Source organism: Neopsephotus bourkii, unplaced genomic scaffold, assembly GCF_033783945.1.
Source record: "Neopsephotus bourkii isolate Nb327-2 ecotype Australia unplaced genomic scaffold, CSIRO-AGI_Nbou_v1 NB_1825, whole genome shotgun sequence".
In the NCBI taxonomy this organism is placed as follows: domain Eukaryota; kingdom Metazoa; phylum Chordata; class Aves; order Psittaciformes; family Psittacidae; genus Neopsephotus; species Neopsephotus bourkii.
The window spans coordinates 13,810,611-14,097,619 of NW_026902298.1; the positions used below are offsets into that span (position 1 = coordinate 13,810,611).

At 41.3% G+C, this 287,009-nt stretch overlaps 6 protein-coding genes, 3 long non-coding RNA genes and 1 other non-coding gene across 22 annotated transcripts; 6 read left to right on the forward strand and 4 right to left on the reverse strand.

The window, feature by feature from the left end:
• Window positions 1-1,212: 1,212 nt before the first annotated feature.
• On the reverse strand, window positions 1,213-14,480 carry ACTR10 (actin related protein 10). The gene is made up of 13 exons (XM_061343735.1): window positions 14,327-14,480; window positions 11,654-11,726; window positions 11,060-11,142; window positions 10,397-10,505; window positions 8,432-8,539; window positions 6,402-6,469; window positions 6,046-6,125; window positions 5,596-5,631; window positions 5,049-5,128; window positions 4,885-4,958; window positions 4,347-4,428; window positions 2,959-3,160; window positions 1,213-1,799 (listed from the first exon to the last, which is right to left on the reverse strand). Exons 1-13 carry the CDS (start codon window positions 14,401-14,403, stop codon window positions 1,618-1,620), a joined length of 1,254 nt encoding a protein of 417 aa, XP_061199719.1. The 5' UTR covers window positions 14,404-14,480; the 3' UTR covers window positions 1,213-1,617.
• A 6,779-nt stretch (window positions 14,481-21,259) lies between these two features.
• On the reverse strand, window positions 21,260-21,332 carry TRNAK-CUU (transfer RNA lysine (anticodon CUU)). The gene has a single exon. It is a non-coding gene; the product is annotated as a tRNA-Lys (tRNA).
• A 77-nt stretch (window positions 21,333-21,409) lies between these two features.
• Window positions 21,410-33,087, forward strand: PSMA3 (proteasome 20S subunit alpha 3). Its single transcript, XM_061343689.1, has 11 exons — window positions 21,410-21,548; window positions 22,638-22,720; window positions 23,717-23,840; window positions 24,668-24,769; window positions 24,885-24,958; window positions 25,550-25,622; window positions 26,512-26,577; window positions 29,710-29,756; window positions 32,085-32,152; window positions 32,293-32,357; window positions 32,900-33,087. Exons 1-11 carry the CDS (start codon window positions 21,528-21,530, stop codon window positions 32,942-32,944), a joined length of 768 nt encoding a protein of 255 aa, XP_061199673.1. The 5' UTR covers window positions 21,410-21,527; the 3' UTR covers window positions 32,945-33,087.
• A 7,361-nt stretch (window positions 33,088-40,448) lies between these two features.
• LOC133206959 (uncharacterized) lies at window positions 40,449-43,373 on the reverse strand. Its single transcript, XR_009723907.1, has 2 exons — window positions 42,518-43,373; window positions 40,449-41,222 (listed from the first exon to the last, which is right to left on the reverse strand). It is a non-coding gene; the product is annotated as an uncharacterized LOC133206959 (long non-coding RNA).
• Window positions 43,374-46,603: 3,230 nt separating this feature from the next.
• On the forward strand, window positions 46,604-94,092 carry ARID4A (AT-rich interaction domain 4A). Its single transcript, XM_061343586.1, has 23 exons — window positions 46,604-46,615; window positions 47,100-47,210; window positions 49,613-49,678; window positions 50,618-50,708; window positions 60,941-61,020; window positions 61,125-61,219; window positions 61,821-61,953; window positions 63,797-63,876; window positions 65,597-65,673; window positions 67,485-67,651; window positions 76,018-76,090; window positions 78,550-78,644; window positions 78,802-78,899; window positions 80,409-80,637; window positions 82,680-82,930; window positions 84,808-85,005; window positions 86,170-86,254; window positions 86,427-86,628; window positions 87,890-89,020; window positions 89,204-89,308; window positions 90,874-91,089; window positions 91,661-91,807; window positions 92,274-94,092. The coding sequence occupies exons 1-23, from the start codon at window positions 46,604-46,606 to the stop codon at window positions 92,375-92,377; spliced, it is 3,846 nt and encodes a 1,281-aa protein (XP_061199570.1). The 3' UTR covers window positions 92,378-94,092.
• A 5,592-nt stretch (window positions 94,093-99,684) lies between these two features.
• On the forward strand, window positions 99,685-109,522 carry LOC133207162 (uncharacterized). The gene is made up of 2 exons (XR_009723960.1): window positions 99,685-99,781; window positions 108,370-109,522. It is a non-coding gene; the product is annotated as an uncharacterized LOC133207162 (long non-coding RNA).
• TIMM9 (translocase of inner mitochondrial membrane 9) lies at window positions 106,200-113,215 on the reverse strand. 3 transcript variants are annotated; one of them, XM_061343821.1, is made up of 4 exons: window positions 113,090-113,215; window positions 109,813-109,881; window positions 109,390-109,485; window positions 106,200-106,709 (listed from the first exon to the last, which is right to left on the reverse strand). In XM_061343821.1, the coding sequence occupies exons 2-4, from the start codon at window positions 109,849-109,851 to the stop codon at window positions 106,575-106,577; spliced, it is 270 nt and encodes an 89-aa protein (XP_061199805.1). In that variant the 5' UTR covers window positions 109,852-109,881; window positions 113,090-113,215; the 3' UTR covers window positions 106,200-106,574. The 3 variants fall into 3 exon arrangements, with proteins under 3 accessions (XP_061199805.1, XP_061199806.1, XP_061199804.1); XM_061343822.1 differs by lacking the exon at window positions 113,090-113,215 and adding an exon at window positions 112,962-112,985; XM_061343820.1 differs by lacking the exon at window positions 113,090-113,215 and adding an exon at window positions 110,187-110,275.
• Window positions 113,216-113,351: 136 nt separating this feature from the next.
• KIAA0586 (KIAA0586 ortholog) lies at window positions 113,352-189,888 on the forward strand. Of its 7 annotated transcripts, none has more exons than XM_061343624.1 (31): window positions 113,352-113,778; window positions 115,305-115,384; window positions 116,428-116,497; window positions 117,647-117,713; window positions 118,358-118,535; window positions 118,940-119,173; window positions 119,723-119,894; window positions 120,432-120,599; window positions 121,615-121,735; window positions 122,610-122,751; window positions 124,119-124,160; window positions 125,905-126,131; window positions 127,097-127,169; window positions 127,492-127,752; window positions 128,175-128,349; window positions 135,174-135,362; window positions 136,231-136,418; window positions 137,610-137,717; window positions 139,265-139,345; window positions 144,553-144,749; window positions 144,946-145,064; window positions 145,352-145,536; window positions 148,219-148,378; window positions 148,954-149,179; window positions 149,685-149,932; window positions 150,442-150,518; window positions 153,129-153,263; window positions 155,186-155,366; window positions 157,820-157,956; window positions 163,029-163,126; window positions 189,481-189,888. In XM_061343624.1, exons 1-31 carry the CDS (start codon window positions 113,487-113,489, stop codon window positions 189,560-189,562), a joined length of 4,713 nt encoding a protein of 1,570 aa, XP_061199608.1. In that variant the 5' UTR covers window positions 113,352-113,486; the 3' UTR covers window positions 189,563-189,888. The 7 variants fall into 7 exon arrangements, with proteins under 7 accessions (XP_061199608.1, XP_061199606.1, XP_061199605.1 ...); XM_061343622.1 differs by having other exon boundaries at window positions 163,029-163,116; XM_061343621.1 differs by lacking the exon at window positions 189,481-189,888 and adding an exon at window positions 171,642-172,136 and having other exon boundaries at window positions 163,029-163,116.
• Window positions 189,889-220,020: 30,132 nt separating this feature from the next.
• DACT1 (dishevelled binding antagonist of beta catenin 1) lies at window positions 220,021-238,433 on the forward strand. 5 transcript variants are annotated; one of them, XM_061343723.1, is made up of 5 exons: window positions 220,021-220,859; window positions 221,390-221,572; window positions 232,245-232,377; window positions 233,968-234,123; window positions 236,446-238,433. In XM_061343723.1, the coding sequence occupies exons 2-5, from the start codon at window positions 221,540-221,542 to the stop codon at window positions 238,302-238,304; spliced, it is 2,181 nt and encodes a 726-aa protein (XP_061199707.1). In that variant the 5' UTR covers window positions 220,021-220,859; window positions 221,390-221,539; the 3' UTR covers window positions 238,305-238,433. The 5 variants fall into 5 exon arrangements, with proteins under 5 accessions (XP_061199707.1, XP_061199702.1, XP_061199705.1 ...); XM_061343718.1 differs by lacking the exons at window positions 220,021-220,859; window positions 221,390-221,572 and adding an exon at window positions 229,601-230,029; XM_061343721.1 differs by lacking the exons at window positions 220,021-220,859; window positions 221,390-221,572 and adding an exon at window positions 229,601-230,029 and having other exon boundaries at window positions 236,560-238,433.
• Window positions 238,434-243,130: 4,697 nt separating this feature from the next.
• On the forward strand, window positions 243,131-247,032 carry LOC133206981 (uncharacterized). The gene is made up of 2 exons (XR_009723914.1): window positions 243,131-244,709; window positions 245,700-247,032. It is a non-coding gene; the product is annotated as an uncharacterized LOC133206981 (long non-coding RNA).
• The last annotated feature ends 39,977 nt before the right edge of the window (window positions 247,033-287,009 follow it).

Sequence of the window (287,009 nt, forward strand, 5' to 3'; positions counted from 1 at the left end):
CAGCCAGCACCTAGGAGAGAAATCGATCATGTCAATACTATTAGACCACTGCTAGCAACTAGCTGCCTCACCTGAGACTAACTCTAAGACTTCAAGCAGTGTTTTGTTTCGTTGGGGTTTTTTTGCTTGTTTGTTTAAATCTGAAATTTAGCTCAAAAGGGAGTATCTCCTACCATGTGCTAACACCACGTGTTAAGGTAAAGCATATCTCAAAGGCAAAATTGTGCAAAAGTGCACTTCAGTGATGTAGCACACTGCCCCCTGTTAAGGTTCACCACAAGAATTCTTATTTAAATACGTGTTTAACTTCCAAGAAACATGCTTCAGGAACCACAGCGGGTAGTTAGCAGACAGCACAGCAAAAGCAGTCACAAAAAGCACGTTTGTGCCAATAAAAGACAACACCCCTCCCAATAATTTTATACATATATATTTCCCCAAATCTGAAATGAACTATTATTCCTCAGAGTAGGATTTAAACCTCAGTAACCAGCAGATACCAGAAGAGTCACCATTTAGTCAACGAGTCATGTGCAGCACGTTGGCAGCAAGTTTAGAAGTATTTTGGGCCATGGGAAATCTGTCTCTGGAGACATGACACTGCTGACATGCACTGATGCTGCCTGGAGTGCTCACCAGGAGCCACAGCTCTGCGTGCAGAGTTAATTCACAGCAGTATTACAGAAGGATAATAAGAATCACAACAAACCAAACCAGCAGCACTAGCAAAAGAGTGTGTTGTGTGTTATGTGTTTGCTTTCCTATAGAAGTGCTCCTAATTCAATATTGTAAAGTTAACAGCATTTCTAAAAGCCTATTAACTAGCAAAGAATTCCTAAATATAGTGTTAATATCCACATGTACGTTTTTGCTTTTTTTCTTAGGTATTTGATTTCATTGCATTTTCATGTGCTACTTGTTGCTGCAGGACAATGGAGTTAATAATTCTGATGGAGGGAAGGAGGGCAAAGAAATTACTTCCAAAATTGACATTTCAGTAAGAGTCAAAATTTGGCTGCATCTCTGTTTATAATTCTTACATGGTTAATATCTTTCTTGGAGGAAAGATACTGTGAGTTTTCAGCTCAGTACTGCATCAGAATTGTAGGCAGAAGAGTTCTCTGTTAAAATTCTCAAAACAGGACTGTGCTCACGGGTAATACTCGTCCACCACCTTCACTTAAAAGACCCAAACCATTTCCTCACACGTGATTCAAGGGTGGAATATTTTAATACAGAATTTGCCAGAAAAACTTCCAGATGTTTCCACAGTAGGCTGTCCTTCTTTCTGCTAAGCATATTTACAATAAAACTATCTTAAAACAAATACTCTCAGCAACGTAATTTATTATACAGATAAATAACAAACAACTCAGTAGGCTGTAACTCATGACACTAGAGAATTTCTCCAGAACAGGACTAAACAGCATAGTAGTTGCCAGAGTTGTTTTTAAAATGGATAGGGTTTTACATAGTGTTAGTACCTACCAATATACTGTCTGAAAACATCCACATTGTTCCTATTTAATAGTGTTACACACAGATTACTTAATACAAAAAAACCCAAAACATGTACTTGAAATAGAGGAGGAGAATCCTTGTGTAGCATGTAGGTTCTTATTTCTCAGTAGAAAAAGCCCTCTTCATCAATGGTGGGGGTGCTTTTCCAACATCAAACATCATTTCCAGTGGAGGATTATTAAGACAGCACCAGTCAGGTATGCGGCCTGTCTGGCTGTAATATTCTTTGGACACAGACCGACTCCCAAGTATGTCCTGAAGTGCTCCAAAAATGGCTCCTACAATATTGGGGGGCAAGGGTGAAATGTTGCATTAATTTGATTTACTTAATTTCTTTTTCTACTTCCCATAAAGAATCTCAACTGGTTTTTTTTCAGCTCTGTCCCCGTAATTAAAGGAATTAAAGGATATAGCCGCATTCCTTTTCAGTAGCCCAGCTGGTCTCAAATTGCTTCCATTTATGTCCTCTGAAAATACCTGAAACCAAGAACCATCTAGTCTATGCTGACAGCAAAAGTAGCTTCTTACAATAAAGTTTCCTAGAAGTTTTTGTTTTAAGCACTTCAAACAAACTACCTTGTGTTTAAGGAAAGTTCTTCTCCCCCAGAAAGGGTGCCACACAATACCAGTAAAAAGTTACACAAGCTGCGAGACGATTGAGGCTGCAACAGCTGACTAGCACTGCCATAGAGGAAAACATATCAGAGAGCTTGGTGCATATAAATCACTCTTATTTGCTAATCCTAAAAGTAAGACTCAAAAAGTTTTAAACCAAGTAAATGTTTATAAATATTTACATTTCAAACTATATGGATATAAAATCTACCATTTACATTTCAAATTATACAGATATAAAATCTACCTTTAAAGTCAGCTCTTCCTACAGACCAGATGGGCTCAGCTTATTAACCAAAAGCTTAGAAAAGCATGAATTCTTATCAACTTGAGAATCTTCCTGAAAAGTGGACAGCAACAGAAAGCCTTTCTTTTCCCCTAACTTGCCAGTACATCATCCAAAAAATCCATCGCAAGTTGTTGTATTTATTACTTGTGGACAGCATGGGGAGTTAGCAGCCTCTGGCCTCTATAGCTCACAGCTTGTTGGTCAGTAATTAAATTTGCTTTTTCAATAAGCAGACCTTCCACACACCGCAGGTCTCTGCTTTGTCCAATTACTTTACTGGTGCCACCATATGACGGCAGCCCTGCACTGCACTTGAATCAATACCACCTCTTCCACACATCCCTTTCAAATTGCTCATCACTGCTGTCACCTGGTTAAGGCTTCCAGAAGAGCATAACGATTCCACAGAGCTCCACTGCAACTTTATTTCAGTAGATCACCTACCTTTTACTGCTATTTATTCATTACAAATCCCACTTAGAACGTTTGGTCTTCACTTTGTACCTTTCCTTAACAGTTGTTTTTATCCTTACCTCCCAGCCAGGCCACACAGTTGGGTTTGGCAGGTGGAGTGTGAATTCTGAAGGTTTTAGTGGCAAGTGCTTCTTTGTATTTTGGTTTCTCTACCAGGTATCTGATTTCAGCCATGAGCCTGTGAAGGAATCCTGGCAACATAGCAGTGCCACCAATAACTACCAAGTTCTCTGCCAGCTGCTTCCTGGTGTCTATCGGACACTAATGCAAACAGGAATAAAACAAAAAAAGGTCTGTTAGAAATTCAGTCAGTGTTTCTGCACACGTCAACTGCTGTTTTTGCATATTTAGCTGCAACATAACCCATATTATTTTTAATCCACACTTCCCAAGAAAACCAGGCTTAAGGAACTTCCCAGCTGAGGCTTTTATGGGCATGCTGTGAGTTTCTCTAAAGCTCTTCAGCTGAGACAAGCCAAGATGACAGAGGACAGAGGCACTGGTGACAGTAATTCCCACGAGTTCTGGGAGAAAATATGCCAAAAATATTTCTTCTTGTCCAGAAGAAATAACTCGATGCTATTTAACATTTGTGAATTACACATTTGTCCTTCCTCAGGACAAAGAGTGATGCAAGGTAAATGCCCAGAAGTACAGAGATGAGGGCTCCAGGCACAGTTCTCGTTAAACAATTTGTTTTCATAAGGAATTCTAATTGAAATGTTTGTCATGTCATCCAAGCTCTCCAATAGATTATGTCACAGCAAACTAATTTAAATGGAATCAATAACTACAGGAAGTCAACTTTGATTAAACATGCAACCACCACCACATAATGAAAATTTCCATTTACAATGGCTTTCTAATGCATTTTTTTTACTAAATATGGTAAGAAATGAGGTGTTTGTATATGCCAGGAAAATTCTCCTCAATAGATCTAATGTACTGCCTGTAATAGAGATAGCCAAATTATTTTTATTTCATCTTAGACAAACCAGCAGTCTGCAGGACTCAAAGTCTAACTCTGAGCAAAACACCTTGAAAAAAGGAGAAATAGAATACCTGTGTCATTTCAGTTTAAGCAGAATAATTCCTATGACACCAAGTATTAGCTAGTCTTTCATCACTACACACAGAGAGCTCCATCCCCAAATAAACACAAGCTAGTGTATTACTTTTGCTGAGGGGTGAGTACTATATTTCTTAGAGAAGTCCTAGACACAATGCAGTATACCGAAGAGAAGGGAAGCAATCGAGAGTGTGTGACATATGCTGACTTAGTACCCCACAGAAATTCATCATGTGGCAGAACCCTAGGAGTCATGCTGTGCTCAACTTTTTCAACCAATCACAACCTGCAGTCACAAGGGTGTTACTCTAGAAAGAATCATTTGTATGTTCTCCAAGGCTGGAGGCATTCAAGAAATTGTTTACAATAAAAAGATACCTGAACAAGCGAATCCAAGATCAAAGTGGCCACAGATGTCTCTTCATTGTCCTGTTCAAACAATATTTCGACAACGGAATCTCTATGAAAAGGACGTAAAGTGTTAATGAGAAGCAATACTACACTGTGAGCTAACACAAACTAGAAATCCTAGAATCACGGAATAACTACAGACTTCCTCCTGACAATGCATCATCACTACTTTTATCATACAGATGACGCAGGAAGCAGTTCCAACAGGGAGGAGACAACGCCTCAGTCGTTTTACTGAACCCATCTAATCATTATACATTAATATTCCATTTCCGCTTCCACTACTCCCTCAGTCTGTCTGTTCTTATCTTTTAGTGTGAGCTCTCTGAAGAAGCTGACATCTCTTAATATAGGTTTGCACTGTGACCAGCATAAAGCCTTAATTTAAGAGACATTAAAAGCATATGCAACTGTTTCATTAAAATTAATTTTATGAAGATTCATGTGCTTTTAGAGCTTTTAGGAGTGTTTATTCTCATAAACACTCTGCTATGGTATTTCTCACCTGATAGGGCCAACTACATGCAGAATCTTTTCTCCGTCTAAAGGATAGTCCACATCCGGAGGTGGTGAAGGACGCTATAAACAAAAATGTAGGAACATTATTTTAGAAGCCAAAAAGGCTACATCCACTTCAAAGGACTAGGATAAGCTTCATTCTCCACCCACCTCAGCAGTGCCATCAATGTTGAATTTAGCTGCTTGGATTTTCAGTCCACGTTGGAGATCGCTCACAAAACAAGTGCGAACTAAATAAAAGAAAGGGCAGAAGAGAGACTTTGCTGGGTCCCTTCATGATCAACAGGCAATAATTCTGCTTAATTTAGAGAAGAATACACACTTTAGGCCCTTGCTAATCCAGGACATTATCAAATAAATGCAAAGAAAAATGGTCTCTACACTTTGGCAGAATTCATGTGCTATGTAGACTATGAGTTTAAATTAACCTGACTTGCTGATCACAGGATATACAGTAGTGTAAGACTCTTTCTGTGCTACTCTATCAAATGTGTCTATGAGTTACATCTTAACAATGCACAGGCTGAACTTGAAAGAGGAATTCAAAATGGGTTTAGTTTTGCTTTCAGAGAGGAAGAACACTTCAAGTAAGTGAGGAATATGGCAGAGATGAAATAACTCCTACACGTAGAGTACTGCACACTTGTCATTCTCATACTCTACTGCACAACTTAATATATGACACAGAAAATTTTACCTTTTATATCCTCTACTATGTCTTCTGGAACTGAGCCTGAAATAAAAAAAATAACTTAGAACCAAAGCTTTTTAAGTAGAAAGAGAATTAAAGAATTAAACTAAGTCTAAACTAAAGTCTAAACTAAAATACTAAATGTAAGAATTACAACTAGTACTTTAAAGTTTCACTTTGACAGCAGCTGTTAAAGACTTCTAAGGAAGAAAGAACATTAAGAACAGAAATAAAAAGTTTGTCTTCTCTCAAAACAGACTGAAGAATTATAATACTACTGAACTTTTATCAGTCTTCATTCAAACCTGCTGCTATGAGTGGCCTATCATAAAAAGAATATACTTGTTAAACATTGAGAAAGAAAACCATGTAAGTAGATCACATAGGATGCGGTGAATACTAAATGCATTTTATTCGCAAGTTCACATCACACAGACTACATCAAACAGACCTTACCCATCACAGATGGAAGGCTTTGTCCTTTGGCTAATCCTGTATCAACTGTGCACTGCTCCAACAACTGATACTCCAGCTCCCTAAAACATTGCACATAAGTTAAAGACATCTACTAACTCAAGCTGATTCTCTGGATCATGCTGAAAGGACAGTATTTTTTCCTTCAGTTACATTCTTCTAAATACACAGCTTTTACTACATTAACAAAAGCCAAACAGTGGTTACTTTAAAAATCAAATGCTGTCACAGCAAATTATGATTTAAGTCATGTTTAATAGGAATCTTTGCTCATTAGTCAAAGATGAACTTTCACAAATAAATCATTAGTAACCTGGAATGTGTAAGTGTGAACTTACTTGTGTATAGCCTTTCCTCCCAGAGGAAGAGAACCCCAGCAGCTCAGAATCGGAATTCCCTCATATATCTACAGGAAGATCAGGAAATTCTCCAGATTTGTTTTGCGTTTTCGGTGTGCTGGAACTAAATGCTTTTTCCCCTCAACAATCACTTGCAATAGCTATTGGAAATACTCTACAAGTGCTTTTCTCCAAAACTAATTTCTAGTATCTAATGGCTGAAGTGACTAACTCCCTTCCCAAGTTAGAATCACAGAATAGTTAGGGTTGGAAAGGACCTTAAGATCATCAAGTTCCAATCCCCCTGCCACGGTCAGGGACACCTCGCTCTAAACCATATTCCCCAAGGCCTCATCCAACCTGGCCTTGAACACTGCCAGGGATGGAGCATTCACAACCTCCCTGGGCAACCCATTCCAGTGCCTCACCACCCTAACAGGAAAGAATTTCCTCCTTATATCCAATCTAAACCTCCCCTGTTTAAGTTTTAACCCATCACCCCTTGTCCTACCACTACAGTCCCTAATGAAGAGTCCCTCCCCAGCATCCCTATATGCCCGCTTCAGATACTGGAATGCTGCTATGAGGTCTCCACGCAGCCTTCTCTTCTCCAGGCTGAACAGCCCCAACTTTCTCAGCCTATTTTCATATGGGAGGTGCTCCAGTCCCCTGATCATTCTCGTGGCCTTCCTCTGGACTTGTTCCAACAGATCCATGTCCTTTTTATGTTGAGGATACCAGAACTGCACACAATACTCCAAGTGAGGTCTCACGAGAGCAGAATAAAGGGGCAGGATCACCTCCTTCGACCTGCTGGTCACACTCCTTTTGATGCAGCCCAGGATACGGTTGGCTTTCTGGGCTGCAAGCGCACACTGCTGGCTCATGTTCATTTTCTCATCGACCAGCACCCCCAAGTCCTTCTCCGCAGGGCTGCTCTGAATCTCTTCTCTGCCCAGCCTGTAGCTGTGCCTGGGATTGCTCCAACCCAGGTGTAGGACCTTGCACTTGTCATGGTTAAACTTCATGAGGTTGGCATCAGCCCACCTCACAAGGGTGTCAAAGTCCCTCTGGATGGCATTCCTTCCCTCCAGCGTATCAACCGAACCACACAGCTTGGTGTCATCGGCAAACTTTCTGAGGGCGCACTCAATCCCACTGTCCATGTCAGTGACGAAGATGTTGAACAAGACCGGTCCCAACACGGATCCCTGAGGGACACCACTCGTTACTGGTCTCCAGCCAGACATTGAGCCATTGACCACAACTCTTTGTGTGCGGCCATCCAGCCAGTTCTTTATCCACCAAGTGGTCCATTCATCAAATTGATGTCTCTCCAATTTAGAGACAAGAATGTCGTGTGGGACAATGTCAAACGCTTTACACAAGTCCAGGTAGATGACATCAACTGCTTTACCGCTGTCCATCAGTTCTGTAGCCCCATCACAGAAGGCCACCAAATTGGTCAGGCAGGATTTCCCCTTAGTGAAGCCATGCTGGCTGTCACCAAGCACCTTGTTGTTTTTCATGTGCCTTAGCATGCCTTCCAGGAGAATCTGATCTAAGATTTTGCCAGGAACAGAGGTGAGACTGACTGGTCTGTAATTCCCCGGGTCATCCATTTTCCCCTTCTTGAAAATGGGGGTTATATTTCCCTTTTTCCAGTCGTCGGGAAATCATGACTGCCATGATTTTTAAAATATGACGGTCAGCAGCATAGCAACTTCATTTCCCAGCTCCTTCAGGACCCGCGGATGGATTTCATCAGGACCCATGGGCTTGTGCACGTTCAGATTTTTAAGATGGTCTCAAACCAATTCCTCTCCTACAGTGGGCCCAAGTTTCAAGGGAACACAGATTTCACCTGTCAGATGTGAAGAGACTCCCCAAGTCATGGCATACTATAGTCAAAAGCCACACTGGTTGATCTGTTCCTATTACCTTTTTGGACACTTTAAGTCTATAAAACTATCATATTGTCATGACAGCCTTGTTGCTGAAAATTTTGTTTCTGTATTATTAAAGGATACAGGCAGCACCAAACTTTCTGTGTACCCACAATCTAGAACCATGGCAGAATTGATCCCAAGTGTCAGGAGAGACATTAGATGACTTGGAGCAAACAAAACTGAAGGTACCTACATGGAAACCAAAAAAGAATTAATGGAAGGGTGGGGGTAGAAAAAAAAGACAACACTCAAAAGTACTGATGCTTTCTCTAAATGTCATATTAAAAGCAAAACACAAACAACTGCACCTTGAGGCCCGTTTCTAATTCAGCATTTAAGAGAGTGTAGTAATGAATAAAATACTACGGGATTCTAAATTCTATATTCACCTTCTTTGTGGTAAATACCAGTTACTTCAGTAATAATGAATCTTGGAACGGACTTCTAAGAAAAGCGGGTGTCAACTACAGAACTTATCTGAACTCATAGATCATGTTTCCTATTGTCATTGAAAATAAATTTAAGAAACAAAAGCACAGCTACTTGAAATGTCGTATAATGACAGGAAAATGTGAACAAAGGTGCCACAAAACCTTACGACAACGTACTGTTGCACACAAACTCACAGAAGAGGCTATTTACAACACTCTAGAAACAGCAATGTGGAAACTCAAGTCAAAATTACACAAGAATTACTTCCTTCTCCCACAGTTCCATAAATCACATACCCTAGATAGCGATGGTTCCCGTAAGGGAACATCTTGAAGTGTGAATTGTAGAAGCAGTTTCAATAAATCCTGCATTTAAGGGCAACGTTACTGATACTTAGCCCAGAGACACAAGTTATAATATTGACCATGTATTGATATGCCACTCTTATTCTTTGCACTAAATGGAAATACTAGCCAAAGAGAACTAACTTCACATCAGTATTAGCTGGCTTCTTAGCAAGTTACAAAGTTTATCCATCAAAATATGACTTTCCAAGTAGAATCACAGAACAGTTTAGGTTGGAAGGGACCTCCAAAGGTCATCTAGTCCAATCCCCCTGCAATGAGCAGGGACATCTTCAACTAGATCAGGTTGCTCAGAACCACATCCAGTCTGGCCTTGAATGTCTCCAGGTATGGAACACCTACCACCCCTCTGGGCAACCTGCTCCAGTATTTTACTACTCTCACTGTCATTTTTTACAACCACTTTTGCATGGGAGTGCTTTATCTGAGACATGGGTTTTTTTCTGTAACGGAACTAGATTTAAAAAAAGCAAAACCACCAAAACGAAACCACCCAATCTTCCAGCAATTTCATCAGACGATTTTATTGGTAGTAGTAGAAAAGGATTATGCAGAAGTTCAAGACTAGCTGGTAAACTGTGTTGTGGAAGCACAGTGAAGAAGTACTCCAGACAAATCAGTTTCATCATTTTTATAGAAGAATCTTAACATTTGTTGAGTCTGAATTGAAGAGCAATATCGAATCACCTTCCCAAACATTTCCCATTAGAACTAAGCAAGAATTAGGTCCAGATTTTTCTTCCAAAAGGACTGATTTAAGCAGAGAAGATAATAAATTTCAGGTAAACTCTTATCTAAATGAGCAGAGCTAGAGGTTAGATGATGTAATAGATGAAAATACTGACTCTGGTAGAAGGCATGAGATTTGCTGACAGAGCACTAATGAGTGTTTAAATAGAGATTCTGGCTTCAGGCAGTGCTCAATTGGGATTATTGGATCTGTCTGGAACAGTGAGATGTCAGCTGTATTTTTGTACAAAGAGAAACCTTTTGGATTGTTGTTACTAGCTCCTGTTTTGTGTCCTCATAAAAGTCAGAATGAGACAAAAATGCCTTTTGTCCAATTTCCAAGCCCTACTCCCCCAAACATCTATCAGCTTTTTTTTTTTTTGTTCCATCTTCTTTATGCTTCTCTCATTCTTTCTGCGGTATTTTCATTTCCTTGTCCACACCCGGTACTGACTGCAAGTAGAATTTCTACTGGCAAGTGCTACGCTGAACCCATGGAGTAGTTAGGTAAAACACGTACCTCAAAATGCTTGAACAGGACTCTTGTGAGTGTGTCTCTGAAGTGTGAAGGGCACAAGACAGATTCTATGATCACAACACGACGGTCTCTGGGATTCACCAGCAGATGTCTAAAAAAAGCAAGGCAAGTAAAACAAAAACGGTAAGTTTAAGCTTATATTATGAGACCTACTTTATTTTCATATTGCATTATCCTCAAAAAACGTAGACACTCACATGTAAATAGCATTTTCAACAGCAGACCCCAAAGTCTTTTTCCCAAATTTAAAAACTACACCTTCCTAAAAGAAAGTTAGTGAACTGAGTTACAGAAAAGTTAGAGTTATCTGCCAGCAGGCTGTAGTTCTGAATATTCGTTATACATTTCTAAATCAATGTAACAAAACAACATGGGCATGGACACCTTACCCTAGACCATGTCGCCCAAGGTTCTGTCCAACCTGGCCTTGAACACTGCCAGGGATGAAGCATTTACCACTTCTTTGGGCAACCTGTTCCAGTGCCTCACCACCCCCACAGTAAAGAACTTCTTCCTTGTATCTAACCTGATATCTTATTCAACAAGACAGCAGTCTTCACTAAATATCACATCTCTAACACCTCTCAATGTACTCAGAAAAGATTCGCAGGAGGTTTGAGTAACTAACATCCAAGCATCACTTACCTGAAATACAGCATATGGATAAATTCCTTCAGATATGAATAGAGCTCTTCTGTATTAATATTATACTGAACAACTCTGATAGGCTGTAAAAATATCCACAGTCATCTTAAACATGAGGCAGTGATTATATAAACATATACATGAGATATAAATATTTATATGATAAATTACATCTGAACATATATAATCTGACACATATAAACAAGTACTCAATCTTGCCTGATTTGCACTATGACCATAACAATGTGTCTTATAAATTCACCCTATTACTAAAGTCCAAAGTTTATTCATGCTAATTTTCTGTCCTAATGTTGTAGTAAGTTACCAGTTTTCCAAAGCTGCCATCCTCTAATGAAATGAAAAAAGGCAAACAAAACATAGCCAGGCAAAGAAATTTTTCAATAAAAGCCCCAAACATGCATGGCTGATGAGTACCAATGATGATACACTTATATGGTATCTAGTTAGAATAGCAGCACTTATAAGATAATGAAAAATAGCTTCTGAAGGACAGAAAACACATCTGCAAATTCCTTCTATACCGGAACATACCAAATGTGATAAAGGTAAAACAGTTCAGACAAAATAGCTTACCTTTGTGACATCAGGTTTCTTTATTTCAGTAGGAATAATGCATCTTGGCCCTGTTTCTCCTGCAAAACCACACCTAAAAGAAAATGTAGAAAACCTTACCATCTGAAGTCACCATTTAACACTGTGGGCCTAGGAACCATCACAGAGTAATTAATTAGGCATACTTCTGTGACTGCAAAGAGGTGTTTTGCACACAGCTTTTCTATCTAGCCATTTTGTGTAAGAAAGATTTTGTACCTTCTTGCTGACTGCCCCTCAGCTGCACTAAACAAAACAATTTTTCTTCACTTCCGTAAGGACTGTAGTGCTCAATTCTGATGTGCTTCCTACTTTTCACTGAATACAGCTGGTAATAATCCACATGCAACCTTCCTTATTGCCTGTTAAATTTCCAAAGAAATACCTTCCTGTATCCTCCACACAGGCCCAGTTTTCACAGGCGAGATGAAGTTATCCTGTCCTCTTTAAATCCCTATTTTTCTAAGATGCTTATTTAGAAGAAACAAAAGACAAAGACACGATGATCACGATCATGCGGGTCCTGTGGCCTATTTCACTGCTGACCAGCAACTGATACTTTTTCCCTATTTCCAGCTTTGAAATGCATTCCCTTCACAAGCGTCCTGGGTGATTTAAGGCATTACTGCCTCAGGATGACTGGTTACTACTCCAGGCCTCCTGACAAAACATGAGGGCTCTGCATCCAGCATTGATGCAACATCATCAAAATAGCAGCAATCCCAAAACAAATTTTTCAGAAACCCATCTGGTTTTCATAAAGTGACTTCACCTTAAAAGACACAGAACCAGGGACTGAAGAAGGTAAATTAAAAAGAACAGAAATTCAATGTCTGATTTGAAGAAATGCAGCACTTAACATTTGTTTCGTCACTGCCACATCCATTAAGCACAAATCTCAGAAGACGACTACTAACAGAAAACTATCAGGCCTCTGGAGTTGGAGTACTTTAAATGCTAAAGGTTATTTATTTTGGTATTTGGCTGCTGTCTGTAAAAAATCTTAAACCAGATATAATTTAGAATTCAACTTTTTTCCTTTGGAATCCCAAATGAAGCCTGCATATGTGTATACACAGTTGTCCTCACCTGTCATCCTGACAGCTTTTGAACTTTTGGTTAATTTCAGCCTTATTTGGAAAAGGACGTATGTCTCTCATATAATTAAGTTGCTATCTCTCCTACAAGAATGAAGGCTGGAAACAGACCCTAAACCCACACTATTCAGGGGAAATTCCATAAAACCATTTATTAAACAAATAATGCCTATGAGATAAAACCTCACAAGTGCCCCAAAACTGGAAGAAAGCCCATGACAGGCAACACAACATAAATCCACAAAAAGCCAATCATCAAATTGTTTCCATCCGTGAGAGCTTTGGTAAATCCTCTCCATAACCACATCACAATAATTTTCACATAGAAAGCCTGCCTGCTGGACTGCACTTGGAAAAAAAGGCAAAAAAAACAATACAAAAACAAGTTGGGAAAAGAAACCCTGTTCCTTCAACTCCTGCCTCTTTCAACAAGCAGAGGCATCCTCAGGGCTCCAAGCAGGTAAATGCACCCACACAGACACAGCCAGAGGCATGAGCCTAGCCTAGTAAAAGTGGCGTACATAGAATAATAGAATGGTTTGTGTCAGAAAGGCCATTAAAGCTCATGCAGTTCCTACCCCCGCCACAAGCGGGAACACCTTTCACTAGACCAGGTTGTTCCAAGTCCCATCCAACCTGGCCTTTAACACTGCCAGAGATGGGGCAGCCCCAGCTTTCCTGGGCACCCTGTGCCATTGTCTCACCACCTTCACAGGGAAGAACTTTCTGGTATCCCAGTCTCCCCTCTGTCAGTTTAAAGTCATTCCTCCTTGTCCTATCCCTACATTCCTTTGTTAAAAGCCCCCTCCAACTTTCCTTTAGCACCTCTGGACACTGAAAGCGTGCTCTAAGGCCTCCCTAGAGCTTTCTTTTCTCTAAGCTGAACAACCAAACATGCCGTCTCCAGAGCAGAGGTGCTCCAGCCCTCTGAGCACCTCTGTGCCCTCATTTAGACTCGCTGCAACAGCTCCACGTCCTTCTTGTGTTGGTGACCCCAGAGCATGACACAGTATTGCCTGTGGGGTCTCACAAGAGCAGAATAGAAGGGGAGAATCACTTCTGTTGCAAGACAGTGGTTTTTTTTTTTGTGTGCAGGCCACTTCCCCAAACAGGCCACTGAAACCCAGGCAGCATTTCCAGAGTATACCCTGGACGTGGGGCCGTATTGCTTAGGGATTGCGTAAACAGCCCCTTTTCCACGAGGGGTGCACGGACTAGGACAGGAGTGTGGAGGAAGATGGGGGTTTCTAACGCAACGGGATATTCTGACGTGCTGCGGGCAGAGGCACGGGTACATTTCTGGCTCATGAGATAAATGGCTAAATACTGAACACTTCTGTTTCCACCTGCAGTTACACCCGTTCTGTTTTATCTGAAACACGAGACTAGAAAATAAAGCTGATTTTGTCGGCTTTGTACCACCACAGTAGGAGGGGGAGGAGAAAAACCGCCACACACGATTATTCATCCCGACGGCACGCCCGCCCCGTAGCCGCGACACTGGCAAAGCCTGTCGCGACAGAAAAGGGGCAGGCGGAGCGGCTGCCGCACTACTTACTTGGTGAAGGCCTCGCCCAGGTCTATCACCACGGCGGTCTTCTCGCCGCCGCTGCCCAGGCCCTCGTACAGCGGCATCGCGCCCTCCTTACTCCTCCAACAGCGACGCGGCAGGGCCTTTCTCCAGCGCGGCGCGGCGGGGCGGGCCCTTCCTCCTCCCCGGCGCGACGGGCTGCCCCTGGCGCCTGTCCGCACGCTCGCCGCCGCGCCTGTGCTTGCTCTGCCGCGCTCCGAGGGCACCGAGAGTGTCCCGGCGGCGGGCGTGGTGCGGCCCTCCCTCACCTCCGCCCCTTTGGCGGGCAGGGGTCACCCGAGGAATGAGGCCCCTGGAGCAGCCGGCGGGGAGAGGAGCGGGGGCCGAGAGCGGCTCTTGGTTTGGGGGGACCCAGTTTCTGCGGCTCCTCCTGGCCGAGCGCGATGGCGGCGGCGCCTCGGTGCCGGGAACTGATCGAGCGTAAAGGCACGCTGAAGCGATCGCGTGCTGGAATCACAGAACCACAGAATGGTTTGGGTTGGAAGGGACCTTAAAGCTCATCCAGCTCCAACCCCTGCCACGGGCAGGGACAGCTTCCACTAGAGCGGGCTGCTCCAAGCCTTTTCTAACCGGGCCTTGAACACTGCCAGGGATGGGGCAGCCACAGCTTCTTTGGGCAGCCTGTGCCAGTGCCTCAGCACCCTCACAGGGAGAATGTTGTCCCAGTATCTCAAACTCCCCTCCGTCAGTTTAAAGTCATTCCCACTTGTCCCATCTGTTAATGCCCTTGTCAAAAGTCTCTCTCCAGCCGCCTTTTAGCCTCTTCATGCACTTGGAAGGGTGCTCTAAGGTCTCCCTGGAGCTTTCTATTTCTCCAGGCTGAAAAACCCCTCCTCTCATCCTGTCTCTATAAGCCAAAGCTTCATAATATGAGCCTAAGAGCTTAATAGTAAGACCTTCATCAATAAAGGGTGTTCTAAATAATACTGCTTGCCATCTGTGTTGCCCTGCAACTTTATCAGGGAGTTTATAGCAGGTAATGGCTAGTGTAATGAACTTTCGGGATTGCTTGAGAATGAGATTCCTAATGTAGCATTTATTCTGCTCCCAATAACCAGCCCCTTTCCCCTACCAGTATTCCCTATATCATTTTCCCCCAATAACCACACCTGTAAAATCAGCTGCCCTTCAGGCAATTCTTATGCGTGTCCAGAAATGCAGCTGTGGGCCATGTCTCCAAAAGAGCTGGCACAGGGTATTTATCTCAACTGCATGGGATCCATTTCTTCTTCAGGGAGGCAAAATAAGTATCGAAAAACTACTAACTGGTGATTGGGGTCTAGACATTCACTCATTGCCAGAGAGCAAGCCAAAGAGCCTAACGTCATACACGTAGGAAGACAAGGGCACTATGAAGCGAAAGGTGGATTTCAAGGTAGGCTGTTGTGATGCTGATGTGGTCTGTTGCCACTGAACCCAAACTGCCTGAGCTGTGAGCCACTGTAACTGTTTGTAGGTGCTATGCTTCTCACATACTCCGTGGCTGCACTGTTTGTCCCACATCCACACTTCCCATTTAAGATCTGTGAAGGTGGAGGTGTGTGGGAGAGTCAGATGATGAGTGGGAGTGATGTGAGACACCAAAAGTTGTCCCTGCCGCCATTGAGCAAACCTCTGTGCTAGCCCATTGTTGGAGGAGCAGCTCTCCATAGTGACTTTCTTCTCTGCTCCTGTCACAGCCTTGTTGGTTCCCTCCTTCTGGTCTCCCTGAAGTCACCTGGGTCACAAAGTGGGTTCAAGAGTGTACAGCTGAGAAGAGAAGGTCCAGTCTGTGTGTGGAGCAAGAGTGCGGACTGGAGGAGCTGAAGCAAATGGGGCATCCTGGATGGGCTCTGTATATCAGGAAGACATGCAAGGAATCCAAGCAGGAGATTGCAAGAAAGGTGTGAAAGGGAAGGAACTCTGCAGTGACAAACTCGGAGGAGATTCCTTGCAAAGCTCTTACATCCCTCATAAAGCTGTTATATCTCCTCTTCAGATTCTACCATGTGACCCAATACGAACCCATGCAATCTTCATGTGACCCACCACCATTTTCCAACCCCATCAGCCATCTCTGTCCTTGGAGAGGAAAACTAAGGAGCGAGAAGGCTGTAGTGGAGATGTAAGATGCAGAAACGGTGACGGGACCAGCACACAACCAGTGGGTTCTGGGGGAGGAGAAATCATTGCCAAGGCAGCAGCAGAGGATGCTGACACATGAGAAAATAAATGAACAAATGCCTGTAGCAATTAAACATTCTGAGTTCAAATTGGCCTTATGATTTTGTGTAGTTTCATGTTTTAAATTTTGTTGGGTTTTTTTGTTGGGCTTGTTTTTTTCTTTCTGGTTAGTATTTTATGCCATTTAAAATATGTAAATGCAGCCGAACTTTAAAGCATATGGATACAATGGTGCCTGACAATATGTTTAAAATGCCATTCTCAAAATGGAGCCTTAAGTCTGCCACGTTTGAGCAATACCCCAATGTACCAAGGACACATGCTCAGCTGGAATTACACCTGTCTGAGCCAGGAACTGCATTTGAGAATCCTTTCTCTATTTGGGTTTTCTGTAGGGAAATGATCACAAAATTTTCCAAGTTCTCCTGGAGACATTCCAATTGGACACAAGTGGATTTTTTTTCACAAATTGGCTACTGGAATAATATTCCCAGGAAGTGGTGGATTCTCCAGTAGTGGGGCACTATAATAAAAAAAATAATAAAGAATCAACTAGGTTGGAAAAGACCTTTGAGATCCTCAAGTCCAACCATTACTCCAGGACTGCCAAGACCTCCACTAAACCATGTCACTGAGTGCTTCATCTACACCTCCCCTCGCGCAGCTTGAGGCTGTTACCTCTTGTCCTACCACTTCTTCCTTGGGAGAAGAGACCTACCCCCACATCAACTACAACCTCCTTTCGGGTAATTGTAGAGAGCAGTAAGGTTCCCCTTGAGCCTTTTCTTCTCCAGACTAAACGACCCCAGTTCCCTCAGCCATTCCTCATAAGACTTACTATCCAGACCCTTCACCAGATTCACTGCCCTGCTCTGGACCCACTCCAGCACCTCAATGTCTTTCTTGTAGTGAGGGGCCCAGAACTGAGCACAGGATTTGAGGTGTGGCCTCACCAGTGCCAAGTACAGGGGGATGATCACTGCCCTGGTCCTGCTGGCTACGCTATTGCTGATACAGGCCAGGATGGTGCTGGCCTTCTTGGCTGCCTGGGCATAAGCTGGCTCATGTTCACTGGCCGTCCATCAGCATCCCCAGGTCCCTTTCTACCAAGCAGCTTTCCAGCCACTCTTCCCCAAGCCAGTAGCATTGTGAAGAATGGGGTTGATTGATGAATAGGGTTGTAAATGAATAACCTCAGGGATGTTAGGCTTTGTTAGCCACTATAGAGAAAAGGAAATTACTAAGATAAGCTTTGCCAGAACGGCCTGATGGTTACTGGTATGTCTGATACGACAACAGTCCTAACACAGAGTAAAGAAGAAATAACCACCAGGGGTCCGAAAGCCCACTACCACATTTTTATGTGCATACAGGAGGCATTCTCTAAAAGTGTGATGTGATGTAATGTATGTAATCTAATTAATATGTATGTTTAAGGACAATATAATCACAGCCTGGTTGATGCTTGGATGAGACACTCTTGGAGGAGTGATCCTCCATGTCTCCTGGCGCCGCAATAAAGAATACCTGCTTGTCAACTTAAAACTGTGTTGGCGAGTTCCTGGAGACTTCTCTGAATCAATTGCATGGGGTTGTTGTGGCCCAAATGTAGGACCTAGCACTTTGCCTTGTTGAGCCTCATAGCATTGGCCACAGCCTGTCCAGATCCCTCTGCAGAGCCTTTTTTTTCTTCAGCAGATCAACACTCCCAGCCAACTTGGTGTCATACTCAAGTTTGCTGAGGGTGCACTTGATCCACTCATCCAGATCATCAGTGAAGATACTAAACAACACTGGCCCTAACTGAGCCCTGGGGGCCACCACTAGTGACCAGTCGCCAATGAGATGTGATACCATTTACCACCACTCTTTGGGCTCTGCCATCCAGCCAGTTTCCAACCCAGCAAAGAATCCACCTATGCAGGCCATAAGCAGCCAATTTCTCCAGGGGAGTGCTGTGGAAGACAGTGTCAAATGCTTCACTCAAGTCCAAATAGTAGACAATGGCCATAGCCACTGAACATGCCATAATGAAGATAATTATTCACAGACTAAAGAGACGGTAGGATAATTAAGCCAGCAGAGTCGTGTGGCCTGGGAGCCCTGCTCTTTGCTGCCTTGAAGCACTGGCAGTTCTGGGCGACTGCTGGCATCCTGCTCCTCATGATTGTTGGGCTCTGCTGGTGCCTCAGGAAAATAATTTCCTAGCCTTTTATGGCCCTGAGATTATTATCATTAAATTATTTAATAGCTCAAACTGGAAGGACCCATGTGTACTATCAAGTCCAACTCTTTTCTTGGTTGACTACTTAAAACTAAATCATAGGATTAAGACCATCATCCAGATGCTCTGAACTCTTGACAGGCTTGGTGCTGTGAGCACTTCCTAGGGGATCCTGCTCCAGTGATCAAACACCCTTTGAGTGAAGAACCTTTTCCTAATGTCCAGTTACTTCCCTGACACAGGTTCATTTCATTTCTTCATGCTCTGTTGCTGGTCACCTCCCTCTCTATTGACCCTATTATGGACCTGTGGACCATCATGAGGGTACCCCTCACCCTTCTTTTCTCCAAGCTGAACATTTGTGACCTCAGCCACTTTGCCTATGTCTCGCCATTGAGACCCTTCACCACCTTGGTCCCCCATCCTCTGGACACACACTGGTAGTTTTATGTCCTTCTTATACTGATGCGTAAAATAGTGTAGAGAACAGAAAAAGTGTAGAGAACAGAATAAGGGGTTATACGTAACTTTCGTTGACCTCACCAAAGCTTTTGACACTGTGAGCAGGAAAGGCTTGTGGCTGATCTTAGAACGATTAGGTTGTCCCCCCAAGTTCCTGAAAATGATTATTCTGTTACATGAGGATCAGCAAGGCCAAGTCAGGTATGGTGATGCACTCTCTGAGCCTTTCCCAATAACCAATGGTGTGAAACAAGGTTGCGTTCTCGCACCGACCTTATTCACAATCTTCTTCAGCATGATGCTCCAAAGGGCTACAGCAGACCTCGACGAACAAGACGGCATTTATATTCGATATCGTACCGATGGTAGCCTATTCAATCTAAGGCGACTGAAGGCCCACACTAAGACCCTAAACCATCTTGTCCGTGAACTGCTCTTTGCTGATGATGCCGCCCTTGTTGCCCACACAGAAGCAGCTCTGCAGCGTTTAACATCTTGCTTTGCGGAGGCGGCTGAGGTTTTTGGGCTGGAAGTCAGCTTGAAGAAGACAGTAGTCCTCTACCAACCTGCACCGCAAGAAGATTATCGCCATCCCCATATTACCATCGGCGAGTCAGAGCTTAAGACAGTTCAGCAGTTCAGCTATCTGGGAAGCATCATTTCCTCGGATGCCACGATCGACAAAGAGATAGACAACAGAATAGCAAAGGCATATAGAGCCTTTGGAAAACTCCATAAAAGAGTCTGGTGTAATAAACACCTGAAGAAAAGTACAAAGATCAGTGTCTACAGAGCCATTGTATTGTCTACTCTTTTATATGGGTCTGAATCATGGGTCATCTACCGTCATCACCTGCGACTCCTGGAACGCTTTCATCAGCGCTGCCTCCGTACAATTCTAAACATCCATTGGACTGACTATGTGTCTAATGTCACTGTCCTCGAACAGGCAGGGGTCACCAGCATCGAGGCCATATTGCTGAAACTGCAGCTGCGCTGGGCAGGGCACGTCTCTAGAATGAAGGATCACCGCCTCCCCAAGATCGTGTTTTACGGTGAGCATGCCACTGGTAGCCGCAAGAGAGGTGCCCCAAAGAAGAGATACAAGGACTCCCTGAAACAATACCTTAGCCTTGGCCATATTGACTACCATCAGTGGTCCACCTTGGCCTCCAATCGGAAGACTTGGAGGCACACCATACATAATGCCGCTGACTCCTTTGAGAGCTCACGAAGAACTAGTCTCAAGGAGAAAAGACAACGCAGGAAGAATCGTGTCCCACCTGTTCCACCCAAGGAGACCTTCTGCTGTGCTTTTTGTAGCCGGATTTGCCTATCCCACATTGGCCTTCTTAGTCACCAGCGCGCTTGTAGTAAGCGTGGGTAAATGCCCTTCCCAAATCTTTGTTCACGAAGTCAAGCCATGATGATGATGATACTGATGCGCCCAAACTGTACACAAGAAACTGAAGGTGGGGCTGCACCAGTGCAGTGCCAGTGGGACAATCAACTCCCTTGCCCAGCTAGCCTTTCTGTACTTCATGCACCCCAGGGCACAACTGGCCCTTTGCAGTGCTCGTGCACACAGCTGACTCCAATTTGCCATCAATCCAAACCCAGACATCTCTTTCTGCAGGGCTGCTCATTCCCCAGTGTGTGCATATAATCAGGATTACCCCATCCCAGGTGAAGAATCCCGTGCTTGCTCTTGTTGAATCGAATTCAGTTTGTGATTGCCCAGCTCTCTTGCCTATCCAGATCTCTCTAAGTAAGGCCTCTCCACCCTTGAGGAGTCCACAGCTCATCCTAGTTTATTAACACACATTTGGTTCCTGCATCCATTTATAAAAATCGTTTCGTGTTGGTTTTTTTTTTTTTTTTCCAGCTATACAGTCTTTATCACAGTTATCCAGGCTGTAGCTGCAACAGGAGCCCCTCCGTCCCCTGAGGAGTGGTGGGGAATTTTTCGCATAGCGTAGAGGCTGTGGGGCTGAGGCGAAATTTTAGTACCCAAAACCATAAAACGAGAGCCGGCTACAAAAATCTAACTACGCCCAACGTGGGGCTCGAACCCACGACCCTGGGATTAAGAGTCCCATGCTCTACCGACTGAGCTAGCCGGGCGTTCTGCGTATACGTTGTCCACGTGCCCTCCAGGATGTGTCGCAGTGATGTCAACACCCCACCGAGCTACCCCGCTGTAGGCGGGCCTAGTTTATGTGGAAGCCAATAGGAGCACGTGTTGTTGGGTGGTGAGACGTAGGAGCGAGGCCGGGCGGCAGAGGGCGCTGCGTCCGGCTGTGTCTGTGCGACGCCGCCATGAGCTCCATCGGCACCGGGGTGAGTGCGGCCTGTTCGCTCAACGTGCGCAAACGGCAGCGCGGGCATCCGGCCCGGACCAGCGCCGGCAGGGGGGGCCGCTTCATGTTGGCGGCGAACGGGGTCCGGCTCGGGGCGAGCAGCCGCCTCCTGCGCTCGGCCCCGCCGGGCAGAGCGGCCGCCGCGGGGCTGGCGGGGCCCGGGCCGGAGCCGCTGCTGAGTCACTGCGGTTCGTTAGGCAGGGGAAACCAAAGGTGGGGGTGGAGCTGCCGGCTCGGGGGTGAGTGCCGTGCGGACTGGGCCCCTGGGTAGGGGGTTTGTGCGGTCAGCGGCCCGGTGCGGGCGGTGGGAGAGTGAAGCCGGCCCGGAAGGGTCTGCTGCCGCTAGAGCAGTCTCGGGGCTGAGCCTGTGCTGCGGGCGGGGGGCGGCCGCGGAGGGGCTGCTTTTACGACACGAGGCCCCCGTGGGCTGGTGGGGTCCTGTTGGAGCCGCCTTGGTGGCCCTCGGGCCGGCTGTTGGCTGCTACCTGCGGGCGCCGCTGAGGAGCCGCAGCGTCCTGCCGCTAGCCAGCGCTGGTACGGGTGGCTGTGGTGTGTTGCACTTCGGCGGCGGGTCCTTCAGCTCCTTCCCGGAGCCTCCTGCATTCTCTGGCCTTTGGTCCCGACCCATAGCTCTGCCCTCGCACAGTTCTTGGCCGGGGAGTGAGCCAGCCTCCTGTACATAAGAGACTTTTCAACATTTCAAATATATTCCTGTTAACAAACACCTACGACTTAAAAAAATACAAGATATATTCAAAGGCACATAGAAAGTTTCCTTAGGTTTCAAGTACGGTTTAATTTATGGTGATTTCAGGCCTCTGCAACGTCTGCATTAATGGGGTTTGAGGCGTGGGTATATCCAGCATTGATGCAGGGACTTGTAGTTAGTGTTTACTGGCTGTTCATGCTTCTAATGTAAGGGGGCAGTCTGCTTCCGGTGCTTCACAGCCATTGTCATGCAGGTGACATTGCGTTTTTTAGCAAATAGACTTAGGAAAGTACTGGGATATAACGCGTTTGTTGTTTTTTTTTTTTTTTTTTTTTCTGAGAAGTGTGTTTTCTTCTTCAGTATGACCTGTCAGCTTCCACATTTTCTCCAGATGGCAGAGTGTTTCAAGTTGAATATGCTATGAAAGCTGTGGAGAATAGTAGGTAAGGTATAAATATCTGCCTCTCTCTCTGTTTGCTGGCCTCACAGTGGAGCCATTGGAGTAGACAATCATGATGACATTGCAGATAAAATGATGTGGCTAGAATTAGTTTTTAACAACTGTGTCTCTGGGTTCATTTCAGGAGGCTTCAGATTAAGTGTAAAATTAGTATAATTGCTTTTGCTTGCTAGGAATCACTTTTCCTTGCTAGAAACAGATATGTTGGGGAAGGCAGTAAACTTATGTATGCTAAAGGCAATGAAAAATATATGCTTAGGGGCAAAATCTGATTGTAGGTCTTGTTATTGTCGGTAAGGTGCTTAGCTGATACAGTAGTATTTATTTTTTTTATCCATAAAAACCATTCTATGGATGTCAATTGCACTGAAAAACTACCATGCTCAGGGCTTCATAAACTTGTAACAACTTTATATATATTCTTCAAGAAACAGGACATCTTCACTTCTCTTTGAGTCTCTCTTTTCCCTCAAGTATATGCAAAGGAATGCTGTAGAGTGAAAATTCCAGCTAAGCTGTGGTGGCAGTGAAATGAGCAATCAGGAAGGCATGGGCTAGATCCATCCAGGTGTCTGGTTGTAGCCAGATAAGGGTTAGTGAAGTATTTCTTGTATGCCATGGTGTAATTTATGCCCAGTGATGCACTTCTTGAGAGTTAGAGAAAGAATTGACACGTCTTCTAGATACAGTGAATTTACTAAAAGGAGAGGTTAAACAGCCTGTGGTTTTCATACCAGTATCATTCAGATCAGTGATGGGGCAGCAGCTATGCAGTCATGCCAGACAATGCCACCACCACATATAGTTCAAAACTAGTTGGATAGGGACTTCTGGCAGCCCCTCCTTTGTTTTAGAAAATGTTTGTAGGTTTAGTGAGCTTTAGCTACCCCCCGCCCCTGCTTGTGTTTTGTTAATTCTCTGTTACGTATTCTTCACCACAGTTCTGTGTGAGAAACTTAGATTTATCTTTGTCTTTCAGCACAGCAATTGGGATAAGATGCAAAGATGGTGTTGTCTTTGGAGTAGAAAAACTAGTTCTGTCCAAGCTTTATGAAGAGGGTTCCAATAAACGTCTGTTTAATGTCGATCGACATGTTGGTATGGTAAGTTGCTATTTAATTTTAGTTTTTCATCAGTTGAAAGGGGCCACCCACAAAAGTAGTAATCTGTGGAGTATCAGCAAATAGATTAAGAAAGTAACGTTTCTGTGTACAGTGTAAAAAATGCCAGTGGACTTGTTTACCATTTTCTGTAATTTATTCTTGATTGCACGTATGTATAAAATCCAAATTTAAACTGGAAGGTACACATATTTTGAGACTGATTTTAATTATTTTAAAATGCTTTTCAGCATTCCAGTTGCTTAACTTTGACTGTAAATACAAACAGGTTTTAAAGTGCTACTTTTTTATACAGCTGACAAGGTGTGTTACAGAGAGAAAATGCTGTGTACGAGATTTTCTTCTCAACAGTGTGGAAGTTGGTTGAGTTCTTTGAAGTCTAGTGTATGGGTTGCTGGCTGATCCATAACAATGATGTTAGGATGATACCAAGTAGTGGTTACTGTGTGACAAAAATGCCTGAAACTGTCTGTTGAATATATATTGCTTGAAAGAATAGTGATTGTTTGGGTTAGTATAGTTGTGTTTGAGTTAGTATAGTTATGGCAAATTGTAAGACACTATTTAACATGAAGATAATTTTGCTTATTGATTTTACCAGAGGAAAACAATTATTCTGTATTAATATTTAATAATATTGACACATTTTGAGCTTCTAAGAGATGGATAGTTTGAGTGAATTTATTTGTAGTACTGCATAGAGTTCGGTAAAGATGTCAGTTAAACGGCATAATTAGACTTTTGCCCATGAATTTTATTAAGTTTCTGCAAGGTCTGTTTGGCCTACCTAATGCCAATTCTCATTTCAGGCAGTAGCAGGACTTTTGGCAGATGCTCGTTCTTTGGCAGACATAGCTAGAGATGAGGCTTCTAACTTTAGATCTAACTATGGTTATGATATTCCACTTAAGGTAAGAAATTGGTTTTTTTGGCTTTTTTAGTCTTGACACAGATAATGAAATTTCATTACTTCACATTCACTTATTTCTGAAAATAAGGGTTTCCAATGTTTTTCCTTTTGCTTAGCATCTTGCAGACAGAGTGGCTATGTATGTGCATGCATACACACTATACAGCGCTGTCAGACCTTTTGGTTGTAGGTAAGTCTTTCAGACTTACGCTATTTGTAAGTATCTTTTATTTTGCAATTGCTGGAACTACTTGGGTTGTCTGAAGTCTTTTTTTTTAACTTGGAATTAGTAACGTGCCATTCATCTTGTAAACAGATTCCCTTTCCCTTCCTTTGTGCATGTAAAGCCTTAAAGAATACAGATTTGCATAGCAGTTTGCCAGGCTTCTGTATAGATTGCCAGTTTGTCCCTGAATTTTAAAGTTGAAAAGTTGGTACTACTAAGCCTGTGACAGTGATGAAAGCAGAACTTTCCTCTGCAATCATCCTGCTTGTCCTGATGTAAAAGAGTAGGTTACAGCTACTATGCAGTTCTAATACAAAGGGACTAATACATTGTGATCTGCTGTCTAGTTACAGATAGTAAAAGTTTTCCGGCAACATGCAGGTGCTTGGCTGTCATGGTAACACTAAACTGTTCAGACAAAATGGTTAATAGAAAGTAGCAGGTCAGTTGGAGTTTTCCTCCTGGAAGAATGTAGGAAAACTGCGCTGGTGTAGTCTCTGTAATTCTGTGCGTGTTGGTAGAAGAAATGTTTCTAATTTCACTTTTCTCCTCCAGTTTTATGTTGGGGTCCTATGATAGTGATGATGGTGCGCAACTGTACATGATTGATCCATCAGGAGTTTCATATGTGAGTGTGTCAAAAATATTTCCATCTTGGCATAAGCTCCCTTTTTAAGAGTTCCTAGTTAGGAAAAATAGTAAGTTTTGTTCCAAAAGAGGTTACTTTTTTTTTTCTTCTTTTTACCTGGGCAGATCTCTGATGAATCATTGCTCAAAATGACCAGAGCTGGATTTTGCTTGTTTGCATGTCCTTATTAAACACACACTGTGTATTTCTTAGAAGTACAGTATCTGAGAAATTAGTTTTGAATCTTGCCTCTCAGATTTGTGAGTTTATTCCCCCTGGCTGTAGCTGGTAAGTCCCAAGCACTGCCTCAGAAGGGCAAGTGTTGTAGTGATACCTTGTTCACCAAATACTTTGGGTAAGAGACAGCTTCAGCCAGGAGGGGGCTGCTGTTACTCTTGACGCTGGCTGCTACACCAAAAAGTCAAATCAAAGTAGACAACTGTTGTAAATTGTTGTGAGTGCTGCCTCTGCAGCTGTGTATTACACAGGATGATACATATTCCTACTGTTCAGTTGATATTTTTAATTTTCTTTCAATATATCCAATACCACAGCTGTTGAGGGGAATATAAGTGCTTAATTTTTATGTGCTTACACTTCAGTATATTTTCATAGTAGGCAGGAGTTACTTGTTTTGTCTTGGGGATTTTTTGATCCTGTAGAACTACCTGTTGAAACAAATTGAGTGTTTCTGTCTGGGAACTACTGAGCACCTTTCAATCAACAACACTTGATCTACTAATTGGGTTCTACTCAACACTTTGGGAAAGTTTACTGTGTATTAGCTTCTCACTGTATGAGTAGGGTGGGGGCTGCCATACGCTAAGTGACAGAACTGTAGAAGGCTTAATACTTAATTAATTTTGCCTGTTTTCTTTTTTTTCTATAGGGTTATTGGGGGTGTGCCATTGGTAAAGCAAGGCAAGCTGCAAAAACAGAGATAGAAAAACTTCAGGTATGACGTTACAGTTTTGTTGTGCTGTTTCAAGACAGATATTCCGAGCTTATTATGTTATCTTTTTGGATGCCTAAAGCATATAAAATACAGGAGGAGCAGGTGGAATATTTCCTTGTATGTTTTAGGACATGGCTTAGCTTCTATAATAGCAGTATTCCTCAGGTCTTATCCTTGGGCAATACGTAGGCTGTAGGGAGTGCACATGCTTAAACATACACTCTCATGCATGCCAGCAAGCAAAGTAATTAAGTGAATATAAAAGTGTTTTCATTCCATATGAAAACCTTAGGGCAGCATTGTACAGGGTGGTGTATCTCTTTTTTTCCAAAGGTGTTAGATGATCCTTTGGTTTAAAAAGTTAGAAAAAGCTGGGACAGCGGGATGCTGAGCCACTGGAATGTTACAACGCTGAAAATGTAGTGGAAAAAATAAAATCCTTGCCAGGTCAGACAGTGTCTCCCAGCTGGCTAGTGTTGAAGTGCTGTCTTTTTTCAAAAGATCTGTCAGCTTGTTGCTGCTAACTGTAATGAACCTTTCAAGACATCTTTGTATGTCTGATGAAAGACTATAGTGCTGTGAACAGTAGAAAGAGTGTAACTGTACGGCACACCATTATCGATACCAAAAAGAGCTGTTTCTGTTCAGCATTTCTTGCTTGCACACTATTATAACCTGTCAAGGATTACAAGAAGTTTTGTAGCCTTCTGAAGGAGCATGCAAACAGTTGGCTGCGTAAAAGTAGTCCCTGGAGAGAAGACTACTGAAAGGTATTCATATGTGCCTTAAGCTGATTTAGAACTATGTTAGAATCCTGACAGATTTGTGTCTTCCTCTTGTGTTTTCATGTCTGACACCCTTGGAATGGGACAAAATCCCATTCCTGATCTGACTGATGTAATTCTTATTTGATACTCTGCTAGCATCTTATTTATAGATTTGGTCTACAAAAGTCCATCACAACTGTTTCTGGAAAGGTTCAGAATTCATATGGTTGTTAACATTTAAAAATGGTCTGGTTATGGTGCTGTAGCATCATAGCTGAAAAATTACAGGAAACATTAGTGTTCCTAGACTTGATTTATTCAGTTTTGAATCTGGTCAGATGCTGGAATACCAAATTAAAAGAAAGAAATCTACAAGATCATCTGATCTTGATACTGGAATTTTGGCATCTGGGAAATCATAATTTGAATTTGTGGGTGTGCAGACTGGCAGAAAGACAGTGGTATGTTGGGTGACATAATCTACCCCCAAAAAATATTTTCTGTGCAGTGCTGGGATTTTCAAAAACCTCTTTCACTCACTGATTTCTGTACAGCTAACAAGTACGTGCATAGTTTGAAGTTTACAGTAGTGCCTGTAAAATCTAGTTGTAGGGACAGTGGTGTACCATGTGGCCTAATTGCATTGACTTACTTAATGGGTTGTTTGCAGAACGTCTTCAGTAATGCGTATGATCTTGTGACAGCAATGTGAAGCGAGTCCAGTCTTGCATGCTGGTGCTTTTTGTTAATTTAGACTGGGCGGGTTTCCAGGTCAGAATTAATTTTGATGAGGTGTATTTGTCAAAACTAAACTGGGAAAAAGAAATACAAAAGCTGTTGCGTGTGATGCTGCCTACAGCAGCCTGTCCACATCTCTCCTGTGGAAGAGATGACTACAGGTGAAAAGAGACAAGCAGATAGGCAGAACTTTACATCCACTTATAGAACTGCTCTGCAGTACCTGTATCTGGGAGGGGACACAGTGTGCCAAATCCTCATGTGCAGCTGAGGGTGCAAGCAGAAAACACTGCACTGATCACATCTGTTGCATCGTATGTGAATGTCTGGTATCTTCAGCTGTGGGAAAACTTGTGGTCCTGTGGAGAGTACTTTTACAGTGCTTCTCGTGCAGCTTTGATGCTATGTACAACTTTTTGACACATACATATGTGTGTATATACATATAATCGTAGTTAACTCCTGTGATAAACTGTTAACAGTATTTACTCTTAATTGTCTGCTAAATTAACATACCTGGGATGGGAAACAGGTAACGGCAAAAAATCGATTTACTTCTCTCTTGTAAATATTTGTGACAGTAGCAGACTTTTGGGTTTTCCTATTTGACTGTAACTTTATATGTATTGATACATGTAGTAATTTAAATGTGTGACACAAGTTATATTTGTACACAGCAGCCAGTGCTGTCTGTGCTGTGGACTGAGTGTCACAAATTAAAGGGCTGGGGCAATGAGTCTCTGCTTAGGAAATTTCTTGGGGTGGGACTGTGATGTCTGTCTGACCAGGCATGGACACTTCTTCTCTGGCCAGAACATGAACAAAGGACTGTTTTAATTCCTTCACTGGTGTCTCAAAACTAGCTTCCACCCTGTGGTTTTGAAAACACTCAGGAATGGGAAGAGATGGTAAACTGCATTAATGAAATAGAGAACATGAATATAGAATATATTGCTACTTCATAGTCCAGAAGAGTTGACTGACAAGACACGTGACCTACAAAACAACTTTTTTGTTTTATGTCATGGGAATTGTCATGAGGCTTTGTTGTGATTAACTGTGAAACTGCTGAAAGACACTGACAGAATAGTGAGAAAATGTTAAGAGATGCCAATGTCTTGCTCAGGCATGCAGCTCTTTAACACTGGAGCAATATTCTCCACTTGAGACGTTACTTGGAAGTCAAAATTGCTTGCATAAGATGTTGGTAAGACCGAAAGTATTGCTATACTACCTAGAAAGGGTATAAATATTCTCTATGAAAATAGGATGCTTCCCCCATATTGTACATATGGTTATTTTGTCAGTTGATCACAAAGCAGCAAACAAGAAATCAGGCTTTTACAGTGCTAGGGTTATCTATTTCCAGCTGATGAATGCTTTAAACTGGGGAAGTTTCCAAGAGCATTTTTCCACAGAATCTTTCAGTTCTAAAATTCTTCACTGTAAGCATGATTTGCATATAGCAGGCTGGAAGATGCACCGTAGAGAATAAATTTAGTTATAGTCTTGCCATTTTTCTCCCTACTAAATAGTAAGCTCATTAATACATGCAGCCACATGTATTCTGACCTTTAGGAAATGGAAAATAGTATATTTTCTCACGCTGTGTATTTTTTGCCTACAGATGAAGGAAATGACCTGTCGTGATGTTGTTAAAGAGGTTGCGAAAATGTAAGTAAGTCTCCAACCTGTTTTTCTAACTCTACAGCAATCTCTACTGGTGAGCTTGCGATGGTTTCAAACTGACGCTATTCCTTTTCAGTTGGATATCAGGTTTTATTTCTAGTAGATGAGTGTGCATCCTAACTGTAGGATCTGCTGCTAGTAATATTTACTTTTTTCTTGTGAGAGGGGAAATGCTACTCAGTGTTGAAAATGCTGAAGGATGTGAAAAGTACATCTTTTGGTCTCATCTGCTACTTACCGGTGGAACCAGTTGATTGAAGGTTAAATTGAATAGTCACTGATTTTTAAAATACATAAACCAGGTGACAGAATGGGTGGGGGAGGGAAACTCCTTGGTGTTCTGATTCTGAACTGAGTTGTAGACTGAACAATGAACTGATGCTTCAGAGAGTAAGTAGTGGTTCAGAAGTAAAGCTGAGGACTGAGATCTAGCCTTCCTATTTGCCTAAAAATAGACCCGAGTGCTTAGGAAAGCAGCAGAGTTAAACTCCTTGCTTAAAGATGCGTCTAGGGTATAACTAGTCTCATTTAAATGCTAAAGCTTGATACCACGTGAAAAGACTGGATATACTTTGTTATTTATTGGTGCAATTTGGACAGCTCTTCAGTGATAAAATTGCCTGTAGTCACTCATACTATCTCATGAACTCTGTGTGAGGATAGGGTGCTTACAGAGGAAAGAAGGTACCATTCAGTGACTTGTGTATTAATGAGGGAAAGAAGGCTTTCTGCTTGATAGAGCATGAATTGGTCACTAATAAAAGTCTGGAAAATAGTCTGTGAATTAGTATCTCTTCAAACAGATGCAAGTATCCTTTCAGCTATGTACAATACTTTATTTTAATGCACATATTCTGTGCTTGTCGCAAATACAGTAATCTGCAGCTGGAAAAATGTAATATCCAGCATTTCAGGGCTTAAAAGGAAATAATAAACACGCTTCTATCATTGGTGTTGCAGCGTGCAAGTTTATTTTGAAGTTTGTTCCTGGGATTGTCCTGGCAGCAGCTAGAAGAAAGAATTTGAGGGTTCTCTGTTATTAAAACCTGACAAGGACCTTAATGCAGTCCTAAAGTGTCAGAGATTTTCAAGTAATGAAAAGAGTTCTGTTCTTTAATTCTCCTTCATCTTAAAACTTAACAGCAGCTCTAGACATAGTTCTGGTTTTCAGCTCAAATTAAGCTCCTTAGTAGCATTTAGTATGATAGCGAGGAATTTAATAATTTTAACCCTAATATACTAATCAGTCCAAAGTAATTATTTCTTCAAGAGCTTGTAATGGTATGCTTTGTTGCAAAAAGCCTATAATCAACTGAACACATAGGAAAGGCCTATAGATGATCTTGGGGTAACAGTCAGTAAGCCCAGCCTAGCAGTGGCAGAAAGGTGGTAGAATAACATAAGCATATAGTGATATTTCCCTGGACGCCAATGTTAACTTTGTTCTTCCTATTTGTTTCACAATACTTTTATTGAACTTTAACTGGAAGTACTTAGCATGGTGCTCAAGGTATCCTTCCTTCCTCTACTAGCTCTGAGCTTTTTTTGTTGGCTAGAAATATCTGGTATTTTTCAGTTTTTGACTTACTAAGGCTTTTGGAAACAAACGGAAGGAATATAACCTTCTCAGCAAGTGAACCCACAGGTTAATGTAAGTTCTGCTAATTCTTGAGTCTGTGTCTCAATTTGGGATTATCATTTGATTACATATTCACTTGCTGAGGACAGAATACTATGATGCAGTCATAGAATGGTTATTTAACATTTTTATCTCTCAGGCTAAAAAGTGATTTCACTAGTCTGGATGCGTGCGGTGTAATACCACTTGCAGTTTAAATTCTGATTACTGTTGTGTCTGCCATAAGCATGGCAGTTTGTACAGAGATCTAGGTACAGGCTTTCAATCAGCTGCAGGGTATTTACAGTGTAGGGATTTAGTCTTCAGTGTAAACTGAGATCAGATTTATAGGGGAAATACAGGGCACTCCTAGCTATATTATAACTAACTAGCTGAGACAGACAATGATGACATAGCCTTGGTTTTGCAGTATTTGAATTTTAATGTTTGTTCTAATTAGGGTGACTTGAACATCTCAACCTGCATCTTAGCTGTAATTATTTAATACATTGTTATACTAGCAGTGTAAGCATGGAAAATTCTCCAGTGGTTTTTCTGTATGTGTGGGCAGGGGAGAAAACATGGGGAGAGCTACTTAACCAGAAGTTCTTCAACAAGAAATCTGTTAAAGGAAGGAAGTATACTTAGCCTATTGATCAGTCTGTTCTAATCTGTACTTTGTCTGTTCCTTCCAGAATCTACATAGTTCACGATGAAGTAAAGGACAAAGCTTTTGAGCTGGAACTCAGCTGGGTTGGAGAAAGTAATGCATTTCTGTAATTTCTATAAGCACTGTAGAAAACTTATTACTTTCTATAACTAAAACATTGCTTCTTAAATTCACCCTTTTATGTCAAGGTCTTTGTGTGAATTCTGCTTAAGATGTACTCTCTTTATTGGCAGTAACCAATGGAAAACATGAAATTGTTCCAAAGGACATCAAGGAAGAAGCAGAAAAGTATGCTAAGGTAAGGTTCGACTTCTCTGTTGTCTCAATGCTTCACTTCACAAACAATTCTAGAGTGGAGGGAGCCCACTGAAGGCTGAGCTTCCACTGTTGTGATGACTGTAAAACATGTAGTTACAATTCAGCATTAGCTGATGGTGTTCTGAAGGGACAGTAGTGAAGTTCACAGTGTAATCCAGGGATAGTTCTTACTCTCAGAAACTGTAATTCAGCAAGCTTGCACAGGTGCCATGTTTCTCCTAAAGTAAATTGCTAACTCTTCAACAGCAGTGTAAGTGTGTAGGAGAGATAGTAAGCCATGTGGCCTAGAACAGTTTTTATAGATAACCAGCTGGAGAAATTTAGACTTCCAGCATTTAGCAGCTTTTTGTTCTAGAAGTAATGATGGTGCTCAGTATCACCATCTGAAGGTATGAACTAGCCTGCTGAATACAAGGCTTTGGCCACATTGAGAATATTTTGACGCTACAACAAAACTCATTGCTTAACATTTGTATAATTCAGCCTGCATTAAGTGTTTTTTAATTCAACTTTTTTAAACAGGAATCTTTGAAAGAGGAAGATGAATCAGACGATGACAATATGTAACACATTGTTACTTCATGACAAGTTCAACTTTTTTTAACTTACAAAAGGTTTGTTTATAATGTATTAAGCATGGGATCTTATTATGTACTTGTTGGGAAGAAACCAAGTGACCAACTTGCACTAATAAATTTTCCATTTCATTATCTGTTAGCTTTTATTTCAAAAGAGTATAGGCCAACATCATCAAAAAGCAACGGTACTCTGCATCAAAATAGACATTAGGAAGGAAAGGCATTATCAGGCTTGTGTTGTTCCTTCTTGCTACAGCACTCTGAGCCAGGCTAGGTACAAAAAACCAGTCTGCATAGAAATTTGAAAGTCTCATGTTTATATGGTATATAAAAACTAGTACTTTGTCATTCTTTGATGAACCAATATTACAACTTGCAGTTCATTCATAGCCACAGCATGTGATGAGAACATACCTAACTGTAAACCAGCTGGTTATACGTTAAGGTGATGACAGTTCTGAACACCCTATGTAACAAGCAAGAGTTCAGGAAAAGGAATTTTAATCTGAAGCATTAAGCCTAGGCTTATTTGAAGAGTAAGAGAAATTAAATACTAATTCAGTTTAAAAGAAGATTTTTGTTAAGTTCTAAAGCTGTGAGCTCTATTAAGCAGTGTACCTGGATTTAATGTTTGAAGAACTAAATTTTCTCTCTCAACAGCTTCATTCACCGGTAGTTTTTTAAATCACTTCTGAATCAGCTTTATCAATTGTTGACCTTCCCAGAAGTTAAACAAGCTTTCCTCCTTTCTTTCCCCGCTTCCTAGCAAAAAAGACTGTTCTAGTAACTTCAGAGTCTTGAGAGACAAGGTAACACTGTTCCATTCACTACCTTAAAACTCAGTTAAAATCAAAGATTTATTTGTACATGCAGTTAAAATTCTAATGGTCATCTTCATACAGAAATGCATCCTCTTCTAATGAATTAAACTCCTCAGCTTTAGTACTACAACACTAATGATCATCAGCCCAGTTGTTTTAAAAACAAAAGCTTTTCCTTACAAATTAATTTTTATACAGTTTGTTTTCCTTTTGAAAAAATACCTGGCCTTCTACAGTCTCCTTTTTAATGGGGTTACAAGATGATAGAGTTCTACTTTCTTTTTGTGACAAGGAAAAGTCAGTAGAGATAAATGGGTCTGTCTCTTGATACTTAGTGACTGTCTCAGGCTTAAGCCTTAGCTGGAGTCCAGCTACCTGAACTCTTGCTTCTCCAGCCAGGAGTAATGTTAGAAGGCTGCTGGAACTCTTGATCAAGCCTGCCTGAGCCAGCATTAATCATGAACATGACCAACAGCCTCCTTCCGTGCCTCCTCCTGAGGCAACAGTACAGCTGTTACACTGAGTCAGCCTTTAGTTCTGTGTTGCATTTCTCCAAACTGAATTTACTACTGAAGCTTACTGCTGATTCAGCTGTTTGATTCTCTAGCAAGTGCCAGTCAGGAAACTGTAATCAGCACTCTAAAGCATCAGCCCAGGGCTGATCTTCCACTCACTGTGTACGACAGCAGAGAATCTACTCAATTCTCTTAACTTTGACTTTGTCAGCAACATTTCAGGTACAGAATGAAGTGCAAAATGGAAATTAAAAGCCATCCTCATGTGTGGCTACACACATCCATCCACTCCTTTCAGTAACAGCCATTCAAAATTAGGAACAGGAAGTATAACAACACTTACACAAGTCACTTCAGTAAGAACAAGATCAGTTGTGTATTGTTTACAAGATAAAGTAGAAGGAAAATGTTCCACAATATGCAAAGAGATAAGTAGCAACAGAGCCACCTACTTCCTTATTCAGAATTTACAAATAGCTGCTTATTCTAGAACATGGCTAACTGAAAAAGCTCCTTTAAAGAGTCATGCTCTTTACCTTTTCACAAGCAAAAAGAAGTCCAATGAGAAGCAATTCAAGAGTATTTATGTATAAAGTTCTGCAAAGCAGTCTTGCCCGTCATGACAACGTTTAGTTAAACATTACCAAGATGATTATTACTGTCATGTTCTTTTCCAAATTAGAATCACTTAATCAGAATACAGGTTCAACCTGGTTATGAGAATTGACCTTTATGGTAAGGAAAACCATTGTTTCCATTGACTGCAAATGGGGAACGAGGAAAAAAGTGAGCATTAGAAGACAAAAGTATATCTGAATCTATTCAGAGGAGGAAAATGTTGGATAAGTTATTTTAGTATTGAAATTTAACTTTAGAAACAGAAAGCTAGCGGGCTTCTGTTTGATCCAAAGTATTGCTACCTTTGACAGTCAGGGCCAGGGACCATTAGAATAGGTATCTAGTCAGGACTCTTATTTAATCAGAAAAACTAAGGCAAACTGTCTATTATTTTTGCAGCTTCAACCTAGTTGCAGCTCCAGCTGGGATAACCAATGAGACTGCGACATTGCATTGTATTAACAAGTAACTTACTCATTTGAAGTTACTTAAGAATGCTTAATTACAGTTGTGCAGTAGCCATAATATTTCACCAATTTAGTCCATACTTGATAGGCTAAATACCAACTTTAATGAGTTTTCCTACTGAAAAATGAATACTTACTTGTTGCTGTGTCAAATGATAGAATTTGAGCAGGGGAAGAATCTTCCATAAGGAAGGAAGTGACTACCCATGGCAGCACTGACCACAAAGATTTAAAAATGCAGTGGGACAGCACAGCATCATTAAACTTTGATTAAATGTTGAAGACCATGCAGCTGTCTGAGGCAAATCACTTTGTGAAAGCTAAGCTCCAGAAGGGCTCAAGATGGATCAGAGGACTAGATGTCTTGCAGAATTGAGCTGTATTGTAGATGTTCCCTTATGCTTCAGGCTTAAGTGATACCTGGGTTAAGAGTTTGATTTAAGCCCAGAGAACAACTGATCAGGTAGTAAGACAAAGATTTGAAAGCTTCCTGCAGTCAGTCTCCTGTAGCTTCAATTCAGGGCTGTGTCTGCAGAAAGTATGTATGGACTGAGCCCATAGAATTGAAGCCTTAAAAGAGCTGTTCCTTGTGGGTATCATCTGTTGGGATATCACACGTGCCCTACTACTTTCGAGTAAGCTGACTCTGAGAGCACTGAGTCTTATGCCAAGGGACGAGGGCAGCTCAGTTGGCCATCTCAATTCAGAGCTTCTTGCAACACATGCAAGCACATTGTGACAGACCTAACAGCAGCAGTCTGTGACAGTGACCTCTGAAGGCTTCCAGAACGAGCCTTCTACAGCAGAGGCAGCATGCTTTCCTACAGAAGTGAGACTTTGATCCCCTGCCCTGAAATTAAAATTAGCTTTTATAATTGGCTTGAAAACAGTGAATTGTAACTTACGTGTAACACTGATACATGAAAATGCACTGCAAGGCTAACAAATGGGCAGGGTAAAAGCACTGGGAATTTTCAGTTCTAAAGATACAAAAAAATTGCATAATTAGCCAATACCAAACACCACTTCTTGCTTGAGGCTTCCTTCACAAGTAATCTTAGTCCTGACTCTGGCCATTTATGGAAATCCATAATAGAGCAGAAAGTAAAACACCCACTTGGAATTCATAACTGTAATTCTTGCTATGCTGAAACACTTAAAACTCTGAGCTTAAACGGTATATTCTACTGCTTAAAACCAAAAGCACATGCTTTAACAGAACACCAGAAATTAAGACTGTAGAGACACACTCATCTCTTAGCTTAAAATCACCCCCCCCCCCCCCAAGAATTATTTTAGAAATACAGATCCAACAATGACACAAGAGTAGGCTGTACTAAGATGCTTCATCTCCACCTAAGTTTCCTACATCCACTGACTGTTACTCAGCACCTGGTGAATCACTACTCTGATATTTAATGTTACAGGATATGCCACGTTCGTGTTACAATTATTTAGACAGCAAGTCCACATACAGAAGCCTTGTTCAAGAGAACTAAGAAGGTGACTGGTGAACTGCAGGTGGTAGATTGAAAAAAAAAGAAAGTTCTGGTATCTGGTATCTAATTACTTACATGTATCTCTGTGGTTGCACCAGGACAGATTTTAGAATATAGAACTGGACTTGCATAGTTCAAAACTCGAGTTTAGGTTAATTTGTGCCAGGATAATCAATTTTCCCTGGGTTTACTACTTTTACATGCCATAAAAATTACTGGTTTGGATAATATCTGCATTACAAGTGACTAGTACCTCTGATGAAGTTATAGTGAGATTAAAGCATTAGAAGCTCACAGAAGTAACCCATACATAAAACTTCCTGTGTCAGGTAAGCGTATCTCCAAAAGAAATACTACTAATCTCTATTTGGTGCTGACTCTCAGAAGGGAAACACTTCAAACAGAATTTGTCTCTGGCAAATCTGAAGTATGCCAAGCATCAGGTCATTTGTTACTTCCTTCTCATCACCAAAAATAGCTTGATGGCCTGAGGTTAAATGTCCCACATGCTGAAAGTATGACTGTCCATATGGGTGCAGTGTTGCTTGGGATGCTATCTGGACAGACAGAGTGAGTCACTGTTAAAGAAGGAGACTCAGAATAACTACATTATGCTGTTTTGCAAGTCGCTCCCTTCAGATAAAGCCATACATAGAAGGGAGCACAAAACAGTGAATTCAGCAATGCATCTTAAGCATTTATCAGCTGGAAAATAATCATGACCTTAAAGTGCAGTTTCAAGATTCTAAAAAGGAAAATAATATTGGTTGTCATGACAATTTTGAGACTGTAACAGCACCAAAAATACAATACAGAGACTATTCTCTCCCCCTCATTTTCTTCCTTTAGTTGCTCATGCCTGTAAGAAAAGGACTAGCTTTTTCTCCACCCTTTCAAGTTACACGCCACAAGGAAGTTACTTTTACTTAAGAATTGAGAGCTATTCTGAGACACCAACTGCTTGTTAACTTTCCATCATAGGTCTTGCTACCTATTATGTCTAATTATACAGATTTACAGAAAACAGGAGGTTGAAGAGGTAAGAGTGTATGTAGCTGGACTGGTTGTCCAGTAGATACATTCTAGTATTTCAGAACATGGGATCTACAACCAAGCTCCAACCAAGGCTCCTATTTCCATATATACTGACCAGCCACCATGCCATGCCCTTTCATCTTCAGTATGTTGCTATTAAAGGACTCTGCAATGGTGGTTTAAAAACAGTTCTTGTGAGTTGCTGTGCTGACCAAAGATGGACAATAGAATAAAGCAGGCAGCAGCATCACAGTTTAAACACGTGTGTATAATCATATTCAGGAAAAAAGCAATCCCCTGAAGTGTCCCCTAAAGACTATAAAAACTACCCACTGAAAATACCATTTTAAGTGATGTGGTATCAGAAGCAAAGTTAAGAGCTTTGAAAGAACAAGGGATGCCTTACTGCTGCACAAAGTTAGATATCTATCTAGTATATGTATTGTCTGCATATCCAAAATACACTGGTTAAGATTCCCATTTCAGCAAATTAACAGTGGGTTCAATTACAGTAAATTCACCCAGATGCTGATACATTCCAATACAAACACACAAAAAACAAACACAATGCAAGTGATACCTAAGTTTTTTGGAAATGAAATTTCTAATTTGCAGGGCTTTTAGAAAAGCAGGAAATCTGCTGATTTCATTATTTTGGGGAACAACAGAGACCTGTTTCAGTAGACTATATTAACAGGTGTCAAGAGCAGCAAAGGAAGTGCTAGATGACTTTAACAGAATGCTTACATAAACCTCAATTTCAGCTCTAATTCTAGGCATTTCCACAGAGCACACCACTAGAGAGGCTGCTTTTCCCAAACATTTTTCTTCATATATCAGGAATAGAAACAAATCTGAAATACTATTTTAGAAGGGCAGAATCAAAATGTAGCTTAACATTCTTCCTGTCAGTTTAACAAGCAGCCAGTTGCTTCCCCCAGCCAAATGATTGTTTCTTCATTTACAGTAGTTAGTTCCCTGCTGTGCTGCTTGCAAGGGCAAGACTGCTCCTGTTCTAATATCTTTTATTGATCCAGAATAATTATAGATCTAAAAAAAATGTATTTTGTTCTTTCAGCATTCTGGGTGTCACACAACACAGCTCATTTCAATGGTTCTGTTTACAACTATACTGGTGTAACTAATGGGGTGACAGATGACAGAGGAGCACTGCAGTGGAAAGCATATCCCTGAAGATTCAAACCTCCTGCAAACAATACAGTCTCGTAATTAATCACAGATTGAACATGCATTTACACAGTGTCAATTGGTCAGCTAACTCCCTGGCCACCTGTAAATTAGCTACCTATAATAATATCCTCCAAACAATATACACAAATACAAAGTATCTTTTGAAAAAGGCAGCTAAAAATTTAATCCCTGGCCAAACTGTAGATTCACATTAACAGCAGCTACTTACAGCCAGAAGCACATCATTCAAAAGATAGAGGGCATCTATCTTTTGAATACTTTAAAAAAAGAATCAGTCCTGACCAACTGCAGTCTTGTTAGCTGAAGCTGAAAAGTAAGCTAACCCTAAGTGATTAAAGTAATTTGGACAAGCAAAAGCACAAGAAAGGCTGCATAACCACCGCCTTCACAAGTTTTCTTTTGCTGAGCAACCATGACCTACAATAGTGACTGCTGCGGTGTACTATTAGTGGCACACACATTGGCGTTATTTCCTTTTTATACTTAACATGGCTACTTTGGCAGTCTTATCAGGAGTGGGGGAACTCTTCCAAGATACAAACTAGCAACTGGTGGCATAAGCAAGGAAGTTTCTTACTTCAGCTAGGCCATGACCCTGAATCTACTTACAGGTACTGAAATTAATCCAACCAGAGTTAGTTCTCTTTACCAAAGTGTAACAACAGCCTATTTCAGCTCCCCAACATCAGCTGCGGTTGTAGTACATCTTAGATATGGAGAGCATTAGACACCTCTTCAGTATAGATTTACTCCCAGTTTGATATTACAAGAGGCTGAGAAAGTGACCACACTGTTGCTCCACACTAGATAGCAGAAAAAACACATGGGTTTGCATCAAGTTTTACTTTGTATGTTTGATTTAGGTGGGAGGTTACTCAAGGAATAGTATTTATAAACAAGATTTGTCTCTGTTCGGAAGAATACAGGCTATTTGGAGATTCAGATGCATGTTTAAATGTTTTAAACTTACATAGAACCACCAAATCAGTGTTAAAAAAGGGGAGCACTTTATGTTTAGAATTAAGAGGTTGCAGGACACATGCGAAGGCACACACACACCTGCTAACAGGCTAGGATGGAAGCACCAGTTACATCAGTTGAGAACCCTAAGCTTTTCTCCTGGTGCTGGGCTCCCAATAACACACACCAGTTAATGCATCACTGATTCCTACATACATTTTATAATGTGTGGGATTGTAGTTACAGTCTGCAGCCACAAAGCACAACAAAGTCTGGACATGAGTTTATTCAGTAAAAATGGGACTGCTTCTCCCTGGACATCTCTGAAGCCACTAATGAGTTACTCTGACAAGCTGAGCAGAAAACAGCGTTAGTGGAAAAAACAACTACAAAGTGAATACTATTGTTAGCTGCAGAGCTGACAGGAAAACCAATTCTGAGATTTCCAACCCCCCCAAAAAATTATGGCAGCAAACCCTGTCAAATATTTTCATGGTTATTCGTAGCTAGAAGAGATACTGCTGCAAAACATGCCCATACCAAATTTAAGAAACTATTACTGAACTTCACTGGACATAATGTACTAATTCAGTCTTCCTAAGGATTACTAAACTTCATGTCTTTGTCTCAGATATGAACGACAGCATGCACAGTTATGTCTGAGTAACTAAATATCCATTTTTCTGAACATGGGGACAGGAATGTGCCAGAGCTGGGAAAATTGTATGTAAGCATTTAGCATTAGCAGGTACTTTTAGCGTTTCCTTTTTTTCTTTGTTCTCTCTCACACAATATAATAAAGGAACTTATTGCTGATAATTAACAGTAAAACCACAATTTTCTCCAGGGCTAGGAAAGAAGGTTTGACCTTTCCTTTTTACAAGCCAGCTATTACTGACCAAACTTGCGTTCACATCTATAGGGACTTTTTTTTGCTTTATACATGCTCACTAAATACTTCACAACTTCTTACTATACTCTCGCCAGAGCAGTTTTCAACCACTTGGATAATAAAGCTTTGTAGGAAGCATACATCTGACCTTGATTTGTACAGAAATGTAGCAGTTCCACACAGACCGAGGTTCTGCATCACAAGGCAGATGTTTGCTCAACCACCACTGGAAAAATGTTGCCTGTTTACTTACAGAAGAGAAATACCAAGGGGAAGAACATTTAAAAGAAAAAAAAACACAACCAAACATTTGAGATGAAAATAAAAGAAGCAAAAAGTCTCCCAAACATTTGCAGTCTGTCAGAGGCATAGTATTTTTTTTTTACATACAAAGTGTTAGAAGAAGAATCAGTGTTTTTAATATTTCTAGAATATTTTGGCTGTGAATATAGGTGTAAATGCAGTATTTCAAGAGTAATATATAACTACTGAGCAGAATTAAAATATTGTACTCAGCCTAGAAATCTCTCTTCTCATTATTTTGTCTCTTAAGGAGGCCACATGACACTGAACAATTTTATTTGGCTGCTATTCTTATGAAGAACACTGTTAAGATACAGACAGTGCTATACTTTTCATAGCAAGTGCCACATATATGGAAGACTTTGGGCAAAAATTCTGTGTATCCTGCAACTAATACACCAAAGAGATTGTAAGGTATATTTTTTTTTCCTGATTTCTTTACAGCCATCACCTAGGCTCTGAAATTACATGAGATGAAAGACCAGTGCCATGCTTAAGGGTGCCTTGAAGCTTTTGTGTTAACTCTTTTTAAATTAAGAAGCATTGTGCTAATTTGCAAAAGCTAAGACCAAGATGCATATCCCCAGGTGAATCTCATGTACTGCATCTAGACGACATTCAGTACATAACACATAATGGTACTTAAGCATAATACAAGTGCTGCTGCTTTGAACAGTGATGTTAAAAATTCTTCTACCTCATACAGCATGTCTGTTTAGAGACATCAGATAGAAAAGGGACTATAATTGTATCATTCTAGAGCTTACAAAGTGTTAACTTCACGAAGTTAACAGAGTGGCTCACAAGAGAAAAGCCTGCTGCTCATTTCTTCCACTTGTTCCAACCGTTTTCCCTATAAGGGATCACAGAGGGATGGGGCACAGCTGCAGGGATCTAGTATAGCCAAGGCAGTGTCAGGGCTAGTTAATGCTGACATACATTCAGGATGCAAAATCTCAATACTGTGGCATAACTTACTCCTGAAATTCATATTCTCATGAGAAGTTACTTTAAAACAAAATTAGACCCTTCCCCTGCTTGCCAAAAGCAGCGTTTTCATTCCATTATGTTAGACATCATCCCCAAGTTGTGTGAGAATGTTTATGCTCTTTGTTGAGCTACCTAGCTAGGCATTCTTAGGTGCTTTAAAAACCATAAAAGAACAAGTCGCATCTGCTGACTAACTATATAGAAGAGTCCTTTATGCTCACAATTAGTAAATGAATGATGTGCCACAAACCTCCTAAGCATGCCAGCTGCAACAGATACATCCAGGTGGACAGGACTGTTCTGCTAGAAATCAGAAACAAGACTGATGAGTTTTGTCACAAACTGTTATTTATTGAATGGTACTATACTTACTACAGAGATACAAGTTGTGCCTTAAAACTTAAAGTCATGGTTTGGCCAATACATTCCCCAGGGAGATTAAAAGTGCACAATCAAAGTGAATTCTTGAAGCTTTGTTAACATTTGGGGTAGATGTAGTATGTTCTAAACATTAACTTTCTCATCAGTTTATCTACTGCATAAAGCATAACTATAGCACAGAACCAAAGTTTCCTCAGCTAAATGCCTCAAACCTTTACACACTTCATGTATGACACTGAGCATTTTTATATTTATAACCCAAATCCAAACACCAAAAGTCTGGGGCTACCCTTCCCCCACATTAGGCATCTCCTGCAGTCAACCCTAAACATGCTTTGTGTACATTATGCCTTTCTAAACCTTTAGAGCTTACTGATACCATACACCACTGCTGACTGAACTCCTTCAAGATGTGCGCTTTTGCTTGCTGCTTTTCAAAGCATCAGACTGACAAAATACAAAACAAAAACATAACTTCAAGCCAGAACTTACATGGAAACTACACCTAAACTAACAATCCATGGCTGTCAGATTACCGCAAAGGATCTCTGAACTAGACTGACAAGTTGATTTAAATAAACCGAAGGTATGTCTTGTAGCTAAGAGTGAGCACTGTCAAACAGGTACTCATTACTTTGTGGAGAAAGAATGGATCGGCATCACTGTCAACCACGAAGCAAATTTCATATGATTAAAAATGTGGCACTGACGTTAAAAATATATTTAATTATTTAGTAGTATCAAAAATAGCCTCCAACTCCAAATCCTCTTAAGAGGCCATTTCACAGGTGCCTTGCAGTATCCTGCCTTGTAACACTGTGCCTTCAGACAGCATCCTTACCCCTATGGAAGGACTGGACAAGACTACAGCCTCCTCCAAGCACTCCGAAAAGCAGTTAGCCCCACCAGCACTGGTCTTTTCCTGCTCTTACCACATCTTCCTGTAACGAGATGACTTAAGGCGCTTGGCAGCAGGCCAGGCGGTCACTACTACAACCACCAGCACCAGGTGCAGAAGCAACCAGGCAACGACAGCTGACCCCCCTCCTCGGGCTTCACCACAAACGCATCACGGGCAGCAGGAGGCGGTTAACAGCGACAGAGTGACGCCCTCCTGCGAGGGAAACGCAACCACTCGTGTCCCGTCCGCACTGGCTGAGGGACCGGCGCCAGGGAAAGCGGCACGGGCAGCGCCTGCAGCCCCGACGCTGTTTCTGCTGAGGCCCCCACCAGCACCACCGCTTGGCTCCAGCAGGGAGAAAAGCGAACGGACGGCAGCTAGCGATTCCGTGCCTCACCATGCAGCGCGGCTCCTCCGCGTCCTCCCGGCGGGAACTTCCGCCGCCAGAGGTGCCGCCACCGCTTCACTTCCGAGTCCGCTCCTGCGCCATCACTGCCGAGCGGGACGACGGGGTGGAGAACGACGCGGCCGCTGCAGTCCAACACGGGAGGGAGCAGCTGGGAAGAAACAAGTCGCAGCCTCTCTGGAGCAAGGGAGCAGGATCCCCGCCGGGCCCATCGCCTACTGTCTGCAGCTCGCCCATCCCCCGGAGCAACACCAGCCACTCCTCTTCCTCCCGCGGCCTAAAATGGGAAAAAGCCCCGCACAAAATGGCGCCGGGAGACTGACAGCGGCGCATGCGCCCCGTCTGCCGCGGGCAGCCGCCACAGAACACCGCGTCCATCCCCCTCTCTTGTCCCCACCCCACCGCGTCTATAAAAGAAGGCCGGTACCAATCATATCGCGCCCTTCTTCTTCCTGTCACCCGGTCGCGGCCAGTCACCGCGCACAGAGCTACATCCGGATCCAGCGCCTACCAATCATCTGTGGAGGGACGCTGACTTCACTTCAACTTCTACCAATCAGCTAGCGTTCCGAAGGATCGCCAATCAAAAGTCTCTATGGCCCTACCTGCTTCGACGGCTGGCCAATGCCCTCTGCCAGCCGCCCTGTGACCAATGGGGGTGCTGTCCGTGGTGCCCAATCCGGGCGGGGCAGAGCCCCCAGGGCGTCACGAGGGAACCAATGGGAGCTCAGGCAGGACCGATTCTGCTCAACAGCTTGTTATTGGGCTGGTCGCTGGTGATTCGGTGCGAGCCCGGGCTGGGGGGTGGAGAGGGGCCGCGCTTAGCCGCCGCCGCTGCTGCTTACGGGGTTGTCGTCGTCGCGGAGGGGGCCGCGGCGCCGGGACCAGGCCGGGCAGTGCGGGTCTGTCCACTTCGCTCCGAGTTTCTAGGTAGGAGGCAGAGAGGGCGGCGGGCACTTCAGCAGCCGCAACTCTGTCGCTGTCCCGGGGGAGGGGGCGCGGAGCGGCCCTGAGAGCTCTCCCCCTTATCCTTCCCCCCCCCCCCCGCACCACCACCAGCGCGCCTTTGCACTGTGTGAGGGAGCGCGGACGCCCGTCGCTCCGTTTCTGACGGGGTCTCCTTTCCCTACGGAACTCCCCCCCCGTGCCCGCTCCGAGCTCTCCGGCCGACTCCCCGCCACCGTTCTTGGAGCTGCCCGGGGCTTGGCGGCGGGGACGGCCCGCCCGCCCTCCATCCGCAGCCACTCAGCCGCACGGCGCTGGTCCGCCCCCGCTGCACACCTTCCCCCGCTCCCACCCCAGGCCGGGGGCCGCGGAGTCCCGGCGGCTGGCAGCGCGGCTGGCCGCGGCGGGTGTGCGGGGGGCGGGAGCCAGAAGTGCGGCCAGCCGGCGGGGAGGGGGCAGGGAGGAGGGGCTCCGCGGCGCTTCCCTCCGTGGGCCGCAGAAAGTTGCGAGGGGCGGGGAAGACGGCGGCGGGCCCCCACGGCGGCGAGGTGCCTGTGCGGGGTGGCGGTTTCTCCTCCCCGGCCGAACACGCTCCCCGGTCCCTCCGCTCTGAGGCGCCGAGCGGGAGCAATGGCGACGTGACACACCGAGGGGCCGCCGGGCGGGAAGCGGCGGGCGACGGCTGTGGCCCCGTTCACTCCGTGGCCCGGCGGGGCTAGGACAGACGGACTGACGGCGGTTCCCGCCCGTCGGCGCCGGTCTCCTCTCTCAGCCCGGCCTCTCCTCACAGAGAGGGAGACCCACGCTCTCAGGGGTGAGCCCTCAGGCGCTCCCTCCCCCTCTTCCCCCCCCCCCCCCTTCTTGTTTTGCAGTGTTTTCCCGTGTGCTTGTGAGGAGGAGAAGTCTTTGAGCTGGAATCCCTCACATAACCTTTATAAAGATGAAGGTAGGCTAACTCCGGAGTAGGGCACGGCTCCCTTTCTCTCTTCACAAGCTGCTCTGGCCATTTCATTTTTAATCGCCGATTTCGATGAGCAACAGTAGGATAACGCTGTCTGGGGTTTCGGTGCATGTTGTATATCCTGTTTCTGCGCTCTAGCTGAGGTGTGGATGAGCGAAGCTCTTACCATCTTGCAGGAGTAGTCTGAAAATTCACAACGTCTTTGAATTGTTGTCCTTTGGGCTGCTGTCTAAATGCTTCCTGTATCAGCAGCCGCTGTTTGTAAGTTTGCAATACCACAGCTTTTGTCCTGCCTTAGCTGTTCCTGTTTCTTTTTCAGTAGAGGCTTAACAATTGCAGTGCAACTTAGAAAAGCGAAAACTTTTTTTTGCCTTCAGAGTTGAAGAAAAAAAAAATAATTAAAAAAAAAGTAGTTAAAACACCAAGTAAGAACAGAAAAGTAGTTGTTTTATATGCTATGATTTCCTTAATGCCTTGATAGACATTTTCAACGTGGTCGCTCTACCCTTGTTTATCAATTGCTACAAGCACAATAAAGTGAAACATTGAGTAATGAAAGTCCGGACTAAGGAAAATATGATGAGAAATACTTCTCTGTCTTAAAATGCATAAGCAGTTAAGCTTTTATAAGGCATTTCAGGAAACAAAAATACTAGTTAGCAGCTGTTTGAAAGATTACAACAAATTTCTCTAGAGTCTCCTTTTAGTTGTCAGGAATAAAGAATCCTATATGTAGGATGTTATGGACTTAATTGTAAGTAGTGGGATGATAGCAGGCTCGAATGTTTTAAATAATCTCTGTCATTGGATTGCAGTTAGCTGAGAAAAGTACAACTATGTTTTGTATTGCCTTTTTACAGCTGAAATACTCTCCTTTTGTATGCTGTGTAGGAATGACTTAATAGTCGTTCCTGTACATTATTAACCTTTTAAATGGAGATGTTTGAAGTATCAGTTTAATACCCGCAAAGATATTTCTGGGAGAGTAATTAGGCTGGCAAAATTGTGGGAAGTGTCATCATAACTGGTAAAACAAAACTTCCTGTAACTTCTTTGTTGGTTTCATTTTCTTTTTTTTTTCCTTTTAAAGAACAGTGTGATTGCAGTTCCAAGTACAGACATTGTTACTCACGTAACAGACAATAGATCTGAAAGCTTACGTGTAAAATTAAATGTATAACGATGCAGCTGAAAAGAAAAAAAATAACTAAACTTGTTCTTATTTTCTTCTTTAATAGGCAGCAGATGAGCCTGCCTACCTGACAGTGGGAACTGATGTCAGTGCCAAGTACCGTGGTGCCTTCTGCGAGGCAAAGATTAAGACAGTGAAAAGGCTTGTGAAGGTCAAGGTACTCGACTGTGGTTGTTGCTGATTTTATTAAAGCTTTGTGTTGAAAAGACTGTCAGAGAAGTTTATCCTAGTCCCGAAGATTTGGAAATGTTCATCACCTTGCTGTAGGAATTTAAAAAAACACTAGCATGTTTTTCGTATTTTGTTGCTGGGTTTGGGATGTGTTTTTTGTGGGTTTTTTTTGGGGGGGGTGGGGTAGGGGTGTTTCTTTCTTATTCTTGTGGGAGTAGGTTGCAACAAGAATGAGCTTTCACATTACCTATCCTTGCTACTTCTTTCCTGATTGCAGTTGTCTTCTGTCTGTCAATGCATCAGTTTCACAGCAGTCAGTTTTGATTTTACAAATAGGGGATTGTGGCTTTACATGAGTAATAAGAGCAACCTCTTCTGAAGCAGAAATTCCATTTCATTCCTATTGACGTTCTCAGTTTGGTAGCTTAGAAGTTAAGAGGCAAAACCAAAATAAATAATAAGTCAACATAACAGAAAAAAAAAGATGGTAACAATTAGTTTCTTAGACCAGCTTTTAGAAATGTCAAGGATAACGCTTCTTAAGTTTTGAATATCTTGCTGTTGCTTCTAAACCAGCATGCTCTGGCTGTAGCTGAGTTTCTACCTATGTGTGGTACTGGCACATAACATTCATTCCCATTTACAGGTGTCACACCAAAACAACAAAAAAATAAAAGTCATTATTTTGGTGTTGCAGTACTCTTGTAAGCATTACCATGGGAAAACAAGAATAAAATACAGTTAAATGAAAGTTAGACGTTCAAAGTAAATACAGAAATTGTTGTACTGCAAAATCTTTCCACTTCCTCCTCTCATCTACTGTCCAAAATAGGTAAATAAGTCATTAGTGACTCAAAACCCCTTAACATAAATGAAATCTTTTAATAACTACACATCTAACTTTTCATGTGCTTTAATGCTTAGATCAAGTAGAACAAGCGATCAGCCTCTTCAATTACACCTATAGCTCATATCACTTTGAGTGTTTTACACAAACAGGAAAAAAAACCCCAAACGATTCAGGTACTGGAGTCTTTTGCCCTGTTCTTAAGGAGTGCTTTTAGAAATCTGTGATGTTCTTAGAAACCTGTGTTAATAACAAGCTCTGTAGGAAGCAGGGTGCTGCCCTTCCTAGTCTGACATCCTTGATTTTGCATCTGTATCTTTGGTCTGATAGAGTATCTGAACTGTAAGAGGTGTGAGTTTCTTTTTCTCATTAGAATCATATGCTTTATGACTCCATGATAAGATTTGGAAGTATATGAGGCTGCTGTGACTTGGTGGAAATTCTGTCACTGTGTCTCAATTATATTGCAACAATTGAAGTTTTAATAAGCTAAGCTGATATTGTAATTAAGAGCATGTAGGCGCACCCCGGCACACTTACCAAAAGTGCAGAGTCCAGAAACAATAGTAGTGTCTTCCTGAGCAGCAGGACAACTGTATCCATCTCTGTATGATAGAAAATGTTAAATAAAATTTTCATGAAGTGTGTTATTAACTTGAATGTGTATTAACAATTATAAATACACCTACAGTGTAGACTATGGTTGGGGGATAATTGAGGGAGCCAGAAAACTGGACATCTTCAGAAGTGGAAAGGAAGCTTCTGGATCTTTTGATTCCTGAAAAGAAACAGGAATTTTGGATTTTTTTTTTATTTAAACACCATAGGTGCTTTTGTGATAACAAAACCTGTTAACAGTGTTGACATCTAAGTATCCATCTTTTATGTTTCTAAATTGAGTCTGCAGACTCAGGGATTCAAATTGCTTAGGCTTACATTAACTTCTGTATGTTAACTTCTCAAATGTAGGATTTTAAAGGGAAAAGTGTAGTTTACTGATGCTGTAACTGATCCTTACCTTCATTATGCTTATAATTTGCATGTTTGCCATAAAAACTTTTCTCTGGCTTAAGGTAGCAGAAATGGTGGTTAGTTACATGATGTTTTTGGATACATATTTAATAAAAAAAACCTTTCTATTTTGGTTTAGTGTGGTAATTGGCATATTATCAATAAAGTGCTACAGTCGAAGTAAAGAGAGGAAAAAAAAGGCTGCTTAATCTCCTGATCTGGAAGCTCAGTTCCAAGTGTGAGCTGGATTGAATCAGTATCCACACTCACATCAAAATGTGTTTGCTTTGCCTTAGAATAGCTGATGTTTGATTTGCCCTCTCTAAGTATGATGTTTGATATCAAATATTAAAAGTGATACTTGGGGCTCCCTGTCAGTAAAACAAGTGTTTTGTGTTTAATAATGTTTGGGTCCATTTGATTTATACAGATTTTATTTTCCAAATTGTCATTATTACTTCAGTTTCATATGCTTTTTGTATGCTGTCAAAAATAGGATACATATAAAAAAGTTCATTAATATTTTTCAGGTGGTCCTGAAGGGGGATAACTCAACTCAGTTGGTGCAAGATGACCAAGTGAAAGGACCTCTAAGAGTATGTACATTGCGTGCTTTTTTTCTTCCCCTGTGTTCACATAATTTGTAGAATTATTAATTTTAGTGCTATTCTACAGAATTTGAATCAACAGAAGGAGGCTCATCACTTTAATTCGGTTGAATTCTGAGTAGTCTTAACTCTTGCAGCTCTTAGAGGCTGTTTATGCTTCTCCATGTTGTATACTTCATACACAATTTTGCATACATGATTTTTGTAGCTTCTTACAAGTTATAAAACTTCTCATAAGTAATGAAACTTTGAAGCTTCTTATAAGTAATCGAGAACTTGATTATGAAGTTTAAGCCTGCTAGGCAGTAGTAAATTGAAGTTAGTTTGCTCTAACTGCATTTTTAAATAGTTGATGTATTTTATAAAAAAATGTGTATTGGTTTGTATTTCTGCAATATGTAATAGTTGTCTGCTGAAATACATAGCTGAGTTACAAAACGTGAATAGAGCTGTTTTGAGGAGAGCACCTTTTCTGTATTTGTCTTTTCTCTGTAGCTACTGCAAGAACGCTAATGCATGTTGTAGGCTGCTGCTGAAGTTCTGACAGTGATACGTATAACAGTGGTTAAATTGTGGGACATAGGAGGAATTGCATGCATGTCAGTAATAAAGTAATAATTACTTTGAAGATTTGAATATTTATTTCTAATTAGCCTTCATGTTATTTATTGAGATGATGTAGATCATGCTTAGGTGATATGAGTTTCTTACTGCTTTACTGTTTATTTCCTGTTCAGCCTGTGTACTTGAGGACCTTTGTTCTTAGCAGCTAAGTAACTAAATTTTACAACACAGCATTTAGCTAAAATGAGTCTTAAAAAAAAAAAAAAAAAGAAGGCTGGCTTGCTGGAAGAATTAATGCCTCCATGGGTTTTCTTCATTATGAGACTGGGATTACATGTAACCTCAAGATACTCCTTTTTGCAGGTTGGTGCAATGGTTGAAACCAAAATGCCTGATGGATCCTTTCAAGAAGCTGTTATCAGCAAGTTGACAGATGCTAGTTGGTATACTGTAGGTGAGTAGCCCCATGCTTTCATTTATGATCTGTAATCTTTGAACAGTCTTTCTAGTTACAAGTAATGTAAGTAATTACATCTTGTATTCTAAGACCTGAGATAGGTTTTTGGAGGGGCCTTTTTTAAGTCTTCCGGATCTTCTTTCCTTTTCCATTTAAAACAGAATAATAATTACTTGATGTTCAGGGACACTGTTGCACAAGTAATTGCAGAGCTGAACACTCAAGTTTTATTTGCACAACTGATGTCAGTTTCTTTCACTGTAACTCAGAATAATTTTTGCAGATTTTGAGACGTAAGCCTTGTAATTGTACTTCTAGCTGAAAACCTGTGGCATGTAATGAATGACTGAAATGCTAGCTTTCTTTCACTAAATGGAACCTTGTATGCAAAAAAGCATTGGTAGTACCACTGTGCATTCTGAAGGCACTCCTTTTTTTGTTGAGGTTTGTGTTTTATATGAAGCAATGGAATATGAGATCTGTTCTTTTTCAAGAAAAGAATTGACACATCACACCTTACAAAGGGAACATTGATTTATAACATGAATTACTTCTTGCTTTAAAATAATTTTCAAGCTGGTTATATCTAAAGTGAAATAGAAAGTTACTTTGCTTGTCATGTTCGAGGGTCATGTGCTTTTTCACTTATTCAAATAGAAACCTCAGAATGCAGGATCAGCAAAATTTCTATGTTGAACACGAATTCATTGCAAGTATTTGAATCAGAGCTTTGCAAACACCTGTCTTTATTTTTTTTTTTTTTTTTGCACAACTTACAGCAGTGGAGCATTATGTTCACTAATAGTAGCATAGAGGGAACATGCTCCTCTTAATTGTCCTGTATGTTACTCTTCAGCATTGCTTTTGAGATTAGTACTTATAAATTTAAACTGTGTGTTTCTTACTGGCTGCCTTGTATACTGAATGTGTTCAGCTGTACTTTGTGTTCTTCCATACACTCCTGAGAGTCCTCTCTCACACAAAGTACTAATTATTTTGATTCATTAATCCATTTTTTAAGTTATAAAGAAGGTATTTGCAGTAATGTTTCCATTGCAGTAGATGAGGGTATGTCAACTTTGGTGGGATCAGGATAAGGCTCTTGCTGCAGATAATTTGGAAGGATTTATCACTTCATGATTATCACTGTTACTGCATGCTTTAAATATAAGCCCGTTGACAAAGCTCACTCAAGATTACAACATTGCTGTAAAATTGTAAATTTAGCTGTAAAGTTGTAGCATATATCAGGTCAGGGAGAAAAGGAAGGATTATTTTGGAGCGCAGAAGATTTAAAATCTATGTGGTTTAGTACTGTGGTGTGACGTACTCAGTGAAGAGCACTGGTCTTTCACCATTTTTTTTTTTTTTTTATACTGCATGAGTCTGCAGTGGTGACTTAGAGGTTCACCTCTAAGAGATAAGAGACACAGTCTTGTAGTAATAATGCCATGATTTATGAATTAGTATTTCATTATAAAACCCACTTATTTTGGTTTTTAAAGTAGCATTTTTAGGTAATTCTGTTTGAATCTGGACCAGAAGATTTACATCAGTAAACCAACACTACATATTGATCCTTTAGTGACAGAAAAAGCTTTCAGTTATTAATTGATAAAACAAACATATTTGTCATCTTACATTTGACAGATGAACTTTAAATCCTCAGTTTTGGGGGGATGAATTCTGTCTGTTTTTTCTCCCCCTTCCCGCTCCCCCCCCTTTTCTTTTGAGCAGTGCACTTCTAAAAATCTTTTCTTGAATGGTGAATACAAGTTCTGCCCTATATTAGTGGATTGTTTTTTAGGTTTAACAAGTTGTTGAACTCTCCCCAGTAATATAAAAGAGAAATCATGCATACCATGGTTTTTTCTTCATAGATTTATTTATTTTTAAGTGCAAAACCTTGAACCAGTGGATTAAGTTATTACTGTCATTTTCTTTCCCCTAAAAATATTTTTGACAGGTGGAATAGGTAAAATAAACTTATGTTTTCCATATGCAAATGTACTGAGATTGTGGGATTTAAGTAATCTTACCGTAAGTTAACATGCGGGGCTGTGATATGGCACATAAAATATATATACCTATGACTATGAAAATACAATTGTAACACATTGGAATTATGTTTAGATTTTGCAAGCTTTTTTTGTGAGTTATATGTGGTGATGTGCTGACTGGTGTTGAAAGCACAAGTAGCATTGTCCAGAGTAAGCAGATCATGAAGCTTGTGTCATTAAAATGGTTATTTTGCTTTTAAAATTGGGGAAATATTCAAGGTTGAGTACAGAAACATTGAGGTGTGAAAAATAAGCCTTATCTTTTGCCTGCTACTTCCATAGTAACATAGAAAGTTTGGAGTATATATTAGGTGTATGTTTATGCTGCTGTGAAGCAGAGTTGAATTGGTTCCTTTTAATAGGTGGCGGGCCGTGCTACTTAGCAGTTCAGTCAAAGCTAAAGAGTTTGAGAGGGAAGTGGGTTAAACAGCCTTCAGGTTTCTAGAATGTCTTCTTGAATGTGGTCAGGCTTGAGATGGAAAGCACAAGGAAAGCTTGTGTTTTGGTAGTATGTGCTTTTCCTGTACTATTTTTTCAGTGTTATGTAGCATCTCTTTCCCTGTGATCTGGAATTAGACTGATGCGGATAGGAAAACCAGGAATGTACGCAGACAAACATTTTCAAACTGTTAAGTACAGTTACCTAAAAAATCCACCAAAATGATCTGCATGAATGTCTAGCGAGAAGTAATAATGTTCATTTTTGTAAAGTAGGTTCTCTGTTTCAGATAGGTATCTAAAGAAGAAAAAAAGCATCTGAAGCAGTTCTGATTTGTTCAATAAGGTGACCAGTAGAAATGCTGCGTTGAGTTTGCTCACTTGCCACCGACATAATAAAAAGAGTCACAATGATGATCACTTAGTGTGTTGTAACAGTATCTCCTGTCTATTAGTAGTGTTCATGTGGCCAAAATAAATGAGGATTTATTTTTATTGTAGCTGCCATGAAGTCACTTTTTCACCTGTTTTTACATAGTAATGATGTTGCTGTACCCATTTACTTGTATTGACATTTTCAGCTGTGATTTGGAAATACTTTTGAAATTAGTTTTGAAATTCAGCTTTTCAGTATAAGTAGGTGAAGAAACAAAAGCTGTTTGGAGTGAAAGTTTAACAGTGTCTGGAAGATGCCATTGCACCAGTCACCCCTCTCATCTGCTCAGTTGAATATTAAGTGGGATGACAGTAATAGTGGTTTAAGTTATTTGGATAACAAATGGCTCAGATGGACTCCATGATCTTAAAGGTCTTTTCCAACCCAAATGATTCTGTGATGCTATGATATTTTAATCTTTAAAGTGCAATTACTTAAACTGAATTAATTCAATTTACAATTTTTAAAGTGCTGCATTGATGCTTTTGAAGTGCTGAATATATTGCTAGGTGATAATTGCATGGCATTAGATCTGCTTTCAGCTGAGCCATGTTTGAATTATGACATACTTAGCATACCATCCGTGTGATTCTCTGTTAACTTGTAAAATGGTTCAGGTAAATACTGAAATAATGTCTGAAAAAATTTGAAAAAGCAAAAGGAAATCACAGCCCACACCTCACAGAGTACATAGTTATGTTTTCCTTCTTTCACATTCTCTCTGGAATCTTACAAGCATTACCAGAATTTCAGAAAACAGGAATCCTTATGCATGTTTTCTTTAAGGAAACACTTTTGTATCAGTTCTGTAGAGAACTAGAAGTGATGTAATTATGAAAGTGAGAAATGGTATTTCAGTTGAGCAAGCATCTGAAGACTTGCTGTTGGAACAGCCTTTTTCATTGCCCCATCAAAAGGAAAGTGATATCTGTCTTGTCACAAAGCTCAGGTCAATAATCTGTATGTGCTTAGATCTTATTAAGTATATGTGATTTAACCATATTTACAACTTTAAACAAAAAAACTCAACAAATCAACACATCAGATACATTGATCTTTGTGTCTTGTCATGTCCTAATGTAATGAAAAAGTTTTTGAGAAAACATGTATTAACTTTTAGTAATTTTCCTTTGAAATGGGTAGGAAATATGGAGGAGGGGAAGAACAAGAGGCATTTGCAGTTTCTAGCAGACTGCTGTCAACAGTAGGGCTCCATATACTGTTCAGAGTGAAAGCAAACGTGATACCTCACTTTTTGAGTGTTATGGCTTTCAGGCTTCACCCAGTAGTTTTATGTAAGAGAAGATGTGTCTTTTTTTTCCTTCTAAGTTATGGAATAGCAGAGTAGTAAAGAAATTATTTTTCTCATTGCTTTTTACACTGCATGAGTCTGCAAAGCCAACAGAGCTCTTCCTTTTTGGCTCTAGCACCGTGTTATACATCAACATGGCCCAACCTTGGCTGTGCTGTAAGCCAGACACTGCTTCTGAAACAACTGTCTGAGTCACATACCTTTGCTTGTACTGTCTTCAGCCCAAAGAAGTTGTGAATGCTCCCTCCCTGGCAGTGGTCATGGGCAGGTTTGATGGAGTCTTGGGTGACATGGTTTAGTATGTGGTGTCCCTGCCGATGGCAGGGGCGTTGGAACTAGATGATCTTAAGGTCCTTTCCAACAGTAACTATTCAATGATTCTCATGTGGTGGTAACTTCTCTCATACAGTCACTGTGGCAGTTTCCAGGGAATGCTAAGTGAGTGTGTGCTGAGAGGAATTAAGATATCCAAGTGCTTATCCTTGAGAAAGTGAAGTTTTGGATAGTCTGTTTGAGTTCTGGAAGTGAAGTATAGTCTCAGCCACCAGTTGCATCACTCTGAGGTACTGGGCTTAGGAAGGCAAATGACAGAAATGAAAGATACTGCTTCTTTGGTTCTGGTCCTCTTTCAAGTTGCGTGGATTTTGAAAATCCCATTCATAATTCTGAGAATATCAGAAAATGAACCAACAGTTATGTCCAAGGACTTTCAGAAGCGGGGTTGCAAACAGGAGCTATTTATAGTCATCTTTTTCTATTTTTTAAAAGTTTTCCTCTTCTGATGCCTTGTGAAGATACCTCTTCTAACAGGAAAAATTGACATGATTCTGGCTTCACTACAACTTTTAAGCTCCTAACATGTCTTATTCCTGCGTGAAGCATGATAAAAGCTATCACCTCCCACAGGTCACTTGTGGTAGCGTGATTTCATCAATGCCAGGGGGTTGTCTTTTCATAACTTGAAGAGCATGCACATTGTAGTATGTGCAAGGCACTAGTCATGTTTGTGTGGCTTGTTCAACCGGTTCTTACCAGCATCCTGTTGAGTTCTGCATCCAGGAAGCATCCCAGCACTTCATCTTCAGACTGTTCATGTGTCATTTAGGAATCCAAAACCACAAATCTAACAGGGGAATGGTCCAGTTGCCTACACTTCACTGGTTCTCTGTACCACCCTCACCCACCATAAATTTATTCTTTTCATCTCTAAAATGTTGCTTGGCTGAACTTTAAGGAAAACCCTGTATTTGGAGTCCTTGTACGTGAAATCCTTCCATGTAGTTACTGTTGTTCAGGTGCACCTGTGACGTGTAGAAACCGTGCAAGAGCTGTGTTGGTTGCTTTTGGGCAAATCTAAAAAAGAGAATAGCACCACATTTTGTGCTTATGTGCCAGGTGATATGCAGGTAGTGGGATAGATGTGACGGTGAAAAAGTTTATTAACTGAACTTTGTTGCCAATCAACTGAATAGAGCTTTTGGTTATAAAACCACTTTTATTGCAATGCAGACTGAGTTTAAAACAATAGAAAATTGCATACAAACAACACTGTAGGGAAGGCAAGGAGGTGGAATTTTTTTCTCTAATGTCCTTATATGTACAATAGTAATATTATTGTGGCATTTTTGAAGTTCCAGGCAGTAGGATTTTGTTTGTAGGGAGATAGGATAGTCTTCTGTGAGTAGACTCAAAGGTTGTACTTACGCATTTCCAGGAGCATTTCATACAAACTTTCTAGCAGAACTGAAGCTTATTTAAAATTATTTCCTTTCTTTTTTTTGTTAAACTGAGTTCTGCAGTCTCTCCAGTATCGCAGTATGCTGCAGCATCTTGCTCTTGAGCCCTCTTAACAGTGGTGAATCAGTAGTTAGTACAGTTCTTGTCAACAAGGTTATTGAATAAGTATTGCATGACTCTTGATACTTTCTGTATTGTTTCCACAGCTGAAATCCACAAATCTACGGAACTTGCACACGTTTATCTATATATTCATAGACAGCATCTCTGGTAGTTTGCAAGCAGCTACTTTGTCAGGCAGCTGGTGAAAATAATTGAGTGCACATAGTGACACGGGCAATTTTTACTGCTTGGTACATACTGTTTTTTGTCTTGGTAGGTTTAAAAGTTTCTGAATGGGATGGGGAATGAGAAAAAAAATAAACAGCCTTGAGGGTTGTTTTTCCTATTCACTTGTCTGTTATAGGACTGCCTTATTTTATATTATATATTACTTATTATTACATAAACTTACATGTGTGTTATTTGCTCTGTGTACAAGTAATACCATAAGTATTATGAGGATGTTATCACTAGTGTCCTGCTGTGCTCTCTTTTTTTGTTTTTTTTTAACTTCATTTTAATCTTCAGGTGTTTATAAACAAGTTATAGTTAAACTGATCTGCAGTATTTTCTGATGAGTTTCTTCACAGTTCCTAGAAATGGTTTTGATTTGTGGACTTGTTAATATTTGTTATATAAATGAGAACTGATGTTGAGATAGCATTTCTATGAGGGCAGGGTTAGTATTTTTGTTAAAAGCATATAAGGGCCTGCTACAGGCAGGGAGTGGTAAATACCTGCTAATCAGTAATGACTTGAAAGTTGCACTGTTTAATGCATTTTTATGGTACTCAACTTTTAATCTAGGGATTTTTTTTTTTTCTAACTTTGGGGAAGGATTGCATTGATTCTCACTGGGAAGCTTTGTTTATGTTTTTCTGTCATAGCTTGGGCTTGCTAAGGCTTCCACAGAGAGGGGGGAGGGGGAATTAATTCTGTTTTTTTCCTGTCGATATTGACAAGATGAGATGCAGCAAAATTATTAAAATTTCTGTTCTATTATAACTGTTAAAATACGTTCCATACAGAGCATATTGAACTCCATTCTCAGGACTAGAACAAGCACTGTGGTGGAGACACTTCTCCAGGTTGTGCTGCTTAGTCATCTTTTTTCCCCTTCTGTCAGTGTTCGTCATTCAACAACATTTTTGGAAGAAAGGCCTGTGGCCAGTAGAAACACTGCTTTTCTTTCTGTCTTTCCTACTTCTTTATATTGACTTTTAAATAGTAGTGTGTAGGTTCTTGTCTAGTAAGTACCATTTTCTTTCCAGAAGTATTTACTGAAGTAGTCAGCTGGCACACCCTGTTTCCCCACAAGTACATGCCTACTACAAGATTAGGCAATGGCAGTACTTAGAGGCCTTCTGCTTTTTCATACTTGTTTCTTCGGAAGGACAGGTTTGTAAGTTTCTCTTCTGATGTAAATATTGTGGCACTGTAAATTCATCCTTTGATGACTACATTACACGTGTATGGGGAGATACATCCCTGTCTTCTCTTCCTGTTTTCCTTCAACACAACTGGTACTGTCCAGTAAATTCTCTCTTATGGAATACAGCCTATAGAATTTCTGCTGTAGACCTTTCCTGAAGTTGGGTGATAACTTCTTGTACGAGAGAAAGTACTCCATTCTCTTGGAAAGAGTGGCTTTCTTTTCAGGAGCAGGAAGAGGGGTTTCAGAAGGTGTTTTGGGGTTGGTGTTTGTTTTCTTTTTTTGTAGCCCACCTGTTCTGGAAATTGTAGAGTGGCCTGGCACTTTTTCCCTCTACAGCAAGGCACAAGCAGCTTTTGTAGAACAGGCCAGTTCTGTACCTTCACCTAGAGACATGGCAGGAAAAGGCTTGTAGGAAGAGGGCTGCTTTTGAGACATGGAGTAAATCTGCCTTCATGTATGAGACTGGGAATAGGACTGGAAGCTGAGTGCCAGCTCTGAACGCACTTGCACTCTTTCATTGTCTCTGGGTCCGGGGAGTGATAATGAAAACTTAATTACCCACCATTATGTATTTTTAATTCCACATTGTTTTGTCCATCAAAGTGAAATATAAATTCATGAAGTTGACACTTCTGCAATTGCAGTTACATTTTCAGTCTATAGTTTCCTTGTATTGGTTTTTGGTATTAATTTTGTAACTTTCAAAATTCTAAATTAACTTGCATGTTTGTAATTGAGGGAAGCAGAATATCTCATGCAATTCTTAATTGTCATAATTTCCTTACGTATCCTAATTGAAGTAGAGTTTAGTGTGTTTCACTTTGGATTTTACTAAACACTCAATATTTATAAGATTTATCTTTTAGGGATGAAAAAATGGTCTATGTCAGCTGGCTTATGAATGGTTTGATTTTATTTTTTTTTTCTCCTGTACTGAAGGGGTTTTAATTAAATAGATAGAGCTCCCAAAATTGGAGATAAACTAGGCTAATTTTTAAAATTTATTTACTTACTGTCAAGTATCGTGTTCTGTTTTCTCTTTTCAGTAAAGTTACCTGTTGAAAATCAGCAGCCATTTGTCTCCTATGATTATTTGTAAAAATCAGTACTTTGACTTTAGTTCTGAATGTGTTTGGCAAAAGATAATGGTGGTAAATCTCCTTATAAGTCTGTTGAGAGCAGTGAGAAATGGCACACACTGTAGGGTGCACAGAACACTCAAAAATCCCCCAAAACCAGAAAACACAACCAACCAGCCCAATCACCCTAAAGCTTAAAAATTGTTATCAAAGTGTGCAGAGAGCTGCTGACTGACAGGTTTGGAGTGTGTAATGGAACTTTACCTTCAGAGGAGTGGCAAGGATATAGATTTTTTTCATTAATGTAAACCTATGACAAAGCTGAACTTCATAACTCTTTTGAGCACTCTGGTGTTTGCACTGAGCTGATCAATGGGTGCCAGTGCTGAATTAGTATTGCAGAGGGGAAGAGCTCATACTTTGTTTTCCCGTTAGTGTGAAGTGTCACAGCAGTGGCTTTGTGAGCTGTAAGCCAACTAGGGGATTTTGAGACTAACATACTGATGTTGAGGTTGATGGGTTTTACTGGTATTGATACTTTAAAAGTTTTGAGTATACTGTTAACTAGTATAGCTAATTAGGCATATCTGTATCTACCATTCTTAAAACATGAGGCTTTTGGTGGGCGGGGGGAAAGGTTAGTTGCTTTATATGTGCACGTATTACAAATAAGCCATTAAGATAACTCAGTAATGAACCATACCGCAGCAGTGGTACCCTGAAGATGGAGGAATGTTAAAGCTTATCTTAACAAGCTTAATAAAATTTTTGTTCGTACCTTTCTATATAGTTACTGTTGCAGTCTATGGTTCTAATCTAAGACTATGAAAATGTGACTGTTCTGTTTAGTTGTTTGAAAAATGAAAGTGCTTTTCTTGCTGCAACCAATTGCTGAAACCTAACAATAAACATATATTTGATATTCACGCTAGCTCAAGAGATCTCTTAATTAAAGTATGTCAAAATCATTGTGCTGATATGCAGAATACTTCCTTCCCCCCCCCCTCCCCCCCCCCCCCCAAGTTCACTAGTGGACAAAGCACATTTCAAGTAGTTTAAATATAGAGTAGTACTCTGCACTTTGACCTCATACAAATAAACTTCTACCTTACTGGAATGCCAGACTGCAGCCACCTTGTCTGTGCTCTTTGAAAGGGGCCTGTTCAGCAGTCACAGTCTGTTGGTAGCACAGCACTGATGGTGTAGCAAAAAATTCTGCAAAGATTTTTTTTTCCACTTAGTGATTTTTTTGGGTGCTTGTTGTAGCAAGAGGGAGGATTAAAAGGTAGCATAAGTGAGGAAGAAATAGGGTAAAAAAACTCATCAAACCCCAGAGATTGGTATGCATGCAGTAGCTATGGTTTGAAATGTGCAATGTATTGATAAGAAGGATGTCTAAATTAGACTGAAATTGTTGCATCCAATATCCTTACTTTATACTGGCTTGAATCTCCATCTGAAAATGTTACCTGTTGTGAAACTGTATCTTGAATACCACCCTTAATTTTGCTTGTGAAGTCACCTTTCAGAAAATATTCTGGATTGTGAGATGAATAGTAGACTTGTTTTGTCAGCTTGGGAAAGAGATCTGATCATCTTGTACCAATTGTTTTCCTTGGCTTCATACTAGTTTTTGATGACGGTGATGAGAGGACCTTGAGACGAACTTCGTTATGTTTAAAAGGAGAAAGGCACTTCGCAGAAAGTGAGGTAAGATGATGATGGATATGCAGTAGAAACTAAGTGGTTAATTTATATTTTTTTATAATAAGAAGATAATGTAAACTAATTTTGTTTCCTGTTCTTCTATGTAGACACTTGATCAACTGCCACTAACCAACCCAGAGCACTTTGGAACTCCAGTTATTGGGAAAAAGTCTAATAGAGGAAGAAGATCTTCTCTTCCTGTGTGAGTTTTGCTAGTGTTCTGTTGCTTTCCTTTAGTGTGCTTTCCTAAAACTGAAGTAATGCCACTGAATGGTCTGAATACTCTTATCATGTGAGTTGAATGCACAGCTTACGGACTTAAGTGTCTTGGTTCATACAGGCATATTTGTATGTTATCACTATTATGAAATTGATGGAGTTTTGCTTGTAGTAGCCTTAAGTTTGTGCTTCTTTCATATAACAGGAACTTGTGTCAGAAAGTGTAGGCTTTTTAACCTTTATACTGGACAAAGTAGGAAAAAAGTGGTTTTAAATTTCTGGGGTAGATACTATTTTTCTTTGTTTCATGTCTGTGCACAATCAAATCCTGATTCATGCCTCCAATTCCAACATGATGCTGTTGTAAAATACTACTACTTGGAAAGAATTTCTACAAAACTCCTCTTAGTAAGTAAGTGCTCTTAATATTTAGGTGTGTTTCAAGTGATTTCAGCTTTTAAAATTATCATTTTGTTTTTGAAGCTGTGTAGAACAAGAAGAAAGATCTGGTTGTAAGCTGTATTTGCTTTCAAATATTAACTTCAGACAAAAACTTTAAAATACTGTGTGTTTTAATAATTTAGTACTGAAGATGAAAAGGAAGAAGAAAGCAGTGAAGAAGAGGATGAAGATAAAAGACGTCTAAATGATGAATTGCTTGGTAAAGTTGTGAGTGTGACTTGCAGTTCTGAGAAGACAGACTGGTATCCGGCTTTGGTAAGTTGCCTGAGATGTTGACATCTCTAGTGTCATAGTATAACTGTCTTTTTAGACAAGAGTGTCATCTGACTTGCTACAGTGTTCATGTAGTGGTTTTCTTGGATAGACTGTTTTGTACACTTCACAACTTTTCCAGCAGTTGCAAATGTACTCAGGCTATGCTCTGCTGCCCGTTTTTGTAAAAAATGCAAATTTTCTACAGTATCTTTGAAGAGTTTGAAAGCAGAGTTTATCATTTATGTATAACCTCTTAAGTCTTTCAAAACTGCACATATAATGATTGATATGTAATTATATTTTTCTTCTAAAAATAAGATACATTAGGAATTGCACTCCAGGGCTTTTTAAGGCCAACTGGATTTATGAATTTTAATTGCAGTGAAATTTTTCTCTTTTTGTATTTAATGATTGCCTTTTTCCTTAAACTTTCAATTTTATGAAATACTAGTTGCTTTCATGCTTGCATTTACATAAATGGCCAGTTACTGTAGCAGTAGATGTTGGTTATTGTTTTTATTTTACTGTCAATATAGGATATAGCTGTTTATTGCAATTGCTGATAATAAATATATATTAAATAAATTCAAGTACAAGTGAACTTGTACTGCAGAGGTAAACACTTTGCAGTTTCATCACACAGAAGAATTTACAGTTGCATATTAACAGTTGCTTTTGTTAGTAATCTTTCTGCTATTGTCAGGCAAGCTCAATACACATCTTCTGTCATCCATCAGAGATGTTTTGGGGTTTGTTGTTTTTTTTGTCTGTGGTTTTTTTTGCTTCCCTTTTTTTTGTTGTTATGTAGATCATTGGTCAGGTTTGGTTCACTAATCTTTGCATATTTTATTTACTGAATTGTATATTCTAAAGTCCTTTATTTTGAGTCTTCAGGATTAGCTCAGCTGCTAGAATGTCCCTTCATGAATCCAGGATCAAGAGGCAGTTAACTACACAGCCAGTTATCTTCTCTTCCTTGAAAGAAGTGTAATGTAGAGTGAATAGTTGACACTGGCTTACCCAGCTGTATATATCCCAGTTTAAAATGTGAATTCTGTCCTTGTTGTATGTGCTGTGATTGTTGTATATGCCTTTACTAATGACAGATTTTAATTTACCATGGTTCCAACTAGGGGACTTAAGTTACTGGAGGACATGAACCTGTACTGCTCTCTGCTGAAAACCAGGAATGTCTTATCTTGATTTTTGGGGTAAAACTTCTGACTGGGGTTGCACAGCTCCCACGGTATCCTTACAGACCCAGAAGTTCATCTGCTTTTGACACTTTGTATGTGTATATGGTCTAGAACAAAATGGAAACTTGTTCTGTTTGTGGTAATACAAATAGTGCAAATGCATTTATATTACCTTTTTGGACTTAGAGATGATACTGCTGTGGAAGGATGCACTGGGTTCCATGCTGTCTTGTATTATACACACCTCAGAAAAAACCCCATACTACTTTCAATTTGAAAGCTGGTGTCAAATAAGTGGGTCTGTGACTTTTTAAACAAATGCTTTAAACAGGTTTTGTGTGAACAAGAAAGGAAAAAAAAGCAGTAGATGAGTTTTGAGTTTATAAATGAAACTGCGAACTCTTATGGTTTGTTCATAAGTGAAGTTCATAGTTTGAGATTAACTGCTTCTTGAAATTTGTCATTGTTGGCCTTAGTAATACAAATTGGAATAGGTTTCTTTTCTCAGAACTGGAAATTATCATAGAAGAAACAGGAAAACAGCAGTTTTCCTGCTGTCCATCTTTCTTTCCTTTCAGGATCAGCTTTTTTTTTTTTTTTTTTAATTGTTATTTGCTTTAAAAAAGTGGGGTTTTTTTTAAATTCAGGTTGTGTCTCCCAGCTGTAATGATGACGTCACAGTGAAAAAGGACCAGTGTTTAATTCGATCCTTCGCAGATTCCAAATTGTAAGTAATAGCTCACTTTCATTAGATGTATATGGGAGGAAAATGCAAAACTAATTACACATTGCTTCTGAAGGCATTATTTCTTCCATAAGGACAGGGTACATCTTTGTGTAAAGTTGGTTGTACGCATTTGTCTGTCATAATCCATTTCAAGTCAACTGCTGCTGTGTTTACTTGCCCACTTTGTGAGGTTTAGTAAGAGTTCATTGAATTACTGAAGTTTCTGATGTTTCTTTATGAAAAAATCCAAAAATCAACAACTTCAAAACACCCCAAGTGTTAACACTTTGGATGACTCCTGTTCTTTGAAGTGTGAGTTTTAGTTCTAATTAGTTCCCTTAATGTCTTAATTATTATGCCTTTATGTCTGTTGTAGTTCAGATGTCTGACTCAGTGCCCAATGTCCGTGACTGTTTAAATAGCAGTGTTTAATTTACTTTTTTTTAATAAAAAAGTGAATATAACATAACTTTAATTAAAATTTTTACAGAATCTGAACTAAGATTCTTGCAAAAAGAAAGATTGGTCCTATTAGTACACACACACACACACATAACACCACCACCCCCAACATGGGGAGGGAGGGGGGAGAGTGAGAGAGATGTCTGTCCTGCTTAAGGAGTAATATATTCAAGAGTATAAAGCCTGCTTTTTTAAAGCTGGTTCTGTTTATTTCTCTTCATCCTTACTTCTAATGCATCTGTCTGAATGTACTGTAACTAAAAAACTTCATTGCCAAAGGCCAGCAATCACATCTCTTTCCCTGCTTCTTTCAAAGTGAATGATTTGTGATTTTTAATAACTCTGATTTTAAGTAGGGTGTGAGCACTTGATTACTGAAACATATTTCAAATAACTCAAGACTTCATTTAGTTTGGCCTGTTAATGTAGACATGTATCATCAGCCTTCTAGATAAATGGTTCTTTATACACTGAAGCTAGGATGTTACCGGAAAAGCATGCAGACTTGCTGTTTCACTTTTTTTTTCCCCCATAATATTATGGCTTTAACTTCAGAAAGTGACGGCCTCCAGTTCCTGAGGTGTTACTCCAGTTTTTCTGAAATAATGAAAGAAGAAAAAAAATCTTTTATAAAAACTCACTTGTAAGGCTTTCCTTACAGGTTGGTTAGCATTTCTGTTGTAGTAATTCAGTAACTGAATATTGACTGTAACTAGAACATATCAACTGCCATATATTTTGCTATGAGAACAGTTTTGTAATTTAAAACCAAAAACTGTTTATCAATGCAATTGTTTGAATTTGGCTTTACTGTTCTGTGCTAGTAGAAATGCATAAATACTTCTTTCATCTTAGCTAGAATGCTATTTGGGTAACAGCTGTTGATTGATGTGAATGTTTTCCCATCAATATTTTATTCATTTAGATTTTTTTATTCCCTGTGTGGAGTATTTTGTATTTGCAAATTTGTTAAACAAGGTTAAACATTTAAAATACAAAAGCTTTACAAACTTCTCTTTATTATTTAATTACAAGGGCTCTTTTAGTGTCTGAGTTTCATAGAAAGACTGGAAGCTTACTCTGTGTTTGAATTTTGCATTAGGACCTACGGTAATAAATGTCTTACACATTCATTTTTTAGAAAAGATCTTGAAAGTGAATGATAAATCTTGCCAATTTTAGACATCAGTGTTCTTCTAAGGCAAATGCTTACTTTACTGTGATATACAAATCCTAACAGAACCTTGTTCTTTTTCAGTTACTCAGTAGCAAGAAAAGACATTAAAGAACTGGATGTTCAAAACTTACCAAAATCTGAGTCCTCTCCTAAAAAAGGTAAATTTTAAGTGTTAAAGGAAATCTCATGAAGTAGTACTTTTAACTTTTGCTGATAAATGATGATCTGTTGATTTCTGATTACTCTTGGGTGTTTTGCAAACGATTTTAAATGTGATAAATTAGAGAAACTTTGATTGTAGCTGCCTTATTAAAATAGCACCTGGAAGTCTTGTTTATTTGATTTTTATTTCCTTATTCTGATCCTCTCCAAATCTGTGGAAAGGATATAGAATATTTTCAAGACAGTGTATTTGAAATGTCCTTGAACAATGAAATACACAGTTACATCTCCTAACACCAGAGTGTTGTGCTATTGCTCAAAACACTTAGACTTCACACTAAAAATACCCAGACAGCAAGGTGTAAACTTTATTAGAACAGCCTGCCTGTGATTAATATTTGATTGAAAAGTCTAATTACAGAATATGATTTATGGATGGATGAATGATGTGACTACAATAATCCTTATTTTTAGTGAGCTTTAATGTAAATAATTCTTAAACTTTTAGTTTCATTTTTAGACCCCAAAACATGAAATTTGTTAAGAAGAAATATTTAAAACTCATTTATTAATAACTAAGAAAAAGCCCACCTAGCAACAATAATTCCCACTTAATAATAGTTCCTTTGGTTTGAGTAAAGGTACGGAACAGCTTCTTAACAAGTAAAGATTTAACATGATACTTACAAATGAGAGCTAGAGGTGGTTTTAATGATTTCTACTTTCTTCTTCATAAGTGTTTTGCAGTACAAGAACTTTAAACCAAAAAAAGATCAGATGCCAGTTTTAAGATAAACAGAAGAAAGGGATTTTTTTACTGTGCTGATCATGATTAGAATTGGGCTGTGGCATTCGTTGCTATGAGGGAATATTGTGGAACCAAAGGTACTCATGGTTTTACAAAATGAGTTTAGACAGATTTCTGCAGGTTAATCAGCTATTAAAACCTGTTCCCTTGTCTTTTTTATATTTTGAAAAGAGCAAAGTAAGTCATAGTAGTTGATCTGTGAGTTGGTTATTGTTTTATGTCCCTATTTTGGGTATTCTTCTGACTCATCTTTGTTAAAGTCTTCTATTATGACTGGCAGGCATATTTGGCAGTTATCTGGGTCTATTTTGCTTTGTTGTTTTCTCCCATTGGAGCACATCTTCAAGGAAAAGAATTTGAGGTATTCCCGTTACACAAGTGTGACTTCCCCGTGTCCCATCACTCCCTCATTCACTATTGTATTTTTCCTCTGTTCCAAACATAAATGTAGCATCTCTTTAGGCAGTGCTCTTCGAGAAAATATTTGCATTTTTTTGTGCAATCTCAACTTTAAGACATGAAGGTATTTTGAAAAGAACAGAGTAAGTCATAGTGGTTGATCTAACTGTGATGGGTTTATGTTTTTTAAATAGCTTTATTACAGTATTTATCCCTTAGGAAACAGAATGGTTTACAGTTGGATGGAATATATGTGAAAGAGTATAGGATGCTTGTCTTTGTACCATTCATATAATTAGGTGTAAATCATAGTAGTGTTTGTGGGGATCTATGCCTAGAAAACAACTGGTTGTGGATATATCCCACAGATGTATGTTCTCAACATGTATGTTCAACTCTAAACTCCTTGAGTTGCTGACACTTGATTTTTAAAATTTGACAGTCTCAAAATGTAAAGTTTGTAAACTTGGGTGTTTAAAGCTGAATTTCGTTTGGGTTAAGTCATAATTGTGATTTACAAGAATGTGAAAAGGAAATTAAAAATACTTTGTGGCTGTGAATACTGTGGATGAGGTAAAACCAGGGCCCCTTCTTCTGTAGGGCTACAGGAGGCAAGCATGTTTCTCAGCACTAAGATTGTTCCTCGGAACTGGAAAATGGATATAAGTGAAATCCTAGAGTCCTCGAGCAGTGATGAGGAAGATGGAGCTGCTGCAGGAACTGATGAAGAGGAATTAAAAAGGGAAGAGAAAACTGAAGAAGTAGTGGTAAGTCTGGGCAATTTTAGTAATTCTTCAAAGATAATAACTTGCCTTCCTGAAGATCCTGCACTTTCCAGTACTCTCAGATGTAGCATAATTGCATCATCATCTTTCCAGACCTGTTCATCTTTCCTCTGCTATAGTTGTTTTTACTGGGGTTTGTGAGTGGCAATTGCCTCCTGTTATCCAGTGCAGAAATTAGTCAAATCTTAGAATTTAAGAATGCAAGGCAGAGAAGAGTGATGGAAAGAGTCTGGGTCAGGAGAGAGCCATAAGCAAAAAATTGGTGCTGAGCCTGGTAGTAGTAATCTAACTGTAAATAAAAGTAACTGTATTTTCTTTTGTACTTCATGTATAGGTTGTGTAAAATGTAACTTGTTTCTGAAAACAGTAGTTTGATTAAAAGAAAAAAGACAAACTTTGGGGCTGTTGAGCCTGGAGAAGGCTGCGTGGAAACCTCATAGCAACCTTCCAGCATCTGAAGGGGGATTCTAAGGATGCTGGGGAGGGACTCTTCATTAGGGACTGGTGTGATAGGACAAGGGGTAACGGGTTAAAACATAAACAGGGGAAGTTTAGATTGGATATAAGGAGGAAATTCTTTCCTGTTAAGGTGGTGAGGCACTGGAATAGGTTGCCCAGGGAGGTTGTGAATGCTCCATCCCTGGCAGTGTTCAGGGCCAGGTTGTACGAGGCCTTGAGTGTTATGGTTTAGTGTGAAGTGTCCCTGCCCATGACAGTGGGGTTAGAACTAGATGATCATAAGGTCCTTTCCAATCCTAACTATTCTATGATTCTACAATTCTATGTTGAAGGAAAAGCAGTAGGCTGAAAGTATAAGCTAAGGCACAGAGACCATTAAAAGGTCTTTGGTGCTTAAGACACTGTTTAGGAATGGTATGTTAGAGTTTTTAACACCAGTATCACAGGTCGTGAATCAGCCACCGTGGAGGTGGACTTGCTGTCTAATAGTTACAGTATAATGTTTTTCTGCATTAAACTGGTTTGAGTGGTTCCTTTTCCCCAAAGTCAGCCAGTTTCTTCATGTCATCAAAGCTGTGTACAGAATTTCCGTTTATTTCTGCAGCCAATTTTTAGAAGTAGGGGGTGTGCTTGGCTGTTGGATTTGTTTCTTTCCCCTCGTTGTGCGATTTTCACAGGACGCTCGGAAACATGCGTTTCGATAGAAAAATGCGGTGGATTCTGCCTCCTGAGGGAGGTCCGGCGCCGTTTCCCTCTCGCTCGCCCTGCAGCGTGCGGCCTTGTCAGCCCCAGCACAGAATGGCCGTTCATACTTGGAGGCGGCCTACAGCGTTGCCACGGCAACCGAGTGTTGGCTGGCAGCGCGCATGCGCGGAGAGCGGGAAGCTGGGGGGGAGGCCTCTGGAGCGGAGGCTTGGCCGGCGGCCAGGGGGAGGTTTGCCAGATGCTCTGAAATGGGCTGTCTCTTTGCTTTGCCTTCCATGTAATGTCTGGGGTTTTAGTATTATTTATTTTATTTTTTTTAGGGTTTGTTTTTTTTTTTATATATGGAAGAGAATGTAAGTAATGCCGTATAACTGCGGGTGCTGTGCAGGGAGAGAGAAAGCGAGCAAATATATGGAAGTCAGGCTGAAATATGCCCAGGCAGTAGGCAGATTAGATAGAAAGGAAGTAAAACCATTTTACATTTGAAAGAATGCAGCTCCTAGGTAAGGATTCTCTGTTTTAATCTGTAATGTTAACATGGTTGTTAAGAATGTGGCTTTGACTTAGAATTGTGATCTGGGAACTGTCTGGTGGAGCATGCAACCAGGGTAGAGCTTTCCAGGTAAAAAAGACAATAAGAATCTATTTTTAGGTGTTAATTGTATGCCTTGATAACAGTGTTCTGGAAAATGGGGTAGATGTCTGTATGAGAATAATGCTGTGATTAGATAAATATAAGGATAAATGTCTGCAGAATATAAAATCCTCTGGGTTTTTTCCTGTTTGCAGTGACAAGGACTGAATAGGCCACATTTTGCAGGGTGTGAACTGTTGCAGTCTGTGTTGGTCTGTTTGTATTAACGTTGGTTCAGATTGCAAAGTATCGGTCACTAAAAATCAAGGATTACTATAGTAGTTTTCTAGTATCCGTTTTTAAAATTCTTCATGGCTATTGCATAAAAGTGCAGTGTGTTTCAAACAAAGAAGGGGGAGGGGGTAGCTTGGTGGTTTTTGGTTGTTTTTTTTTTAATGAAAAAAAAGGCATTCTTGTCAAAGAAATAGAGGTTATTTTAGAAGAATAATCTAAATATAGAGTAGTAAAGCAAAGGATTCCAGACAGGTAGATATGCTGGCGGAGAAGGTATAGAATCCATTATTTCTAGGTGTCAAGTAGGCATGTAAAAATAAGGTGAGCATCTTCATGCTGAAGCTATGTAGTAGAGGAGAGATGTTAATCTTTGTAGATTATTTCAGAGCCGAACTGCCATGGTGGCCCATTAATCAAATTTCTGATTCAGCTGTTACAATACATCATCTTATTTTAATTGTGGGCTATGCTAGATATTGCGTTGCAGTTAGACAGCATTTAGGGAATTTTTCATTTTCTTTTTTGTTTTCCCTTATAAAGGCAGTAACACCAGTTGCAGGGAGAATCGACAAGTGGGTATTTTTTGCCTTTATTTGACTACAGATGTTGAATCACTCAAATTTTGCATTTACATTTTGTAGCGTTTCTCCTTTATTAATCAAGGTCAAAAATAGCTTCTGTCCATCCTCTCCCAGAATATTCCCAGTGAACCTTTTGTTTTAGAACTGCAAATTGTTCTATTACTAGAGATGGGAGAGAGATTTTAAACACTATCTTCCCCCCCCCCTCGATCTTCTGAAATGCACAGCAGCTTTGCTGTCAAGACCTGCCCAGCTGCTGACCAGCCATGATAGGCCTTTATTAAATCAATTAAATGGACACAGACCTACCTAATATATAATGAGAAAATAAAGTCAGTCAGAAAAGTCTAATTCTGGAGTGGAAAAGATCCTATTTTTCTGAAGTAGGATCTTTAATAATGATTATGGAGCAAAGAGATCTACTATAGATTGATCCTGCCATTTTTCCAGTATCTGAATTAAAATCTGTAACTTGATTCTAACATAGACTTTCTAATTGTGCTGCCTTTTGTGACATCTTAAAAGAGTACAGTAGAATTGGTACAACAGGGTTTCCAGGTTTTATGTAGTTGCTCTTGTATGGCTTTTATAAGCTAAGGAGTGGAACCAGTATGGTGGTGGTGAGATGCTCATCCTCTTCATTGCTGTTAATGGACTCATGTGGTCCAAAGTTGGCTACAGAGGAGGATGCCGTGGAAATTGCTTGTCATTGACATTAACAGAAATTGTATTACACCAAGTTGCTCAGCATGGTCAAACTGGTGGATTTTTGACAGTAATTGCAGTACATGGGGCAACTGAGGATTACTTTTCATTCACAGAGTGAGGTTTGAATAACAGAACAGATACTGCTTGCATCATGAAGAGCGAAAAAATCCAGAGGCACTGTAAAAAAGAATTCTTTATCAAATGAAAATTTAAAGAATCACTCAATGGGTTTGAATCCGGATAAAAATTTGGATATTGCTTTTGGTTCTTAGCCATTTTTCAACATGTCAGAACAAGAGAATTAACTGTGTTTTGAGGGCACATTTGGCAGTCAAAAGAATGCACTGCAGCTGAAATGAAAATCTCATCTGTAGTATCTCCACATAAAAATAGAAGCTTTTGGAACATTACCTGATTTTTATTAAAAATCAGATTATATATACTACTGTATTTGCTTGTTTGTAAGTTGTTCTGTTAGGGAAGAAGTGATACTTATCTGTTTCTCGTGATTACATAGTCAAATACTCCCAGTTTTACCAGGGAACATGGAGGCAACATTTGGTTTTGCCTCTCAGTCTCCCTGTAGGCCATTCTGATTCTAAAAGAATCAAGATCTAACATGCAGTTATTTGAGATACATCTTCAGTATGTGTTCTTAACAGATACATTCACATAAGATAAAAGTAAGGCATTTGTTCTTTAGAGTTTGAATTTTGCAAGTTTCAAAATTGTATCATTTTATAATATCAAAAAGCGATTTCTGTCCTGTAGAATTAGTTATAACACTGTCTTTGAGAGACTCTTCCAGTTTATCTGTGTCACTTTAATTACAGTTCCTTGGTCTTTCACTTCTCCCTCCCTTAATCAGACATGCAGAAAACATTCATGGAAAATATCCAGCTAGCTGGGGGTGCCTCTCATTGTAAAAGAAGCTGTAGCACCTCAAAGTGTATGCTTAGGGGAATTTTCTTAGTCTTTATTTTGGCAGTCACCTGAAGGATGTATGTGTACTATGTTTAATAGTGTGCATTCATTTAAAGTTTTTAGGGTTCTTGCACCACAGCATCATCAAGAAACATTGGTCACAGCTGCATTATGTTGTTGAGCAGGGAAAGTGCCAGAAGCATTTCCCAGTGTACCTATTCTGCAGATAAGCATGGATTTTGATTCTCAGAATAAGTTATTACTGTATATTTTATTTGCACTAAGTTCATAAAGGAGGGATGAGTCCATGAGGATGAAATCTATGATGTGTTTTAGGAGCTTAAGATTCCTCCAAATGGTCAGCAGTCATCTATTCAAATATTTACATTTTGTTTCAAGGTACTTCTTGTTCCCCACGTAGTCTTTTCTCTAAGTGACTGTGGGAGGCCCAAATTGATACCCAATTGTCTATTTCTCTTGTAACCTCTCTGTATTTTAAGATAACATTGAAAAAGCTGACTCTAAAAGTTATATACAGGAATACAGTAATTTCAAAGTTATTGAAGCATGGTATGCAGAAACAAGTGATTTATTTACATATATTAAAAAAAACAAACCTCAAGCAGCTGTGATGTGTAATAGCAAAATGACTTAAAAAAAAGCCTAGCTAAATACTGATTAGCTAATCATCCTTCTCATGCTTACCTGCATTTGGAGTGGTTTTGGCTACTGTGAACTATGACCTGCATCATACCATGCACAAATGTTCTTCACACAGATTTTCTTGCTCACAATTTTATGCTAACTGGTCATTCTCAGAATATTCTTTCAAAAAGGAGTGAAGAACTTGCAAACTGAGGCACAGCTCTAGAGTGAGCCACTGTTAAATATGGTTGAATTCCTGGTTGGTAGAAACTAACATTTTTAAGATCACTCTAAATCTCCACATGGTGTAAAGCTGTTAACGTGTTGCAGTTGGTTTAATTCTTTTCATTTCCTTAATTAGTGTTCAGACTTGGCATCAGAAAGCAAATGTGCAAAGTGATGAAAACACGTTTAAGTACTCTGAAGCAACAAAATAACATTAACTCTAATTGTGGCAGCTTGTCTTGATTATATACTCTTGTGAACTCCAAATCCTGTACACATTGTTCTTCCTCCTAGCTTGTATTTATTTCACAGAAGAGTTTATGGTATTGGCTGTCTATTAATAACATAAAAGAAGGATCCCTGATACGTTTGCTACATATTGATTTTGAGTATATGGTGTACGTGCTTCTAAGTAGAGATTCATTCTTTGTTTTGTAGAAGAAATTGTTTCATCCTTTGTGCTCCCACTCAGCTCTACAGGTGTGCATCCACAGAAGCTTTAACATCTTTCTGTAAACGATGAGTCAGGATAACAGAGATATACTCTTTGAAATAATGCTGAAGACAGAAGGAAAACTCATGGTGAATGAAGTGGCTTGAAACAAATTGAAGCAAAACCAGTGACAAGTTTTTTGCAGGTTTCTCCGTGCTTAATGTTGTGCTTATTTGCTGGTTCTTATTCTTAAAATAATTTTATGAATTACTTGAACACAGTATTACTTGGAAAGCAGTAAGAAATAGCGTTGGGAAAGAAATATTTCCCTTACACAGAGATCCTGTGTAGCTGTTGATTTCACTGGTTTACTCCTTACAGTATTTTCTAATTGATCTGACCTGGTAGTCAGGAGCAAAAAATCTCAAACCCGTAATGTTTCAACTTTTTAATTATGGGCAAAAAAGGGCATCCTGGAGATTCTTGTTCAGCCTCGCACCCTGAAACAGAAAAGATTTTCTCATCATGCATTACTTGTGGGTATTGGATAAAGAATAGGAATGTCTCCATTTTGAACTCCTTCTGCTTAAAAATTGCATATTGTTTTGCCTTGCAGTCGGACTTATCTTTGACTACAGTTTCCCTTTTTTGCACCATTTATATAAGACTAAAATGAAACAGAGAGACAGAACTCTTAAGAAATTGATTCTGCGCAGTTGTCACTTTGAACTTAACTTACACCCAGCCTAAAATGGACATAAGTGTCTGGATAAAAGTGAGTTCTGGCAGCTAGCAGTGTTGACCCAGTGCCTACTGGAAACAGATACTGGGAATTTTAGTTCTCCAGTCACCCACCGCTGGTGATCACAGGTTGTGGTGTCAAGTTTTCTTGTTTTCAGGTGCAGATTTAAGGTTGCTGATACAGCATCTTGGGTAATGTTTGATGTATTTAAAATAAAACTCTTAACTCGGAGCAGTAGACACTCCTAGGAATTCATTTATGTCCAGTAATGAATAGATAACCTGGATTAAAAAATGACCACTTATAAAAATCCATGTATCTTAAATGCTGTAATAAGCCTATCAATGAAGGGTTGGACTTTCTCATTTTGGCCAGTAGCAAAAGAAAGACTTTGAAATAGCTGAACTGTGATTTATTCTTTGGTCAGTCTTTCAGGTCTTACTCAAATCTCCTCTCTGAAGGGTTTTGTATTTACTCTGGTATTGGTGCCAGGCACCGTTCAGGCTCTGTCTGTCAAGGGGTGGCAACCTAACTCATATACCGTCAACAGAGAAGCAGATGCAGGACTCGGGATGTCTCACATAGTGGATGAATATTGCAGTTGGGCTTTATGCCCCTGTCCTATAAGTATATAAAAAAGCTTTTCATCTTTCCTTTTTGCTTCAGCTAAAAATACTTGTTATCAGTGAAACAGTTAACATTCTGTCTGCAAGAGTGCTCTTTCTAACCTCAATTTCTGCAGTTCTGACCTACAGTTCTGGTTTGGCATTATGCCTATATGAAATAAATGGTTTGAATTCAACTATTCAAAAGTATTTCAGGATGTTTACTGTTATTTAGATTTAGTTTGCATAGTTCAAACTGTATTGCCTTTAACTGGTAAACATCAGAGTAAAAAAAAAAAAAAAGTAGGAAAATAGGAAACAGGTATTGTCTCTACCTGATTGCAGGTGAGCCCTGCTGGGCTTTGAAGCTCAGCATTCACTGAAGCAGGCAGGGCTGAAATTCATTCTGATACTGGGCAAATTGCTTTCTGGTTAACACAGCAGTAGCATATACATTTACATTTTACTGCCTGTCTTCCTGCCTTGAAGCTTAAAGTTTACAGAATGCAGAGACAACTGAAATTGAAATTGCTATTCTGGTTTCCTTCTGGAACTGCTTGTGACTTTTCTGTTATTTTTAATAATGGAATGATAAGATTTTTTTGACACATACTGTTACGTCTTTCCTTCAAGACAGCTGCAGTCCTTCCTGCGCAAACTGCTTTACCAGCAATCCCTATGATTGCCAGGCTGGCAGGAAGAAAGTGGCATGTGTAAAGTGTTGCAGGGTTGTTTTTTTCTCTCTCTCTCTCTCTCTGCTAAAATCTTAAAAATCCATGGAGTATATGTAGACATTATATCTCTGTATCTCTATCCCCACCCCCCAATAAATGTACTGTGTTTTCATGGTTTCCACCTGAATAGAAAAAAAATATTTCACTCTTTAAGATTTAGGTTGGAAAGGAATTTATAACAGTAAATTACAGAAGCAGCACTAAAATTGTTTCCAAATATGAGCTGAAATCAAGCAGTGGAATCTAAATCACAAAAAGTAAAAGTACTGTGTGGAGCATCAGAACCAGGAATGGCTGGAGAAAGAAGTGTTCTGCAACCTTAGCTAGAGCTGGGGTAAAGAGGATGAGTTAAACAAGAAAACCCCAAACAAACAAAACCAAAATCCCTAGAGCTCCTGTGAACTGCTCCAGTCTTACAAATATGCATAAAAGTTCTCCTTAGAACTGTATGGAAAGTGTATTAGTGTTTTCATTTTGAGGGTCATACTTACATTCTTTATGTCATGGATTGAGGCTTTCCCTGGCATGCATTTTCTCTTCATGAGGTACACATTTCAGTCTCTGGAGTAAATTTTGTTTTCTGCATATTTCACCATTATATGGGTGCAGGGCCAAATGGGAAGTGGTTTGGGTTTAGTTCTCACTCTTAGGCTTTTGTACAAATAAATTGTTACTTCTTGTATTTTATGTTTTCATTATGACTGCATTTGCTTTCACAGCCTGAGGAAGAGCTTGATCCTGAAGAGAGGGACAACTTCCTCCAACAGCTTTACAAGTTTATGGAAGACAGAGGTAACAATTACTGTACTTATTTATAATGTAACCTATAGCCTACTTTAATGGCTTTTTAAAATAGCTTTTAAATGTAATGGGTATTATTATGAGCATATTTGTCATGTCAGTGAAAAAGACAACAGCTTGTCTGGTGCAAGGAGAAACACTTTCACCTGTTTTCACATGTGGCTGGTCTACTTCTAGTACTTTGAAGCACAGCACACAAACACAAATCCCTCCAGAGGTGTTTTGTTTTTGTTTTGCTTTCACAAAACCTTTTTTATGCTAACAATCCCTGTTAAATAAGCTCTTGGTTGATTGCTTGTTGTGACAGCCATGGCTGGGAACTTTGCTGCTGTTAATCTGAGGCTGGAACCTGAGGAGGCTGTTCATGGATGGTGGAATTCAGCCAGCAGGGAATGGGAGATAGGTCATTTTAGTCTCCTTGCAGAACTGTCTTAATTATATGCGGGTGTAGCAGTGATATTTGCCTGAAGAGACAACTTAAGAGATTGTTACTTTGTCCTGTGGCTAGAACAAGAAAACAGCATATTTTAAATGTCTGTCTTTACAGAATCAGGTGAGACTGTACTGGAATAGTCCTGGTCTAAGGTATATACCGGAAGTGCATGTTCTGTGTATAGAGAGCAGGATATACCTGCTGACTAAGCCATTCACATCTGAAATTGTGATGAGGCTGACACTAAAATGGAAGGTTTACTGTTCCTTGCCTGCACACCCCTGCTGCTTCAAAAAAAGAAAGTAAAAGCCTGGAGTTTTATCTTTTACAGTATATTTGTTCATTTCACTTATGAACTTGCTATTACAATTTGAATACTGTGTTAATCCAGCAATAACACTGGTAGAGGTTGATTACAAGTGCAACTCTTGCCTTTTTACTCTTTTTCCTTGACAAAAGTTACCTGAATTATGTTTTTGTAGCAGCATATAGTACAGCAAATGTTGATGTACTTGAATTTGAAGTAACCAAAGCTAAGAGTAAAATGTAAAGTGCATGTAGTGCATAAATATTTTCCCCCACTCCTCCCCCAGTTTTCTTGTTGCATTTTAAAATCTGGGGGACAAATCCAGTTACCTCTGTAAAGGAGGCTCTGCATCCCTATGTGCAAGGTGTATTCTAGCCCACAGAATTGTAAAAGAACAGTTCCAAGTGTATTCACTATTGCCAGTTCTTATCACAGGTTTAGAAACTGATCTTGAAATATATATGAAAATATACTTGAGTTCATCCAATATAATTTTGAGGCCTCCTGTATATAACCAGTGTTTCTTGGAGAATAACCTGCCTTTGGGGGGGGAGTAAGAGTCTATGTCCGGTTGGAAAAAAAATACTCCTATGCTGCTGGACTAATCCACAATTTTCTTTATTGTAGCATGATTCTTCCCTCTTTTCTGTTTTCCTCCTTCCTCACTCCCTTTCTTAAGTCTTTCAGACTATAAACCATGTAGGGATCATGTGACACATTCAGGCACTTACAGAGACAGAAGAAAAAAGCATTTGTACACCAAATTTGAAGGCTCAGCCCAGACACTATCATTTAAGCTAATATGCTGATAGAGCAACGTACAGGACTTTTTCAGGACTGGGTCTTTCCCCTTGCCTGTGTACATTAATTTCTTCCCCCCCCCCCCCCCGAAGATTTCCCCCAGGATTTGTTCTACATTTTGTTGTCTCAGTATGTATGTTTTGATTTGTGTGGTCGTGACAGTGGTCTCAAAGTCCTATAACATTATTTTAATGATCCCAAATATAATTGCATGAAGATGAGAAGCAGCAGGGTGCGAGGTTTGATATTTTTCCTTGAAGGGAAGAATACTATCTAGATGCGCAGCCGCTTGCCCTAGGTCACTTCTGGTTTCTCCTTTTGCAGTTAATCATTGTTCTTTACATCATTGCCACTCATCCGATTTGAGTTCATTCTTTTTTTGCCAGAGCTGTCCCAAATAGTCACATCCTGTTAGGGCTTTGTGGTTTTTCACAGTCGGACAATTTGCCTGTGTATATCTTTTCCTAATCCAGCATCGCTGCTGCTTCCTCATTCCTTTCAGACCACAGTGGTTTGAGTTAATCTCTTCACACATTGCTCTGTAACTGCGTTCATCAGGTGTTCTGTGGAGCTTGCTGCAATTCTGGCTGTTTTCCCTGTTCAGGAGAGGGACAGTGGGATGCAGCCAGTTTGATGGCACCAATCTGAAAGAAGGTCCAGAAATCACAGTTAGCAGGCAGCTGGTGCCACTGTGCTAATCAACCACCCAGAAATAAGTGGTGCATTCAAAAGAAGGTGAAGCCTTCATTCCTGACTGGAAACTACTAACTTCTTGTGACTTTTATCTTGGAATTATTAAATACAGATTTTAAAATGTAGAAAGATATTAGTAATCAGATGTGTTCTAAAGGAATGGAAGAAGTGGTTTGTTGTTCTTTGTGGTAAATTCTTATTTCTGGTTTTATTTAGGTACTCCTATCAATAAACCACCTGTTCTGGGCTACAAGGACCTTAATCTCTTCCAACTTTTTAGACTAGTGTATCAGCAGGGTGGGTGTGACAATGTAAGTGTTGAACGTTTCCTGAACTATGTATATCTGTTCATTCTTAAGGGCTGTGGCTTGTGGCTGTGTTATATATCATTCCTTAATGTTCTCAGTTAAGAAAACCTGAAAACTTCATTTTTGTCTTCCCTTTTTTTTCTTTTTCCCCCTCCCCAAGATTGAGAGTGGTGCTGTATGGAAGCAAATTTATATGGACCTTGGCATTCCTATTTTGAACTCGGCTGCTTCCTACAATGTAAAAACTGCTTATAGAAAGTAAGTTCTCATATTGTATGACGGTGAAAACAATTTCCCTGGGTGTTTTGTGTTTTTGTTTTTTTTTTTTTTTAGTAGCATGTGCAATATTCAAGCAATTTGTGATAGGTTAGTGAAACAGTAGTTCTCATTCTTCAGTTAAGAGTTCTGAGCATTTTCCAGTACTGAGGATTGAAACGGTGGAGGACAGGAGTGTGTGCTCAGAGCTGCATAAGTTCCTGTTGCTCTAATACATTAGAATTCTGCTAATTTCCTTACCAAGAAGCATTCACTTTCAGCATGTGATGATGTTATTTCAGAGTACAACAATGAAATTATAAAAAAAACCACCTTTGGCAAATTCAAATTTTGTAGATGCTGCATGCAGTGAGAATTTTATGCCAGCTTCTATAGCTTCCTGAAAAACATTGATAGAGATAGATGTGTTTCAGACTGCATATTTAAATACCATCTTTGTGGAATCTATAGAATAATGGCTTTAGGGCAATTTAGTTTAGGTTGCTGTGGTGGAAGTGACAGGATGAAGTAGTAAAATCACTGTAATGAGTAAATGCTGTTTGTAATGAGTAAATTCTGACCCCTGGTTTTCAGTTGTGTTTTAACTTTTGAAATGGAAACCTTTTCTAAATAAAAATTATTTTTATTATTTATCCTCCTGGAAGTTTGACAAGAAACAATTGGGCTTTTTGAGTAAAAGGGAAGAATGAGGTTCTCTTGAGTCGAACCTAAGGAGATTTGGCTGATTGAATAGGGATGACTAATGACTCAACTCATGTTAAAGTTGATGAAGATGAAAATATTCAGACTGTCTGCAGTGTGATTTGAACTGGGCACGTATTTAAGGTCTGCATTTTAGCAAGAAGAATATCATAAAAAGAGTAATTGGCAAATATGTACTGGGTTGCTGTTACAGGAGAAATAATTACGTTGTATGGACACATGATAGTGTGTTGTAACTTGCATATTTATTCCTTCAGGAATAAGCTAATTACTATTTCGCTCACCTATAACTGGATTAGAGTGTGCACACAGGCAGTTACCAGAAAACAAGCTGATGCATGGCAGTTTGTTACCATGTGGTAACTTGTTTGTATGCCCATATTCTAATACTAGGCTGATTTTAGCTGCCATTATGCATTTGCAGAACAGCGTACGTGTTCTTAGGCTTTAGTGTCATCAACTCTTAATTGGATGGGGATGAAATTAAATTTGTGGGAAGCACCTGTGTGGATTCTTTCTCACCATTTGATTTGTGTGCGTAATAGTTTCTTTTCAAAATCTCTGCTTTTTATTTTATTTGGGCTTGAGGGTTTGGTTGTTTTTTTTTTTTTGTTTTTTTTTTTTTTTTTTGGGTTGCTTGGTTTTGTTGGGATTGTTCTGTCATCCCCACAATTAACCCCTCCCCTCCCCCCCAAGTTACTGCTTCTTTTGCTTTTCTCTGAGCAGGAAAATAGCTTTTATGCACTTCAATAAAGAGAAATCTAAATAAAACTTTATTTGCATATATAGGTATCTTTATGGTTTTGAAGAGTATTGCCGTTCTGCAAACATTCAGTTTAGGACCATCCATCACAATGAACCAAAAGTAGTAGAAGACATAAAGAAACGTATGGAACCAATGGAGGAAAGTGTGAAGGAGGAACAAAAAATGCCCCCAACAGAAGTTAAAAAAGAAGCAGAAGAAAATTATTCCAGCAGCGAAAGTGAAAAAGAAGAACCAGAACTAAGATCCCCAAGGGTAAGTGGCTTGAATTGGTTTCTACTTAGTACTTAACAAAATACCTTTGTATAGTGAACAGTTTACATAATGAGTTTTCCCTTGTGGAGTGATTACAGGTTTGAATTGGCATACTTGTACAGGCATAGGACAGGGTTCTGTGAACACAGAGGTGGTGTTAATGGTTAATTATGTTCTGCCTGTGAATAGATCAGTTTTGTTTATTTCTTCATACTCTAAGCCATCCGTGGGATTTGCTCAGACTGTGTTGAATGTCAGACATGTTTCAATTCAGGGATGGCTTGAAGAGCTGCTGAGGGCTGGATATTGTCAGAATATCAGCCTATGAAACTCAGCAGGACAGTCTTGGTTGTGGATGGGAATTTCTACAGGCACATGGAATCTGGAGCTTTCCAGCAAGAAGCAAGAATATTAAGGGACTACTACAGCTTTAAGAATCAAAGGAAGACCCATTTCTCTGAGTTGGTTTTTATCACAATATCACTTTTTTTTTTTTAATAAATGCTACAATTTTACAGTATGTAGGCAAAGTAGAGGGAGGAGCACTTACATTCTCTCTTCCTTCATCCCCGAGTTCTGTAGAGGTGAGGGTGGTAACAGTAGTTACATAGATAAGATCAGTGACCCATCAGCTAGTGGATACTGAACCTGATGGAGAGTACAAGAGTACTTTTGAGGTACTTGAATATGATGCTGTAGCACTCCTGTTAATTCTGTTAAAAGGACATTTTATGTTCTTTAACAGAGCATGATTGTTGAAGGACAAGAATTGCTACTTTTTAAATTGTACAAGTTGTAAGGATTCTGTTCAACTGAAGTGTAATTTGATTAAAGTACTTCTGTCAAACTAGCTTTCCAAGCAGATTTATGGCCTTTTAAATTAATAGATGAAAAGACAAATCTAAACTTGTATTTAAACTCTGTATTGTTTTACATTTCTATCTAACTGCAAGTGGTTTTTCCAAGCCCTGTCAACCTTAATGAACCTCTTGGCATGACATTAGTTTTGTTGTTAGTTTTTGTTGTTTGGGTTTTAGGGTGGGTTGTTTTGGGGTGGTTTTTTTTGAGTTTTGTTTTTTTGTGTGTGTGTTTTTGTTGTTTTTTTTTTAAAGGGGAAGACAACTGGTGAGAGGATAAAGTAAAAGAATTTTTTGCCCTTTTTATCATTGGCTGGCTGTGTTAATTTGTTGCTAAATAAACGTTGGTCGTGTATCTTATTACTTTATTAATCCAGTCACCAGCTATTTATGAATTATTATTTTTCCAAAGTATTTGAAGTGTTTGCCATTATGCTACTGTGAATTTTAATTATCACAGTACCTCCATTACTGTTGTCTTTGGATGGCCTCCAGATAATTGATTTTGCATTCATAATGTATTTTAAATGTTCTTATTGCAAAGCAATGACCCTATCAAGAGACTTTCAGTACCAAAATGACAATCCTCTACTAGATCCGCGAGAGGCAGTTGCAGATAGCCCCAGACAGCAAGTGTAACAGTTCGCTGTCAGAAATGAAGATGCCTCTCAAGCATCTCAAGCATCATCAAGTCCTCTGCAAGCACTTTAATGCTATTGCCATAGTTGAGCAAGGCATTTTGGCCCTTTCTATCAGGGCAACAGACCTTACAAATGTCCTGAAATCCTCTAGAAGGTAATCAGAAGTTCATCCTCTTTATTCTAAATGAAACAGAATGGCTTTCTTTTGGAGTGATCTTGGTTTGGTTTTGTTTGTGGAGTGTTTTTTTTTGTTTGTTGGTGTTGGGTTTTTTTTTTGGGGGGGGGAGGTGTTTGGGTTTGTTTTGTTTTGTTGTTTGGGTTTGTTTTTTGTTTGATTTGTTGTGGTTTGTTTTTTTTTATTGTTCCCTCCCCCCCAAATAACAAGACTTCAAGCTGTTATCTTAAGATTTTAGAGTATTTTGCTTTTTGCTGGTATCTCCATCTTTTCTTCCCTACAGGAATATTATTTCCCTCTTCACTGTGGTTTGGACTATACAGAGAACAGTTGACAAGAGTGATTAAACTGTTCTTATTTCTGTTCTAGGGACGAAGAAGACTTACCCGTGATGCAACCCCAGCTAAAAAAGATAGTGAAGAGGATAAAACACAAGACAAATTAAAAGACAGTAACAAGGAAAATAAAGATATAGAGGAAATCCCTGAGAATGCAGAGAAGAAAGAAAATGAAACTCCACTAGGGAGAAAAAGTACACCAAAGCAAAAAGAGAAAAAAATTAAAAAACAGGAGGATTCTGACAAAGAGTCAGATGAAGAGGAAGAGAGGCAGAGGGAGAGGTAAACATTAACTTGTGTCACCTTCTTATGCGTATGTCTGTTGTGATTGAGCCACACCTGAAGCAGGAGTATACACAACTAAAATGTGGAAACTGGGGACCTATTCACTCAGCAGCCAGATAGGAAAGGGAAAATTTTATTTCAAGCTTGTAAACGTGTTGTACTTTACGGAAGCATCTTTTTCTGGTAGGTAGCAGACTTTCATTTTCTTGAAGGTCTTGCCAAGGATGTGTTAGTGTTTTGTCACAGTTGTATGTACAGATGCAGAGTAGACCAGGCTGTGTCTGTCAGGTGCTGTATGGATGGTGAGCAACTGCTTGGGCAGACTTGTCTGGGCAGTTGAAATGCAAATGGAAAAGAAAGACCCTCTTCTCCCATGCATTTGTTAAAGTGTTTAATGATGGCTGGTGAACCTATAGGGTGCTTGTTTTTGTTACTTGATGTATTGTAGGCAGGCAAGCAGGGGATCAGCTGATAAAGAAAGGAAAAGGGAAGAGGGAGTTTGTGTGAAACACACAGGTAGGGTGAAGAGGAGAATGGAGAGATGTGGAAGGGCAAAAGAAAAATAGCATCTACAGACTAAGCTTGACGAGTTGAACTGGGTATATAGCCACGGTTACAAATGAGTGACCAGGTAATTCATTACCAGAGTAGACCTCTTAGCTAACTTTGACTGTGGTCAAGGGCAGTGTCTTACCAGCTTAAACTGGTTTTCCTACCTTGTTTTTCTTGTCCTTGTGGTTAAGTGGTTTGGACACAAGTTAATGCTGAATGAAGCCTGATAGGGGTATTGTATGTTTGCTTCTGAAGAGCTTTGAGGAGTAGGAAAAACACATGGTTATTTTAAAGAAAGTGTCTCTGTGTAGTCCAAAAAAGATAATCTTGCAGTGCCCCGTAGCATGTGGAAATGCCTCAAATGAAGGTGCAGTGTTTGGTGTGCGGGAGGTCACGGGGGGGTGGATATCAGGTGACATGGTCACCAAAGAGTTTTTTTCTTTAAGCGGTGTGGATGGTGCTTGTCCTCTTTAATTGTTTGCCACAGCAAAATAGTTGCTGTTGAAGGCTAATGAATATACTTGATCATTATATTATATATATATATATAATTCAAATATAATGAATATATTTGATCAAAAGAAAACCTATAGTCTTTTTCACTATTTTCTTTTTTGGTGACATTTTATAGTTTAAGGTTTACCTTATGCTAAATTCACCCTAAAAAAAGGAGAGAAGTATAGGTAAAAATAGCATAGATTGTGATTCTTGAAAGTATGTTTAGGTAGAATGTTTAAATATCAGATACAGTTATAATAACAGGTAGACGTAGCTAATAAGAGGTGTGTAGACACTTTTAATCTTTGTTAAACACTGTTATAATCAACTTTTCTCATTGGAATGGTGTTTGCATCTGTGAGGGGATCACTATGATGGCGATTCAAGCTTATGCACACTGTTAGTAAACTGTAGCCTGTTAAGCAAACTGTAGGAGAGATAATTTTTCTTTTTAAACAACATGCCAAAATCAGCTCTTCCTGTCTTACTTAGGAGTCAGACACTGAGTTAACTTACTCCTCTTTCTGCATTATCAAAATACTCACTTAAAAATACTTTTTAAGTTCTCAGGTAGTTGTACACATAATAAATTGTGTTTATATTATATTTTTTTCTGGATATTTTTGGCACTTACTCCTGTTTTCTCAGAGTCCTCTTCTTGATGTGAGAAGCTGTGTCCAAGCTAGCTTCAGAGGCACTGTAGGACAGAGAAGATGAAAACATTTTTTTTGCAGACTTTTTCTTCTGTAGTAGCTTGGCTAAGCTAGTTAAATGTTGAAACATTGTCTCTAATTAGTGGGCATTTTAAATACACTTTACTGCAGGGAGGAAATTGAGAACAAAGGAGAATCAGAATGTGAAGAGGATGAGGAGGATGCAGAACCCTGCCTGACTGGAACCAAAGTGAAAGTAAAATATGGACGTGGAAAGACTCAAAAAATCTATGAAGCCAGTATTAAAAGCACAGAAATTGATGATGGAGAAGTTTTATATTTAGTTCACTACTATGGTTGGAATGTAAGGTGAGGATAACAATTGCCTTTCATTTCTTTCTTTGTTAAATGGATTATTTACAAAAGAATTTTTGTTCTAACAACAAAAAGAGAAAGATGGTCAGTGACTTGGCTCTGAATGGAACTATCAACACAGTAACAGGATCTGACCGTATTACACATTTCAGTGTTAGTAATTTTGTTCATGGTATGACACTACAACATGGAAATGTATAAGGAAGTATATTCTGAGATTTCAAAGTTTTCATCTGGCTTGAAGTGAGTAATCGTCACTTCTCACAGGAGCATCCCTGTAATTTACTGTGTCAGCTACTGTTAGCTCTTTGGGACTTTATTTAAGGGAGTCATTGATGATGGCAAAGACCTCTACAATTAAGTGTATCAAGCACTGAAATTTTGGCAACACAATTTAACCTTGTATTGAATGTTAACTGTGGTTATAAAGAATGGTTGTTACAAAGAGCTACAGAATCTTAAAATGCTTCTCTTGCCAGCCATGCTTTATATTCAGTACTGCTGCAGAAATGGCTTTTTTGCTCTTGTTAAGAGCATTGTTTAGTATGTAGACAAAAATATCGCAAAATTGAATTTTTGAAACTAGAACGCTTCTGGTATATAACTTGAGATGTTCCAAATCCATACATTTCTAGTTAAACTAAGCAAATTTCTTTATGTGGCAACACAAAGTTTATGTGTGTGCGGATATACTTACATGTGTCCCTTTACCTTTTTAATAACTCAGGAGATTCTAAGGAGAACTAGCGGTGTATTTGTGCTTTTCAGAATCTCATGCAGTTTGCTGCTATAATTTAAAAATTTTACCTTAAAAAGATAAAAATAATAAAAAAAACCCACAAAACCAAAACGACATTTTACTATTGTGGTGAAAACTGCTTTTTGTATATGATGTGAAATAATTGACAAAACTACAGCTGACGCAGTCCCCTGGGTTCCACTGCTTTGCTAGCAAGAGACAGGGAAGTTTGCATCTCTTGTGGGCTAGAAACGTAATTCATCTTTGTAATGCCAGGTACTATGTGTGTTTGTAAATACATGCTCTACTTTCCTAGCTCTCTTTAATAAATATTTTCTGTAACTCAGTCTTTTTAATCCCCATATTGCAAACAAATTTTTATTATTTAGTGATAACAGAATGTTGTTACTCACTTTTAGATACGATGAATGGGTGAAAGCTGATCGGATTATCTGGCCTGTGGACAAAGGAGGACCAAAGAGAAAACAGAAGAAAAAAACAAAAGTAATAGTTATTTCAGTAATATTTTTTGTAGTACAATACTTAATGACTATCACAATTACTTATTTTTCAAAAAAGTTACTCAGTCCACAAATTACTTTTTTAATAGAAGTGTAGAGCAAAAGGTTTTGAAGATCAGCAGTGAAACGTTAAAAAACATTCGTTTTCCCCTCAGAATAAAGAAGACAGTGAGAAGGATGAGAAGAAGGATGAGGAGAAACAAAAATCAAAGCGTGGGCGACCCCCTCTGAAATCTACTCTTCCATCCAACACGTCCTGCAGTTTATCCAAAACACCTACTAGTGAAGGTAAATCAGGAGCCAGAAGTGCACGGAACAACTTGTCAGATTCCTCACCATTACCAAATGGAACAGAAGGTACATCTGGTGCACTCATGTTCTGGCATGGAAGTGCATGTAAAGAGTGATGTCATGCGGTGCATTAATATGGCAACTTCAGAGAACACAGTGCTGTCAGCAGGTTTAAAGTCCTACTTACCCAGTGTACAAGCAATAGAATGTAAAAAAATTGTGGCACAGGTTTTACTCTATAGAAATGAATACTTTTGATTTTTAGCAACATCTCACAGGCAGATGAGACGTAGCTCAGGAATGTTTGATTCTGGTGGAGACTCAAACAGTGAGCACTTAGGCTTTTGAGGTTTTTCAGTAATTTTTTGAAGAGAAGTTTGATTTTTACCTTTTTGTTCCTCCCTGTGAATTCTATTGAGGAAATAGTTGAGCTGACACTGCTGAGGAGTACAGTTTGCTCACTGAAGAGCTATGGCATGGAAATGACTTGCAAGTAATTCCATATTCTTTAGTCAGAGCCTTTCAGTCCTAATCATGAGTGGACCAACTCTAGTAGTATAATGACAGTCTTCATTGTGGTAATTAAGTCCTCAACCCCAGTACCAAATCATGCACCCTAAGTTGTTAATTATATACAAAAGGCAGCAATAGTTTTCGTATTTCTAAGTCTCTGTGAAAAAGAACTGAAGTGAAACTACTGTCTGCTTTCAGCACAGATCCCTGAATAATCTGGTAACATAAATATGCTTGCTCTGCATATGGTGCATACAATAGATTTGTACAATAGTTTAACAATGAAATGTCCCTATTGTGGTGTAGAAGGGTTGTTTTTTTACTGTTTGGGGGCGCATGGAGGGGAGAAGTGTTGGGTTTTTTGCTTTGTAATGTCAGGTGGGGCAGGTGCTTTCCACAGCTAGATACCAGATTATAGGAATGTGTTTTTTCTACTATAAACTGTAATTTGTTCATACCATCTTATCTGGAGGAAACAGCAGAAGAACCACCAAATACCTCAAGCTGGAAGGGACTCATAATCAAGTCCAACTCCCTCTCCTTGCAGGACTACCTAAAACTAAGAGTGTCATCCAGATGCATCTTGAACACAGATAGCACCGCTACTATTGTAGTTTCATAGAAATTTTGAGTAAAATTAAGAACTGTAATAAAGTGTGTTGAATTATGCAGGACTTTAAGTTTGAAATTGTGTATTCTAAACTGATGTTAATGTTGCAAATTACTGGGAAGAAAGTTTTTGTGTGGTTGAAAAAGGAAATTGTGTTGTAATTGATGATTTAAGGTGCTGTTTCCTTCTTTTTTTAATTTGTAGACTCTGGCTCTTCTGACAGTGAAGCAGATGAATCATCTGAAAAGAATCTGAATGAAGAATTTTCTCCAGAAACTTCAGAATTGGATAAAAGTGAAAAGCTACATGATGAGAAGCTAGATGAAGAAAACCCAAAGATTCCTCATGCACTGAAAGAAAATGACAGGACTCAAGTACAGCCACTAGAAACACTGAAACTGGAAGTTGAAGAAAGTGAACAAATTGTTCAGACTTTTGGAAATAAAACAGAGCAAACAGAAGAAATCAAAAGAGAGGCTGAAAAATCACCTAAAAGTAAAGGGAGAAGGAGCAAGACAAAAGATCTGTCTTTAGAGAATGCCAAGATTTCACCAGGAAGCCAAGAAGAGGTTGCAAATGAACCTCTTGCAGAACCTGAAAGATTAGACATGTCTTCTTTGGACTGTAAAGAAATTTCCAGCACTACTGAAAGTGAAATGGAACCTTCTACAAAAGATAAGAAGCTTTTGAAAAGGAAAACTTTAGAACAGGCATCACCTGAAAAGAGAAATCGACGACAGAGTGAGATGGAAGTGCCAAATATTGTATCTGAAGAGAGGACCAATGAATGTACTGGAGCAGAAGAATGTAGAGGGCTGAATGCTGAAGAGTCCCTCAGAACGGAAAATGAGGAAATGCCATCGCTGGTGGCAGAATCGGTTCAGCACACTCAAGAGCTGAGAAATGACATCTCTGAATGTCCTTCTGAAGAAAATGAGAATGTTCCCTTAAAAGATGAGGATGATGCAATGCCTCAGATTGGTCCTGAAACACTGCTGTGCCATGAAGTAGACTTGGATGACTTGGATGAAAAGGAGAAAAGCAGTAGTGAAGACATCATATCAGAAAAGCCAGGTCCTAATGCTTCAAATCCAAATCTGTCTGCCTTACCCGCTGCCATCCAGTCAAGCTTTTCAGTGATCTCGCCTCTTACGCTTAGCCAGGATGAATCACGCAGTATCAAGAGCGAAAGTGACATGACGATTGAAGTCGACAGTGTGGTGGAAGAGTCTCAAGAAGGTCTCTGTGAAAGCGAGTCTGCTAATGGATTTGAAGCCAGTACTACATCAAGCACCTGTAGTCTATCTGTGCAAGAAAGAGAGATTGGAGAGAAAGGTGAGCATTCCTGTCAACAGTCATTCTCTGCTCTAATGATTTCTGAAGTCATTTTAAGACTGGTTTTACTAGAAGTTGGCTGTTTGTCTTCTGGTTTTAAATTTATTTGTTGCTTATACGAAAAGAGTTTGCAAGTATCAGAGATATTTGAGGTGTCTTGTCTTCCTTTATTTTCTCATTTAGGTCAAAAAAGACCCAGTGATAGCAATAGTGGAACACTGGCAAAAAAACAAAAGCGTACCCCAAAGCGAACAAGTGCTGCAGCCAAAAATGAAAAGAATGGAACAGGTACATTTGAGGGCGGGAGGTTATGCTGCCCTATCAACATGCATAAGGGCACATTGTTCTCACTGTTACCCATTATTTCTATTGGGTGGGACTTTCTTGTCAAGTTTTTTAATTATTATTCATGATTATTCATTAATATTATTAAGGTGCATGATTATTGGATGTTAACTGTATAGATCTTAGCAGCTCTGCAGTAGCAGTGTTCCTTGGAGATCTCTTGGTTATTTTTAATTACTTCTTAGGAGAAGCTTTTAATAACAACATATATTAGCAGCTACTAAGTATTTACCATTACAATCATTTTTGTATAGAATCATCAAATAGTATTGGATGGAAGGGACCTTCAAAGTTCATCTAGTCCAACCCCCCTGCAATGAGCAGTGACATCCTCAACTAGGTCAGATAGCTCACATCCAGCCTGGTTTTGAATGTCTCCAGGGATGGTGACATCTGCCCCCTCTCTGGGCAGCCGGTGCCACTATTTTACCACCTTCATTCTAAACGATTTTTAACTCTCATCCATCCTGAATCTCACCTGTTCTAGTTTAAAACCATTACCCCATGTCCTGTCACGTGAGGCCCTCTAAAAAAGTATCTCTTTGTATTTCTTACAGGCACCTTTTAAGTACTGAAAGGGTGCAATAATTGGGTTGGTTACAAATTTGTGAGAGGGGATCTTGTTCTGAGTAGGAACATCTCCTTCAAAGTATTACAGTAGGTGTTTCTCATGGGGAAAAAAATGCATCTATGAAGTACAGAAAAAATGCTTGATTCTAAAGAATAACTTCTCAGCAAAAGAAATTTTGTGCGTGTTTATCTCAGTTATGTGACTTTTTTAATTTACTACAGAAATTTTGATTTTTGCATTTCTGTAACACATTTCTGCTGATGACTGTATTGAATGAGTCAATATATTTAGGCCCTGTGGCAGTATTGTTACAATTTTTAAGTACCAGACTGAAATCAGAATTCTGACATACAATACTGAGATATATTTGACCTGCCTGTGTAAAACTTTCAAATTACTGTGGAAGTCTAAAATATTTGCATATATTAGCTTAAAATTTTCTGTTACATATTAAAGCATTTATGCTTTTAGTCATGTTTCAGAACAGTTCATTTAGCTGTGCAAAGCAATTTGGTAGACATATATAGTCATGGGCTACCTACTTACAATTTTGATCTTTGAAAAGGGGATTCTGGTATTATAACACCAAAATAGGTGACTTAAACATAGTTTATCAGTGCTCTAATATTCTTATTTTAATAAGCTGCTTTTCTACTTCCGTAAAAATTTAGACTATTGCTCTTTAACTAAAGGCCTGGTCAGCCCTTGCTTTCTCCTGCATTAAGGATTGGTGCACTTGAGAGTTCAGTGCCTTTTGTGTCTTACAAGGTTATACATTCAATCTCATATGGTTTTTCCTTCTGTGCATTCTGGGATCTCCTAAGCCAGAAGGAGCAGTTTTTTTCTTAATCATTTTTTGTGACTATAACTACAGTTCTAAAATGCTAAGTTGTTTGTAAGGGTTCTTTTAAATCCAAGTACATTTCTCTTACTGCAGGACAAAGTAGTGACAGTGAAGATCTTTCTGTCCTAGACAGTTCAAGTAAATGTACTCCTGTAAAACACATAAATGCATCCAAACCACAGAAGATTTCCCGATCACCTGCAAGAGTCATTTCGCCTCACATCAAAGACGGAGAGAAGGATAAACACAGAGAAAAACACCACCACCAGAATGCTTCATCTAGAGTATACAAATGGAGTTTCCAGCTCAGTAAGAATTCTTTAAGTGACTTGATTAGAGGGAATTTATAGGAAAATTTGTTCTGAAATTAAAGTGTGGGGCTCCAAATTAGGTACAGGTCTTTTATGGCCTGGTTATGGAAGTATGTTAAATTTTACGCTGCATTTTGTAGATAATTAAGATTCATCATAGAATCCTAGAATAGGTTGGGTTGGAAGGGCCCTTAAAGACCATCTAGATCCAACCCTCCCGCCAAAGGCAAGGACACCTTTCAATAGACATGGTCGTTTAAAGCCCCTTCCAACCTGGCTTTGAACACTGCCAGGGATGGGGCAGCCACAGCTTCCCTGGGCAACCTGTTCCATTATCTCACCACTGTCATGGTAAAGAACTTCTTCCTTACATCTAATCTGTATTTCCCCCTCTCTCAGTTTAAAGCTATTCCACCTTGTCCTATCACTACCTGCTCACAAAAAGTCCCTTTCCTGGTTTCTTCTCAGCCCCTTTAAGCACTGGAAGGCTGCTACAAGGTCTGCTATCAGGATCTTATTATTTGTGTAAAATCACTTTGATGAAGCTGTTTTTTCTTCCCATTTTTAAGATGAACTAGACAATATGAGCAGCACTGAAAGGATCTCCTTCTTACAAGAAAAACTACAGGAAATACGAAAATACTACATGTCCTTGAAGTCAGAAGTAGCAACCATAGACAGGAGAAGAAAACGATTAAAAAAGAAGGACAGAGAAGGTAACTTTCAGATTTGCTTTATGATTCCCATGAGAAGTTTATTCTCTTGCAACTTGAGTTTAAATGGGAGTATCTTATGGGGAAAAAAAGTTATCATCTGTGTGCATATATGTTTAGAAAATATTTATGGCTCTTCAGAACTTGAACCTAACGAGCATTCCCTGATTATTTTATAACAGTGTATTAGAAACTTGGATATCCTAGTGCAAGCTAGGTCTGAGTTTTCAATCTGTGTAATGACTCATCTGATTTATCTTTTCAGTTGGCTGGTGATGCAGCAAGGGTACGGTTACTCATCCAGTTTATGTGAATATAGCAATGAAAGCGCTTGACAAAAAATCTGTATCAGTTTCCTGTGATCATGCTACTACTTTGAGATCTCTTAAACAACCTGATAAGCAAAGAAACCTTCATTCTGATCTGTACTTTGATAACCTGATGCTGATCTGTTGTTCTGTATATTCAGTGTCACATACAGGAGCATCCATGTCATCTGCTTCATCAGACACTGGAATGAGTCCATCATCATCTTCTCCTCCACAGAACGTGCTTGCTGTAGAATGCAGGTGATGCACGTTTCTCTGCCTTGCCAGCATCTTGCTGCCATGGACATGTATCCTGAAATACAACCACAGAAAGCACTCAACTGCTTTGACATTGCCAAGTATATTCTGTACACACTTCCACTGCTGGGACTGTACCTGTTCTTCCCTCCTACTCCCTTCTTTTGTTTAATTTACTGTTCAGAGAAATTAAGCTCATTGGTAATTGAAGGTTTGTAGGCACAATGTGACATGCTTGTCATTGTGTTTGGTTTTGTTTTGTTTTTATTAATGCAGAGAAAGGGCACTTATCAAATTTGAAAAGTTATATCCAATGAAGCATTCAGGTGTTCTAGGGAGCTCTTAGAAAAGCAAGTGCACCAAGCAGACATGAGAGTATTATCAAAAAGAATTGAGTAACTGCTGCACTTTCGCCGAGCTGTACATTAACTCTTGGTGAGTAGTTCCTTTTTGTGGAAGCACTTGCTATGCAGAACTGCCAAAGTACGTGTTCAGCAATGTGCCCAGTTTTAAAGGTGTAAATGGGACAAAATAAATTGTGAAAGGAAGTGTAGTTGACTGAAAACTACAGTTGTAATAAGTCTTCCACTTTTTATAGGATTTTTGAGCACACAATTATGCAAATATTTTAATGTTTATTAATGTTTACAGTGGAATTGTGAATAGGTTTTCAGTGGACTATCTTATCCCTTGACAAAAATATTTTGTCTTTTTTCTATGTAATTTCAGAGTTTTTATTTTGTTACAAAAAGACGAAAAATGAAATATATAACAACAGTGAAGTTATTTAACAAGATTTCTAAAGCTGAAATTTTTGTGTAAAATAAGGTATCTTGCAACTTGTTAAATATATTTATTCAGACATTGGATGTTGTATTTTTATGTATTTTTTAAAATATTAATAAAATTAGAAAAAAAAAATTCTAGGTCACTTCACTCATTCGATAAAACATATGTATCAGTTACAGCTGTTAAGGATGTTTTATCCAGTAGCCATGCCTGTATTTCAAATGGGTCTGTTGATGTAGCATCCACAACATAGGTCTGTCTGCAGGCATCTGGGTAAAACTATGACTTTATTTGGAAACTTTGGCAGTCCTAGTACTTATGTTGTTTTGAGGAACAAAATTTATTGGGTTGCCCTTAAGATACTTTGTCACAAGTTCTTATGTTTGCTGTACTGCCGAATGGATTTGCATCTCCCAAAGTCGAGATGCAACAATAAAGTAAAGCAACTGTGTATGCTTTGTCTGTGGATTGTCCCACGGACAGAAAGTTTGTAAATAACTCTTCCAAACCCATGTATTTAAAACAGTTTGCATATACATTATGTATAAAAGTGATTTTTTTATCAATTTTTTTATTCATGTTTGTACATTGAAAGGGGTTCTTAACCCCTTTTTCTGTGTTAAATATACTGTAGAGTAATAACATAGATGCTCTAGACTGTATATCGGGATATTCTGGTTCACATGGCAGAAGGTCAGAACGAAACACTAGTGATGGCATAGCATTACTAAAGTTGATGTTTCTTGAAATCTCATTTTACAACATTTGTCAACTTGTGATTCCAATTTCTTCCATTTTTGCAGAAAATTAAAGAAAAAGTACTCTTGTAAATGCACTTTTTCTGTCTTTTCTTAAGCAAAGCAGAACTATTTCAATGTAAGATAAATATGGAGCTCTCTAGACAGCATTAATAAAGGCCATGTTTTAAACATAGGCTTTATATTCTATTTTTATTTAAGTGATTGTTCTTGTAAATGTCTGGACTTACCTAAATAGGAAAATTAATCTCCACAAACTGTTGTAAAGACTTTTTTTCAGAGGTAACTTTTAATGTTAATCTTATAACAGGTATGAATAAAAAAACAATGCACATTTGAAAGGAAATAACATGGGTCACATTTTCTCAGATTATCCTCCATGTTTAACAGTTGCAGAAGTCAATTTTAAATTCAGTGAAGTAACAGGATTAATTATATCTAACCTCTGTCTGCAAACTGAGTGAGATTTTAGAGGCACATCCACTTTGCTCAGCATGCACAGGTGGTGGATGCACTCTTGACCATCTGTACTTCAGCACAGATGTGTATGCTGACTGCTTCTCCGTGCCCCTCAGGAATGTTTAAACTACTGCATGGAAGGCTGATGGTATGGTTCCATCAAACATGGAAACCATTCTAGCAGACAGTTACTCCTGGACATAGAGAACTCTCTTCCTCACTTCTCTTTCCACCTGCTTACTCACAGACAGATGGATAGATTGACACCCACACTCCCTGCACCCCACCCCAGTAACATCTAACCTTACTGTTCTGGCAGAACACTAAACATGCAAGGAAAGGTGGACTTTCTGCCAAGCCACTGGCAAAGCCTCCAGCATGTTACTGATTTCCTAGTTTTATCTTTCTGTATCAGTTAGCCAGATTATTCAGCAGATGTTTGAAGTAGTTTCTTATGACATGTAAAAGTACTGTAGAGAAAGGAAGATTAACTATTCTTATGGAAAGTGAAATTGACAGGAAACCCTAATCAGGTCTTTTATTTATAACTTTACTGTAATCCCCTTATTTCTGCTTTGCTGACATAAATTCCAAAGTGTCTTCCAGTGCCTTGAATGGAAGTTAATGCTGTTAAAGACACAGTAATTATAATTATACTGAATTGGGATTCTTTTTTGTAATAACAGATTAGGTATCATGCTTGCAAGAGCAAGCAAAAATAAAGCATCCTCTTGGCAGTCTTCATGCTATTATCCTGCCTTCTATCTTTTACAGTTTTTCTCAAAATAATATTTCAAGTTTAGAAGGAAGACAAAATGTAAGGTTATGGGATCAAATGCTGTTGAAACTTAAAAAGAAGAGGGCTGCAAGAGAATTCTGACTCTCCCTGCCTCCTGCAATGGAGACGATCAGATTTCTGCCAGATTTACTACTTTTTAATTAGCATATACCTGAAAATTGGAAAAAGCTTGAAACATTGGCAATGCAAGGATATAAGGTAAGAAAAAGCTAATTTCCCTACTTGTTTTAGTTTTTCCTTTCCATAAAGTGTACCAGCTACATGTATACTAATGAGTTTCTTCTCTAATGTGTACACCCAGTTGAATCTCCACTTGTTTCTGACTGCTCTATCAGATGAGAAACCTCTTACTACCAGTTTGAACAGATCTGGCAGGAGAATGTCAGAACAGTAACAACAAGCCATTATTTCAACAGAGGTTAAACAGATTTACAGTAGTAATTGCCAGTGAAAGAAATTTGTAACAAGGGAAAATAAGTGTGTTTCTTCATGAAGCATAATGTATCTGACCTTCACAGGGAGTGGCAGAGAACTTTAATTTGAAGGACAGCAGTAAAAAAGGGGATTAAATCACTTCTTCACTCTTTGTTAAGTTCTGCATTAACCCAATGGTTTTTAAAAGTGCAGTATTAGAATAAACTAGGTAGAAATTTCTGACATGGATGCATATTCGCATTTGAAGGGTAGGGAGCCACATAGTAATGGCTACCAAAATTACCCAGGATGGCTTTGATGGGGAGCTGGAAAAAGAATCTGAATCTAAGGACTGTCAATTCCCAGGTCTCAGTCAGACTGTTCACTCGAGAGCCTTCTCTCTCTGGATTGGTTTGTTGACCAGATGGAATGCCACATTTTTTTAAAAAATGAATATTCTTATAAAAGGTTCCTCTTTCCCCCATTAAAAATATTTTTGGACAGCTGCGGCAGCCAAATGGCATTTCTGGACAGCATTTACTGGAATTCTTTAACAACAGTAATGCTTAGACTTAGTGCTGTTTTCTTTTTTAAGAGCATGTTTGGTTTGATTCCTTGAAATAAATCTGACAAATGAGCCGGAAGACCGATTTATAAGCCAAAACAAAAGAAGAATCAGTTAACAAAAGTATCTTCAGCTTTTTACCTCACCATGCCCTTGCATCTTGTGCATTAAAATATTGGCTATTTTCACTTGTCTGTACTTGGGGTTTTATTGTTTGCTACAGTGTGCACGATAAAGACTACCTCTGGGGATGTAAGGCACATAATAAAGCAGTGGAACCAGTGGGGATGTTGACAGAGCCTGACTCACTGTAATTCCAGGGCTTAGGAAAAAGATATTTTATAATTAACTCACACTTTTTATCAAGCTATTACCTGCAAATTTTGAGAAAAATCTGTTATTCTACCAAATTATCTTCCACCAAATAGAATGATGATTTTTTTTTTTTTTTTAGAGATTCCTGGGAGAGTTTAGAAGTATTCACCTGGGTTTTTTACTTGTTTTGGAAATTTGTGAGCTCCCCCGATTCCACGAGCAGATTTTAGTCTCATGCACTGCTTTGGAGGAATATATATAAATTCAGTTTCTCATGCTACAGTGTTACTGGTCTGAATATGTGCTTGTTTCAATGCAGTTGCATGGTGGGTTTTGTGATTAGTTGCAACCCAATGTCAAATACTCACCGCACTGCCATTTTAAGAAAACTGAAATGACAATCTTAACTGTGAAAGCAGCCGTTTCTCAGCCTTTCTGAGAATAGGACTTTCCTGGGTTCCTCTTTGTTTTGAATTACCTCAGCACCATTTATGTTACTATTCCTCCTTCCCATTTTCAGAGAAATCCTACTTTCTGTTTCAGAACAGGGCTGTGCTGGCTGGTTCTGCTTCAGGTCTGCAACTACCTGCTATTTATATTAGTATCCTTATGCTGTTGCTTATGCTACACCAATAGTTTTCAAAAGTGAAAAAGCGTCTCTTTATGACACATTTAATTCACTAGTACAGCTCACGTGTGATGAAAAGAACCACAGAAGTATTGCAAGGCTCACCTCCTCTGTGTTTCATTGCTTAACAGCAAAGAAAATCAGCACTAGAGCTCCATGACAGCTGTGAAAACCGGCAGGTTGTTTATCAGTAGTGTTCGCTTAACTCTCACTCTGAGCCTTGCTGGTGAGGGACGAGGTTATGTACTGCTGGCAAAGCCTCTCCCTTTCCCTGCTCTGCAGAATAACCAAACAACATTTTCCATTTCAGACCTGTCAGTGTCTTCAGCTATTTCTAAACTACTCCTCCACTAATCCCTCATCTGGGTACAGTCTGACCTAATTTGCCATGATCCTGCCAGCTATGTGTTTCATAAGGAGAGGTAAGATGTGGAATTTGTATGAAAGACTTTGTTTTATTGCACAAGGGTGGACTGGATTGTAAACAAGCCACTTGTTCACATGTATACGGAGCTTAAAGCTGTCTCTTGATGCTCACTGATTTCCTGAAAATTACTTCTCTCAGGAATGGGTAAGGTTTACAGTAATTTAAAAAGGAAAAGAAGGAAAAACCCCAACCCCTTAATTTCTCCTGCTTACTCTCTGCTTCCCACCCTGTGTGGTGATCCTGTGCCATCCCAGCAGCTTCCCAATGGTGTTTCCCTTTTTGCAGTCCAGTCCCCAATTGCCTGCACTGCGCTGTGTCTCTTAGCACTGTCGGTTTTGACATGCTTTCCATCTCTCTCTCTCGATTTCTGTTTAAGGCTTTGTCACGTCGGAGGCTCCAGCTCTGCCGCCTTCCCACAGGCAGGCGGTCCCCCACCGGCCATGGCAGCCACCCAGTCACCTTTCTCACCTGCCGCCAGCCGCAGCCCTTCGCTCCCCTCTGAGACATCTTCCTGCATGCCCCGAAGGCAATAGAACGCTGTAAGGAACCTGTGGGGTTCGTTTTGTTTCTTTCCTCCGCACACACTGGCTGCAGGACGCTCCGCTCACGGCTGAGGTGCGAGTTACCCCAGGCCTCGCCGCCGCTGTGGGCCCTGCTCAGGTCGCGTTTCAAGGCGCGGCAGTTCAAAGGAGGCAGCGGCCACCCGGCCCTGAGGCGGGGGGAAGAACCCTCCGCCATCGCGCTGCGGCCAGCCCAGCCCAGCCCAAGGCACCGCACTCCCCTCAGAGGGGAAAGGGTGCCCGGCGGGCGGAATCCCCGCGGGAGGAGGTGCAGGACCGAAGTCCCGTAGTTCTTCTCCTCAGGCCCCGCCGCCGTCCCCAGGAGACCCGTGTCTCCCGTGGCGCAGAGGCACTTTGTCCTCAAGATCTAAGCAGGCTCCACAGCACAGACGCGGCAGCAGGAGCTGCCAACAACCCCCTTTCCTACCGATAAGGTGATTAGAGCATGCCTTGCTGCACAGGACGAGTCATGGACCATTCAAGTAGTGTGTAAGTGTAACCTTTCTTTCTGTTTGTTTTTTTTTTTTTTTAAAGATTTAGAGTCTTTCAGCTACATCTGTTTGGGTACGTGAGAAGTCCTGGGAGAACAGACTTGGTCATTGTGATAAACATAAATCAGAGGTGTGGTTATGTGGATATAACTGTACCAGTTTACAGTAACAGAAACAAAGCTCGCTAAATACACAAGATTAGACAACAAGTTAAAAAGGGCCAGAACTCTTGAGCAAAACGAAGTCGCATAGCAAAAGAATTTGTAAAGGTAAAAGAAGGAGGGGGTGTGATATAAGAAAAGCTAGTGCCTGAAAAACAGAAGAGTTAAAGTACTTTTTAGCTTAACTTAGGTTGTAGAAAGAGAACAGTGTTTATGTTGTAAGACTGTAGAATGTAGTGGCTGCACTAAACATGAGTTAATTGTTTCACACTACTCTTTTAAAGTATCTTTAGTTTTAAAGAACAGTATTTGCATTGTAAGTCTGTGGTGAGATAACGGGATTTAGTGGCCCCATTAAACATGAATGAGTTATTTCACACCATCCTTCTATTTATCAGTTAGAGACAGAGCCTCCCAAACATCTGCTGGCTTGGGATACTCCTTGTCTGCCCATCCTGCAATAAATTTTGCAGGAAGGTTACACTGTTTTAAATCTTTGCTAGTTATCAGAAGAATTACAGATACAGCTGGTTTCAGCTAGTTGTGTGATTTCTGGGGCGTCCAACTGTGCCAAAGGTGAAAAGTACACTGTGAGGAAGACTGCTTACTCCATCTTGAAGACCCCTACTCACAAGAGGAAGACTGCTTACTTCATCCTCAAGACCCCTGCCCACAATCACCAGAGAGCAGTGCGCAGACACCAAGAGGAGGGGACTTACGATAGTAAGTTCCGGGAGTTAGTTATTATATTCCCTGCCCATATGAGGGAATTATGAGTATGCATATAACTAATGTAATAGTGAAAGTATATAAACCTGTAACAAATGCTAATCACTTGTGCCTCTGGCTACGGTCATGCTCCCAGCGCTGTTGCTTTTGCCTTGTTGACTTTGTCCCTCAATAAAACCTTGTTATCTTGTTTAGAGGAGTGAGTTCGTATTTCACAGTCATCATTCTACAGTCCTGAACTGCTAAAGCTTGAATGTTGAACAATCCCTGTTGTGTTTACAGAAAGAGCACCAAAACGCTGAAGCATCAAGTTAAGGTAAAACAAAAATAACAAAGCAAACCCCAAACAACATAGTAATCTAGTATTTAGAAGAGTTGTAACTTTATTTAAAGTTCATTTAATGCTGTCGTCTTCAAACTCAGGTTGCAAGTAGGATGCATATTTAGGTGTCACAAGCTCTCAGTGTTTCTGCAGGTTTTAGAGTTTGGGCCAGAGTCATTGAAGAAATGTTGGAGCTGAGCTTAATGAACTTCCCAAGATTAGAACAGGATCCCACAAATGCTGTGTGCTGATTTCCTAGCCTGGCTAAGAGAAACAGCTGTTGCTTAGACTCTGGTTCTCAGAGTTAGGTATTTAAGAGAGCAGAGGAAAGCTGCCTTGCACTGAAGTCATAGCCATGATTTATCTCTGGGCATTAGGTGTTTAACCCACACCTCCCTTACAGAAGATTGTAGTCAAATACTTTGTTTGCCTTCCAACAGAGCTTGGTAGTTGAAGCTCAACAGCAGGTTACAGAAATTAGGACTTTGCTCCTGGTCCTTGAGAGAATTCAAGGAACCTCTATTAAAATTTTCCAGATGTTTGATTCTATTATTCTACCAGTACCACTGATGTACAGGGCATTCTGGAGCAAGCCTCTCATTTGACCCTTGTTGTTGAAATAATTTTATTTTGTGTGGGCTGATTAGCAATTGCATACTTTCCTAGCCTTCTCATTCAGACATTTCAGAAGGAAGGGTCTGTGTTCCTGTGTCTGCTGCAATGAACATCACCTCCACATGAACATTTGCTCACTAGCTCACCTTCCATCAAGCTAGTTTTCAGAGGTTGTGCTCCTGTTGCCTTCTCTGCCCTCCCACCTCCACTCTTATTTTTTCACAGCTTTCTTAGTACTCCTTCCTCAGCAGCACTCCAGTTTTCATCCTTTGCTGCTCTTTCAATCAGAATTGGTTCCATTCCTGCCCCTAACCTAACATGTCCCATCAAGGTGATTCACCCACTCTCCACACTCCTCCTCATAAATACCGTATCCAGAGACTAAGCTGTATCCTCATTTTTATTCTGATTTTGGCTGTATATTTCATTATGCCTTGCAAACTTGAAGCTGTTCAACGATAAGGATGGAGAACACTCCAGATTAAGCTGTCATGGAGGTCAGAATACTCTTCTAGGGCAGAAAACACATAGCCTGGCCTGCTTTTGTAGACACTTACAGCCTTCATAGACACTTACAGCCTTCATACAGCTGTCCCAGCCTTCACATGACTGTCCCAGCCTCACAGATGTCCATCCAGGTGCTGTAGAAATACTAATTCTTGCATTTGCAGTTAAATATTTGTGAGAATTGGGCGATGGGTGATCTTGCTCCAAGGAGGAATGACCAGCTGCAATGCTGTGAGAATACATGCTGACAAAACACTTGAAAGGCACTGAAACACTGTCATGAACCATTCTCAACTCACAGATTCTCTTAAAATCTTATGTGGTGCAGTTTTCTAAATAACATGATCTGAGCCTGCTATCAGGATGTGCTGACTCATCAAGGAAGCAACAGGCAGTCAAACTTCAGCAAAGCAATTTAACCTTTCAGAAACCTTTAAGAAAGTTTCCACTGCTGCTTTCTGGGTCACATGGATGCTTTAGTTACGTGGATGCGCTCTGTTTCCAACCTAAGAGTATATTTGTATCATCTTTCTTCAAACAGTCACATGGATTGAAAGGTATGGAAAGATCACAGTATTTTGGGAGTATCACAGTATGCTAGAGATTGGAAGGGACCTCAAAAGATCATCTAGTCCAATCCCTCTGCCGGAGCAGGAACACCTAGATAAGGTTACACAGGAATGTGCACAGGCGGGTTTTGAATGTCTCCAGAGAAGGAGACTCCACAACCTCCCTGGGCAGCCTGTTCCAGTGTTCTGTCACCCTCACTGAGAAGAAGTTTCTTCTCAAGTTTAAGTGGAACCTCTTGTGTTCCAGTTTGTACCCATTGCCCCTTGTCCTATCATTGTTTGCCACCGAGAAGAGCCTGGCTCCATCCTCGTGACACTCCCCCTTTATATATTTATATACACTAATAAGGTCACCCCTCAGTCTCCTCCAAACTATAGAGACCCAGCTCCCTCAGTCTTTCCTCATAAGGGAGATGCTCCACTCCCTTAATCATCTTAGTTGCCCTGCGCTGGACTCTCTCCAGCAGGTCCCTGTCCTTCTTGAACTGAGGGGCCCAGAACTGGACACAATATTCCAGATGCGGTCTCACCAGGGCAGAGTAGAGGGGAAGGAGGACCTCTCTTGACCTACTAACCACCCCCCTTCTAATACACCCCAGGATGCCATTGGCCTTCTTGGCCACAAGGGCACAGTGTTGGCTCATGGTCATCCTGTCATCCACTAGGACCCCCAGGTCCCTCTCCCCTACACTGCTAACAGGTCGTTCCCCAACCTATACTGGAACCTGGGGTTGTTCCTGCCCAGATGCAGGACTCTACACTTTCCCTTGTTATATTTCATCAAGTTATTCCCTGCCCAACTCTCCAGCCTGTCCAGGTCTCACTGAATGGCAGCACAGCCTTCTGGCGTGTCAGCCACTCCTCCCAGCTTAGTGTCATCAGCAAACTTGCTGATGGTATACTCAATTCCCTCATCTAAATCATTGATAAATATATTAAATAATACTGGTGCCAGTACTGGCCCATTGAGGCACTCCACTAGATACAGGCCTCCAACTAGACTCCACCCCATAGACTACACTCTCTGGCTTCTCTCCTTCAGCCAGTTCACAGTCCACCTCACTACCTGATCATCCAGACCACACTTCCTCAATTTAGCTGTGAGGATGCTATGGGAGACTGTGTCAAATGCTTTGCTGAAGTCAAGGTAGACCACATCCACCGCTCTGCCACCATCCATCCACCGTGTTATTTCCTCATAAAAGGCTATGAGATTGGTCAAGCATGACTTCCCTTTGGTGAAGCCATGTTGACTGCCCCTCATAACCCTCTTATCCTTGATATGCCTTAAGATGGCACCAAGGATAAGGTGCTCCACCACTTTCCCAGGGATGGAGGTGAGGCTGACTGGTCTGTAGTTACCTGGGTCCTCCTTCTTGCCCTTTTTGAAGACCGGAGTGACATTTGCTTTCCTCCAGTCCTCAGGCACCTCTCCCGTTTCCCAAGACTTGGTAAAGATGATGGAGAATGGTCTAGCAATGACCCCCGCCAGTTCCCTCAGCACCCGCGGGTGCATCCCATCTGGACCCATGGATTTATGGATGTCCAGATTGCTCAACTGGTCTCTAACCCATTCCTCATTGACTAAGGCAAACCGCTCTGTTGACCTGACTTCATCTAAGGTCTCAGAGGTACAGGGCTCTTCAGGACTGCCTCCAGCAGAGTAGGCAGAGACAAAGAAGGCATTCAGTGACTCTGCCATCTCTGTATGACTGGAAAAAGGGAAATATAACCCCCATTTTCAAGAAGGGGAAAATGGATGACCCAGGGAATTACAGACCAGTCAGTCTCACCTCTGTGCCTGGCAAAATCTTGGAGCAGATTCTCCTGGAAAGCATGCTAAGGCACGTGAAAAACAACAAGGTGCTTGGTGACAGCCAGCATGGCTTCACTAAGGCCAAATCCTCCCTGACCAATTTGGTCGCCTTTTATGATGGGGCTATAGAACTGATGGACAGGGGTAGAGCAGTTGATGTCATCTACCTGGATTTGTGTAAAGCGTTCGACACTGTCCCACACGTCATTCTTGTCTCTAAATTGGAGAGACATCAATTTGATGAATGGACCACTCGGTGGATAAAGAACTGGCTGGGGGGCCGCACACACAAAGAGTTGTGGTCAATGGCTCAGTGTCTGGCTGGAGACCTGTAATGAGTGGTGTCCCTCAGGGATCGGTGTTGGGACCAGTCTTGTTCAACATCTTTGTCACTGACATGGACAGTGGGATTGAGTGCGCCTTCAGCAAGTTTGCTGATGACACCAAGCTGTGTGGTTCGGTTGATATGCTGGAGGGAAGGAATGCCATCCAGAGCGACCTTGACACGCTTGTGAGGTGGGCTGATGCCAACCTCATGAAATTTAACCATGCCAAGTGCAAGGTCCTACACCTGTGTTCTATGATTCTATGATTCTATATCTTCTGTCACCAGGGCACCCATCCTTTTCATCAGCGGGCCTACATTGCCTCTGGTGTTAGTTTTATCTGCCATGCATTTGAAAAAGTTCTTTCTGCTGCCCTTGACCCCTCTTGCCAGATTTAATTCTAAGGAGGCCTTAGTCATCCTAGCTGCCTTCCTACATCCTCTAGCAGCAGCCTTATATTCCTCCCAAGTGGCCAGCCTCTCCTTCCATGACCTATAAACTCTCCTCTTCCACTTGAGCATACCCAGCAATTCCCTATTTAGCCACGCAGGTCTCCTGGCCCTCTTCCTTGACTTCCTACATGTCGGGATGCTCTGATCTGAGTCAATTAGACTAGGACAAAAATGGTTATCCTAAAAAGCATGCATCTCTGCACAGCAATATTGCAACTTGTTTTCCACTCTGATTACAGACACATCTGTAAGCAAGCTACAGTTGCTATAAGAACACTGCTTCTGTGGAAGTTGAGAATTTTTGTCTGGCCAGCTTATCAGGGTAGCAGCTGTCAAACCAATGCTTATGCTTCCAGTGATACTTTTAATAGAATAGAATCAACTAGGTTGGAAAAGACCTTTAAGATCATCAGGTCCAAACATTACCCAAGGACTGCCAACTCCACCACTAAACCATGTCACTGAGGGCCTCATCTACAGAGTTTTTGAACACTTCTGGGGATGGCGATTCCACCACTGCCCTGGACAGCCTGTTCCAATGCCTGACCACCCTCTCCATAAAGAAATCTTTCCTAATAGCCAACCTAAACCTCCCCTGGCACAGCTTAAGGTGTTACCCCATTCTGTCACTTGTTGCTTGGGAAAAGAGATCAGCTACCTCCTGGCTCCATTTTTCAGGTAGTTGTAGAGAGGGGTTTTCTGAGCAACTGTTCTCTTTGCACTCTGAAGTACAACAGAAAATAATTCCAATCATATATTACTTTCCAAAGTTTAGCAAAAAGACTGCTTTAAAGAAAGCCTTAAATCTTTACTATGGATATATTGTTTGTAATTCACCATAACAGTGGTGGTCATAACAATGTTAGCAAGCAGTCTAGACATTATTAACATGTTATTCTTTTGAGAACACAACATCAGAGACTTTCTGCTTTACTGGGGCTCTTTTTTAGCCTTTACTATTTTAGAGTAAGCTCTTAGCCATCTCTGAGGTAACAAGGCATGGGCTATGCAGGAAAAAGCTGCAATATGGCTAGTAGAAAACACATGTAAATGAGACTGCAGGAACATACTTGTTTCTTCCACCTTTGAAAAAAGACACATAAACAGATTTCTGTGGAGTGTTGTGGCAGCTTTAAACAGCAGCAAACAGAACAGCATCCAGTGCAAGCAGCATGTATACTGTGCTGGTGTCAGGCCTCGTAATCCACAGCCTGGAGGGCTGAGAGCTGGAGTAGTAAAGATAAAAACCCTCCAATCTAAAAAAATAAACAGCTGAAAACAGGCAGAAAATCATTATTTCAAAGTGCTGCTGGAAATAAAAAAACTACAGGGAAGGTAATGACAAAAAAGCATATGGGCAGGATGGTAATCCTGATGTTCAGTTCCTTTTGTTGCTGTATTTCATTAGTTGTAAGTAAAATGCGCCTGTTAGCTATCATCTACTGTACTGCTAGTGTGACTGCAGGATTTCAGCTGTCAGAAGCCTTTCAACCAAAACCACATCAGAACAAGTGGTTTCCACAGACTTCTCTCTGTACTCACCCAGCAGCAAAAGAAACATTGTTTTGTGCATACCTTGTACTTCATCTTGGCATTCTCACAATTAAAGGAGAAATTGGAATTGCACTCCAAGCTTAGTTGCTTGGAGTGCATCATGCTTGCCCCAGACAAGAGCTGAATTTGGAGAACCCCAGGGGAAACAAGGAGCTGCCTTGGGCACAAGCACTGCTAATGATGCACTCGCATCCCTTGTAAATGACGTGGTGAAGCATGAAACATAACCTCAGGATAAGGTGGCGGAGCATCTCTGCCTACCTGAACCCATTGGTTACAGCAGCCATCTGTTTATAACCACCTGTGCCTTGATACTCTCATCATCACCATTCTAGGAGAGTCAGAATGATCACAAGGCTCTGTGAGGATGGCTTCCCAAATTAAGAGAAATTACACATTCACAAATCCCCAGCTGCTAAAAGCAAATAACTAATTGTTATCTAAGAGCAACTTAAATCAGCAATGAACAAACAGAACTCTGTAGTAGCTGAGGTACAAGACCACAGCCAACAAAACACTGCTTAAGCACAGTGTCTTTAAAACGTATCTTTGGAAAGAACATACATACAAATGTATAGTTCCCATTCATTTTAATTAAATAAAAAAAAGTGTATTTCCCATATTCCATTTATTTATCTGAATCAGTCCTAGCAGAAAGGAAGCATAACCCTCCCACCACCCTTGAAAGTTAAACATATCAGTCTGCAGGCCCTGGAGAAGTTTCTGTCCGTAGTATTTCATTGTAGAGTGAAAAGAACCTCAGAAACAGCCTCCATTGCCAGTCCACCATGACTAATTTCTTGTTTAACCTTTCATAGTTTCTACTGTCTGAACAGCACCTAAAACTGTGAGTTGCTGGACACACATCCCGACAGTAGAAAATCCAAAATGTGTTCTTGCCCAACAAACACTGACACTGCTTGTAAAGTCTGAACAGAGCGCCCTTATCTAACGAGGTGCACTAAGCAGTCCTGCTTTAGCTGCCAGAGCTTCATTCTGCTGGATGTGGTACTCCTGGAATCTCATGGAGATCCTTTGTGTCATTTTTAAGTACTTCTGTAGGCAGTGGTCTGAGCAAGTCATCTAGAGGAAGAGGGAAATAGAAAGCTTCAAACAGTAATTAAAACACTTCCTCTAACAGGACCCAAAATATAATCATATACAGGGATAAACAGTGTGATGACTACATCTCATATTCTGTGTTAAGCCTCAAGATGAGGGCCTAGTTGTGCACAGTGGAAAATGGGAAGTTTAGTTTTTGAAGGATATCTGGAATATCTTTTAATATAAATATCCTTTAATATAAATTCTCATATGACAATCTTCATGGAAAGCATGAAGATCTAGGAGATATTACCGTTTCTTTGTTGGACTCCTCTTGAGAAATTAAAGTATGTAAAGCATTTTTTTTTGCAATAACAAATTATTAAATTAGTGTCTCTTTAAAGTTCTGTTTACAAGCACACATCTTTAACAGTCAGATGTTGTCTACTGTATGCCAGCTCAGTTTAACCTTTTCTAGTTCCTATTAACTCTGTCAGTCTTCTTGCACCTCCTTGGTTAACCTGCACAAAAGCAACCAGAGTATCCTCAAGTTCTCAGCTGGACAGGGAAATAAATACCTGGGCCTATTCCCCCCATGGCAACATATTTTAAATTTAGAGGTTTGAGGTAGGGGGTTTAAGTGTAAAGTAAGAGTTATGAGATGGTTTCTGAGCAACAGTTTTACCAATTGGGTATTGTGCATTGTGGTTCTAAGCCTTTACTATCACTGTAAAAGTTAGCAAATTTAGATAGAAAGACACCAAATTTGCCTGATTACTAGAAAATCTGAAATTGCTTTGATTCTGCTTAGCATGGAGGGATGTGAAAAGCAGAGGGGCTAAAAATGAACAAGAAAAAACATATGCAGCTGTGCATACCACCTGTCCTTCTCTCTCCTTGACCTGGAATCAGCTATGGCAAAACCTGTTGAGCAGGAGTTAAGTTCCACTAGGAAACAAATTCTGGAACTACCCCAAGCCACTGCTACCAGAGGGTGTGGTATTTGTGATATGGTGCCTGGGGAAGGCTAGACTTGCAGTGCAGTCTTGCTGTAGGGAAAAAGGTCAGAAGCTGTTGTTTCAAATGGAGACTCTCAAAGGACATTCATAGAGGTATTACGATTAATTATATACTAAGAAACTACAACTTTGAAGAGAAACATAGGAATTTCCATGCAAGATCAGTCCAGTGGTGCATCTAGACCACTGTGTTCCCAGCAGGGGCCAGAGCCAGCTGCTCTGCAGGAAACCCCATAATGGATAATCATGGGCAAAACTTACTTCCCATCAGAGAGATTCTTCCTAGCCTTCAATGGTTCCTGTGCTACTGACATGGCCCCTTTGCAGACCACAGAACGAAAGAAAGAAAAAGAAAAAAAAAAAAAAAAAAGGAATCTAAAAGTATTTTGGGAGTCTAAATCTTTAATTCCCCTCCAATAAGTGTTCATTTGTTTTGGATTTCAGGTCTTCAATGAAAGACTATATGAACTGCTACTTTTAAAGAAATTCTAGTAACACTTTGTGTAGCAGAGAAAGTGCAACCCTCTGACAGAAATCAAATACCATCCAGAAAGGTAAAGAGATGTGCTGCCAACACCTCTGCCAGTTCTGTTAACCGACACTCCTTGTATTGTTCAAGTAATTCAAAATGACTTGTTAAAAGATAGTACAAACCCTAGAATAATTCTGACCTCCTACAGGTAATAAAAGTTACGTTAAAGCAGATGCAGAGAAGATCAGGGAAACAAGGAATCCATCTTGGGAAGGTAAGGGAGCTTTGTTTAGAGCAGCAGAACAAAAGCTGAAAGGAGACATAATTTTTACCTGCGCTGAGGAGTTAAAGTCCAAGGAGGCAGAAAATGCTCAAAAACAATGGTTAGTTTAAAACTTTGGGTTGTTTTTTTTCTGCCAGTGGAGTCATGCAAAGTTTATTAGACTTTTAACCAACAAATTTATGAGCTTCTGAAACAGCTTCTCAACAGGAGAGGAGAGGTGAGGCAAAACCCATGCAACTAATGTAATTGAGAGCTTAATCTTTCTTGCAGACGTCTATGATGTGATGGAGCTTCCTGCAATGCAGAAGTGGATTTAACAACCAGAGCTCTGGAGACCTGCATTTCTGTGGCTCACTACAAAGCAGGGAACATAGGCAGGTAAACAAGTATTTCAGTAGGATTCTACCTTCAAAGAATGGGATGCAGGCTGTAGGTAGGCAACTTCCATGTCCATAAAGATACCATCCATCAGAAGTTGAGGCACAAGAACCTCCACTGACAGCTCAGAGAATGAAATACACAGAATAAGTAGCCAATATTCAAGTAAGATCAGGAAGACTCCCTTTGTATACATACTGAAAAGACAACAATGACAAAACCTCAAGAGGTCCTAGCCCATAGTTTGTAGCTGATGATCTTAATCATGAAAAGCACTTTACTTTGGTTGCTTGGTTGACTTCTCTTTGCAAACAGACTGTTAGGGTGCAGAGAAGTATCTGGCATCACCTTGGACGTATCTGGAGAAGCAAAACTACAGACAAGCTGTTTCTTCCACTAAGTCGCTTCCTTTCTAACTTGGAAGCTACATTCCAGACACCTGTACTCCACTAAAGACTGCTACCTACCTTTTTAACTAGTTGAAAGATCAAAACTTCCTAAGTCGCTTCTGAAACTCGAATGCTATACAGCAATTCTACCAAAGGGTCATTAAAAGCATATACCTACCTCTTCTGGTTTAACTTCTCTGCTAGTGAAATCTTTTATGCAATCCAGGAAGCAGTTTTCTGTAATTTTATTGTATGTTCCAAGAAACTCCTTGAACTATAAATAAAAATTAGACAATGAGTATTAAGAAAAATTTCTACATCAACGTTTTTTATGCACAGCTGCATGGGCCATTTCGTGACAGTAACATCTCAAGAATGAGTCAGTAGAAAAATTTACTATTAGTCAGAATATGTCAGCAGCAAATGCTGCTAGTATTTCAAATCAGATACTATACTGTGTTTGTCAATGGCCCAAATGTTTAAATTTTGGTTGCTACAGAACAAGAAATTTTTGTCCTTCTCTATGCCCTACACCTTTTCCTCTATGTGACAAAGTAACAGAAGATCTTCGAAGACACCACTCATGAATACAGCATCTTACCTGCTTGATCTGATCAGCTTCTGAGATTTGTCCAGCCATATTCTACTGCTTGTGATTCAGTCACCTGTTCTGAAGATAAAAGTCAAGTTTCACGCAAAAATCATATATATGAACTGCGGCATTTTACAACAGAATCAATTTTATATGTCCTTGAAGTGTGTTTAAACGCAGCTTTGCTAGCAAACTTTCAAGCCATCCACTTGAAAAAAAGTTATCTATTTTAAATGCACTCAGTTAAAAATGTCCAGGCATGCAACCTTCACAGATACACCTGTTAACTACTGTCCTTTAGACACCTTTTAAGCCTTTCAAACAGTTATAGAATATTATTTTTTTTTAATCACTTTAAATGCTATAAATACTTTCAAACTCACACAGTAGAACTAGGGTGGGAGTGGGAGGGAGAAGCAAGCAATAATATTTTCTAGCCTATAGTTTCAGTGACTTTCGATGCCATCTGTAAAGACAGTAAGGAAGAAAGGCAAGTATTGGAATTGTAGCCACTCTGAATAAATGCAGCATAGGACAGCTTGCAGAGATGCAGATGCCTGGTTTCTATGTAGCTACATTCTCACCAAACACTTAAATTGGAGCAAATGTTCTGGTCATTGAACATAGTGAATTAAATGTAAAAACCCACAAAAGAATAAGAATGGCCTTAAAGGAAGTGAAATACGCAAAAGAAAAGGGAAGAATGAACAATCATGGATCCAAGAATTTAAGCTATTATCCTCATGGAAGACTCACACTCCTAATCCAACACAGTAAATGAGGCTTGAAAGCATCCCTGCTGGTTTCCTAGTAGAATACTGAAAGGTAGTCTTCCTTTTCCCTTAATTTACACATTATCTAAGACCTATCCCAGATGATAATGCAAAGTAATATTACATGTTAACAAGAATAAGATCCTTCAGTTTAATTCACGTCAACTTGTAGAAGAAAAATTAGCACTGAAGTGCAGTCTCTTTGTGAAAAAAGTTCATTCAGCCCTTTAGCGAGGGCTACTTACAGTTAATCCTGTATTACGTTTTGCCAAATTTTGAGCAAGACATTAATGTGTTAGAAATCTTAAACTATTCCAGTTTCTTGGCAGGGGTAAGGGATAGGGTAAGCAAGCCTTCTAAACAAGAACAAAGAGACAATAATAATTTGTACAATGGAAAGAAAACTAAGCAACTAAAAATAGCACTGTGGAACTGTCACAAGTGTGCTCTCTCCCAACACTCCCTTCCAGCAGCAAAGGGATTATAACATCAGCCTTTTAGCATTATGCTTTGCCACTGCACAGTAAGCTAGTTCAGGGACTGGAGGCAAAGAGCACATGATACTGAGTTTAAGCTGCATACCCCCACAACCAAGAATTCATCATGGGCGGATAAGTTGCAAACATTAGTCTTAAGGAGAGTCTATGGTTGCTCAGAAGGGGCTACTCAGGTTAATGTAATAATCTAATTTGTTTTAGGAGAATTGGACATGACTTTGATTTGGGACAACCTGTGAAAATGGATGGTGACCCCACTTGAGATTTCTCAGCCTATTAGAAGGAAAATCAGTGACAATTCTATAAAGTCAGATTAAGTAGATTATTAAACAGAGAGTTAGAAAACATAGCGAACAGGAAAGACTTTTGCCCTCTCCCAAGCACAGTTAAAGGCTTCAACTGTCAGTGCTGTTTTCTGACACTCAGTATTGCTTCGTTATGCTTGTTTGCAGCAAACCTCACCTTTTATTCTTCTCCAACTACTTTGCCAAGCTTAAAATTAGATTTAGTGAACTGCAGTTCCACAAAGCTTTTACGCTTGCACTTGGGAGATAGCTCTGATTTAAATCAGCACAATGACACTCTGAAAGTGTCTGAAACTCTTGTGCCTCTGCAGGTATTTTATGCTTTCTACACAGCTGGCAGTGAAATTGTATGGCTCTACTGCACCTCTTCATTAGCCATAAATTATAGATAGTTGCCTTAAACATCTAAAACCGCACTTCCTAAACATTCCCAGAATATCTGGCTTATTCTTAAAGTCTATTAAATATATAATTTAAAATTTTCCTGTTGTTTGTCCCCTTTCTCTCCAGCCTGTGGAACAAGAAAAAATAGGTGACAGAAGAATCCATTACAGGGCTCTGCACCTCAGCTAATGCACCACAGAGCTTACAGAGCTGCTCAAACAACTCCAGCATGCTTCAGGTTTAAGCCTACAGAGCCTGGATTACTTTTCTCTGGGCTAAACATGGTTTGAGAATTTAGCACTGCATTTTTAAACATGTCACACTGAAGAAAGCAGTTATCTCTAAATAAACTTCTGTAACAAGGGCCACATGGTCTGGATGTGCTCGTTCACTGGGAAAGTACCAACAGCAAGGAACGTCTCCCTTCGTTAAGGCCCTGGAGCTCTTCCATGAAACTATGAGAAAAAATACCTATGAAATAAGCAGGCTGCAAAACTAACCACATAAAGTTTATGGCGAAAAGGTTTCTTCCTCATTTCACATGCTACTTTCAGTGTTTGGAGACACATGGTGAGATGAGAAAGGGAGTGGTCAGAAGATGACTGGATAATAGACTGTACCTGGTGCACATATTATTATCATTCACAACCTCATGGCTGTGGGCTAGACCCTGCTCTGATGACAAAAGTAATCAATAGCAGAAGACTTCCCAAGGCTAAAGTTACCATAGTCTAGTATCAGACACCTGAGAACCCCTCTGAACAGGCTGAGCACACCCAAGGGTGACTGCCCTGAGAGAAAACACATTTTTTTCCTAAGTGATTGCCTATTTAAGTTAGATTAAGCCTGATACTTTTGACACAGTAACATCAGCCTCTAACTTGAAGTGGCTGGAGAGAAAACAATTTCACCGTGATTTTGTATGCTTGTTTCCGTTTTTTTAACTACATCCTTCAGCTCTTAACTTTCAAGGGCACCTTGAACTTCTCTGCCCAGGGAGACCTCAACTACGCCAAACCCCGACCAACAGCGCCGGTACGAGCGGAGGGACAGAAACCAGCACTAGGACAGCTCCAGAAGCGGAACGCGGTTTCCTTCATCCACAGGAGCTCTTTCATCCCTCATCCCCGTCGTCCCAAGCCCAGCCCAGCCTGCCCCGGAAGCGGCCGGCCCCAGCCTGCCATACCTCACTGCTGTACCTCATCGTTTGATGGCCCCGCCAGGGCCCTCCCGCCCGCAGCGGACCGTCAGTAGCGGCGGCGCCCGCACTCACCCACAGCGCATGAAGTCCCCGCGCAGGAAAGAGAATCAGCGAGCACAGACTTACCGGCAAGCTTACGCTCCCGCCGGAAGCACAACGCTCTTATCTGTCCCCCGCGCTGCGCTACTGGAAACGAGCAGGGCTCGGGAGTGGGTTTCCTTCCGGACACTATTGGGGACAGGGCTCCGCGCACGCGTGAAGGGCTGCGGCGGGGCGCCGTTGCCATGGCAGCGGGTGCTTCCGGCATGGGCGGTGGAAGGGGCTCTGAGTGAGCCAGAGCGCCGGGCGGTGCAGCCGTGTTCGGGGCGCGGCGGGAAGCACTTTCCCGCAGCCTTCAGGCCGCTTTCCTTGCGCGGGAGCAGGCGGTGGGGCGGCTGCCGCCTTAGCGCCCGGCCCGTAGGCGTGGCCTCTTTGTCACGATCCTGCTTTGGGCTCCCCTCCGGATCTCCGTGACGAGATTCTCATGGACACGGAAGGCAGCTCTAGCCTCAGCCCGGACTCTTTGGGCAGCCTCACGGCGGGCGATGTACTCATTCACTCCACAGGTGTCCAGAGGGAGAAGCTCGCTGAGGCTGCGACAGCTGCTGGTGGCCGCGTGAGGAAAGTGACTGTCGCTGTCAGGAAGCTGTGTGAAGTGGTTCCTCCGTGCCAGGCCACCGGCGCGGCTTTGCGTGACCGCGGACCGCCCTGCGCTCCCGCCTCAGTGTCAGCGTGTAGGGCCCCGCGCGGGGTAGTAACCCCAGCACCCCCGGCAGGTGCGTGATTTACGGCGAGCCCGCGGCTTCGGGCCCAGCTAAAATAGCTGTGGAGTGTTTTCAGTCAGGCAGTAGCTTCGTAACTAAGGAATGTTTTTTCTTCTGAAAATGCTAGCATGCTTTCAGAAAGTCGTGCTTGTCTGTTTGTTTTGCCAAGCTGTGTTTTGCACGTGAAAAGCGAGTTGTGCAGGGTGAGGTGGTCAGTCATAGCTCTGCTAACAGAACTCCAGTTCTGGCTCCAGGTTCCTAGTCTTTAATTATTAGGTAATTCTCACCTTTATCATAGAGTAATCATAGAGTGGTTGTGCTGGAAGGGATGTTAGAGATCATCTAGTTACATCATCTAGTGCCATGGGCAGGGACACCTTTCACTGGACCAGGCTGCTCAAAGCACCATCCAACCTCGCCTTGAACATTGCCAGCGATGGGGCAGCCACGGCTTCTCTGAGCAACCTGTTCCAATGTGCTACCACCCAAACAGTGAAGAGCTTCTTCCTTATGTCTGTTAATTTCACAAATATACTGGGCAGTAAGGTTTTAGGCAGCATCAGAGGATGAAACAGTGTATGTGTTCAGGGATCAAAGTTAAGTTAAAGAAAGAAGATTGATGCCTTTCTTGTATGTCACAGTTTTTAATGCAGTTTGTAGCTTGCTGTTTTAGAACCATTTGTATCTCTTCCAATTTTATGCCCAAAGTGTAGTCAGCAAGCAGAATTGTGCCAAACAGAATATAGCTCCTGCTAACAGACAGCTTAGAGGAGTCCCAATATTTGGGCCTTCTTAATGTTTTTATGGAATTGTGTGAATTATTTTGTGGTTTTATACTGGAAGAAATCAAGTGTCTTTTAGATGCTTTTCCTCTTTCTCTGCTTCTTTAAAGATGACTTTTTCTGGAGAATTTGAGCCAGTAGATGTTCAAGATAGATCTGTACAAGCTTGCATTTTTAAAGAAGTGTTTATTGAACACTTGAAAGGTAATAAATATTAAATGTTGGAAGTAGGCATTCTGAGAAAGTTATTCAGCTCTAGTCTTTTTCAGTCTGCAGTTTTTGCAGATTTTCTGAAACAATACAAGTTTCAGAGCTGGTCAACTATTCAGAAGTTTCCCTGCTACCTACCGTTTCCTTGTTAAAGCTATTTTTCTTTGTAGTTTTGGAAAACAAACAAGCCAGCCCTGCCCCTCCTATACCCCACCAGCTTGACACAAACACCATACACCATTCAGCTACCTGTACCAGTGAAGCTCACAGAAGATGAGTAAGCAAATGGTAGAAAACCAAATTGCATCCTTTTCTGCAACTGTTTTATCAAACTATTTTAGTAGTATTAAGTAAATAATTTTAAGTCTGTTTTTTATAGTATGAGGCAGTAGTAATTACCATGTACTCTTCAAATTCATAACTGACACAATCCATGCTACTTACCTTGATACAGGCAGAGGAAATGTTTAGGTTTGGGTTAGTCAAGGTATATTGAAAATGAATAACAAATCATTATGATCACAGTAAAAACTGCTTTTATTTTAGGAGTCTCAAGTATTAAAGGACATCCAGAACGTCTGCTTTCAGTGGGAAATTCTACAGAGCCCATGTTTTTATCACAAATGGTGAGAAATGGTCAATGTTGCTTTTTGCAGGCCTGAACTAAGAGAACTTTTTTCTCAAAAAATTGCAGCTTCTGTAAAAGCATCTCAAATCTTTGTCTCAGCTTCTGCACAGGAACTGTGCAGCTGCTTTCATCTTTAAGTTGCTGCTAGTGTGATATTAATGCTGAAGTGTTGAGAAGGGCTTTGTTTATAGCTACCTGTTGCATAATTAATACCAAGGCTTCTTTTAAATTTTAGTGTAATTGATTACACATGGCACAATATTTTTTAAAAACCTAAAACTGCAGATTTGTTTTCTTCTTCAAATCATAGATAATGAAATGGTCATTAGTTTATTGGAACTCTAATACTTTAAAAGCATATTTCCTTTTTATTTGTTTGTTCCTTCTTACATAAAGTGGAAACTTGTCCATAGGGCATCCATATGTCAATAAGCATACATGAGGATAAAGTTAACCCATGCTGTGAAAGGACTGAAGTAGTGTTTTTGCATGGCTCGAAGTAGAACTAGTGAGCTGAACAAGTCTCAAAAGTATGGTGGAGTACACCACCAAATAAGTAACAGATTTTTATCTTCCTAACTTTCCTTTATAGCTGCTTTTGTAGACTTTGATTATTCATGGACCACTTCAAGAAAATTCAGCTCCGCCCCTTCAGTTCCACAGTCAGTGTTGGGTGCTTAATTCTTTGCGTATGAGCGTTCCTGAATTGTTTGAGATTAGCAGCTTGTATAAATTTACACATTCCACTACTACTTCTTTGGCCATAAATGAGGAGAATGCACTTACTCAGCACTTGGAATATATACTTTTAATTTTAATTGTGTTTCTAGGGGTTTTGTTCCTAAAATGTAATGTGAATTCTTGAGTACAAAGCCCAGATGATTCTGTGGTAGAAATCGTAACATGTCTTGTTCCAAGATCTTGCTTTAAGAGTATGGAGATGCTTACATTTCTATAGTCTGCAGTTCCATTCACTTCTAACATTGCGGCCACTGATCCAGAAGCTTTGATATATGCTTTTCTGTTCTTCTTTTTCTGAAGGATTATCCTAGAGAAGCTGCAGTACAAGAAGATCATTCGCTATTGCTGGAAGATGGCAGAAGACCGAAAGGTGAGACTTATCGATGTACTGCTATGGCCCTGTTTTCATAATAAAACTGATTAATTGAGATAAGATTAAATTTTCATTTTATTTTGGGTATTTTTGTCCAATATAGAAACTTTTGAGTCAAGATATTCAAATGTTGCTTTGCAGATTTTACTTCGGTCTTGCTGGCATTACACTAGCATATGTAGCTCTTTCGATTAACTGAGAGGGACTTCTACCAGTGGACCACAGTGTTGAGATTCTTTTTGATAACTGAAACATTCATGTCTCTGAATAGAGAATTTTGGGGTGTGGAGGGGAAACACCTTGTTTGGATGCTTTTTACTGTTGTAATTATCCTACAAATGCAACAGAAGGTATCTTTTTAATCCTTAAGAATCTAAGAAAACACATTGTCACTGCTTTTTCCTTTAACTTCTGAATCTGCCAGTCAGTTTCACATGCCAGACATATGCCAGTCAGTTTCAATCAGATTTTGGGAAGTGAACACCTTTTAAAGAAAATACACTTCTGCAGGTTTCTTTGATATCTGTAACTTTGTAGAGGAAAGAAACACAAATCACTACCTTTGTTGAAGGCAAAAAATCAATAGTTTCATCTTTTACTCATACAGAGGCAACAACTAGCTGGCTTGTCAGCATGTGTGTACTAGCTGTGTATAATCAGCAGCAGGGGAACACTGAACCTTCCACATCTTGGTTTGTTACCTCTGCTCAGCAAACAGTGGATGAAGGAGAGCCTGCAATCCTTTTAGCATAATTTAAAGGTATTAAGGAAACTTGTAATTTGTGGTGACTGCAAGAGGCTTGTGTCAACACTTAGAATTTGCAGGGTTTTATTGCATGGGTTGTCTGAGCTCTAGTTACCATTTATATGACATTTTCCCACAGATGTTATGAAGATACGGTACTGTCCTTTTCACAACATCAATTCTATTTGAAATTAGTTAAGCCTGCTTTTACTCTCATCATGATTTAAGTCTGCCACATAGTGAAGGGAAGCAGTTGTTATTACAGTAAATAATATGCTTTGTGAAGACAACAGACCTGCAGCAAAATTGTGCATGTTGAAATAATGCTTTGTGTCAACCTCTGCAATATACATTTTGTGTCAGTTAACTTGACAAAATATGTTTTGTGCCTTTCCCTACAGGTGATGTTGTTATTTCTCAATATGCTACTGGCCAGAAAGAGGCTTTGAGAGCAGTTTTAAAGCAAAAGTAAGTATGTTGGTGCTCTTACCATCTCAGCTGTTCTGTTTCTGTAGAGATGTTGTATTTCCTCAGTCTCTGCCAAAATGCATGGCTGGTAAGTAAAAAGCACGTTCTTTATGGTTCTCTGTTAGTATTCTTTTGCTGTCTATGAAGGTGTTTTCAGTTTTTTTTATCATTCAGAGCTTACTGGAGTATATTGGTTATTACGCATATTGTTGGTAATGCCTTTGGACTATTTGAATTAATGATTTCAAGATACAAGAGTCAAGCAAGATCAGCTCTGATAGAGAACCCAGTTTGCGTCAAACCCGTGTAAAATTTTAAAGACAGATAAGGACACATACTGTTTATCCATAGGCTGGAAATCTTGAAGATCTGAAATCTGTTTGACTTTGCTACTAGTGAGTGCATTGAGCTTTGCCATCCCCATCACAGGGATGTGCCTTTTATATTAAAATCTGTAACATAATCCTGATAAATCCCTTGTGTCATGCTAAAAAATGAGAATAAAATTGTTTCTTAGATGTCAAGAGCATCAAGGAGAAATGCTTATGTAAGTAGTGATATTAATGATACATGTGGGAAGTCATTTGCTTGGAGAAGATCTGGAGAAAACAATGCTATTTACAGGCACTTGTTTATTTTTATAGAACCAAAAATACTCCTGTACTTAAGGAGGTGAAGGTACAGCTCTTAGGAAATGCCTCCACAGGAAAAAAGGAAAGTGTTGGTCATGACACCACATCAGCACATAGGGAAGTTGATTCTGCAGCAACCATTGCAGCAGCAACTGCTGCTGCAATTGCTACTACAGCTCCACTTCTTAAAGTAAGTAGCTTGTGGTAATGCTAGTTTTTTGTTGGCTTAAAAAAGTAGATGTTCTGAGCCAGCCTGAAATTGTTGGTAGTAGAGCCAGAGGAACTGAATGTGTCTGCTTACTGTTCTGTGTTAGTAGTCTCAGACTTACTGATCAGTATAACTGGGAGAGCTGATTTGGATTTGGCTCAATGGGCAAACGGGCAGAGACCATTTGATTTCTCTTACAGAAGAATATTATAGTATTGCTAAACCACCAAACATTAGTGCTAACTAGGATTTTATTTGTATCTTTTGGGAAGCAAGTCATTCCATGATGGTGGGGAGAAGGTTTTATTCTTTTCATGCTTGCATCTCTTTTGCACTAAGGTTTTTCCCCTTATTTTTTAATTTTTTTTTTTCCTTCTGTCTTGCAGGTTCAAAATGATTTGGAAGCAAAAGTTAACTCAGTTTCAGCATTAATTCATAAACTACAGGAGGCAGACAGACAACTGCATAGTGTTGCTGGACAACAAACCAATATGAAGACTCTTCATGAGAAGCCCCACTGTCATGAAAGAGTCAGTGAGCTTGAAAAACAAATGAATGCTTACATGATGCAACGGATTCAGCATCTAGAAAAGTTACAGGAGCAGCAAATGAATATTCAGGTATCTAAGTAACAGTGGAGAAGCTGTAGTTTAATAATTTCTTCTGTATCCCTGTATTAATATTATAATAATTTGGATCATGTCTTAGTATTAGAGAGAAAGAAAGATCCAGTGGCCAGCACATGAACTTAGACCTTTTTGGGAAAAGGTTTACTTCTGGTTCTGTTCCAGATATCTGCTCCACTCCCCTCCCTAATTTTTGTGTCTCTGGAAAGTAAAAGCAAAAATTGTAAAATTACTCTCATTTGTACTAAGAAATCATTTAGACCTTTGATAACTGAGGAATCTTTAATTCAGTGAGTATCCAGTCAGATTAAAAGTCTAAGAACAATTATAAATAGTTTCTTCAGAGAGTCCTGTGTGCTTTTTGAAAGACAGGATAATGTCCAAGCCTGTCTGCATTCTGAAGTTGTTGTAAATGTGTCTTCTCTCAAATAGCACGTCAAAATCTGTTCAGTATGATTACATGGCAAATATTCATGTTACAAGTTTTACTTGAGAAAAAAACTAATGCGTATATCAGAAATCCTTTCTAATTTTATCTCTTAGTCTCATCTCATTAGCTCTGCAGTCAACACAGGTGGCTTACAGCGAATTCATGAACCTTCCTCCAGCCTCATGACAAAACAATCTGAAAAGTCAGAACAGCGACTGCTCACTAACGAAATACCTTCTTGTCAGAGGGGTTTATTTCCTACCAGTGGTGGTGCACCTGCCCAAGGTGAAGACAAATTCTGAGTATCTCATTTTCAGTATTAGTTTTGCATTAATTTTCTTGCCATTAATATTGGATTTTACTTCACATCAATAATGAATAGTAAACAGTTCTGTCTGTATCATTGGTTATATAGTACATTGGGCAATAAAACATCTACCACATATTTTGAAAATGTTTATAGTGAGAGTTTCATATTTAATAAGTGCTTAGTCTGCACCAAGAGAGACTGAGACCTAACCTAAAGTAATCTCACTGAGAAATCACCTGCGTGGAAGCTTGGAATGAACTAATTCATCGTATGGTTGGCTTTGTTTTTTGTTGTGGGTTTGGGGGGTGGGGGGAATTTTTTTTTTATGCCTTTATAATAGCACTTGGCAGTATGACATTTTCTTCCTGTTTGCTTTCTCACTACTTCTTTAATGTTTTGCATTTTCTTAAAAAAATCATGATGTTGCCTTTTTTTTTGTAGATTTCTTTTCCTATGAAACAATTTATTAACATTTAAATAACATTTTTATTTATTTTTTTTCCCCCCTGAAGCATATTCAAGCCAATTTCAGAGTTGTGGGATTAATACACAAAAATCTCCTCTAAAGACACCAGTTCCTCGGAGATACGCTCCAGAACCTGTATCAAAAAATGTGAAAATCTCAAAGAAAGAAAACTGTGTAACAGAAAAGGAAAACATTCCCAAATGCACAAGTGCAGGTATTGTAAGACACTCCTGTCCTCCGCTGGCATGAATAGTGTGGTGTGGGAATTACTTTGTGTGGTCCTCACCTATTCTGAGCTGTTGTTCTGGCACTTATTATATATATTCAGAATATTGGAAAGTACATTTGGGAAGGGTTGGTTTTGTGAATAAATCACTCTTAACTAACTAAAGACTTCATGACGGTACAGATCTAACATGTAGCATCTCAACATGATTGCTCACTGAAATGCTTTCTCAAATAAAAAATTAAATGACCATTCATTGCCATGTTTAAGAAAGGCTATATAGAATAATGTAAAATTTGAGAGCTACTCCCTTTGTCATTATTACTGGTTGAATTTATCCCCTCCCCCAGCCCCCCCACCCTTAACTGTGGATCCACAGGGTCTTTGGGATATTGTAATTAAAACAGCACATGTAAAGCAATGTGAAGTAATTTTCTGTTACTGCTTTTGAAGAGTTTGGTGGCATAAAACTCAGTTTTGAACATTCCATCAAAAAATAAAGCATCCTTTTTTTTGGTTTTGAGTTGGTTGTGTTTTAGAATTGTTTGAGGATCTAAAACTGAGGAAAAGCTTTTAAAAGATCCAGCCATTGTACTGTTGTCATCAAGGACATCAGTTTCTTCTCAGATGCTGCTTCTGTCTTTTACAAAGCTGCCACCTATTCCTGTTGTTCCATAGGTGCAGGAATAAATGAAACAAGACAGAAGAAGCACAATAAATCTGTGACATTATGAACAGAATGTTTCTCTGTGACTCAGTTAATTGCCATCACAGTTTCATTTATGTGGTTTTTGACTTTGATAATGTAGCACAATCACAGTAAGATAGTGTGAGTGGTTTTATGTGACTTGCCTATCTGAAATAAATCTATATTTCAATCTAAATCTATATAAATCTAAAAATAATTTTAGTATCTTTAGTGAACATAGTGGGGAAATATCTGGAAGGCAAAAGAAAGTATTAAATGTACTGAACAAAGTTAGCCTTCTCTTTTCTGCCTTAGGTCAAGGGAGACTTCTCGAGCACGTTCTGAATTCTCAAGAAATGCCACGGGGGCAGATTGAAGATTCCAAGAAGGCAGCATTAAACAGTAATAATATGAGCTGTCATTCCGAGAGAGACAGGTAAATAAACATCACAATCCAAAACTGAAGAGGACTTTTTGTTTGTCTTGATGAAATTGAGAAAGATGCATTGGATATTGATGGTGTAATAGAGTCAGTGGCATGGTCTAGCAGTCTAGCAAATCTGTGCCTGAAGTAGAAGCGCTGGCCCACTGACATTTTTATGCTACTCTTGCATTTCTGTTATATACTGGAGGTAGATGAAGGCTTGTTGGTAAGGATCATTTGTAGCACCTTTCTTGGAGGTCAGTGGGTGTCACTTTTTTGTCTTGCAAGTATGTGTCTTCCATTGTAGCAGCTTGGAGAGTAGTGTCAGAAGCCAGCTCTACAGACATTTGTTAAAGTGGAGCTGCCATTGTCGGTGAGACTCCAGGCTTATGGGAGCTGTATGAGAACACCTTGTTGGGAAGGCGCGGCACCCACCTAACAGTTTCTGAGTGTTAAGAGTGTGTGTGGAAATGTTCTGAGTCATGCAGTCTGAAACTTATTTTCTCCAGGCAGTAATTTGATGTCACATTTTCACAAATGTAATGAGAAATGGCTACATATATACTGTTTTATTTTTGATAGTATGGACAAAAATGTTAATTGCTTCAAATGGAAATGTATCCAAAGTTTACATGTTGCTCTGTTAGATCTGAATTTTAGATGTAGTTTCACTGTTGAAAATACAGGAATACAGCTCAAGGTGTTAAGTGGTAATCAGAGAAAACACAATAACCTGTCTGAAACCTAAGGTGAAAAAAGCAGATTCCAATTTATATAAAGTTTTGTCATTCTTGCACTTTAAATTAGTGCTTAGTTTCACAGTTGGCTACTTTCTTGCACCCCATGAGGAGCCATGAGACTTAATCAAGAGTGTTTCTCCCATCAGGCATACTGCTCTGCATACAGATTCAGTCCCTGATTTAGAAAGCTTCCAAAATTGCGGTTCAGTTGAGAAAACGGTGAAAAAAGCAGATGATTTACTTCAAGATCTTGAACAATTGAGAAGAAAAATGCATGACATGCTAGAGGTAAAGTCTGTGTTATCAGAATGACCAAGAGTTTGGGTAAAGGGGAATAAAAAATGTGGAGAAAAACTTAGAGGTCTGGTATCAGTAAAAGTGTTCCCCTTGCTTCCACCTCTGTAAGAAGACTGACATTTGTTTACAGTTACTTGAAATATTGCTGTTTCTGTATGTGGAAGCCCATTGAGCCTGAGTAATTTCTCAATGAGTATGCAATGGGCTAGACTGTAGAGGCTCTTACAGCCATTCTGACAAGCATAAAACAGGATTAAAAAAAAAAAAAAAGTGCTTTATTTCTTTGTTTAATTTAAGGTTGCTATATTCCTGTGATACTAGAGCTACAGAGCTGATATAACATTCCCATCTGGGGAAGAACAATGTTCTGTTTATCTGCAGTCACCAAGGGATGACTTAAGCTACTTCCTTTCTCATTTTGCCACTTCTTTTTGTAAAGAGTGTTGTTTCCAAATAATTGACTAGCATGCATCCTTGTATTGTTTCTTATGCTAATGATTTTGTACCTTTGGTGCTAGAGTGGTTCTGTGCTGGCAACTTGGTGGTGGTTTTTAACAATTGAGGCTTTTATCTGTCTGTTAACCTGGTTCCACATGGAAGCAAGGTATACCTGATCTGGTGTGGTCTTCTCTGTTCTTGTAAATATTTGTTGTGGGAGAAGAAGAAAGACTTGAAAATTCACATTTTGTGAATTGGCTTGGAATGCAATAGCTATGATTATATTGGTTCATTTCTGTGGTTGAAGTTTTTAGCTTGCTTATTTCCCTAAAAATATTTTGCATGATGTTTGTTGCTGTATCTTTAGAATTTAAGTGTTCTTACCAGTAAGAGAACAGGTGCCATCTGCCCAATTTATGTTGCAAATATTTGCTTACCACTATTGCTAAAAACTAACTGAATAGCATATCTTAGTATAGGCAACAGAACAGGAAAAGGTGGGAGAAGAAATGGCAAGTGAGAGAGACACAGTTAACATAAATGGCTTAAAATCTCTTTCTTACAAAAAAGGTCAATAGGAAGACAGAGATGATGACTTCAGCAAATGCGGAGTTGAGTCAGTTAGGTAGTTAGCTACTGACTTCTCATCATTGAGAGATTTGTAGAGTGGGAAAGTAGATGCTTAGGATAAATGAGCACTAGCTTTTGTCATACAAGGAAGTTAATGGCCTGAATTAACTGAGATAGGTTGTGATGGGACAGAAGGTGGTGCTCTAATCCTAAAGAAGTGTGCAGTGAAATTTAGTAGTTCACAAGGAACTCATTGTGCCCATTTAAATTGATCAGATATCTACCCTGGATTTTACCTTGACGAGTCTGCCTTTAGATAAGTTTCAACAGCTCTTCTTCTGTCTTTTTAGGAAGCAAATTCATGGAAATCAGACATAAGTGATCTTATTAAGGTATACCTTACTTTTTTTTTTATTTTTTTTAAACACTGTAATATTGAAACAATTCTGAACATGCTTTCAATGAGATAACATTACAGTAGTTATTGCATACCTTTATTTTTTGAAAAGTTTGATATTATGTACAGATTACATTACTCAAAGTAAGATTTAACTTGTTCTTTGACTTGTTTTAGTCAATCCTGGTGAATTACCTTCTGGGAATAATAAAAATGTCAGGCAAAAAACTACTGTCTCAAATGGACATAGTGTGTACTACTCGTATATTTACCATTTCCTGATGAGTGTCTAACCAGCAATTCTGCATTATTTTGTGATTGAACATGAACCTGTATTTCTTACATTTTCTCACAAATTTCACATCTCTTATTGAGCTAGTATTTTTCAAAAAGTTTAAATTTAAAAATGAAAACTTGTATAAAATCAGTAAATAATTTGGTTTATTGTCCTTTTCTCATCAGGGAAAACCAAGATCATGGGATAAGTGTGTTGATTTGTATGTCCATTGTGTTTTGGCGGTACACCTGTTAGAAAGTAAACTTCTGTGTAATTCTGATTTAGTAACAGGGTAGCCTTGAAGCCCAACCTGATTTGTGATCTGTGAGGTTATTTTATGCTCACTGAGTTAATGCTTTCAGAGTCTACTCAAGTTTAGGTATTTTGTTTTTTTGCTTTGGAGTTTCTTTTTCTTTATGTACATTTATCACTTTTTAAATGCTTTTTGTTTCCTTTCTGGAAAATGAAGCACTCTTCTGGGGGACCTCTGGGTTTCATCAGGAGTGTGAGAGGGAATGTGAGGTCTATAGCTGTATGGCTCCTTATTTCCCCTGTACTTGTCTTCCTTCCTTTTGTATTTAGCGGCTAATATATGCTCGATTTTTATCTCAGTAAGAGGATTCCACAAAGTAAAAGGCTAATAGCTGCTTCATTGTTTCTTCTGAAAAGTGAAAATCAGCAAAATGGGGAGAGGATCATGGTGCTGTTGAGGGTTTTATTTTGTTGTTGTTAAAACTTGTGTATATTTGTTGGTGTTTCTTATGGTAGATTCATACCAATTGAATGCATATATTTAGAGGACTTTGGGTTTTATTAGGCTTTTGATAATACTTAACTAATGTTAATATGTTATTAAATTCTTGTTAGGGAGTGTAGTGATAGGACAAGGGATAACAGGTTAAAACTTAAAGAGGAGAAGTTTAGATTGGATATAAGGAAGAAGTTCTTTACTCTGAGGGTGGTGAGGCACTGGAATGGGTTGCCCAGGGAACTTGTGAATGCTCCATCCCTGGCAGTGTTCAAGGCCAGGTTAGACAGAGCCTTGGGTGACAAGGTTTAGTGTGTGATGACCCTGCCCATAGCAGGGGAGTTGGAATTAGATGATCTTAAGGTCCTTTCCAACCCTAACTATTCTATTATTCTATGTTACGTGGAGAGATCTCCATATGATACTTCATGTATCTGATTTCCATCTTTTCACATGGTTATTGGCTCCATTAACATTGCTTATGCATTATATCATTTAGCATTTGAGAGCTTTTGGATGTCTTTCCATTTGCTTGACTTTTAAATGTATTTGTGACATACTGAATGTTCTTGAGCAATTGCAGTTGATTATAGTACACGTGGATAGTATTTTATACAACGGGCATTGATGTGATTAATGGGAATTCTGATCAGTGTGTAGAAAGTTGGAATTACGATCTCTGTTTAAATGCTAGAGGTTCTGTTTCACTTTCAGTCAAAAAAGCCTGCTGTTACATCTGATCTTCCTGAACGTCATCTGCTCAATAAACCATCCATTCTTCAAAATGTTAAAGTGCCAAAATCTATACTGAGGGATGCTGAAAGGATTTTAAGAGGAGTTCAAAACAATAAAAAAGTTCTTGAAGAAAATTTGCAAGCTGTTATTCACGCAAAAGATGGAGATGCCATGTATACTTGTATTAATGCCTTGACTACAAACAGGTTAGACCCTGTAATTTGGTGCTTTGTGTGACTACTCCTGTATACTCACGTTTATCACCTCTCTTATTTTTTTCTTCTTTAATTTTGTGTGTTGAAGAACCAGTGCAGTTCCCTGCAAAAAGTATTTATTGACTCTTAGCAATCATTAGATGATGCTCTTGAACTTAAAATGTTTTTCGACCCTCCTGATTTGTATTTATTGACAGATATCTATTAGTTCTTGGTAAGTCTGGATTCTGAGACTGTTATTATCTTGACAAACTGTATTGCTGTCATAACAAGGAGGTTATAGCTTTTAGCTTTTTGTAGACAAACTTGCATTAACAGGAAAATTAAAGGGTAATTTCATTATTTGGAACAGAAGAGGCTTCATAAGCCTGTAAATGTTACAGAATTAGTCATCCTACAGCAGATCTTTGGCTTTTGAGCTTTTGCTTTGTTAGTTGTGTTTAATACTCCTATTTGAATCATAATGAAAGTTTTCCTATTAGAATACAACTAAATCTTGAGTTTCTGAGGAAGGTAAATATTCTCTTCATCTAAAGATATTTTTATTTTTTTGTCAGACATCTGCTGTCACTATCTTTTAGAGGAAGGAGTAATTTTTTTCATCTGCTTTGTGTCTTTTGCGTTTGAGTATTTTTGTTGCCTTGTTTTTTCAGTTTTTGGTCAAAAAGAAGGAACAGACACATGGCTGCCACGTTTTTTGTAGATGTTAGTACTAATGTTAGTACATACTGGTGGGGGGTGGGGTTTGCAGGTGGTATTACATGAGAACAGATACAGGTTTGGGAAACTTGGATAGTCTATGTTTAGTGCCCTTTAGAAAGACTGTACTGGTACATAATCTTGCCATCTGTGTGCTGGGTGCCTCTTTTTATAGTGTTTATAGGTCAGTACTTTCCCAGGAACAAATCTGTGCAATTTAAGAAGCACCGACCTTAAAGTTCTTTCTTCTATTTCAGAGATGTATTGGAAGAGATTCGTATCAGAAACACTGTGGATGAGTGGATTAAAGCAATCAGTTTAGAAATCCAGGTATGGCTGGAAAAATTAGTTCAGGTTTTTGCATTGTAGTTTTCCACCTTGTCTTGTTTTTCCATGTCAATAGTTAAACACCATTCACTTGCAACTTGAAAACATGAGAAAAATGTGTATTATTACTAGCACATTGTATTCCATAATAAAATATTTACCTCTCTTTTAAAACTTCAATAATTTAATGAAAATCACTAGTCACAGTCACATGGCTAACATGAAGAACAGTCCATTTCTCAGAACTTCAAAGTCGTCCACAGGCTTCTTCTGATTGCCTTGAAGATAAAAATCTCCCTTTATTGTATTTATGTTTTATCTTTAGGCTGAAATGGCAAGAAATGACTTGGAACAAGCGAAATATGATCAAAAGGTTCCATGGATCAAGAGAGGCCAAAACATTAAGGGTATGAAGACCAATGAAGAAATTAGAGCAAAATCTCAAAAACTTCAAGGATGCTCAACAAAGAAGCTTTTATATGCTGCTAAGCCATTACAGAAGCCAGTGGAAGAGAACACAAGCAAACAAAGTTTTAGAACTAACTTTTCTTCTGAAAAATTGCAGAGGAACAAAAAAAAGGCAGATGTGAGTTCCCAAGTACTTGGTTGCTTTTTTTGGTAATGACGGGTTTGCTTTAGATTGCAGTATTCATGTAAGAAATTGTTTCCATGTGTGACTCTAATAATTTTAAATGATAGCCCTGTCCTATGGATTTCTGTTGTCAGAATTCTCCTTGTTTTCATGTGCTGTAGGAGCTGAAGTGTGTGTAATAATGTAGAATTCATTGTCTTGTTATAAATTTGCCTTATCGAATACCTGCTCTTTTATTCAGCTGTTAGTAAGCTTCTTGTATGTATCGTTGCATATATGTTTTCATGTGTGTTTGGTATTTATGCTGCTTGTTGCAGAACATATTACTTTTTCCCTCTAGACTTTTGCAGCACTACTGACATGGTAACATTTTCTTCCATGAAGAGCTGTAAACATTTTTTTTTGGTGTGTATCAGGGACCTGTGAATAGAAGTCCAGTGGTACAGAATGAAGACTATCTGTGTCAAGTTTATGGGAAACCGATTTACCAGGGCCATCGTAGAACACTTAAGAAAGCACCATATCTGAGATTCAACTCTCCAGCTCCCAAATCTAAACTTCAAAGGCCCAAGGTGATAGAGTGTGTTAGAGGTAAGTAATTCTTTGATGTGAACAAGGTGTTAATTCTCAGTTTTTTTATTAGGAATTCCTTGTATAAATGAAAATGTTTAATTGTTCATCTGCTTGTCAATCTAAAGCTCAAGCAACTGCAGTACGCTTCCTAGAAAGGTGCCCCATGCATGTCAGTGTTTAAGAGATGTTTGGCAAATGCCCTTAATACCATGCTTTAATTTTTGGTTGGCTCTGAAGTAGTCAAGCAGTTGGACTACATGATTGCTGTAGGTCTCTTCCAACTGAAATAGTATGATTCTATTCTATGCTGTGCTATTCAAAAAGATGCTCTTTTCAAAACTAAAAAATACTAGTGGGTTTTCAGATTTGCTTAGTGTATCTCACTTTTTTAGACTATCAAATTAATACTTATTTCTACATTTAATAAACATATTAATATATATTTATTGTTGTCCAAGTCTTAAAAAGCTGAACTGCCAGAAGTAAAGACATGAGCATCTGAAAGCTGAGTGTGCTGAAAAACTAACTCAGCTTTTGGTAAAGGTTACTGAGAGATGTGTTCTTCATGTCGTCATGTCATTTAAATGATTGATTCAGTCAGAGTTAAGAAATAAACTGAGATTTGAAAAATCAAGGAAGCCTGTTATTTAATTTTCCACTACTAATACAGTAATTGAAATCTGAAAATTTGTATTTGTGGTTGTGAAGATGTCATCTATTACCTTGAAAATATTGGAAGACATTAATCAGAAGCATTGGTTTAGTTCACTAAATGCAGCTGCTTTTGTTAGTCAAGTTAGGGTTAAAACTGGAGTATAACTGTTTTGTATTAGCTTGTTACTGTTATTAGTTGATTAATATTGAATTTCATTCACTAGTTTTGTAGGCAAAGTGTTAGGCTCAGGAGATGAAAATTTTCAAGACTATCTGTAAAAAAATTAAAAAGTTGAAACTATGTGACATCTGACATAGGTAGGTGTAGATAAACTTTATCTTGAGTTAGCAGAAAGTAACGTTTTAATTTGGTCTGGTTTATTTCCTAGTTATGTTTTCAGAAGTTAACTGATTCTTAACACAGAAACTAACTATCTTTAACTGATATGTCAGAAAGACTAATGTGTATCATCTCACTGCAGGAGAGAGTGGGCAAACTACATGATAGAAAATAAAGATGGAGTGAAAGAGTGTGTTAAGTGAAGAGGCAGTTAAAGTGGTGGTGGGAACAATCTAGTTAATAGCACAATCAATGAAAAGAGATTAGTTGGCTTCCCTTTTTGCTTCTTGCACTTAATGCTGTTATTACCCAGGCACGGAAAATAAACTTGATGCAATCACAACAAGGTTTAAAAAATGGTGTCTGAGTTTTTAATTGTACTTTTAGAAGTATTATATTCTGTATGGAATAGAAGGAATTAACATGAGAAGGTAGTGACCATGGTTGAGACCATGTTTTTAGGCCATTAAAATGTGTACTTTATACCAAAGTCATATACATGTCTTAGAAGACAAGCACTGCTGTGTTTTGGTGGGGTTTTTTTTTAAGCAGATTCTCCTGGAAGGCATGCTAAGGCACATGAAAACCAACAAGGTGCTTGGTGACAGCCAGCATGGCTTCACTAAGGGGAAATCATGCCTGACCAATTTGGTGGCCTTCTGTGATGGGGCTACAGAACTGATGGACAGGGGTAGAGCAGTTGATGTCATCTACCTGGACTTGTGCAAAGCATTTGACACTGTCCCACATGACATCCTTGTCTCTAAATTGGAGAGACATCAATTTGATAGGTGGACCACTCAGTGGATAGAGAACTGGCTGGCTGGCTGCACGCAAAGAGTTGTGGTCAATGGCTCAGTGTTCGGCTGGAGACCAGTAATGAGTGGTGTCCCTCAGGGATCAGTGTTGGGACCGATCTTGTTCATCATCTTGGTCACTGACATGGACAGTGGGATTGAGTGCGCCCTCAGCAAGTTTGCCGATGACACCAAGCTGTGTGGTTCGGTTGATACGTTGGAGGGAAGGAATGCCATCCAGAGGGACCTTGACACCCTTGTGAGGTGGGCTGATGCCTACCTCATGAAGTTTAACCATGCCAAGTGCAAGGTCCTACACCTGGGTTGGAGCAATCCCAGGCACAGCTACAGGCTGGGCAAATAAGAGATTCAGAGCAGCCCTGCGGAGAAGGACTTGGGGGTGTTGGTTGATGAGAAAATGAACATGAGCTGGCTTCAGTGTGCGCCTGCAGCCCAGAAAGCCAACCGTATCCTGGGCTGCAACAAAAGGGGTGTAACCAGCAGGTCAAAGGAGGTGATCCTGCCCTTCTACTCTTGTGAGACCTCACCTGGAGTATTGTGTGCAGTTCTGGTGTCCTCAACATAAAAAGGACATGGAACTGTTGGAACAAGTCCAGAGGAGGGCCACAAGGATGATCAGGGGACTGGAGCACCTCCTGCATGAAGACAGGCTGAGAAAGTTGGGGCTGTTCAGCCTGGAGAAGAGAAGGCTGCGTGGAGACCTCATAGCAGCCTTCCAGTATCTGAAGGGGGCATATAGGGTTGCTGGAGAGGGACTCTTCATTAGGGACTGTAGTGACAGGACAAGGGGCAACGGGTTCAAACTTAAACAGGGGAAGTTTAGATTTGATATAAGGAGGAAATTCTTTCCTGTTAGGGTGGTGAGGCACTGGAATGGGTTGCCGAGGGAGGTTGTGAATGCTCCATCCCTGGTAGTGTTCAAGGCCAGGTTGGACGAAGCCTTGGGTGATGTGGTTTAGTGTGAGGTGTTCCTGCCCATGGCAGGGGGTTGGAACTAGATGATCTTAAGGTCCTTTCCAACCCTAACTATTCTATGATTCTATGACATTATGATGTACATCTATAGTGGCAAATCCTCAAAATAGTACAAATGTGTTGTTAAGTTTACTGTAGTCCTCATGCTATTTCCCAGCACTTTTCTTACCTGTGGTCTGGAGCCCAGTTGTGATCCATGAAGAAAAAGTGTTATTGGTAGAAAGTATTTGTGACTCTCTGCAAAACTTTCCTGGAAAATGTGGGGTTATAATCCTGAAAAAAAATCTAGAAGACTTTTCAAAACTTATTTTTTAAGAGGTGAGAACTTGATACATGAAAACTGTTTGTCTTGTTCCTCGTATGTTTTATTTGACCTCTCTTGAAACACTTCTTGTTTTATGAAAAATGCTGGTATACTCATTTGAAAGACCAGCAGGATGTACTACTTTTGACTCCTGGCTATACTGCATACCTATAATTTAGTTTCTTCTGTAGTAAAATGTGTGCTAGTAGGCACGTAGTGTATCAATAACAGTGATACAGTGACCACTGAGATTTGGATTGAGAACAGACACTTCTGTAAAAATATTTAATCAGCAGTTCTGCTTTTGCTGAGTCCTAAATTACATTTTTCTGCTATATTTATTGGGCTCTTGTCCTTTATAGAAGGTCACAACCTTTCCAGGGAGGCCAATTTCGTCATTCCAGCAGCAATACCATGTGAAGAGGTGGAAAAAGTGCCCCCTCCCTCCCAATCTAATTATAATAAATAGGTCATTTGATCATTTGATACTAGCTTTTTTTTTTTTACGGGTAATGTGTTTAATTCACTAATGCCAGTGAAACGTGAAGGTACAGGTTGCCTGCAGTTGTAATAAGCTGCTCCTGTGCCTTAGCTTGTTTTCTGTTGGAGGCAAATTAGAAATGAAAGAGAAAACTGTATACCGGATCCATGCTGCGTTCAATCTTCCAGAACTCCTGCATGTGACAAATACAGTTTAAAAGCCATTTGCTTGAAACCAGAATGAACTCTGGATAGCCTTTACCCAAAGTGATTCGTTTCCAAGTCATTAAGTCATACTACAGCAGTACAGCAACATGTGTGCTGGCAATAGTAAAGCTGCCATAAAATTTGTTCTCTATTTCACAGCAGACTGCAGTTATGGATGGTTGTGGTTTTGTTCTCTGTCATGACAGTAAATAAAATAATGCTGTATTCTTATCTAAGGGAAGAAAAGAAGAATATGGAAATTTTTTGTATGTCACTTAAAACAACACTGCGGTGACTATGTGTTCTATTTCCAAGTTTTCTGACTTTAATGGCTTTAGGACTGAGGTCTTTGATACTTGGATTACTTGTCTTTAACTCTTCTAATGAGACAGTAGGTTAAGCTGCTTTATTTTTGTGCTTTCTTATATCTTGCCAATAAAATGGGAAAGTAGCACTTCTGTGTTTCGCATGGATCTTATGAAGGCAAAGTAGTTAAATGCTTTTGAGGGCTGTTATTCTGAAAGATGCTGTTATGTCAGGAAAGTATAAATAATAAAATTAGAAACAGATCTGTGCTCTGCTGTAGTAGGAGAATAAATAAAATGGAACAAAGATGAATGAGCCACTTTGAAGCACCAGGTTCTTAAGAAAGAAAGAGATCTTGCTAGCATTAAGCATGGTTAGTTCTTTCCTTCACGGATCCGCACCCACAGATTCCCTTCCTGGCCTAATGTACCAGGTGATAAAGGCTTAAAAATTATAGGAAGCTGTTGGCTTTGGGATTGATTGGCTGGAAAATCCAGACTTATTAAATTACTCCATTTTGTTAGAACAGTCCACTGAGCTTGTTTTAAATTAGTGTTAGAATAAGGATGTTTATTTAAGACTGAAATGGCCATCTGGAGAGTCTCTTTTCAGTCATTTTATAACTCTCTCAACCATTTTCTTTGCAAATAAACTGTAGTGACTAATGCATGGTTTCTTATGGCAAGTTAGGAAAAAAAGCCAACTAACACTTTTATGAGTAAGAGGGCACTTCAAAAAAAGTTGGAGTTCTTTTCTTGCATAATTTGAACTGATAAATATATGTAAAACACTAGGTTTTTAAGGCTAAATTTAATTAAATGTCTAGTTTCTGCCCAGTGCAAATAAACCAAAAAGTTGAAAGCAATTAAAATGAGGTGCTGTGTGTATACACTACTTAATCATTCTTACTGTGAGAACCTTGTTTTTACAAGTTGGCGGTATTACAGATATGTTGCAAATTCCTGCTTTTACTCAAAAGTTCAAGGCTAGGGGGGACTGCTAGATCATGTAGCATGACCTCTTCTAAATCACAAGCCACTCAACTGTATATGTTTGTTACTGAGCCTGGTAATTTGTCTTTGGCTAAAAAACCCATTTTTTTTCTGGCTAACCTATGCTTTGCAGAAAAGCACATGCTCATCATTTAAGGAAGTTAGAGATTCTGTCCTTAATTGCTTCTTCTCATGGCTAGGTACCTTATGGTTCAGAAGTAAATGGGACATCTCAAATTTAGTATCTGATTTCTACAGAGGTTTTTGTTTCAGTTTACAGCTGCTTCAGTTTCTAGGTGATTTTACTTATAAAGAAAAAAAGGACTTTTAATGTCCAATCTATTTTAATATTTATGGAGATACGGAATTAATACTGGCTGCAACTGTTATCATATATGGAGGTCTTGTCATGCTCTACCTCACTGACATCCTGTTGAGACATCTGAGGATTACATTTATCCCACTAACCACAGCATTGTATTGTGATTTATCATTGCATTGCTTATCCAATGTAACTTAAAGCCTTTTTCAGAAATGCTTCTTTCTGACCTGCATTTTCTCACTAAGGAGTTACGACTTGCTGTTCTTGTTTCTTGAATTATAATTCAAAACTTGTGTGTATGAAAATACAACTCCTAGGGTGAATTGCCTTACTTGTTTATTTGCATTTGTTAAAAGTTACATTATCAATCTTTGTCATCCTTTAATTTTATAATAATTTACTTTTATTCTTCAATTAATTAGAAGCTATTAAACGTGAACACTAAAAAGTGCTTGTTAAGATGTGTTAACTGGCCATTAATACAGGAAGGATGATAATTAGAAACAACAGAGGAGTAAGATGACATTTTTCAGCTGTAGTGAAGAAATTGAGTTGGTTAGCAATGTTATTCTCTCCAGACTTATTTTCCTAATGCCTGAAAAATAGAAGGAGAAGGGGTTTTGTTTGACTTGCAATATGTTGACTCCCTTTTGGGGGGCATTTTGAGCATTTAGATTGAAGTTGATGATTTCCTTAATATCTGCTTTTTCAAAGAACTGAGGTTGAGTAGGACCTTGCATGACTGTACAGTGAGAAATGCAGTATTGCAGTAACGTTCTCTGCTATATGTTTAGGCATTGTTACATACAAATTAGTTCTGAGTAGCTAGTTAGCAATACATTTTCAAAATTGGACCAAAAAGTCAGTGCTTTCTCGATGTTGTAAGTCAAGACTTACAGGTATTAGTTATGGCTTTATTTTCCAGTAGCATTGAGTTGTCAAACCAGGAATTTGTAGATTATTCCTGTTCCTTTGAGTACCTGTTAATCTTGTGGCTGGAGACAAAGCGCATTTGTATAAAATTGAGGCAGTTAATCAGATGAAAGTTTGGCTATATCTGTCCTGTCTATTTTTTATGCCAGGCTTGCATGTTCTTCTGATGCTGTATTTCAAACCTTAATCATGGGTTACTTCTTAGCTGCTGAATCACGTTTCATTCCAACCTACTACCATCCTCATGTCCTTTTCTTCACATTTCTGTGCCTTTATTTGCTACATTCAGGTGTTCAGTATTTGTAATTTTAACACCTTCATTACTATCAATACTGAGACATCTAACTTAGCACTTTTAGATTCTGCCTTTCCTGTGTCTCTCCCTTGTTCCTTCCATACCACAGCAAAAACTCGATAATTGTTTCAGTAGAAGGGCTTAAATTAGTAGAGTATGATGTTACTGGTTTTATACACATGTTGATGACATGCAGTTTATCTGCTCTTGTTTTAGGTACAAAGGTAAAGTCAGCAAGAACACAGACTTGTTCTCGCATGCAGAAGGTGGTAGCCAGCCCTGGAAAGCAGCATCCTTTGTATGCAGTAGCCCAAGGAAATCAATATCTTTTCAGTCCAAGTCGAGATGTGCCTTCCGTCTGTGGTCCACTTGAAGGTCACCTAATTCCTATGGCTGTTCCACTAGGTAGGAGCAAATAAAGCATACAAGGATGTGTGAAGTTTAATTACTGCTGCTTCATGGGAATAGAACTTATGTCATCTTAAGTCAGTGATTTGTCCATGAGATTTGGCTCATGAGGTTTACATAGGGGAACAGCTTAAAATGTTCTGGTTCTCCTCATTCTTCCTGCTGTATATTTGGCAGCACCTGGCAGAGCAATTATTTGCTTAGCTGTATCTACTTTCTTTGGTTCACTTTACATTTCTAGGCTTCTTGTTCTGGCTTCAAGTTTGGTATCCATGTAAGCAGAAACTGAATCATTGGCCCCTAGAGTCAACATTTATGACATTGGCCCAGCAATTTCAGTAGGGTTGTGCCGAACACGCTAAATTTGTTGTCGTGGCTTCTGTATTTTTGGATCTTTAATGGAACTTTTATATAGGCCTTGTTTGGGGAAGAGTGAGTGTTGTATTGGCATTTAAAGAAGATAATGTTTTTTTAAAAGGGTATTTCAAGGAAAAATTGTGGGATGCTATATGAAATGTAATGGTATTTTGAATATGATTATGTGAGACGAGGGAAGCATGGTATGTAGTTTTTGAACACCACAATGTGGTTATTCTTGTTTTCAGCAGTAGGTGTCACTGTAGTCAAGAAATGTGAGTAATTTTTAAAAATGGCAGCGTTGAGTTTACAGTTTCTGCTGGGAACGCCTTAAGGTTACCTGGTGAAGGCCTGTAGTCTGGTTAGTGTCACTAGGGGACTTTTTAACTGGTCTGTAATTATGCATGAGATCTCAGTCTGTCTTATGTGAAACACAGACACCCTGAATTTAATTTTCATTAATTTATTAATTTACTGGCTTTTGAGATTTGTATATGTCTTTCCTTAGGTCAAACACAAATTAATGATGTCTCACTGCTGCCTGCTGGAGTTGTTATAGGTAAACCACACCCTATTACAGTTACAACCTCTATTCCTGAAGTGCCACCAAAACCATCAGTTGAAATAAAAAAACCAAACATAGCTGTAATAGAGATGAAATCAGAGAAAAAGGATCCACCTAAGTTGTCTGTGCAGGTACATATCAAGAGTGATGATGATTTGATTTTGAGTGTATTTTATTTTAATAAATGCTAACTAAAGATAGTCTCATCCATCACTAACTGACATTGACATCAGAATGGAGGGACCAAGAAGTTGTCATGCTATGCTAGTATTTTTATTCTTATTTTAACAATTATCTTTATTGTTTGACCAAAAGAACAAACTATTTCTTGTGTATGTCGCTTGTGCAGTGTGTCTGTAAAATAGGTCTCTGTCACATTTTCAAACCCTTTTTTTTAATAAGATTTTTGAGTCTGAACAAACTTGGAATAGAAGAAGTATTAATGTAAATATCAGTTTTCTTGGATGACTGCTTTACCCTTTAAGATTTCTGTTTCAAGCATGATAGGCAACCCAAGGTTTTCACTCCTGATGAATCAATGATTGCAGTCCTTACCTAGTGGGTTTGGTGTTTTTAATTTTGGGGGTTTTGTTTGTGGGTTTTGTTTGGTCTTTTTTTGGTTGTTTGTTAGTTTTTGGGGTGTCTGCTGTCAGGGAAGTTAATGTTTTTTCATATTCATTATTTTTGATTCATGGAATTCAGTTAAATATACGTAGTGTTTTTTCTGTAGTATTACTGTATTCCACCCACATGCATTTTCCTGTTATTTCACACAGTTCTTAAATGTGTAAGGTCCTTCCCCCCTCCCGAGAATTAAGCAAGCATTTAAATCATTGTTTAAAAAAACCAAGAATATATTTTTATGCTGTAATGGACATGCCTTTGTTACAAATTATATTCTAATATAATTATCCCTTTATTTTACTATACCAGATGTATGACAATGTAAATCCAATAACCGGCCTACATAGTGGCATATAGGCCAACATAATATAAACAAATGGGTAGTCAAACACATGTCTCCTATATAAATAGTTATAGATATATTCACCTTTTGTCACATATGAGACAAAGTGTCAGGGAATTAGAGAGCAAGAGGAATGAGGTACAGCAAAAAAAGAGGTTAATATTTCTGAGGGTAGTTTTTGTATGTTATAGTATTTTGTTTTTCAGAACCAAGTTATTACCAGATACAGGTATGAGAAACAGAGGCCACTGAAGATTAGTGGCTCAGTAGGAAGTAGAAGAGAGAACCTAAAAAGTTCAATGATAGTAGCGAGCTAATACGTAGATTTTCAGAGTGATGCTTTATTTTGTTCTAGGTGTTACCAAATGTAGATATTGACAGTATTTCAAGTGACAGTGTGAGCATAAACCACGTTCTTCCAGGCTCCGAACCCGCACTTCCTCCTGTTGATACTGTAATACAGGTATTGATTGGTCTAAATGTCTGTGAATTCAAATTTGTTAAAAATTTATTATCTCATTATTCTGTTTGAATTGGAGAAATTTGACAGTTCCAGCAAATATGAAGTAATTTTTTCTGAGGAATTGATAATATAAGGTATTTGTTTGAGAAAATGAAAAATTGCAGCTAGACACTGGTCTTCCAAGATTAAATAATCAACATAGCAAAACTCTAATAAAACCAGCATTTCTCTGTCCTGTTAAGAGTTATAATGCTTCATTGCCCAATATCTGTCTTACTTATACTGGCTTCAGTGTTCTGGCATAAAAACTGAGAATTTTCTTTCTCTCTCTGTCTGTTCTTTAGCTGTACTTCAGTGGTTAGTGACACATATGCGTAGCCTGTTTACTGGTAGCCTGTTGTATGTGGAGCTGGCCAGTCTACTTTGTTCTCTTTCCATATAATTTTTCTAATGTGTTTTTTATCTAACCTAAGCAGTAATGAAAGGGTTTTTTGCAGCTGAAAGGTTAACTGCTGCATGCTGAAGGATAAGGTTGTAAACTAGGGCACATTTTGGCATACTGTCTCTTCCAGTGGACTTCTGTCTTGTGCGTTGCACAGACCAGACAGTCTGGGACAGGCTGCCCAGGGCAGTGGTGGAATCATCATCCCTGAAAGTTCAAAGTCATGTGTATGAGGCCTGTAGTGGTGGCCTTGGCAGTGCTGGGATAAAGGTTGAACTTGATGATCGTAAAGGTCTTTTCCAACCTGGCTGATTCTGTGATTCTGTGATTCTGACTTCAGGAGTTAAGTCCTCCAGAGTCTTGTAGTCAAGGTATTCTCTGAGTAAGACATAGACCATGGACTAAGGTAGCTATTATTATTTAAAATTGATTTTATTAAATAGCACTGTAGAAATCTTTCTTTTCCCTCTTTTAAAGTGTGAGGCACTGGAACAGGTTGCCCAAAGAAGTGGTAAATGCTTCATCCCTGGCAGTGTTCAAGGCCAGATTGGACAGAGTCCTGGACAACATGGTCTAGCGTGAGATGTCCTTGACCATAGCAGGGGGTTGGAACTAGTAGATTTTAAGGTCTTTTCCAACCCTAACCACCCAATGATTCTATGATCACACATACGTGAACAGCTTAAGACACTTCTATAGTTTTGTGTGCTGTATCATAGAATACATAGAATACATAGAATCATAGAATAGTTAGTTTTACAATATTTTGTCTTACTGTTTTTTTCTTTTTGTTTGGGTTTGTTATGTTGTTTTTTTTTTTTTTCCCCAAAAATTAATGATGCTGCTTAGAACATTTGTTGTTCATGATCATTAGATACAGTAACAGCAGGTTTTAGTTATCATACAAGAAAAAGTTCTAATAATCTCTCTTTATGCTGTGCAAAGAAATTACTCTTACCTTTTAAGGTGGGTAATGCATTTTTTCTGGATTCAGGCTACTTACAGTGAGTGGTGATTTAATTGCATTCTTGTAGTGAAGTTCTTAGGCTAATGCATTTTTTCACCCAGTATGAAACACCTAACATTTCCTATTTGTCTTTGTAAGAAACCAGAAGATACACATAGTGAGGAGGAAGATGCAAAGTTTCCAGGAACTAATATTGTTGATGTTACTCATGTGACACAGGTAAGTGTCACATGACATTGCAGTGGTCCTTTTCTTTTAAATGTTCTTATATTTGTTTTATATTATTCTATCATAACTGAAAATGAAATGTAGAAAATTAGTTTTAGTAGCAACTTTAAAAGTACACATTGTGAGAAATACTGAGCTGTTTACAGTGATAGAAACAACATTAGAAATTAGTGTGTTTAGTAAAGAACCTTTTTTTAAAAAATAGCTTTATTTTGGTTGTGTTAGAATGCACTAGACATAAAAGTAGTTCTCTAAAATCAACAGTGATTATAAAACATAGATTTCCCGATTTCCAACTCTAAATGTAATATGTATATTAGATGCTCTTACAGATTTGAAGTAGGTGACCTATATTTTAAAATGTGTCTTCTGAGTGTTCACTTTTAGAAAATTTTGGTATAGAGCAATTTTCACATACTTTTGAGTTCCTAAAATGTTTTAGCATATCACCTCATTTTGGTCAAACAGTACGTAACTTTAAAAGAAAAAGACAAGCGGTGTATGTGAGTTTATGTGTACAATGTGTACTACTCATCTCATGGATCCCATTAAGAGTTTACAAAATGTTTGTTTTGCTGCATGTCTTGTTAAGGTGTCTGTGCATGTTCAACAATGTTGTTCTTGGATTATGATAACATAGGTTTATTTGAGATAACTCTTTTACAGTTTAAGTTTTTGCAAGCCCCTTTATTTATTTACTTATTTGTTAGTTAGCTGGCCTCTAGTCAGAGTAGGGGCTGATAAAGCTCTTAAAGTTGGTGAACCAGCCTGAATTTCACTTCTCCATATCAAGAGCAGAAGGAGAAACTCAGTGATAGCTGGGAAGGCTGCCACTGCAGGGAACAAGATGCTGCCACACAGCTGTTGTGGAGTATCTTGCTTCTATGGAAGATGGCAGCTTCCACCTCTTGCTGCATTTAGCATTCAGTAAATGGCAGCAGCTTGAAATTGCTGTTGCTGGCTAGTATTTCTGTTGAAGTGCTTTTTCCTCAAACTCCTCTCCAGTGAGATAGACTTGCTGTGTGCATATCAAAATCTACCCCAAAAAATGTATTCTTTTAACCTGCTTGGTATGCTCCTAATCCCAGGATTAGAGTGTACATCAAATATTAACTCTGTAGCCTACAGGTCATTGTGGTGGATTTATTTCTAAAATGAATTAATCGTTTAACATTACCAGTTACTTAGAACAGTCCTAAAGGGGTGGCTTACCTAGCAAAAGTGGGAAAATGCTTTGTTAATTTTTAGTTTCAAAATTATGTTATTAGAGGGGAGAAATTAAACCTATTCAAACAACATTTTTGTTTGCACAAACCCCCTTTATTTTATATAAAAATAGAAAAGCTATTTAAGGAACTGGTTTATGAACTAAGAAAAAAATGCTGCGGTGTTAAATTTTTGTATGTGAATAATTGTTATTCACCTTTTTTCCATTTTTCTCCTGGATTGCTTTTATCTTTTATTTTTGCGATGGGATATATTTTAACCACAATAACAAAAAAAATGTTCCAACTAAAACATATGTTTGACCTATGACCACACAGACAACATTCTTAAAAATGTGCAAGGCAAACACAATGTGGAAGCATAAAATCAGCCTCTGGAGTGGCAGGGTTATTTAAGACATCAAAAGAAAGCAAAGTTATTGTTATAAAAGAGGTTTTGGATTCATGAAGAAATGTGCTTACAGTGCTATACAGGCAAACAGATTATTGTTGTCTTTCCCCCATGTCCCTTTTATTATGAAAACTTAATTCTGTTAGAACTGAGGAGGATAAGTATTTGTGTGAAATATACTTTCTTTCCCTCCTTCCGTTCCTTTTTCCCTCCCTTCTCTTTTGTTTTTTTTTCCTCCTTCCCCCCCCCCCCCCCTCTTTCTGTTTTTGCTTCACCATCCATGGCCTTTTCACACCTCTGACTCTGCCCCATAAAACTACGTAAAAAGTGTTGTACTCTTCCCTGCATCCCATAATAAGTCATCATGTCATCACTTCATCCAAATGCACCTGCCTAACCTGAAGAAAGGTTCTATGGAAAGTTTTTCCATGGGCTCATCTTGTGGGGTTTCACTCCTGGACATCAGGGCTGAGCCCTCTCCTGCATGGAGTAGTCATGTTGAGGGGCTCGGTTGCCATATTAGATGATTTTCTCCCCTGCTGTCATTCCTTTGTGCTCCTTTTTGTGGGTGGAGACAAACGTTTAATCATATAACCTAGCACTGATTTGTTTTAACAGTTTTGAGGACTAATGCAATGTACCCCCACCTGTAAAACATAAGCACTACCATGGGAAGAGGCAATGTGCCTTGTTCTCCCATTGCAACGGTGATGTTCAATGTTTAAAGACCCAGAGCTCCACTTTCCGAAGTAGTTGAATAACATGCTCTTACTGCAGAATAAGATAATTTACATGTAGACTAATGCAGAAAAAGCTGTTACAGCTTTGATTTACACACCTCTTTATTTTTGATCAAAAAAATAGGTTCAGGCTTTCTGTACAGAAAAGGTTTCCTATGGTCAGACCTTCCAAGGACCCTGCCTTATTCCAGGCTGAGGGACTTGCTCAGCTAACATGAGCCCAGAACAGACAGAGTTACTGAGTCTATTTTCCAACTCTTATGAGCAGACAAATTCTATAGTACCTTTAGCAAGTGTACTAGGATTTAAGATTAGAGACTTTTTGATCTCTCTGAACGTGCCCTAATTGCAAGGTGGGGATGTGTTTCTCTTCATTTTTGCCTCTATTTTGAATACCACTGCAAATATATAACCTGCAGAGATCAGAGTAAACATTTTCCTTAAAGCTGGTTTCCCATAGGTGTTCTTGGGAGCAGTAGGTTTTTTACATGTCTAACTCTTCAGACAGAAGATGACAGGTGGCACATGCCACCCTGACCTTGCTTGTAAAAATTGCTTTAGAAATCTGTCAAGAAGAAAGCCATCAGTAAATTTTGGATGGCTCTTACAAAGATACATACAGATGCTTTGCTAGTGGAACAAGCTTAATCTATAGCACCTAATAATTTCAAACCTTTTTTAATTATCTGAATGTAATTTGGGAAATAAAATTTTGGCTTGATACTTTATAAAGTACTGTGATTAATATTCAGATCATTTCTGAAAGACTTTCTAATTTATGCTGTATTGTGATACAGAGTCATGATAGATATTTTCAACAGTCTCCAGGGAGGCAGAATAGAGAGCTGAGTGCCGATTATTCAGGATTGGTCTACAAGGTGATTTATGTGCAAGTTGTCTGTATCATTAAATACTGACTTTTTTTATTTCAGAAGAGATAATATATCAATCCCAAATGAATATAATTTTCTTTTGGATTTGTGCACTATTAAATATAAATATCTTTGCAGAAAGTTCAGAAATGCAAAAGAACTGCAAAAGTTTGTCAGAAGTTACTAAATGTAAGACTTACTGTGTGTACTTTGTTTATTTAATCCATATGTTTGTGTTTTGCATACTTTCAGAAGTATTAAATAGGCAACATCAAAGGAAATTTATGGAGTAATGCAGTCTGAAGAAAACGCATAATGAAACACTGGACATAGACATCTTTACATTTGCTGTCAGAACGAATTACTGTTATGAGTGCATATAGCAGAATGAACTGCTTATCAGCTTGCAAGGCATGCAGTGTCGTTCTGCATTTAACTTCACTTTCTTATTTCTATGCCTAGAATGGTTTAGAGACCTTAATTTGTCACCCATTTATACATATTCTGTTTTTCCTGCTTTGTAAGTTACAGCTTTTCTTTGAAGAATTATTACTATTTAAAGATACAGAAAGATCCTGCTCCCCAATAGCAGTTTGTTGTAAAACCCATCCTGGGCCTATCTGACTTTTAAGTTTTAAAGTATATTGAGAAAGAAGAGAAATATGAATTCTGGTTTGGGGAAGGAGACAAGAAAATGTTACTATTTTTTAATTTTTTCCTTCTTTCTGTTTTCAGTGATTTGTTGTTTTATTCATAGAAAATATATAGTATTGGGGTTTTTGTTTATTTTATGGGTTAAAGTAAATTTAATTTGGATAAGGGAAAATAAGACTTTTTTCTCCTTTCACTGTGCTGGAGATTAATCTTAGTAAATGTAGATTTACAGTGAGCTCTTCTATGCAATGTAACGTACTTCTCATTGATAATTTAGGGCTTAGTTCTTCATCTCTTCCTGGCATGCCAAATTTTCTTCTTGGAGAATCAGACTGCTATTGGAGACATTTGTTTTTAATACTGTGGGTGAAAGATGCAGGTTCTCATGCATCATAGAATCATAGAATAGTTAGGGTTGGAAAGGACCATAAGATCATCAAGTTCCAACCCCCCTGCCATGGGCAGGGACATCATGAGACATTCTGAAGTGTTACATTATGATATCATGGGTTGGTGACTGCTGTGTATGTGCTTAGAGGGGAAAAAAGGGTGGCATCTTTGGAAATAGTCAAACATTATAATGCATGAGTAACTTCCATAACTTTTAAGAAATAGCACATTAAATTCAATGTATCTGTGAGGATCTTGTAAATTGATTACCCAGAAATACTTTTCAACTTTCAGGAGCTGAAATTGATGGAAGTATAACCATACATGTAACCCATGTAAATTATTATCTAACCTTCAGTGCTGGCAACTTTATTAGAGTAGTAGACTACATGCTCATTTACTTTGGGGAATGTATCTTTTCAAACAGGGGACTTTAAAGTAAAATTTTAATTCCTAAAAAAAAAAACAAACCCTCAACAAGACCAAACAAAAACAACCAAAAAAAAAAAAAGAAAAAAAAAAAGAAAGAACCCAACAAGTAACTGTTGGAAGTTTTCTAAACTTTTTTGGTTAAAGGAGGAGCATTTCTGGAGTATACATATTAAAGAAACCTGACTTATGTCACAAGTGAATTTCTCAAGTATTAACATTACCATTGGCTCCCTGCCCTGTGGAGAACAGGCAGGAAATATGAGCCAGATCATGTTTTACTTAGCAGTTTCTATAGCTTTATGCCTCTACAGATTTATGATTTGCTAAGTTTAGAATTGCGTCAGTTAAGTACAACATACTAAGAAGGGAGAATGTGGTTTATATGCTGTGACACATCTACAAATGTTTCTTAAAGAAAAAAAGTCTCATGGTTACCTTAATGACATTGCCTTCCAGAAACCCACCATAACTTAATTTACTACTTATTTATTAGGATCAGGAGGAGGAGAGGGATGAAATTCCAGAGTTCTGTGAGCCTCTTCTGGAGCTTAGTGGACAGTTTAAAGTTACCTCACCAAAATACAATGGTCCTTTGTTTCCTCCGGTGGTTTCTGCTCCTCAGCAGTCTACTGATGTTTTGGATGAACTGATTCAAAGGAGAGAAACTATAGAAAACAGGTTGATAAATTGGTGAGTTACAATACGACAAAGTAACAAGAGAATATTGATGGAAGAAATTACTCCATATAAATACCTTCCCTTTATTCTCATCACCTTCCTTCCTTTTTCTTTTGAGCTACCTTGCATTTAATGTCAAGAATGATCTTTTGTGTGCTTCTAGGTGTCCAAGTATATGCTGATAGTTAAATAGGTTTTATTTTGCTAGGGTGGAGCAAGAAATAATGGCAAGAGTTATCAGTGGGATGTACCCAGTGCAGAAAGAAACCGTGCCCAGTGTTAGCACCTCAGAGAGCGAAGACAGTGACACTGTAACATCTGATATTGGTAAGTAAGAGTTATTATTCTCTTAATAGGTAGCAAAAAATTACCTCCCTTATATAAATGTGTGATAATGCAGATAAATGCATTTCTCCCCTGCTGTCACTGTCCTGTGCTGCTGCCTTCTTTTTCAGTCCTGAGTTGCTTTGCTACTGTGGTTTACCTGTCTGTAAAATAAAGAATCACTTTTTGCAAAGGAGTGTTTAAAAGTTCATGAAGAAGGAAACAAGTGGCTGTAGTACAGTACATGCATTTTAAGAAGTGGGATCTGGATGTGTGTTTTATATTTTCAGTTGAAGTTGCAGGTGGTGGAGGATTTCAGCTCTTCATCAATGCTGGTGTGCCTGTGGACTCAGAAATGATAAGTCATTTTGTAAATGAAGCCCTCAGTGAAACAATTGCAACCATGCTGGGAAACAGGCAGGCTCAGGAAGCAGTTCCTGCTGCAAATGTTCTTCCAACTACAATGGTTATGATGGTGAGAGTCCAATTTACTTAAGCTTTCCTATTAAGGTTCTAAGTGATAATTTCTTTGTGGCATGGTGGTTCAACTGTGCAAGACAAAAATGATGGAAAAAGACTCATGAATTGAATGTGCGTGATTTGCATTTTTGATTATTCCTTCTTATAGTCCAGCAAGCAACAAGATTAAACCTATTTAACTTTTAAAAAGTGTTGAAAAGGGGAAAAAAAAATCCTTTGTGCTGCATGCAGTATGCTGTATTTATTTAATTACTTTAAGGCTGAGTACAACTATGATTCTAATGGAAAGACTTGGTACTTAATTCCATGTTGCCAAAAGATAGCTCATATTATTTTTGACAAAAATAGCTATGCTACTTTCTTGTGAAGAAATGAAATATGGAGAAACTAATTTCTTTATATAAGAAGAAATAGAGCAATATTATTTTTGGTCTTGTGGGCTTGCAGCCATTCTTTCATATCTGTAAAATTAGTATTAATTCTAAGTTTTCAGTTCAGTAGTTCTCAGTAAATGCTTAAATGATTAGTAGAACTTCCTGTTATGCAGGATAATTTTCTCTGTTGCCTTTGATAATCAAGTGACAGCTGGCTCTCGTTTTGAGAACATAGCTGTTCGACAATCTGGTGTTGTATAATGTCTTTGGGATGAATGTGGAAATTGCTGCACTTAGAAATCTGACTCTTCAAAGCTTTGTCAAAAGTGAGATCAATTATTCTATTCTGCTACAGTGCATATAGACTGAAATATTACCTAGTGCCTGCTGTAGTCAGAAGTAATCATTTCACTACTCTAAGCTTAAATACAGCCATCCTGCATGTAGAGAGCTCTTCCCCACTCCATTACAGATTGAGGAGTGTGTGATGTTAAAGCAAGACTGTTCTTTGTATCTTGTTCTGATACTTAGAAGCCTCTTCTAATAACCATTTTGTATTTACTGATGGCCCTCTTAAGCCTTCTTGTTTCTGTATCAGATTAAACCGAAGTGATCTTAAGCTGAAATTGTTTCTCCTTACTATATATATTCATTTGCACACTTCAAGAGATTAGTTTTGTCCTTTTTGGCCTTTAATTAGGCAAAATAAAGCAATCATCTGTATGTGTACCATTTTTCAACTCTTGCTGATGAGCAGCACTTTTATGTTTTCCAGTTTAGATTCGTCTTGACCACAGGTAGCACTAATATACTAATAGACATTTCATAATAAGTTAGTATGCAAGGTGTAGTTTCCTTAGTGTCTTAGTTCTCCTTTTTGCACTTCTGCTCAGCTTATAGCGGGAGTTCTTAAGTATGTTTGTGCATTCTTGATATGCCCCTTCTTGCTGTGAAGTTTCTTACCTAGAGCTTCAGCTGCCCAGTTACTGAGTTCTTCAGTGTTCACAATGTCACACAGCTGCGTGTGAGGTGCCAAATGAGTCCTATTTCTGAGAAGAGCTTTTATTAAAAATAATCAGTCTGAGGTTTTATTATTCAGAAACTAGCCTGGAAGCCTTCCTTTAGCCCCATTATCTTGTTTTCTTTATGAAAAGAAAACAGGGCTGGAAAGACCCTGGAAAAGTTTATCATATTTCTTCATAGCAGGCTAACCAGCAGCCATCATACTTGCTTGTCAACATTTGTCTCCACCTCTTTCATTTTTTTAGAAACATCACAATTACATGCTTATTTTAATACTTTACTGTTTTGGCTGTTGCTTTCTTTGTATCTTCTCTTTAGCTGATTCTCTCACCATAAAATGGAGTCAGTATGATAATTTTATCTGTGTAATGAAATACTTTCTTGCTTAACATGGTATTAAATGCTTTATTAAAATTAGTATAATCATATAATTAATATTTAGACTGGACATTGTCACAGAACCATTGAATACCAGTTTTGAAGGGACCTCAAAGATATCTGGTCCAACCTTTCTAGACAAAGCATGACCTAGACTAGGTGGCCCAGCATCCTGTCCATCTGAATCTTAAAATGTTGAGTGTTGGGGAATCCATCGCTTCCCTAGGAAGTTTATTGCACAGGCTGATTGTTTTCATTGTGAAAAAAATTTATCTAGTGTCCAACTGAATCTCCCCAGCAGTAACTTGTGCCTGTTGCACCTTGTCTTTTCCATAGGACTCCTTGTAAAAAGGGTTTCCATCATCTTCATAGCCACCTCTTAAATACTGGAACATGGTGATAAGGTCTTCCCTAAACCTCCTATTCTCTATGCTGAACAAACCCAGTTCTCTCAGCATTTCTGTACTGAGAGGGTGGTCAAATCCTGGAACAGACTTCCTAGAGACTGGTCAATGCCCCAAACCTGTCAAAGCTTGAGGCATTTGGACAATGCCTTTAATACCATGCTTTAACTTGGTAAGCCCTGAATTGACCAGGCAGTTGGACTAGGTGATCGGTGTAGGTCTCTTCCAACTGAAATAGTCTGTTCTGTTCTATATATAATGATTTCCAACTGTAATCATTCTGATGCATAATTTACTTAATCTAAGCATGCTGCCTGGTGCCACTTTATGTTTAAATGGAGGAATTAGATCAATGAAGGATGTATCTAAGCAACAGCTGTTCCTGTTCTCTGATAACCTGCCTTTCTCTCTCTTTCTCAGCTGTCTCTGTGGATACTTGGAAAATAGGAATTCTGCATTGAGATATTAACTGTGGTTATGATTTTTTTTTCCGTTCAGGAATCTCATATGCCTACTCCATTGCCAGCACCCCAGGCCACACCACCAGAAACACCACCTTCAGAAAAAGAATTGCCTCCAGTCAAAACTCCAGAGTCTTCTCTGTCTTTTACAGAAATGAATGGGGATGTTCACAAACATGAACAAATTAAAGAAACAGGTAATGAAAATAGTAATTGAAGTTTAGAAGTTGCAAATATGCTTTAATCTACTGCCTTTAATTTTCATCTTCAAAGACATGTCATCTCTCGGTAATATTCTTGAGGCTATAATTCAAGTGGGAACTCATGTAATACAAAAAATGTGGGCTAATTTGTATAAAAAGCAAACATCTTTTATTTGGTAACAGTTTTCTTTTCAGACTTAATGCACATGTTATCGTGTCTGATTTCCACCCCTCCCAGCTCCGCCACAATTTTTCACATCAGAAAAATAGCTGTCTTTTGCTCCTTCCTGTATTTCTAATGTTAAGCCAAATTTACACTCCCCAAGTAAAACAGCTTAGTTTTTAAAATGCAGAGCAGTCTCCCTTATTAAGGGAGGTAAGCAATTGAAGGTTTATTCTAGCTCCTTCAGATGCCAAGACTATACTTAAAAGAAACTAGTCTTAATCTAGTCTTCATAATTATCAAAAGGTATCACAAAAACAAGTGTTTAGTCAAACTGACTAGCTCTCTGCCTGAGATTTAGTTCCTGCATTCCTTTCTGATCTGAAACCTGACTTTGCCCATGCAGGAGTTGAGATTCCAGCTACCACTAGTTGTGTTGGCACACCTCTGGTTACCCCTGTCAATACACCACCTAGAACAATCACACCAAGCCCTCCTGCCTCAGAATGGGGCTCCAAAGCTGCAAAATTGGAAAGTCCAAAGCCTGCAAACCCATGGGATGATGCAGAACTTCCTCTGGAAGAAGAGAAACCCAGTCCTTTAACTGAAGAACCCTTCTGTCCTAAGGCTGTGTGAGTTGAACAGGCTGCACGGTTTTCTCATTTCTGAAAAAAAAAACCCCAAACCCCAAAACGTATATCCTCAAAAAGTCAGTGAAAAGAAACACTTAATGTATATCAGGAGGCATTGATGGATTCTGTTTTTAATTGTTTTCTTTGATTTTGGAGGAAAATGTGGTACCAGGACCTTTTCAGGATTTATCAGTCGTTACTCATCATCTTGCTGAACTTTGTACCTGGTAAATTCGTTTTGTTACATGTGCCAGTAATAGATGTAGTGGCAATGAAATATTTCTATTATTTGAGTGGGAATACACATGGCAATTTTTAGTTATAACCAGAAATTAATGAACAATGTTATTTAACCGTATTGATTCTTGTACTATGTAAAATGCTGTGCTCTTTAATTAACAAAAAAAAACCCTTGCAAATTAATTTTTCAGTATTGATTAAAGACCTTAGTCTATATTTTTCAATGTATTTTGGTGTATTCATAATGTACATTCTTACATTGTAGTGAGATGTCAGTGGCTAATGATGAGGAACCAGAGGCCTTGATTTTACCAGCTCAGCAGCCGTCAGTGGGGCCCTTCGAATCGCTGCCTTGCAATTCACAGGTTCCATCACCTGTGCCTACAGTTAGTTCTGGGCAGTCCACGCAGGAAAGCAGCCTTACGCTCACGGAAACGGGAACCGAAACTGCAGACAGACCCATTTCAGAAGGAGAGGTACTCTTCAGCTATGGACAGGTGCTGGCTGCAAGAGGTAACTAAGCAGACAAATCTGTGGAAATTAGAATTTGGATTAACTATTTTTTTTTCTTTATAAACATCTCTTACAGTCTACTGAAGTTACATTTCGTACATTTTCTGATAAAACTGCAGGCATTATCTGGTCCTTAACTTTCAGTTCATAGTTTTGGATTTAAGAGACCTCTTTTTTGTCTCTGAACAAAATGCATCTGCTTATTAATGAAAAAGTTTAAATCTGACCTATTGTCCTAAGATCAATTTGGAAAATAATTGGAGCTGTCTCGCACCAATAACTGGGGCTGTCTTAGAACCATGTGGTACTAAATACTAAGTTTTTATTGAAAGAAAGGTGTAAGAGAATTTTCTTGGAAGCTGAAAATACATCTTTGTAATGCACATCCGGCATTAGAAATTTCCAGCTTTACGAAAGCATTGTGTGGCAATTATTTAAGAATGTGGCCTTGGCTTTCTTTCATATAACTTGCATGTTTTTTAACATTTGTAACTTAAAATATTTTTCAGCCTTAGGAGGAGGAGGATTGTGTCTTCCAAACCTTGCTGAGAGCTTAAGTAGTACTTTACGAGATGCCAATGAAATGGTAAGGAAATGTTTTACAATAAAACGGAGTTAGTGTGGTATTCTACCATAAGCACCTCCATAAATTGGATGCGCTTTAAACATTTTCACTTACAAACTTTTTTTATTTATGGTTTTAAGCTGTACACTTACAAAGAAGGTTTGAATTTCAGAGCCCCAAAGGAAAAAAACATGTTGTGCAAACTAATTATATTAAAAAAAAAATTGAATTATTTATATACTTATGTAGGTGAGAGATAGCTAATATGCATTTTAATTTCTTTGTTGTTTTCAGTTTTAAGACATCTTAAAAAGAACAGAACATTTTTATGTTCTGAACTCTTTCAGCTTTGAGCCATCTTTTAATTAATTGTGTGCTTAAATTATTACAGTAGGTTAGCTGAGGCTGGAGTTAGGTAAAGCTGTTTAGAACTTCAGTATAGTTTCTTATCTGATGTTTGCTTTAGTGTGTTGTCCTGAAAGCCTCCCAAGTCAAGGTATTCTCCAATCCCTTTCTCTGTTAACACTCTTCCTTTTCCTCAAATGCTTGGACTTCCCCTCTCTGTGTAATGCCTCTTAGTAGGGCATAGTTGTCATATAAATAATAGTATCAGGTAGAACAATACCATATTTAAACTAAACTTTTTTTTTTATTGGTTGGAAGGTAACTCCATAGGGATTTCTAAAAACTTCAGGATGGCCTCCACATCTTCTGAAAGATGTTCAGATAGTTGAGATCTGCCACGAGGATGAAGACTTGGAATCATCAGACCCCTGTTAATGTTTTGTAGAAAGCCTCCCCTTACTTTTTGTTGGTCAGGTGCTCTGAAGCAGACTTTGCCAACAACAGCCCTAGTGTTCCTTTCCCCTCTGATCTTGACTCAAACCATCAATAAGCACATGGATGTTTGTGAATTCAAGAAATGTTTTGACCTAGGATTGAAAATTGGCTGGGCCACTGGGCTGAAAGGGTTGTGGTCAGTGGCACACAGTCCAGCTGGAGGCCAGACACTAGCAGTGTATGCTGGGGGTCAGTATTAGCACCAGTGCTGTTTAACATGTTCAGTAATGATCTACATGATGAGACAGATTGCATCAGCAGCAAGTTTACAGGTGATACAAAACTGGTTTTGTACACCAGAGGGTTGTGCCACCATTCAGAGAGACCTCACTGGGCTAGAGAAATGAGCTGACAAGAATCTTACATAAGTTCATCAAGGACAAGTGCCATGTGGTACAACCGAGGAAAAACAAATCAATGCGCCAATACGTGTTAGGGGCTGACAGGCTGGAAAGCAGCTTTGCGGAAAAGAATGGAGGGATCCTGGTGGACAAGTTAAATCTGAGCCAGCAGTGTGCCCTTGTGGCAAATAAGGCCACCATCATCCTTTGCTGCATTGGGAAGAGCAAGTCAAGAGAGATAGTTTTCTCTTTACTCAGTACTGGTGAGACAGCGTTTGGAGTACTGTGTCCAGTTATAGACTTTCCAGTACAAGAAAGATAAGGATTTACTGGTGTGATTCCAGCAAAGGACTACAGAAATGATTAAGGGAGTGGTTCATCTGTAACACTCAGAGCTTGGATCATTTAGCCTGGAGAAGAGAAAGCTCTGGGAGGAACTTAGCGAAGTGTATAAATATCTGGTGGAAGGAAGTAAGGAAGACAGAGCCAGACTTTTCTGAGTGGTACCCAGTGAAAGAAGACAGAATAAAATTCAGGATATTCCTTTTAAATATAAGAAATGTTTTTACTGTGGGGATGGCCAAACGCTGCAAGAGGTGCTTTCTTGTGCAGTTGGGTTGGACTAGACAATCTCGAGAGGTCTCTTCTAACCTCAATAATGCAAAGTTTAACTGTCCTTCAGTAGGAATCCACTTTTCTCCCTGGCTATCCTTCCCAAACATTTCTGCCATACATGGCATACTTCACTTGTGTGTACTTTCCCATCTAATATCCATGATTTCATTCATGTCATAGTTGTGAGACGGTGCTCTCTGAACCTGCAGATCTTTCTGCCTGTTGTCCAGACTTTGCCCTGTGAGTATAGAGGCACCTGAAGAGAACACCCTACTCTTGATCAAGACTATAAAAGTTCCTTTTGTGGGCTTCCCTTTATGTGCCTTCTCTGTCTGCCACTCTTAAATTCTGGACTTCAGACTGTTAGGAAGAGAACCTAAATTTAAGTTCTTTTTAATCAGGTTAGGCTCTCTAAGATGTTATTCCTTCTCTTTGTCTGCTGGATTATAACTCCTTCTAATAGTCCTCCAGCCTCAAACTAGGCTCTGTGGTTGAGGAAGCTAAATTGTAGCTGGTGAGAGTAGTTCTGCAGCCAGATTGTTCCCAGTGACCAGTATGTGTGAGGATTTAACTGTTTCCCTGAACTTTGGAGGCCTAAAGGACCTTGTTCTTCTCTAAGTATTGCAGCCTTACGTATTAAATAAAGACTCTGCATGCCTGTGTGTAAAAGGAGAAAGCAGTGTGTTGTCAGTTTGCTTTTTTTTAAATACCTTCATTTTAATGACACAAGTTCTCAGTGTGGAAACTAACAACTTTAGTTCACAATTTATGCTTTTTTTTAATAGTAGGAATAATTCAAGTTATATATTATGTAGATTTTGTTTCTTTGTTTTAGGATTATGATCCTCCCAGTGAAGGGCAAGTGGTGAGAAGACCAGATAAAGGCTATCACAGGGATCCTGTCCTGACTCTTTTAGCCAAATTAAATCAAGCACCTCTTGCTGCACAGGAAGGGGTATACCATTTGGAGGTAACTTACAGTCCTTTTCCTTCCAGTACAGTAGTTTTGAAGTGATATTTTCCTACTCAAAAGTAATATTTCAAGCTTATAATTCCTGTTGGCTATAGAACAGGTTCATACACTTAATTCCCTGCTGGAAGTGATCCCACTTCTGTTGGCTTTGTTCTTGTGTAAAACTTTAAAAAACACTGAAGGTTAAGCGTTGTTATAAATAAAACCGCATGTAGTGCCACACATACCTAGTTTTCAAGGTATGTATATGATTGTTCCAGTGTACCAGATTTGTTCTATTGATTTGAGTACCAGGTAAGTTTTCTGTCTCTTGAGCAGTATAGGTGGTATGTTTAGCAGTATAAGTTCACTGCACTTGACAGCCATCTGAGAGTTTTAGGGAAGTATGAAGAAAACTCAGCAAATGTTTACATGCACTTTCGCACATGCTGTTGATACTGATCTTGGAACAAAAACTCAAAATATCCATATCTGGATGTCAGAAAAAACAGACTAACAGAAAATTGTAACTCCTGCATAGCAAAGGATAACAGTCATTTTTTGCCACACATTTAAGTATTTTCTATGTGGAAATTAATATTTTGAACTGGGAGTCTATTCTAATCAACATAACTAGAGGAATTTTTAAGGGAAGTGAACTTTGAGTACTGCAATATGGTTCATCAGCAGTTTTATTTATGACAGATCTTGCTTTTTGTTATTTTCTTGATGCATATGCAGTTTTTTCCATCTATATTGGACAGTTTAAGGTAAATAAATAGTAACTTCACTCACCTCCTTAACTGTTCCTTTATCTGTCTTTATTTTGCTTAAAGAGCTCCAGTAGATGGACTTAGTGAAAAGCTTTCTACAGTGTTCAGCTCTGAGTCTGACTGTATTTGTTGTGACATTTTCTTATCATCACTACCGATTACAAAGATCTCTAATTTGCTTTTCCCTTTCTCATACTTATGGACTACTCAGTCTGTCCATCCAAGACACTAACAAACTTACCCCTGAATCTGGCAAGATGTGTGCAAATATACTTTCTCATTTGCAAAAGAAAGAATATTCTCCTAGGTATTACTAGCTTTGCCTTAGAATCATACTCTGCACATGTGTGTATTTGTATTCAACCTGTTTTCCTGCATAGAACAGGCTGTTGTTTTTTTCTCTGGAGCTTTGAAAGTCAGAATTCAGAGAACAATCCTTGTAAGTGCCATCCAAACCTACTTAAAAATTAAACTTTTTAATTTTTGTAATTTTTTAATGTACAAAAGAGCATCAGAAGCATTTACTTGTTTCCAGTGCTACAAGGTCAGGCAGTCAACAATGGCTGTATGTGTAACATTAAAGACTCCATGTGCTAAAAATGTAACTTAAGTTCTGATCATGTTGGGATACCACTACAAAAACAAAACAAAACAAAAACCAAACTATGTTCTTTGTCTCTAAGTGATTCTTTTCTGTCCAGTACTGAAAATAACATAGGTGTTATTTTCAAACCCAGTTAGGTGATACCACCTCGCTTTCAGTTTTATTTATTCAATGCTAATATTATACTATTACTACTAGTAACTACTAGTTACCCCTGGGGAGTCTGAGGTTGGACACTAGAGGAAAAATTTTCACAGTAAGAACAATCAGCCATTCAAATAATCTCCCCAGGCAAGTGGTGGTTTCCCCAACACTGGACACAAGATTTGGCTGAACACGGTGCTGGGCCACCTGGTCTAGGTCATGCTTTTCCCGGAAAGGTTGCACCAAATGATCCTTGAGGTCCCTTCCAACCTGGTATTCTGTGATTCTGTATGATTGATTCTGTAGCCTTAAGTTTTTATATGCTTTGAGGGTTAGTGTGATTAGATAACTGTGTGGTTTTGGAAGAAATACATTGCTGTTTTTTATATCTACTGTTCTGATGTTGCTCTTCTGTGTAGGATTCTGATGATAGTGTTGGGCAGCTCAGTGAAGGCCAAAGACCAAGGCTGACCAAAGCAGCAGAAAGAATCCTAATGGGACATTCAGTTTATGTGGACCATCCAACAGCTCAGACTTCTGAGAACAGACCACACCGGAGATTCCGTTCTTCATCTCCAGGGCAACTTGTCCAAATTGGAGGTACAGTTAGGCTGTTCTTTCTTCTCTGTGATATTTATGAGGATTCTGAGGGTCTTGTGCAACAGTATCTGAAATAATTTCAATGAATATGTTAAAAAAACAGAATTAAAAATTTATAGGTGATTTCTGCAATGAAATTATTTGCATTTCTATTTTGAGAACTGAATTTAATTGGAGCCTTGCCTTCACTCTCCTTTGTCTATAGTATTCTGCAATTTGAACAAAAATCATGGCAAGTACCCACTTGCCTATAGAAAAGTTGACTTCTAAAGTATGTGTTTTATTCTTTTCAGTCAAATTCAGTTCTCAAAACCACTTAATTTAACCATTCTTGAAGTCAGTTTCCATAGGACAGGTATTAACACTGGCAGTTGAATATCTTTCTTTCTGTCCCTTTACACAGCGCACCTCCTCATTGATTTTATCACTCCATCAAGGTGATACTGCAGTGTCTCATAATGGGCAATACATTTTAGCTTCATATATTCCAGGGCTGTAGGGATGCTGGGGAGGGACTCTTCATTAGGGACTGTAGTGATTGGACAAGGGGTAATGGGTTAAAACTTCGGGGAAGTTTAGATTGGCTATAAGGCAGAAATTCTTTACTGTAAGGGTGGTGAAGCACTGGAATGGGTTGCCCAGGGAAGTTGTGAATGCTCCATCCCTGGCGGTGTTCAAGGCCAGGTTGGATGAAGCCTTGGGTGACATGGTTTGAGGCGTCCCTGCCCATGGCAGGGGGTTGTAACTAGATGATCTTAAGGTCCTTTCCAACGCTAACTGTTCTATGATTCTATGATTCCTATGGAAATTCCTTTTTCCCCAGATGAGGGTAGCTGAGGCATACACATAATGGCTTGCACAAAGTATTGCAGGGATCACTTGCTGTGGTAAAGCAATAATTTATTTATTTTCAGTTGAAAAGATTCATGTAGCCAATGCTGCATCCTTCCTCTCCCTTACTTTTTAATCCCAGTTTCTCTGTTGTTATCCGAAAATCAAGTTTAGAAGTACCTTTTCAGGTATGTATAGGGGAATGCCCTGTGCTTTTACATCTGTAATAATCCAATACTGAGTTGCATTGCATTCTGATGATTTTTAACTTAGCTTCTCTCCCTGCCCACAATGAATACTGTGCTGGACATCGGCACGGTATTCATTCACATTGCTGATGAAGTAACATTGTAGGATCTGCTTTCAAAACAAGATTTTCTTCATGTTAGAGAGGAACAGAAAATCTTGTGTCCAAGTCCTTTCGATAGCGAAGTCAACACTGAATAGGAAACAATCTGGTTTTGGAGGTGGGGAATGGGGTGAAGGAGGAAGAAATGCTCTGCGACAGTTTCCCGTTTTCTTCCAAGTCTTTTTTAGCTGCCCATTGGTATGTGAGATTATATATCCTTCCGTCTAATGCAGGTTAGGACTAAGAGCTGTTCCTCGATAGCCACAAGAGTTACAACACAGGTCCATAATTTTATTTTATAATTACATTTAAGGGTAATATTAAATAAGTGCTACACCAGTAGGTTTCAAAGTTCACATATTTCAGGGTATGTATCTCTGTACATTTAAGCTTGCAGTGGATGGTCAGTTTCTCTGTCAGAATGAGTCACAGATATGACAGTAAGGATTCTGGGGATTGTGGGTCTATGGGTATCTTCAGTTTTGTGAACAGTTTTTATTTATATCATGGAAACATGATGTCTATTTATAGGATGGAGCAGGTGTTATTTATGTAGGTATGTAACAGCACCTTGATCAGTCTTTCATTTATAAAGCCTTGTTTTCAGTGCCTAAAGTCATGAACATAAAAACCAACATGCAAATGAAATGTGGCACATATAGTCTTAAAGTGAACAATAATTACAGTTAATTAAACAATGATTATAGTTAATTAGGCTTAAAATTAATTCTTTGGCTCTGTATGATAGCAGGAGGCTAAAGTTAGTTCATGAGCTGTCAGTACATTTTTCATAAAGATGCTTTACACACTTGCAGGCTGCAAAAACATGATAAATGATGGATTATATAGCAAATTATCCCTTTTAAAAAATACAATGTGCTGGTTTCTTTTAATTCAGACAACAGTGAAACATTTTCATTAAGAAGCCTTTCCAGTCTCTTTCCAATATATGTGCTAAAGCTCATAAAGCATATAATGGTATGATGAGCTATACAGCTTTGAAGTTACCATAAATGCTTGCCATGTTAGAAATCTACAAATGATAAAACTGATTTATTTTTTCAATTTTCACAGACATGTATTTCTTATTTCTTTTTTCCCACAAGAGCAATTTAAAGGTTATACAATGAGCCATGTAAGGAGGAAGTAATTAACACTGTGTGTCGCATTGCTCAATCTTGAAAGGTTCCACATCTTGCCAGGAGTTGACTGGGACATAAATGGTCCAGTCCATCAAGGAATTTTTTTTATTTTTATTTTTATCTTTTGGCAGAAATTCTTGGAGATGAGGATACAGCTCATGGTCCAATGCTTATGGCTGAACTGGAATCGCAACCAGTTTCAAATCCTGTTCTGCAAGCAGCCCAGTCAAGCCGCAGAGTGACATCTCTCTCAGAGGATCTGTCCCAGGTAAACCTAAGGATCTTTTCTACAGCTAGTCATAAAGTGCAAACTGAAATCTAAGAAAATAAATTTTCCTGTTTCACTATGGTGACTGACAACTCAGAACTGGTGCATTTAAGGTACACATTCAGCTTAGAAACTGAAGTCAAGACTTCATGTGTGTAATAAAAATGATCGTGTTTACTGTGACAGAATCCTTACAACATGCTTTCTATTAGGGTCAGACCTTTTACTTTTTCTGTGCTTCCTCACAGCTTCAGTAGTCTCACAGGGTCTAATACTCTACATACTCAGCTCAGATGAGGCATTCCAATGTTTTAGGGGCACAGTGCTTCAAATACAGAAGAATAACATGATGGATATATGGGAGAGGGAGCAACAATAGAGGCTTGGTCTCATAGAATCATAGAACAGTTAAGGTTGGAAAGGACCTTATGAATTGTAACTCTTTTTCAGCATTTCAGGAGCTTCATTTATCCTATTAGGAGAAGGGTTAGAAGGGCAGTAATGATGATGTATCTCAGAATACTTGAAGGTAGATGAATACCCTATTGATTTCTGCTTGAAACGTATAGGGTTAATCCGTTGCTACTTTATTAGTGTGTGCTGTTACCTAGAGATGATGGTTTGCTTGCTAACTAAAGATAAATTTAAATGGTGAGTGGAAAAAGCTGAAAATGAGGCAGGAGACTGCTCTTTATTATGATAAGCTTCACAGTGTGTTTAAAAGTAGTAATACACTTACCTTAGTTGCTATGTTCCTGGATGCATTCTGTCCTTCCCTGATGTTCTTTCAATGTTAAAAATAACCTAAAGTTGACCTGTCTTGTGGTTTTATGTTTTGGAGCTTTGATGTCTGTCATGCCACTGGTGTCTGAGCAGTTCTTAAATATGTCACTTCAGATGAGAAGAAGGATTTTAAATGTTACACCTTTTTCACTTTGAGATTACCAGAACATATTATTTCTTCAAATGATTGTTCACAGGCAAAAGTGGATTCCATTAAAGCACTGTCTCTGTTGGAGTGAGCTCATATCCTAGTTACTGCTTCACAAGCCAAAAGTAAAAAGGACAGAGAGGGTAAACCATGTTTTCTTCTTTTAGCACCATTAACTGTGGACACAGTGATACCTACATCTTGTGCTCTTGAGAATTAGCTGATTTTGTTAGGATTCATTTTTGTTTCCCTGGGTACAGGTAACTGATAATATACTATGTGTAAGATTGCCTATTACCCATAGTCTTACCTATGCAAGAAATGTATTATGATCTGACAGTGTCTTTCATAGAAAATATACAAATAGTTATATATTATCTTTAGAAACTTTATTGCATCTGAACCTGTAGGGCAGGTTTTTTTGCCTGCTGATATGTAAAACTCATTCTTCTTACAAACCAGCCAACCAAACCCCTGAACTTTGTGTGGTCAGTTTTGGTTTTTTCCCCCAGACAAAAGAATCTCTTCCTGTAAGTGGGTGTTCCTGATGTAAGCCCATGAGAAACATCAGCCCCGTTTCTCATTGGCTAACTTTTTAGTTTTCCTTTGTCGTGACCATACCTTTAGGTATACCTTTAATCACAGAAAATGTGTATCCTGGATAGGGCAAAACCACGCTCCATAAGATCCTCTACTGGATCCATATATCCTTTTCTGGAAAAAACAACAATCACCAAAAAATGCCTGTACCAGATGACTTGAAGGCTTGTTTTGACAGCATCTATCTATCTATCATGTAACAATGATGATGAACTTTTCCCTTAGTTTCAATTAGGGATGGCATCTGTCTTCAGATCTGCAGCTTGATCTGCTTTGTTACCTGCCTTTAGGAAACAGATTTTCTTGTAATATAGTACCAGCTAATAGAGCAAGAGATACTCAAGCTTCCAGAATGATTCATTGTATTCAATGTTTAAGGCAGTAATCACTTTAAACTTCTTAAAAGATTTCCACCCAAGTTAGTCACTGACTTTCGCATCAGTTGTTTCACATCTAAATTTAAGCTTTAGGCAGTGTTTGCCTTCATTGAAATGAAACTCTATCAGCTATGTTCAAAGCCACAAGATGAGTCTGTTTAGGAGCAAAACTAGGTTTTTTAGGGTGTGTGCCAAGAGATCTGAAAAAATACATGGTATTTCAGATGGTGTCAGCTGGGCCTTGGGTTTGGTAGACCTTTGTTCTGATGTAACTGGGAACAATCCTTCTGGTTCTTAGGGTTTGTTGTGACAATCTTGGGTGTTTTCTGTAGTCTGTCTGAGCAGGATCATCATTTCAGGGAAGTTGTGGGCAGTGATCTGAAGCTGCCATATACATACTGCTTGTTCTTTCTCTGGGATGGGTGTGTACATCAGATTTTGGCCAAGAGAAAGAACATTGTCTTTTCATGTAGGGCCAGGGCCTTTTAGTCATGAAAAGTGGAGTCTGTGTGGTCACTTGCTGCAAAACAAATGGCTTAAGTCATAGAGGAATTTTCTTATCTACGCAGATTCCTTGGCTGCTCCTCCATTTCTGGCATTGGTTTTTTTTTGAGATTTATTTATCCTTTTAGCCACTGTTAGACAGAATGCCAGACTAAATGCATCTTCAGTTTGACCCCTTCTGTCCATTCTTGTGCAACCATACAGGAATTGACTGTTATTTGTGGCCACTTTGCCCTTGTGTTTTTAGCATTAAGAAGCAAAAGAATGACTAGGAGGAAGCTGGGCTCTTCCTGTTCTAGATGAAGCATTTTGGACGTGGGAGGTACATGAACATTGAAGTCATATTTGTTCGGCTAATCATTTCAAAGATGGTTAATCTAAATAATTTTAAAACCCAAATGCATTGCTGAAATCTTAGAAAACCAGTTGCAAAATATTTTCATAACGTTCTTATACAAGTATGAATGTTTTTATACAATCAACATTTTTTAAGTGGGATTGTCACTTTGGTATGTATTCTAATTAGGTTTCATTTTTAGTATTTCAAAATACATGGTGTTTTTAATCTTCAGGAATGTGTAATTGTAGGCTATGAATCTATGTATTGTCTCTCAACTTCTGTTTGCACCTTGTTTCAGTTAAACTGGTTTTTGATTTGTCTTATTAAAAATCCAAACCAAAGAAACACTTAGACCTGCTCACATCATATGAATATGATGTTGTGTTGTTTACATTTAAAGTTCTGTAACAGTGGTAGCTTTCGATCACATTTCCATGAGACCCTCCTTCTTTCAGAAAATCATCTGAGCTCTTTTATATCTTGTCAGCTTTAAATAATGAACAGAGTTGATCAGCATCGTGGTGTGTAGTGATGCCCAATTTAGTACCAGTCCTAACTGGTCTGTCTGTCCACATAGTGCCTTGTGCAGTTGCTAGCTCGATCTCAGGTGCATGTAGCTCACTTTTGTCAGCTTATGCTCACTGTTGTGTGGGTGAGGTTGTGTTGGCGTTTGTTAGAAATTATATGCTGTCTGCTAGTGTAGCCCTTTCTGTGCCTTGTTTACTGGGGAGAGTAAACAAGCATTGAGGAAAAGACAGTGGCTGAATGGCATATGTTTTTTTCCCCCCTGATTTTTGCCACACTGGCTTAAGTGATCGTTAAGTACATGAGAAGCAGTGTCATCACTGTTGAGATTTCTGTTATTGTCGGAGACAGCTGTTAGCTGAAAGAAAAGGGAAGCTCTGATTGCATAGTTTGCACCATGCTTATTCATTGCCAGACATAAAAATTGTCTTCATTTATATTTTTGGCTCTTAGTTTCAGTTGTGGCCTCCACAGTAGTGGAGGGTTTCTCTTACAGAACTGAAAAATACTTTCGTATTATTTCTTTTTAGCTTTTGGGAAGCGAAATACCACTGGTACTTTGTCATCAGATCTTCAACAGAACGGCAGTGCCATTGCTTCTCAGATCATATACTTTTCCCAGAATTCATAAAGTAATTCTGTCCATAGGCTCCAAATGCTCTGTGATATGCAAAAATTTATGATCTTTCTTGTGTTCCTCCTTCTTTAGGAATCTTCATTAAAAAAGCCTTTATATTAATCTACAGAATCAACAGAATAATTGATGAAATCAAATTTGTCTGTCTTAGAAAATCACAGAATCACAGAATGGTTTAGGTTGGAAGGGCCCTTAAAGCTCATCCAGTTCCAACCCGTGCCATGGGCAGTGGCACCTTCCACTAGACCAGGTTGCTCAAAGCCCCATCCAACCTGGCCTTGAACACTGACAGGGGTGGGGCAGCCACAGCTTCTCTGGGCAACCTGTTCCAGTGCCTCACCATCCTCACATGAAGAATTTCTTTCTGATATCTAATCTAAATTTACCCTCTTTTAGCTTAAAGCCATTATCACTTGTCCTATCAGTACATGCCCTTGCACAAAGTCGCTCTCCAGCTTTTAAATGCTTAAGAATACCTAAGTCTTCTAGGACTCCATGACTCTTGTTTTGCACTTTTATCGTTTCCTGTATGCATGTGGTGGAATGTCCCTGGGCTATGATTCCTGTTCCAGTTAATACATAAGGTAACAAATGTGCTTGACAAATATGATGTTTCCCTTTTTAACATGCAGAGTGTTTGTTGCTTCTAAGAATCTGTTTTCCTCAGGCATTGTCTCAGACATAGCATAGAAGAGCATTTCAGGAAGAGCAGAAAATGTTTTTTAAAACACAGTCATAAATTTTGTACTTGGCATTGGCTTTTCAACCTGTGTGCTGAAATTTTTATTTTTCTTTTCAAGTTTCTCTTTTTAGTTAGGAGGATAATACCTAGGAAGAAGTCCTCAGTATTGAAGAAAGCCAGAGAAATCTTAGTTCTTTCTGCCACATATTTTGAGTAGAAATTGAAGGTCTCCTTGTGTCTTCAGGTCTAAATGGCACTTTGCCATACTTCCTGCTCCCAGGGTGTTTGTCTAGAGGACATAACACTGCAATAGGCTAATTCAGATTGAATTCTTTTGAAGTCAAAAGGAATAGAGAACAAGTGCATATCCTTTAATGAATCTTTTAAAATCTCTTTCTTGAAGCTCCACAAAATTTTTACTGTGCTTTTACATCAAAAGGTAGATTTGTAATATGATTTTAATGTTTGATATATAGGAAGAAAGCCAAGGAGCTACACAAGTTGAGACTGTGACACCCCGAGTTATTTATGTGAGAAGGAAGTCTGAAGAGATGCAACGAGAAGGTAAATCAATGTCAATAAGCAAACATAGTTCTTTCAGTTAAGCACATCAATTTTAAATGTCGTATACTGATGTATAATAAAGTTCTGATTTTGTTTCTTTTTAAATTTGGTTTTCATTACTACTGAATTCTCAAAATTTCCAAATGTTCATATATAGTGTCTATAAATCTACATGATTATGATATTGTTAAGGTGCACTGAAAGGATTGGAAAGATATCTGCACATAAGTCATCAGAATCCTTGCAATTAGGTATTTTCTTAAATTTTTGTTTGCATATTATGTAGTCAACCGAATCTTAATTGCTTTTAGAGAATGCTGTTCAGCAAACAAAATGTTCATACTCTTGTGATAAATGGGAGTGGTTCATGTGCATGAAAAAATGCAAGGGTATTGGAGAAGAACTGAAAGATAAGAAAAAGTTAAGATCATGCAAATATGAAAAAAATAGAGCTTTTCAATGTTAAAATAGCCTATTTTGAGATGGGCTTCAAGGCAGTATTTAGCAGTTAGTGACCTCCTTTTGTGAAGGACACTGTGTATTATCTATGCATAACTATGCTATTTTTGGAGATGTCGTGGTTTAAGCCCTGTTGGCAAGCCAGCCACACAGTTTCTTTCTCCCCCCACTTCTTTCTTCTCTCCCCCCACCCCTCCCCTGCTCCTGGAGGAGAATCAAAAGACTGTAACTCCCATAGGTTGAGATAAGAGCAGTCCAGTAACTAAGGTATAACCCAAACCACTGCCGCTACCACCAATAATAATAAGGGAAATAACAAGGGAAGAGAATACGATCCCACCTCCCAAAACGAGCCTGACCAAGCAGTGAGTGCCCTTCCGGCTAACTCTCAGTTACATCCTGGGCATGACGTGCTGTGGTATGTATGGAATACCTCTTTGGTCAGTTTGGGTCAGGTGTCCTGTCTCTGCTTCCTCCCGGCTTCCCCTCCTCCCTGGCAGAGCATGAGGCTCACAAAGTCCTTGGTCAGACCAAGCATTTGAGCAGTAACTAAAAACATCAGTGTTATCAGCGCTGTTCCCAGGCTGAAAGTCAAAAACACAGCGCTGCACCAGCTACTAAGAAAGAGAAAAAATGACTGCTACTGCTGAACTCAGGACAGGAGATTACTTAACACTACTTGTTAAAAGCATTAAGGATGTTGCATGAGAAGGAGAGAATATTTTGTTTCTTGTAGTTCAAGTCAGTGTTGGAAAACCAAGCTGTGCATATTACTGCCATATTTAATTGTTGTAGCAGATAAGAAGTTTGTGGATGTGGCAGGGGAGATACATGGTGGTTTTAGTGTTACATGCTAAGAACAGGAATCTAAAAACCTGCATGTCAACAATATATGCAATTATAATTGCTTTACCCTAGTATAGACCAATTCTTCCTTCAGACCCTTTTAGAATAATTCTTTGAACTTCCTCCCTTTATTTTTTTTGATGTCTAATTGAATTATAATTCTGATGGAATTATTTTGTTTCAAATATTTCTAAGTTGTAAGAAAAGCCCTAGTAGGTCAATGTTATTGGTCATGGGACAGAAGACCCATCATGGTTTACATATGAAGAAAGCTATGAATGATGTAAAGTTATGAATAATGTAAAAATGTTATGAATAATGGATAATTAGTGGAAAAGCTTACAGAACTGAAGTGGCACACCTTAGTGCATGTGTGTGCTTTGTTGTAGGCACGTTTATGAACATGTGATTTTAAAGTGGGTAAATAAAGACCTAATTTATTAAAAAATGGGGCTAACTCTAATATTAGTGAAAATATTGCAAGAAGAACTGTATATTTTCCTCTGGTATTCAGAAAATCCAAATTTCCTCAGGAAAATTCCTAGTAAGTTTAGCATGACCTCTAAATTGAAAAAAAAGAAATTATGTAGCAGGTCTGCCTTGCAGGGTCAAATTGTTCCCAACTTTAAGAGCAGTTATAGGAATCTTCCTCCTCTTCTTTCTAAGACTTGCTATTAAGCATCAGAGAGGGGGAAAGAGGGTGATAGTCTAACACTGTACTTCATGATTTTACACTTTTGTATCCAAGTGTTAATAAGGCAGCACTTTCAGCCTGTATCATTGAGTAGGGTCTTAAGAGAGTGAGGGATTTAAATGGAGTAAAATATTTTTCTTGAATCTCTTTTTTCTGGAATATTTGTTGAAAAAAAAAATAAAAATAAATTACCTGTACTGTAATACAAAGTATTCAGGCACAGTCCAATTACGTCTGTGTCAGATGAAAATGTTTGACCACGAGATGGCAGTAGTCAATTTTCTTCGAAACAACAAGAAAAGATGATTTATATACCAGGATAATCTAATTCTCATTCAAAGTATACGTATTTAACGAGCCAGTAAAAATCTAGAGGATTTGCAAATGGAAGTAACTTGTCTGTCAGTTTTAACCAGAAGGTCTTGTCTCTGTAAGCTTTACCACAGCAAACTTAATCAGGCAAAAAGTTGAAGGTAAAAATTGGTAAGAAGCATTTGAAAGAAAAATGAGAACTTGCAATATGATAAAAGTGTGTTTTCAAATACAATATTTTAAAGCTAAGCACATCTGTTACTGTAAGTTCAAAGCACCCGCTTGATAAAAACTTAATATCAAATTGTTGCCTTCACTGAGATAGCAAGAGACAATGAGTACTCGCCTGAAAATGGAAAAGCAATTCAGAGGCAGGACCATTTAGGTATTTTTTGAGAGTTTAAAGGGTAAGTGATTGTATCAGCATTAGTGCTTGTAAACCTAGAGCCCTGAAATGAAGTGTGAATTCAAGGCATTGGGAGAAAGGGGAAATCATTTTGGACTTAGAACTGGATGTAAAAAAAAAAAAAAAAAAAAAGCTTTTTTCATTTGATAAATATATGACAATTTTTTTTCATGTTTTGTCTATGGTCATAAATATATATATGGTAGAAGTTTCTTTTGTTGTTTTTAAAAAAAATGTGGTCTAGAGTGAACATGTGTTTTTACTGAAAGAAAGTTGATTGATGTCTTCTAATGAAAGTTGAAATTCAGTAGGACTGTTACAATATCATGCCTGAAAGGGTAATGTCTCGCGAAAGTTACAATTAAAAATAAACCCTGAATGTATTATTAATTGAAATGTGTGCCTTCTGTAGACATAGTGGAGACAGTGGTTTGAAAACATACATTTCTAGTATATAATATACATGCATATATATTTTTTGGCTTTATTATACCCTTTAATCTTTGTGCCATTCCTTCATATGTCTTCATAAATTTAATATGATAATAATTGTTGTGGTTGGTGAATGCACATATTTCCAGAATGGAAGCATTTTCAGGCTTACATTAATATGATTCCAAATTTTTAAATTAAAGTGAAAGAACAGGTGGCACTGCTTGACTGTAGAGCATTTTTAAACTTTAATATGAACAGCTCAGAACCAAGAGATAAGTGTATCTTCATTTAATTATTTTTCTACAGCACAGCTTCTCAAACTGTGACCTAGAGAGCACAACTTCATGATAGTAATTCCTTTTTATCTCTAGCTAGTGAATTATATTCAGTCGGCCATAAGTATATGGGAAAGTAATATTGGGACACTAAGCAATTGGCTTTGTTGCCACAGAGAGATAGCAAAATTGCTTGTGGGAGGAGATGATCTGTGCAATAAATGAATAAGAGGGCAAGAAGCCCTTAAAACGCTCTGCCTAAAAAAATAAAGCTTCCAGAGTCGCTCTTCAGTATTGAAAATGGGCTACTTCTGTGTTAACACTGACATTATGCTGTACTGAAACCTGTAATACTGAAAATATGGCTATGACTAAATAATTTTTTGCTTCTCTTCTTCAGCCAGGAATTGCTCAGAGTTAGGTTTTGGGTTATTTTTTCTTGAAACTATTGCGGCATGAAGCAAATCTCTAACAGATGCTTCAAGGAAGGAAGATTATTAGGATAAGGCTAAAGGTCTTTATTTTTTTTCTTGGAACTGGAACTGTTTTGATCAAAACTTAATAACTAACTATTCTACTGAAAGTTTACTTTCTCCTCAGTATCCTGCCGTTTCTCTTTTTGCACTGAATTTCACTAAAGGCTTTTGCCACCACAGACTGAGAGGTAGAAAGAGTTTCCGTGGCTTACATTGCTCCTTGAGTTTGACTGATTTCTGAGAGATCTTGGAAACTGAAGTAATGAAATCAATTAGCTATAATTATGACATTTTTCAAGCAAATGTCCTGTTAGAGGTTTATGCACGTTTTTTGGTGTTTCTTCGGAATTCTTACTTCTGCTCTATTTCACTCTGGTTTTCCTACACAGTCGCCTTCCTGTGCTATCAGATGGCTCATTGACATAATTCAGTTAATATATTTTACATTTGGGCAAGTCAGGAAATGCAAAGCTGCAGTTCCCCCAGAAACTGTGTCTTGGCTATAAGGGATCACAGCTTTTAGGTGCTCCAGGGGGTTTAGAACAGCAGTTCACAAAGAGTTTTCACTTGGGTGTTTGTTTTTTTTTGTACATATCCATAGCAGTTATATGATAGCCCACACATTAGAAAACATGCATCTGAGTAATAAGTATGCATTTTGCATAATATCCCTACAAAATCTTCAGTAGGTATGCTTGAGAGTTTCTAGTTTGAATTATTATAAGTCATTATTTAGCTGTGTTACACTACATTTGGAACAGGAGTTCTGAATTCTTGGCTTTTGTAAATATTATTTATCTGTTAAGAAAGTGCCATTTATATCAATGGTTGCTTCTTTTCTCACCAAGTTACTTCAGTTATTTTTCAGACAAATGTTAAAACAAAATCTTGATTTTATTTTTTTCATTATTTTTTCATAGCTTAAGGCAAAGTCTTGTGTAGAATTGTTACTGTAGACAGTGATATCCTTCTGCTCTGGTTGTGTTCTACTGCTTCAGCATAGGGTCCTGAGAAACCAAGCACCAGGAGCTACTGTAGGTTTCATGGGACTGTGCACATCCTTGCAGTCACTCATTCCCAAAGAATCTTCTTGTAAATGGTCCTCTAGTCTCCTAGATACGTCATTTCTTCCCCTCACTTTTTTGTGCAAAAGGCATGAACTACAGGCAGGTGAAGCATGAATCTCCCTATTATTATTTTTAGACTCCTAGAATGTAATTTGATTTTTCTGAGGCATCTAAGTTAATTGAAAATCAAGTAATCAGGTGGAGAAATGAACTCCCCAAAAGAAAAACCAGCTTATGCTTAAAGAAAACTGTACCATGCAGGCTCATACTGCCTTACAGTCTGAGGATTTCTTACTGACGGGCACAGCTGGGTAGAAGTCATTCTCCTCTGAAGTCCATTTCCACACCATGTATCACTTGGCTTTTTATTTCAGCTCTACATGCATCACTTCACCTTTTTTTTTTACCTTTAAGAGGTTGAGAGTTAGTTATTCACTTTCTGTATGCATCTTTAAATAGCACAGAGGGATACAGTGCTCTCCCACTTCTGCAGTATTGTCAAGAGACTTTTCTAACCTTCTGCTGAGGCTTTTGCTGTGGGAGGTATGTGCAAAGGTAGAAAACTTCCCTTTAGTCTTCCCTTGGTGCCTATACTTTATACCCATCATGATATCTGCACAGCTTTGTGTGTCTTCAAGTTTCCTTTGTACAGTCCACTTGAGAATCAACTTCTGCACCGTGCTGGATGTGTGTATGGTTAATCTTTAGAGGGAAGGTATTTTGCAATTTCCGTGAAGAAAATAGAATAAAGCAGGGAATCTTCCAGTGTGAGCTTAAAGAATGTTCCTGCTTAGTTTTACATTCAGGAGATGAGGCTGGCATCTATAGCCCCATTGCACAAGCAAGTGAAAGGAGATCAAGGTTATTTCTTTCTCCCTTTTGATTGGATCTTTGTGTTTAAAGTATTTTACTGAGATTTGGGGTATATTCTTGTACCAAGTCTCTCCTCTGGTCTGTACACAGCAGCAGGAATTTTCACTGAAATTCCAGCACTAGTTTGGCTTTTTCTATGGAAAGGGGGAAAAAAACCCTTATTTGAAGTGACATATCACTACTCCTGTGGAGACTGTCATATACTTGGATTTCTTACGTATCTTTTCTTAGATTTACTGGGTCTCAAGGTAAATATCCAGAAATCTCATCTGATTCCTTCTTCAAGCCTAGATTTTAAGGGATTGCAGGTGATCTAGTCCTGTGGGTATCCCTCAAAATGCATTTGATATCTCTTTTAAAGTGTAGGGCAGTGACAAAATTAAGCATGGTATTTCACTTATAATGGGGGTTATAATGTGCTAATAATGAAGGACCAGTCCCTTTTTCATACTGATAAGCGGAAAATCTGTGGTACTGCTGCATGAAGCCTTTATCCAGTGTACATTCTGGAGTTCATACACCCTTTTTGCCGCAAAGTATCCTGTGGCATCCGTTATGGAAGCCTGCTGAGCATCAGCTGTCAGTATCATATCACACAGACACCAGAAGGTTCAGAAGATCTTCTATTGTTAAGTATATCTTAATAACATAACGGATTTTACTTCCAAATGTATAAGAATTTCTTAAAAAACAACAAAAAATAATTACATTTGCTTTTCAAACATTTGTGACTACCTGCTGGAATCAAAGCAGCCCAGACAGCCAGGCAGTTCTGCTAAGCTGCATGGAGCATCACTGCTTCATCACTGCAATGTGAATCAATGTGGATTTCTGCATATTTCCTTTTTTTCTATTTTTGTTTTTGCCATCTTGGTGGGATTGATTGGGTTGGGGTTTTTGGGTTTGGGTTTGATTTTATTTTTTTTTGATAGTTGGTTGGTTTGGTTTTGGGAATTTTTTGTTTGGTTTGGGGTTTTTGGTAGCTTGTGTCTCTTGTGACTAGGCATATTCTAGGCAGAGTTGTCATTAAAAGGAGAGTACCTCTTGCTGCTGCATATCCAGTCTGAAGAGTTGGAATGTACTCGCTGAGAGTCCTGAATTGTAGTTTCCACTTTGGCAGTCTACCTTTTAATCTTTCACCAGTTCCAGTTTCCAGTTGTATAAATCCACCTATTGTCAGCCAGTCTGGGGTGCAAGCTAGAATGTGATGCTTTTTCTTTTTGTAAGATTCTCATGTGTTGGTGATTCAGCTGGAGTTGCTGTGCATTGCAAGCAGGGTATGGTCTTGGTAGCAAGTATTAAATACCGTCTCAGATCTCCTGGATGCTAACACACTCCTCACTAGCCTATTGAAATTGTTGTGCCAAGGCAGTCTTTCTCACAGCTTGTATAGGATCTGTAAACACACTGGGATCTGACTGAAGCAGCTTTGTATTGTGTATTATGATTTGTATGCACTTTTAGAAACTTACAGTAATTGCTGTTGCCTTCATTGTAAAGAGCAAAAAATAAACACGCACAATAAACCCCCTTAATGGGCAGTGATCCCACTGGCACTGATCTTGAGTAACTCTGAATAAAAGCAGATGGTAGCAAGCTGACTAGGCTGACCTGCTTTCCCCTTTCATGCAAACATTGCTTATATAAATGGGGGACACACACAAAAAATTAATGGGCTTGGGCAAGCCACCTAAGGACAGAGACTCCCCATGTACTTAATGCTTGCATCAGCCTGAGGGCTGTTTCCAGTTAACTCTTCTCTGGAGGGAGAAGTTTCTCACAAATTAGTGGTTCCACAGCTCTGAGCCCATGCTTTAATAAGAAAGAACTGATGTGCATCTAGAAAGTAAGTGCACTGTGTTCTGTGGCCTATGCATTGTGGTAGGTCATAGAAAATGGTCAGAATAGTCTCCCCTGAACCTGCTACTCATTTATATACATACATTTGAGTCTGAAGTCCCTTTACACATCATCTGTCATAATATTGTGAAGAGGCATTTGATTTTTATGGTCTCATACTCCTTTAATTCACATGTGTATTTGTTAGCAGTTATGGTAAATGAATTTTAATTGGAATTTTTAGTTCTAAACTATGTGCCTCACTATGTCACCGTAACAAGATGTGTTGTGAGAAATAGCATTGTCTTTTTCAGGAGAGCATTTGGTTGGAGTTATTACCTCCAGGAATATGCAACAGCCTCTGCCAGAGATTACATCCTGTAAAAGCAGTTTCCTCACTAAGATATGTTTATGCTGCTTAGTCACTACTGTTTTCAGCCTGGGACATCAGCCTGACTACAGCTAAGCTGGTTAGAAACTGTTCCAGCCATCTCAGGTAGACCTGCTGCCAACTTTATCTTAGTTTTGTTTGCAGGTCCTCTACAGGATCTTCTAGGATGACCACCCTTACTTGGATTAACAGTCATTTAAGAAGGCCTCTTATCTCACACTTCTTTTTTAATGTTAAAGTCATGTTTCTTTTATAAAAGACACCAGTATCAGAGTGGGAAGTCTTTATACCTTTGGGTGCTGGCAACACATTGCATGGGTACTGTATGGTGAAGATGAGTATTTCAAATGCGTATTTCAACTTGAAGTAAAATACATAGCACTATGATAGGAGAAATGTGGGCTTTCTGTCTTCAGTATGTGCTGAGTTTGTTTTATTTTTCTGGTTGGCAGGTAAGGCAGATGTTGCCTTTTATATTTCAGTGGCTTGTGGGTGTCTGAGAGCAGCACAACAGAAGGAAGAACTGCTGCTTTCCCTGATGTTTTGGTGGTTGTGGTCCTTGGGCAGAAGCAGCTGGACTCTCTTCAGCTTTACCTGCTCTTAACGAGCTCTGAATTCAGCTTTTTAAAGCACTACTTAAAAACTGGAAGGAGTCAGCTGTTTGTCTGGGGAGTGGCTGGGTGGAAGAGAAATATTAGGACAAGAGTACATGCTGGCTGGAGGTAGCTTAATGTGAATGATGAATAGCCCACAGATGCTGACTGTTTGCCCCCAAACCTATTTTATAGGGGAGATGGGGGATTTACAAAAGCTGTCATTCTCAGCCTTTACACTTTTTTCTTTTCCTGTTTTAATGTTTTGTGGATTTTTTCACTGCTAGCAGAGGTGAGGCACAGCTATAAAGTTATTAATAAAACCTAACCAGCCAATAAAAGTGGGTATTTTGATGATTAGTGTCTGCAGTCAAATTGAAATGATACTTTTTTGATTTTACTGTTTATTATATTGTGAAAGGGCCTGACTTACAGACAGTTTTTATGCTCATGAGCAGTGTTGTCTCCAAATACTATATTTGCTTCTTTTTTGGTAAGTTTTACAAGTAAACAAGCCTTCTCATTTGTGCACAGAAGAGAGGCCAGATTTTTCCATCACCAGCTTATCAATACAATGGTACAAGACTGTCTGTAATTAAGTATAAATATGTTTTCAGTGCCCATGTGATTAATTTCTTAAGACTAGGACCCCAGCAAACTTTCAAATGAGGCAACAGTGTGGAGTAAATATCTAGGCTGCCTTCCAAATGAAGAATACTATAGAAGTAATCATAATGCTTCTCTTTGATAACATGCTGATTTTGAGAAATGCAGTATGCCAAAGTAGCTTTATTCTTTAAAGTAGGGTAAGGACTGGTGAGTGAAGATTAAAGATGTCGTGCGTGACCTGTTGCTCACTGCTGAGGTCACATATGGGACTGCATTTTGTAACAGTGTGGAATAACATGCAAATGTAAAACTTGGTTAAGACATTATTCATCTTCGCATAAAACTAATCTTGAAGGAAAATACCACAAATTCTCATCTCTAAACTACCAGTTGCAAATGTGCTTTTGGTGGCTATATTTGCAAGAAACAGTAGTAAATGATGGAGATGGGTTAAAATCTGTCTGTGGACAGATGTGTTCTGGTTTTTACCATGAATGCTGTCATGCAAGGAAAAAAAAAATCCCTACACCTAGAAGAGCTTCATTTAAATTTAGAACCTTTGTATCTGTGTTATGGTTCTTCTTTAATCTAAAACTTATGTTTTGCTTTTAAAGAAGGCAGAACTGTTTTTAAGCATAGTTGTAAACAACCTGAGTGAAAGTTGTTGAGTGTGACACAAAATATATAGCAGTTCTGCTTTGGCAGCAGGGAGGTAACTGTTTCTCTTTGTATAGGGCATGACTTTGACTTTCTATTAACTGTTTCTTTTTTAATGTCAGATAAGCATGTAGTTTCAATGCAAAATAATAAATTGTCAACTGTATGCGAACAATGAAAATGTGTATCTCACGTTTTCTCGATCTGGTAGAATTACATTTATGTTTTGTCTCAAAATTATGCAAAGCAGGTTAGACTTAATATGTGATGATCTGCTGACCTCCATCTTAGGTTGTTACAGTAAAGTAATAATCTCAGTATTGTGTATCATGGCCTTCTTTATGCGCTGTGCGTATTGCAAGAGTTAAGCAGAGCTGTGTTTGTTTAAAAACAGTATAGCAGCTGTAGTTTCTGTCCTTGTCAGGCCATCGTTTCTTCAGTAGGAGTAAAAAGCATGGAATTTGTTGGCAAGTCGTTAATTTCTGGGGTTTTTTGTTTAGTTTGTTTTTATAATTCCATAATTACTGATCTTGAGAAAATTGTTTTATTTACTTAACAGTTGCCATTGTGCCCTGTTATGTAAATCAAAATTATAAATGGGAAATATTTACTAGTTTGAGTTACAGTGTAAATACATGATTAACTTCTTAAAAGTGCATGTTGCTTATTTCAGTAATTGGACCCACTCCTAGAGACAGGCAGGCAGGGAGATTACACAGGGAATGCTTGTTTCTGAAGATGAAGCTTCCTTCCTGATTAGAGAAAAGAGAGAGAGAGAAAAGAAAGGGGGGAGTAGTTTCCTGTTGAGTCCTCACTTTACCGGAGGCCCGGCAGTCATGCCTCCCCCTGCTCCAGCTGGCCTTTACATGCTGTCCTTTGTGGAGGCGTTCTCTGATGAACAATGTCCAAAACCATTTTTATGAGAGCAATTGGGTTTGCCTGCACAGGCAGACCTGGGATTTAAAGAGGTTTTTGCCCCTCTCTCATTGGCTTTTAAATGCAGGGCTACAACAGCCAGCATCTCTGAGGTTAAGGCTTGATAAAGGCTGTTCTGTTCCTAAGATTCATAATCTTCTAAAAACAGCCTAATGAAGAGACTAAACCCAAAATTGCAGCAGTATGTAAAACATGTGTTCTGACCTCAATATATATGATGTGAAAAATGAATAGCAGCAGCACTGCAGGCAAAATCTTCTCTGCTACAATGTGACAACCCACCCCTTCATTGGAGGTTTCAAGAATTTGGCTATGCTTTTGGAAATAAGCCTTACGATTCTGCTGGAGAGATGTTTTAGCTCAGGCAGAGCACAGCACACAACGGCTTTGTTGGAGTGCTGGCTCTGTGCTGGCTCTGTGCTTAACGCAGGAAGCTGAAGTAAAACCTTGCTTTTCTACCTACATTATGTGGTGGTGGTTTTGTATGTAGTCTTGAGAACCACAACAGCTGAAAGCTAGCACCACTTAAGAAGACAATAAGGGTCTTACTCCATTAATTCAGTAAGGGTTTTTTTTTCTGTCTTTAAGGACAAACTCCCTTGCTTTCTCTGTCCACTGTGGGCTGTTAAATGAGAACCATGCATTCAGTTCCTTAAGCTAGCTGCTTTTTGCAAGTCTTCAAGGAAAGTTAAGCATTTACAAAGAGTAACTTTGTACACTTCTTGTGTACCCATCATAGGTCTGAATGATGTGTTCAGATGCTTACATCATGCATCACTGCTAGCTCAGACCATCAAGCAATCTTCAGAAGCAGTGAAACTTCAGGGGATGTGTGGTGGTGTGCTAAATCTGAGGGGTCCCAGGATGGTGTGTTTTCATAAAGCATCTAGGACATCTGCATGTCACTGCATTTTGTAGACATTCTTGCTTGGGTATCTAGGTATCTGACTGTCTCTCAGAGCATGCCATCCAACTGTTCGACGTTGGTGTAGAGCACTGCAGTGCAGAGCCTGCCAGAGGGAATATTTTGGAGTCTATGAAAAGAAAGTTCAGATGTTTTTAGTCTGAGAGTGAAATTGCAGAAGGCCCTTAGAGGTCTGACTTATTGTGCAATCTCTGTAAGTAATTTGTAATCAAAATACCTTTGCACATGTCACTTTCATATTTCCTGTAATAAAACAGCAAGAGCAATTAAGATTTTGGACCATAATCATCTACAAGCTTCTAAAAATGAATGGGTTGGGGATTTTTTGAGTTATGGCTGAAATAGCCTATTTTAAAATTTTTGATTGCTTCAAAAAAAGTTTTGTCATCTATTTTAATAGATTTTTAACTGTAGTTTGACAAACAAAACTGTTATGTGATAATGTAATTGGTCTCAAGTTTACTTCTAAAGAAAACCTCCAAAAAAAAACCAAACCTCAAAAAAACCCCAAAAACAACTAAGTAAGAAACCAGAATAACTCTTCACAAAACTGGAAGACATCTGTACTCTGGTAACCCAGCATGTGACCTACTGGACTTTATGCATTTCAAATCAAAAAGAATCAGTAAATATACTGCCATATGCATGCAAATGTGTCTAACAACCCAGTGTGCTGTGTATCTGTAATGTTCTGACACGGTTCAGAAAGTTGTCTGTGGTCTTGGCATTCTTCAGGAAACATGAGATTAATATAGCTGCCTTCGTCATACTATTTTTTTCTTGTTTAAGTAGGTGTGTGAAGGCTGGTGCTGCATAAATGAATTATATCGAAGACTTTGGAGGAAGAAGGGGCTTGTAAACGAGACTGAAATTAATGAATATAAGAATTAGAAATCAAAACTTTATGTTTAGTCTGAGGAGAAACAATTCCTTAAACCATAACCACATGGCTGTTTCTTGTTTGCATCAACTCTGGTTGACTGTTATTGTCTTCTGTTAATTCTCTGGGGCAGTGGCCTGACTTTGTTGAATGAGCCAATTGTTTTCCTTTGTGTTGCCCATCAAGTAAGTCCCCATCTGGTTTTTATCAGACTGTTTTCACAGCCAACAACTGCTGCCTTTTCTATATCCTGACACTTAAGGGCCCCATGCTATCAAAGCATTGCTGTGATAGCCTGTCTGGCTGGGCCCATACAGCTGTGCCTTGCAGCTTGAAACTATTACCCAAGTAATGGTAACTTAGAACTTGAACTGGCTCTTATTCCCATTGGTGTCGTGTGTACAGTGAACAGAATACATTTTTGTTGAACTTTGTGTTCAAAAAAATATTCTTTAAAGCTCTCAGTTTATATGATTGGTTAGTTTTTAATTTCCAGCAACTTCCTGTATCTAGAGGCAGTTTTTTGTGTTCTTCTAAAACATTAACGAGTACAATACAAGCAATATTTATTGAAGGCACTGTTGTTATTACTTACTTTTATGGTACATTAAAGCTCAGTAATTGAAAATTAAACAAGCAAATTATTCTTAATGAGGGTTTTGTCTTGCCGGATTTAGAATATGTTTCTAGGAAACTCTCTGTGCATGATGAATTTAGGTTTTGTGAATAATGCCACACCTTGGATACTGTTCTACTCACTTTCCAAGCAGCTATCTAAAAACCCAGAGCAGTGGACAATGAGTCTGCATTAATATGTTAATTTGTTGTCTCAAGATATAGGGAAGGATTGGATAACTCTATAACCTAGGCAGTTAACTATATTATAGTTTGCATTGCAGAATCACTGAGAGGCCCCAGGCCCCTTTCTGCCAGGCTTCCTACGTAGTAGGAGACAGTCCTGTTCTGAGGGAACTTGCAAAATGTGTGTTCTCTCCCTCCAAGATTTAAGAAAACCCAACATTGCATCATATAAGTGACATTCAGATACAGTCTGTGTAAAGAAAGATAATCTTTAAACATTTGTTCTCTTCTGCTTTTGGTGGGCCATGTAACTCTCAGTGTCAGAGTAATGATGAGGGGAAACATAATCCCCAACTGTATCTGTATTGAATTTTAAATATATTCTGGACTCAGTTCTTTCATGGTATTTAAGAGAGTTTTAAGACTTTTGACAAGGGCATATAGGGATAGGACAAGGGGGAATGGCTTTGAGATTAAAAAGGGCAGATTTAGATTAGATATTAGGAAGAAGTTCTTCACTATGAGGGTAGTGAGGCACTGATACAGGTTGCCCAGAGAAGCTGTGAGTGCCCCATCCCCAGCACTGTTCAAGGCCAGGTTGGACAGGGCTTCGAACAACCTGGTGTAGTGGACGGTGTTCCTGCCCATGTCAAGTGGATTGGAAGTGGGTGAGCTTTAAGGTTACTTCCAACCCAAACCATTCTGTGATTCTACAAATACTTGCAGGGTAGGTGTTACTGAACTTTGGAGTACAAGTGTGTATATGATTCTATGATATGTAATGTGAATGAATTTGCTTCAAGTAAAATACTGGGGAGCCATCAAATTCCATGAGACAGATGAGAGATTTTTTTGCCTTTGTGCTTTTCTACTGGTACACACTGGGTGTCAGACTGTGGTAGATTAGGATTGTGCTAAATTATTTGGTTTAGGTCTTTGTCAGGTATATGGAGGGTTTGCAGAAGCTACTTTCTTATGGAGCTTTCCATAATTGCTCTTCCTATGAACTCTATACAACTCCTAAGTTCAGGAGTTGCAGTATGAGTTTGAGAGTGGTGATGAGACCCAGGCACTTATGCTGTTCACCTGCACAACGTGCAATAGTCCATGGCTCTGCAAGGAAGCTGTTCTCACACATGCTGACTGTATTTCTGTACACGTTCCTTTGCAGTGCAGATTTCCATGTATTCTGGCCAGGAATATTTTAACCCAGACAACGGATAAATGATTCTCATTCAGGCTGCTTACAAGCTATACTAATGAAGTTTGTGGTCCAAAGCAATGAAGAAAATTATTGATGAACTGAGTGCAAACCAGGTTTGGCACTAACAGCTTGAACTGGGAAGAGTGAATGTCAAAGAGCTGCAATGCTTTCTAAAATAAGTTGGCAGCAGATAGTAGAAGGAGTTGTCACTATCAGTTAATGCAGCCAGCATTCAAAATTTCAACTTGTGTGCGTTGCACAGCTTCAGAGGTAAAGAACATCTGCCCAAATGAGAACCTAATGTGAAGAAGTGTGTTCAGCATCTCAGAAAGCACTGCTTGGCTGCTGCTCAGAGACTTGTGCAGAGCAGCTCCCAGGTTGTTAAGAGCAGTTGTTGGTATCACAGTTGCTGCTGAGGAGCCACTGGTCGGTCGTGCAGTCTTCAAGAGGCACAATGTTGCTGGCAGCAGCCTGCAGTGTTTTTCCCGCTATTTACAGCAGTTAGCAGAGATGGAGGTGTATGTTACATTAAAATCAGCAGTGATGTGTCCAAGAGAAAGTTTAGAAGGTGGTGTAGTGTGCTGAATACATAGTATAGATGTAGAGCAGTTCATTTATTCTGCTAATTTAGAGCTCTGATTCACTCAAGTATTGCAAAGGAATTTTGGTTTTACTCTTTCCCATGTAACAGGCCAAGGTTCTTGGATTCCTTTTTGTTGTGGTGGGGTTTTTGTTTTCTTTTACAAGGAGGAATGGTTATCTCTATTGCACGAAGTTTTAACATGTTAGATTTTACCGAACTTTAAAATAGCACAGGATAAAACCACATTTATTCTCAGGTCTTTCCAAGTTTCTGGTCCTTGGGCATTAAATTGTAAAGGCAGTGTTACTTTGTCATGACACTGGGTATTCATTTCAAGAGAAGGCTTAGTCAATCTTTGGCAGAATAGGATCTGGATACATACGCAGTAGCAGTCTTCTAGCAGATCTTCCAGTGAAGATATTTAACGTTTTCCATATTTGAGCATATGCTTACTTATGTAGGTTATTATGTAGGTTACATGCAGGATTCTTTCTGAGCTAACAGAATGATTGCTTGCCTCTAAACTTCCTGGAATTGCTTATTCCTAACACATTTTTCAAAGTTAATTGGTATGCACAGAAGATAAAACCTTTAGCAGCCATCTTCTGCTGTTGAAAACGTGGCTTGAAAGGAGATCTTTTGAACAAGTTGTTGGCATAGACACTACAAATATGTATGGAGGCATCCTAGTGTTTCTTAGAATGCATCACTGGAAAATGCTAACTGTATATAGCTGGTTTGGTCTGTCTTGTTTTGTTTTTTCCTCTGGAAAACATTCAGCATCTCCTTTTTAAAAGGTGCAATTACAAAAATTGAGTAACTGCTGTAGTTATAAGCATTTTAATATACCAGGCTTTGTAATGGAAGTACAGTAATAGAAGTCCTGGCAAACTGTTTCCATAGGGAGAATCACATGACTTTATAAGTGAAAATCATCAAAACAAGTGTATAGGGTCATGTGAATATTTAAGTATTCAGAATAGAGAAAAGTTATTTCATTTGTGGTCATCCAGAAAAACACTTGTTATTGGAATGGGTTTTTTTATGCTTAGTATATCTTATTTAAATTTTTATTGTAAGAATGCAGTTAGTGACTCCATTATATATGAAGAGTGACTTGCAATGAGAAGATTCTGCCCTTCAGCACTGCCCTTCAGGCGGTGTGGTAAAGAAAGTTTTCTGTTTTGTACCTGATGCCCATCCCCTAGCTTTCATTAAAATCTGCGTGCAGATTGCTGTCGTGGCTGCAAGGAATGTAACCTTCTTGCCCAGAAAATCGTGTTGTCTGTTTGAGGTAGAGCTTATCAAGGTCTCCTATCATATTTGTAAGTGATAGAAATTAGCTTATGGCTTCTTACATTGGTTCACTGAATGTTGTCTTTGTACATTCCTAACAATTTTTTAATAGTCATGTAGCTGAGGAATTAATAGGCTGCAAAGCATGCGATGCTTAGTAAGCATATGCTGTGCAAGCATCCTGCAGATAGCATGCTCAGTCTCGACCTGCAACATACTGAACCTGTCTGATAAGTAAAGATTGTCAAATGTGCATCCCGGTGATATGGACAATCATGCATTAAAGACTGCATAAAGAGCAGCATGTTGGGGTATCTGTTGGCAGTTTAACTGCCTGGGCCAAACTGATTTGGAGACAGGAGGGAACTCCAGAGTAACCCCATATGTATCATGGCCAAGACGCTAACTGCATAATTTGCTTAGGGGATCCCCTCACTGGGACACCCATCTTCATTTTAACATGAACTTGAAAGATCATAGAGTCGTAGAATCAGAATGGTTTGAGCTGTAAAGAACCTTAAAGATCCTCTAGTTCCACCACCTCCTCTGCCACAGGCAGGGACAGCTTCCACTAGACCAGGTTGCTCAAAGCCCCGTCCAACCTGGCCTTGAAGACTGCCAGGAATGGGGCAGCCACAGCTTCTCTGGGCAACCCATTACCGTGTGTCACCACCCTCAGAGTAAAGAATTTCATCCTTGTATCTAATCTACATCTACTTCTTTCATCTTAAAGCCCTTCCCTCTTGTCCTGTCCCTACAGGCCCTTGTCAAAAGCCCCTCTCCAGATTTCTTGTTGGCCCCTTTAGTTACTGAAAACTGCTTAATGTCTCCCTGGAGCCTTCACCAGGCTGAACAGCCCCAGCTCTCTCAGCCTGTTTTTGTAGGAGATGTTAATTTTCAAACTGAGTGCAACCCTAATTTATGATGAAACATCACTGAATTTGGCCATACAACTGTAATTACTTGTGTAAATTATTTTAAAACTATTTTAAATAAAAACAGCCCATGTACCTTTTATTAATTAAAAACATGCTTTGATATTTCTGTTATTTTTAATTTGCCATTCCCCATGTAAGCTATGAAATGTCATTATGTCTAGTACTGTGGTATGATGTAGATAAGCTGGAGGCAGTATTGCTGCAATTAATATTGTTAAGATACAAGGTCTCAGTGAAACCAGTCCTACTGCTAGGACTGCTATGAATGATTCTGCTTTGTGAGGGAAGTCTGCATAACTTCATCTTAGCATTTAGTGAAAATTCCCACTACTGATTGATTAAGATTGGCTTTGGCTTTTGTTTGGTGTTTGGTTTGGGTTTTGTTTTTTTTTTATGAGTGTGGTTTGGTTAGTTGGGTGGGGGTTTTTTTGAGGTTTTTTGATCTTCTTTATTTTGTTTCAGATACTGACATTAAAATGTCTTTTGGATCCCTAGACATGAAGGTGTGAATAATAAAGCTGAATATATTCTATAAGCATACTTCTAAAATTATCTTCCTGTCTACTGGCCTGTTACATTTTGCAGAAAACGAGAAAAGGATTGGTATATAGGTGATACTGAGTTATCCCGGGTAAATCAATTGTTAATTACACAATTAAATATGCAGGTTTTTAATTATCACTTGTCAGATTCTCCTAATTCCACCAGCTGTTTACCTAGGTAGGTTATCTCTAGTGGATTTAGAAACTGCTCCTCCCCTCAGCCTTGCATGAGATCCATGTTTTCCTGTTGTTTTTCAAAGGCTTTGGACCAGTAACGAACCAACTCCCTCTCTTTTTTTTACTTTGAAATAAAAGCTGCTGCTTCAAGGTTTGCCACAGATCCCTCATGTCAGCTCTCCCCAAGAAAATGCCTGCAGTTGGGAAACAGCAGTGCTTAAAAGTTAAGAAAAGACTATTTCTTTCTGGCCAATTGCATATCCAGATATCACAGGCATCAGTACCGAAAAATCAAATTGACTTTTAATATTTCTTGTTAGCATTAATAATTATAGTTGTTGTTTGGACAGATCATGACACATCTTTTGGAAGTGATTTGCTGGGAAAGAACAGCAAGGATTGTGGCCAGGGAATGAACTTGTTAAGCAGTGGAACATTCTACAGAGCAAATATGCCAGATGTAAAGGAGCAGAGTAGATTTGAGGCACCAAAAGGAAATATTTATTTAGTAAACTCTGCAATCTCATTCCTAGATGTTTTTGGAGCTGTTTTCTGTCTGTCCTTCCCTACCGGTCTCTGTGTTAGGATTTTGAAAAATCTGGTTCCAGTTTGTTTTATGTATTTCTAGTTTTTATTCTGCTTCATGTTGCTCTTGCATGTTTTGGAAAACCACTGAACCTTGAACTCAGACTTGCGAGGAGGAAAGTAATTTTCAAATATTCGGCTTTGAAAAATGTGTTAGCTCCTTAGCCCTGTGTCCCCCTCTCCTTTCTGAATAGAGATCTGAATTTATTTTCTTTATGGAAATATTTATAGCTAGGATATACATTAGGGTTTAAACAAACAAACAAAAAAGCATGTTTATTTTCTGTGTACTTGTATGCAGAGTTTCTGTAAGTACATTACACCATGGGAAGGTGGAATTTGCCAGATTTAGGGCAAAACTCAGACTGAACTCATACTTCATAGTTTTCTGTCTCTGCTTTTGTCTATGGCCCACTTATGGAGGTTTATGAGTTGGCTGAAGCCTTTGAGAATGAAGCTGTGTTTTTTCAGCTCATGCAGTAAACTTCTGCTTTTAAATCCAGACATTTTTTGGCTCAAGTCCTACAGATGTCAGTCCATTTTTGCAAAACAACTGAAGTGTTTTAATTGTAAATCTATCCCTTTCATGTAATGAAGCCCTAGAAATTTGGCCCAAGTTTGCCTAGGGTCCTTTCTGTTTGTCATGAAACTGGCAAAGTTAGGGGCAGTCTGTTTTTGAGTTACGAAAACAGAACTGCATGCATTTGCAGATCATCTTGTTCTTGCTCTCTGTATTTCTATCCTAGTGGAAGGCAGCAGTCTGACCTGCAGCCAGGGGCCCTATGTCTAGCAAAGCATTTACACAATGAGAAGAGTCCCTGCCCTAAAAAGCAGACATGCTTAAGCATTTTTGGTTTGCTTCTGGCAAAGCTGAGAAAGGAGACCTCCACAATAACCTAAATAGGAGTATGGATTCAAGGTGGCCAGGGCTAGAAAAACGAAGGAACTATCATTTCTAATGAATGGAGAAGAATTTTGTTCAAACAGTTGGATTATTTGTGAAACTGCTTGTTCCTGAGAATGTTGTATTCTTTCCCATCTTGAGGCCATGTCACTATATCCAGTTTCAACTCTTTAAGCCATTAAATTCCAGAATTATGTAGCTGAGATGGAGGGTATAGCTAGACATGAGTCTGAACTGGAAATACTGTATAATAATTATAATTAGTAACATGATTGACATTGCAGTGTATTGTCTCCTTTAAGTGTAGCCTTCAGAATTGTTCATATCAAAATATGGATGTTTCTTAGCAGTATATGCCAGCCCAGCAAGTCTGGAAGGATTCTCATTTTGCCAAAAGTGCTGTTTCTTGGGTTGCTATACTTGGTAACTTGCCTGTACAACCACATACGAAAATGAGGGAATTTTTCTTTGGTACCATACAGATATCCATGGAGACATGGATCGGACACACATTGGCACAAATATATCTCTCACACCTTTACTTGCAGATAAAAGGAGCAGATAAAATGTTTCTACTGAGAGTAGTTCTGTTACGTTTGGGCTTGTAGGTATTTTTCTATTTTACAGTCAGTACTGTAAAGAATTTCTGATAACTCTGTTTCCCTGCTAATGGTCTTTGTAACTCTATCCCAGATGTAAATATGTTTTTGGTAGGGAAAAAGCAAAATGGGGGAATGACACAGGAAAAAAAAAAGGCGCTTTCATTACCAGTTTTAGGGTGCTGAGTTACATATCTGCAGGTGCTGTGCTGTCCCCAGTGCTCTGAGCACTTGAGATAATACCATCTGGAGGAAGTTATTTGTTGGGACAGGACAGTGTTTTAAACTTTGAAGTCAGTAATAAACAAAGTGAAGCAGCTGGAATCTGGCAGGAGAAGAAGCAAGCTGTTCATATCAACCCATGCTATTGAAGGAATGAGAGCACTGTACTGGAGTTGTTTTTACATATGCTTGGAGGTTTATTCTTCATCTAGAAGTTAGCTGCTTCTGTTGCTATGTTAGAGACTAGAGGGAGGGTTGCTGGGAAGTGATGGTTGGTTTTAAATTTTAGGAAGTAATATGTAGGTAATTACAGTAATTATATGTCTGGTTTTATACTGAAACAATAGCCTAGGTATTGATCCTTCAACCCTCTCCCTGTTTTATGTTTTAAAGATGCCTCTTTTCATTTACATGATACGGGTCTGGTTTAGCTCCAGGTAGATTAAAAATAGAAGTTTTATTTAATATATGGACACTGACTTTAAGGAGTTAAAGCACATAACTTTTATTTGACTTTAAAGTCATACTTGTTTAGTCTTTTTATTTTGCCATACAGAAAAATAAAAAAAAAAAATTTAAACATTTTTCTTTGTTCTTACTGTAGCCACATGGTATTAGCAACCAAATCTCCCTTTAGTGTGTTTAATTCCTTTTCCATTTGGTACATTCACGATACACTTGTATATCGCATACTATCTGTATGATGGTACCTCTTAGACAAAAACTCCTTTCACAGGTCACGGGATAGTTGACACACCATTAATTTTTATGTTTCTGTTGAAGATCTGGAAATTTAGTACGGTGCATGAATTTGTTATAGATTGCCAAGAACAGGAAAAATCTCTAATCTGAAATCTGACCTTTTCCACCAGTGGGTGACCAAGATGTCTTCAGTCACTGTTGAGTTTCCACCAGTCAAAGGACCCTTACTCACTTATTAAGAGTGTCAGCTTTCACAGTTTATATGAAGGTACTCTGTTAGATGGTGACAATGAATTTGGAAAATTGGAGGTCACCTGAGGTCACAGAGTCTATTTATTGGATTTTAACAAGGAAAATTTTTATAAATACATCTAAGTACATGATTACAAAATAGTCCCAAGTACTTCCAGAGCCTCTTAAGGAGGGGGAAAAAGCTGTGAAGATTACCTGCCTTCCTGCCCTGCACTGCTATGTAAATGGAGAAATTTTCCGTTCCATTTTTATGGCATATCAAGAGATTATAAGCACCACTGCAGTTTGCATATTTGTGGCAGTGAGGAGTTCAAGTTTTAAGAGGAAACCATCTTAGTATTTGTTATGAGCTGTTCTCTGATGGGAGAAGAAATAAAATGGAATATCACATTGTTGAAGAAGGAACTGTCTAGGGACTGTGCTTGTACATAGGCCTGTACACAGCAGTGTACAGCAAAAGGCAGACACAAACATCGGTAAATAACATATATGTGAGGAGGAATACAAACATTTTAACCTATGTGCTTTTATTTGTGTATTTATTCACATACTCATCCCTATACGTATACATGAATGTGTTTTATGCTCTGTTCATGCACAAAGTTATATTAAGCAAAAGGTAATAAAGCACATGTGAGAGTAACTTAGGAGTTTTATCTTTGGGCCAGTTTTAGGACTAGCAGCTTTCTGTCTTGGAAGGTTACAGTCATGGAGCAGAATCTCTCATGTAGCTAAAACAGGATATCCATAGTTTTTTTACAATTAAAATGTTGAAAATCCAGGCTCTATATTTTCTGCGTGCATCTAACAAAACCAAGGATTTCAGATTTCTGTCTTTAAAAAAGGGAAATGTTTCATTTGGATATTTTTAAGCTTATCTTTAAGGAAGTTTAGATAACTCAGGACTTTGTACCTTTTCTCTTGAGCAAGCAATTGGAATTACTCTTTTAAATTTTCTGTCCTTTTAGCATTTTATATCTATTGTAAAACTGAACTACAGTATGTCTGTAAAATATTTTAGAGTATGTGTTAGGAAGGATCAAATAATTGAGAAGTTACTACAGAACCTTGGGGTAAGGGAATATAAGTCCCCCCTCCATTTTTTCTTTTTTTCCTTTACTTCTTTTTTAACAAACCTGAAAACAGCTGTTGAAACAATGACATCATGGAATGTGACATGACTGTGGAAATTATTAACTAAGTCAATCTTTGAAAGCATCAAAGTACACATAGTGTTGGAGAGTTGCTTAGCGTCTAGGATGATTTACAAAGTTTCCTTGAGCATTACACATTCACATCTTTACTGTGTGTCATCTTCACGTCTGACCAAATAAATGCTTTGCTTTTCTTCAGTTTCCCTTCTGAATAACCTATTTTTATCACGCGAACACGGCTGCAGCATAAGCTTATGGAAGTACTTCTGGAAAACAAAACACAGATGTTGCTTGCACATCTTAGTGTTGTTACCATAAACGTGCTTTTAAATCATGTTCAGAAGTTGTGAGATTTTGCATGTTGTCTTACTGCTTGTGTGTTAGGTTTGCTCAGGCCTATGCCAACCCAAATGCTGGCAGCTGTGCTTTACAGAGGAATTTGGGTTGGGGGTGACAAAAGCTCTCCAACTGGTGAGGAGAGTCTACTGGAACTACAGGACAATGCTTCTTGCATAGTGCGCAAGTGGCTGTGGCAAGCAGGTAATATGTTGATTCCCTGGAGACACAAAAAATGTGCTTGTACTCTTCCTGCCTCTGCCTGCCTTTCTGAACAGTAAGAGGCTTGGCTGGCACAGGTTGCTCCATGTACTGACTTTGGCTTCATTTCTGTTTTACTTCCTTGGCTGTTGGCTGCTGTTCTAGCATGAAAAACACCAGACAAAATTTTATTTTAGCAGTGGGTTTTTGTTGTTTTAATTAGACATTTGAAGTGTGCTTTGCTACAAGTCAGATGAAAGCAGGTTACTACCACAGTGACATAGTAGGTAATTAACTGGGGTAAAAGAAAACCTAACTTCATGATTTTACTGGGGAAAATAGTGTTTTCATTACCTAGTCTATCACAAAGGAAGGGAAAGTTGTTTTAGCTTATTGGAATAAGAACAAACTCAAAGAGAGCCTTTGCTGTCATACACAGACTCATGTGTGTTTATTTTGCTTGTAGGTGCTGCACTTAAATGTCCCAAGGACAACTGAAATCTCAAAATTCTTTTTCTGTAGATTTGTGACTGTTTTACCATTCATTCAATGCCATTTCTCCTGTCCTCCTTGATTCTGCATTTGTAGCCTGATTCGTGTCTTGCTCTCTCTGTTCCATGAATTGATTCATCTTGTCTCCTTCCTCTGGCAGAATATACTAACTTTTGCCCATGACCCTTATCCCTTTCTATCTCTGGTGTCTGGCTACATGTTATTTTGCATCACTCCGGTGGCTACCAGACAGGAGGACTTCGAATCATGGAACAATTAGGGTTGGAAAGGACCTTAAGATCATCTAGTGCTAACCCTGCCATGGGCAGGGACACCTCACGCTAAACCACGCCACCTAAGGCTTCGTCCAACCTGGCCTTGAACACTACCAGGGATGGAGCATTCACAAGCTCCCTGGGTAACCCATTCCAGTGCCTTACCACCCTAACAGGAAAGAATTTCCCCCTAATATCTAGTCTAAACTTCCCCTGTTTAAGTTTGAACCCGTTGCCCCTTGTCTTGTCACTACAGTCCCTAATGAAGAGTGCCTCCCCAGCATCCCTATAGCCCCCCTTCAGATACTGGAAGGCTGCTATGAGGTCTCCACGCAGCCTTCTCTTCTCCAGGCTGAACAGCCCCAACTTTATCAGCCTGTCTTCATGCAGGAGGTGCTCCAGTCCCCTGATCATTCTCGTGACCTCCTCTGGACTTGTTCCAACAGATCCATGTCCTTTTTATGTTGAGGATACCAGAACTGCACACAATACTCCAGGTGAGGTCTCACGAGAGCAGAGCAGAGGGTCAGGATCACCTCCTTCGACCTGCTGGTCACACTCCTTCTGATGCAGCCCAGGATACGGTTGGCTTTCTGGGCTGCAAACGCACGCTGCTGGCTCATGTTCATTTTCTTATTGACCAACACCCCCAAGTCCTTCTCCGCAGGACTGCTCTGAATCTCTTCTTTGCCCAGCCTGTAGCTGTAGGACCTAGGTGTAGGACCTTGCACTTGTCATGGTTAAACTTCATAAGGTTGGCATCTGCCCACTTCACAAGCGTGTCAAGGTCCCTCTGAATGGCATTCCTTCCCTCCAGTGTATCAACCGAACCACACAGCTTGGTGTTATCGGCAAACTTTCTGAGGGCGCACTCAATCCCACTGTCCATGTCAGTGACGAAAATGTTAAACAAGACCGGTCCCAACACAGATCCCTGAGGGACACCGCTCATTACTGGTCTCCAGCTGGACATTGAGCCATTGACCACAACTCTTTGTGTGCGGCCATCCAGCCAGTTCTTTACCCACCAAGTGGTCCATTCATCAAATTGATGTCTCTCCAATTTAGAGACAAGGATGTTGTGTGGGACAGTGTTGAACACTTTGCACAAGTCCAGGTAGATGACATCAACTGCTCTACCCCTGTCCATCAGTTCTGTAGCCCCATCACAGAAGGCCACCAAATTGGTCAGGCAGGATTTCCCCTTAGTGAAGCCATGCTGGCTGTCACCAAGCACCTTGTTGGTTTTCATGTGCCTTAGCAAGCCTTCCAGGAGAATCTGCTCCAAGATTTTGCCAGGCACAGAGGTGAGACTGACTGGTCTGTAATTCCCCAGATCATCCATTTTCCCCTTCTTGAAAATGGGGATTATATTTTGCTTTTTCCAGTTGTCGGGAACTTCACCTGACTGCCATGATTTCTCAAATATGATGGCCAGTGGCCTAGCAACTTCAGTCGCCAGCTCCTTCAGGACTCACGGATGGATTTCATCAGGTGCCATGGACTTGTGCACATTCAGATTTTTAAGATGGTCTAGAACCAATTCCTCTCCTACAGTGGGCCCAAGGACTTGATGTGACCTGTCCCTTGCAGGAGCTGCTGGTGCATTGATGACTGAGCTGTGCAGAGGCTGGTCCCTCTCCCAGGATGTTCCACATTTTGCTGGGTCAGATTGAAGGAATGGGAAGTGGCAGTGTTCTGTCTTAGACTTGCTGGAAGGTGAATGTAACTTCTGAAGTCCTGCAAACCGCATCTCCAGGGGGAAGGCTGTGTACCTTTTCTTTGGAGTATATCAGAAGGTGATGGAAGGAAGATGAACCACAAAGAGTAGCAAGAAGGACCCTTAATGAGTCAGGGCAGTTAGGGAAGTGGAGTTAGGGAAGAGCTAAAACAGCTTCTCACTTGTGTTTTGGGCAGCTGAAGCATTGCTCGGGTGTTTGTCTCTGCAGGACTTGTAGTCAGTGGCTTCAGATTGTATTGCTTTGCTTTTTCTGATTGTATATAGGTATGTGGTCTTGAATAATCTGAATGTTTTCTAAGGGTTTGTTGCAACCAGTCATGCACATATTTAGAAACACAGTATCTATGGATCTCACTTCATTTCTGCGGGAACCTCCACTATGCGTATTTGAAGTTATTCTGAGGCACCGGACATTATATATTCCTGTGTGTGGTTTTATGTATGGTGTATCTGTATGTAATTACAACCCAGTCTATATGTGTACAGAAGCCCATCCTTTTGTTACCTGATGAAGAGAACTCTGATGGCTAGAACAGCACTCTAAGATGCCTCAAAACTGAGGAGAGTAAGGGTGTCTGTGACTTTGTATTACTGTGGAGTAATGCAATATGGAGATGACTCACTACAGCTTAGTTGTTTGTCATAGAGAGCAAATAATGTGTTTTGTTCTACTTTTTTATTTTTTAGGAGGGAATGCTGCCCCGCATCTACATTCACATGTTTCTGCGGCAGAGATGTCAGTGAAGCTGCCTTCCATGAACACAGATAATGAGACGCAAAGTAGTATACATGGTGATTCAGAGTCTTCAGGGACAGATACGTTTTAAAGCTTACTGCTTTTTATGAAAGTCACTGTCTGAAGATTTTATCATTGGTACATTTGTCTGTCAAGTGTGATAGTCTGGGTGTTTCACTGAAACACCAGTCTTTAGTACTGTTTATTTTCTACTATTTTTCTTAAAATTTTGTTATGGTAATAAATTTAGGCAATGATTCTGTTGTGAATATAACAAATATTTTTAAGCAAATAAAATGCAGTTCTTTCAGAATCACTATGACTTTATGTCAGTAAAGGCCATTTAAATATTTACTGTATGCACGGATGAATGTGGAAGTGATTGGTATTAAAATCTGTCTCACTGTTGGGGAAATAAATGCTTGGTTCAATATAATGTCAGTACTGTCAAAATATTGAGCCAAAGGGAAATATATTTGAAACTAAAGTTTGCAAGAAAATTGTGGTTTTAGGTACATTCAGAGCTTGTTCATTCTTAGAAGTCTACTATGACAAAATGGTAATTCAAAATTGTATGTAAAAGAGACCAATAGAGTTTAGACAATAGAGTTTGGATTGCTATTCTAAGAAATTTCTTTTTAGAATTACAAGAATTTTTTGCCATTTTGATGTTTATTTCCCTAAAGACTTTTTCTCACTTGAATCATGCCTGTATCGGAGATTGTCTGGGTAAGGTTATTTGTTGACATTTTTGAATGTAAATTCCGCCTTCTCATGAGACAGAGCTAGTTGCTGCAGTCTCAGCCGTTCAGAAGCCTGATGTTCTCTAGTCAAAAATACCATAGTAATAACTAACATCAAGAGTGTGTGATGATATTACCACCGTCCCAGGGATTGTTCCATTTTTTTATTGCCTCAATCAGGGCAATGTGGTCAATCCAGCAGTGACTGGGTGGATGCTGGGATCATGTGCCCCAAGCAGCATCCAGGCAAATAAAAAAAAGAGGAGTTCAGCCATGTTCCAGTAAAAAAACGAAGAAAGAAGCTCTTCTGCAAGCAAGCCAAACAAAGCTTTTGCTCTGTTCCTCATGCTGTCTGAGCCTTTCATGGGGTATCTGTGGAAGAGATAACTGTGGCACTTTCAAGGACATGGGGGGTGAAGGCATCTCTCAAAAGCTAGGAAAAAGTACTTTTGGGTTCATTTGTACCTTTTGACACTGGGGCATATAACTTTATCTGCACAGCTTCACTGCATTGCTGAAAGAGAGCACTTTGTTGATGCAGATCGTCGTAACTCTGAACAGTTCCCCTTACTTGTATTTTACAGAGCCTGCACTGATTTAATCTCTCCATAACAGAGAAAGATTAGAAATTCTTTTTGGTTTCATTTTGATCTTATTTGCCACAATGTTGAGTTGATTTGCTGAAGAACCTGCAAGGGTAAATGGAAAAAGAGAGAGCTTTGACCATTTAAGGTCAGTAATATCAAGAGGATTCAACTTTAATGGGTGTCTCTAGCAACTTGCAGAGCTGTGCTCGTCTGTTTTGACAGAGATGTAAATAGCAGATTTGGGTGGGGGACAGAAGTGTGGTACGCTTCATGCAAAATGCAGTAGCAGTTTTTTAAAAGGTACAAATGGGACGGCATTACTGGGAGCTGGTTTTCAGCATACAATGCCATGAACGTTGTGTCCAGCACTAAAGTTGCTTCTAGGTGTTCTTAAACTGTGGCAAGCCACCAGGAGCAGAGGAGAGCATCTGTGAGTTTGTGCCAAGTCTATGGAGCTACGTATATAAATCAGACTACTGACATGATCGATACTTTAAAAACAGCAGCTTTTTGGGGAGTGGTGGATGTGTTCTTTCACCCTGCAGCAGGTTGCTACAGCAGGGCATCAAGTGGTTGCACTAAAACAACTGAGAGGATAATGAAATGCAGCGGGGAGGGCAAAAGCTTTTCAAACCAGGTTTCCTGCAAGAGAAAACCTTAATGAAACTATGTTCCAAGTGCTCTGTCAATCTGCTTGTTTTTTTAGGATGCCAATATGCAATTTAGGTTCCCTTTGTTGCAGCGTAAATAGCAAATGAGCTGTTGTGTTCTTGCACCCAGAGCTGTAGGCCTGGATCCAGACTGCGTTGTGCTGAACAGTAATAAGGAACATACAGAGAGCTGACAAAATAAGGATGAGACAGGAGATGGGAAACATACACAGGCAAAGGAGAGTACACAGGAAAAGATGAGAGCCCTGGCCAGTGGGAGAGGCAGTTGTCCTCATCGTACTAGGAAAATTACTGTGTCAGGTTTGTCTGCAGTGCTGAGCATCACATTTTGCTCTAATTCATTTCTTTTTCTCTTCCTGGGAGCAGATGAATTCAGGTTAAAGGTGTTTTTATTGTCACTGGCTGAATCCTGTAGAAATTAGCTGTGGTTTCAGGAACACACATCCAGAGAAGACCATTTTCAATCAGCTTTGCAAATTCTCTATAGAGCTATGTTTTCTCCCAACTTGACGTGACTGACTGATCTTTTTGGAAGCTTCTAGGTTTCTGGCACTGCACTTCAAAGATTGGCTGCTGGTGGGGATTACACTGTGGCAGTGGGATCTGCCAATTGTTCATTCCCACTGCTACCTCCACTCTTCCCATTCTAAGAGAATATTGGAGAGGTGACTAAAGTGCAAACTCTTTGCTTTTCCTTCCTCGCAGCTTCCCCAAAACAAAGTAACCTGCTGTATGAACATAAGGGGAACTCTGTAAAACTGGCATCCTGTGCATAGATAATATTACAAGTATTTATATTCCTAGGAAAAGCTAAAAGCTGGAAGGGTGAGGAGGAGAAGGAGAGGGAAGGGAGGTGAGAATGTTTTGGTTTTAATGTCTCCATTTTTTCCTTTGAAATGGGAAAAAAGTATCTTCTAGAAATTTATCTATTTCTTATTTTTGGATTCAGTCTTGTATTTCAGATTCTTGTAAAGTTTTCCGGAGTTTGAAATGGTAAGCACATGTTCTGTGAACACAGCCAAGCTGTGATAAGGAATTTGTCTGTCTGTGTCTCCAAGTTCCATTTTGTTTCTACAGCCTTTATGATTGAAAATGCACATTTCTCATGGGCACTCACAGAACTGAAACAGCATGATTTGCAAGCTTGCTAAATGGATTTCTTCCAAGCAAGTCATTGGGGTATGTCATCAAAGCTTAACAGCATCAAATAGAATTCCATCCAGGAAAAGTATTAAAGTATTAAAAACCCACCCCTATTTTATATATATAGTGGTTATTGAATTTCAGGATTGTAGTGTGGAAACTGAAAACCTGGCACTTTTTTTTGGTTTGACTGAAATCCTGATGAAGCTTGCTCATGTTTTACATTAGGAGAGCACTAGAATGAGGGTATTTGTTCATGGATTGGAATTGCAGTACAGGAAAGTGCAAAACTGAAATGTCAGAACTATTTATGTTCACAGAACATCTTTTTCTGCCTTTGATACGTAAAATGTGGCAGTTTGGCAGCGAGGTACTCAAAATCTAGGTAAGTTTGGGGTTTTTATCTCCTTCTCTCCCCATCCCTGAATTAAAAAGATGCTGTACGGTGAGGTTGGTAGCAATAGAGATCTACAGGGATTTGCAGGGACAATGTGCAATTCCTGGCACAGGCTGAGCTCCCTTTCCCTAGGCCAGCATAGGCTCCTGGAACAGGACTCCATCAGTAAGCTGGTAGGTAATTTGTCTGATGAAAGTATCACCCTTTCCCTGTACTGCTGAGTTATCTTGGTTTTCAGTATAGGAAGCGGAAAATTTCATGTGCATGCTTAATCTTATCTGAATTGTGGGAAATTGGATAAAGTGAGGTTATTGTTATTCCTGTTCACCTTCATAGCTCAGAGATGGAAGTTGTCAAAATTAGCTGCTAAAAACATGTGCTGACCTTCCAAGGTGCTTTACAAATCACTACAGGATAGCATTTCTGTCCTGACTGGGTAAAGATGTCTGTGCCAACTTCCTCCCTTCAAATTAAGTTCTCAGATGTTTAAAATTACACATGTGCAAAAGTTTGCGGGATCCCAGTCTGAAATGTAGCCATTTTAGAGCTGGAACCCTGCAGCCGTTTGACAGCTCAGTATTAACACTCAACACAAGAGTTTAAGACAGAAATGCAAGAGGATTGCATCTTACGGAACTGATACGATGTGAGTTCATCCTTTCTATAGGTGTCCAGCACTGTTGTTGCTATTGTTTAAGCATTGGTATTTGTACAGGTTGGCAGGCATGTTCCTATGGAGCTCCTTTATTTTTTAATCCCCTTTTGCTGCACTCCTGATTTAGATACATGTCTTTCATAAGTTGTCTCTAAAATATTCTTCATTATTATTATTATTATTATTATTATTATTATGTGTAGATGCTTCCCCCAACCTTCCAGGACATGGATGCCATAATGTTTCTTTGATCCTGCAAATGTGGCCAGATTGTGTATCCAAATCTTGATGCTGTGGCATTCTTCAGCCAGGTAAGGGAACTGCAACAAGCTTTTTCCACAAATCTCAAAAGAAGCCCCAACACCTTAATCTCACAACAGCCTAGCAGAGGCTGTAATACTGCCCTGGGCCATGCTCCTGAGATGGCAGTAATACAAACCCACAGTCCTCTGCCCATGTCTAGAGCTTTTGTTATATTTTAGGTAGAAGGACCAAGCTGCTTTTGCCTTTTGCTCTCATTCTCTGCCTTGAGAGGTAAATACAGAAAGCAGACTCTTCAGGGTTATTTTTCTTATACATTGCTATGTATTTAGAAGCTAAGAGAAAAATCAATTCAGAATTGGAATCAGAAGCCTTTGAGGTGCCTTGTTCATGGAGCAGGTCATTCCTCAGTATTTCCAGTCCAAGAAACAGCTCTTTTGGGAAAAGGTGCTTTTTCACCCCTCTGCCGAGCTTACCTGGGGCAGAGAAGCATTGTCGTTCTGGTCAGACTTCATACCAAAGGCCCGCTGGTCTTTCAGGCTGATGAGTTCTGCACTGAGTCTGTTGAAGGAGTATGTGAAGCTCCTGAAATAGCTTGAACTAAAAGCTAGGGGGTTCTTGCCCATGTACTTGCCCTTGAAAGTCTAGGGCAGGTCTCAGAAAAACAGCCAGGAAAAAGAGAGATGCAAAAATCAGCCCGTTGGAGAGTTAAGTGGGTCCTGAGCAAAGAACTTTACTAAAACTCAATAAACTAAAACCAACTGGAAAGTAGCAATCCTGCAACATTGCTGATGACCTGCCGATGAGCTGGAAGCCTGGGCAGCTTCTGGGATGAAGGTCCAGGAGGAAGGCAGTGACTGTGGCCAGCACCAGGCAGGGCACTCCAGCAGTGGCTGGCCACAGGCAGGGAAGGCAGCAGCTCAGACTCTTTAAGCCCTCTCTTGGCTTTGTCTTTTCCTGGCAGGAGTTCCCAGCCCTGCAAATCAGGGTTGCTAACATTTCATTTTGCCTTGGAGTGGCTGCACACAAAGCCCCCTTTCCGGGACATAGTGGGGTCATTCCTTGCTCTGCCATTGTAATGCACCTATTTCTTACTGTCATCTGAAAAATTCTCCCCTGATTGGTGCCTGTTTCTTAATATACGTACAGTTATACTTACCTTGCTGCCTGTTATCACCTGCACAGCCAACTGTTTGTTCACCATCTAAAACTCTTGCCACTGAAATGATGACTTAGAGCTTATTTTTAATAGGTTCTGGGAGATGCCTCATGCGGTGATTGGACATTTTGCTATGTGAGTGACATCCTGTCATTTTTCCTCCCCTTCTTTTTATTCTGACGGTCATTGAAATTGTGCTCTTCCTGTGTGATGTGCCCTTGGAGAAGGGCATTCAGCATCCTGTACCTGTCACACAAATAACATCTTCCCTTTCTGTGCTGTGGAGTCGCACCTTCTTCCCTGCTGCGCTTCATTAATCAGCACCTATGGCAAAGCAGCAGGCACTGAGCCACAGATCAAATGTGGTACTTGCTGTGAAACCCAGCATCTGCCTAAACAGCACTTGTATCTATTAATGCTGATTGTTTAATGCAGCTTTCTAGGTCTTATAGTGCCAGGTGCTGTTGAGTAAGGGATTCGTCTGACCCATAAGCACTGCAGCTCACAACTGAGGAGGATTTCCTGTTGTGTGCCCAGGCTGCAATGGTGTTGCCTCTTTTGATTCCCGACCTTAAACACTGATTTTGTTTTGCTTTGCTTTGTTTCCCCAGGTCAATTAGCTAAAGCCATCTTTGCAATTAAAATCAGTCACATTCTTGTCTCCTCTAATTTTGATAAGGATGTTTTTCAGGGCAGGGAATGACAGTGGTTTTGTTTAGGTTCTTACAGACCTTTATAGGGACAATAGTGGCTGGTTTCTGCAAGTCCTGCTAAAACCAGGAGGGTGCAGAGGGATGAGATGGGGACCACATTACAAAGAGGGATCCTCATGGAAAACAAAGAGCAGAAGTGAAAGTCAGAGGGTGACAGATCCCTTTTTCATCCTTGCAGCAACTGTTTTGCATCTGCTTGTTGTACCGTTTGACAGGTAAGGATTCTTTAGGGAGGAACTCTTTTATCTCTGCACTGGGCCAGTAAATAACAGCAAAGGACTGTTCATCCCTGCCTACCTGAACTATATTTGTTGTCTTAATTGTTTAATTCTCACAACCCACACTCAGCCTTTTCATAAAATTGGATCCTTGATCTTCATCCTGAGGAAATCTCGAATTGTCTCCCTGCAATTTCCCAACCTCTCTCATCTACGAGAACAAACCCTGTCTCTCCCCACCTGATGTACTCTGAATTTCCACAGGGATTATCTAAACAAAGCCCATGTGATCCATTTCTCTCAACCCCTCTACAAATGGGAAAGCATAAATCATGGGTCCCTACAAATAAACACAACTGTCTGAAGTAACACCAGTTCTTTAATCTGCTGCCTCCTGGAAGCATGTCTGTTCAGAGAAAGTACGACCATTACAATGTATACATAATGTTCTTTTGCTACTTCTTGCAGGCTATAATGGGAACCCTACACCAGAAACATTGAAAGAAAGGGAGCCAAGTGAATACCTCTTTTACTGTGTTTGCTTCTCTCCTTCAACTTGGCTTTGAAACCAGAAAGCATTCCTGTTTGTAAGGAAAGGAACGACCAGCTCAGAGAGGGAAAATCCTGACCGTGAAATCCTGCTGCAGCTTAATTTTCAGACTTGTGACTTTCATTCAAGCATGGTGTTATAGTTGGGTGCTTTATGGGACATCATTAATTCTGAAAACAGTCTTTGTAAACTGAAGAAAGGGTGAGTTTTTGCCGCAACAAAAACAACTCGGAGCTGAACACTTTCCTGCAAAAAATGGAGATGTTTTTACAGTTAAACCTCATCTGGAGTTCATTTGAAATAATCATGTTTACATGGAGGTGAATTAGTGCGCTGAGCTCTGCCAATGCCTCACTGTAGTTAAAAGTACACAGCCAAGAATTATAACCCTGCTAATTCAGCCCGAGTGCTGCACTCCCAGGTATGTGCAAGAACCAAGAGGCAGAAAGGCCAGTCTGGGGGAAGGGAGGTGGTGGAAAGCCAAAATCACTTTAATCAGTGATGAACGTTGTAGGAATATTCCAGGGGAAATAAGTGCTGGGTCCATGCTTTGCCTTTCATTACAAAACAACTGTTTCTGTGTATGTGAATTGTAAGCCTACACAGAGGTCCTGTTGCTGTGTCTCTGGTGATGGTAGGATTCAGTTTGCTGGGCAATGAAGATGTTCACATCTCTGCTAGGCCTCTGCACCTCCTTATGTCTTTTGGAACAGGCTCACTGGGATGTGAGTCATCTCTGCTCTTGGAGACACCTTGTTTTGGGTAAGGCTAGTCTTTCCCTTCAGCATCTCTGGATGGCAGAGATCAGGGGGTGGTAGAGATGAACCCACTCCAAGGGTCATTTTCCAATAGTACCATTGGCCTGAGAGACCTCATCTTCTTTGAGGAGTGTTGGCTGCTAAATGTGTATTTGGAGTTAGCAGTGACCTGGATGGGTCCCTTCAAATGCTGCACTGTTACCTTCCTGCCCTTCAGTTCAGCTACTCCTATTTTAAGGGCTGTCTGCATGAGAGTAAAGTGTACTTATGAAAAGAGTTACACATCTGATATGCATGTATAGTACCTGTGAATGTCTCTAGCACATCTGTGCTGTGTGGTCCTTCCAGGAGCCCGAGAAAGCATTTATCTCGCTAAAATTTTGAGTGGCAGGATTAATTTCCAGCTAAGGTCTGTGAGCAATTGCAGAGAGCAAAGCTTTTTGGTTTTGCTTTGATGGTAAAAAATGCAATTGCCTTGAGTGTTGGCTGATATGAGAAGGAGCCTTATTTCAGGCAGCTTCTGCTGTTTTCAGTTAATTGAATAGGGATGCTGGGGAGGGACTCTTCATTAGGGACTGTAGTGACAGGACAAGGGGTAAAGGGCTCAGACTTAAACAGGGGAAGTTTAAATTGGATATAAGGAAGAAATTGTTTCCTGTTAGGGTGGTGAGGCACTGGAATGGGTTGCCCACGGAGGTTGTGAATGCTCCATCCCTGGCAGTGTTCAAGGCCAGATTGGACAAGGGCTTGGGTGGCATGGTTTAGAGCGAGGTGTCCCTGCCCATGGCAGGGGAATTGGAACTAGATGATTTTAAGGTCCTTTCCAATCCCAACTATAATTCTATGATTCTATGGTTTCTGAAAGCCCTCTCCTGACCCTCAGCTCATCTCCTATCTCTGTCCGCTGCTATTGAGCTGTTACTGGAGGTGCTGTTCTTTCCTGGGCTCTCAGCCTGCTCCTGGAGATGCCGTTCCTGCTCAGACTGGTTCTGGCAGACTGGACCTGTCCTTGCCAGCCTGTGTGGCAGCAGGGACACTTGGCCTGGCAGCTGCTCCATGCTGGAAACTTGGTTGTTGCCATCTTCCTTGTTACTGCACCCTGTGCTGGCCAGGAAGTGTCAGCCACGGGGCTGCCAGCATGGGCTTTGCTCAACCACCTGCATCAGTGCGTGTACCCCAAAGAGAAAGGGAGATACAGGGAAGAAGGGAGATGACAAGAAGCAGGGTTACAAATCATACCAAGGAAGGTGCAAAGCTGACACGGGCAAGTAGGGGTTGTGTGCTGGCAGCAGATGGGCTCTGTTGTGGGTACTCACCTGTTTTGGTCTGGATCTGTATGACAATGAGATCAATTCTCCAAGTGGAACCAGGTGGGAGGAATCTCAGATCAAAGGGAGGTAATTTTATTACAGCAGCCTGCAATTCCCCCCCCCTTTTTTTTGGGGTATTATTGCTGCTTAATGTAGGGGTTAAATTCTTAGCTGATATAATTCTGCATGTAGCTCCATTGACTTTTATGGCACTACAGCCATTTACTGCTGTAAATGGGTCCGCATTAGCACTCTGCACGGATGGTTCCCAAGCTGTTGTCTGTAGATGACTGGTGTCACAGCCATGGGTACGTGGCCCTCAGCTGGGTGTTTGCAATCTTCACCAAAGCATCTTCCATTAAAGACTTAGTAATTAGATTGCCTTGTATTCCACAATAAATTGTGCATGTTGACAGCAATCTTTGGTCCAAAAGCTACGGATGCCACTGCTTTAAACTCTCATCACTAATTCATTGCTTTTAATTTGTGTAAATTAAGATTCACATTACATTTTTTTTTTATTGTCACTTATTTGGCTGGGGAAACTCTTTGCCAGCAGCTTTGCCCAGATGCTTGTTTCTCTAGATAACTAATCTTGGGACCAGCAGCCAAACCAGGATATGTTGCCATTTTAATGAACTGTAGATTTAGAGCATCATATCATACCTGGAAAAGGTTACTTCTGATTTCTTTAATTTGTTTCAGAAGTGAACAAGGAGCCAACCATTAGGTTTCTTTCAACAGTGACAGGCTAATTGTTTCAGAATGGGGCTGGGTAATACGTGGAGTGCTGCTATGTGGGATCAGTTGTAACATCTGTTCCTGAAGAACACTGTGTAGGGACATCACTTCTGAACAGATAAGCCAGTTCAAACAGGATGTGAAGGAACCTTGCAAAGCTGAGAAAATTACTGTCATGACAGCTGTAAACCCAAAAGCCTCTTGGAAATGCATCCTGGGAGCACTGCTTTTAAACAGGAGAGAAAAACTGATCTGGGTTTCTAGGCAGGGAGCTGCTTTGCAGGTAAGCATGATCCTCTTGCAAAGCCTTTACTGGTGTTAAAAAGTTCCTTTCCAGCTCCTGCCTCCAAAAGGATTTCATAACCTGCGAGTTGGTTTAGGCAGCCAATTCTCACAAGAAGTAATTAGCTGGAAATTCAGGTTGTTTTCAGCAAATGTGAGACAGTTGTCTCAGGTTTGATTTTTCCTGCACTGTGGGTATTTGCTGATGGCCACCACCAGAAGCACAACACAAAATTAGATGGATGCAGGATAGCTGTTACGCTTCCTCTGTAATTTTTACAGCTATTTCTGTGTTTTGCTGTGTATCTATGCCAGGGAAAAGGTTGTTCTGTTGGTTTTTGTTTGGTTTGGCTGGTTTTTTTTCAAAAGGTGTTTGATGCAGTGGGAATTTTTAGCTGTGATATTTAATTTTTGGATGTATGAAACATCTGAAGAAAAGAGTGCTCAGAAATTGGATACTTAAGGGGTACAAAGCTGAACTCTTACAGCAAGTGATAAATAAGAGTAAACGTAATGCATACATTTCTGACATAGCTCAAGTGCTTGATTGAATGCTAGTTTTCTGTGACTTTGTCCCTGGGAGTATTTGAATTGTTTGGGCTGCTGCTGCTAGCAAAAATGATGCAGTATCCACACAAATGGAAAATGTTAATGTGCAAAGGTTTTGAGCAATTTGAAAGAAGCTCTGAAAGGAGCAGGGCCTCAACAAGCTTAGGAACGTGAAAGTATTTTGTATTACTTTGCCCTAGCCTCAATTTCACGAGATATTTGAAACACATGCCTACATTTAAACATATGAGTATTTGTACTGGCTTCAGTGAAACCCTTCTCTTGGGTAAATTTAGGCATAAGCTCAGATGTCTCACTGAATTAGAAATGTAAAAAGACTACGCGTACTTCCTCCTCACATCCCAAATAGTGACAACTCTGAGTAAATCCCAGTGGAGTACGTAAAGCAGATGAGTGCAGAAAACACTGATAAATCCTCTACCAGTCCTTAAATCTTACTGGTCTTTAATCTGATAACTCTTCCTCCCTCAGACACTGATGGGTATAGTATTTCAGCTCTCAGACCACATGCTGGTATGCGTAGATGTATTACGTGCTGTGTCTCAGGGCAGCAAGCGTACACAGAAATTAGGAATTTGGGTTGTTCAGTTAGAAATAGAAAGCTTTTAAGCTGTCTTTCATTAAGTCTATTATTTAACAGAGGGCTTTCTCACTCAGCCAGGAAATGCTTCTTCAGAGGTACTGTTGCTGCAAAGCCAGTTTCCACATGGAGTCCTGATGCTTGCAGTGGAGATGAGATAATTTCTCCTGCTGCTCTGTCCTTTGCTGCTGTCCCAGCTGAGGGATCTGTTCCAGATGGCGGTGGCAGCAGGTGGGAGCAGTCTGTGCTGGGGGACAAAGACAGAGGTATGCTCTATTCCCTATGCACCCCTTGTGGGTGATGTCTGGAAGATGAACATGCCAGAGCTCCATCACTGACTGCTCCAGATGAGCTCAGAAATGGCTGCAAAACGACCTCCTGCACCCATCTCCCTGCTGGCATTGTCTGGTCCTTCCCTGCATCTTCAGGCATTTGGAGGTAATGGGGAATGACTGAAAATCCCTGGGTTTGTGCTTTGTCAGGGGATGGAGCAAGCCATTCTATTTCCTGCCCAGTGCACTCATGGCTCCCCTGTTGCTCCCCAGACTGCCTTTGTCTGTGTTGCTGCATGTCACCCTTCACAGCAGGGCTGGTGGCCAGCCTGGCTCTGAGCCCTGGTGGGAATATTCTTCTCAATTTGAAAACAACTTTTTAAAATAGTGTTGTAAGTTTCAGGGCTCCTGATCAAAGATTTTGGAGATGTGATGGGTCAGGGTGGTGGGGCAGCTCCCAGCGTCCCATCAAGAGGTACCCCGGCTCCAGGAGCTGATGGCTGTCCGGGAATGACACCAGCTCTTGGCTGGGGTGTGGCCTAGAGTTTCTGAAAGAAAGAGAGGCTTGAAAGGTAAAGCTGTTCTTTTGATTTCAGCTGAGAAAGGCCAAGGACAGGGAGGCAGCTGCCGACACTTGCAGCCTGGCAGAGCCAGCACGGGAAAGGTGAGGCAGCCACGAGGCCCTGCTTCTTTCCCTGCTGCAGATGAGAGGGCAAGTGGCTGTGAAAACAGTCAGGGGGGATGATCGGGAGAGCTTGGAACAGAGCAGGTCCCCAGGTGTGAAAGCTTCCCTGCTGGTCAGAAAATCAGGGACCTCCTGCAGACTGTGCTTTATTGAGAGCTGATGTCAGCACGGTGTTGCTATTGCCTGCCAGCTTGGATACCTGTGGAGTGATAAATACTGGCTCTCCCAAGGCTGTGTTAAGGTAACCAGCTAAGTCTGTTTTGCTGCTGCTCACTGCTGCCTCTGCCCTCCCGTGCTGGTGCTCCTGTGTCACTTTGCCCAGTGTTGGGGTGCTCAGACCGGTCCATGCCTTCCTTCATGTTGGCCACGGTTTTGTGCTCCTGCATCCCCTCAGGTAGGATTGGGCTGCTCTGTCCTCCACAGACTGGGGCTGCAGTTGTCTGGTGCAGCACAGACTTCTTTAAATCTCAAGTATCCCTTTTCTTAAGGGTGATGGGTATATGGGCAGCAGCATCAGGAGGAGTTTCAAAGCCTATTTTTCATCAAGGTGCATTGAAGTCACCAGCGTTATGTTTGCTTTTACTGATGAACACTGCGGGCAGTGCCAAAATGTCTATGTGAATTAAACTAATTTAGTCAAGCTGGGATTGATGCTCCCGCTGAGAAGAGCACTGAGGTCTCTGAACCCCCTCATATCCTTTGCAGGATGTGAACAAACAATTCACACTATTTTTTCTTTGTAACTCTTCAGTTTGCCCTTGGCAAATGCAGGCCAGCAAGAAAGAGAGAAACCGCTGGTTGCATGACTGGAGGTGACAGCGCAATGCCTCCATCTATTCTAAATGGAGTCTTTTGAAGCCAGCATTGAGCAGCAGACCCTTTGCAGGAGGGTAGGTGGGTGCTGCATGACTGTGGCACAGGCACAGTGGTGTTCTTGGGCACATGAAGACAAGAGTGATAGAGATGACCTGCCTGTTTTGGCACTTCCCCCAGCTCAGCTGCCCAGAGTTCATCAGGAGAGCACCAGGGAAGCTATTGCCATCCTCACCTGTTTATTTCTGTTTCATGCTTTAAAGAAAAGCCTTTTTCCCCACGGTGCAGCTCTAAAAAGTTGTTTAACAGCAGCCTCTTTATAATTTTCTATGCAGACACATTCTAATTAAAAACCAAAACTAATCAGAAATTGCCTTCCAAGGGACGTACCCCAAGTGGGGATTGAGGGCATTTGCTGTACAGCAGCCAAACCTTTTACAAATATTTGGTTTAGTGTGCAGCAATTTCAACACATGATAATGGCTATTCCAGCTCACGGGCATTGGCTATTCCCCCACCAAGGAGCCCTCCCTGAACAGTGCTTTGCTGAGGGCAAAAAGTCTTCAACAAGTACAAAAATCCCACTTAGCTCGAGGACTCAGTGGATGGTCATGCTGGGAAAGGGAAGAATCAGTGGAGAAAGTTGCTCCTTGGTGCTCCAGTCAACTGTTGGTGTTTTGGAGGCTCAGCCATCTGTAGGATTCGTCCCGTGTACTCAGTCCCCACACTGGTGGTTCCTGAAGACATTAGGACACTTGCTCCTTGGTGCCCTTCCAGGTCTCATATATCATAAACCAAGCAAGAAGTAGGTTATCACCCAGAAATAACTGAAAAAAAAAGTGTAAGGTTGGGATAAGAAAATCCCTATATTAGGATGAGTTTGTTTGTGTTTGTTTGTTTGTTTGTTTCTGGCACTGCAGGTCTAGCGGCCAGTGTGCTTCCAGTGTTTTTCACCTCACAGTCAAGAAAGCCAAAGACTTGCTTCGTTTTGTTAACGGGAGCTGGTGTGACTGATCCAACACTGGCAGGCGGTGCTTTAGAGCTGTGCTAAATACAGTGACTAAGTACCATGACATTTTTGATGGCACCAAGTGACTCAGGATGTTCTTTGTGTCCAGCAGCTAGTGGGACTCATTGACAATATGGTCCTGCGTCAGGACACTTAATTAAGGGCATGGTGGCGCCTAAGCCACTTAGTTTTGAAGGGTTTTTTGGATGTCCTGAGCCATTTACTCCAAAACTTTCCCAGCTTTTAACATTTTAAAATACTGGGGTTTAGCATGGTGCAGTGTTTCTCTTAAACTTTTTCTTGCTTAATCCACCCATTTATACCCATGGCAGAATTTCCCCATTCCCAGGACTGAGATGCCAGGTTCCACTTTTGCTACTATGTATAAACTAATGTCAAAACCCTGGTGCTGCAAGCTGGGCGTCTTCCCAAATCCTGCCTGTTCTTGAATAGGGTGCCACATTGTTTGATGTAAAATGCTTGCACCAACATTCTGTGTCGGGGTGAGTGAAGCTTGCGAATGCTGGGATTGCAGTGCTGCAGCAGAGATCCTGCTTCCAGCAAGCAGGAAAGGCAGGAGAGAAATTAAAGACCTTAAGCCTGACTTTAGAAATGCCTTCCAATTCGAGGCAAGGGGGGGAGAAGTTTGAGATTGGGGATGATGTGGGACCCACATCCTACCATGGATACCCACATCTTAGGGTGCCACCTGCATATAGATTACCATATAAATGCATAAATACATATATGCGTGTGTTATATATAGCAGTCAGTCTGCCCACAGGCAGCTGTTGACATGGGCAGTCCATGTCTCCCCTGTGAGGAAAAGATGAGCCAGACTGCTGAGAAAAGACAGAAGGATGCTGAAGGCAACTAAGAAAATTAAAGGAAAAAACAAAAGCACCGATCTGCAGCTGGAGATGTTGGGGCATACATTTTTTTCCCAGTTTCTTTTTCTTCTGTTTCCCTACTTGCTTGTCTGCCTCGCCAAGCTCTTGCCCATTCTTGCTACAGACTTGCTTTCCTGCAGTTCTCCAGTGCCTGGGTACCTTGTGCGAAGCCTCGGTCTTGCCGCAGAGGGAGAGTGATGAGTTTGATGGTGCTGCTGGCAGCCCATGGAGCAGCACCCCTGGTGAGGGAGCTGGCCATGGAAAAACACAGTTGCAGGCTTTTCTTGAGCCCCAAAACCCTCCCTCTCCTGCTTCCCACAACTGCTCACATAAATCTCACCTCCTCCTAACAGAGAGTGTCTGTCTCCTCTCACTGCCTTCTCCTCTGCTCCTCCACTGACCTGCAAAGGGAGAGGGTAATCAGCCGAGCTGCAGCTCTCTGTTTTGGGATGCAATATTGGACAGTAAGTTTTGAGGCAGTTGACTGAAATAAGCCTGGAGAACTGCAACGTTGGAGCTGAAGTTGCCTTCACTAACTATAATAAAGCTGTAAGCATCTGTAACCCCCTTGCCCTGTCCCCAGCAGGTACTGCCTTTGGCAAGGGGCCCCAGCAGAGATGCTAGGTGCTGAGAAGTATCCACTGGGGAGGCTTTGGGCCATGGAGAAAGGCTCTGAAGCTCTTTGAAACTGGACCCTGCTTCTTGCACAGGTTAGAAACCAGTGGTTAGGTATTTTTTTTTCTGAGGGGCTATTTCCCTACCTTGCCTTTCTGTGTGACACTGCATCGGCTGCACTCCATAGCAGGACAAGGAGGGGTATTGATGAGTGCAAGGGCTTGCAGCAGCCAGCAAAGATCCATGCTCTTGAAACAGAGCAGGGAGAGGTATCACCCCCAGCCCTGGTGGTCAGCTCAGAGCTGTCTCACTATGGGCTTAAACTAACTTTTTTATTCAAAACTTCTGTTTTCTTTACAAGAGAAGCATTTTTGCTTTCTTTAAAGAAAGATAATAGCTGTAAACTGGTTTCTAACACCCCCCCCAGAAAAAAATAGCTAGAGAAATCTCATTTCAAAAACAAAATTGTGGGGAAATGATGTGTCTAAGCAATAGACACGTGTTTTTAATGCTCTGAGGGTTCATAACAACAAGGACCTTATGTATTCTGATCTGTTTATAAGGAGAAGTCCCGTCCATGTTGTACGTGGCTGCCTTGAGGTTGCACTAGCAATTAGGGCCACAGCCTAGAGAAAAAACCTTCCTTTTTTTTTAATCCTCATCCATACTCTGAAGAAGGCAGCATTTCTGCTGCTGAGTTTATTTTCAAACCAGGACCAGCCTGGGAGCTACAGTAGGGATCCCATCCTGCTGTAGAATTGTTCATTTTCTTTGATAACTATTCATTATCTTCCCTTTCTTCAGGGCACTTTCTCCCCTGTGCTATTGGCTCAGCATCATCAGGCCTGTCCGTAAGACCAACACCAGATTTTGCTTCTGGTCAATGAAATTTAATCTCAGGCTCAGATGGGGCATTAACAGCCACCTGTGCACGGGGGACACATGCATTCCTTTTATTGCGGTGCAGAGGGGAAATGCCTCCTGTGCTGCAGGGTTACATGGTTCACCCAGCAGATCTATTATTAAAGATACTCCTGCCACCGAGCTCATTAAGAAACATGTTCCTCAGCTCCTTCTCGCTCAGCCCTGCCTCTTTTAAAATGGAACCTTTTAATTTGAATGAATCTTTAATTTGATTCCGTTGCCTTTCATGCTCTCCTATAAAGTGCTATTCCCCAGGTTCCTTAGGATGAGGAGTTATTTGATCAGGTATGAAGGCGGATGTGTAGCCGTGGAATTGATCTAATTTTGTTGATGCGGCTGCAGGATTTTATTGCCTGCTTGTAGCAGGGATGTGTCATAAAAGAGCGAGAGAGTGGGAAGTCCTGGGGTTTCTCAGTCTGTACTGTGCATCTCCAATGGATTTAGCAGATGGGGCAGTGAAGGGAAGGGCTCACTACTGGGTCAGCTCCCTTGTTTTCTCAGGGGATGCTTCATTTTCATCTTGCATTTGAGCTAGAGATCTCCAAACAGCAGGACGCTGAGAGGAAGGGGAAACAGGGTGAGAGTGTTTAGCAACAAAAATTAATCCACGGGGGCTTATTGGAGGAGAGTTAATGGCTACTTTTAGGTCCTGATCCTATTTCTATGAAGTAAACAGCCACAGGCTTGAGCCTTTTATCTCCAGAGAAATGAACTGAGTTGGGGAGCAGAGCCAAGCTAGAGTGTGGTGAGAGTCTCTGTATTTGGGGGCTTTTGGTTTTGGCTACAGGTTTGATAGCCAGCTGGTGAGCGTCCTGGGTAATCTGCATGGCTGTGATGCTGCTGCAATTAAACTCACATGGCTGCAAGCCTGATCGAGGTAAAGCATGTCTGATTCAGGCAACCCATCAGCAGGGCCTGATATCCTGGGGTGTGGTGTGATAGGGACAAAATCCCCTTCCTGCCCAGACCGCAGCACCTTCCTGCAAGTTCCTTCTTGTCTGAGAGCAGAGATGGAGGAGGTTGTTACAGCTGATAAATGGGAAATCCTGAGTGTTTTATTCCTTCCCCTTGCCTGGGTCTTGTTCTTGTCTGAGAGCAGAGATGGAGGAGGTTGTTACAGCTGATAAATGGGAAATCCTGAGTGTTTTATTCCTTCCCCTTGCCTGGGTCTCCTAGATGTCTCTTAACCACATGTTCCTCAAACTGATGTACAGAAAAGCATATTCCCTACTTCCCATCACCTCTGAACAAATAGCATGGCCTTGCTCTGCTCCCTGAAGATGGCAGTGGATGCACTCCTGATTTACACCACTGGAGGTGAGATCAGGGCTCCCACCATGCTTATCCCAAGCACTTTCACACCAAAATGACTAAAGTCCCGTCAGCTCTGGGGATGAGCTGATACATCTGCAGCACGACCAGCCTGCTCCAAACCCCCAAATACCAAAGGCTTTCCTTAAACTCTCTTCCACAGGGTGTTTTCCCCAGGGACCCTGCCTGGGTGTGCGTCCCTTGGGCAGGGTCAGAAGTGAGGTGCATGTAAACAGTCCCTGAGCCTATGGGCACTGAGTTTAATGCTCCACCATGACTTCTCCACCCTTCACAGCTGCCAGATGCTGCCCTCTCCCCACTTCCTCCCTGCCAGATGGTGCCGTGGGTTTTGTGGGACAATCCATTTTTGGGGATCAGTGCAGCCCAGTTGCATCACCTCTCTCTGCCCCGGGACACCAACCCTTTGCCCCACTTTGCTGGCACAGCTGGGGTCCGGGGTTGCTGTAAGACAGCTGTGCCACTGTAGCTCAGTCTGGGAGCTCAGGCTTGTGGCAGTGCTGCTGTCACTTGGTCCATGTCATTGTTTGTCACTGCTACAAGGTCTGTGCTATGTGAGCCTGCATCTCCCATTATGCAGAAAGGCTCCTGCAGACAACGGCTGTCCTGTGATGTGGGTATGGGCTTCATGTTTCTGCCTGTTCAGGGACTAAACCACCCCAAAAACTCCCTTTAACTGGCATCAGAGCATATTACGGGCAGGATAAACTACCACAACCACCTAATGGAGCTGGGCAAGGAGATGGACTTGCCAATAGGTGGCTGTGACTGAACCCTATAGGAGTGCAACCAAAACCAGCCTGTGGGCTCTAGAAAAGCTCCCTGATGCTCTCTGCATCCCTAAGTTCCTCAAGGAGAGCCACGGCCAAGCTGTGGGGCTTTGCATTTGATTCCCGCAGCTCCTCAGGAGCAGCATTGGGGTGCAGACAAGTCCCAAGCGTCCAAGCCCCCTGCCTGCTGGACTAGCAGTGTTTGGACTCCATCACGGAGGACACAGTGGGATTGCTCCCAAGGGACACAGACCATGCTGCTTTGGGAAACTTTATTTGGACTAAGCCCCAGGCCTGACTTTATGCATGAATCCTGTGAAACCCATCATCTGCTGAAGATCTTATTTCCCATCTGGGGTTGGTGGACAGCGCAGTGGAAAAAAATGCAGCTTTTGTGCTGATGGATCCAAGTCACCATCTGTGTTTAAGAGCTTGGCTACTATAGAGCAAGTGGTGAAATCTGGTTAATCTATGCTTGTGGTCTCTGGGAGCATTGGCAGCTGAAACATGCATGTGATTGTGTTGGTCCTGGCTCTGGGAGTGGGAAGACAGAAGTGCTCTGGACTCTGTTATTGATAGGTGCCATAGATACAGATGAAACTGGACTTTGCAGCTGATCTAGATGAAATCTGACCAGCAACACTGTTCCCAGCCTGATTTTATACCTCCTTTCCTCTCCCCCCATACTCTCCCCTTCAAATGTTCTATGGATTATGCAGCTCCTGCCAAAGGATTTGATCTTGAAACCATACTATATTTTGGCCCGTAAAGATGTTGAATGAACGATTTAAAACTCTGAGTCATTGAAACTGTCCAGGAGAACCTAATGAATGTTATTTACTGTGCTTCCCAGCTCAGCTAAAATCCAGCTTTTTCTTCTCCTTCTTTCTATACTTTCCTTTTAAAAGCAGCAGCCAAAATTGTCTGGAAAGCATTCCTTGCTAGAGACAAACTGGATCAGTAAGTGGAAATGTCAGTTTTTAAGAATCTCTGCCACTGCTTTGAAGTCACTTCATTTTTCTGTTTGATTGCTGTAATTCTAAGGCTTTATCTCCCCAGCTATCTCTGAAAAAAGGAAATTTCATGGCTGCAGCGAGCATTTAAAAAAAATTAAAGAAAAAAAAGCTGCCAAATCCTGATCTTTTGATGATAGTCTCTTCAGAAGGCTGCCTAGGTGGGCTGGCTCCTGGGCTCCTGCTCTGGCTGGGCAGCACTGCTGTGCTGAATGCAGTTACTCCCCATTCCTGTGATTCCAGAGAGGTCTGAATAGGATCCCCCCCCCCCCCCCCTTTAATTTCTGTTTGTGTTGCCAAGCTTAGCCTTGGAAATGGAAATCTGACTTGAAAAGAAGCTACTTGTGATTAGAAGCTGTGAAAAAAAAATAATCTAATGAGTTGCTGCTTTTAATTCCACATCTGAAAGGCAATCTATTACTGTCTTTTATCACTTCTGTCTCCTGTTAGAGAAGCAATCTCATGCTGGGACTCTTTCAACACCCAGGCAGTTAATATACATTATAATTATTGCCTAATGTATGAATAGCCTGGTGTGCCTGAGTTCTCCGTTCATTTTCACTCGGCTCCTGGAAGGCCCATGCAGTGCGTACGCAGGGCTGGAGTCAGGATCTCGTGTGCTTGATGAAGGCTTTATTTTAAATTATTTATTTTCTGCATCGCGCTATCGCCTCAGAGGCTCTGCTTGGGAACAAACCACTCCTGTAGGAAGAGACGATTCCTGCCTCAGGGAGGTTACAGGGAGATGTGTGAAGGAGGGAAAGGAGCAGGGCAAGTCCCAAGAGACCAGCACAGGATGGTGCTGAGGATATCCATCAGCCATGAGCTCAGGTCTGGGTTTACGGTGGACTTCCCAGTGCTGTTAAAAAACAAAAAAAATTAAAAAAAAATAATTAACTGTTTGGAAATTAAATGTTTGGAAAACCATTCCCAAAATTGCTCTTCAATCCAAGCATAAATATTCTTTGTCCTTCATTTATAGATGTATGCTTATTTCCAGTTTTAAAGGGAAAAGCAGAAGTCAAAAGGCTAGTATTTTCAAAGCACTGTGCTCTGCGTGCAGACTGTCAAAGCAAAACCTTCCCGCCCCACTCACAGAGGAGTTTAATTTCACCCTTTGTCCCCCAGCTGTGGTCTTGCTGCAGAATGGCACTCAGGACTAGCACAGGGTTGCTGCTCAGTGCCCCAGCCGATGAGTGACACAGCCATTAAACCCCAACCCCTCTGTGACCTGGCACGTGGGTTTTCAGAGAAGCCAGAAGCTCACAGCGGGTTGTGAAAAGCCTTTATTCCTCACCACATGTTGGGGACAGCTTCATGCAGTAATGTATGTTTGGTGCAGTGATGAGCACCAGGCAGCATGGCACAGTTTTGTCCCTTAAGCCTTCATCCTAACCTTCTCTCCAGGCTATTTGCAAATTCCTGCTCCTCCCTTTTCCCCATGGCAGCTTCCCTGGGGACTGTTCCCACCCAAAGACAACATGAATCCCAGACCTGGTCGATAAGCCACCCTATGAACCACCATTGCTGGGGGTCCGAGGTCTGGACTGTTCCTTCCACCCCACAGAGAGCTCATCTCATCTCTGCCAGGAGCCTATGTTGATCACAACACCAGGTCCAGCTCGAGCAGCCCAAACCTACAGGTAAGTTACTTGCCCCTTCCTACAATTCTTAGAGTGCAGTTAATTATTTACAAGCCTTGACACTTAGAGCCCCACGGACCCAAGGTTAGAAGGGCATTGAAATTCCACTTGATGCTCACCAGGCCTGACTAATAAAATAATGTCCAACAAGGACATCAATTAGCCGCCGATTCGCTATTGCTTTGCAAGGCTAATGACAGCCGGAGCGAGGAATTTGAAACCCGAGTCATTTCTCCAGCTTGCACCAGGGTGCCTGGGATAAGGGGTTAGTCATGTGTACCAAATGCAGCATGAGCTCCTCCATTCTTTGTACGTGTCAAACAGACAACAAGGGTTTCAATGCCTGCAGTCACTCTACGGTAATTTGTATTGTATAAACAGATATAATCTGGTCATTAATACACATAATTCTGAGTGAGCTGACAGTAATGAATCTGAAGTATATTATTCCATTGACTTGACTCCTTGCTAAATAGCAGTCATTATTAATAAGAACTGATATATTGTAGCCAGCAGCATGCAGGAGCATGCTGGGGTTCATGGTGCACTCAAGGTACATAGCTTTTCTCTTTGCATTTTGTCCCAAAGTTTTCAGGCAGGCCTTATTTATACACTGATGGGATTTCGACTCTTCTTTCACCAGACCAGGTCTTTTCTGTTTACTGGCTCAGGACTGCTCACGTTGCATCAATCACTGTTTGGCACTCTACGCCCCACATCTCTGGCTCTGCCTCTTGTAAACTGGGTTGGGCTCATCAACTTTTCTGTTCCTTCCCACCTCTCAGGAGAATGCTTTCATTAATAGTTAATAACCGATGGGATATTTTTTTGTAGTGGTGTAACAGGCGTTTTCTGGGAAAGTGGAGGTGGGTGTGTATGGCCAGCATTTAGAGGCTTGTCTCACCGTGGTTGCACAAGTACAGCAGATCTGTGCCACTCTCTGTACGTTTGCTTCTTTCTTAAATCACTGGAAGTTGAAGATCCCAAGTGGCACACACCTCTGCATGTATACTATGGATGGGGTGGCTCAGCTGTTGACTGTTGAGCCAAAAAGTGGTCCATGGGATAGGTTTACATGGGCTGATTTCCACGCATCTGCAGTGGAAATGGGGACAGCTCTGTGGGTCAAGAGCAGGATGGCCACCATCACACACCAGTGACATGAAGCGCCTGTCTCCCCATCTTGAAAAGATGTCTGCCTACTCATGTGGAAAGGTGGTCAGCATGGGCTCAGTCAGTGAGGTGGAGAGCAGAGTAATGCCTTGTCCTGGAAGTGAGCGTGTTCATGTGCTCATCAAGCTGCCCTGGGCTCACCCTTCCTCTGGATCTGTCTCCTCAGTAAAAGATTTCAGTGACTATTTCTGCTTTTCCGGCAACTCTGAGGATGTTCTGGGAGCTCTCTGGAGGGCTGCAGTTATGCCAAGTGCAGGGAAGAGGCTGAGGATTATTTATATGGAGTTTCTAAACTGGCTGTGCAATAAACAATCTCTGTTAACAAACCCACATGAAGTGGGTTTGGAAGAGTCCAGCTGGAAAGGCAAGCACTTGATCCACAGGGAGTCCCAAGCCCAGGAGCTGTAGGGGAGTGTCAGGAAGATCCTGTCCCACCCAGTGTCCTGATCCTTCTCGCTACTCCAAGGGCAGTGTCCAGCAACAACAGCACAGAACCCTCAGGAGATTTAATCTCCGAGATGCAGGAGGCAAACCCCACTGCTCTTTTCTGAGAACAGGAAAGTTCTGTTTGGTAATGGTACAGTTGGCTTGTCTCTATGAGTGGAGATACAGGAGAGATTTACAGTAAGGCTAACCCCAGTGTTTTAGGTGTTGCATTACCCATTCTTTCCTAACCTACTTTTCGGCCATGCCTCTGCACAGAAACTCCCAGCATTGCTTGTGTCAACAAAGCAGCAATGGGAAACTTCAAGGTAAAAGGCCAGCACGGAGAGTTCTGCCTAGCTCCAGGTTGTACAAACCTGTTTATTAAAGAATATCTAGCCTCTGTCTAACAGCCATCCTGGTTATCACTGGCGTGAAAAGTGTCATCAGCCCCATATGATGTAACCTTACCATCTGTCTGTTTTCAAAGGATACACACCAAAAATGTTGCTTTTACACTGTGGCCTTTTTTGCAGGGTTATTGCCCCCCACATGGAAAGCACGAAGTTTCTCTGTCCTTAAAAAAAAAAAAAAAAGAAAACAAGGCTGGAAATTGTCCTAATTCTCTTGGCTGCCTCCCTCCCTTTTGTTTCCCATATGGATGATCTATAGATCCTCCCTTCAGATTTGTATTCACTGCCTTCAGCTTCCCTGTTCTCCGTTTGTTTCGTAAAGCATATTTGTACTCCTCTCTTGGTGAAGAGGGTTTGTTGTTTAACCACTGTAATCGCCTCCTGGTTGTCAGATTGTGGCTTTTGGTCAGTATACAGAAATGTTCTTCAATATTCCCCAATTATAATTTTTGGGTTGTGGGTTTGTTTTGTTGTTGTGGTGTGGGGTTTTTTTGTTGTTTTTTTTTTTGGGGGGGTGGGGGGCTTTGTTTTTTATTTGGGTTTTCTTTTTTTTTTTTTTCCGTTTAAATTCTTTCTCTGAACTGATTTGGCTCATGAGTGTTTTCAGGCTTGTAACAGGAGGCTGGGAGAGCAGCAAGGCAGAATCTTACTGGGTTTGACTTTATTCTGTCTGCACAGAAGAAATGTTTCAAGTGGCAATCAATTCCTACCTAAGCTACCGTGTGTTTTTAGTCCTGTGATCAAATCCTCTGTATCTGCCAAGAAAAAATGCCTAATGTACAACCCTCTGCTGTTGGATGAGTGAGTTCTTTTGAGATAGGAAATAATCACCATCATCTTTACAAACACGGAGGCTGTTTCAGCACTAGAGGCAGCTTCTCTGCAGAATTTGCTCCATCTGAAGCTTCCCCATGGCAATCTGGCCCTTTTCCCCTCCTTGCCTTTGGCAGCTGCTCAGGGAGATGTTCAGATGGTTTGCAGGTTTGATTTTGTGCTTCGCTGCAGATACTGGTTGGTCTATTTTGTGCTTTCTATTTTAGATGATTGAGCCATCAATTTTCACATAAATTTACTACTGAGTCCAATGACCTGGATGCTCGTGATCTTATTTCTAACAGTTCTTCATTTTGTCCCCACTTCAGCCTTCCTAAAAGCTGTGATTTTAACACTCCAATCAGCTTCCCACCAGGTTTCTGTCCTTCCAGCTAGGCCAAATTTTTGCCTGTACAACAGTGATTCGTATTTATTAGCCAGGACCTATCTTTGGTGGGTAGCTGATGAAAGAATTTCTCTCTACTTCCTTCTTTGCTTTGATTAATTTTGTTCTCAGCACCTTCATTATGTGCTAAATGAGTTTCCATTTGTTCCCTTTTTGCACCTTTCCCTTTTGTTGTTAGTCTAACACCTCCCTGCCCAAGGCACCCTGTCTGCCTCAGAAAATTGGTTTCCAATCTGGGAAGGAAGCTACCAAAATCCTCCAAATTCTCTCATGAAGAAACAAGATAAATGCTTTGCAAATGACACCCATCTTGTCACTTCTATGGTCAGATTTCCATCAAACGCCTTCTGTTTTTCTTCATCTGCAGGAGAGGAGAGATCTCTGAAAGCTCCTTTGGGCACCTTTTTGGCATCCTTTCATGTGATTTGCCCTAGAAAACATGAGAGAGTCTGTGATTTAGGAATCTTGGTGCCAGTATTGAGCTGCAGCTGGGCTCCTGGCTTTCTATCTCAGTGGTGTACCTGCTGGAGCCACCACAAGGTAGCTATAGCTTTCTTTTGGAATGCATCCGGCCCCTTGGAAAGCTGGTTTCGCTTGTTAAAATAGCAGAAAACTAATCTGGAGGGGAGGAGGGGACAGAAGAAGAAGACTGTGATGTGCTGGGCTAGGAAAAGGATGAGATTCTGCAGTCAGAAGAGGAAGAGAGGTAAAAAAGGAACAATGCTCCTTATGCAGCTCAGTCAGTGCGAAAAGCCCAGTTCCAGTCCTTCCGGTGACTACCAGGATCCAGCCACCTTCTGGGAGAGCTGAAAACCTCTTTGTAACCAACCAGGCAGGCTGATTTACTCAGTTTTGACCTATGACTGAAATGCAGTTAGTTTCACTATATTTGTACCATCAATCTCTGTCCCAGCTGTGCCCTGTGCCTAGGGTGCGAGTCTCTCCAGACCCTCCATTGCACTTCACTCCCTGCAAGTGCAGGGAGAGATTTTGTTGTTTTCGCAGTAAGGATTTTAAGACAGCGGGAAACTTCTCATGACACTGAGTTTCCCACTGTCTTTTTGGTCTTTTTTTCTGGAAAGTAATTTCTTCTGGACAGAAATACCAACATGGGATGATCCTAACTGATCATCCCATTGATTTTGACTGCCATTCAGAACAATGCTTCATCTCCCTCCAAGACCGTAAGCATCTGTAAGTGTCCTACTCATTAACAAACACTCCAGCAGATGCAAAGCATCCCTTGGAAACCGCAGTGAGAGCTGCACACATGCTTAGGTGCTCCACTGAACTGGGGCCTCTCTAAACAAGGAGAGACCATTAGTTTTGGCTCATTAACTTAACTGAGATGACTATTAAACCACTCCTCCCGCCACTTTCTGTAAAATAAACCTAGAAATGAGCCATCTTTACAGCTGTGACTAGTAATAAATCCAATTAATTTCCATGTCTTGTTAATATATGCATTAGACGTGTCAGCTCTGCCTTTTTGTTTTCTTCAATGAAAAGCTTGTCTCAGAGATTCCCTTCTAACTAGAATGGGAACTTGCTCCTTTGTGGATATATTTCTCCAGGAAGCCACTTACTGAGATGCAGCACCTTTAGTCCCAGGGAATGGTGCTACTGTTTGTTGCTTTTTTCCTCCTTCTTTTTTAAATGCATGTGGCAGTATCACAACAAATTCATATTTCCCCTCCTAATTTTAGGGTTAAGGAAAAAAAGCTCCACTTTGTCCTGTGAAAATGACACCAAACAAAGCAGAAACCAAAAGCACAGATGCACTTCCCTTTGAAATCTGCATAGTAATTACTGTTTACCTTCCTTCCTCCTCCATTGATGACTCTAATACAAAAGGTGCGGTAAACAGCTGTGTGGGATTCATGGTCAGATCCATTAGCAGAATCAAGTATTTTGTCTGAGTCTGCATAACAGGCTGAGAGGAAAACACAGGTCACGGCTCTGTAGAAAAGTCTTTTAGAAAGTATTGCTGGTAGTGCTCTTGATTACAGGGAGATCAGAGCTCCCGCACAGATGGAGGGGCAAAGTGCACAGGCTCCGGTGCAGTCTTTGAAAGCTTATCAGCCCTTGTACTCCAGAAACTGCCCATAGGTACCTTGTATCTGTATGTCAAAGAGCACAGCCCACTCAAAATGGAAGTCCAAGACTACTGGTGCAGACCTCAAGGCACTGTGTGCTCTGTAGTTAGAAGAAGCTGGAACTTTAGTCCTGTGCAGAAGCAACTTTTAACCATACCACATGCAAGAGAAAATTATCCCAGAAGCCAAATTTACATGAACAAACTCTGCTACCAACCTCCTTTCCTCGTTGCTGCCCCACAACTAACTTTCCTTCTCCACCTTCTCCAAATAATGCGAACTCCCAGCTTCACTTTCTGAGATTTCCCAGAGCACTGTGGATGCTTTTCTTTCTGCCTATCTCCTGTGTTACATCCAGGAATGGCTATTTCTCCTTGCAAATGTTATCTATGTTTGAAGCCTCCTCCCCATGGACAGAATCATAAGGTCTCTGATGAGGAACAGCAGGTCTTTGTTCATTCTCAATGCATGGGGCTATAAATCCTCTCAGGGTGACCAGGGAAACCAAAAGCTTGCTGCCCTCATAAATCAACCAGGGTGGCTGCTGCAGCCATTGCGTTTTCTCTGAGGGCTGCAAGTTTCTGATGGTCTCTGCAGTTATAGGATAGAAAATGAGCCAGTGTTTGTACTAAGGAACAAGAAAGAAAGATGTCTTTTGGTCACTTCAGTTAAAAGTTCACCTGGATAATCTGCTAGGGGTTGCTAGGAAAGACAAGGGAGTGTAACAGCCTTTGGTCCTTTTCCCCTCCTTGTCTAAGCCAGTGTTGATCATCTGGATTTTTTGCATTAAGCAGGAAGTGCTGGCAAAACCCCTGCTGTGGTAAGCCTGGGGTTGTGCCCACACTGAGGGTTGGTGCACCCTCTTGGAAATGACCTGTGATCTGGTGAGTGCTGGGAAGGCCTGGGCAGACCAGCACAATCCAGCCAGAACTCTTATAAGGGGGTTTATAAGGGTGCTGGGGAAGGACTCTTCATTAGGTACTGTAGCGATAGGACAAGGGGTAATGGATTCAAACTTAAACAGGGGAAGTTTAGACTGGATATAAGGAAGAAATTATTTACTGTAAGGGTGGTGAGGCACTGGAATGGGTTGCCCAGGGAGGTTGTGAATGCTCCATCCCTGGCAGTGTTCAAGGCCAGGTTGGGCAGAGCCTTGGGTGACATGGTTTAGTGTGAGGTGTCCCTGCCCATGGAAGGGGAGTTGGAACTAGATGATCTTAAGGTCTTTTCCAACCCTAACTATTCTGATTCTATGATTCTATGTGGCTTTTGGGCTCGGTCCATCCACTCCCCACCTTTTATCTTGTTCTGGCTTCAGGGCAGGACAAGATATGGCAGGGAATGGTCTGCTGGGGAATGAGTAATACCCAGGAGCCAAACCCTTGTTACTGTACCAACATTCGCTACCCAGTCCTTCCCAACACCGGGTCACTCTCAAATACCTGTTAGTGCTTTCATACACCTCGTCCATGACAGATAAAGCTCTCACTTCACCATGAGTGTACAGGGTGCTGTATTTGTCTCTTGCAATCAGAGAATCATATAATCGTAGAATCATAGAATAGTGTTGGAAAGGGCATTAAGATCCTCAAGTTCCAGCCCCCTGCCATGGGAAGGGTCATGACACACTAAACCATGTCACCCAAGACTCAGCCCAACCTGGCCTTGAACACTGCCAGGGAATGCAGCTGGGTAATTTCAAGCGCTTGTTGCACCAGAATGTCATCCAGTTGCAAAGGGTGGGAAATCATCTGCTGAACCACTGTGCCTCATCATCACCACAGCAAATGCAGAGAGGTGTCTGACAGCACCACTTCCCAACAACAGAGCAGAGCCCAGCTGAGTGAGACAGGCTCTTGAAGTGCTGCTGGACTGCGAGGAGCGGTTGATTTTAAGCTTTTTTCCTTCAGTTTTCCAAGTCTGATATTTCCCAGGAGGAATCCTTGTTAAACTGTGTCATCCAGTGGTGTGAAGGAGCCTGATCTTATGGCAGTAGTGCCAGATGGTGACTAGTAATGACTGTGCACATGCCAGCTCTGTTCTCATCTCTTTCTTATCTCTGGCAGCTCTCCCCATCCCTGCTTCCTGCTGGATAAGTCAGGGTATTTACAGCAGTCTCTTTATCTGCCACCTAAATGAAGGATGCTGGGTGTTTCCAGCACATGTGCAGTTGTTCAGAGCAGGTATAGTGGAAAGACAATTAGCATGGCAGGTTTAAGACAGGTATTGCCCACAAGGCAGTTGTCATGCCTGCCTCATTACCAGTCTCATGTTTAGTCTTTGTGCCAGACTCCCGTTGGGTCTAGCTGCCTGAGGAAGACAAGAACTGTTTCTCTGGATGTCTGTCAGTTGTAAGCAGCGGTGGAAGGAAGTCTGAATGAACCAATCCCTCCTGCTGCTCTGACTTTCCTGGTGCTCTTGCTGCCGTGATCAGCAACGAAGGGACTGTTGGTTCCCTTGGCCTTTTGTTGCTTGAAGTGATAGCCTCCTTATGGGCCTTATAGCCCTTGGGTAGATGCTCTTCCTTCTCATGTCTTTCTGGCAACCATTTCATAAGCAAACCCTGCAGTGGTGCTCTTCCCAGCAGGGTCACAGTGTGGCTATTTGAATTCTGCCTTTTTAACAAGGTTCATTTTCTTCCTCCTCCAGGCAGTTGATAATGCCTATGGGAGGGCTGTCAACTCTTCCTGCTGCCTTAGATGTCCGAATACCACTTCCCCTGCTTGCCCAGACAACTGGCAGCCTATTTGCTGTTTATTTTCAGTCTCCCTGGAACAAGCCTGGCCTTTTATTTTGTAGCTTTGTTCTGCTCTGCCAGCAGCCCTGGAGCTCCCTTGCTGAAGCAAGAGGGAAAAGTTGAGCTCCATGCGCTGAGATGCGACTGGCACTGGGGTGAGATGGGAAGCAGCCTCAGATTTGGCCACGTGGCCCAGCTGTTTTTGTTGTGGATTCTTTATTTGTTTGCTGTTATTCCTGGTGCTTTGCTCTGGAGGATCTCAGCTTTTGTCATAAACAAATTAAAATAAAAAAAAAAAAAAAGGAAACGGGAGGTGTTGGAGGACGCAGCAACATTTGGAAATGTGTGCAAAGCAATGTGGTGATGGAAGCTCACAACAGCAGCTTGGAGGCAGATCGAGGATCTCCCTCTTGGCTGTCAGTCACCTTCTTCATCTGCTTCCCCATGCGGGCTCATAGCACTCTGGGCTCGCTCCCTGCTAAGTGAATGCTATATGGCACTGTAATAGTAACCAACATCTGGGGATTTCACATGGCTCTGGGAGTTGGGCTACAGAGCTGAACCATGGTGGGTTTAAATTTTTGGAAGAGCAGCCAAATTGGAAGAGCTCTGCAAATCCTGCACAGTCCTAGGCTGAGCATCTGCACACTGAGGTGGTGACTCACATCTGCATCTCAGTTAGGTGGAGCTGGGGAAAGCATCATCAATTTAGACCTTGTACAGAAACATGGTTTAACAGCTCCCTGCTTGCAGTTCAATCTCTTTAATGAACATAAGCATAGATCAGAGTGCGGCGGAAGTTGAAAAATTCAGATCCCAATCCAAAACATGAATGTGCCAGCATTTGGGTGTGTAGGTCTGGAGCTGGAGTCTGACTCACTTGCAAACAGGGACACTTGGCAAAACATGGATCAAGGTTCAAATTCCTGTCACTCCTCCAAAACTGAATAAAGATTGAAGAAATTCTGGGAACTCAGTGTTTTGATTCTGGGCCATCTACAAGGGGTGAAGTATGTGCTTAAGTGCTTTGTTGAATAGGAAGAGACTTGAGCATGTGCTTAACGTTATTAAGTGCTTAGCTTTTGTTGAATCAGGGCCGTTGGCTTTTAAAGTCAATACTAACCCCTTAGGCTGCATCTGAAAGGATTTGGAAAAGAAGTGGCATCCAGATACTGCTGGATGTTTGACTGCTCTGCATTCCTGCTTTGCATGCTTGTTCCTCTAAACCTGCCCTCATTGCTATTCCAAATCATCTAAACGACTTGTCCCTGTCTACCAGGTGATTATGAAGCATGGGGAGTTACGGACATTTGACACATACCCTGGCACAACTCCTGGAGAAGTTCAGCTGTCCTGCAGTTTCCATCAGTGATCTTAAGACAGCATGGCAGTACCGGATGTCAAAGCATGATGCTCTTTTGCTGGCTCAACTGAAGAGGCACATTGCAGACCTTCTGATGTCCTCTTTTTGGCAGCTGCTGTGCTGCTCCTCGCAACCAGCTCCTCCTTGCTGTGAGAGCCCCTGAAGTCAGTCTGATTAAAAAGAGAGGGTGATCATGAGATGGCTCCCTGCGGGTTGCAAGGGTTAGGAAGTGATCACAGGAACACAGCTGTCTGATCTGTCACCAACAGCAGGGAACAGAGTTGCTGCAGGCAGTGAACTTTTCAGCCAGCATAAATGCTGCTGGGAAGGGGATGTCCCCGAAAGTCTACAACAAGAGGATGGATATTAACCTCGCCTCCTGAAATCGCATCTTAGTTTCACAAGAGCTGGAAATGGTAAGCAGCGCTTGAGAGAGATGAGACTCTGAAAGAAGTGGGGAAAATAGCAACTTCTCCTGCTTTACAGGTGAAAGATTGTCTGAGACCAGGATGAAAATAGATGGAAACCTTACACACAGATGAAAGGCTTGAAATGAAATACATTATGCATGAGACTAGCAGTTGGAATCTGAGAGCCACTTGGAGGTAATCATCTGAAAAGCGGGAACAGTTCTGGGCAACGATTTCAGCCTATTGCAGATGCACCAAAATGGTTACCAAAAACCAGGTTTCCTTCTAAAGGAAAGACAACTTAAAATCACAGGACTGGAGTAGGACTCTGCAGACAAACCAGCTGCAGCCCTCCCTCCCATGTGTTTTCTCCCAGGTCTGGAGGGACAGGCAGGCTGGCTGCCAAGTCGGTCTTGGGACAGGGCTGGCAGTGCTGTCCTGTGACTAGCAGTACCATATAAAAAAGAGGATTTGATCTGCAATGACGACATCTTTTGAAACTAAATAACTTCCTCAGTGCTGCCTTGTTGTTGTAGGCTACTTTTTTTAAAGAACTGAATTAAATAAATGAATAAATGTTCCTGCCTGCACATCTGATGCTAATACAGGAAATGTTGATGCAAAGATGCAGCATGCCCTGAATCAACAGCTCAGCTGTGAGATTCAGATTAAAGTTTTGGGTCAATAATTTCTGGAAATCAAAATGCCATTCTTTCCTCTTGTAGGTTTGCAGAGGCCTGGGTTAATAGGAAATGTGTTCTATCAGGAAAAAGCCTTCATTAAAGGAGGTCTTCATTAAAGAAGATTAAAAAGTAATATTTCTTCTTAAACCAACATTGATAAGAGGCTCAATACTAAAAAAAAATGATGGGATAATGAAAACAACAGAGATTCAGGTACCACTGCAGGTCAGTTTTCATTTGAATTTAAAGCCAGCTTTTCATGTGTGGCAGTATCTCAGCTCAGGCTTTAGGTTAAGGCTCAGAGACTGACAGCAAGTCTCTCTGGAGCCCTATCTGTTCCAGTTCAGATCCTGCTGTTTATGTGTCGTGGGCTCCATGACTGCACAACTGACCTTCCAAGTTTTATGGGACTCACTGATGCAAAGCGAGGAGCCAGTGACACCTTCCTTCTTCAGGCACGTGCCTTAAGCAGCAACAAGAGGTCTGTGTTTGTTCTCCCTAGCAGAGTGGAAAGTGACTTATTTCAGGCAAAGCGATTTATGTTGCTTTTTTGTTTTGTTTTGTGGTTTTTTTTTAGTGGCTGCTTGACCTGTTGTTGTTATACACTAAGGAGACTCACTCCTGTTAACCTTCTGAGTATGGAAAACCAGCAGGGAGACAATGTGAGGAGATAAAGCTTAACATTTTAGGCTAAATTCTTAAATGCAAAATCAAGTTCTTAGATGCAAACGGGAGGGTGAGATAGTGAGAGCAAAGTGATGCACTGAGGACCAATACAACCACAAGGTCTTTTGAGCATTTTTTTCTTTACATGTGATATCTCCTGGCTTAAAGGGAGAATCAAAAGGAATTGCAGCAGAAGTCATCGACAACAACTGCTTGCTGATGAGGGAAAAAGAAAAGAAAAACAACAAAAGATTAGAAAAAGTCACTTGGAGTAGTCCAGGTTTGACTTCATTTGAACAGCATCTGCGAGCCTGAAGAGGGAATGCAGTCCCCATCGGTCAGCATTAGAACATGATGTATTAGGTGATTTGCTAAAAAAGCTGGTGAAGTTTCTTTATGTTTAACAATGAGGTGGGTAGCTTCAAGCTCTGCTTCTTGTCAGCTGTGAACACCATCAGCAATGCTGGTTTGTTTAAATCCATATTCCCCCTCCCCATGCTGTCCTTATCAGACCCTCTCTTATCCTGAAAACAGAGGTAAAAATGGACCTGATCTGGCCTTTCCACCTTTTCCATTCAATTCTCTCACAAGTCTTCCCTAATCGAGGAGCTCAAAGCAAGCCTGGCATCTCCTTTGCCAGTTTGACACCTGCCACAGGCAGTAGGCATTGCTGGAGCAGCCCACTTGGTGGGCTTGGGGCTCACCAGGCCCCAGAGGTTTGGCACTGCTCCGTCTACTTTGTCAAGCAGAAGAGGGTCTTCCATGGCCCTGAGCAGCACCACACCTTTTAGGGCAGCAATGGGTGATTCAAAGTCATTCCTCTTCCTGATTAAACAGATGAGCTTCTGCCTGCAAAAATGAAATTAATGTCTTTGCATGGCTTAGAGTCTGACAGGAGTGTCTGGAAGAAGTTCTAATGTTGCTTCCTCACAAGCAGCTGTCATTTGCATCCTCTTCCATGGCCTCCTGCATGACTTCTTGTTTTTCAAACAGTCTATCCTTCCTTCCACACTCCCCCTGGATGGAGCCTATTGCTGGAGGGTTTCCTGCTCTTGTCTCTTCATTCCTGTACATCTCTGCCTTGTCAGTGTGCCAGAGCAACTGTTCATACTTAAAAGTGGATCACTGAAATATCTGGGTTAAGAAAAAGGAAAGAAAAGGTTACCTTTTTTTCACTCAAATCAGGATAGCAATCAGTTTTCCAGCCGGTCCCTGCACAGCTGATGGGGTGATGATCTGCATCATCATCATCATCATCATCATGGCTTGACTTCGCGAACGAAGATTTGGGAAGGGCTTTTACCCACGCTTACTACAAGCGTGCTGATGACTAAGAAGGCCAACGTGGGATAGGCAAATCCGGCTACAAAAAGCACAGCAGAAGGTCTCCTTGGGTGGAACAGGTGGGACACGATTCTTCCTGCGTTGTCTTTTCTCCTTGAGACTAGTTCTTCGTGAGCACTCAAAGGAGTCAGTGGCATTATGTATGGTGTGCCTCCAAGTCTCCCGATTGGAGGCCAAGGTGGACCACTGATGGTAGTCAATATGGCCAAGGCTAAGGTATTGTTTCAGGGAGTCCTTATATCTCTTCTTTGGGGCACCTCTCTTGCGGCTACCGGTGGCAAGTTCACCATAAAACACGATCTTGGGGAGGTGGTGATCCTTCATTCTAGAGACGTGCCCTGCCCAGCGCAGCTGCAATTTCAGCAATATGGCCTCGATGCTGGTGACCCCTGCCTGTTCGAGGACAGTGACATTAGACACATAGTCAGTCCAATGGATGTTTAGAATTGTACGGAGGCAGCGCTGATGAAAGCGTTCCAGGAGTCGCAGGTGATGACGGTAGATGACCCATGATTCAGACCCATATAAAAGAGTAGACAATACAATGGCTCTGTAGACACTGACCTTTGTACTTTCTTCAGGTGTTTATTACACCAGACTCTTTTATGGAGTTTTCCAAAGGCTCTATATGCCTTTGCTATTCTGTTGTCTATCTCTTTGTCGATCGTGGCATCCGAGGAAATGATGCTTCCCAGATAGCTGAACTGCTGAACTGTCTTAAGCTCTGACTCGCCGATGGTAATATGGGGATGGCGATAATCTTCTTGCGGTGCAGGTTGGTAGAGGACTACTGTCTTCTTCAAGCTGACTTCCAGCCCAAAAACCTCAGCCGCCTCCGCAAAGCAAGATGTTAAACGCTGCAGAGCTGCTTCTGTGTGGGCAACAAGGGCGGCATCATCAGCAAAGAGCAGTTCACGGACAAGATGGTTTAGGGTCTTAGTGTGGGCCTTCAGTCGCCTTAGATTGAATAGGCTACCATCGGTACGATATCGAATATAAATGCCGTCTTGTTCGTCGAGGTCTGCTGTAGCCCTTTGGAGCATCATGCTGAAGAAGATTGTGAATAAGGTCGGTGCGAGAACGCAACCTTGTTTCACACCACTGGTTATTGGGAAAGGCTCAGAGAGTGCATTGCCATACCTGACTTGGCCTTGCTGATCCTCATGTAACAGAATAATCATTTTGAGGAACTTGGGGGGACAACCTAATCATTCTAAGATCAGCCATAAGCCTTTAAGAGCCAAATGTAGGAAATGCGCAAACTAATAGTCAAAAGCAGGGAAAGGGACTGCGTTGCTGTTATCCCTGGTTCAGTGCATGTTACCCTCTTGCACATCAGACTGGGGGAGTCATTACAGGGACCCCACAGGAAATATCTGTCCCTTCACCTGGCACATGGGCAGTGACACTGAGGGTGATGGAAAGTGGGACTGTGTCTTTTGATGGGAGACCACAGTCAGATGAGAGTAATGGGAAACTGGACCTTGAGGGGCCTAATCAAGTTGTCAGTGGTTTCTAAAGTAGCAATCACATGCAATTGGGTGACATGGTTTAGTGTGAGGTGTCCCTGCCCATGGCAGGGGCATTGAAACTCGATGATCTTAAGGTCCTTTCCAACCCTAACTATTCTATGATTCTATGATTCACTGACAGTTTTTGCCATAACAATACAAACATGGTAATGTTTTGACATGCTGGGATAGTGCTTGCCATCTGAATATTGTGAGGTTTTGTTAAAGATTCTATTCCACGCACAAGGAATTTGGCCTCTGAGTCTTATTGACAGTATGGAAATGTTCCAATGCTATACAAACACAAGGAAATAAATGTAGGCTGAAGAAGTCTGAGAAGAGTAAAATGCATCACAGGTATGCTGCAGTTACCTATCACCAGAGAAATTGGTTTTGTTTGACAAAAGATGGAAACACTGCCAGGATATTTTGTTTCAGTTTAGGTTATTTGCTAAATTGTTTGTGGTTAGTAATGAGCACAAGGTTGACTTGTAATAATAATGTAACCATGGTAATACAGTAACAAAAAACCAATGTCAGTCTGATTTGCTGGTAAGATTTATACCCCATTATATTATCCAATGCAATTAAGAAATGCTTAGAAAATTAACATTAGAATAGATTAAAATAAAGTGGCAGAGGCATAGTGACAGCTGTGGGTCTTAACCATAGTCCCCAAGTGGATCTTTTAGGGTAACATATCACCCTTCCTCCAATGGGCTGTGTTACAATCAGCAAGGAAAGCAATTGCTTTCTTTTTACAAACAGGGAATTGCAACGTTCCTCAATTTCTGCAATTTCCTGCACTCATTTTAGTGTGACTGGTCAGAAGTGAACCCAGGGAAAGTAACAAGTGTTAATCAGTCTAATTTAATCTAAAGTGATTTTAATAATCAGCAGAGTTGGGAGAAGGGAAAACAAATGTACGGATGGGAATATAGGGCTTTGCTCCCTGTGGGAAGGGAATGAATGGTGAGATGGGGGTCAGAAACTCTTGCCCCTTGCATATATATGTTGGATTCCCTTCCCGTTATGCTAACCACTACTTTCTTAGGGCTCTTTTTATATCACCAGTGGCAGTCACCTGCTCTTTCTTGTCTTGTAAGTTCCTTGGGGCAGAGAGCATATCTCTATTCCCTATGAATGAGTAGTGAAGGGAACAGAGTGTTTCTACCACCTAATAATATAATCATCAGAGTTGAGCCACGATAATCATAAAAGATGAGCCATTTCATAGCCGCCTCTGTACCAAACAGAATTACACCTCTCATAACATCCTAGCAACAGAGCTCCTCAATCATTGTCTCTTCTTTTTCCCTGCAGATAACTCCCTGCCTCCTCCCTTCCAATATCTATGTTTGAGTTTAGGATGGGGAATCTGGGATTATTTGTTTTTAGAGAATTTCAGCTGATTACCCCAGTGAAGTAATAGCTTTACAAGGGAGTGTAAGAGCTGTTGCCACAAGCCAGGAGGGGAATGGAAGTGACTTAAACTCAGATGTTTTAGACTCAGATACTTACTTTTTTTTTTCATGTCAGAGTCCTATTACATAGCCCTTGCTAAGAGTTTAGAGATGTTTGGTTTGCTGAGAAAGGGGCCTCCAGAGGTTGTCCAGTCATAGCTAATCTGGGCATTGGGGCCTCCCTCTTATCTCACAGACTGGTTTTTCACTGGGATGATGACTGCAGTGTGACTGAGTCTTAGTCTCTTATTCCTTCTGCTTAAAATATGTTTTACTTGAAGATGATACCAAGCAGAAGCACCTTTTCTCCATACTCTCACCTTACTGTCCTATTCTGGTTCTTTCATCTGTATTCCACCACCTATAGCCCTACTTTTTCTCTTATAGATTCTTTATTTTGTTCTTTTCTGAGCAGTGTCTTCCTGAGTAAATTAGAGAGACTGATTTTCTGATCATTCTCTTTGGTCTTTCTGCTGCCTTCAAACCCTGCTTTTCTGAGCCCTCTCTCCCTTGTCCCCATGACCTACACTGTGCTGAGCTGCATCCGGGTTCTGGAATAGTCTTCTGCAGCCCTCCCCTCACTCATGATGTCTTTGATCACATCGTGTTTTCCTTCTGTTATTCACATAATTTGACTTCTCTTGCTGGCTGCTCACTTGCACATCTTCTCCCGTGCTGTCCAGCCTCCTCATTCCTACTGCTTCTTTGCACATTGTTACTCCTTCATCTATGGGATTAAACCTGAGTTCCTTCAGACGCCCCTTCCCTTCCTCTCTGCTGATCCTAGGTGCACACTGAGTCTGTTTCAGCCGAAGCTGCATTCTTCTCTCCATGTGAGGTAGGCAGTTGACTGTTTTGGCAGTTCTTGTGTTTCTTTTCCTTCCTGGAACCGATGCACTGCGAAGGATGAACACAGAAATGTCATCAGGGAGTACAGGAGATGAGCAACATCTCCTGGTCTTCAGAGTGGGAGAGGTGACTTGGGAGGGAGGAACTGGACCAAAATCCATCACATGGTAAGTGGCAAAATAAATAAATCTCGACATTAAGGCAGATTTTATTTAGTGCTGTTTTATTTTTGAAGCAACATCTTCATTGCACAGTACACAGCAGCACAGAAACAGTTGAAATAGCTTTGCATAAATATTGCATGAAGCTTTGTGTATAAATGCATACAAGGCACAGAGCTACATGCAAAATCTGGCTAAAAAGGGTGAAGGAAAACATGGGAGCTTTCTGCTTCCATATCTGGGGAGCTTCTAGTACCTGCTTGGGAATTTACCTCCACGTTGCAACACCGCTTTCAGCATAAACATGTTGAGAGGGTGCTGTGTGTCAAGCTCTACACTGGGAAAAAAAGACTTGGAATAGGTTTTTAGGTCAACAGGGTGGCCATAGGTTGTTGGGCAAGAGCTGAATCTATTTTTGAGCCTTTCATAGGCCCAGATACATATAAGTAAGGAGACAGTGGTTCAGTATGGGACTTGGGTTTTATTTCCAGTTTTGCTTAGCAACCTCAGTCATCCTTTGCCTTTGGAGCATCACTTGTCCTTTCAGTGTTTGTCAGTTCCTCCTGTGGCTGCAATTTCATGGTCTTTTGAATCTGGCAGGATGACATTGCTCCCCAAAGAAGTGTCCCTGCCTTCTTGGGCTGCTTATTCCTATGATGCCTCTCTCCCCTCCCTATTTCTGGCACATACATCTGCATCTCCACCCGCAGCTAGAACAGCACAGCAGGCATGGATGTACTGAGCAGCATGGCTCTGCCGAGGACCAGCCATCCATACTGCATGTATTTCAGAGGTGTTACTTTGGACTAGCTGTGCTTGCAGACCTAATGTGGGAGGCTTTAGGTGTGCTCCCTTCTTCTCCTTTTGTTTTATCCCAGATAAATTCAGTTAATTTGTTCTCAAATCCCTCTGCAAAGTGAATCACAGCAGGGTGCGCTGGAATGACCTAGAAACTTGGTTCAAAAAGGCACTCCTAACCCAAACTAAAAATATTAACAGAGTTGTACTGTGCTGACATGGCTGTGTGGTGAACCAGCACTGGGAAGAGATCAAAAGCAAAAAGCCATGGGGCTAGCTTTAGTTGCGACCATCCTCTGGGCTAATGCGTGTGGCCTCATCTACATTTGGGCCAGTATCTGGGAGGGCCTGAGAGCTGGTTATAATCTGCAGGAGGAAAATGGATCTCTTCTTTTTGGAGAGTACTTTACATCGGTTTAGAAGGACTGTGAAATAATGATCTATACCAGGTTCTTGGAACAAGGATCAACACCAACAACAGATAAAAGCAGGTGTAAGGCACACTGTGTCTACTGCACACAGCACAGGAGTGGGGAGACAAATTTCATCCAAGACCTTTCAGGACGACAAACACTTGTAATCTTCTGAGGAATAAACGGAAAATGGGGAAGAGCATTTCATTATGCTCATAATGTCAGTGACGGCTGCTGTATGATGGACTCACATCTTTCCAAAGAAATTCCATATTGTGAAGGGCTCACTCAATGCTTTCTTCTTTCTCTTCCATTCTCCCCCCATCAGAACATCTCTGCAGTTCAGCTTTAGCTCTATTTTGATACTAATATTTTTCTATTTTTCTTTGGCACCTGTGTATCCCCCTGCCCTCTTTTCCAGTTGAAAGCCTAATTGTGGATCCCCTGCTGCAGTTAGTGTACATGCTGTATGAAGTTCGTTTATGGCGTTTTTGACTAGTTGACTCAAACAGGCTTTGAAGCAACATCTTGCTAGTATGTTAATCCTTGTGCCTACACCACGGTCAGCACCCTGGTGCAAGGACTGCCATGTTCTCCTCTGCTTCCACTTTTCCCTGTTTTCTCCTTACACCCTTACCCCTTCATGCCGGGATTTCCCCCCCGCCCCAGATCCATCATTTATGGCCCCGTTTCGGACGTGTCGGGCTGTACAAGCAACACGACACCTCTGCGTGCTGCCGGCGGTCCCTGACTCTGCCGTGCGGGGCTGCTGAGGTTGGGGCTGGAGTTTTTGGAGAGGTCACCGGGTAGCACGCCCCCGTACCGCACCTTCCTGCTCCCGGCCAGGCACGGCGGGGGGACGACGAAGCGCGGAGTGGAAGAAGGAGGAGGGGAAGGAGAGGGAGGAGGAAGGCGACCGCGGGCGTGGAGCCGCCGGCGGGCGGGGAGGGGAGAGAAGGGAGGGGAGGGAAGGCGGGCGCGGGGCGGCGGTGGGCGGGCGCGGCAGCAGCCGGGGAGGGAGCCGGGCGCCCCGCGGCCCATTCGCGACCGGCGGCGGTGGCGGCGGCGGCAGCGCGGCGCTCGGCGGCGCTTGGCCCCCCGCGGGCAGGGCCTGTCAGCGGCGGCCGCCCCCTCCGCTGCGATGAAGGCGAGCCCGGCGGCAGCTGCCGCGGCGGCAGCGGGGCAGGCGGGGGGACCGCGGGAGCCCGATGCGCGCTGGCGGGAGAAGGGCGAAGCGGAGGCGGAGCGGCAGCGCACCCGGGAGCGGCTGGAGGCCACGCTGGCCGGGCTGGGCGAGCTGGAGTACCTGAGGCAGCGGCAGGAGCTGCTGGTGAAGAGCCTCCTGCTGCGGCGTTCGGCGGCCGCGGTGCCCGGGGCGCCGGGCGGGCGCGGGGAGCCGCCGGGCGAGGGGCCGCCGCCGCGCAGCCTGGAGGAGAAGTTCCTGGAGGAGAACATCCTCCTCCTGCGGCGGCAGCTGGTGAGCGGGGGGGCGGCTGCGGGGCGCCGGGGCTGCGGGGCGCAGGGCAGGCGCGCCTCGTCGCGGTGCCTTCCAGGCGGTGTGACCCGCGCGGGGACGGGGCCGCTCCCCGAGGGGTGCGTGCACATGCCGCTGTCACACCGGCACCGCGTCCCCGCCGCCCGCCCGCACTGTGCAGGTGAGGCGGCGGGGAGCAGCCGTTGCCCGGGGTTGAGCCGCCGCGGGCTTGGGCGAAGCTCTGGCAAATGGGTTGTGGCCGGATTTTGCCGACGTTTTGGTTGTGCCTTCGCAGCTCCCCGTCGGTTTCCAGAGCCAGGCCGGCGGCCCAACTTCCATTCAAGGCAAGAGAGGCGCTGCCGTGTCCTTGAATGGAAGTTGGGAGCGAGCTCCTGGGTCGCGGCACCGAGAGCCCCGGGACGGGCAGGATCCGGCCCCTAAAATAAGGGATGCTTTTGTTGAAGGACGCGCTTTGTAGCTGGTGTGGGAAGAGATGGAGAGCGGCATGAAGCGGCAGATCATTTTTCAATGAAAATAGCGTACAGCTGTGCCTGGTGGTCTTTGTGCACGGCTCAGCGTTTGCTTTCACCCAGGGAGAAGTTGGATTGCGTGATTTATTTGCTTGATTTCTCCCCCTCCCCCCCTTTTTTTTCCCCCTCTCCTTTTTTTTTTTTTTTGTTAGCCCCCTCCCCCCCCTTTTTTTTCCCCTCTCCTTTTTTTTTTTTTTTTTTTTTGGTTAGCCTTTTGGTTTAGTTAATTTAGGATTATTTCCTTCTCGAAATTATAAGAATAAATGATTTTTCTGCTGAGAAGGGGCTGGGTGCCGACGAGCTGTAGTGAAGGATATGGGGATCATTACTCAAAAAGATCCAACCCAACCCCCCTAAAACCCGGGGGTTGTGGTAGCACTTTAATTTGTGCACTTGACATTGTAGATTGGAACCAGATGGGGTGCTCTGAGGAGGAGGAGGGGGCACTAGTGGCAGTAGGTGGCGCGGTGAGTTACCGCTGGAACCCATCACCCCAGCCAGCCTGGCTTCCAGCCAGCTCCCCGGTCCCCCCCGAAATGTGGGAGAAGACCTGGGATCGCCCCTTTGGTTCTCCAAGGATGGTGTTAAATGCCGGCACATCTTAAAACAGTGTTGCTAATACTGTTAGCATTTGCTTTCCCTTTGCCCGAGGACTGGCCCACCGCAGGGGAAGGGTTGTCCTGGATTTAATGGGTTTAGAATGAGTCCAGTTATGAGCATCAAAACTCTTTGCAATGAGCATATCACCTCTGGGCACTGATCGAATGATGCACTTATTAAAAAAAAGTGATAAACCTTCCTCCTGCTTCCCCCACCTTCCCCAAACCAGAACAATTAAAGGGTATGAAGCTACATAGATGATGGATAAGCAACATTATAATACGCACAGGGAAACTGATTGTGTTGACCGTGGGTTAATGAGTGCCTTACAGAATCATTTCTTATTGCTTATTTTATGTCACCAAATTACCTTCAGAAATAGTCTTAAAATTCATCTCACAGCAATTTTATGCAATTATAATGGGTGAAGAGGAAGAATTACTCTTCCTTCCTGCTGCACGGCAAAACTAATAAATGAGCTGTGATCCCAGCCCTAGGAATCTTGCAGTCTGTATGGTAGACTCTAAGCTTGTAATGTGCAGCAGAACAAGGCGGTTCCCACAGTACAGGCACTTGTTGGCAGAGCTGTTTCGTCTCATTGTGTGAGCAGATGTGATCTTTGACTAACATCACTGTGATGAAGAACATCCCCTATTACACTGGCAGTGCTGTCCTTTCACCCAAGTAACCCGTTTCACATGCTCAGGTCTGGTTTGGCCGTATCATATGATATAGCTTTGTGGTTACAGCTGTGGTCCTGCAAAGGAGAGCTTTGCCAACACAAGTGTGTTGGTTTTTGTAAATTATGGAGCGTGCTCCTTACGTAGAACTGGCTGGAAAAGACTGCAATGAAGTGCCTGTGTAATTCTTCAGTTAAGTATTTACCCAGAGCTTTTGTCTAGAATTTCAGGGCTTTGTTCTGTTTTGGTTTTCTGTTTTATTTCTTTTTTGTTTGTTGGTGTTGTTTTTTAATAAAAGGATATTGTCAAAGTATTTCCATGATGCTCAGATGGAGAGGGCTGATCACCTTTGGACCCCCTTCATGTCTGCCCCGCTGGTGGAGCTGATGGGTTTTGTCTTGTTTCCAGAACTGCTTGAGGAGGAGGGACGCTGGCCTATTAAATCAGTTACAAGAGCTGGATAAGCAAATAAGTGATCTCCGCCTGGACGTGGAAAAAACGACAGATGAACACCTTGAGACAGACAGTCGTCCAAGTTCAGGTAAGGCAAATGTTCAGGAAAATGGAGCCTCCCTTGGTACTTGGAATTAAACTGTCTGTAGTTTTCAGTACTACAACAGTAAATGTCTGTAGCATGTTCACCTACTAGCAAAACCTACCACTGGAAAGGTTGCTGTTTGTAGACAACGTATTCAGAGGAGCACTTCAAGCTTAATTAGACTTTTAGTGTTTGGGATATGTTTTTTTCAAGGTCACTCACAAATTAATTCAAAAAATTCTAATTGTCCTGTGTATTAGGAAGGAGGCTGCAGGGAAAATGATGAAAGGAAGCACCACCAGCAGGAGGAAGATGTCAAAATTGATCTTACAGCCAGAAAGAAACAGTGAATAACCAATTTGATCCCCCTATATTGAGTTTCATCCCATTGTAATTGCGTTGAAGCCAGTAAATGGTATTTAACTATGGGGAACCTTTCCTAGAGGCATCCAGACTTGTTTTGAAGACAGTAAAAAGTGGAGAATCCACCAACTTGCAATTGTTAAAACCATTGCTAATTTCTAATCTGAATTTGAGTTGTTCCAGCCATGATTTTTACTTTCTCCCAGAAAGTAAGGTCTTTTTTAGTACCCAGCTTTTTCTTCTCTTCAAGGTGCTACACAGTATAATTTCTGACTATTTTTAATGAGCTAAACAGATCAAGTTCATTAAGTCATTTGTTTCAAGGCATTCTTCCAAGCTCTTAAATAGCTTTGTGGCCCCTTTCCAATTTTTTAGCTTTGTTTTAAGCATGCTGGATTCAAGGACTAGGCACATCATTCCAGTGTCTTTCTTACTAGTGTCGTATAGACTGCTGAAGTAATTTCCCTGCTGCTATTCATTAGTCTCTTAATACATCCAACAATCTCATTAGGGTTTTTTTGCCATATCATTAAGCTTGATTGAGCTGCTTTTCCACGCTAAGTCCTTTTCCAGGATTGTTGTTTCTCAGGATGCATCCCCATTCTGTAGGCAAGCCCTGTGTTCCTTACTCCTAAATGTACAATGTACATTTTGATTATGGTATGTCATAATTTTCTTGAGTAGTCCCAGTTTACCAGGAAATTAAATTTTCTGGGCCTACACATTATTTACCATTATTCTTCTTTTGTGTCATCCTAAAATACTGTATTTATCTCCAGAACCTTGAGGAAAATAATGGATAGCATTGGGTGCAACAGTTGGGAAAAATTTTGTAGTCAAGTAGCTGGAGAGTCTGTCTTGGAAGTATAATACACTCTTAAATGAGTAGGCTGTCAATCACAGCCTGGATCCTTTTTGCTAGAATCTGAAAACCCCTACAGAGGTTAAAACCCCAGCCCCTGTAAAGGTTAAAAAAGAGTTCAAAATTGCATATGCTAAGTAAAGTTCTGCTTTTTTACCTTAAAGTGCTTTACTTTTAAACAGAATTCTTCATAGCAATAAGGATATTACTAAATCGTGCGCTATTTTTTGGTGTGGCTGAATGAATACCCATTACTAATTGCAGTAGTGTAAGCCAACAGAAATATGAGCTTGACTGCCTTTCTAAGGACACAAATGATAACTTTGTGTAGACATAACTAATATAAATCCAAACTCTTACTTTTATAGGGTTTTATGAGCTGAGTGATGGAGCTTCTGGATCTCTCTCCAATTCGTCTAACTCTGTCTTCAGTGAGTGTTTATCCAGTTGCCATTCTAGCACTTGCTTTTGCAGCCCTTTGGAGGCAACACTGCATATCTCAGATGGACGCCCTAAATCTGCAGGTATAGTAAAAGCAGGTTGAATACATCGTACTCCAGGAGGTGGCTTTGGCTTTGGAAATACTGCCTCAGGAGAATCTGGGTTGGATTAACCCTTCTTCCTTTCATTCGATGTGTTATGCTCTGAAAAGATTTCAGTGCCTGTCATGTACATGGGTCATGAGGCAGGACCTTTTGCCCTCTACTAGTCCAGCCTTACGTGTGAATATGGCACTAAACATCTGAAAATAACATGAAAATATGACAGCTGCTCTACCCAGTAGAGGGCAGTGGTAGCTATACACATGAACATGTTAGTCAGCTGATTTCTTACAGTTCTCATGCTTTAGAAAAGCATTTCTAGTAAATAGCAATAAAGATAACTCATAGTGTCCCAATTAAAGTGACAAAGTAAGGGGCGGTTTAGGAGGTCAGGGTGCATGTCAATGTTCTTTTAGCAATCACTTTGTCAGTTCTGATGGTCCTCAACCCCCAGATGACCATGCTGAGGGGTGTCCTACATTTATAGAGAATAAACAAATAGACATCATGAGCAGGAAAAAATTTTGTCTCTTTTGTCAAGAGCTATTGACTTTCCTTGGGTACTAGGCTGAAGATACAGGCCTTAATGTGTGGGATTGTTGAATAGGAAGCCCTCCTCTGTCTGTTGTCCAGAAAGGACACTTCAGTAGGACTTTTGTGATCAATCCCTATTGGTTGCAGACATTCAAAAGCCTTAGTTCATTCTGGCTTATAGAGGATGCTTCTAACCATAGTATTTCCAATTTCCATTTTGCTCTTTAAGGTTAACTTATAGTGATTTGTTGTGAATCAAGGGCAAAATAACTCATGTTCTTCTAACTCTGAAGTGAGAAAATGCAGCCTGGGAAACATTCATTCTGAGATGCTGAGAAGTCCTCTAAGTTATCCTTTGAGCAGCTTGAGGTAATCTAATGCTCCCCGTTGTAAGGTGTATGTGATCTTCATTGGCCATACATATAAACATACACAAGGAATTTCAGCTGAGTGCATTGCTATTTTTTTCTGTATACATCACAAATCCCTAAAACTCTCATTATTCTCATATGCTGTCTCACTTTTAGAGATGAAATTTCACAAGCTGGCATGTTGCAAAGAAGTGTCAACATTTTGTCAACATTTCCTGACCCTGACAAACAATTTAGGAAACACGAGAAAGCTGTGTGATGATCTGGAGGAAGTTCATGCTCCTAACCTCCCTGTTCTCCCTCTCCTGCTCACACAGGAACATCACCTCTATCAGCTAATTTCAGAGATGTCTGTGAGACCTCTTTTGAAATAAGTCTTAGATAAGTGATGAGCACTGAGTACTTGAAGATGAATTCCCTGCCTGAAGTTTCTAGCCCAAGGGTAGAAAACAGGACTGACAGTGATCTAGAAGGATCATTTAGATTGTACCCCTACCCAAGAAGACAAGGGCAACATAAACTTAAGAAAATAATAATCTTAGGTCTTGGGTGCTTCAATTGAAGCTCTGCTCCTAAGGTCCTTTACCTCCTGAGTAAGCGCCTCAGCCATTAAATCTGACTCATGCATCTTGAAACGCACTGGATTTCTCTTACAGAATTCTCCTTGCAGAGCTAAGGCTAGGATGTCAGCTGGATTGACCTGCATTCTTTGTACTTGTGAGGAAATATGAGCCTGTTTCTCATTTTTTAACCTTTTATTGCTCAAAAGGAGCACCTGTTATTATTATTAGCCTTATTCTATCTATAAAATCATTCTGATGATAGTAACAATAATACAGTTAGATCTGGATTTTTTCTGACCCACCATATGCTTGACAAAATCTGGAAGTGAAATTTGTCAATAATCTGAAAAAATTCATTGGTCTCTTGTCTATATTTTTTATCTGTGTCCTTGGGTTTAGCAAAATAAATTATAAAATTCATACATACTGAGGCTTGCAGTGAGTTTTGCAGGTGGCTGTGTAACACATAAACATGAGACCCTTACAGACTTATGGGTGACTTAAAAGTAAAATAGGAAGCTCTTAGCAACCTAGGCACAGGTTTGAACCAATGTAAATGTTCATTAGGGTTGTGATTTTTATTTTTTTTTAACCATGTCATCATATTGGAGGAAGTCTTTCATAGACAGAGTTAGAATGAGTCTCAGAAGTATAGCGCTGCTTTTATATTGCTTGAATAGCATCCCTGTTGCAAGTTTTCTCCGTTTGTATAGTGCTGCTATAGTTAAAACATGGCATTGTTTGGGTAGGTGGGACCAACATCCTTGGTGGCAGGTGAAAAACATAGCAGAACTGTCCCTGGCAGGCTCTCTAAACATTTCTAAAATGCCTTTCAGATCTCATAGGCTGGATGGACTATAATAAGGAAGGCCAGAATGAGGACCATCCTGCAGGCTCTGTCTGTCGCTCTTTATCCACACCGCACTCAAATTCCCTCGATGTCGTTGCAGATGTGCATCCAAAGTACCAGTGTGATTTGGTGTCTAAAAACGGGAACGATGTCTACCGGTACCCCAGCCCCCTCCATGCGGTAGCTGTGCAGAGTCCCATGTTTCTTCTGCCCGTGACTGAACACCCCCAGCGAGAAGAGGAGAGGTTTGATTGTGATATTAGTGACATTTGTGCTGGATCTGAAACGGACTCGGGAAAATCCGCCAATGCCTTTCTCTCACAGAGCTCCTGGCCAGTGCCATGCCCTAACACCAGCAAGAGGATAGACAGTTACATCTTAAGCCTGGTTCAGAAAAAGACTCATGCGGTAAGGACTAACAAACCCAGGACAAGTCTCAATGCCGATCCCACCAAAGGGATCTTGAGGCATGGAAGCATGTGCGTCAGGCAGCCTGCGGGGCTGGTGCCTCATGGTAACATCATGAACCTGAAGAGCTCCAAGCAAGCAGGTTTGTCTTCTGGTGGGAGCACTGCTGTGGACCACACTGCACCTTCCCCATTAAAGCAGAGGCCGAAGGAGCTGGCTGGTGAGCAGCTGGAGAGTAGGAAGGCACCTTTGCCGGCATCTTTCCTTCCTGGCACAACAAGTGAACTTCAGAGCAAGCATCTATCACGGTGTGTCAAACCGGCACCTCCAGAGCACAACCGCAACGCAGTGGCCCCAGCGGGGGATGTCCCTAAGGAGAATGGCCAGGTCTTTGCAGCGTCTCCCAAAGAGAGCCCAGGGAAGCCCGTGGTGCTGCAGCCAGAGAATAGGGTCAGCCAGCCTCCCAAAAAAGTCCTGTTGAAGAGCAGCTTGCAGGCACCTCGCTCCTCGTCACCTGCTGTTGAGGAGAGGCCCGCGCTTGATTTCAAAAGCGAGGGCTCTTCCTCCCAGAGCCTGGATGATGGGTTGCTGGTGAATGCCCAGTACATCCCGGCCCAGCAGCAAAGCATGAAGCTTCACAAAGGCACCCGAAATGTTAAGATTTTGAAAAGCTCCACACTGAAACACAGACCCCACCTTGCCAACGGGCTGGAAAATGGTTCTCAGACCTTGCGGGAGAAAACCAAGCCAGTGGGCAAGAAGTGCCGCTTTCCTGAGGAGCTGGATACAAATAAGAAACTGAAAAAGCCCTCCTCGCGGGGAAAGAGGGGCAGTGGCTTGCAGCCAGAGTCAGGTCTACAGAGTCGGCAGGCTGGTCTGCACAGATCTGCCGTCCGATCCCACGGGCATGGCCGAGAGGTTGTGGTGGCCAAGCCTAAACACAAGCGGGCTGACTACCGCCGGTGGAAGTCATCAGCAGAGATTTCCTATGAGGAGGCCCTGCGGAGGGCGAGGAGGAACCGTCGGGATGGTGTGGGGGTCTACTCACAAGTCCCCCTGCCCTACGTCAGCCCATATGCTTACGTGGCCAGCGACTCAGAGTACTCAGCAGAGTGCGAGTCCTTGTTCCACTCCACTGTGGTGGACACGAGTGAGGATGAGCAGAGCAACTACACAACGAACTGCTTTGGAGACAGTGAGTCAAGCCTGAGTGAGGTGGAGTTTGTAGGGGAGAGCACGACCACCAGTGACTCTGATGAGAGCGGGGGCCTCATTTGGTCTCAGTTTGTCCAGACGCTCCCCATCCAAACGGTCACAGCGCCAGAGCTGCATGAAAATGCAGCAAAAGCCTTTGTTAAAATCAAAGCCTCACATAACCTCAAGAAGAAAATCCTCCGCTTTCGGTCGGGCTCCCTGAAGCTCATGACAACTGTCTAGTGAAGGTGACTTGGTGGAATGTATCTGCTTCTCCTTTCCGAAGCAAGGTGCTTTTGTGTACATATTTCCACAGATTTTTCTCTTTTTTTTTTTTATATACAAATATTTAAAACTTAAGGTAAATTATGTCACGTGTCTTCAGAACTTGGGTGGATACTAGTGCCTTTTATGTGGAAATAAAAGACAGTTATACTCATTTAAAAAAGAAAAGAAAGGTAACACTGCCATTTCAGTGGTGAACAACCTCCAGTGCATGGTGTCAGAAGGCTTTGAAATAGGGCTAATGTTCCTGGGAATGGATCTCCCTTGCCTAGATTTTCCTGTTCTGGGTCTTGTACAGGATATCAACAGCTTAAGATCTTAAGTTTTTAGGGGATAAGGGGGAGGGAGTGCAGGTGCTCTTCATGTATTGCTTGTCCCTTTCTGCTGCTCCTGTTGCCACATCTTGAACTTCCTCATGGCTGTCTCGCCTGGTTTCTTCTTGTTGTTTTTTTTTGTTTATTTTATTTTTTTGTTGTTTGTTTGGTTTTTTTTTGTTTCTGATTTGTTCTCTTCTTGAAACTCACCCCCGTGTTCTCCCCCAGCCACCCCCCACCAGGAAAGTGCTCCTGTTCAATTTGTCTTTGAGGTTAAGTCGCCTTCTCTGGAGTACACTCTGCTCCTGTCTCCTGGGAGTCCCACTGTGGATAGTGGTGGTGTTCAGAGTAACTTGTTGGAGCAGCTGAGCAAGGCTTAATAACATTAGTATATTGTGTAAAACTGCTTTTGAAAAAGAAAAAAAAACCCATATGCATGTCATGTGCATGAGTATCAGTAGTTTTAATATTCCCGTTGATGTCCGATTTACTGTACATCACCAATGGCTGTTTTTATATATATATATATCATTGTGTAAATTAATATAACACATCATATGCTGTAATAAACAGTCTGTTTTAATACCTTTTAAAAGTTTGTTACATTGGTACAGACCCAGTCAATGGCTTTATGTTGGCTTTGGCACCGCTTCGGTATCTGTGATGTGACCTGTTAACGTTCATTGCATTTAGCCATGCAGGAAACAGAGCAAGTTTAAAATGTTGCTGTGGATGTGACTTGTGCTTTGAGGGAACTGGATTGTCATGGACCCTCTTGTTCTTTCTGTAACTTGCATCTTTTTTAAGGACAAGGTGAGATATAGTTGCTATAGGCATCTTCAGGTTGTTGCTTATGGGCAGCTCATGATGTGGAACAGATAGAAATGTAGTATTAGTCTTCTTTGCTGTGAAGGTGCTTGCAGACTTTGGTTGGTACAACACAGAGGCAGATGGTAGGCTTCTGTAACCAGATAGATCTGTGTAACTCAAAGGGTGCCCCCCCTGAAACGTCCAGTAAATGAATCCCCAAGAACTGTGTGCTCTGGGAGCTGGGCTGGGTGGAGGAGAGCATAGACTTGCTGTTCTTGGTGCTTTCTTTAGATGTGGTAGCTGACTGTGTAACAACCCTAACAAGGTTATGGAAAGAAGTGACAGTTGTGTCACCCACTGGTCTTTATCTCAGTTTCTTTTTTTCCGTAGGACAGGAGGTGAGTCTGCCAGCACAGGAGAAAGGAGCTAACCCTAGACAGCACTGCTTCCCTTCGCAGCAACAGCATTGACATTGCCTGGGGGAAGGCTGGAGATTTATGCCAGGCATGACTGATGGAGCAGGCTCAGAGGTTGGGCTGGTTTCTGCAGGTTCATCTGCTTTGGCATCTGTGAAGCAGTGGCCATACAACTGGTGTGGATGCTGTGACTGATAGGAATTTCAGGGATATATGTGCAAGACTGTCTGTTCTGTAGCAGGATCTGAGCAGACACCTTCCTTTGTGGTTCCTCTGTGTCTTTTCTGCTGTCACCCACCTGGAAGGCAGAGCAGTTTTCTTCTCAGGTTTCCTTGTGTTGCAAATGCAGGAAGGAGAGATCCACCCAGAATTAAATTTCTCTGGGAGCAGCTTCTGAGAAAGTGGAAACACTTTTCCTAAGTGCCAGATTTTATTTGTTTTTAATCTGCAGTATAGTAAATCCATATCTATAAAATGTCCCTCTCAGTTTTCCCCTTTTTTGTTAGAGGAATGCCAATTTCTGTAAGGGATTCTGAAGTATGGTCACAAGGTTTTGGATTCAGTGACCCACAGTCCTTGCACTTCCATCTCCCATGATGACAGGAAAAGCTGTAACTCACCTTATCTGGTTGTAACTCTCCCATTGTTTTACACATGGAAGAGTAGCTTATTTATATATATATATAGTACATGTACAAAAATTTTATATGTTGATGTAGAATGAGTCATCCAGAAATTAGTGGACAATGGCTGCCACTGCAGAGATTTTAAACATCATCACTAAGGTTAAGCAGCAGCTGAATGCATTCCCGTTAATAATTGATAGGTGTCATATCAAATGGAGGGAATGTCAAGACACTTGTCGAAGCTAGTAGTTTTCCTAGAATATCTCTTAATCATCCCACATAATCTCTCCTTGAGTGAGAAAAAACACGTGCAAATCCCTGTAAATCTCCTCAAAGGTGTAGTAGAATAGCAGATGATCTTCAGACATGCACCCTGCCTCTCTAGCTGTAAAGGAGCCACTGGTGAGAAGACAAACTAACCAGTGGCTTTGGGATGATGAGTTTTCAGAAGTGAGCTGCTGAATAGTTACTTTTTAGGTAACTGATTAAAAATAGGTGATAAAATAACCACCTAGTATCGCTAAGACTGTTATCAGCTGCAACAACTCTATTCTGCAGTACTCTTGTTGAAGAACAGACAGGGAAATGGGCTGATCCTATCGCCCTCTTAATTGCATTTGAGTCTTTCCAGTTTGGGGAAGGAATTTTCCTTTTCCTACATGATTGAGGTAAACATCCAGAATCCTTTAAATAGGCCTAGGTTTTTCTCTCTTTCCTTCCCCCCCCCCCCCTTTTTTCTTTTAATAAAAGGTATTACAGTGCTGGAAAAGTACTTGGTATAGTCCAAACACACAACACACATTCTTTTCTCTGGTTGTGATTTCAGAAACGTATCTAAGTTTTTGTAACATTAGGTTGAAAAACATCTGCTAATCTTGGAGACCAGTTAAATATCTGGCACTTGTTTAAAGCTACCTGGTTTTCTAGCTCCACAGCCTTGAGTCCTTGCCAGTGCATTTTTCATAATCATGTTTTAATTATCCCCAGTGTTTACAGTAGGTGTTGGAAGTTTGAAGTGTGAACGTTTCATTGCACTGGGGCCTATCTCAAGGTGAGGACAGCTTGTGGAGGGAAGGTTTGGGATTAGCTGCCCCTGTGCTCCATATATAGCTGAGTACAGGAAAGTACAGAAGCACATGCTTGACATAAAGAGTAAGAGCAGACTCCCTTTTGCTGGGTTCCCTGTGATTCAGGTTATATGGTGTTGCTGCACAGCTCTGAAGTACCATCTCTCCCACTGCAGGAATCAGCACCATGCACACTCTGAATTGCTGTCACCTGAAAGGGATGAGGGTGTTACTGGGTGGTTTGCCTTCTATCAGGCTTTTTGGGTCTCCCTTCTGCTCCCTAACCCCAGCCATCAGATCTGCGTCAGCAGATAACGAAACAAGCTGTGTCTTGTGCATGTGTGGGGTCAGAGAGAGGCCCTGGCATTGTACCTAGATGTCCCAGCTATGTGGGGCCCCTGTTGTGGACCTCACACTTGTCATGAGAAATTTGATGTGCCAGTGGTGCAAGGGTCTGTGCAGCTGGGTCTGAAGGAAGGTGGGAATGGAGAGTCCCATACATAGAGTGGTCTGATCCTGATTCATCTGTATTTTCAGGAGAGGCTCAAAGAGGAGGTGTTTCAGTCTAATGCCTAGGCCAGTAAGCTCGACCAGGCTAAACTCACCTCATTTCTTCCAGTACTGTTTAAATGATCAAGGCCTCTATCAGGACTGCCAGTTGCTGAGGCGCTTCAACCATCTGACCAACTCCTGCAAGTACTTCACTGGGAGAAGTGATAAGCTCCAGTCCCCCAGGTCTGTTCTGACCTTCCAGCACAAACCCTGCTTACACAGAGATTGTAGGTCCCAGCCCTTTGCAGCTTTCCCAGTCCTCTGGCCCCAGGGGGAAACTGTCCATTCCTTACAAGTTTTCTAGGTTTATTCTGGCTTGGGGTTTATCCTGGATAAAGATTGGCAACAGATTCTCCACGACAGAGTGCTGTGCCTTCACTAAGATGAAATCTATTTGTTGGCCCAGAGAAACTTCAGGCCCTTCTCAGGGGGCTGCCAGCAAAGCCATCCCCGAGGTACCTGCATCCCTTTCTGCCACAATGGGCAATGAAGGCTTTTGTTAGGTGAGATCACTACTGAGCAAATGGTTCACCACCATGGGCACAGCTCTCCCTCAACTTGTGACTTTTCTTGCAGGACAGGGGGGAACAAGCACATGAATATTTTGAGGAAGCACAAACATCTAAAGACATTTTTAATAACTTCAACACCTAATAACGTACATTTGGAGTAGCCAACAGTAACACATACAACTGAGCTGCTAGTACAAAAACCAAAACCAGTCTTAAGTCTGCAGTGTCCTGTCCACAGTACAGAGAGGGTACTGCTGACCAATGGAGGCAGTTCATAAACCCCAGGCCCATCTTTCAAACTTGCTTTTCTTCTGAATTTCTTTGAACCTCCAAGGAATTGTGTTGAGGCTCCTTGCATGGCATGAGGTTTCTGTAAACATTATAGATGTATAGGTCTGTAGTGAGAAAGAATTGCTCTGGGGTTTAAGAAATCCCATAATGCTGAAATAAGGACACATGGACACAAATGATCAATCCATACAGAAAGTGTGTTTTATAGCAGGGAATTTACTACCACAGGAAATAGTGAGGCAGACATAATATCAGCAAGTTCAAAGGGGTTAGAGTAGGTAGGGAAGGATGTGTGCTCTACCATTCCCAGGCAGTGACTGTGGATGCTAGGAGTGTGAAGTGAATGGACTGCAAAGAGTGGCTAGGCTTGCGTGCTCCCCTTAAGGATTGTCTTTTCCTGCAACTGCTGAAGCACCAGTAGCTGGAGGAAAAGTGGACCCAGTGGGCCATTTTCTATATTCCTGTGATCTTGGTGTAGCTGACGGGAGTTGTCTATGCAATCGAATTCACTCTTAGTCTTTTGTTCTCCCAACTGCTGCTGAAGAAGAGTTTTGCATTGCTTTGCAAAGAAGTTCACTTTGCACATTTGGCTGATGGTGGCATGCATTTGTTCAAACTATGGACATGTGTTTCTGGTCGCTCTTGTCTGATGGAAGAATAATTCCATCTGCCTTTTCACATGGGCAGTCTGTGATGAAGTGCTCTGTTGCAGTGAGTGTTGTCTCCCTCTAATGCAAACACTGTTACTAATATATAATCCATGTATTAGTCTACCATTGGAGTCACTGTTGGGCAGCAATTTTACATCCTACAGTTACTTCTGAACTGCAGGAAAACTTGTTGACCTCCATGCCAAACAAACTGACCTAGTGACAGAGTGCATCTACTGCACATTGCCTTAGGACTTTGCTGTCCCTGGAGAGTTTTTCTCTCCCTCTACGTCTACATTTGTTCTTTTTTTTGGAGCAACAGAGCAGGCTGAAAGCAAGTCCTGTGGTCTTCTCTACTTCTGCTGATTTGGACAGCAGAGGAGTTTTGGTGCATGATAGCTAGATGCCTTTGGGATGCCAACACAAATGGTCCGCTCCAGAGACACAGAAAATGTGCTTCTACCTGGACAGGTACATGGGGGTCTGAACCAGTACTGACTCCCTAGAATAGCTTCCTATCAAAAAATGTGAACAAGTTTGATCCAAATCACATTGAGGACCAGACTAAATCTAGGCTGAAGTAAACACTTGAACTGTGTATCTTGTACTTGTGGGGACCTCAGTTTGGACCTGCTCCCTTTGTGCCAAATGACTTGTTAATGTAAACAGACATAAACAGAACCTCTCTTTCAGTTAATGGCCTTTGTTTCCATGCTGTATTCCTTTAAGATCAATAAAGTATATTAATATTAATAACTTGATTTCACTGAGAAAAGCTCTGAAAATCTGGCTTTTGTTCTTTTAAAAGGAGTTGGAAGTCCTAGAAACTAAGATTTTCATGACAATACTGAAGGAAAATCTGTATGAATTGGACACTGACCTTATGAGTAACGGCTTTGTAAGCAAATTAAGTGTTTTCTCCCCCAAAAGTTCAAGTCTTTTGTGGTCAAGGTCAGGAAGCTGGAAAACTTGCAACCTGTTGGAAAATGTGTTACCTGTGTCTCCTTGCATTCTGTGAGCCTTGTGTCTTCAGAAATGAGATTTTCATGAGGAGGAGAGGAAGCCTGAGGTCCAGGGAGGAGAAGAATCTAATCAATCTTCATCTCTGAAGTACTCATGCAGTAAGTGTTTAAGCATGTGATTAAGCCCATTCTTACTCAGTGAAGCATTTCAGAGCATGTTTTAGGTACTTCATGGCTGGGGTGAATTAAGCAGGTGCTCAGGAATGCTGGTGGATCAAGGTCTCCCTTGCCTTTGCGAAAGTCCTGTATCTGTCTGTATAAGCTATCCCAGTGACTTCTTTTGGCTAATGTTGTAAGGACTGTGCATTCCCTTAAGAGTCAGACCCTGTGTGATGAAACTTGATTCAAGATGTTAATCTGAACTCAGGAAAAGCACTGTCTTTAGTCTGTGCTTGAAGCAGTAATGGAAAGAAATGCTTTTAAAGGAAGAGATGCATTTGCTATTTGTAGAATTTGAAGACACTGGGCTAAAAACACTTGGAGATATATGAGTGTGAATGTGCCTGTGCTCTGTACCAATAACAGGACTTCGTGTGAGCCCTGGGAATGGCACTTAGGGAGAGACAGAATGACCCTTTCTATATTTGCTCCCTTCCCTTGGATATCCAGGTGGAGCTGGGAGAATGATGCAGGCAGGGAGGGCCAGGCACAGACACCAAACCTGCAGGGCCTGGAGTTCCAACCATTCAAATGCTTGGCTAAAACAGTGGGATCTCTGGGCTACCCAGAGCTGGAAACCAAAGTAAGGGTAGGTAGAGAGGGTGACTTTGCCTGGCTTCAAGGAAAGCTGCAGTTTGACTGAGCAAAAAGTAGAGGCAAGGGAAGGGTTAAAAGTTTGTCTTCTCTTCCCAGACACATTATTTACAGTGGGTTGGTTTCCTTTTGGAAGGGCCCACTGTAAAAGGAGACGGCCCAGCATTTTCACAGGTTAGACCTGTATCTTGTTACAGTTTTCTTTCCTTGATTCTTGACTCTCTTCCTGTAGTTGCTCTTCTCTTGGGAAGATGAACTCAGGAAAGAGTAGGAGTTTGCTAAAAATCCAGAGCCTTGGAAGACAAAATCATGCTGATGGCCTTTTCTTTCTAGGCATCAGGTCAGTCCTCAATGCTGCATCATGTTCTGTATCCCCCAGTGCAGGGCAAAGGCTGGGAAAGGAGTGGGACAGGAAATCCATTGGGTTTGATAAGAGAGCAGTCTGTAGATTCTGTTGGAGCAGCTTGCAAAGGCTGTAGCACTAACCACAGGAGCAGTGCCTGACTGCGACGTGTGAGCAGCCATCTCATCTGGTGGCCAATGAGGTCAAGGGTAGTGTTGGGTATTGACCTTGATATCATCACAGTGTCTGCTGTCACTCAAGCCACCTTCATGCCTCCAGGCCACAGCAGACAGCATGTTCATCCTGGTGTTTCCTTTGCTGCTTTTTAAGTCTTCATGAAACACATAGTGGCTTATCATTAAAGCACAAGCACCAAATGAAACTGAACTTCTGGCTTGTTTCTCCTGTCAAACGCCTCATGTTAGTGCTTTCCTTGATGTTCAGTCGCCTGGAAGGAAGAGAAACTATACCCTTCACATCTGCAACATATGAATTTTTCACAGGTGCCTTCTGAGTGATGTGGAACAACACACTGGGGCAACACACCCCTCTCTTCAACACTGTGCAGGACATACTGAAGCAACCCTGTATCTGCACAATCCGCAGCTACCCCAAGATATTTTTCAGACAGCGATATTGGGACTGGGAGGATTGGATCTGACTCAACCCCCTTGAAGCCCATCACTACTTAGGGTGAAGATGTTCCTGCAGGGAGAGGAGGAAGCATGCTCAGAAATGTTTATTATTATTGTTAAACTCCTTTTTTTTCCCCTCCCCTGCCATGGAGATAGTGATCTCTGCTGTGGTCCCTGCTGCTTTCTTTTTCCTGTGTTAATCTACATTAAGACTTGCTGCACTTCAAAGATGGTCTTAGCCCTAAGAGAGGCTTTTGTTGCTGACCTATAGGATTTTGATTCAGAGTATGTGTCTTCCCCTGGGCCTGTTGCAGATGCCCACCGTCCCCCTAGGTAGGTAGTTTGGGATCACTTATATGCTAATGTGGGCACTCCAAACCTTCCTCCCTTCTCTCTTCTTTGCCATTACAGTGGGATATTTTAACTTTATTCCTCTGTCCTGTTGACTCTCATCTGAAGTCATCCAGGTGTGGGGTGTTCCTCATAACTTCAGAGCACAGCACTTATGTCTTTGGTCTAAGTAAACTTTGTGGATCCATTATAAAAACAGGACATACGAAATGAATTTCACATTTGAAAAAAAAAAGGTTTTTCTTATATTTCTCCCCTTTATGAACTTCTCAACACCAGTGTTATGATATGAACAGGAAACACAGCAAAAGAAGTGAAAATAATAAATCCCCATCTCTACTGTATAGCAGAGTCAACGCTTTTTTTGTGGGGGGAAGGAAACAAAAGGCCTGCCAAAGGATCCTCACTGATACTAATCTAAAACCCCCCAAATTTACTGATCTACAATTAGGAGGGGTAGCAAAATGGACAAATGGGAGCTTTGATGCTGGGCAAGATGTAGCTGGTCCTTGTGCTGGAAACTGATTCCTCTGGTTGCTGGATCCACTTTTGTTCCTGTTGATTGATTCTGAGATTGTTTTCTTGGTGGTCAGGGCTGCTTTCAGAAACCACTTATGGTGCACTGATAAAAAGGCCGATTTTGTGTGTAAACATCCCAATAAGCAGGTCTTGACATGGTTTGTTCAAGCCCTACATAAACTTACAGGTGGTGTCAGTGTCTCCCACATATGATTCCCAGGAGAACTTCCCCATAGTGTGCTCCAGAGCTCTCAGCTTTTACAGAACACACAGCTGCATTCCAAGGAGGAGCCTTGGTGCTTGCCTGATATGTTGCAGGTATGTCTCTGGGAACAACACAGATCTTCTGGAAACATATTTCTCATAATGAAGACAAAGTTAGGCTCCCAGTGGCACCTATCATTGACTGGATAAGGTAAGCAAGATGTCTGTGCACAGCAGCTGCTGGCTGCCATCTCTAGGTCCATGAGCAGTGAGAAATGTCCAGCGTTACATGAAGCAGAGTAAGAAACCTCTTGTACACTCTAAGTATCCTTCAATCCCATTTCAGCCTTTGAAAAATCTGTCCCCTATAATTTCTAGCAAACTGTAGAAAAAAAAAAAAAAGTCATTTAGGCACTGATTTTTTTCAAGTGAATTTCTTCCTTTTTCTCCATTTTCTTTGTCTTTGCATGTGATGAGCTGGTCTGAGCACTGGGATCCACCCATGAAGCTGTAGGCGTTCACAGTGTCAGGTGTGTAGTCCTCGGGCAGATCAAATATTTCCATTAGGAGCTGATAGATAAATTACAGAGATTTTACATCACGCTCCTCCTTTGGAGAGCTTGGGATTGTAAGATAGTTTGTATCATCTTCCTTAGAGACCAAGCAATTTAGATTTGACTGATTTGTATATCCCTGCAGTGTTTCTGGTGGGCTGTATAGGGTATGAAGCTCTCTGCCTCTGACCTGAGAAGAGCTGAAACAGGACTGATGAGCAGAGTGACAGATGTTGAGAGGGAAATGGCTACAGCTATCCTGTGATGGTGTCTGCTAGGAATGGGCTTAGAAGAATGATTCGGGTTTGGGAAGAAGTTTAATTTTGATGAAATTTGACTAAATTCCCTCTAAAGTGGAGCAAAACGCAGCCAGGCAGAAATTCTGCAAAAGGGAATAGTGCAGCAGTTTGCATTGTGGATTGTCTCAAGAGCCAATCTTGGGAGCACTGAGCCTCTCCACTGAGTTTCATGGGCTCTCAGTCTGTGGATGCTCTTGTGATTTGCCCCTCAGACAGTCTAGCATCTGGGACACTCCAAACTGAGAAGTATGTAAGCAGTGAAATCCCTTCTTGAGAAGCAGCCTATTTGGCAGCAGGCTGCCCCAGGGCCCTGGAAACCTGAGTGGTGGAGGAACCAGATGGGTGACCAGGCAGGAAACTCAGCAGGTTTCTTATGTTTGGATCCCTGTACAAGTTTCATGGGAACCTGGGCAAAATTGACTCACCTTGTTGAGATTTTGCTGAATTGGTGAATTCCTCTGAAATGCTGTCTTGCCTGAAACCTTCTGAGCAGGTGCAGTATCTTCAGCTATCTTTTGAAGACAGACAACATGTTCTGTGCTTTGCAACATGGGTCTTCTGAGAGTCAAAGCAGCACTTGTCTTTGCTATTGAGTCCTCTGCCAGCATTCACACTCTTGAAGTGGTGTTGAGGAGGGAGGGTACAGGAAGTTGGCAGTGACAAGTGAAGGATGCTGGCAGGTTATTCTGATCCTTAGAAAATCATTGTGTTCTCCTCATTACACTACACCTCATCCACCTACTCTGTCTTGTGCTAGAGACTATGAGTTTTCCATATTAAATTCGTTCCCCACGTTCTCTGTTTGTTTTCACAGCCTCTAGCTGAGTTTCCTAGGTGCTACCCTTATATAAACAGTAATAAAGGCGGCTCTGCCCTGCTGCAAACCATTTCTGAGGATGTTCCCTCTAATTCTCTTCCTAGTTTAGTGTTGTATCATTAAAAGGCATGAGGTTGTTAATTGGAGGCTTACAGCTTTTGTGGCTGATGCAAACCAGTGTGTGTGTAATGGCTGCAAATGCTCAGGTGAACGCACTAAGAGGGGAAAGAAGCAGATGGCCACGAGCAGAAGGTTCCCTGCTAAAGGTGACAGGAAAAGGTTAGTGATAGGGTTGCCCCGGAGCTGGAAAAAAGAACCTAATACCTGGACAACTGGCAAAGAGCCTGGCTAGACTGTGGCTTTGTTCCCTAAAGGGGGCTGCTGCTGTGGCAGACTCATACATCAAAGCTCTCATAACAAAACACAGCAGAGATCTGTATCACCCAGCCTGTGGCACTGGCGGGAAACGGATTGGTTGTCAAGTCAGAGGCTCTTTCTGAATAGATGGCTGGGTAGGAGTTAGTGGGTGCTTGCAAAATCTCGGAAGGAGCCTTTAATTTGCATGTGATACTGTATGTTCTAGTGAGCATCTAGATGTTTATCTCAGCTGCATTAGTCACCAAGAGTCTGCTCTCAACTTTTCCGTACCTGAGCTGCAGGCTTCTTTTGCCAGTTTTTGGAAAAGGTTTGAGGTGAGCACTGTAAGATTTGTTGGGCTTTTTCTCATTTTGACTGGGAAATATAACAGGGACAGGTTTTCTTGGTAATATTCTGCAGAGCATATTTAGTGCTATGACTTTGTGTGTGCTGTGATAGGCTTTCAGACCCTTGCCCTGGGAGCCAGTGGTCTGAAAAGTCTTATCATGCTCCTAAACAAATAGCTCTGTCCTGAAGCCCATTAGAGGAACTACAGAGCTGTGCTTCTCCCAGCCTGATGTTAAATGCCTCGCAGTGCCAAAGGTAAACAGGATCAATCAATCGTCCTCCCAGGGACCGTCTAATGGCAGTCCACGGATCAGGCTTGGCTTTTGAGGTCATTTTTATCTGCCTTGGGGATTGCAAGCTGACCAAATTGGGGTCTTGCTCTGCATGTGCAGGATGAAGAGTGCAAGGTTGGGTCTGACAGGGTGTGTTAATGAGGTGAAGCCAGTGTAAATATACCTGTTATGATGAGATCTGCAAAGTGATGAGGCTTGAGCACGCAGGCTCTGGCCATCTTTGCTCTCCTGCAAAGCCAATATTGCCATAGTGCATCTGCTGGCTTGGCTAAACAACAGCTTGATGCTGCTTTCGCTTCTGTGCTTTTGTACCTATGGTGTGTTGTTTGTTTTCTTTTGACTATGCCAAAAAAGAGCTTAGCTCAGTGAGGAAACCAAACTCCCAGCAATGCCTGAAGAATACAGACAATTTAATAGTCTGAAGTTTTGCTAATCCAGACAGTAACATGAGCTCAGGGTCCCACTGCCAAGGTCCCACTATAACTTTGCACATCATCCACTGAGATTTAGAGCCTACCAGGTTATGGGCTGTGTATGCAATTAAAAGGCTCTTTTCCCCAAGGAGTTCACAATGCAGAGACAAAATATTTATCCTCCCAATTAGTTTATTGCAGCAGACTGGGGCACAGAAGTCAGATTATCTGGGGGCATGCTAAAACTGTTCATGTGCCATTGAACTTGGAAAAGGCATTTTTCATGACATCTGGTTTCAATTGATTTGTCGTCAATTCAGAGTGCCAGACCCATTTTATGGACCATTAAGGTACACAACACTGACACGGCGTTGCAGCTGTAATCCAAACATGGGTATCCAAAGTAAGAGTTCTGCTACCTCTTGCCGGTGACTGTGTAGAAAATAAGAATCTGGCTGCCATGGTCTTCTGAATGCAGCTCCTTTTACCATTTGAGAAAGCTGCAGGCTGGACCATCACCTTCAGTCATGCCATACACAACTTGGTCCAATCTGTGGTGCCTGGACAGACCTTAGTGGGGAGCAGGGACACAGTTATGTGTTGGAGAGCACACCAAGCATTATGGAGGTCTTCGCGATGCCTCTCTCCTACATGATGCAGACTCCTTCCCCAGCCTACCTCTGCACTTTGCTTTTAGCGCTCCAACAACCTTCTTGTGCAAGCAGCCTGTTGTGGCTGTGATTCTGCCAGTATGGGAAAGTGCTGAGAGGAGCCTTGTTCATTTAAATGTGTGCAACCACAGCTCATGCTTTTACAGCATATATTCAGTGAAGCAATGCCTTTATCTACAATACTTAGCCTTTATCTAACATCTTTTCAATCTAAAGCTTTTTTTGAAACGCAGATTAAGTAATAACAACGTAGGATAATTGAGTGCATTTTTTCACAGTGACATAATGATACTTATCTATGGCTACTGAAAAGCAAGGATAATATACTGTGAGTGCTGTATTATCTTGCTTCTGAAGCAGACCAAGTTTGGCATTAGGGCTTAAGTAATTGAAATACGGCTCCTTCTACCAAAACTTATTTGTTTATAATAAAGCTTAGTACACCTTTCTAATGGACATTGCAATGTCAGAAGCACTGACACGATTGCTGACTCCTTGTAGCCCGTAAAGTTAGTAGTGTCTTGAGTGTGCAGATCGTCCCGTGTAAGAACTACATCTGATATGTCTCCTAACAGTAAGAGTAAACAGTGAGAGTAAACTCCATCTTGCTGTGAGAGGCATTGACCTTGGGGATCACTGTTTGTAATGTATGTTAATTTTTTTGGATGTCAGGTGAGATGCAGTTCTGAGCATGCTCTGCTGAGCACCATCATGGCTTTTGTGGGTAATTAGTTATAACACTGCTGTGAGCAGACCTTATAAACCCACTGGGAGATTTTATTTACATAGGAGGCTTGGTGGAATAAAGTGACAGGTTGGCATGATGAAACAAGCTGGACTCCCTTTGAATCTTACTGAGTGAGGAGGAAAACATAAATTAACACCCAGCTCTAAACCCTCAGACACACAGGTTTCTTTTACAGCAAAACAATCTGTGCATCTTCCAGAAAATCTGGAGGACGAATGTGAAAACACTTACATTTAAATTAACTGTCCAAAGCAGTATTTTGGTCTCTCTTGCATTTGTTCAGGAAGAACGTGACGGTGTGTCTCTGCATAATTTTCTACCTGCCTGTTTTGAATATCAAGTGGAAGCATTTAGCTGATGAACTGGAATGGTGCCAGATTTTGCAGGAGCCTTTCCTCCCGAGTTCTGCTGGTTTTGTAATGACTTAGACAGGATTATCCAAGCATGTTCCTGGCTGGCACAGGGTAAATGCTGAGCAACGCAACATGAGTCGACTCTTCATATGTCACCACAATTCCATAGTTAATGTCAAGGAATAAACTGTTAGGCCTTATTTAACTATAATTCACAGGTTCTCAAGGGGCCAGAAGGATATCTGATGTTACATGACACTGGCCCATCAGCAAAGTAATTTCAGAAACTGAAAAATTCCTTCTCACCATTTTCTCACCAATTTTCTATGCAGTTCACCCCAGTGCACAGAACATAACTGAAAGCTTCTTATTCTCTTAAGCATCCTCTAATAGGGTGGAAGTGGGGGTTAATTCAGCCAGGTAATGTGGAGCTTTTAAGTTACTGAATCTGTTATGTGTTTAGCTGTATATATATATGCATGTTGGATAACTGGAATACTGTTAGGACTCCTGCTTGGCTCACTTATTTGTTCCTTGTGCTGTTTGATTGGCATTAATCCTGGGGAAAGAGGTAGGGGTGCTTGCAACTGCTTTCACTAGTGGAAAATTAGTACGATCAGCCCCATGCTCACATGTGGTTGATATCTCCCTAGTGCAAGAATTTGTTAGCTTAAAGCTTCTCTCTAAATGGGTGACAACTCTTCTCTGATAAGCTGTGGCTGCCCTGCATGTGAGACCTCAGACACCAAATAAACAATGCTGGCATCAGATAATTCTGTTTAGAATGCCAGGGCTTTAGAAGTACCCTATCTTTTGAAATGCAGTGGGTTTTTTTCATGGGTTGTTTTTATCATCCTGTAGTGACTTCATGACATCTCATAGTTCTTCAGTGCCTATGGAAGCTTAAACCACTGATCCTAGAAAGTATTTATGGTATTTGGTTTCCTTTTTCTAAGGCTTTTGGGGAATGACTTGTCTATATTTCTCCTTCCTGTTCCTAAAAAGTCTGCTGGAGTGCTGACAGGCAAAATAGAGCTCACAATCATTACAGATGTAGCATTTCTGGAAGAGGCTTCACTTGGTGGTGTGCTCCAAGGGTGAATGTTGTGCTTGATGAGATAGCATTGGGAAATGACACAGACGTTCTCGTGCTCAAAGTGTAAAGCCTTAGGTGCACTGGCCTCAAAGCACTATGGAGACTTCTACTTACTCCCTTTAGAGCACAGGGTGCAAACTGCTATTGTAAAGATCACAGCCTTTTGCAATTTGAGGGAAGACCTGTTATTTGGGCTGAAAACTTCTAATGCTTAGGAAGCTGTGAGCAAACAAGACTGAAGCTGGCTGTGTAAAATCACAGAGTAAGTCAAGTGTAGAAGAGAAAGAACCAAAAAGCTGAGAGTTTGGAAACTGTTTATTTAAGTTTCTTGCATGGCCCCTCTTATCACAGCATCACAGCACCTGCCAGATGGTAATACATTTTATCTTCTTGCCAACACCTTCACAGGGTTCCTATCCCTATTTTACTCTTAGGAGACCCAAGCACAGGCGTTGAGTGATATGCCCAATGGCACTTGGGGTTTCTGTGGCAGATCAAGGAATGAAGCTGAACTTTCCCATGCCCCAGGCTAATTCCTTAACCCTGTGAGATCCTCCTGGAAATGAGCAGAATGGCTTAGCAAAACAGCAGCATGTGGAAATAATGCTCAAATGCAGTACGGGGGAACCCATCCTGGACTCTAAAATTTTAAGTATTGGCATTTAAGTCTTCATGTTTTGGAGCAAGTTGATTCTGGGCAGTGAAGAGCTGGTCGGCTCTGGAACAAGCAGAATATAGCTGCATTGTGCAAGGTTTATTACTGTGGATACAGCATCATGCTGGCCACTTTGTGGACTGAAATGAGCTCTTCTGCATAGTGCTGGGTGTGTGTCTGCCCATGCAGATCAGCTGGGATTTCAGGCTCTGTCATCACCTTGAGTCAGTGCTGCATCTCCTTGGCTGCTGGCAGGTTGGATTGTCCAGTGCTGTTTGCCCTTTTGAAGGCCTTGTCCCAAGAAACTATTTCGTAAAAGCTCACTTCCAGGATGATACTGGCAGATTCAGCCTTTGAGCTGCCAGTTTTCCATGAGTTACTGTGAGCTCTTTCTCCTCCCTTACTATCCTCCGTCCATCTCTTAATCTCTGCTTTTCCCATCCCTACAGCTGCAGGATACCTTCAAGCTAACAAAATGTTTTAGAGTCACAAAATGTTGGGTAGGGGGATGAACAATACAGAGAGAAGGTACATATTTAGTGGCTCCAGGTTATTACCTAGTACCTGTCTGGCTCATTCATTGATAATGTTTAAACTCTGCAGTATTGCAGCACCTAATAAATGCTACTAAAGAGTGCCATTTTCATAACTTGATTGCAATAATCCATCAGGGAACCTGTTTCAAAATGTCAAAAATTCTCAGCAGTTAGTTGGAAAACTAGTTCTTAGCATGACTGTTGGGATAATCTAGTGTTTCAGATACCACTGGGTGTGTTAGATGCTGATTCTGAAATGGTAACTTCCTTTCTTACTCTGCACTCTAGCAGTGTCCACAGCTCCTTTTAGGAGGCCAGAATAATAATGTATAAACAGGCAGCCAGCCTCAGCCTGAAGCCTATGGCTTTCATGAGAAGGGTAAGCGAGGTTGCAGGATGAAAGGAAGGTGAAGATGAGTACAGGAGGCAGCAATCTCCGTTGGGTGCCTGCCTACTCACTGCTGTTCACAGTGGTTTCGCTGAACAGGCGAACTGGTGTGCCATCAGTTGGGAATGCTGTCAGCTACTCAAAACCCTGGTTTCTGAGAGCTTGCTCTCCGTGCACACTCAGCAAGTCTCCAGTATGAGCAAAAAACCTCTTTCATTGTCACTGTAAGGCAGGCAGCGCATCATGAAGTTCTCATCTAAGAAGATCCTAGATGAGTGTCTCATTTGCATGTCTAACAAAGCCCTGGATAATCACCAAGAGGACGCTGGACTCAGTTAAAAGACTTGGACGATAGTGCTAGGTATTTGGAAAGAGGCATCTGTGTAGGGTGATTCCTTGATCTGCCTCAGATTTAAGTTTGTGCATTCATCTTGCAAAAGGATGTTGCAGAGGCTTCACAACATATCTGGAAATTCCAGATTTTTGTGGAAGGCATGGGATCAGGAACTGAGAGGTCTGAGACGCCCTACTGCTTGCTTTCTCAAGCATTCTTCTTTATTAAACCAGTATCAGGTGTGCAAGGTCTTCCCTGGGCAGCAGCAGAGGGGAGGAATAACTGGGGGCTGCTCATAGAGTGGAGCTCACCGGGGAAGATCTGGAGTCCAGATCTTGTTGCTGCATCTCTGTTATGACATTATGCAAAGTTCTTTGAAGATTTCTCTTTGCAGAATCTGCCACATCATCACAGAGGTAAAGCAAGGAACAGTCTAAATCTTGTTAGGGATCATAAAGCAGAACACTGGCTGCAAAATTATCCCATCGGCTATATGGTAACCTGTGCAGCAGAGGATTTGAACAGGCTGACTCTGGCCTTGATATGCAAATGAAAATAAGCAAAAGAGATGGGTTAAGGTGTCTGCAGAATGGGGAGACAAGCAGAGTGCAGTCCTTATGCAGAAAGACATCTTTTTCTAAAGTTCCACAAAACGTATTTCCACCTGAAGCACAATAATAATCTATTTCCTTTTAATCTCACGATTCACTGGTATGATGTTGCTTTTACCTGGTGTTGTGTATCACTGGTAACTCATGGCATCATCCCAAGGTGACTGCCTGCATCTGGGTCTGGTCATGCTCTGACTGAGAAGGTAGCTGGCATGGCCAGGAAAATGTCTGGGCTTAATTTCCTGCCATTTCCCCTCATCTGGCACTGTTGCATCCTCCAGGCTGATCAGTGGACCCCAACACAGAGGTCCTTAGCTTCACAGAGACATCTTTCACACCTCAGATCATCTAATTCCCCACCATATGCTTCCTGTGCTTACTTTTCCTGATAAAATATATACCCAGTTTCTCTGCCCACCTTTGTTCCTTGTCTTACCATTGAGCTCTGAAGAAAGTCAATGGGAGACATCCCATGGGTGGCTGAAAATATTGCATCACCCCTCTTTAATTTTGATTTGCCTCCCTGCAGAACAGGTAGCATTCCTTAGAAACAGCAACATGGCTTCTTTAGCATTCCAGCCCTTTTAAAAGAAAATTGGAGGACTGAAATATTTTGGGCAACTCTTCATTTGTAAGCAATATGGATTATGCTTTCTTTCTGCTGTCCACTAAAATATGAACATTAACTCCCACTGCAAGTTTTCCAGAAAATGACATGTTGTGCTGGGAGTATCTCCATGTCTTACTGTTTGTTTTGAGCTCTTCCTCTCCTTGCAGACTAAAAAGCCTTACGTGGAGCAAAGAGGTGATGACTGTGCTTGGAATCTCCTTTTTTCTCAGAAAAACTCCTGTTCTTTCATCACCTTGCAGGGAGTTTTTAGAGGGATTATTCTGACTCAAGCTATGTCCTTCTGGCACTGGGAATCCTCTATTTTCATCGAGGGTAAAAACGACCATTTACAGGGGGAATGATCTGAAGCAGGCACTGAATCCTTCTCCTTCCTGAGCCAGCTTTAATAAATAGCGGGTACAAATACACATTGCTTAGCACTTGTTGAAAGACAACTGAACAAATGCCTTTAAAAAGCCAAGCCTCTAGGTTTTGGTTGTGCTGTAGCTCCTGGTGGTCCTATTGTGTTGGATTGTGAGTTTAGCCGAGAGCAAGCGCTGTTCCATTATGAGGTAGTTTGCCTGGGAGACACTTCAAATTCATTAAAGCTGACAATTTAGCCTGCTGATTGCACTGGCTGAGCTGTCGGTGTGTGTGTGCTCAGTGCTGCTGGACCAAGTGAAAGGTGGCTGCATTGCGTAGCACAAGCACCTCTCCTTCTCCTGCACTCCCCACGCCAGGAAAGGATTTTGTTTTTTTCAGATATAGTCCATGTTCTCCCTCTTCCTAAAGCATGTAGCTTAGAGGGAAGTTGCTATAGCCCTGGCAGTTTAGGACCATTATAATTATTGTTGTACAATTGTGTAACATTACATTATTTTAGTAATCAAACCTTAGGCTGCTTTTTGCTACTGCTGCCTGAGAATAATTATAGGTTGGTATTTAAACAGTACAAATTTGGTTCTGGGTTGGCCTCATCCTGAGCTATTGCTGATTCTGTGGATTTGCTGCAAACGCACCACAGGGGTGTAATAGATGACTCTTTGTGGCAGGCTGGCAGCGCTGTGTTGTGCCAGGTGCTCTGTTCTTAACAAGAGTGGGGGGTTTTATTTATTTATTTTTATTGTTTAGAAAAATGACTAAATTAGCTCATAACCCATAATCGGTATTAATTCCTTTGAATGCTTTTGAATGAGCTATAGCTGATTACTATTGCCTGACCCTAGTTAAGTCCATTTCTAGAAAACGCTTTGTGTGACTTTGTGTGTACACCTGAAAGGAATGCAGCTTTCCCCTAATTACATACTGGTAATACAAGAGGAGACATTTCTAGTTCTGCTTCTGAAAGTATTTCCTTTGAGCACTGATGAGCCAATGATAGCAGTAACCTCTGAAACCATTTTGAAAAGGAGAGACAAGGCAGGAACTAATACAGTTTCATCACTCAAAGCCTTGCATAGATTGTAGCAGCAATTGAGCCATCAGTAAGACACTGGGGATAATATCTTTAAATTGCTCTGTATTTTAATAATATTAAATTGATTCAGGTCTTTCTTTGCCAGCCTTTTCAAAGCCAGAAGTGTATGGTGGTCAATAGTTCAGTCACCTTTGTGTTGTACAGTTGAAGACGTATGTGTTTAAACTGAACCCCCCCAACATTTTTATGTGTATCATCTGCTGCCTTAGACATATACAAAAATTGCCCCCATATAAGCAAGTAATTTTCCTAATCAGTTACGCCTATCTGATTTTTCTACAGCCTTTGTTCTAAGCTCTTTAATTTTATTTAGATCTCCTGTCAGGACTGTGAAGGCATTTCTTACTGTAGGTGCTACAAATAGAATAAATTTCTTACAGAAGTGAGTTCAATTGTCAATACCATTTATTACAGTATTAGTTAAGGAGCTGTGAATAAATCAAAAGGATTAACATTATCTCTCGGGTAGAACAGATGAACAAAATGTTATGTTGCTCACGTATCACTGATGAACAATATTTTTCCCACCTTTCATTTATCGAAATGAAAACATGTTGTCCTAAAGTGGTCACTTTTCGGTGAGTCTGAACTGGTAACACAATTTTTAATCATTCAAAACTGTGTTTAAATCACTATCATACTTTCCTATTGGTAAATATTATCTGATTTAAATGTATTTGGGATGCTGTGTCAATACATTTAATACTTCTTGAGTTGAGAATTTCATTAATGAATTATTCTCTCTGAAGCAACCAGATGAAAGGAAAAGTATATGTATGAGTTTATTGTTGTTCTTGAGCTGTGTTATAAAGATAATTCTGTGTTAGCTCTGGGTGAAGGGCATTTGTGTGGACATTTACTGAACCTCAGGTGACCTGAGCAGCATCAACTACTACTCATTATAGAGGAGCATCATCCCTGCATGTACAGACTCACAATGCAGCTGGTGGTGAATATATTATTATACAGAAACCTCCTTGGTTTAGCTGATCAAAGAGGTTAGGAGATGACTTGATTGTGGTCTTGGAGTACCTGTGTATGGAAGTGGTGCTTCATTCTAGCAGAAAAGGTGACAATGGAAATGAGAGTCAGCTTAATTAGATCTGGAGGACTTGGAGCAAGGAAGGCAGCTAACCTTGGAACAGTAATTCAAGGACAAGTTGGATTTTCCATCTTCTAAGCCTTTATGTTGAGTCTGCATATTTCCCTGAGGATGGGTCATAGTTCAGTCAGGAGTTATGGGCTTAAGGCAGAAACTGTGTTATATGTTGTGCAGGTCAGGTGAAAGGGCTAGAATCTTCCTGAGCCCTTAAAGTCTATGGATTCTAGTGAGATTGTTGCAGATCTTGGGCTTGAACTTGATGCAAACATTAATTGCCAAAATTGCATGACTAAAATACCTTATAAATGAAAATGTGAGGCAGTAATGATGCTCTATGGCTCATTTATAACATAGCATATGATGTTGAGGTCCATGGGCTATAGCATGGCTTTGGGCTTAAGCTATGATGGGACTCACAAGACCCTGGTTCTGTCACAGGTTTTCTATTTGATCTGGGCTAAGCTTTTCATCTTCATGTGGGTATTTATTTTGCCTGCATCCAACATGAAGCACTCCATCTTGCAAGAGATAACTAACTGGGTATAGTCCGCAGCTCAAATAATTTCCAGTGTTTGCATGCCCAGAGCTTCTGCAAGGCAGTAGTTCCCAGAAATGTATTTTCAGTCCTTCTAATTTTGAGCAGCACAGAAGCTGGGCAGTCTTTATTGAATCTGACTTTAATTGACATGATCCCTACAGCAGAATTCAATGATATTTCAGTCCCTAGAAGAGTGACATGAATGGCACACAAAATGTGCTTATTTCTTTAAAGTGCCATTTAAAAATAACTTGTCATTAGGACTGTGTCCAAAAAACACAGGCTTTAAAAATAACTCTCTGTTAACAAGAGCAAATTGGCAGTTGCAGTGTTATAGGTTAGATTTTGTGCGTGTGTGTCTGAGTGTGCATCCTCTTCAGTAATCAGCCCTGGCTTTCTGTGACGACAGCAGAGGTACGGTGCCCTTGGTTCTGCATTAGTTTTCTGTATATCTTGGAAACTCAAAGGTTTCTAGAGACACCTTTGAAAGCTGCCTCAGAAATGGCCTTCAAATCCTGCACCACAGCAAAATCCCCCAAGCAGGGGCTCTGCTGTACCAAACACATGTCACATACATGGAGAAGGCTCTTCTCTTGCTGAATGGGTCCTGCTGTGTGTGAAATATGAAAGATGCCCTCGAAAATCAACCTTTCAGGTCACAGTACAGATGCAGTGTGGCTGAAAATGAATTTCAGCTTTCAAGTAACTTTATGCTGTCTCCTTGACTGACTCTCCAGTTTTAATACTGTAAATTGGGAGATTGCGTGTAATGCATTTATGCCGCCCTTGTCCAGAATGAAGCAGGAACATAATTTATGGGGATATTCTCATCTCAGCCTTTGAGGAATTAGCTGAAATTAACTCTGTTGGGAATTGCATATGTTGGGTGTCAGAAAGCCATCAAGTTTTCTTTAGAAATGCCGCTGCTGTACGCGCTTCATTCTTTGGCTGTCTGAGGGGCTTTAGCAATGGATAACGAATCAAAGCTGGGGAAATGCAGATCTGGGTGACCAAGTTTCACAGGGTTAATGCCACTCACAGATGATGGACAGAACCATAGCTGAATGCACTGCAGGTTGTTGTAATTTATAGCCCTCCAACATGGGTGAGAGAGAGTTCAGGGAGGGAGCAGTATCTTGTGAACCCAGAGCACTGAAAGAGCAAATACACCAGAAGATACAGGCTGTAAAATAAGATCTCTCTGGATAAATCTTTCTGACATCCATGAGAATTAGAAATGATCTTGATTTCAGGCAGAGTAGGGCCAGTGCTTCAAAACCTGAGATCTTTAGGCTGAGGTCTGTTTGTCTGTGCTGCTGTCCAATTTGAAGCCAGCCCTAGAGAAAGTGGGGTGGTAAGAGTATGGGAGCAGGGTCCCAACGGTTTGCCATGCTTGGGTACTGTGGCAGAGTCCTTCGTAGTCACTCCCGGCTCCTGCTCAGCCTTGGGAGGCTTTGCTACTGTGTGCTGCGTAACTAGAGGGAGGTACCTACGTCAGAGATTTTTATGACAGGGAAAAAACAACACCTTTGGTGAAAGATGTCTTCTGGAAAAAGCACACCCACCCTCTTGTTTGCAAGATGAGAGCATGCCAGGGAGCATTTCCCCTTGTCAGACACTGCAGACTCAGATGGGTGAAGCTCGCTGTTAGGTTAAACCCAAGACCTGGTGTCTCTCACCTGTGTGATGCTGCTTGCCAGCTTCACCGAGACTGAAAGGGTGTGTGGCCTGCCAGACTTCATTAGGCAACTGTATCAAAATACAACACTGGAGAGCCATGAGGTTCCAACAGCCCAAGCAATGCTCCCTGTGCCTCAGCTTGACAGTGATAACTCTGAAATTTCTCTATCAAGCATCATTTTAAGCCTGAGTGGAAGGTGCTTATTTTTGCTCTGCGCACACATTCTTCAGCAGTCTTCTAATTTCTGTGCCAGTGGACAGAATCAGGCAAAGATGTCTGGTGCTTCTTGAAAGGCAACGCTCCACCTCCCTCTGCCCCACACCCCTGGTTATCACTTCATTATCTAGCAGCCGCTTGCCAGATCAGACGCTGAAGTCATTTTGTGGCGGGTGCTGGCAAACTGTTTCCCAGTGATGCATTTATATCTAAATGGCTAATTCTCTATCCACAGCTTATCCCAAAGATTAAAAAAGCAACCAAGCTAGATCTGAGCAAATCCAAAGCAGGAATCCTAATCAGTTCTGTCACTAAAAGTGCGTTAGTACGGCACAAGAGAGAGCATGGCTTTCTTCCAGCAGATACAACAATCACAGCTCATTTGGGCAGGGAATTTTTCTACCGCTGTGTATTGACACAAAGAAGCACTTAGCTTGATAATACTCCTGGTGCTGTCACGATCTGAATATTAGGAACAAATTAAGGTGTAAGATAAAACTCTGAAAGCTGTTACCTGTTCACGATGAGGTAGCAGTTAGTTCTTTAGCTTTTTCACACCAAAATATTGGCTGTCAGCACTTGGGAGTATAAAAATAAAATTAAGCTCCTACCTTACGAGGAAACAATTAGCATCTCAAGTCTCTTGTAATATTTCTGCTATGGAATTTCTAATCTGCAATTAAATCAGTCATGGGCTGTAATATGACTGACTGCAGTCCCCATGAATTTTAGCTTGTCAGGCTTTACTCATCCAGGCAGTTCAAAGCAGCATGGATTTGGCAGCTCACATAAATTGAAAGCCAGCTCAAAGTTTGTCACAACCACAAAAATCCCAAGGCTGGAGAGGCTGACACTGCTGTCAGTTGGAAGCATTGCTGTGCACCAGGTCTCTGCTACCTGGGCTGGGCAGTCTCTGGAATGGCCAGCATTGCAGCTGGGGTGGCTAGTGTTGTGCACCATGACAGTGGTCACACCACTGGTGAAACATAAAAGTCTGTGCTGGGATGGGGAATGGGAAACGAGGCAGCAATTTCCCCAGTTCCCCAAAGGGCAAACTGCATGGAGACCGAACTAGAAGTAAACTCTACCTACGTGAACTCTTAATATCAGTATTGACAGCCATAATTGCAGGGAGATGTGTGTCTGGGATGAAAGAGTTGTCTCTTGGGTCACAGACAGTGCTGATGGGCATGGTACCTGCTTAAATGATGTCAGTGCTAAATGCAGCATAGTCAAACCTGGAGTCACTGTGGAGTTGGGAGGAACCATGAGAAATGAGCATCAGAAGAGGAGAGCAAGGCTTGCTTTGGAAGTACTTAAGCTAAATAACATGGCCAAAGAAATTTTGGTGAAAGATAAGATGAAGGATGAATTCTTATGAGATTCTTATGACAGCAAAACTGCTGGGTGATGGGCTAGGCTGTACATGCAGGTGCCATGTACTGGGGAGACCATGAGCTGCAAGTCCTTCTCTGCTGAGCTCATCTGATCCTACCCAGCAGGTCCGTGTCCCATTCTTGGCACCCACCCGTGCAGACACAGTGACGAGTGGCAGGAATTCAGAGAATAGCACTGGCAACGTGCTGGGGCTGGAGAGACTGATTTATGTGGCGATGCTGACAGCGAGCTATGTGCATAGCTTAGCTAAGCACCAGTCTCGACATCAGATGAGGAGTAGGAGAGAGATTAGGCAAGAGCTTGCAGTCATTTGAAAGCTTGAAGTGCTGGAGAGGAAGAAGGAATATTTTAGGTGGTGAGAGATATAATGAAGACAACAATGGTGTAGTAAAAAGAAAAAAAAGTGTGATAAGGACACCTCTTAAGGCATTAACTAGCTTTCTAAAGGGAATGAGTGGAGTCCCATAGAGTGAAATCTGGATACTACACAAGTGTACTGTCAGGAATTGTCCCAAGATGAACATGGAAAGAACTGAAGAATTTTCCTCCCTTCTGGTTTGAAATACAGCCTTGCACTGTCCTGTCCTACCCAGCAGTACCAGAGGATTGCTTGTTCTTAAGAGCTCTCTGATAACTCCGAGTGAAATATTTTCCTTCCAAAAATACTTTTGGAAGTTCAAAAATGAACATTCTTCTCAAATTCCTTTTGGAAACTTAACGATTTTGCTCCATAATGGGTAAGAGAAGCTACAAATGCTAACAAGCCACACAGTAGCTCAGCGTTTCTCCCAGTGATACAAATTTGCTGAGGCTACTGGAAATGAGCAGCTGGATTGGGAAATGCAGGAAATGTATTAGTGTGTGGCTAAGCAGCAGTTTAGGAAATCTTGCCAAAATCTCTCTGGCTGCTTGAGCTTTTCCTCTGTATTTTCTGTCCTTTCATCTTCATTAACCTTTTATAACTCTGTCTGATTACTTCAGCATTCCCACCATTTCCTTCCAAAATGTCACTCTAATAGCTTTGTTATGGGCAGCCAACACTGAAGCTGGCCATTGCAAGGCTGTTAACATCTAAGAGAGTGATTGAGAAGGGATGGCGCTGTCTGCGGGCGATGCGATACTGACTGTCAAACTGCCACCGAGGTTGGGAGGAATGCGCGTTAGAGGGGAGTGAGAGCAGGAATGCATGTTAGAGTGGCGCGGGAGCATGTTAACAGCAATCATCCTACGAAATGCACCTCGGTGGGTCTCCCACATTGCTGATAACATTGTGAGAAATTCAACAGTTTATGGAACTCACTGAACCACTGCAGCAGCGGTCAGCTTTGCTCTTTTGCAACTGATTTTTGGGGCCAAGTTTAAAAAAATTGCAAAAAAGCCCTAAAAAAATGTTCCTGTTTAAGAGTTTGGAGAAGATGCTTGTCAGCTGCTGCAGTCTTTGTGAGCCTGGGTGTGGCTTTTTTGGGGGTATAACTCAGAAATTTCCATTGTCTAGCAGCTAGCTAGGGCATTACATTGTCACAGATCACATCTTTTTCATCACACGTGCACAAACCTGGAAGATTAATTATACTCCCTTTTGTAAAACGCAGTATCCAAGTGATTAGGGAAGAAATGAATCAAGAATATGAATTTAAGTACCTCAAAGCAAGACAGCCATAGCTTGACTTGAAAGAAAACAGCTGCCAAGAAAAACAGTAAGGCAAAAATGTGGAGCAGCGTCTCTGAAGCAGGGGGAGGGAAGAGGACTCGGGATGCTCCCAGAAGAATGTTTAGACTGACCTGAGGCCCTGACACCTTCATCAGCTGTCTTATACTAAGCTGGGCAAAACTTATGTGGGGTTTCTGTAAGGGACGGGCTGGCTAAACTGGGGGCTTTGCAGTAAATGGTGTTTTCCCTTTCAATTAGGTGATTGCAGCTTTACAGATAAGGCTCAGTGAGTCTGCTGGTATTGAAAGGGAAAAAAGAGCATCAGTGTGCCACGTCCAGGAATTTATGCACCCTGTTTTGTCTTCTGCTATCCCTACTACACAACTTCTTGCATGCTTTTGTTCTTCCTTTGCATTTTAAGGGCTCTGTGAGAGGAGATGCAGCCAGGGATGGGAGCATGAGCCCTCCCATCAGGGGCTGCTGTGTGCTGGTGCATCAGTGTTGGTGTATTGGTGCTGGTGCACCCGTGCAAACTGCTGTCAGGGCGCATTTGCTCAGTGGGTGCCGCAGCAATAGGTGGACGTGCATTCCTGTCTGCAGCCGTGTTGGTCACCTCCAGCAGAGCAGCTGCAGCTCTGTGGGTGGAAAATGTGCTTTGCTTGGTGGATGTGAGTCATGTTGCAAGGTGCTGTCATATGCAGAAACCATGCTCCATGTTGGAGGGGGAGCATTCGGTGAGGACCCCATTAGACGATGAAACAAAACCATGTTCAGATCGATTATATCTGCAGGCTGATGCTGGAGCATGTGGGTTTGGTGAGACTATGTGTTCAGTCTGTTTTTATGACTATGCGTCTCTTTCTGTCCTCCTGCAAGGAAAATATTTGGAAAAGCATTAAAAAAATGGAAAAGTGCTGCAAAAGACAGTCCTGCTGCAAAACAGGAATGGGATGCTGGGGCTGGTAGCAGGAGACAACTTGTGCTGCAAAATACTGCTGGGGTCTCAGCATGCCTGGCCCTGGTACCCCTGCTGAGACCTGCCCTATTTTCATGCTACCACCAGTTCACCAACAAATGAGCCGTATCATCCACTCCTTCCAGCAGTCACCAGCTCTGCTTTGTGCATTATGGCCAGCCACTGACTCTTTGTTTTTTCCTGAACAAACTGCCAGTTTGTCCAGAAAAGAGATGCAAACGTAGCAGATCCCGAGTAGGAGACTAACTGTCTCCAGATGTGCGCTGCTAGTGAGATGGGAACGAACTGTTCCCTCTGTCTGCCGGGGACAGGAAAGTGCCTGTGCCTAAACTGCAGTGAGGGACATCTAAGACCAGGAAAAGCTTTGAGGGGTGAAAAGGAGGGAGTTGAGGGAAGCAGTTGCCCAGGAAGACTGGAATTTCAGACAGTGGGTATTTTTAGCACTGGGTTAGCCAATAAGCTGTAATTTGACCCTGCTTTAGTGGTGAACTAGGAGATTGCTTGAGGTCCCTTATGGCCCCATTTGCTGTATTTTATTTATTTATTTGTGTTTATGTAGCATTTAAAGGCTCTTCTTGGGGCTTGTGAGTATCTGTTTCTCTGCAGATATATTTGAGCAAGGGGCAGAGAGTTCACAGTGTGACCGGACATACATCAGAGTGCTTATCAGTAGTGATACACAGATAAGGGAGTTATAAAGCTCTCATTTTAGAGAAGGGAAATGTTTCAAATGAGTTTCTGTGAAAAGCAGGGACCAGGCAGAAGGACTCGTAGAAGTCCCACCCTCCCTTCCCTCCTCTCTCCTATCCTCATTTTCCCAGGGCTTATCCCACCCCAGCTCCAGGACTGGTGGGACCTCTCTGGGAGCTGGTGGAACTTACAGGGATGGGAGAACGCCAGCCCAACAAAGGCCCAGGCACTCGTCCCAAGTTAATGAGCTGAGGTGGCTTGGGGGAGAGTCTGGTGAGCATCAAACCTACAGGAGGGAGGCGTGGGGTGGCCAGCTGGAAACTGGGGAAGACGTGGGAGGCTCCCTAAGGCTTTCCTTGGCAAAACTCAGTGGCACTTGCCCAAGACCACAGAAACCTATTACGTGACAAAGGTTTTACCTATGCATTTTCCTTTCTGAACTGCATTTTATCAGGAAGTAATGTCAGAAAGCAGTGTTGTCTGTCATCTTTGGTTATTTCTGCACCAGAAGGTGTATTGCAGTTACGCTGTGCAGTCCTTTGGACAGTTTGTGTGAGCAGCCCGGGCAGGCTGTGCTCCTCTGTGAAGCTGTACAGCTCGCCCCAAGCAGTACCTGCTGCCAGCTCTGTGCAGAGGTGCTGGCAGAGCTCTTGCAAAGCACTTTGGGATGGAAATCACGATCTATAATTGTAACACATCAGCCTTCTTAAACACAGAGAACAAAAAGAGAAAAGAGAAGAAAGAAACCATTTTCTTCCTCCTGGGAGGGGCTCTTATCTGATTCCTGAAGATTGTTTTAGTGTCTGTGCTATTTCTGTAGCTGGAAGTGCAGTCTGCAAAAGAGCAAGCAATACTGAGAACCTTTGAGAAATTCATTACAAAAGTAGGAGGCCAAAAGTTGAGCAGGGATGTGGAAAGCAAGCAACCACATGCTTTGCTGCCTCTGAATTTGATCTCCCCCTCTGAAGTCCTACCAGCCGTATGGCTCCTGAGCTTGGAGACAGCTGGGCTAGAGCAAACAGCCTTGACACAGAGGTCTGTTAGGCAAGATAAAGTTACTTGAGCATCTTCATCCCATTGCTGTCTAACGTGTCACATTTGGAGTCCACTATCGATTTCTAGGGCTTGGGATCTTTATGGCCACCAGCCTATAGATCAGAATTAACTCGTGACCTTTTGGGAAGTGGTTGTGTTGAGCTGCAGGGTTCAGCTTTTTAACACTTAGCTGCTCCTGCTCTCCAGGTTGGCCATCTGTATGCAGCTGCCTACTGCTGCCCTGAAATGTCAGAGGGAAATAACTCAGAGAAAACAGACCCCTTTTTTCTGCTTTTCCAAAATGGTGAGAGATGCTGTGATAAACATGGAATACCGGGATGTTTCACTCCTGCTTACTCAAAAATAGAGGGAGGGCTGCCAACTTTTCTTTCATACAGCATCTGAGAATCATGTGTTTGAAAATCTTGCAGAATTTTCCTTTCCTTCCTTTCCTTCCTTCCCTTCCTTTCCTTCCTTCCCTTCCTTTCCTTCCTTCCTTCCTTCCTTCCTTCCTTCCTTCCTTCCTTCCTTCCTTCCTTCCTTCCTTCCTTCCTGTGTGTAATGTACAATTCAAACCACTGATCCTTTGATGTATGGCTGATGACAGGTGCCCATCTGGTCCCTTGGAAACCCATCTTTCATGCCTCTTCTCTAGTGTGTGAGATGGGGTGGCGCGAGTGCTCATGGCATAGCAGAGTGGCTCTGCCAGACATCTGCAGCCAAATGGTTCGTGGGATGCAAGACTGCATCTCTCCACAGATGGTTGTCATGCAACCGAGTCGGCTTATCCTTGCCGGTGTTGGAAATGTTTCTGTCTGCATTGCCTGTGCATGCAAGGATGGGGGAGAAGAAAAATGACACTACTGCAAAGGCAAGCATATGTTCATCATGCAGATAATGGCTGTGGCCCTGTCTTTGTTGGGAATGGGAGACCTGTGTGCTGCCAGAAGGGAAGAGGTTAAATTATGATAGCGTTTCTACTAAGCCAGGAAAAGTTTGGCATCTGCCTGTTCTTTACTTTTAATTGAATTTGGAAGATTATTACAAAGACTGTGTAGGCGTGTTCCCAGTATTTCATTTCCAAAAGATGGAAATACTGTCTTCCTCGACCCTTAGTGGTTTTAGCAGCGGGAGCCGGAGAGCTACGTTCTTGGCACAGTGGCCATAGCGCAGCCTGAAAGCCCCTGGCTCCTGCCCCCTGGTTTCCTCCTGCTGGGTCTGCACCCCACTCACTGCACTGGTGATGGCAGGATGGGGTTCGCTGTAATTATGGCAGCATGGAAGCTAGGGCAGAAAGGAAATCTTGCTTCATCTTGCTTTCCCGTTGAAAGTGATTTATGGCATTTTGTGGGTCATGAAGATGCTAAAGGGTGCGCATGCATTTTCCTTCCCTCTTTCTCCCTGTATATATATAAATATATTTCAATGCTGCTACTGCTGACTTCTGAACGCATTAACGTTTGTTTAGCCCTGGATTCATCCCATCCTAAATTTGCCCGAGGTGCCTGACTCGGGAGCACAGACATCCTCGGGCTCCCTCTGTTGTCGATGGAGTGAAGCACCTGCAGAAGGTGACCCAGCTCTCAGGTGAGGGATCTGTCAATTTGCTTCTGGCTTACTCCATGCCAGCAAAGTGCCTGAAGGAAGCTGGGAAGGGTCTGGACCATTCGTTCTGTGTTGCAGGAGCCTTAGCCACGTCCTGCTGTGCTGCACACAGACACGAAGCAGGAAGGTGTCCCTGTCTGAGGGGGCTTGTGATCTGGTAGTGCACCTACCCAGACAGGTGCAAACCCAGGAGCTCCACATCACAGAATCACAGAACCACAGAATGGTTTGGGTTGGAAGTGACGTTAAAGCTCATCCAGTTCCAGCCCCATGCCATGGGCAGAGATGCCTTGCACTAGACCCCATTGCTCCAAGCCCCGTCCACCCTGGCCTTGACAACTGCAGGGATGGGGCAGTCACAGCTTCTCTGGACAACCTGTGCCAGTGCCTCACCACCCTCACAGCGAAGAACTTCTCCCAAATACCGAATCTAAATCTACTCTCTTTTAGTTTAAAGCCACTACCTCATGTCATACCCCTCCATGTCCTTGTCAAAAGTCCCCCTCCAGCTTTCTTGTCGGCCCCTTTAGATGTTGGAAAGCTGCTCTAAGATGTCCCCAGAGCCTTCTCTTCTCCAGCCTGAACAACCCCAGCTCTCTCAGCCTGTCTTCCTAGGAGAGGTGCTCCTCTTCATGTGACTCCTCTGGACTCGTCCCAGCAGGTCTATTCTCTTATGCTGGGGGCCCCAGATGGATGGGGTGGATGTCCCCAGATGGGTGGATGCTGGATGCAGTAGTGCAGGTTAGGTCTCATGAGAGCAGACTGGAGGGGGAGAATCAGCTCCTTTGACTAGCCACACTGCTTGTGGTGCAACTGAGGATACAGTTGGCTTTCTGGGCTGCAAGTGCACATTGCTGGGTCATACTGGTATCAACCAACACCCCCAAGTCCTCATCAGGGCTGCTGTCAATCTATTCTCTGCCCAGACTGTATTTATGCTTGGGATTGCCCTGACCCAGGTGCAGGACCTTGCACTTGTACTTCATGGAGTTTACATGGGCCTGCCTCTCAAGCCTGTCGAGGTCCCTCTGAATGGCAAAGTTAGGGTAGTAGCAGAAGAGCTCATGCTTGTCTGGACTGCCTGGAGAAGTGTAAGGTCCTGAAAGCATCTGTTCCATATACCCTAGCCCTGTGACATCCCCTTGTCCATTTGTCGTGGTTTAACCCATCCAGACAGCTTGTTCACCCACTCCCTCCCCCCCCCCCCCCCCCCCCTTCTTGCCCTCTCCCTACTCCTGGAGGGACGGAGAGGAGAATCATAAAGAATGCAACTCCCATGGGCTGAGATAAGAACAGTTTAGTAACTAAGGTATAACACAAATCACTACTGCTACCACCAATAATAGTAATGATAAAGGAAATAACAGGGGAAGAGAATACAACACCTCATCACCAGGCGACCGATAACTCGCTCCCCCCAGCCCAACCAAACACCGACCCATACCTCCTCCAACCCTGCAGTCCACTTAGCCCTTCCGGGTAACTCTCCCAGTTACATCCTGGGCATGACGTGCTGTGGTATGGAATACCTCTTTGGTCAGTTTGGGTCAGTTGTCCTGTCTCTGCTTCCTTCTGGCTTCCCCTCCTCCCTGGCAGAGCATGAGGCTCACAAAGTCCTTGGCCAAACCAAAACATCATTGTTATCAGCTCTGTTCCCAGCCCGAAAGTCAAAAACAGCTCTGCACCAGCTACCAAGAAAGAGAAAAATGACTGCTACTGCTGAACCCAGGACACCATTTCTTCACAGTAGAGTTTGATGAAGGGCAGTGAGTTGCATTTGCAGATGACTCTGGGGTGATGCCTCTACAGTGGGAAGCTGTCAGCCCAAGTCCAGTGAGCTGGTGGTGGGCTCACCTTGCAGGTGCTAAGGGAGGGTAGCTGGCATCTTGAGAATAAGGAGAAATGAAATAGCAAGGAGAGATGAGAGATAGGGCAGGGCACACCTTGAGATGAAAGACGCGTGGTTTGTGTTTGAGGAGTAGTGGTGTTCTGTGGAGAGGAGGATTTACCTCTTCATTAACTTGCTGCCTGAACAAGTTTATCTTGAAGCACTGAACAAGTGTCATTAATGTTTCCTTTGAGCAAACAAGGCTCTTTGATAATGCCTGCCCTCTTTTGACCTTCATTTTAATTTTGAATGCTACTGATTAACACCGATCATTCATTCAAACACTAAACTGGTTGTTCCTGCTAAATGCAAAGCAAATGTTTTGTGGTCAGGAGCAAAATGGGGGCAGGCTTCTGTAGGGAAACTCCAAGGTTGTGGAACACCTCACACAAACCAGCGATGGTTATGTTCAGACAGGAATTTCCTCTCTGGTCCTTGGGGAGTAGCTGGAAATAACACATCCCATAGGAAAGGAGAGAGACATCTCAGCAGATAGCCTGTGGAGGCAGTATCAGGGCTCAGAACCATCTAAAAATTTTTATTCTTTTTTTTAAATTTTCTTCTAAAATGTCTGGTTTTCAGCTCATGTGGAAAGTATGTTTGGTAGCTGCTGCAGAGTTTTGCTCTGCTACAAACCCCTTTCCAGTCATTGCTTAGAGTGCTGATCAGTGATGTGCTGCCTCTTGTCAAGTGGCATGATCCTCCCTGCTCAGAGGCTGGGGATTTGGAAGTCAAATTCTTTTTTGGGGTATCATAGAACCACAGAATGGTTTGGGTTGGAAAAGACCTTAAGATCATCAAGTTACAACCCCCCTGCCATGGGCACAGACACTTCACCCTAGACCATGTCTCCCAGGGCTCTGTCCTGCCTGGCCTTGAACACTGTCAGGGATGGAGCATTCACCACTTCTTTGGACAACCTATTCCAGTGTCTCATTGCCCTTACAGTAAAGAACTTCTTCCTTATATGCAATCTAAACTTCCCCTGCTTTGGTTTGAATGCATTACCCCTTGTCCTATCTCTACAGTCACTGATGAAGAGTCTCTCCCCAGCATTCCTATAGGCCCCCTTCAGATACTGGAAGGCTGCTATGAGGTCTCCACACAGCCTTCTCTTCTCCAGGCTGAACAGCCCTAACTTTCTCAGCCTGTCTTCACATGGGAGGTGCTTGGTGCATCACAACCAGTGGCGTCAGTTTGGTGTTACCTGCAGATAGGGTTGAAGCCCACTGTAAGCCTCTTACAGGACTGGAAGTGACTCTGCCAGGGCTTTAGTTTGCTCTCTGAGGAATGGGACTACCAGGCTTCTCTGCAGAGGGTCCCGGTTCTCCACCACCAAAGTGATTTTTATCTCAGTTCTTAGAGAGCCATGTGGACTCACTCCAGCCCTCTAGGAAACATGAGTGCTCACAGCTCTTGCCCAAAATGTTTAGCAATTTACCAGCTTTGGTCCATTTCCTGGAAAGAAGCAAATGCGACTGAAAACTTAGCAGTATCGGCAGCACTATTGAATGACAGGACCCATCTATTTTGGTCTAATAATGACTGCACTATCTAGCAGTCTGCCATCATTGTGGTCCCGTGATATTTCTAGCGCAAGCAAGGAAAGATAAAGCATCCACTGGCAATGAATGTCAAGCCTGTAACAGCTTGCAGAACAGGCCAGCAGATATAAATATGAATTCCTAGTTTCCACAAGCCAACAGCTCTGCACAGCTAAACAAAACCTATTTTCTAGAGTCCATGAGAGTTTTTAGCACCCATGGTGCAATCTGTTTTGCACAACTCCATGTCTGCTAGAAACTCAGCCTGCCTTTTGCCACTCCACCTCAGCTGGTGAGTGCTATGAGTGATTTTAAGCAGCATAATAAAGCAGGATTGTTGAAATGTTTCATTCAAGAGCTCCACCACATCAGAGGGCAGTGAATGAATCACATACATTCCTTTATCTGATGGTGTGTTTGTGTAAAAGGAAGTTACATGCAGTGAGGAATTTGATGTTGCATGGAATTTGTGTTTACATAGATCTCCGGCCTACAAGTTTGGTTTTTTTTTTTTTCTCTGCCACTCCCTGCATGTAAAATCCTTATTGGGAGCTATTTAAAAACCATTAGCATACAAATAGTTTACAAACTGAAGCTGGGAAAACAGAGGAAATGCATGATTGCAGAGGGATGCAGTGTTTAGGGAGATGGTCTTATGGCCCTGCAAGTGATTTTCTGTGTTTCAGTTTTGTTGGTTTGGGTATTTTTTTTTAATACAGAAAGGATAGTACATGTTAAATGTCCATGAAGGTACCTGTACCTAAGGCCATCAATAGCATATTATCTCTGCTCCTGGCAAGAATTAATCAATTCATGATTCATCAAGAAAACATTGCTGGCCTTGAGCTGTGCAAGGGGTTTGAATCAAATCAGACAGGGTTCCAGATCTGCAATGTCAGTTAAGTACCCTACAAGCCTTGAGATCAGCCTCTGAAATCCCACTGATTTATGTGATTTGGTTGACTTCTGATCCCTACCCTGGTGTCTTGCTCCAAAAGCCATCTGTACCCTCCATTTTGGAGGCTTTTGCACACAAGGTGACATGCTTGGCAAGCCAAGCACTGCAAAGTTGGGGAACAGAAGAAATGACTCTGCTTGGGCAGCTCTAGTTTCCACTTCCTGCCCAGGTTTTACGCCTAGGTCTGATTGGGGTGACCATCTCCCATTCATGGTTTCCTTCACTGGTCCTGCCATTGAATCCTACTTAAATCCAGGTTTTCCTTTCCTTTATATGCTTATACTTTCTGAGAAAGTTGGGGGGGGGGGAAGCATAAAATTTTGGCAGAAAGCTTATCTCACTACAGAAACTCACTTATTTCCCACCCCTTGCTTCCTACAGCAGGGAAGGCCATCAGACTGCTTTGGGGCAGGTTAAATCAGGCAGTTTTTCCAATCCTGTGTATGAAACAAGTGAATTGTTGTCTGCAATATCCATCCCCATCTCAGGGAGATGCTTTGTACAGGGAGCACCATCCAGGGCACATGAAAACAGGCTTTGTGACTTGGAGGTGTTTGCCAGCCTTATGGACCAGCAACCTTACAGACCAGCTGCCTAATGCCACAGCTCTACACATTGCATGGGTGAAATCAGTGATGTCCATATGTGGGCCCTGACACACACACATGCCCTGGTTCTACTGCTGCAGCACTGATGCAATGGGCACAGCAATGGACCTGTCTCCTTAATTACCCTGATTTCCTTCATGTATCTGTTGTATCTCATTCCCATTAAATGCAGGAGCGGCAGAGCATGTGCTGCATTGACAGCAGGAGGCCAACGATAATACCTACCAGCATGGTATGGGGCTCTTCTCTGCCTCTGCTGCCCCTGAAAAAATGCATATTGCTCCCAGGGTTATTTCCTTCCCCATCCATGCTGCAACCAAGGGGAGAAGCCATGTGCAAAGTTGTGGCTATAAATGCTCCTGGTGAGCACTGTGGTCTTGTATCTGATTGAAAATGGGCTTGTGTGAACTGGCAATGGCCGGAATCCAGAGCCCCCAAGGAGGTCGAACTGCCGTGTCACAAGAAAACCTTTCTCTGGGCAGTCCATGTCTGCTTGGCTGATTGCTGACCACCTCTTCCCAACACTCTTCCTTCTAATGAACACAACAGCAGTAAGAAGACTCCTGTGCTCCTTTGCCTGTGAGGCTGACAGTGTAGCTGCAACAGATGGTCTGGAAAATCTCCTTTGATGGAACAACCTCTTTTCCCCACAGATTCCTTTGGTGTTTCTGCAGCAAGGACCCTCTGCTCCTGCATTACCAATGGAGGACAATGCCAGACCCAGGCTCCTTTTCTGGTGGTGTCCCATGCACTCGCTTGGAGGGTAATCTTGTCACATGGAGCAATTTCCTTCCCAAGCCTTATGCCAGGCTCAGCCTAGTTGTGAGAAAACCCTTTGGCTCACACATCACTAAGTGCTAGCCTGGAGCCTTTGTTCGCAGGATGCTGAATACATCCGGTGCTGCGTGTGTGGGTTTCAATTATGGTGGTGATAGTTTATCATCAGCTGCTTAACCTTACCTTAAACTAGCATGTTGTACTGCTCCAGGTTATTCTGTTCACTGGGGTTGCTGCAGGGAATAACAGATTGCGCATGCAGACATGGTTAAAGGCAAGCTCATGTGCATGGCAGTATGTGTTAGCTGGTTTGCAGTAAGAGGCTGTTACCTATTATTAACATTACAGTGGTGCTTGAGGGTCTGGTTTGGATTGGCATGCTTGGTGCCATGTAGGGACTTGGGAAAAGGAATTTAACACAATATAAGCAGTAGGTAGTTTGCAATGGGGTTTTGGGAGGTGTTCGTGGCATGGGTGTCTGTGAGCTGATCACTGCCCTACAGTTGGCTTGAGATTTTTCCATGCCAGGAAGGAAGTTACTCAAATTTCAATGAACGCTTGAGTTGGTAGCAGGACTGAGTCTTTTATCTGCTCCCATTGCAGGGGTCCTGTCTCTCCTTAATGGGCTGGGAAGCAGGGAGAAAGCAGGGATGCAAAGGGAAATTGCTCTGCTGGGAAGAGATACTTTTGTTGGTGGGGCAGTATGCTAATTTGCTGGGCAGGACAGCTCAGTCAGTGTATCTCAGGCTTCACTCCTTTGAGGCTGGATTGCAGGTTCAAAAGATAGAAGGAGGCAGCAGGGAACCCTCCTAGAAGTGCTGCAAAGGAGGTGGGGATGAGAGCAAGGGCAGTCAGGAGAAGAGGAAAACAGTGGAAATGAAAAAGTTAAGCTAGGTTATTTCTATGGGTAGTTTGGGGGCATTTGTGTGAGGATCCAACCAGAGATGTGCCTCAGCAGATGCTTTGCACTGTGCTCTCCAGCCTTTCTGCTAGCTGCAGTCTTCTCAGCAATATCTCCTGCAAGGTGCAGAGAAGAGAATTCATTTCACCCCAAGCAGCAGGTGATTCATATCTCAGCCAGGCTCCTTGCATGTTTCCCAAACATCCCAACAGGAGTGTGGATTCAGCAAGACCAGGGGTCAGCACAGTCTCCTCCAAAATCAAGTCAACCCTTTGTTTGCCACATCAAGCAGAGAACACAAGAAGTGTTGCAACAGCCTGAGAGCAATTCGGGGTGAGGATGCTGAGGAATGTGCTCAACACTGCATTGTTTTGTGCTGGGGCAGGGGAGGTGTTTATACAAAATCCCAGCTTGGGTGAGAGCCCTTTGCTTGCAACAGGACAGGGTGAGGCCTTGGAATATCGAAAAATATCATAGATTTTTCTGTTTGCCACCAAACAGAAGAAAACCTCCCTCTTGAACTGTGTTTCCACAGCTACACAGATACAAACATACAAATTCCAAGGTTATTTCTGATGTGTTTCTTTAGTGATCACAACAGGCTCTTTCTGGAGTCAAAGCATTGCTGGGAAGGCTCATTCTTAAAGGAGTGCCTTTAATAATGCTATTTATTGAGGCAAAGCCTCCTTTTTTTTTTTTTTTTGTGATGAGCTTTACTGAGCTGGAAAACACGGGGCCTTGTGATTTCAGGGACTAATCCACTTCTTCAAACTGTGGCGAGGAAAGCAGATATTCAGGGCAATTTTAATGGCTGGAGCAGCTGGGTTGTAAATAAGCCATATACAGCTGAGTCTAGTTTTTTCTCTGAACAGGATGCTCCTGCAGAATGTGACAATTAATCAAAGGAATCAGTGTTTCTGTACAAACATTACCAGATAAATTCAAATGATGGGTTCTTGCTCTTTCAAGGGGTCAAGTCAGAAATTTAGTCTGGAAGCTTAACACTTAGTCAGTACTTCCCCAGAACTGGAGGATATGAAAGAGAGAAATTATGATGTGGGAAGTGTTTCCTGGACTTGCTTTCTGAAGGCTGCAGGTGGGATTCCTTGGAAATAACTTTGCAGTTGCCATGGCATTTATTGTGCCTATAAAAGGTCTTCCAGGTGATGCTCTTTGACGTTAGAACTATCAAGTACAAGGTGAAGCAGGTTAATTGCATTTCTTCAAAAGATGAAGCACAAGAGGGCCCAGGCTGATAAGTAGCATTTCTACAAAGAGGTTGCCAACTGAGCATCTTAAAACTCACTTATACCATGGATGCACTGAGTTCCCTTAGGAACTCAGATGCTGCCTGAGCACTGAGGCTCCCAATTTGCTGCTGTCAGGTAGACAGAGAAGTAAATGCTGCGGAAGTGGATGTTTTACTCTATATATCTCAGAGGGGGCTGGTGGACCCTGCCAAGGACAATGGCAGAGCCACCTCCAGCATGGGGTTTGCATGGGCCTGTTGGAATTCAGGGTGAGTTGAATGGAACTGACTGTGGGGTGTCTTGTTATGCTGTTTGATTCTGAGTTCATTGAGGATGTGTGGCTTTCAGGTATCAGCTGCCTTCGCACAATGATCTGGCTATCAACAGGGGCTGGTGATACTAGGGAGGAAAGTGGTGAAGAGACATCTTTGCTGCAAGAGGTTTTTTCCACGCTTCTCTTACCTGAACCATTCTGAGTGACTGTGAAGTTCTTGGAGTCCAAATTTTGCTGATCAGAGTGCTGCAGGTCCAGGCAATGAAGGATTAAAGATGCCACCCTTGGTCTTGCGATCTACCCTGAAGTCTGCTCCTGGCTGGAGAAGAGGCTGCTTTGCTTTGGGTGAGTTGATTTTCAGCCTTTTCCTCAGCCTCCTCTTCTATCAAATACTGGCCTGCTCGGGGAGCACCACTGCTTGTGAAGGGGCTGGAGGAAGGCTTGGACCATTACGTGGGAGTTTACCCATCCTGCCCATCCACTGCAACCTGTCAGTTTAATCTTGTCAGTCAGTGATTGCCTCCCTCTGGAACTGATTGTTACCATGCAACCATACGTCACCCAGGCAGGTTAGGATTTATTAGTGTGCTGGTCTCTCCAAAAGGCCGTACTTTACAGCCCTGAGCCAGGGGAAGGACAGGGGAAATTTCTCTTCTCTCTAGTTGTGAGCACACCCACAGGAGCCTGCAGCAAGGTAGGGGACCTGGCTCCCATGCTGAAGGTACTGCCCCAGTTTGGTCCCCAGCCCCAGAGCTGATGTGGAAATCTGAGGAAAAGAAACTTGTGCCCAAAACACTTGTAATGCCCTGAACCTCTGGGCAAACCTGCATCCTCACCCACAGTCAAGCCCTGCTCCTCAAGGGAATAAGTGTGCAGTCCTTGTGAGCACCTATTTGTATTTCAGATGTGAGGTTTTTGCCTGGCTGTTAACTCTGGAGAAGCAGAAGAACTCTGGTTAATGGCACAAAAAACCAGGGAGCTCCCACTGCTGCTTGCCCCATAATATGTCCCTCCACCTGATCTGGAATGCAACAGATGAAGTAATGTGTGCCTGGATAACACGGGTATAAAACAGACCAGTGTGGGTGAATTATTATGTGGCATGAAGAGAGCAGTAAATAATTCCAATGTTTTTCTTTAGAAGACAAATAATCACGTCCATACTTGGGATTTTCCATCCTGCTGAGAGCCATCAGGCTTGATTAGCACATTAAGTGTCTGTTGAAATTAAAATTATCAGCGTTTAAAAGATGACCTGAATGATGAGACAAGATACAAACCTTCTAAGCAAAAGCATTTTTGTGAATGAAATGAGATGGAGGAAGGTCCTATTTTTCTCCCAGAGTATGTGCAGGACTCTGCTCATACTTTTCCCGTTTTCTTTTTCCCGTTGCTGCTGCTTATTTTCCCATGGTGACCTTCACATTGCTTAGCTGCTGCCAGACAAGATGGACATTTTCACAGCCATTAATTGAATTACTGACATCTGACAAATGCTTCATGGTGAAGTCATCGTGCCTTGACCCTCCACCTGACTTAATGGAGAGAAGTGCAAGACATGAAATATCTCATTACCAGAGTGAAGGTAATCCTTAAAGCTGTCCAAGAGGAGCCTCGTGAGCAGCCTCCTGGCTTGCAGTATGAGTCCTCCACTGCTGCCAGAGGTGTGGGAGATGCTTTTGCGGCTTCTCTGGAGTTAAGAACATCAAGAAAGGGCAATTACATTCAATTGCTCCAGCCTGCGTTGCTCTGGTTGGGCCCGTGGGCTATGTTGCTGCGCTGGCAGTGAGAGGCGGGTCACGTCACTGCTTGCTCTTCACTGGCCCTGGTTTTAACTTATTCAATTCCTGTGGCCATGAGCAAGATGAGAGGGTTTTGTGGGCATGAGGTGTGCCAGAGCTGCACCGCCTGAGCCCAGCCCCTGGCTGTGTGGGAGCGTACAAGCTCCCAGTGAGGATGCCACAGTGCTGGCAAGACCGTTCTGCTTCGTGATTGCCACTGTTCAATTTCTGTAGCTCTGGAATTCCAGTTCGAATGTCTTCAGCCCAAACCTGCAGCTGTGTGATGTCATTTTGCTTCTGTTGGTTGGGAGAGGCTCCAATACTGAAAATTGCCTCTTCCTGCAATACTTACAGGCCTCAACACCAGCACCTTTGAACTTTGTTGCATTAGCTGAGCAGATTGACTTTCTAACCTCTTGCTCAAGACCAGCTTTCCCCCTTTATTAAAGCTCTTCCCTGAACCATTTACAGCTTTTCAACTTTCTTTTTGAAGTGAGAACCCCAGACATAGATATGTTTTTCCAGCAGAAAATGGTGAATGGGCTGTTCTCCACCTCGGCACCCCACGGACATCCATATCCCAGGGACCTTTTTGCTCTCTGGACTTCAGCAAGAGGCGCCCGAGGGACACCACTAGTCACCAGATCGGCCCATGTGTGGTGTTTCAGTGGAAGTGAAACACTTTTGTATTAGGTCTGGCTGTGATGGACTTAGTCTGCTGCAACTATTTAATTCTGGCGATCTGGGGCTATGCCTTTTTCTGGTGATAATGCTCAAAAGAAGCATTCCTCCAATCTGTAGATATTACCTCTGTCCCTCAGTCATTGATCCTGACTTTGGACTGAGCCACATTAAAGTAAAAACCTCCAACTGACTTCAGTGGCAGAAAACCCCAGCTGACACATTCATGTTCAACAATGCAGTGGTAGGTTTCACAATGTTGCATTACACGACTGACCCTAAAGTGTCTCTTTTGGCTTCTGAGCAATGCTATAGACTGAGTTGAGTCTGCAACTTGATTAATGAGAACATACACTACGTGCACAGAGAAAAATGGCTTCAGCATTTGCAAGAAGACAGACAGCCTCAGGCATTTTGTGGCTTTTGACAGCTGGGAGCCATGAATGTCTGTTGTCTTTTTTTTTTTTTTTTTTTTTTAAATCACTCTGTAAAATGAACACATTCAGCAAATGAATAAAAAAAAAAAAAAAAAGAAAGAAAACATTACTCCCAGCTGGGGTGAGAAAAATCAAGTCTATCAGTGAGATTGTCTTGGTGGCTAAAAGGCAACTTCCTGGCTTTTGATGTTGGTGGGTTCATTCTCTGCATTCCTTCTTTCTTCCTTTAGATAGCTAGTTAAATTCTTCTTTTTTGGGGGTCTTCAGCAAGGAAAGATATTTGAGCTATGATGCAGATGGAGAATTTGCAGCCAAATTCCTCTCTGAGCACATTGCATGGACTGGGATGCTTGCAGTGGGCAGACACTGTCTGGTCAGCCCAGAGAGTTTGGTAGCAATGAGATCTCCCTTTGAGATCCAGAGGCCTTTGAGATCCAGAGGAACCATGGGGGTACAAAGCAGGAATTTTGGAGTACTGACCCATATGCATTGTGTGGGATGCGAAGGATGACTTCTTGCTTCCATCTGAAAGGAGGGGATCTGTGGTATTTGCCTCTCGGCATCATTGATGCTGGTTGTCCACACAGTCAGACAGATGCTGCTGTGCTGGTTGCATCAGGTTGCTGGTCTTTGCAGTTAGGAATGCAATAACTTATGGAATGAAAATACAGTCCTGGAGAATATGACACGCAGCACATGGTGAATGTATTGTGCAGGTTAGAGCTGGCCAACAGATCATGTATTTGGCATGTCTGCTTTAAAATTAATAATGTGTTTGAGTGATATCCTGATTGGAGATGCCTTCCCGAGTTTGGGACGTAAAATGCAACTTTAAGGAAGACTTTCATAATCCAACAAATAAATCTGTTGCAGACGTATGAGTGTTTTCTGTTGTTTTCCATGGAGCTCTTTATAGCTTTCAGATGGGACACTCCCAGCTTCCTCCAGAAATTTCACTTGCAGTGAGTTCAACTGTTGGTCAGCACTGAAAATCCATGAAGAATATCAAGATGTTCAGGGCCCCAGATAGAAAAGCCAAGAAGGACTAGCAATACTTGGTAGTGATTACGTTTGTTTCCTTTCCATGGGAAAGGATTGATTTGTGTGTTAAAAGGAGCTTCATTTCTTACAGAGCAGGCAGCATGATATATGACTATATTAATAATATAGAATTTCTTCTCTAAGATGTGGGAATGGGCTAGAGACTCTACTCCTCCCCCTCTTCCCTTACAAAAGGGGAAATAGAGGCTAATTTATAGACTGCAGTGCACAACGGCTGGCTGAACATATGACTGATCACTCAATGCATGGATATTATATTGTTAGGTCTCAATAACAGGTCCCTGAGGTCCCTTATGTCCCAGCCTGGGGATGGGTCCCTCTGCTGCTGTGTGATATTATATTGTTTGGTCTCGATAATGGGTCCCTGATTCTCTTATGTCCCAGCCTGGGGACAGACCCCTCTGCTGCTGTAATTTGCTGTGCCTCCTGCAGCCGCCAGTTCTGCTGTCAGCTGGACACCCCTTCCTGAAGGTCTTTTTAGTGCCTGCTGTTGCCTTTCAAATCAGATGCTTGTTTTCTCCAAGGCATGTGGGATGAGCATGTGGGTTTAAGGGGAACAATCCCTTGACCCAGACAAAGCCTTTGCCAACTGCTCAGGCACAGTGCAAGAAAAGTGGGGCCAGAGGCTTCGCGCAGTGAGCAGGAGGCAGAGGAGAGCTGGCAGGGGTGGGAGTAGGAGGCTGAGACTGTAATTTTCTTCCTCTGATCTGCATTGCTTGTAGATAAGTATTTCCATCACGTGAGAGTGCTCTGTGCATAAGGTACATCAGCTGTATGCTGCTTCCCCCAGGAGTGGGTTCAAAGTAAAGGCAATGCTTCATCAGAAAGCTAATTGAGGAACTGAGTCTGAAGTCTGGTTGCAGAATAACCTGTTTTCTCCATCCTCTTTGATTTCAGTTTGGCTTGCCTGGAAAACTGAGATCTGTGCATCCCAGTGCCAGTTATGTTCATTTCCCTACGGGACCACACAGCTTGCTGAATTATCGAGATGATGCTCATGGCTGTACTTTCTTTTTATCCTTTGGTTGCTTGTATTTAATATTTGTAATAACCTGTGTCCTGTTTCCTGCAGTTGTAGCCATGCACTTCATTGGCAAAAGCCAATGCTGTTTAAAGGTGATTTTTTTTCCCTCCATACTGGGAGGGAGATTTTGCTGCTTATATATCAATATGATGGCTTGCAGTGTTCTGGCAAGCTGGAGAAAGGAGATAAGAATGAAAGAAATGCTGCAACTCATGACCTAGTGGCTTATGTTCTGTGCGCTTTACTGTGGACTTTTAACAATCACAAGAGAAGGTCTTCTATGCCCCTTAAAATATCCACATCTTTAATGTAAATGAATCAGAACCATTTTTTCATGGTTGGGTCATGCGACTCCAGAGTCAGAGGGGATAACAGTGGGTATATTGTATGTATGGATGAAAAGAGAGAGCCCCAGTGCTGGAACAGACACTTAGCATAGAGAGATGTAATAATGAGATGGCTAACTAGCTTCATATGTTTTATTTCTGTGTTACATTTGGTTTCTTATCTGAATCCCTGTGAAATGAGAGGTGGTGTTTGCAGGTCAGAAGGGTGCTGAGCCCAGGGTTGGAAGCTGGATTTGTTCTCAGCACTGCCGCTACCTTCCTCGGTGATTTTAGGTACTTCTTTTCCCTCTGTTTCCATCCTAGCTTTTGTCTCTCACGCAGCCATACTGTAAGTGCTTTGAGACAGGGATCATCTGTTCCTCTGTGGTTACTTGGTGCTTGGGATCATGGTATGTTGTTCTCCTCTTCATTATTTCTGCAATATCATAAATATGAGAGTTCTGACTCATGCAAGCACACGAATCAGGTGTGTGTGTGTGTGTGTGTGGGGGGGGGGTGATGGAGTTAAGGCTAGTGCATCTGCCTAAGGAGAAAGAGGATGGGATGTGTGGGTGTCCTTCCTTACGGACCCAAGACTGCCTCCCCACCCCAAGCCAGGTTTACTCCTTACTGGTTAAGAATGGGCAGGATGAATTAGGTTTAATAGCTTCTCCGTGTGGTCATGATCTACTCCTCTGACAGGATCTGGCAGACATCAGCTTGCCATTTGCATCAGAGACACCGTGTCAGTACTCAGTGCTATTGAGCAAACCCAGAAATGCAGTGGAGGGAAAGAGCCCACCAGCCCTATTGCTCCTGGGTGGAGGTGACACTTGCAGGGCTTCTGTCTGAATCACAGCATGGCCTTTTTGCCAGGACAGGGACATGCCACAAGGACTGGAAACGCAGTAATAAAAATGCAAAATTCAGACAAATGCAATTCTTGGAGGTGGAAGTGTGTTTGCTGCCTTGCTTTATATTCCATCCCACACCCTAAAGTGCTGCTTATCTCCTGCGGTTCCCTGTGTGGCTTTCTGTGCTTTCAGGAGCCTGCTAGGTCCCTTAAAAAGAGCAAAGCATTTTCGTTCAAGGTCATGCTCTCAGTGCGACAGTAGGAGAAGCTGTGTAAATGAAAGGTTTGCATAAAAAATGGCAAAGGTACACTCAGCCTGGAAAGGACCTTTGTTTTTTTCCTCACATTTCACCAAGTATACTTACACGTGTCTGTGGTGATGAGCGTGGCAGGGCCAAATCCATGGGACATCTGGGGCGAGCTCTTTGTGCTAAGTGATAGGGAAGAGGCTCTGAAGTATGCTGATGGTATTATGGAGAAGCGTGTGAATTTTCATTATGCCCTCCACGGATTTCATGCTATCAGTGTGCGTGGCTGAGATGCACATGCAGCCCTCCAGCATACTGATGAGCCCATGACATTAGTATTCAGCTCCAAAAGCTGGAGCTGTTAGACGAGGAATAATGGTGTGAAGGGGAGAACTGATAAATGATTAGGCTCTATTATAATATTGGCAGCACTGACACAGCTCCCTCACAAAGGAGATTTACCAAGTACCGATTTAGAGCATTAGCTCCATAAATAGGTGACTGTGGAGGATATGTGTATTTTGGGCATTGGGTTTGTCATTGGGGAATTAACAGAGAGGGAAACACATGATTGACAAGGGGCTATAAAAATCACCAAGTCACAGGCTCCTCTGTCTGCACACACATGGTTACTATTAGCAGGACACGCAAGCACCCATCCCTTGGTGGCACAGTACTTGGCACAAAGTTAACTTAAAATTAGGCTCATGTTTAGGTATCTTTGTTGAAGCCCTAACTACATGATCACACCTAGGAGTTTGGGCTAAGAGTGCAAGGGGACTGCTGGCAGCTTGATGCATTCCAGATGTTTCAACTGAAAGTGAAATTGCCCCTTTGCCCTCTGAATTTAGGTTAAATTGCTGGGGTCAGGGTTGCCCAAGGTGTTTGACAGAGGGGCAGGTGCAGTGTACAGACTGAAAGTTACTGTGCGGGAGTGCCCTGTAGCTGGGGAAGCCATAAACAGAATTAATGGGTAAATTAATTTAAACAGGTGAACAACTTTGCTTTGGTTTGTTCCATTTAATCTTTGCTGCAGTCAGTGGTTTATCTAGACCTGTGAATAAACAAAAGAAAAGCCCAGAGGCTAAACCAATGTGATGGTTTTTGTCTAGTTTTCAAACTCAGCTGATTTATAATGAGCTCAAATATGTGAATGGTTATGCTTTTTAAAAATAAAGACAACATTTGCAGTGAATGGAGCACGTATCTAGTCAACCTTTTCTGAGCGTTTTTTATGAGAACAATAGTGAGGAACCATCTCTGGTTTTATGATTAGCTAAAATGGTTGCAAATGTTTCCTTGACACCAGGAGCAAACGCAAAGCATCATGAATTAATATTTGCAAGGTGGCATTTTGAGGTCTCTGGGCTCAGCAGTCACATAATAAAACAAGGAGCAGTGCTCATTTCTTTTGTTTGCAAAACTCAAGGTAGGTAGTGGCTAGGGAGCAATCTCTAAAATTATCTCGTTGCAGTAGATGTAATAGGGGAGCAGGCGGAGGGCTTCCAATAGAGTGGGTTCACTATCTGCTGGAGAGGCAGGAGATGGAGAGAGATGCACCAGTCTATCTATCACATGCAGCAGATGTCTCTGACAGTGATCTGCACTGCAGCAATTTTCTCTAGACCAGGCAATTTTTACTTGTCAGTGCCAGCTGTTACCTGGAGGACCCCAGTTATCAATTACTTGAGAGTGTTCTCCCCACTATCAATTATCTTATTAACTCCCTGACAAATAATTCGTATTAACCATCTGAGCCTTGGAAACCAATCTCTGGTGGTGTCACTGAGCCCTGGCCAACACCGGGTCATCTACTGTGGTTTCCCAAGAGGCAGAAGGTTCTTGTGGGTCACCTTCCCCTTTGCAAGGATTCTGGAAGGAGCCCTCAGCCTGCTGCAGGATACTCTTGGCTGCCTCATCTGGCTCTGTTTTTGGAGCCACTGTGTGAGTGCCAGGCAGGAGGAGGACAGCATTACTGTCCCACTGCCCCGAACAGATGGCACAGTAGATCTGCACCCCAACCTCTGACAGCAAACACCAGGCTCCATTGTTTCCAGCACCCCAAGAAAATAGATGGGTGACTCTCAAGCAACTGCAGAAAATGCTCTCCAGGCTGTGCTTGTGCAATGGAGAAACAGAGAAAAAGAGAAATAGAAAAGGGAAAGAAAAAGAGGAAAGAAATAAAGAAAATGCTAGTTATTAATTTCTGTTTAATGATGAGCAGTTCCTGCAGGGAACACTGAGCCAGCAGAGGAGACAGTCTGGAATCAGTAAATGCACATTACAGCAAGATCTCTTGGTTTGCCTTATTTTTATCCCAGGGTCTGCATGAGCTCACAGCCTCCCTGTTCAGCATTGCCTGCTCCTAATCAGTGTCCTCAGGCATAAAGGCAGAAAAAAGGATGAATGCCACCTGGTGAAACCATTCCTGCCTGGTCCTAGTAGATCAGAGTTTGTTGAAGAAGACATCAGTCTCTTTCTGAGCACAGCTGCTTGGTACCCATCTCCCTTTAGACCACCAGGATGGCAAACACCATCTCTTCAGACTATTTAAACCACCCCACTTTGTTGTGCCTGCAGTGGGTTCGGGAGCGATGGCGCCAACTGCTCCGCCCATGTGGTGGACGCAAAATAAACCAGTGCCTGGCATCAGGTCTGAGGAGCAGACACCTGAAGGCAGCAAGTCTAGATGGGAGGATTTTCAGTTTGCTTGATGCCACAGTCAGCTTGTGTGCATTTGGCTCCTTCTCAGTATAATACAGCTCTTCAGAGCTGAGCAAAAAGGTCCAACAGACTGAAAAATCTTAGAAATAGCAGAAAAAGAGCAAGAGCACAGACTAGGAAGCCTGTCTAAAAGAAAAGAAAAAAAAAAAACCAAACAAAAAGCTGAGAGGAAATGGGAAGCAGTGGATGCTGTTACTCAGTGTACAAGCAATATCTGCAGGTCATCCATTCCTTTTAGACTCGAGGAGGACATAGGTCCTTGAGTTAAATTACATCAGTCCCTTTCCCCCCCAAAGCATCTTTGTATCCAAAATGCCCTGCATTTTTGTATCCATCTTTTGTATCCAAAATGCCCAGCAACAACAGTGACAAAAATAGTTTGCAAAGTCTGACAAAAATCTTTATTTCCCAGAGTTTTGCCAAGCCTTTTTTCAAGTATAAAGCACTCTGGCTGTTACTCCTCAGCTCAGCACTGACCTCTTGGCTGCTCCATCCCTCCCTGCTCTGACAGAGAGGTACAAATGTTCAGTATTAACAAGCATGCTGCCAGCCCTTCAAAGCTGTATTGCTAGCTGTGCCACTCTGTTATTATTTTTATTCAGTTTCCTGAATGTGTTGCCTTTAATGTGAGATTTTCTTTGGTTTGTAATATTTCACACTCAATATTTCCTTTGGGGCTGGAGGGCTGTGGAAAGGGAGCAGCGCGGGGGTGGTGAAAGCAGCCTCTGAAAGGACATGGTCAGCCTTTTTATGCAGGCGCACAGCAGGGAAGGCTTGCTGTTGTTGCGAGTGAGTGTGGCAGGCTCCCAC

Excerpts from the sequence above, each read along its gene's own strand:
- ACTR10 (XM_061343735.1), bottom strand. The coding sequence starts at position 14,403 with ATGCCGCTGTACGAGGGCCTGGGCAGCGGCGGCGAGAAGACCGCCGTG. Across the intron at positions 8,540-10,396 it reads TCCTGTTCAAGCATTTTGAG|GTACCTTCAGTTTTGTTTGC; the intron begins GTACGTGTTTTA and ends GTTTCCATGTAG. Across the intron at positions 5,632-6,045 it reads AAGCCTTCCATCTGTGATGG|GCTCAGTTCCAGAAGACATA; the intron begins GTAAGGTCTGTT and ends TTTTTATTTCAG.
- PSMA3 (XM_061343689.1), top strand. The coding sequence starts at position 21,528 with ATGAGCTCCATCGGCACCGGG. Across the intron at positions 22,721-23,716 it reads AAAGCTGTGGAGAATAGTAG|CACAGCAATTGGGATAAGAT; the intron begins GTAAGGTATAAA and ends TTTGTCTTTCAG. Across the intron at positions 32,358-32,899 it reads AAGCAGAAAAGTATGCTAAG|GAATCTTTGAAAGAGGAAGA; the intron begins GTAAGGTTCGAC and ends TTTTTTAAACAG.
- ARID4A (XM_061343586.1), top strand. Across the intron at positions 61,954-63,796 it reads CAGACTGGTATCCGGCTTTG|GTTGTGTCTCCCAGCTGTAA; the intron begins GTAAGTTGCCTG and ends TTTTAAATTCAG. Across the intron at positions 76,091-78,549 it reads CAAGTTTATGGAAGACAGAG|GTACTCCTATCAATAAACCA; the intron begins GTAACAATTACT and ends GGTTTTATTTAG.
- TIMM9 (XM_061343821.1), bottom strand. The coding sequence starts at position 109,851 with ATGGCTGGACAAATCTCAGAAGCTGATCAGATCAAGCAG. Across the intron at positions 109,486-109,812 it reads AAGCTGATCAGATCAAGCAG|TTCAAGGAGTTTCTTGGAAC; the intron begins GTAAGATGCTGT and ends TTTTATTTATAG. Across the intron at positions 106,710-109,389 it reads GAGAAGTTAAACCAGAAGAG|ATGACTTGCTCAGACCACTG; the intron begins GTAGGTATATGC and ends CTCTTCCTCTAG.
- KIAA0586 (XM_061343621.1), top strand. The coding sequence starts at position 113,487 with ATGGACACGGAAGGCAGCTCTAGCCTCAGCCCGGACTCTTTGGGCAGC. Across the intron at positions 116,498-117,646 it reads AGATGGCAGAAGACCGAAAG|GTGATGTTGTTATTTCTCAA; the intron begins GTGAGACTTATC and ends CTTTCCCTACAG. Across the intron at positions 127,170-127,491 it reads CAATCAGTTTAGAAATCCAG|GCTGAAATGGCAAGAAATGA; the intron begins GTATGGCTGGAA and ends TTTTATCTTTAG.
- DACT1 (XM_061343718.1), top strand. The coding sequence starts at position 229,694 with ATGAAGGCGAGCCCGGCGGCAGCTGCCGCGGCGGCAGCGGGGCAGGCG. Across the intron at positions 230,030-232,244 it reads TCCTCCTGCGGCGGCAGCTG|AACTGCTTGAGGAGGAGGGA; the intron begins GTGAGCGGGGGG and ends TCTTGTTTCCAG. Across the intron at positions 232,378-233,967 it reads AGACAGTCGTCCAAGTTCAG|GGTTTTATGAGCTGAGTGAT; the intron begins GTAAGGCAAATG and ends TTACTTTTATAG.